This window comes from Pseudomassariella vexata (genome assembly GCF_002105095.1).
Source record: "Pseudomassariella vexata strain CBS 129021 chromosome Unknown BCR38scaffold_2, whole genome shotgun sequence".
Lineage (NCBI taxonomy): Eukaryota > Fungi > Ascomycota > Sordariomycetes > Amphisphaeriales > Pseudomassariaceae > Pseudomassariella > Pseudomassariella vexata.
The window spans coordinates 2,543,538-2,810,869 of NW_024467957.1; the positions used below are offsets into that span (position 1 = coordinate 2,543,538).

A 267,332-nucleotide genomic window follows, 5' to 3' on the forward strand; every position below is an offset into this window, starting at 1 on the left:
TTCTTTTGTTTGCACTAGTGCGTCAAGTTGGTTCTTGTAGTGCTCAATTCGTTCGTTCTGCTGCTGTTGAACGCGCTGGTTCTCTTCTTCCTTGGCAGCGTACGTTGATTTTATCTCTTTTAGCTCTGCCATCAGCTCAGCTATCGACGGATGCTGATTGGCAGATGCGCTGGCGCCAGTGGCGCCGTCAGCGCTGTCATGCGTACCTGCCTCAGCCGCAGCTTTGCTGCCCCGCGTCATCATGCGTGACGGCGCGGTTGCCATGTTGGTGGCTAAGGTGTAATAACGCGTGTTCTGTGTCGTTCACGTACGACGAGCTGATCTGACTTCAATAGGGCGTAATAATCGCTCCTTCTTCCTCTCACGTCAACAGATTTGACGGCGATTCAGCTAATCGCTGTAGGTGAGGATCCTTGGGATACGCGCGAGAATTGCCTTGCGATGAAGTCAGGGCTCACGATGATGATTATCTCGCAGAATGCGCGAGAGTAATCTCTGTGATGGTTGTCGACCTCCGAATTGGCGTAAAATAACGCATCCGTCTCTCTCCCCACGACGGCGATCCAGCAGCAGCTGTCTGATCGCACCGCAACGGCGGCAGGGAAGAGTCCTTGGGAGTAATCGCGATAAATGCCTTTTTATCGAAGTCTGCCGTTTAAGATGATCTTGCAGTAATGCGCTGCCTTGATCGTCTTCTGAGATGCTACCATGTGGGCAAATCGCAGCCCACCGTTCATTGTTGTTCTTATGACTATCGTTACTTGCCGTAAGCTCTGGCTAATCTACAGTGGCCACACTGGGTGGTCCGTGCGGGGCCGAACACTGCCATTTCTGCCCACACTATTGAGTGGCTACAAAAGATTTTTATTCCTTTGACTCAACCAGAGGACCCTGAAGAGACTAGGTTACTTATCCTAGATGGGCATAGTAGCCACGAAACGACAGAGTTTATGTACCTCTGCTTCATAAACAAGATACACCTGCTTTTCTTACCGCCACACACATCCCACGTTCTCCAGCCTCTCGATCAGTCAGTCTTTCGACCCCTCAAGGCAGCCTATAAGAAGGAGCTTGGTTACCTTGACCGATGGGATACTACTACTGTCGTAGGGAAGAGAAACTTTCTCCTCTGCTATAGAAAGGCACGTCTAGCAGCATTGACCGCTAAGAACATTATCAGTGGATGGAAATATACTGGTCTCTGGCCTTGGAGCATAGCTAGACCCCTTATGAGCCCCCTGCTCCTTGAGAATACGTCAGCACCAATCAGACAGCCTAGTCAGACTTGCGAAGGGTACTCTGATAGTAAGGGTAGTCAGGACTGGGCGTTAGAGACATCAGCAGTAGCCTGGTCAACGCCTAAGAGGAGAGATGAGCTCAAGATCAACTCAGCTTATTCAGCAAGCTTGATAGTGATCCAAATACCCAGCGGCTACTCTTTCGGGAAGTTCAAAAGGGCTTTGATGAGAAGGACTACCAGTTAGCTGTCGCACAGCGAAAGATTGAGGCAATAGAGGCAGAGCTTGAGGCTAGTAGGGCTAGGAAGCGGAGGAAGGTCAAGATGAGCCCAAATTCGAAGTTTACTAATATCAAGGCTATTCGGAAGGCTCAAATCGAGGCTGGTGAAATTGAGGATAGTACAGATGAGTCTAGCGAGTCTGAAAACCCTAGTGACGGTGAAAGCTGTATTGTAGTCGCATCAGAATAAGTGTAAAAAAAGGTTGAAGTCAATGGTTATAATATACAGCATCATTTTTAGGGCGTCCCACATGTGGGTGTGTCCCGGATGTGGGTGTGGGACGTTAAATGGATTTTCAGCGGATCCTAGCGTTTGATCGAATGCCCAAGAAACCTCGTAGTTAAACTTCTCCCTCATAATTCGAAAGACCTGATGAAACATAAAATGATACATCTTAACGTGATCCACAAGTCATTTTCGCACACAAGTCACTTTCGCACTTTTCTTGGCACCTTCAAGTAATTCAGTAATATCCTATGCATAACCCGCATTTTATCCTTTAAATTACTCAAAATCTTCTTCATTATCAGTTTCTACTTCTATTGAACAAGTCCTTGCATTATGTCCAGTCCCTCCGCAAATACCACAGCGCCTTATACCGGTCTGCCGGCGCTTTACAGGACGACTGCTTCCGCCTTCTTCCTCCTCCATAACCTTGATATCACCCCTCAAGGCCCGTAAAACTTGTGCATCACCTATACTAAGTGCTCCTCCATATTGGATTTGCTTATTTTTCGTCCTACGACGCTTACTTAGTATATGGTTCGTCTCACGAAGCTCTTCGTTCTCCCGACGTAATAATGCATTCTCATGCATCATTGCATGCGTAGCCTTCGTAGTCGAGTTAATTGAGTTCAAAATATGCGTCGGCGAGCTGTCTTGATGCCTCTGGACGCTACTTTTAATCAAAGTTGACTGCGATTCGGCTTCGAGGGTGTTGGTAGGCGTCTTAGAAACCCAGACGGAGGGAGGCAATTGGGGGTCGGGTGTCGGTGTTCGTACTACTTTTGCGATATCCAACGTAGATATGACCCTATCCGGGTTAAAAGGAACAAGTCCAGCTGCTTCGAATCCTGATCTGATGTTTTTTTCGTGAAAAGCACCAATGAAAGCTTCTAAAAACCCAGCTAAGAAATCCTGCTTCTCAATATGGGTTTGATGCCTTCGCATTAAACCCTCCACGAACGCACCATACAGCCGTTTCAACACACTAAAAGGTACCAAATCCAAAGACTGGAGCTTGTGGGATGAATGGGAAGGCATACACAATGTAATTACGCCGTGCGCCGCGAGGTAAGTCTCAAAATCCATCGAGTGGTGGCTCTCGTGACCATCCAATATTAAGAGACTTTTCGCACCCTTCCGACGGCTAATAATATGTTGAACAAAGTGTTTTGCCCATTCCACACCAATATTATTAGTAGTCCAACCGTCATGGGAAAGGTCGACCTTCCAGTTGGCCGGTAGGTCGTTACCGCGATACCACGAAGCAAGATGAACCTTGCCCGCGAAGATGATGTACGGCGGTACCGCCCAACCTTGCGAATTAATAGCCTGGATCACCGTAACCCATTCCCGACCTCCTTGTGTAGCCTGTCTAGGCCGTCCGTGTCTTTCTGCACTCGTTACAACCATACCGGTTGTGATTATGCCCATTAGGAAGTCCGTCTCGTCAAAGTTGTAGATATCCTCCGGTAGGATACCGTATTTAGCGATTGTGTCCCTAACAAGCTCAAACCACGCATAATACGCGATAGGATCTTCGCTAAATACCCTCTGGTAATCAATTCGACGGTTTAAACGCGTTCGGAGGTCTTGTCGGCGGTTAACGAAGTTCGTGGTCCAGTTCTTGCCGACGGGGAGCGCGTCGCGTACGCGTCGTAGGATATTCGCCATTTCTTCAACGTATCGAAGCCGAGGAGGAAATGCTCGCGCATCTAGCTCAATTATACGTCGGGCAATCGTATCCTCTTCGGTTTGAGTTAGATTTCGTTTTAACATATTAGCTTCGTGTCGCGTTTGGTCGCCGTCGAATCGATTCTTTAGTGTACGGTCGCAAACGTTGTAGATACGGCCAAGCTTACGCCATGAAATTTCAGGGTTGCGCTTTTTAGCTTGGATAGCTAGCTGAAGATCGGCTTCTTTAGATTTACGAGGCATGTTGTGGGAGGGAAGAAAAGTACAAGCTAAGTTAAAAGGTTGAAATATTTGAAAAAGTGCGAAAGTGACTTGTGTGCGAAAATGACTTGTGGATCACGTTAATCGAATCAGAGTTTGTTATAACTCGAACTAGAGCAACATCTAGATACTTGATTAGTACACGATTAGTACTCGAGTAAAAGTCGATTAACTTACTCTTACGGATTCCCTCATCATAGACAGCCCAAATAACCTCTCGATCTTGGCGGTCAATTAAATGCTTATAGTTCATATCTATAGTACAAGTTCGTAATGACTTGAATATATGAAACTGTTCGTTATTAAAACAAATAACCATAAAGTTAGTCGAGTTTTGAAACACCTCTTGGATGTACTGAGCTTAATTAGTAATCGACTCCAACTCGAAAGATACTGGAGTACTTACTTGGCCTGGTTTGCCATTTTCGCGTTCGAAGGCCCGTTGGACTGCCATTAAGCCCGAGCCTGCTGCAAAGTGAATCATCCTATGCTTTCGAATAATATAACCAATTAATTCCGAATTAATTAAAGCTGGATGAAGGTCTACAAGTGATGTAGCCCCTTTACTTCGAATCCAAGTTTGTACAATTGGGTTTTTGAGAAAGAGTGCTACTAGTGTTAGTAATCGACCGGTAATCGATTGGTACTCGACATACTATATCTTAGCCTTGGATCTGCTATTCTCTGAATTAAGTCCCAAATCTCTGTATAAAGCTTTGAGCCTAATTTTGATGGTGGAGGAATTGGATGTCGATGAGTTCCGTGGCAAACGCATAATACGTATGGATATAGATCTAAATCCAGAGGTATATAAAAGTCGTATTCGCATTGGCAAGATAAATCGATGATCTTCCCTTTTCCTTGCGGATGTACGATAGCTAGATGTACTCGATTAGTACTCAAGTATTAATCTATTGCTAATTACTTACGGCATAGTTTTGCAAGTTTTTTATTTTGAGCTATATGATAGCAAGGCCCCGGTTGAATTTGGTCGACTAGAGTGTTATTCAGAACTGCTTGGAATAATATAATTGCTGGATTATATTCTCGTGGAATCGGCTTCCAATGATGCCGCACATGCGAGGGCGTGAATGGATACAACGTAATGTATGGCGAGGAACCCCGGAAATAGTCTATCAAGTGTTAATCGATTAGTACTCGCTTAGAACTATGTACGTACCTTTCCATCCTGAATAATCTCAAGCTTGCCATCCTCAAAAAGCTTAATCTCGACATAAAGAAAGCTATTAATTAGGATTCAAGTACTAATCGAGTAGGAATCGATAAGGCTTACCAGAGCGCTTGATAATGGACTTGGTCGTTAATTGCCCGTTCAGCTTCTTGTTTAGCTGTTGCTACTAAATCCCATTCATTTTCCGAAACCTCTGTGTAAGACCGATTTCGCAAAGCTGGAGATAGGTATTCACATGCTTTTACTCCTGTACATTTATAAGTAACGCGGTTACAAATCGCATTATCTAAAAATGCACAGGTGGTTTGACGCCAAGAAGTCTTATGGCCATGGCAGAATTGGATCTATAATCGATTAGTGCTCGAGCAGTGTACGTAGTAGCAGAGCACCTAGATTAGATACCTCGTTGATATAGCTTCTCGCTTGTTCTTTCGTTTGCCCTCGAGCCGAAATAACGTAACAGACCCCAGTTTCGCTAGTCATAGGATATTCAGGCATTTGGGATACCCAAATAAAGGTTTCAGCAGTTAATAACGTCTCCTTATTGTTATTACGCTCCGATGAAATCAACGTTAATTGACTTATCTCCCCCTATGCAGCGGCTAGGTCGGATCCACTCTATGTATACTCGGTTAGCGATCGATTACCGATCAATTAGCAATCAAGTTAATACACACTTACAGGTACCTCGTCGCTTTCCAAGTCCTGCAAAGGTTCGAGAATGCTTTCAAAGACTGCTACAGCATCGTCGATAGTTGCCTGTTCGTGAGATCTTACGTCATACACATGGTGATCCCAGGGTTGGTCGGTGTTAGCAGCGACAGCACGTAGGGCAGTTGTTGAATGCATTGGTAATCGAGTAGCGATCGAATTACGATTGAGTAGTAGTGCAGGGATGTCTCTTTAGTCAATTGAAAAAAGTCGTTGAAGGAAAGAGAAAAGTTTTCGGACTTGCGTGGAAGCATTAGAATTACATGACCAGCGCTAGTATATTTAGTGCGACCCATCAGTGCTTGGCGGACCCACACCACCATCTCGATTTGGCTATATGGTCGGGTGATCAACCAGGGTGTAGGTCATGTTATGTAACAGCACCACCCCCCAGGCCACCCTATCAAGTGAGAGTTGCTGGCATGGTTCTCGACGGTAAAATCATATGACTTGGCCTGCTCCGACCAATGGGAAGTTTCCAGATAATTTTAGCAGGGTCAATGCAGGTTCAATCAACATATTATCAGACCGCCTCCAATCCCTCCCTACTGGGGGATAGATAATTAGTCTTTCGACCCGCACCGACACCTCCCCATCTACTTGTCACCAATGTTCCTCCTTCTCCGAAAATAAGCGACTCGCGGTAACACGACACTTTTCGGGCGACAATTAACGCGATTACGGCGACTAAGGCAATTATGGAGCCGCAGCCGAGCATGACGGGTACGATGGCTTCACAAAAGAAGTGGGCGAAGCCCGAGGATTGGGAAAGGCTTCGGAACACCATTTCGGCTCTCTGGATGTTGCATTCGTTGCCTGTGGTGATGCGGGTCATGCGTGAGGAACACGATTTCCATGCCACGTAGGCCAGCCGCATTTCATTAATTCTGTAATTTCAGAAAGACTTTGGTTGCTGATGTTTCGGTCTAGCCCAAAGATGTTCCAGGCCCAACTCTACCAGAAATGGGGCCTGCGAAAAAGCCGACCCGAAAGCAGAGCCAACAAGAAAAGACGCCGGAGTCTAGAAGAAGCTGAGAGTATTGCATCGTCTTCGTACCTCCCAGCCACTACGCAGGAGGGAGGCTCAACTGTCCTTAGCGAGGATTTGAGTTTCACCCCCCAAACAAACATCGTTCCTGAGCGAGCAGTGACTGGCTCCGATGCGGGCGGTCCAATTCCAATAATAGCGCCTCATGGCACTGGGATTCCATTACCGTCACTGCCTACCCACCTACGGCCGCCAAGCTACCAGGGTGGGCCAGATTATTCAATGGAACTCTCTGATGCATCGATGCTACCTTCGGCATGGAACGACTTCATTTTCAAGTCCCAATCGCCTCGCCTTCTATCCGGCCAGAGCCAAGGTGCAATCAGTTCTGCTATGGCAGAGTCGTTGCCAGACGAACAAGAAGACTCTTTTGATGGGAGCGCCAATCCTTCTGTCACCGGCTCTGGTGCCTGGATGTCAACTGTACTGATGGAGACACCGCCAAGTGTGGCAGCAACCTCGAACTCGAGGGGATCATCGTCAGGTAGATCCCGTATGTCACGTTCCTCTGGAGTTACTCGCAAATCAGGAGTGTCCTCGAGGTCTCGGACGTCGCACGCTTCTTCGTCTTGTGGAACGCTGCTGTCTTCCAGCTCACGTTCCTCTGCACTCTCTGCTAATCAATCTTTTGGTCTGTCACTGGCATCCCTCCGTCATCTAGAAGCACCCGAAGCATTGCTGCTCTCGGAAAAATCCTTGTTTTACGCGCGACATTACATATCCAGTACATTTTCAACGGGGTTGTGGACCCTGTCACAGACCGCTGACTCATCCCTGTTGAACACAGCGTGTATCAAGCTGGATCGATGGTACAATGATTTCAACCCCGGCATGGATCAGCTGGGTAAGAAAGAGGTCACGAAGGCTTTCAGCATATTCCAGCCTTGTTTTGCTGCGGCGGAGGGCATCATTGCAATGCAAGATCCACGCTTGGTCATCTACATCTGTCAACAAGCCATACGCTTTATGTTCTACGACCAACTAGGACGAAGCCTTTCACGAATACTCTTCAAATATACCGTCGGATGTTGCAAAAAGTTATTTGGGGTGCACCATCCCCTCTATATCCTTTTGGCCCAGCTGGCTCAAATGGACTACTTCGAGTTGGCACGGAACATTGGAACTTTAATGGAATGCTATTTTGAGCACCTCGAACCTTTCTTAGACCCAGAGAGCGAATCCTTGGGATTTCTCCTTGAGTTACGCGGCCTTACCGTCGGCCTCATGGAAGCTACTGGTATGATGGGGTTCTTCGAGGCCAAGCGAATTCTTGATCAACAGATTCAGAGATCCGATTCTCTTGGCTTCTCCAATTTACATATCAAGATTGAGGTTGCTGCTGCTTTACAGCGAAATCGCTACTTTGACGAAGCAAAAGCTAGTCTCTTGAAGCTCATACGCTCTGAAGAAGCTAAACAGCATCCGTATGAGTATGTATATGCGTGTTTTATACTCGTGATCACTTTGGAGAGGTCGAAAGATATTGACGGGGCCATTCGTGCGGCGTATGAGCTAGTCGACTTTTTGATGGAGTCCAGAAACAGGACTGAGAGTGCATTCAACGACGAGTTGTACAAATCGCAGGTGCACAGCAGCTTGGCCACGGCTTTCTCGAAGCTTGAGCATATGTTGCGTGGAGCTGGCCGCACTGATGAAGCGGACCAGATACACGCGCGTCTTGAAGCTTCTATTGATCGAGATTACGCTATCTCGGAGCCGACAGAAGAGTCAAAAGCAGCAGAGGATGTGTTGAACCTGGAGAATATGAAATAGGGGCTCATTCCCCACCTGCATCCATTCGCAGCTGGATTTCCTTTTCTTGTTTTCATTTTTCAATAATTCCAGCACTTTCCCTGGCATGCAACTTGACACAGAATGTGAACCAACCATCCGCACTGAGGGTTCCCCACCCCCCTGGGCATATATCCAAGTTCTTTGATCCGAATATCACAACCAATGAACCCAGCAGATTTAACGACTTGATCCTCGAGGGTGCTGAAGAACGATGTCGCGAGAAGTTCATACGATATAAGGAATAATCCCTTGAATGCCAAGTCTCTAAACTCCGTAAAGCACCACCTCTGTTGCCCCCCTAGAAGCAGCCCTCGGTACTTTCAAAGATAGTAGGGTATGGTTGGGCCATGAATATTTCAAAGTTAAGTGCGGTAATTGTTTGACTTTGTTAGGTACTGCATCTGCTGTACCTGATATCCTAACCTTATTTTAGCTGCTCTCGGGTCTGGAATGCTAGGGAAGCAAATTCATACCAACTTTCCTTATTCATAGGATAGAAATAGCTCCAACAGGACAATGTTCTCAAATGCACTATTCTGGCCATTAGAATCCCACACTAAGCTATCAAGAAAACGCGAGGATGCTCTCTAAATTTACTGCGTCGCCCTGAAGGTGTCACACAGTGCCGAGTCAAATCCATCAAATCATTCCGAAGATTTCTAATAATTCTGACGCCAAAGAACAAGTTTAATCGGGCGAAACTGGCATTCTTTCCACCGTGGCAAATTCGTACAACTCTAGCATCAGGACAGCATCATCATGAGACTGCGAGATACGTACACCAAAATACATGAAGAGAACGCCGAGGCCTGTCTCAAACTGGTAGAAACCAAGAAACCGACGAATATGTTCACCGAGGTACGACCAACTACATACAATCTCCTACTAGTCCCGCTCGTTCAGTCGTTCGATCAACCGCGGGAGATAGTACATCATGGACTTCGGTGACATTCCGCCCTGCCACAGGTTCACATCCGGAAGTGCGGATCGCTGGTGAAAAGCGGTGCGATCAAGTGTTGTTTTTCATACGCAAGAGAAATATAACCTGAAAAAGCCGTTAAGCTGAGATATATGCACAGAGATATTTACCAGGCCACCTTTGAAGTAGCTCTCAGGGTCTTGGTTCACACTTCTAACCCATGGACATGGGGATTAGAATAGATAGATATCCTGAGCAATTCATGAACCAGTCACTCAGTGGGGTTCAGGACGGCATCATGAAGAATAATGCGTTGTTCGCCAAGTGGGCACATAACATAGTATGTCAAAGTTATAAAACGGATTAAAAGTCAACGGATCTGCTATATTCTAGATACAATCTTTGGACAAATTTCTCTGTCGCCTCGATATTTGGCCCCCGCTTCACATAATAATCTTCAGACTTCAATAGGCCATACCTCAGCCAATTCACACAAATAATATAGGGACTGCGTGAGGAATGGATTTGATGAGCGCAGTGGCCCACTATAAGCTTGAGCCAGCTATAGTAGTGCCGAGTGTATCGGTACCGTCAGACTGCAAAGATCATTCTAAGGCTACACCCTCCGTGCGCTTACAAATAGGTAATGCTGGACGGAATCAGGACAATTGGTCCTTCCCCCTTTTAAGTAGTGTCCCAGTAGTCACAATACTACCAAGTCCACCTCGGCTACTTCCGTCTGATCCCCTCAATCACTGTTTTATCTACGTGATAGTATCTTATTCTCGTTAGGTATTGAAATAGTATTCACGATGCCTTTCAAAGCCGACCAAGAGATTATCAACCAGGACCGTCTGGAAGCCCTGGGAGGCCGCATGCAGATAATGCATGATAGCTCTTTCGAGTCGGATCCAAGCCAACTTGTTAAAGGCTTTGACATAGTAGATAAGGAACAGGAGAGCATCCTACTGGAGATTGGGGAAGCTAGTGTCCTCCGAGAAGCTGAAATCGAACTTGGAACAGAAGGATCGGAGTCAGCGAACATAAGAGTCGCCGGTACCCCAGCGGGCAAAGGTAACAGGCCTAGTGTTACAAGAGTTGTCGCAACCATCAGCGAGCAGCTGGATGCTGGAAGGTCCAGCGCAAAGGTGGCGATCAAGCCTGTGAGTGGCGAAGCAAGGACCTCCCCCAGCTCCAAGAGCAAGTCCACAAGGGACAGGCCTGAGTGGTCAGGAGACGAAAGCGGTCAGATCCTGATTCGTCAGACGACGTTTCGGCCAATTAACTCGTCAGGCTCTGATTCTGAGGATTCCGACCATGATACGTTGGATGGGTCCTCTAGCGAAGAAGAGGAGCCTAGAAATAAGAGGCTAGTCCAAGAAGAAGTTGGACTGGAAGTCCTTGAAGTTAGAGCTAGAGGGCAAGAACGTATTGTAAAATCCTTCCAACTGGTTCATCTACTAAGATAACTTAATAGGTACACTAAAAGGTATCATGTACACATCCAAGAAGCCTGAGTCCCTAACAAGAACGGATAAGATACGATTCGTTACAGTAATTAAGAAAGCCTGTGACCAGGTCCCGTAGGATATGATCGTAGGGATCTATAGAGGCACTAAGTGCCTACGCCTTTTCGACAAGATCTACGCCACTACAGGCTAATGCGAGAGGGCAGTGTGAGACAAACAGCTACGAAGGCTGGATTACGAATATAGGAAAGACCTAGTAGCTCATATAGCTAAATTCAGGCGAATTATCAGGGGATGAAGGCAGCTGGGCCAGTCTGTTAATAGAGAGCAGTTAGTAACGGATTATCTCCTAGAATAGTTAACGGTACTTCTTGTACCACATAGGGCAAGTGGGCTTGATAAGGTATAAGACCTTAAATCCGGACACGATGTTAGAAGAATTTATCATATCCCACCACGACTTCGTTGGGATGTAGAATTGCAATAAAACAGGCCATATCTCTAGGGATTATCCACAACTAAAGAGGTATTCTAGGGAGGGTACAGCACAGCCGAATACGCGAAAAATAGGCTTCAGCACGCCATGCAGAAGGGCCACCCTATAGCTCTAGATAAGATAGGCAGCCCAAGAAGGCCTTCGGCCAGCCAGATAGCTAGTTAACAAGCTTTCCCAATACAACAATTCACAACCCATATGCACTCGCATCATGGAGATACTCTTTAACAGACCGGATAGTATAATTATAGATGCCAAATATAATAATAATATTAAATACGCCGTAGGTGTTAACCCTCGGTACCTCTACAAGTACTCCCTTAAGGGGCTATAGATGATATAGCGGGCCCTTAAGCCGCGTCGGGCGGCTATACAGGTAAACTTGTAGCCAAACGACTACTAAACCTCCTGTCCCTCCCTAAGTCTGTGCTACAACCCCTGCCTGAACTACCGATAAGTGTGGTAATGTGGCACTTAAATTCGTCCTCAGGTGATACGTGACCCCATGGGGGTTGCCCTATAGCTAGAGATAAGATAGATAAGAGCTATAAAAGAGCTCTGCCAGGCCAGAATAGCTGACCTGGCCATCCTTTCCCAATACAACAATTCACACCCCATATGCACTCGCATCATCAGGGGTGGGATGCTGCTGATGTGCAGAAGATGCTCGACTATTTTTTGTCGCGACAAGTCGTAGTATCTGCTAATTGGGGTTCTCGTCGAGCGTATACATCTCAACCATACGCTCAAGTGGATAGACCGTAACGTGGTCTAGACGCTCGCAAGAATCGCGGCGAGAGGGGGTCCGATAAGGGGTCGGATTAACGATTCGAATTCTGGACCGGCTGTCGAGTTATATTCCGCCGACGTAGTGCTTGACGGTCGACTGGCTAGGATGCTCGTAATCCTAAACTGCACCAATCTCCCTATTATCGCTAGGTAGGCGAAGTCAACAAGGTGGGCAGCGCGCCGTAAGGGTTGACTAAACCCCCTTGTGTGTCAGCTGCGGGATTCGAACCCGCGACTCGTCACCGACCCAAGTGGGCGAGGCTCAAATCAGTAGTCTCTGTGTGCTACGGGAATTCTAATATATATAATAATGTTTACAGAGCTATAACAAGGAGATAGAGCGTTAGAAGTTAGGCTCAACTAGTATCCGACCAGATACTACGTCAGACGTAGCTGGTAAGTACGTATGTACCTGTCCAGTCAGAATCTGTTCAAAGAATTCCCGTAGCACACAGAGACTACTGCTACAGGACACTGAGGAGATATCCACACCTCCCCCGAAAAGGCAGACTTAGACGTAGGCATATCAGTCGATACTATAATATTTAGGGGCCCTTTGAAGAAAAGATAGGGGTACGCGGTATAGCAGCGCCCGCCATCCCTAAATACGAAGTTGCGATATTCCGCGATAAGGTAACATCGTGTAATTAGGCAGAGAAAGATGATAATATATGGGCCATGTTAACCCTAGAGCATAGACGGTTAGCACAAAAACTCAAAGCGAATACGCTGGACTATCTATTACACAGCTAGGATAGAGATCTCATTAACAGCAGTCGAGAAGCTTATATACCAGGCATAAAATTAAGCTGAAATAACCAAGATCGACTCAAAGTGCCACTAAGATCGAGTTGAATCTGTATATGGCGACGTTATGAGATTTACCCGTACCGCGCCGAATACGCCGCCTTCGGACTAAAGGTGTTAGGGAATTTGGCATATGCAAACTGGAAGATATTTACAAGTGTAAGAATATTGAGCTCACGATCTAGACGCTGGATAACTAGTATTAAAATAGCTGATGCGAGTGCATATGGGGTGTGAATTGTTGTATTGGGAAAGGATGGCCAGGTCAGCTATTCTGGCCTGGCAGAGCTCTTTTATAGCTCTTATCTATCTTATCTCTATGATACGAAAAGGTAGGGGGACCCACTGGTTAGGTGAATCCCATTCAATTAGATACTATAACGTTGCGCACTGCTGCATTATAGCATCCTTCCCCCTAGGTGCACGCATCACTCTAGCTATAGGCAACCCCCATGGGGTCACGTATCAATAGCGTTCCCGAGCGGGAGATTAAGTTATTAGAGGACCATACAATAGCAGTATAAATCTAGATGAAGCTACCGTATTGCTTATAAGACTTGGTCCTAGAGGGCCTATGACACACGCTAAATCAAATATATAGTTCGTAGTCAAGCAGAAAATCCCGTACGACACGTACTAGGACGGACTACGCCTAACACCGCCTGGCCTATCGAATAGACCTGAAGTAAGCTTCCTAGGGATTATAGGGAGCCTGTTTTCGTATTATTAACAAGAACCATCGTAAACGAGCAGAGAAGATAGAAGCCCGAGGGGTAAAGGCCCTCTGATTATTATGCAAGGGACGCCATATCTAGATAGTTTAGTTAATTGGCGGCGGTAAAGTCCTACGGACGACGCACTTAGTGCTCCTTTAAGGATGCCATACTGGCTTCGGTAGCCCCAGGAGAGGTCGGATCCAAGGGAGTCTTTTGGATGTATTAGTTAATTTGTAAGCCTTAAGGTTCATACTTGTCTGTTCCTCCCCTTACAGACAGTTCTCATCGTTACTAAGTTGATAGAGATTCGGAGGTTTTAAGGGCGTCGGCACTTCTATTAAATTCAGATGGGCAATGATATCAATAAGCCATAGTAACAGGTAGGGATCAATAAGTAAATAGGGTTATTGAGAGTAACGTAGTCCACGGTCCAATTGCACACTTCGGCAGATTTTCGTACGCTACCACTTTGACCTGCGGTTTTGCACCACATAACTATGGTTGGTTCTTGGAATGAAAGTGATATGATTCTAGCATTACATGTGCTTCAATCTGATCCAAAATTAAGTGTACGTCGCGCTGGTCAGATCTATAACGTACCTTTTAGAACCCTTGCGTATCGACGCGACGGTAAAACCGCTCGAGCGATTACGCGATCGCCAACGCAAAAGTTGACTCCTTCCGAAGAAGAGGAAATCGTACGACATATAACCGACCTAGATTCGCGAGCATTTCCTCCCCGATTGAGTGGTGTTGAAGATATGGCCAACCGATTACTTCGAAGTCGCGACGCGGGACGCGTCGGCGTCAACTGGGCCTCGAGCTTCGTAAGACGACAACCAGACCTCCGGACGCGTTTAAACCGAAGGATCGACTATCAGAGAGTCCTCTGCGAAGACCCCGACGCGTATCGCGCGTGGTTTGACCTGGTACGGAATACAATTGCGAAATACGCGATCCAGGAGGAGGATATCTACAACTTCGACGAGACCGGTTTTGTGATGGGCCAAATCTCGTCCGAAATGGTCATGACGACTTCTGATCGGCGCGGAAGGCCTAGAGCAGCCCAGCAAGGAAATCGGGAATGGGTTACAGTTATTTAAGGCGTTGGGTCGTCCGGTTATGCCCTCCCTCCGTACATCATTTTCGCCGGCAAAACCCACCTCTCGTCATGGTACGAAAACAGCCCATTACCGCCTGATTGGGTTATCGCAGTTACTAAAAATGGCTGGACTACGAACGAGAGAGGCGAAGATTGGATAAAACACTTCGATCATCACACCAAGTCTCGTACGAAAGGTACTCATCGCCTATTGATCCTCGACGGTCACGAAAGCCATCACTCGACCGATTTCGAGGTATATTGCAAAGCTAACAATATCGTCACGCTTTGTATGCCTCCTCATTCGTCGCATAAGCTCCAGCCTCTTGATGTTGGTTGTTTTCGCGGGTTAAAAAGAGCGCACGGAAAAGAAATCGAAGATCTCATGCGAGCACATATAAGTCATATCTCGAAAGAAGACTTTTTACCGGCGTTTTTAAACGCGTACAACGCAACTTTCACGGTTTCAAATATCCAAGGAGGTCTCCGAGGGGTAGTAATAGTTCCGTACGATGCAGATTATGTCATATCACAGCTCGATGTGAAATTACATACGCCAACACCTCCGGGTAGCTCGGCTGGTCTCCCCGTCCCTTGGGAATCAAAGACTCCGAACAACCCAACCGAAGCCCAATCACAAACCGATTATGTGAAAAATAGGATTGTACGACATCAAAATAGCTCACCAACGTCAATTTTTGCTGGAATAGATCAGATTGCGCGAGGTACAACGAAGGTTATGCATCGGCTTGCCCTTTTAGAAGGCGAGGTCGAATCACTTCGAAAGGCAAATGAGACCTTAAGTCGACGTCGCCGTGCGAAGAAAAAACAGCTACAGAGTGGATGGTCACTTCGTATACAAGCTGGACAGGACCTACAGTCTCAACAAGAGGTTGATGGGCAGTTACATGACGAATTTCGTCAAATTGGTGGTCGTACGAGGCGGCGAATTGCGCGTGTACGGCGCTGTAGAATCTGCGGCGAGCCCGGACATAATGCGCGCACTTGTGGAAATGATGTAGAGACTCTGAAGATAACGATTCTGAGTAGTTTCAATTGATGATAGGCGTTGTGGTTGAATTAACTTATACATTGTCGTATAAGGTCTGCCAAAGTGTGCAATTGGACCGTGGACTACGTTAATTACTTCATGATGCTAGAGTTCGATCGCGAGATTAAGAGTGCATACAAGGAATAGCTTTGACGCCGGAACATAAAGTAGACAATGAGCGGAAGCGAAGCGGAATAAGAAATATATGCAAATCCCTTAGAAACCCTGATTCTAGAGGTACATCATGTTTGATAATGAAGGAATGAAGAATTGCTTACTTCATGAATTCTCTGGAGTAAGGAGTGATGATTATATAGACTGCTCTAAAAACCCTTAAGAATTAATTACTATGTTATCGATCAGACGTGTCATGAATACATCAAGGATCGTTATGTCATTGCGCTGTTAATGCTGAGCTTGGCGCCAATGTCCCTCTCATTTTGAAACGAGTCCATCCCTTTGCCGCCATTTTCAACTTCCCGATTTGTAAACTGCCGCGACTATACAAGATGAAGGGAGTGCCGCTGGAACCAAAGGCCAGGTCTTGCGACTTATCAAACACTGGAGGACTTCCAAATTATGTGTTATCTGCAGGGAAAGATACTAACTGAATGAGTAACGTGTTGTTAGTCATGAGGCCATGAGCGTCGTTCCTAATTCGCCGCTGGCACTCAGACGGGGAGACCGTTGGCGCCAAAATCATCTCAGCACCAATGTTTGACCTGATAGAAGGACGGAGGTAGCAAGAGTCCACGGAACGAGTATGATGACCAAAAATCAGATAAGTGACAGATACGCAAGCATGATGTCAACGAGGTCTGACATATGCTTCTCTGTGGGAACGACCGCCCGTCGTACACCCCTGACCGACCTCCCTAAGTCTATGATCCTGGCATCTTATTCATCCGTCAGGACTGGAAACCTTCCTTTGCGGATCACTTCGTATGATACCGTGAGTAGCAACTCCGTGTATCGGATCACCACATCTTTTCACGTGAATCACCTTCTTCGATCACCTGACCACCAAGATGGCCAGTGAGAGTAACATCAAGGTCAGCATCAGCCAACAGGCTTTCAGCCTTATCCCTCCTGCATTAGTTGATATATCTTTTCGTTCAATATCGGGCGACATCTCAGACACACTTTTCACCGGACGGTCAGCTCAAACTTGAGGCGCGAACTTCGAGTCTCCGTCTTTTCTCTGTAACGAGAGACATCCGAAGTTCCAATTGGCATTCGCCCGAAGAGAAGGGACTTCTTGAAGGAACACCTACATCTACAACATGCACCTGCAACTTCGCCAAAAACCAGAGCTTAGGGCCATCACTCAGCTGCTCACGACACAGTCAATTAGCGGAATCCTCCTCTGCAATTGAACCTGCTTATATGTTCTCATCTGTCTTTTCATCACTCACCATGTTTTCCACATAGACACCCCCAGGGCCTTGATACCACTCAGCCAATTGACATGGTGGCCCACCAACGTGGACCCGAGAATATTGTTGAAGAAGTCGCGATTGTTAACATACGTAAGTGACAGCTATCACGATCTGGCTTGGGATATTGACATTGCTCTCGGTACGCAAAACCATCCAGGAGAGGCTGCGAAGCTGAGGCGTGCGTAGATAAGGTAGATATCTAGATTATAGATAGTAGTAAAGATCAGACATATTATTTGGTACCCTCTGTTTCTCCGTGTCAGGCAGGCTTTCCATGTCTAGCTGCCATGAGCTGCCCAGGTTTCTGCTGCAACGTGAAAGTCGTGTCATAGTTATGCCATGTGAGAAGCAAGGTAGGCTAGACAGATGCACCTGTCCACCGTATTAACTCAACATAAATCGTCGTCCCAGAAATCATCGCATACTCCACAAGTTACAGAAGCAGTTCCAGTGCTATTGACGAAATGGTTCTCGCAATTCATTATTGACACAGACATGTCTTGCTAGGCAGATGAATGTACGGAGTGCGCTGATGTTAATGACATCCATGCCATGCATGCTGCGTCATTCTCGTCACCAATTCCCGGTTTCATCTCCCCGTCATCTCTATCCGGGGTCCGGGTTCTGTCCATGTTTCTCCCCAATGGCCAAATCAGCCAATGATTCATCTACATAACAGGGAAAGTGGAAGTGGCAAGCCTGCTAAACACCTGGCCGCCCTTCAATAAGATGCATCCAGCGTTACAAGACATACCAATTATGTAAGTCAAGTGGTAGCGAAAGAAAAAAAAAACCTCGAGGCCAAACCACTTCTGAAGCCGAGCGCGTGTCCATCCTACAGCACCCTGATCCACAAGAGGTGGGTTGACGTATGTACGAGGACAAGGGCATGAATTAACTAGAAAGAATAAATAAGCATAATTGATCGACAATCATCGCTATGACCCAAACAGAAGAGCGCCGACAGCAAAATGCTTAGTCGTGACGGGGTATCAAGATTTGGACCAAGTTGCCGCGCAATCGAGTTCCCGAGATTAGGCCGTAAGCGTCGTTAAAAGATATTATGGAAGACGGTGGCATCACATCTTGTGACTCTGCTTTCATGAGAAGTCATCTGCGCCGCCAGACATGGCAATGCGGTCGATCTTCTGTACAAGCTCTTTAGTCTCCCGTGCCAACTCAAAGGCAATGGGTGGCAGCGTTTGCGTCCACATGCGCCATTCTCGATCGCCCGTGTCCAAGCCGCGGGAGGCCAGGTCTTGGCCATGTTCACCAGCCTCAAGCAGACGCTGACGGCAATCGGACAGGCGGTCCACTGCGTCGTCGCCATGACCACTTGCTTCGGTCTCGGACACCACCTTGCCCACTACGTCGGCAATGGAGTTGATTTCGTCGTTGATCTCAGCGATTGGCGCGTCACCACGGATAGATGCGACCAAGCCGTTGATCGCATCACGTAAGTAATCTGTCTGGCCTTCGAGGTAAATTTTGAGATCCTCGGCTCGATCATTGCGCATCCTGTAACCGTTGGAAGGATTGGGAGCTGAAGGCAAGTTCTTGTTGCTCATGAAATTCATCTCTCCCTGGCCGTTGTTGTATTGCTCCAGAGATTCACGCGGGGAATTAATGGGACTGTAGGCCGAAGATTGCCCACTGTTGCGATCACCACCTAGACCTTGGAATCGGGGAGGGGCCACAAGCGGTTGAGGCATAAGTGGTTGAGGCATGAGTGGCTGGGGGTTATCCTGCGCATAGTTTCTCGCGAACGACGATTCTTGTTGCGTTGATCGGTTGGAGAAGAACCCGGTGGATTCGACAGGTGTGACGGTGCCGTCATCGTCATCCTCCAGCTCTCCAGCAGGAGTGGCTCGAATCTTGACGGTGCGGAGGAACTCCACAAGCGCAGCCACAAGATGCGAGACCGCTGCGTCGAGAAGGGACACTGGCGAAATCCCCGCGGCAGATGCAAAGTTCTTGGCGGCCGTGATCATGTTGTTGGCGGTGGCTGATACGCGAGCCTTCAGCACCTTTCGTTGCTGGATAGTCTGGTCGTCGTTCGGGGCAGATTCGTCGATATCCTTAGTAATGCGCCTGATGCTCACGACAACGGCCTTCATAGAGTCGATAACCTTTTCTGGATCATCAGTTCGGGCCCTCTGTAGCAACTCGTCGATAGCGATCTGAAATTTGGTAACATGCACGTCTTTGACCAGACCGTTGCCCTCCATGAAACCCCTGTCCCGCACGTATTTGCCTGCATCCTGGTCGATTGTCAACCCCGTCGAAGAAGCTCGCATACTGCGCAATTGCGTCTTCGCGCGAGCATAACGATTGCGCCAGTCTCGGACTTCCTGCTCCAGCTGTTCAACCGTCTTCTCCAGCTCGGCCTGTTTGTCCCAGGATGGAGTATGTTGTTGAGAAAGCATCTTCATTTCCTGCAGGAACTGTTGTGCCTCACGACGAACTTCCTCCGTCACCTGCCGCTGTTCCTCGAGTGCCATTCGGAGTTCTTGGTTTTCTTGTTGCAGCTTGCTGTCCTCCCCAGCACCACTCATACTTCTGCTGTTTTGTTGATTGTTTTGCTGGGCCTCATCAATTTGTTCCCGGAGTCTCCTCGATTCCGCATCATGATCCTCACGCATGCGGTCGAGTTCGCTACGTAATGTATCGTTGAAGTTTCTCGCTTCGGCTAGTTGAGCTTCTAGGTCTGACTTCAAATCTGTCCATTGCTTCTTCTCCATGTTATCGGCCGAGGCACGGGATCGTTCGTCGTCTAGTACGTGGGTTAATTCGTCGTCCTTCCTCTTCAAAGCGTCTTCCAGGCTGTCCAATTTTGATTGTAAATCTCGCGCATGGGCCTGGGAATCCTCGAGAAGTCTCTTATCAGCCTGTAAAGGAGTTAGCCCAGCGTTTTTATTCGTTTTGATGGTCGTTTGACTACGAACTTCTGATGTGACAGTCCCTGCACTCCTCTTGCTTTCCCGGTCCGTGACACGTTCGAGGCCGAACGCATCGGTATCCTCGTCATTGTCTCCTACCACATCATCGTCCTCTTCAACCATGGTACTCTTGTTGGGCACGATGGTGTTGCTCTGCATCTGCTTCTGTTGAGGGCGGTCAAAGCCGCTGCTGGGCATTCTAGGCGACGACGGTGCTGGGTAATCGTTGTTCATTCTTGGTGCTCCCGAGCGTGTAGAGCTTGCATCAGACGGTCTTCGCATACGACTTGGCCCTCTAGGCGGCATTCCATTCATGCTATCAACCGGTGTACCGGTACGGCTCGGAGGGCCCCGTGAAGAAACGGCAGAGCTGCTCATGCGTGGAATCTCACCCAATGCAAACCCTGGGAAGCGCCTTTCCAGTTCGCAGAATACATCTGTGGCTAGGTCTCTGAACCTCGGAGGCCCAAGTGTTGACAGTTTTTGACGTGCCTGATTGCGCTTCGGATGGAAAGTGTCTTCGGGCTGGAGAAAGTCGGGAGGGGGCGGTCCCGCGCGTCTGTTCAAACTTTGGCGCCTGAGTAATTCGTCGTAAACATCTGTGGACAGCTCAAGAAATTGTACTGCAGAAAGGCGCAATAGCTTGTCGCGTGCTCGGTTTGGGGGTGGGTTGGCTCTTCCGTCTTTCGACGTTTGCTGCAAATATCTCTTGAGTGCGACATAGTGTATTCCAAGAACACCCTCGTTGGCCTCGTCCCGCATACTCCGACTGCTATCTCTTCTCGCATACATGCTCACACCGTTGGTGCCAGTGCTCGATCGAGCAACCGAGGGCGGCGGAGACGGCCCGCCGACGCTCCTAGGGCCGGCCGAAAAGCCGTTCATGTTGCCGTTGGGTCCTCCGGAATCGGGAGGCGATATGAGACCACGGTTGTTCTGATTGTAGGGATCGCCGTTGGCAGGGTTCTGGTATTTGGGGATGCTGGACCATTCGTTACCGCCTACGGAGACAGGTGACAGCGGCGCATTTCGAGTATTCATGATAATTAACAATGCGGTAGCTGATGTAGCTGTAAGGTTGTTCTGCTCAGACCAGCACAGGAGCGGGTGTCACGAGGGATGAGTGTCAAGTTAGCCGTGGGTTCAAGGGAATTGTCGAGGTGGTGGCACTTCAATGCAATCCAGCCCCGTCCACTTCGGCACAATCCAAACACTCGGCAAAAAAAAGCAAACGCATGCACCCTCGGCAAGGCCCGGTGTTAACTGCCACAGTCGGGTTGAAAAGAATTACTGTGACTTGGCGATCAATCGAGTTGTATATGGGTCGAGATAGACGTGGGTTGCCGTTGTGGTCAATGTCGTGTCATGCCGGAAAATAGAATGCCAGTCGGGTGCCTGCAGCGCGTGTTCTTCCACCTCCTTGGTGTTCCAGTTCGAGATCAGGTCGTAACAGTCTCCAAATGTCTGGGTCCTCCGCAATAGATGTTCCAGAAAGCGAGAGTATGGACAGCGTGCGGTGCTAGTGACCGTGGACTGGATTCGGATAGAAGGTATCTGGTGATGCACAAACGTAAAGATGTCAAAAACTGATCGCAAATGCTCAAGCTTCAGAATCCGCACGAGTGTGGGTGTGGAGGAGATTCTCGCTTGCGTGAGTGAGTTGCGAGACTATCGGAATGCATCAAAGGCTGGGAAGCATGAAACGGGAAGTCGGACGGCCGGGGTGGCAGGCTCGAGAGGGGGGCCGCAGCCAATTGGGAGGAGATTAGGGAAAGGGGGTGGGTCCCTGGTTCCTGAATCGACTTGGATGGAGCCTTCCTATTATTGCTGCAAGCGCGAAAGAGTGGCCGACAGTGTGACACCAAAATTGTCTAGAAACCCAGAACCGCGATTTTGAAGTCAGATGTCGTGTGTTAACTTTATCAACATTAAGGAACCCAAAGACCCCTCACAACAGGGTAAATTTGTGTACTATTCGTACACTAAAGTCCCTGCCATACTTCAATGAGGTGCCGCTAAAATGAGACGACTTAAAAGTAGTGCTCAACAGGGGATCGCCGGCTTACGGCTGCATGAAGCAGGTACACAACTATCTACATACCAACAACACAATCGAGATCAGAGCTGTCTTTCAATTTTCTGTCCATTGCGCAGAGAGAGCAGATTTCGTCGGTTGCTTCCTCGACTATGAGCTCAGCGAAATCTATTACTGTCGTCCAAGGGGCCCCCTTTCCAGTCACACTACATCCTGATCAAGCCCGAGGGCGTCTAGTCCCCTGAAAAGGCGTCACCGTTGGATTAGCTGGATTAATTGGCTTGCGGTGAACCTACGAGACACACTTTTGGGCTGAAGGCGGCTCCCTTTCGTCGCGCGTTACTGCATTTCGTGCGTGACAAGTCTGCACCAATTGCATCCACAGAAGTCCTAGCCTATCAACCAAAACAACATGACGGTCTCAATGAAAGCCTTGTGGACTTGGCACAATGACTTCTGACACCTAACAGTAACCAGACGGATAAATACCAAGAAAATCTATCGACTCAAGGGAAAAGCTCAGTGCACCCCTGTCAGATCCAACCCTCCTTGCATCCGTCCTATTCTGGGATTAGTTACTCTGGCCAATAAGATGCGTGTGACTGCATAAAGTCCAACTACACGTAATTATTCCATGTAACATTGGGCCCTGACGGTTGCATGTCCAAATTTTGCCGTCTTTATGCCAAGAAATATTGAGAGACCAGTGAGCTCTTGGCAGTCAAGTTCAAGGTTAGCAAAGAGAACAACTTCAAGTCTAATAAGCCCAAGGCAAAACTGGGCAAATGTTGAAGCCAAAGTCTGGAATGCAAATGCCAAGAGATGCAAAATTCTAGGCCCCGGATCCACAGCAACATGACCCGCAGATAATGGAGACCTGGGCATCAGGGCTCTTATCCACTTCAGCACTGGATGCAAGTCTACATTCATCTGCCGGATACCAAGGTTTGGCGTTCGGAGATGACTGGCATATTTGGTTTGCCTTGGTTGATATTGAAGACCTTCTAACTGATGGAAGTAAGCTTGTTTTATATTGTCTGGGTGTTGCCTGGGTTCATTAAGCAACCACTCGCGCAACACCAATCCAGTCTTTTCGTCCCCATCCTCTGTAGATCCCGAAGCTTGTGTTTCGAGTGTTTGACTCGAGCCTCACACATTTGGAAATCGCATGGCATACTGACTTCGTTTCTGGACAACGTCGGGCATATTCAGGACGTTCATACAGGGATCCAGAGTAATGATAGTCGCCAGTCTTATCATGCGGCTCAAATAGACTTTCTTGTGATGTTCCACGTATGTGTAGATAAATATGCATTATATTTACACCTCTATTTCGGTTGTATGCATAACGTCCCAAACAAAACAACTAAATTTCGCACGTCGCCTCTTGCCTCACCGCACAACCCTTGGTCATAGCTCATCTCATATCGCCTGCTGTTCATCTTACCATGTCCGGAACTCAGTTAGCATTCCGTGGCAGTGCGCTCCTTCTGGGAAATTAGTCTAACTGAGTCATTTTCTGGTAACCTAGGGAGGCAAATAGATCGTGGACAAGAAATATCTTCAATGTTACGCGCGTTCGAGGCAGGGGGACCAAATCCGATGGATGGCCCGCAGTGGGCAGTGTACGACTTCGGGAACCCACGCGGAAGGTCATGGCACAGGCCATTGATCACCACTTCGGAGCCGCGACATAGCTCCAGAGTGCAGGGTCCCTGACTCGGCTTGTCATGCGACCGAGCACTTCTAGTAGTGAAATTTTGTTGATGAACGTCTTGCTATCGCGAGGCAAATCGTCAAATCGGCCCAAGCCTGGATTGGATCTGAACGAGTATCTATGACTGGACTCTCGCAGCGTTTGCAACTCATTGATGTAGTTCTACCGTGACCAGAAGAGGTTTGCTATAGCTTCGACAGCTGAGCGCATGGCCACTCCACAATCGACTGAACCAATTGGTATCCCGTACCTACCAAGTATGGAAGCCCGAAGGAACCTGTTTTCTAATGATTAATGAACAATTGACCTTCAAAACAGTAACTCAACAAATACCACTCCTTTCATGAGCCGGATTCGTGGATACATCCTGGCCCCCTTCCCGACCTTCCAGCTCACGCTTCTCATCCCTAGTCTCCAGATACCACATTAGCAACGCGTTTAATACACAACCTAAAAACCCAAAGCAGCCATAAATCCTGGCCTAAGCCCAGGCGCCTCTGTCGTCCTCCAAAACGCATCCGGAAAACAGATCTGATTAACACAAGGAAAAATCTGAAAACGATCTCATGAAGCCGCGCATCTCGTGGTCATGCGGCATCAGGCTTGGGAACTACGAGTAGAAAACTCTCCGGCATACCAGCCAACATAGACGAGATATGAATTACTTGAGCCCGATGGGCACGTTCCAGATCGACAATTTAATGTAGCTGAGGATCGTTCCGCCCTGGATGACGGCGATAGCCTGCTACCGCTTCCCCTTGAGCAGCGGAGAGTCGGAAAGCATGCTGGCTAGAACATGGGTCACGACACCCACGAGACCGCGGGAAGATCCTGAGGATCGTGATGCAGTGGCAGTTGTGGGTTCTCTGCTTTGGATACTTCGTCCAGTCTAGAGTTTCCCGTCCCAACAGAACTTCTTCGCGCAGGACCTCGAAGCAGAGGGGCATACAATCTACCAGATCAACATGTGGCCCACAGGGCAGTCGGCCATGCCGAGGCGCTCAGACGCGTTTATACGTCGTTGGAGAGCCACTACTGGGCGAAAGCTACGTCTATTATGGTGAGATAGAAGACGCGCATGTTCCTAGGGAAGTCCGGGTTGAAGGAGTAGCCGATTACGCCGACGGGGAGGGAGGTAGGGAGATGACACCGCAGACGATAAAGAGCTATTGCCATACGGCATGGCCTAAGTTTCCGTCAAGACCGGAGTAGGCCCCGGCTTGGAGGTAGCCTGAGAACACGTGTGATAGGGTTGCTGTGGAATAGAAGAGTGTTATGGGTTTGGCTCGCTCGCTCCTGGTGTACCAACTACACCGATGAGACAGGTGATACAGAGGAAGAATGCGCCTTGCGAGGTGTTAGAAAAACGTAGCCATTTGTTCAGATGCTTAGGTCGAGTATCTTACTTCACATAGGTCAACCAGGAAGCGCATCGCATACAGTTACGGAACCGTCTTGACGGTAGCTGAAGTGAAGGTGGAAATGAACAACAGCACCTCAAGCATGGGTATCAGATAAATCGGCCGCAGCATGGAGACGAGTATAACATCCGACAATTGGCTGATGATATAGCCGGCCGTGAAGAAGTTTCCGCAATACGACAGCTCGTTGCCGTACATCCCCAACGACTCCTTCATAGCGGATATAGGCGTCGTTGATGTTGGCCGGATCCGGGTTCTTGCAGAAATAGGCCAGACATATGTAGGTCAACAAGAAGAAGTCGAGCTTCAGCAGGAACTTTTTCTCGCATTTGGGTTTGTCCGGATCCCAGATATATCGCTGCACCGTCCGCAAAAATGACTCCGGCCTGCCCATGATTCTGGGTGTCTCACCATCGTTCGATATTTCCTTTTCGCTTCTGTTTGAGCGAGGGCTGCGGATGCTGCTAGTTGAGGCCGTTTCGATCTTGGGTTCGGAGTGCTTTTTCTCGTCAGGGGTAACTGTGCCAGCTGCCGGCTGGGCCTCGGCTTCGATTTCAACTACCATTATAGACCCAAGAACACTTATCTTAGCCCGCTCCAAGGTCTCAACTCCTTTGCTTAAATATACATTTACTTGGCTTGACATGCCGAGGACGCCATAGAGGCTGCAGAAAGCGAAGCCACCAGCGGTGCGCAATACCAGACATGAACCACTGCAAGATCCACCACAGAATGGATCTTGAACAACACAACTCCGGGACCAACAATGGTGGTTGATCACTATACTCGAATCTGCCTATGGCCTCGCCGAGGCTTGCGTCGCATCACACTGGGGACCAAGGTTCTATGCCTGTAAAAAGCGCAGGTGACGGAACCAAATTGGTGTCATTGATCATTAAAGAAGGCCTTTCTGGTAACGCACAATTCGCTGTGAGCCCGTAACTCTAAGTTTTGAAGTTTTCTTTAGAGCTGCGTAGCCGGTAACCAAGCCTCCCTCCGAGTACGCCATGCCATATTGTGGGTATCAAATCCATTAACTTGTGGTACTGATGGCAGAAAAACGCCCGTTGAAAACATACCCGAGCAACTGCTCAAAACCAAGCCAGTGTCCAGGTCGCTGGCAAATTAGGCCATCGCTCCTGCCACTCGCCCACAATCTCGGGAACCCTCTCGTCAAAGGACGCTCGGCTCGTCGCACTGCCTATGTCGAACGCAGCAGAGCCCGCAGCCTCTCGCTCCTCTTTCGCGGCCTTGTTCAGGGAATCTGCGAGATCTAGAATGCCGCGACCACCAACCAATGCCTCTTCGTGGTTGTCCTTTATATCAACATTGATGACGTGTACTGGACGGTTCAGTGGAGCCCCTCTGTTGTGTAGATCATCAACGACAGCATCCCAGCATCGCTCTTCACAGGTAAAGACGACGTCGGCCACGCCACCTTCTGTACCATCATAACCACGGTCTGAAGTGTGCTCAAGTCGTGGGATACCCACTTGCCAGTCTTGCCATCGCTCAGGGCCCCACTTAACTCCACGATTTCGGTTAAGCATGTTGAGTAAGCCGTTCCGTGTATATAAGTCTTCGTCCTTCTCTCTCAACTCCTTAAACATGCTGTCATAGGATGTCTTGTTGAATTGGTATACGTTTGGTTGGGTGATGCTGGGTCCTGGGAGGCGGACAAGGGATCCAGTCCCGAAGGAGATGACGGGATAGTTGGCTTTGGATAGCTGGAGGTGGGCCTCCATAGACCTTACGTTGTTAGATTGTGTGCAGGAGCTTAAGGCAGTTATTGACGTACCGGTTCTGGTTACTGGCACATACTGTGCAGAACTTCAGCTTGTATCCCCCTGCCTCGTCTCGCTCTCCATTTTGTGCTGGCGGTGCAGCCGCTGCTACTGAAGCTCCGTTGGCCACATCCATTTCGACCACGGTCGTACGATGCGTTCACTGGGCCAGAGTGAATTCAGATGCAAGAGATATAGTCTCGCATAGTTGTTCTAGCTTGCGACAAGGTCCTGCAGTGCACTTCTTCAAGGATAGTCAGTTAAGGCCACCAAAATGGGTTGAAACAAAGAATTGAGTTGTTTTAGGGTCATTCAGAAAGTTTGCGTATGGTAATATTTTAGTGTCACCATGGAATTATCAGACAGCTCCAATAGTTTTCATCATTGTAGTAAGACGGTTTTGAAGATAGATAGCGCGCTGAATGCTTACCTTTCAACGGTGCGGCGAAGCTCTTCGTGCTGCTGGTTGACGAACAAAGAACTTGTCGCCAAGTTGATCAGATCAAGTACGGAGGTCGTGTCTCCAAATTCGGGGTGTTGGAATTGCCCAACGGTATCCCATTGCAGTTGAATGAGGAGCTTGTCGCACGAGAGCTGCTCATCAAGCTTGCCTAAAGATTGTGTTTGGGAGCAAATTGGCGTTTGCGATGAAGTTTTCATAGCAGTGTTTGTGGCATGGAGCCGACTTGCGCGACGCTCGGACTGCTGGCTGTCGCAAGCTCAACCTAATCGGCCAAAGGGACAACCTCGGGAAGTCTCATTCAACTCTTTGTCCTACACACTCAGTCAGATGAACGGCATTTCCCAGAGTTCATCGGCTTAATGATGCTTGTTTGTCCAATATTTATCTGGAAGCAAATCAGACGAAGCGACCATTCAAGGGGTACGAAAACAGCCATCAGAAAATCCCATTGCGGGGCCATGGTTCTTTGCAGCCTTTGCAGCCACCAAGTAGGTCCGGGGCACTGGGCTATGCTGCAGGCCACTCATGATATCTGGAGATCAGGCTGCCAGTACGGTATCAGTTGGGCAATGCTCCTCCTTCCCTCATCGCGATCTAAATTAGATAACTTTTTTTAATAGTGTGAAGTAAAAGTCATCTAGCTCGATATGTGGACTCTTATACCAAAGCAGATGACGGAATTTCCTTCATTGCTGAGCGGGTGCTGCTCAACATGCGAGCAAGCCGTACAGAGTATATACCATAGGCCCGGTATTAAGGCCTGCTATTATGCCGCATTTTCTCTACTTGACAATTCGGCGGCGAGGGGTTGCAAGATCTGTGTCATCCTTCGACAAGCTCTCATCCACACTGTAGCTTCTCTGATCAGTTTCAAGGACCAGTCGACCTCTTGCTTGATTTAGAACTTCATCGTCTCTCACTCGTATGTCTTGATGGATTGGAAGTACAGTTGTAGATATCTGAACCCGATGAACCATCCAGATCCCCTGGTTTGCCAAACTCCCTTGTGTGTTTGTCCCACCTGATGAAATCATGAACAACATCGAACGAATAGAAACATCGGCAGACATCAAACTGTGGTTCGATAAACCAGAACGTGGGTTAGGAGTTGCCATGCATGTCAGGCACAATGCAAGAGACATGGAGGCTACGAGTCCTACAATGTACCTCAAAAATAACCTAGCCGGGTCACTGATGTTGGACGCTGACGCCCTCCGTTCCGAGGTGAGTATGCTGCACCGAAGCTTTGCGATTTGGCAGGTGAATCTGGACTGTATCACATCCTCAGTTACTGTTATGGACGGGCCAATGTTGACGGAAGAACAATTTTGAGCAACCTGGATCAAATAAAAGTTAGGGATAAGCTATCTCTGGATAGATGCGCTATGTATCGTTCAACCCGAAGCACCTGGTGGCATCTCTGAAGACTGGACCCGAGAAGCGGAACGGGTTGGACCCTATTACCGGCATGCTTTCCTCACATTATCTGCAACGGGGGCATCGTTTGCAGTCAAGATTGCTTCTTCCCTGGGCCGACCCTAAGGTATCCAACCAAAGTATGCCGCCTCTCCTACCACGAAAAGTCGGGCGAGATGCGTCATATGTTGCTTTGAAGACCTCAGCCTCAGGTTCCAGGGCCTGCCGCAAAAAGCACGCTTCGTATTCGTGGGTGGACGAGGAGTTGGCGAGGGCCAGTTACTTGAAAACTTGTGGCTAATTAGATACCGAAGGGTACCTGTTTCTCAACTAAATATGTCAAAATAGAAGACCGACTGGTGTCGTGGCTGCCACTGGAGAATCCATGGCCAACCTCCTAAGTGGCCTTGTGGGACATCTGACTGATTGGGATAGAGTGGATAATTTTGGATAGATGCCTTTCATGGAGCAAGATCGTTCGCTACTCTTCCGACATGCCAGATTATGCACCAAGCGGGCACTCTACGAATAAAACTATGATATTCTCCAGTATTGGCAATGCTTGTCAAGAAAGGAGCCTATCGGGCCTCTCATACCAGGGGATCTGGGAGAAGCAGAATTATTGGCTCCGTTACGATGACAGCAACATTGATAACAACTCGCCCGCAAGCCATCAAAAGACACAGCCGCTAAGCCAACCGGCTGATAAGAGAATACTGACGACTGGAAAGAGGTAGGATAGGCAGGAGTGGACATCTACAGCTCTGACTTGAGGCGGAGTTGAAATTCTGCTTATGACGAACTGTGACCACCGACAAGCTTTTTCATAGGCCACCATGTCCGTAGTTGCGGCTTGCGGCTCTAAATATCGTTCTCACCAAATACGTACCTACTGGTTAAGTTGTTCAACGGGAGTGATTACACTTCCGTAAAGCCTGGATCGGCTACGTAACATCCTATGGTTAAGGGCACCGGGGGATTGGGTACGGAAAATGGAGTGTCTCAAATACGAGTGTCCGAAATGGGTATTGAAATTATCATTCATGCCGTTGCCTTCAGCCCACGCGCTTGTTCCCGTCGCCATTGAATGTAATGTTGCATTCCGTGCTACTGGTCAATCAGCGGGGCGCCTTCTGTCTTACAACATCTTGAAGACAACCTCAGCTCACTCTCAAGATATTGAAGATGTTGCTTTTCGGATTTTTCCTGTTAACCTTTGAAGTCAATGACAACGAGAAGCGCATCAAAAGCCTCTGGGTCTAGAATCACACAGCCTGCAGCCACAAATACGCCACCACACAACTTGCCGACGGTGGCTTTTGTGCGACGACTGCAACGCATAACTCGTAGCATTATCAGCCACAAATTTCAATACTTCAATTTTAATTGCCAAGTCTACTGTGTGGCTTTGGGTTCGACCTATGGGACATGCCTTTAAAATACAACAGCGGCCTCATGGCAGCCTATCAGTGAACGAGCTTTGCAGGGCAGATGCTTACTAACAGCTACCCAGCAGCAGCGGAACAAAGATGAGTACGTATGCTTCGGTGTCGGATGGTCTTCTCTTTCCACGGAGTAGGCTCCATTACGCCGCTGGAGTTTTACCAACTGTCGTCGAGCGCGGCGGCACTATTCCGCTATTGTCACAGTCAATGCTTCATCCCGACTTGTACGGTGCTACAGCTCCACTAATTTCTTTTCAGCTGTCAGGGAGTAAGCAACTTGTTTACCTATCACGAAACTCCAGCCGCATCCGATCATCTCCACACATGCTGTCGTCCAAGCCAATATCGACCAGGCCTTGCAGGCAGGTTCTCACCAGAAAAGGCCAATATATCCTCTTTCAGCTCACGACATCCAATATTATCTATGAGAGCCACACACCTTGGCGACAACCAGCTCGGCGCCTGATCCAGGTTGCAGATGAAGGTTTGGCAGCAATGCTGCTGCGTTGTAGCATTGATGATGGGAATGGGAGATTCAACAGCATGTGTAAAATCATGCCATTCTCTAGTATTCCCTGCGGAATAGCAGTGGGAGAAGCAGAAGTTCAAAGACAACCCTCTATGGTTATCGACCTCGTCGACCTCACTTCCGCACAACCAGGTCTCGCAACCAGGTCTCGTGATCAGGAATTAGCCATATTTTCTGGGAAGGTGTGAAGACCTAAGTGGATCCAGCCTGCGTCAATACTCGCTGAAAGCTGCTGGTGCAGCAACAGCACGAGCCGGCAAGGCAAACTCGGTATTCACAAATCGTGAGCAACAGGGGACCTAGCAAGCCCCTTCAGCCATTACTCCGGGCTTGCATTTTGACGCATGGTGAGTGGCCTTGGCAAGCTAGCGGCTGAGTCTCAGGGTACGTCTACCGGCAGTCTCTAGGAAGTCCTAGGGATGTCCCCAATATCAAAATCGCTTCCGCCGCTCTGTCCAAGTTTCAAAGTTTGTCTCTCTCGTCCCGAATTCCCACCAAGCACCTATCACAGCTACGTTCTTTTCAGATTCACTAGTTTCGTTCCGTTGGCCAACAACTCACACAGGCAGTGAGAGCTCAGTCCTCGATGAACATCCATACCGGCAATACCAGCAAGATGGAGAACCACTCGAAATATTCGACTCACCGACCTGCGGGTCGAGAACACTTCCCTCACTATCCCAAGGGCTTCATTGCAGTTCGAATCCTCCAGTTGATCATCACAGTTGTCTGTCTAGGCCTGTGTGGTTATGGCGTCACCTTCTTGGTATTCTCAGGGGATGCTCTGATGCTGTTCACTGTAAGTCAGGTCGGCCGCTGCCTCCGATGGGAATCCCTAATAATAGCCAGGCCGTAGCAACACTCATCAGTTGCATATATCACCTTGTTGCTGAGTTCGGCTCGCCAAACCTTTACAATTACTGGGCCGTCATGGCACTGGATATCTTTCTGCTCATTTTCTGGCTCATTTCCTTCGCGCTACTTGCTTCCCAAATTGCACCCGTATTCGACAGTTACACATCTTGCGATGCCTACGACTACTGCTATTCGTACAGCCTTACCGACGCTGAACTGATTTATGCTGCTTGTCTGGCTGGGGCTGCTGGCCTGGGAGGCCTCGAATTGTGAGTTCTATAGCCGCCACCCAATGCCTCTTTTGCATAAGTATGTTCTGATTGATATAGTGTTCTCTTCATTGTTTCCCTTGCTATCCATAGTGTTGGCGTCCACCGTCACCGTAAAGCTGGGCTTCACAACACGCCTGTGGCCTCGACCACGGCACATAAGGGCGCACCCGCTGCCACAGCTGCATCAGCCGGGGGCGAGAAGATTCAGATGCAACCACAGTCTCAGCCCTACTCCCAGCAGACGCCGGGCACTTCTCAAGCGCAAGGCTTTCCCCAACACTCGGCACAGTCTCCGTCGCCGTCTCAGCAAGTATACACAGCCCCTCAGCAGCAGTTTTACCCTCAACAGGTGCCAAGCCCGCTGTCGGCGCAACAAACGGGTAGCTCGTTCCAACAGATGCCCGTTCAGCACTACGAGTTGGCGCAGATGCATCCCTACACAGGTCCATATGAAGCTCATGGACAGTCTACACAACCTAAGCCGCAATGATTCGCGTGTGTGCCGAGCCAAACACGAATATGGTAGATACTAGAAAATTTCCGATGGCTTACACAGGATCAAAGGGTATCTTGAAACTGCTCATAATTTGAGTGTCGCCCCTTTTCGGGGGGCAAGTGGCAGTGTGTTTACATGATGGAGTGAAGTCAAATACGGAATGGCGTGTTTATACCCTGCACTTAATTGAAGCATTCAATTGCATGAAAATGTTTTCCTTCTTTCTGATTAGTTTGGCAGTTTCTCTTTGTTGTTTCACTCAAATGGGTGGTTTGCTGCCGCGTTCAAGTGGAATGTTGCGCAAAGGTGTCCAAGCACGATGGCCAAAACCATTCAGTCTTGACGGAAGCATCCAAAGACTTCTCGGAGATTTTTAATCAAATGTTTGAAATTTGACTGGCGGGTTCTTTGTGAGATTATCATGTCATCACCCTTATTCGGGACAGCTGCTGTCTTCCATCAAACTGACAGACAACTTTCTCATCGCCACTTTGCACCACCGTCAGTCAAAGCAAATTTTAGCCCGTTCACCAGTTGCCCCATTTTCAGTGCACCAGTTTAGCCTTGTACCCAAGAAACCAGCGTCATGTCGTTGCAATGGAAAGATCTAAAACAGGAGTACGTGGAGGAACATCAACAGCGGTCCAGGCATGGTGCCGAACAACCCGCCCTCTCCTTCCGCGACTGGATTCTCCAACGGCAGCGCAGCAGCGACGAGCAAGTCGACGCGCTCCTGCGCAAAAAAATGACCCAAGGCTGGACCAACCAAAAGTTCATCGAAAACGTCGAACAGATCCGCGAGATCAACACTAGTCACTACCTGGAACCCGAATGGACCACGCCGACGTACTGGCTGCAAATGAGTAACGTGCCTGCCGACATCGTCCCGCCCTGGGACAAGGTCCTCCGCAGCATCAACGAGAACGTGGCCAAATATGACCTGACGCAACAGGAGGACCTCCCGTCTCGCCAACTCGTGCCGGCACAGAAGTGCAGTGTCTGCCAGGAGATCAGCGTGGTTGATCATTGGGGCTGGGCGCTGCACGAATTTTCCGGCGAAGAGGAGTTTACGTACTGGTGTCCTACCCCGGGCTGTGCGTGCAAACTCGACACAAGGACTATTGAGGACGCGCAGGTGGAGTATAAGAAGAAAGCCGCGAGACGGAAGCCGTCCCTTATTAGCAAGGATCATGGCATGGTGGTCAAGACCGGGGTTGAGAATATTGTGTGTCCTGATTGTAGACATACGCTGTGCATTGCGTGCGGATTGATCAAACAGGGTTCGGCGAAGAAGAGCTGGCGGAAGCTTATTGATGGGTATGTTGATCCGATCTCGAAGTACCCCGGATCGGAGCCTTATAAGAGGGCTGCGAAACGGGGTGGGTATGTGGATAAGTCGATGAGGGAGCTGTATACTCCACATGACCCGAATTCGGTGGATGAGAATAAGCTAGTGCCGAAGATCAAGGATGACTTGGATGATGACTATATGAAGATCAAGATAAGAGAGGAGGGCATGGAGGGTTCGGACAACGAACCTATTGACCAACTTCTGAAAAACATCCCTGATCTCGACAAGGATGTGGTCGCCCTTCCGAAGGGCAAGATAGTCGGAAAGCAGCAGGTTTCGAAGGCCAGGGTTGTCGGGCCAAGGGTTGCTCGATTCGAATTTAACGGGCTCGCCACGACGGACCTGCCCGACGACTGGTTCAAGATCCGGAACCAGGAGCTCTATCACTTCGCCGTGTCTGTTGTGCAGAAGTGGTTCGGGGACATTGAATTCCCCAAGGACTATGACGGCCAGTCGGTTTGGCTGGAGGAGTTGGGGCCGCAGTTCATTCAGTACGCCAATGCGGTTGCACATGAAGACATCCTCCTCGGCGGATGGGAGGCCATCTTGAAGGATAAGGAGCAGCGCAAGTGGCTGGTGACGGGGATCATTGCCCAAATTATCGAGAGGAAGATCTACAATGACTTGATGTTTGGGGCTGAGCCCGAGCTGGCCAAGGAGCTGGAGATGCAGGATCTCGACTTTGCTGAGACGGAAGGTAAGTCTGCCGTTCATATCCATTTAATTTGACCCAAGAGCAAGACTGACAAGTTCCATGCCACCAGGATACTCCCGCACCAAATTCGGCACCCACACAATCAACATGTACTTACGCGGCCGCAAACTCCCGCGGGACTTCTGGCCCGCAGTCGATGACCTCGCCGCGCGCACGATGTTGATCCTGATTCCCCTCTGCAACCTCCTCAGCTACTTCAAATCGCCCGCCTACCGGTCCACCTCCTTCGCTCTCTTCGAAGACTTACACGGCCTCATCGCCCAAGCGGCGTTTTTCTCCGTCTGCATGCGCCGCTCCCCCAATATCTTCCACATCCTTTCCGCCACACCCGGGGCAAGAATGGATTATTCCATTGAAAGCCAGGCTGATTACGAGCCTTACCGCCGCTCCAAGGATTTGGCTGAACAACTTAATAAGGAATGGGAGGCGGCGCAGAAAGAGGAGATTGAGAAAGCGGCACCTAGTCGTCGCGCCGAGGTCGATAGGGAGTACAGGAGGCAGCAGTACCACCGCCTGCGCGGCGCGCGCGTCAAATTCGCTGTATGGCCCATGGTGAAGCGGTATAAGCCAATCAACGTTGGCTTGGGAACAAGAAGACGCAACCACCGACTGCGCGCCGGCATACCGGACGGAGATATTATGGAAACGGAGGAGGGCCAGAAGATCGTCGATATAGGCAAGTGCATCGTTGTGTATTACCAGGGCCTCATGTACCCGGATACGACTGCCAACCGTGGCCGGCCGTTCTACGAGAAGGTTGATGGGTTGAGGCTCATGACGTATGTTATGGTGCAAAAGGACATTCAGAAGAAGCTTGCGGGCCCGAAGAGAAGGATGATTTCTTTAGTGCTTGTGTTGGCAATTTATATTGTGGTGTGGTACTGGTGGCAAGAGGTTTGGCGCGAGGCCAGCAAGCTGAATTTGAGTCCCAGAGATGCGGTCGTGCATTTGGGGAAGAAGGCGCAGTGGGCGAAAGAGTACTGGATGCCAGTGCCGGCTTTGTTCTTTGATTCTTCGAGGCATGCTGTGGCTACGTTCGTTTTCTTCACTCTGCCTGCATTGCTGCTTACTTGGGGTTTCATCAAGTTTACGTGCTAGAATCTGGTGGTTTTCTTCTATAATTTCAATTGTTTTAGGTACTTTTGCTGTGATGGGCCGCATACGTCTGAGATTCCACGAGGTTAAGTAACGTGTTCGGGTGAATATAGACGAGGTGTTGGCTGGGCTATGGTGCTTGGTGTTTCTGGTCGGGGTATCTGGGTATATGGGTGAGAGAGAGGTGATATTTCAAACCAAATTTTCTCTAGATCGAGATTATATCCTTTTTTTATTTATTGTATGAGTCAATGCTTTACCCATTGAGATCAAAACCTGCCTTCGTATCCACGTCCCGCAGAGGACTTAATCCGATAATGTCGTTTATCATTAATCGAGACAATATGATCAATAAGAACGACCCGCACGAAATCAGGACTCCCTATAGGCTTGATAAAAAGTTACGCCATTCTAAGATGAATACTTCTCCGAAGTATAAGTAGTGACACGGTTCCAGCAGCTTCCTGTTCTACCCATCCAAAATCTGATTAAGGGGTTCAGAAAAGGCACCCGGAACAGGTCCAAATGAATAAATAGCACAATATTCTCCTAAAATACTGCCGGAACCTGATTATAGAAAAGTCGAGACCGAGCCCAACCACCCCCATGTAGTTTATTTGACCCTCCAGGACTATCAATCTGGCATGCTGAGCTCATGACAGGTCACTCGGCTACCATATATCCGCCAGCTGATTTCTCTGAGTTGAAAAAACTCAGCAACATGAGATTTTAAGCAGGGAAATGATGACCTCAATCCAATGCATTTGCAATCCCTCTGATAGTAGGCCCAGATAGGAGTTGGACGCTTTGATACATGCAAATAGATATATATTTATTTCTTAAACTTTCTAGCTACCATAATGACTTGTTTGCCTCGACCAAATCCTTATATTTTCGAGGCTCCTTCCCCGTGGTGGTCCACACAATATCGTTCATCCTATTCTCCGCACCATTCTTGATGGCATTATCCAGTATGAAGCACTACTAGTCCGGACCTGTGTGTTGCTATTGCTAGTAGTAGTGGCCATATGGTGCATGAAGCGGGCAAAGGCGGGAAGTTGCTGGATAATGAGGTGTTAATTGACCATTTTCAAGGGTGTCGAACAAGAGAAATGAAAAAGCTTCCTCAACATATAGGGACGATCCGAGTTTGAGTTAGTCCGACTTGACCTGAAAAAGAACGGAGAGAACCCTAACGAGTGAGCAACCTGATAAATATTGCGTCCTAGGCTGATGGCAAACCCTGCATGATAGAGGTGCCGAAGAGCACCGTATTGGGATGAACAATGAAGACGAAGACGAAATCAGACTGTGGAGACATCAAGAACTGGATATTTTGTCGATTAAGACGTGACTTCTCAAGAGAAAAACAGTACAGGTCGAACCCGAGAGAATCGAACCCGAACCCGAGGTCCTGCAGTAGTAACGCCAAAGTTATGCAGTAATAATACACCAAGCCCCCAAGCGTATATATGGGTATCGAGCATTTTTCTTGCGTACGCTGTCGCCCCCCATGCTCCCAGATGCTGTGTAATCAAATGCCAGTAAATGTTGTTTCAATGTATTCCGAGCCGCAGACCGCTTTCCTCTCCTGCTCACTTAGGCCGGCACTCCATAGTTGTAGTTCCTGCAACGTAGCATTGGAAATGGCACCTTGCAGCTTGGAGCGAAGGATTTCAGCAGCACTGACTTCGTCATTACGGTTGCCTTTGCCTTTCTCCTTGGTAAGGATACCGAAGCGGAGTGCAACCTCGGTGACCGTGACCAGAATACTGACGATGATGAGGATGATGATGATCCAGGTGATGGTGCTCATCTTGGCGTCAGCAACAGAGTCGGAAAGAATTTCGGCCAGATCTAGGAACACGCGACAACGTTCGTTGAGCACCTTGATGCGGGGATCGATCTCGAGATACTCCCGGATGGCGACATAGAGTGGATGCAGTGTGGGTTCGGAGTCCCAAAAGAAGTTTGGTACATCGAGGATGTTTGAAGCTGTCATCACGGTTAGTTGAGTTGATATCTTTTCATGATCGGACGTGCTGCAACTTACAGAGGTTGATATTGACGCGACTCTTGAACAGCTGTCCCAGAAGTTTCACAATTTGAGGCCGTTCCATATTCAACTCTCCAGTCAAGGCGAGCTGCTTCGGTACGTGCTCTGTACTCAACATGGTCTCCGACATCTGGCCCTCAAATTGACACAGCTTGGTACTTTGCGCAATGGCATGACTGATGGTGAGTTTCACCATGTGATCCGACCGCGGCAACAAGGTGATCATGTCGTTAAACACTCGGGGTCTCTTGATATCGGCGCTGTACTCGAAGTGGAATTCTTCCGTCTCAAAATCACTCTGGTCGAGTGGCCGGGTAACGAGCGAAACTCCAGTCTCGTTCTCCGCGAAGGCGAGATCGGCCAAGATATTCTTCTCCTGCTGCTCGGTGAAATTCCAAAAGACGACGACGCCGTAGGAAAACACAAACATCTCGGCAAACTGCTTAGCGTCGGGCGCTAGGCGATTGACAGGGTTCATCGAGTTACTTTCTTGCTGGAATCTATCCTTGTCTGCGTCGCCGGTTGGGTGGTTGCCGTTCTCGTTACTCGGGCTCTCGTCGTAGTAGCCCATATGTTCGTCCCTACGCTCGCTACGCTCGATTTCGAGGTCGAGTACCGTCTTGCCCGTCCCCGGAGTCTTCATGATAGGTCGGCTCCGAACTCGGTACCCCCCAACTCCGGACAGAAGCGGAATGTGGTAGACGGTATACAGACAATCATCATAAAGCTTCGTCTTGGCATCGTGTTGTTTCCTTAAGAACTCGGATGTTGCCTTCATCTTGTATGATTGCGCGGTGCAATACGCTGTCAGCCTCGAGAACTTCTCGGTTCTTTGGACTTTGGGTAATCGCTCGGCATAGCTCTTGCCTCGGAGTCCACCTCGTTTCTTCAGAACATCGAGCTCCTCGTCCTTCAACGGTCGGTTCTCCTCTTCGTCCTCCAACTCTTCGTCAGAGCCGTGTGCCTTCTCGTCCGTGACCGGTAGCAGAACTAGCTTCTCGCTGATGCGCGTTGTTCGTGACGGCATGTTCTGCTGGCCAGTTCGCGAAGCAAGCATGGGCAGTCCGCCACCGCTGACGCGCCGTCCAGCCATACCGGGTGGAACTCGTGGCTGACCTGACGGGATCTCCGAGGCATACTGGAGGACGTTGTCGACTGATATTAAGCGCATCGAGGGCATTCGAGCAGGACCTGCTGGTCTCTGGATCTGGGATCCTCCACGTGAAGGCGGTCTCTGTCGGGAATCGGTAACCTGTGGTTCGTATCGACGTCAGAAATGTTGCTTTAAAGTGGAGTGAATCAAGGTCATACCAGTACCGACGGCCCACGTTTTGCGGACGCCATTGTAGGGGCAACAAGCCGGGGCTTTCGGGGTTTGAACGTGCAAGATGAGGAAAATTGGAACTGTTTCACGATAGATTTCTCATGGTGAGATGTGTTGCAGTAATAATTCTACAATCTGAATTGTGTGAACTGAGGCATGAGGTGCTGCTTGAAAGCAAGCTCGAAGGTCGTCGCAACAAGCTCGTTTCCAATTGGATGGATCAAATGCTCTTGCAACGGATTCAAACCAAGAAGGCGCGCTACCGAAGTATAAGAGCACAGCCACACCTGTCATGACCTCAGCGCCAGCCACAACTGAAACTTCCAATGCAAAATATTTCAGGCACTGACTGCAATTGGTCAATCCTGGTAATTTTTAGACCTGAGATGGCATGCGGTGCCCCAGGAAATGGACCTTGTCATCCCCTCGAGCAGTTTTACGATGCGTAATGACCTGGAATTGTCTAGATCAACATTACTTAGGGTCCAATCTCCACAAGCTCCTTACTATGGTGAGGTCGAGAATGCGCTTCTGTGGCGCTCATCTTTTTCAATTGATTGGTCGTGATGCGAGGTAGGCTGTACTCGACGCCACGGGCGATTGAGCTTGTAGGACATTAGTCTGTTATTGCTTTCGTCCTCGGCATCTTCAACACTCTATGTTTGAGCCGCACGACTCCGGCAATGGTATTACATTGTTGCGACGGCGACACGCAAGGCATTGCCAGCTGAGCCTTTTCTTTTGTGTCTCTTCATCTGGGTAGGCATGATTACCGTCAGTCCATGTCGAGATCATCTGCCCTCCCCCCGCACGCTCTCCCTCCGTTTGGAAAGGCATGAGAGTGCTGACATAGAAAGTATGATGTTGTTTTGTTACTCAAAAGTCCAGACCGACACTCAAACACACAGCTCATCCCAGCCGCGTTGTATTCAAACATCGCAAGCTTGTCCAATCACACATCTGTCTGTCAGTATCGCTGGATTGTATCGACGATGCATCCCTCTATTAACTCCAATGCCGCCATGCATGCCCATGAAGCTCAGTACCGTTTCGTCCCTTGGGGATTGTGGTGCGAGTGGCTAGCATGTGAGATGGAGGTCGCGGTATCCTCTCGGTGGTAGTATAGCTGCCATTCTAGTTATTACTATTCCTTACTTGAGAGCCGTGATGGCCTTCGATACTCGTCGAAAGGACATGTTGATGGGACGAAAGAAAGGATGAGCAGAGGAAGAGATTAACTCTTCTATATCTTCTCCGGCTCAGGCTTTACGTGGCCCGATCGTGGCACCACTTTCGGTTCTCAAGTGCACAATCCGACATAGCACGACCTTACCCGCCTAAGATGGTCTACACGATGGAAAACTTCGACCCCGACAGAAGCGGGTGTATGTTTCAGCTTCTACGGCTATAGGGCTGGCACTGAATACCTTGACATACTGCCTCCGAGTTCTCGGGCGGTTGTACGTAGTAACACGTCTTCGGCCGGATGACCGGTTCGTGCTATCTGTTTTGTGCTGCAGCTATGGTAATGCAGCCATGAAGTCAGTCATTCGCTAACCTTCACATCAGAGCGTTTAGATCGTCCAGGTACCTTTTCTCCTCATGCAAGTGTCTCCAACCTAGAACCACTGACACCGCGGGAATCGACTTTATCTGCCAACGCACTTTTCTGTCAAGTCATCCATCATCCAATACTTCGCGAGTATATTCCTAATGAGGAGCTTCCAGCAGATAGCGTTCTGACTATGAATCTACACAGCCGTTTGGGCTCTACAGGCTCAATTGGCGTCACTTCGCAAATGCAAGCCGGTCTCATATTTCTGGGACAAACACTCACCGGGCGGCTCTTGTGTCCCGCATCCGCTGATAAATATCAAGTTATCGGAAAGCATCAGTGACTTGATGATTTGTATTATGCCTATGCCTACACTTATCGCGTTGAAGATCGAGCGTCGAAAGAACTATGGACTCATTGCCATGTTTGCTGTGGGGTTGCTATATGTATCTTGAAAGCCACATGCCAGGGATAACGACTGACTTATGTAGTGTCTTCATCACAGGTATCGTTCGGTGGGTTGCAATAATTGGCACAGCCGAGAATTTGGCATGTACTCCCATGTTATGATGGCCACGATTGGGGGATTCAATTTGGAAAAACCCAGACACTACATGGTCTCCAAACCCCCATCCTGCGGCAGTCCCCAGTGCAGGTCAAGCTCGTGATTATGAGATGGAGCTGAATGACTTATGCTCAAATCACATCAACTTCAATGGCGGTGGTACACGAACTACTAAGCCGTTCCACCAACAATGGCTGTAAGACCACCAAACAAGTCTGGAGAAGTTAGATATCTCACGCAAAGCATCAACAGAAGAGTCTCTTTGTGGCACACCGGAGCCGCATATGTCGGTCTGATGGCTGTCCAACTTCACTGATATGTCAGAGAGATGCAAAACTGGCTGGAAGTCGTTTGCCTGTAAGTTTCAATGTTTTAACATGCGATATATCACATATTTCTTGTTTCCTCTAAAATTCCCTAGGTTACATGATTGCGTTTACATTGGCGTAATAATCCACGCCAGTTTGCAAAGCCTGCCTGTATCAGCTCTTTGGCCATGGTATATTCTCCACGTAGTTCCTGGTCCCCACTTCAGAAGAGAGCAGAGCAAGCCACAAGGAAGGGGCGTGCAAGCCGCGGTAAAGTTGAAGTGCGCCAGCACTGACCTGTCCCCGGCGGCTTCTCTTTCCCACCCTTTACGGTATCCTCAAAACATCATCAACGTTGACCACTTGGCCAGTGGCAATGGACTTGTTGGCCGCAATGCCTGTCAAGATCGACAGTGCTCCATCTACATGGCTCGCCGCACGCATATACTCATCCGATACAGGCTCACCGAACAAGTCATTCAGCAGTACCGTGTCACCGCCGCCGTGAGCACCAACGCCCTCGGGAATCTCAATATCCTGCGGCTTCTGCAATAACGGCCTGAGAAGAAGCGTCGTCTTCTCAATCGACCCTTCCTTCGCCTGGTCGCCTCCAGAGTTCACATAGCTGTTCTCCACTACCTCAAGCTCCAGACGGCCACCTGTGCCGTTGAAACTCACCCGGAACCCTTCCCACGGGGCGTAGGCAGTGAGAGAATACGTCATGACGGCCCCGTTCCGGTATCTGACGAGCAAGTTCATGGTATCCTCGATACTGATGCCGTCCCCAAACACGCTCTGGTCACGATAATACGCATCCTCGTGCTCGGCGTCAAGATACATGGCCTTGAGCTGTTCATGATTCTCCATATGCAGCGCAAACGGGTCGTTCTTGGCGACCTCACTTCCCTGAGCGCGAGTGTAGAACCTCGTCTCGCCCCTTTTCTCCGCGTTCTCTCTGCCATAGAACTTAAGGTCGCCCTGGGCGTACACGGTCTGGGGCCGAGTCTGCAGCCAGAAATTGACGAGATCAAAGTGATGGGTGCTTTTATGGACAAGCAGCCCACCACTGTTCCGCTTGTCGCGGTGCCAGCGGCGGAAATAATCAGCGCCGTGGGACGTGTTGAGCATCCACTCGAAATGGACGGACGTCACGGTGCCGATGGCGCCCGATTTCAACAGCTCGAACACCTTGGTGTTGTGTGGCGCGTACCGGTAATTGAACGTGACCCTCACCTTCTTCCGCCTTCGCTCCACGGCGTCGAAGATATCTGTGCAACGCGGCGCGTCGATGGTCATGGGCTTCTCAGTGATGACGTTGCAGCCTAGCTCGAGCGCGCGCACGATGTACTTATTGTGCGTGCGGTCCATGGTTGTCACGATAACCTCGTCGGGCTTGGTGGACTGGATCATGGTGTCAAAGTCAGAGGCGAGGAAGGTGGGCACAGCGCCGTGGCCAAGCGACTCGAGCTTCGAGTTGGCGTAGTTGAGGCGCGTTTGGTTCGTGTCGCAGAAGCCTACGATCTCCGAGGTGGAGTAGTAGTCTTTGGCTATCGCCGTGTAGAAGAAGATGGAGCGACCTCCCGTACCTACAAGGGCGTACCGCTTTTTTTTTTGGAGGGTGGGGAGTTCGGCCATGGTGGCTGTGTTCTGTGTTGTTTCTCCTGAGGTGGAGGTTGATGAACACAATGGGATGGACGAGACGGAGTAAGACTGAACTCAACCGGCGCGAAAATACTCAGAAGAACATGAACAGTGACATTGAAAGTCCAGGTGTACACGATGCGAAATAGCTCTGGAATATCCAACGGCGCTATCTCATCCATGTTGAGCCCGCTATCGGGAGCTTTGGAGAAGTTGGGGCAACCCCGCATCGCCTATGACCCTGTTCATCACCATGCTGGATTTCGGGTTATCGCTGGGCCTCCGACCGACTGAGTATCTCATTGCCCCAGCCTCTTCAGACTCGGGATGCTGATGCTTGCCAAGTATCCGTTTTGGCCACTAGTGGTGCAACCGACAAGAGCCTTGATTTGCCGACTTGACTATGAGACTCGCTGCCATCCACTTACATCCAGGCTAGCCTTTGAAGTCGGGCTACCTATGTTCCATTTTTAAGATCCTCCCCAGCAGGGGTTCAGAATGAGAGGTCAGGAAAACAGCCGTTGGGGCTAAGGGATCCACTTATCCGAACCTGGGGATTGCCTCGGTTGAATATGAAAATCCTGGGCAAAACCCGGGGTGGCAGCTCAAGCTTGCGGGGTTGACGTTGTTGGATGTGTGGGGGATCTTGTCGATTGGCACTTGGCAGTCCTCGTTCAAGCAAATCACGACCCAAGTTCGAGCTTCAGCTATTCCGATTTCGACTTTGAATGAAGATGAGCAGTCGGCACATACCATAGTAACGCCACAATGAGCTTGTTGAGCCTTGCACCTGAAGTCTTGGGGTTAGGTTCACCGCTAACACCTCATGACAGACATGAAGTTCGTTGGGGTTGGGAACGTACGATATGACCATCTGGTACTTTACCGAGAGTGAGAGCATCAGGCTCCGCAGTTACTCGGGTTAGTCAAATCCCACGAATCAAGGCGTATCCATGGGTTCGGCACAGACTGTGCTTCCGGGAACTATTGTGAGGCATCTTGGTGCGTACGGTTGAAGACAGTATGTTGGCATGGGCTCAGAACAGCAGCCGAGGAGCTTGGAACACCCATACGAAGTAGTACCTATCTCAGGGAGCTTGTACGTAACATCCGAATCGCCGAGCAGGCGATGCCGAGTATAGGTAATGTTGGCCAAGTTGGCTGTGAGCACCGGATCAATACAAGCTCGGTAGCGAGTCAGTAAGATGTGGACAGGGTTCTCCTCAGCCAAAACCTGGATCTTGAAGAAGCACTCGGATTTTAAAGAAGACATTTCCACCTCCACGGGCCGCAACTTCGTCAGTTGTCCATCTTTTCACACGATCGGATACCTCCTCCTGCTTGCGTGGACGGTTTGGACAGTTACCCCTATCCTTCAGTTTCAGCGGAAAATCGGTTAACATGGCGGACAAGCAAATCCCCGCGGTCTCCAACACGGGCGATACCATCGAGCCAGCCAAAGAAAACACCGCCTCGATTCCAGCTACCGGCGAGCGGGGAGAGAAAGCAGCGCAATTCCTGGCCCAACATGGCCAAGTGACATTCGACTATGAGGAGGAGAAACATGTTCTTCAGCGCATCGACAGGCGTATCCTTCCCCTGATTCTTGGGGCATATTTCTTTCAGCAGCTAGACAAGAGCACGCTATCGTACACGAGTATATTCGGGCTCATTGAGGATGCCAACTTGAAGGGGACCGAGTACTCGTGGTTGGGGAGTATTCTGTACTTGGCTCAGTTGGTCATGCAGCCACTTGCGGCGTTTATTTTGGTTAAATTACCGTATGGGAAGGTTACTGGGATTGCTATTATTGGCTGGGTGAGTGATCCTGGATGTTCCTGGATGGATCCGCATCACGACCTCTTTGATGCGAGCCATGACTGATCCGAGTGTCGATAGGGATCATGCGCCGCCATCATGGCCTCGTGCACAAATTTCAAATCCCTCGCCGCTCTCCGCTTCCTGCTCGGAACCTTTGAGTCCATGATCGCCCCCTCTTGCGTCGCCGTGACGCAAATGTGGTGGCGGCGCTCCGAACAGACACTACGAAATTCGTACTGGAACGCCATGAACGGCGTGACCTTCATCGTGGGCAGTCTGATCACGTACGGTCTGGGTCATATAAAAAGCTCCAAGATCTACACTTACCAGGTCATTTTCGTATTTTGCGGCTGCCTTACTGTGCTTTTCGGTCTGACATTCATCTTGTTGATGCCCGACTCCCCCATGGAGGCCAAGTACCTCAACGAGAGGGAGAAGATCATTGCTATCGAGCGGTTAAGGGCCAACCAGATGGGTGTAGCTTCTCGCAAGTGGAGGTGGGATCACGTTCTTGAGACCTTTATGGACATCAAGACGTGGTTGTGGTTCATTCTCACCATCGCAATTTCGTAAGCAACTCTCTGTCTTCCACTGCTCCAAATCAGGCCATAGCATCTAATAACATGCGTTCCACAGAATCCCCAGCGGTGGCATCAGCTCCTTCGGCAACCTCATCATCAAATCGTTCGGCTTCAGCAGCTTCACCGCCATCCTCTTCAGTCTCCCCACGGGCTGCGTCCAAATCGTTTCCATCATCGGTTCCGCCTACCTCTCAACCCGCTTCGCCCGCAAAGGCCTCATCATCACCTGTCTGTCCTGTCTCCCCGCAACGGGGGCCATCATCATGCTCACTGTGCCCCGCGAGAACAAGGGCGTTTTGCTGTTCGGATATTACCTTGTCCAGTGCCTCGGCGCCATTACGCCCATGATATTTACTTGGTCCGCGCAGAACACTGGCGGTGATACCAAGAAGAAGACTAGCTCAGGCATGGTGTTTGTGGGTATGTGCACGGGCAATGTGATTGGCCCTCTGTTGTACTCGACCGAGCAGGCGCCCACGTATAGGCCCGGGTTGATTGCGAATTTGATTATGTTTGTTTTGGTTGGTGCTATGGGATTGTAAGCCACTTTTCCACTTTTCCATGCTTCCTCACTTGACTCTTTTACTTACAAGGTGACAGGCTCATCCCCCTATACCTAATGCTTTTGAACCGCCGCCATGCCCAGATGCGTGAGCAACTGGGAAAGTCGGCAGTTATTATTGACGAGTCCATGTTGAGGAAGAAGAACATGGGCAGCAGTAAGCAGGCCGAGCTGGAGCAAAACGAGCATGCCGAGACTCATAAACTTGAGGATGACAATGGGTTGCAAGACGTGTCGGATTTGAAGAACGAGGATTTCATCTATGTGTACTAGAAAGGCTGCCGTTTGAGGGATGTTCGGTGTTGAAGCCACATCCCAAGTCCGGGTGCTTACGGTGCTGGCTTGGCTGATAGACAACCTACGATAACTTCCTAATTGATACAACAACATTGGGCCGTTTTTGCCCACAACATCAATATCAGAGGAAATTATAGGGTGTAGTGACTCTTGATCCAGGTGATCTAAATTCATATTAAATACTAGCCAAGGCAATTCTAGGTACCAGTTACGCTATTTGTCACATGCCTGGGCCGAATACTGTGCCATTTCTGTCCATACTTGGGACTTGTTGGAAATTAATTGTCTCCGAAGCAAAAGGCACTCTCAATACAATGTAGATATGTACTTAAGTTGTGAGATTCTAGTTACCAGAATAGTGCATTTGAGAGGATTTTCATATTGAAGCTATTTATAATCCTATACAGAAGTAAATAAAGTTGGTAGGGAGTTTCTTCCCCGTGTATCAGGGCTGAGAGTAGCTGGGTCAGAATATCAGTAACAGCAAATGCAGTACCTAACAAACTCGAACGATTACTAAAAAAAATTGGCTGAAAAGCACGCCGTGAATCTCTGAACCACTATGGTCTTTTATTGACAGCCTTGCTTTTTATTCAATGCTTTCCTAAATCCCATCTGTGTACCCCGTTGGAATTGACCAATAGTGTTTTCATTTTGTGTCTCAATGCCAATGTAATGCACAGTTGAAGGCAGTATTGTCTTTTGAAGCAGGCTATTTTGGAGTAAAAGACCGGCAAAGTGCATTTCTATGTTTTTATTACCTGGAAACCATCATGCTTCTTTTAATCGTGGTCTATATGCATTTCAGATCGTAAGATGATTGGTCGTTCCAACACTTCATTTTTCTTCAACACATTCTCCAATATCGAGGTATCGACATTGCAATCTATATGATGAAGCAGAGATACATTCTTCCTGGGTTTTAATCGTCGAAACAGTTGTATACACTACGTGTCCCACATAGCCTTTTCGTATTCTGCAATAGGGGCGGAGCTACGCCAATATCATTTCCTATGTTAACATACTGCAAGATGTAAATTATAGGGTCATGAGGTATCCTGAAACTTCCATGTGATGCTTTGCGAAACTGTGATAAAAGTACCGATCTCTTTGTCCCTTCGCAAATAATCTCTCAACATGTAGCACCCATCCAGACCTGTCACAACACGGCAACGTCTCGCCACCCGCCTCCACTTTGCCCTCATGCGCTTCGCCAAAGTTTTCAAATGTCGTTGGCTCTCAACATCTGTTTGACGTGTCAAGAGTTCTGAGAATTATCATCCGAAAAGAGTTCATGGTAGGGTAATGTGACGATTGAAGACTTCCAAAGGTGATGACTATGTCTTCTGCCGTGGATCATGGATGGGATGACTAGCAGATCAGATATCGATTGGACGGCGATGGGAAGTGTCAGCCAGCACTACTGAATGTGAGCTTATACAACAGAATCAATTTATTTCCTGTAGGCGGTCACCTCATATCTCGAGCGCAGTTCCTTGGCCATGCTCTTGGTCATGTCAAAGACCGTCAGTATATTACCATTGCGTTACGTATTTGTCACGCCGCGTGGATCGCCATAATACTTTTCAGGCACCGGGTCTTGGAATACTTCACTAAAACTGCTGGATGTAAAGGGGCGTGACTAATGCGCCTATATCCGACGGATTGACCTTCAGAGGAGGTGATCCCGTTTGTTTGAATTATATGTGACTCGTGCTGTCCGTGACGGTTTGAGAGGAATCAACTTTTGTTGACCAATCTCTAACTGATTGCTGGATGCCGATTTATTGTGATATTTGTACGCCCCGGCTTATGTCGCATTGGAATATATCTAGATCATTCAGATACTCCGCTGTCCCCGACCTTCTGCCTCTCTCAGGCTCGTTGGGGAATCTTCAAATTTCAATTCAAACAAACTTGGAAGTGAGTATTTGGAAATAGTTGGTGTTTGCGAGATCGATTGCTTGAATATTGATTATCAGCGGAGTGGCAATGTTCAAAAATTCTCCCGTGAGTGGAACCTGGCCTGGGTGTGCCATATTGAACCCCACGTAACTCAAAATTTCGTTGAAATAAGTCTGGTTGATCATTGACAGGGTTTCCTTTTCGACGTCAGTGCAGTGGCTACACAGGTCAAGTGAAATACAAGACTCGTACGAGATAAATTACGAAGGACAGCTAATATAGCGGGTATCGTCTTCTTGTAAATTCCACAGAACACGGCTCGTCCCAACGCTGTATCCACGAAGGAGGCTACAAATTGATTGAGTATACGACCGCCGACATATGTTCAAAGGTCTAGGGCCAACTAACGTGCAGCATAACGAATGTTAGAGCTCGCGGAAGAAACCAAACATCTGGGCTTGTAATCCGTTTTCATTATCGTGGAGTGGGAACTTAGTGTATGAAAAAAGTATTTATTTGTGTTTGGTGACTCGAATCTGGAATAGGGGCATGCGCAAGGAAAGACTATTGCTTGGTCATGTGAGGATTCAAGAACATGGCTAAGTAGATGAGTGTGACCGTGGGTTTAACCCAAATTTGGACGAGGCGTGGTATTTCATTGGGTTTCATTTCAGGCAGTATCCTTGTTTAGTGGCTAGGTTGGGTTGGATCCAAGAGTGAAAGAAACCCTACAAATACGATGAACTGCAAATTTGAGCACGCCTCCGTATATGAAAACAAATTTCGCCTTGCATCAGCTCCTGAAGGACAGCCAATGGGGAGTAATGTAGCAGAAGTTTCGTCTTGCTTGGATAACTAATCTGCAGCTATTTAGCTGCGCAATCACTAAAATATTTCTCTAGTTACTTGCATGTCATTTCTGCAGTTTTCATTTACAGCTCAAAGTATGTCCATAAACAATGGCTTTTGTTGGAACACGGCAAAGATCCCAAATATAAAATAGAGTAGAGTATTGAGTTCTGCCTTTATACTCCTTCTAGTATTACACCAGAACTAAAAGTAACGCGGTAGACAGGACACAACACAGAAATGGTAAAATGTGATACTTGCGAAGTTCATATAAGGCTCTGATCATCAGCCTTACTTATTTTGTTCTGTATTGCTGCGAGATAGTACATGTGCCAATGGACGCCACTATTGACGGTCACGAAGAGGTTCCCATGAACCAGGACGGCGCCCGCACACCTGTCTGCAAACGTTGTGCCTCTGCCTGTGATGCACATCTGAAAAGGAAGTCAGCGTGTCACATCTCAACGCAGTGAAGTCTTTACTTCTAAGCTATCTTCTGCACGAGTGTTATGAACGTAGTAATTAATACGAAGAACTCATCAATTCGATAAGTGGTAGAACTTCTTCGTCTTCAACGTCGTCGGCAAAGTAACCCTCGCCCAAGCCTTTGGATTCCTCAAGTCCAGGACCGACATCCGCGGCGCTATCACCGCGACCCGCATCATGGCGATATATATCTGCGTCATTGGATATTATATCTGGTTCCATAACTGGATACTGGAGAATCATATCGGACTTGCATGCTATAACAAAACATAGAGTTGAATGTGTCTCTGATCTACTCAAGCCCAAAGGAATTAAAGTAGCCATAAGGGCCTCAAGTACAGAATAATGTGCCTCTCGGATGCACATAATGAGATAGTTGCTGATACACCAGATATTTTGTTCCTAAAGATCTAACAGTTGGCCGTTGCCAAGGGTTTGGTGCGCAGGTGAGGAACGAGCTGTCTGACGTTATCCCATGTGGAAACGCAGAATTTGCTGTTTCTCCAAACTTCTGTAAATTTATAACTTATTTTCCAAATAAGTTACCTTTCCCGTATATTTCATAACAATGAGTTCTCATACATCAAGAAAACATACCGCTTCCACTGGGCGAACGGTCTAGGCTTACCTAGGGTCGTACCCCCCTGCAGGAATCGCCATGGCCGGCCGCTTCTTCCAACCTGGTGTAAGTTAATCTACGGTTGCGATTATCTCACATCCATTTCATCAACATCGAAGCCCAAGGAAAAATTCTAACTGGACGTTCCAGATGATCCTACCCGTGAACCCCTGGGCCATCTAGCATAGCTGAGGGACGGAGAGCCATCGTTTTCATATTTTATCGAGACTCGTCATAAGCCCCAAACTCTTGAAAACTTAGAGGTACAGCCCGTGATTCCAATCAAAGAGAGAATCCAAACTTCAAAGCAGCAACTCAGAACACGCATCTCCAAGTACTCGTTCTAGCCAGCACCGAGCCGTGGGGACAAAAGCATCCCCGGAAGTCCTTGCCATCTTTTCCAAATTCCCTAAAAGTCCATCATATACGTACCTCACCATCTTCTGCCTCGTGAACCCCTAACCCTCACCCCCCGGCCTCCCTCGGCTTCACCCGCTCCATTTTCCTCCCCTGGCAAGGCCTGGCAAGCCCGAATTGCACCTCACAACCTTTCACAAACACAAGGGCCTCAAGGGCGGGGAGCTGAACCACAAAGTACAGGCCATCTACCACACGACCAAGACTCCCGCTCTGAGCAACGCGGCACAGGAGCTGCTGGAACACAGCCAGGGAAAGAGAGTCGAGGGGATGAAACAGGGTGGGGTGGATAGGATTCAGTGGTTTGCGGAGGAGAGGTTGATGGAATTATTGGCGTGAAGGGAAGTACATGAGGTAGAGGGTGTGTGGCTTATGATTGGGTTTTGAGGTGTTTTGTCGGTTTGCCTGAGAGGTTGGTGGGCATGTTGGCGCAGAATTCGGCGCAGAGGGTGAGTACGAAGAACCAGAGGGAACTTGTTTTGTGTTGAACTGGAAACTGCTGCTGTCACGAATAATGATTAAGAAGAAAAATAGGATATGTATATGAGCCCAAAAGTGCGTATATTGGGATAGTTTTGAGAATAGTAGTTATTTGATTTTGGTAGTCCCCATCTATTTACACCGCTTACTACGTCAACTTAGGCCCTTATTACACTAAGAGTGAAGTAGAATAAGGTATGATCCCAAACGTAATAAACTGATGTGACAAAGGTTACCAAGCGCTAAGACTTTCTGTTCCATGCGCTGAACATGACTATTGTTGTTGTTCCGATTGACCAATCACCAGTCGAGGTGGCATCGAAACGGAGTTAGTTAACCCCCTATCTCCCTGCAGGTTTAGTCTAATCAATCAGGTCACCCAGTGAAAACATCAGACGGAGTATCAAAAGACGAAATGCGAGCGCCGTGGCATCAAGACTTGGCACGGTTGTCGCGTTCCAGTATCGCCGAAAAGTTTATCGGACTCCATTGACTCGTCGAGGTCTGGGTCGTCTATGTTTACTACCGGCTTCTATGCCCAGGTTTCTGGTTCTATAAGGTCCACGGACTTAACGTGCATTGAATTCCTCTTTCACAAGGAGCTTCGTCTGCCATCTAGGTGTGGTAGATCACGGGTAAGAGTCAGGAACTCCAACCAACCCCCATCACCAAAATGCGGTTGCCTTTCTCCCACGCCGCCATTCTCCTCCAAGTCTTCAATAACACTGAACTCAATGGTCCGGGCAACGCCGCCCCCGAATCGCCGATTCCCTTTGTCTCACAACGCCAGACACCACCATCACCAGCTCCCGCAACATCAGGTGTCATCAACTTCACCCCGTGCCCCCCTTCCACGGGCCTAACCCCCAACATCGGCCTTGAATGTGCCAACTTCAGCGTCCCCGTCGATTGGTCTGACTCATCCAGCACACAAATCAAGCTAGGCATGGTCCGCCTGGCCGCCCAATCCCCCACCCAACGCATCGGCAACCTATTCTTCAACCCAGGCGGGCCGGGCATCTCCGCCGCGTCCATTGTAAACGCCATTGCAAACCGGCGGCAGAACTTCAGCGACGTAATCCGGCAACGCTTCGACGTTATTGGGCTGGATCCCCGAGGCGTGGGGTTAAGCGCACCGGTGAGGTGCGATTCGAATGTGTCGAATGCGATTCCGCCATTGTTGGATCCGAACGATGCGAACTCGTTACAAGCGCTGATCCAGATTAATAGCAGGATTGCTGCTAGTTGTCGGAATTTGACCGGGCCTGTGTTCGACAAGGTTGATACAATTAGTGCGGCCCGGGACATGGAAGCGGTGCGAGTCGGTGAGTCTGCTTAGTCCTAATAAGGGAGACGGATAAATCCTGCACAGCCAAAGGGGACGTCATGTACTGACACCACCCCGTCCCCAAAGCCTTAGGCAACGAACCTCTAAACTGGCTCGGCCAATCCTATGGCACTCAACTCGGTGCCCAGTACGCTTCCCTCTTCCCGGGCAACGTCCGCGCCATGGTCCTGGACGGCGTCCTGCAGCACTCGGGCTCTACCCCCTCACAGCTCCTCATAGAGCAAACAAGCGTAGAGTCCACCCTGAAGAAATTCTTCGCCGCCTCCTCTCACGACCCCCAAAGCCCCCTCGCAGGGCAAGACCCCGCCACCGTCTGGGCCAATGTGACCTCCGCCGCGGCAGCCGGGACTCTCAAAGCGCGGGGCTGCGACGGCACGCCCGCGACGGGCTGCTTGGCAAATGTCCCCGTGGAGAACGTCGTCGGCGGGGGGCGGAACATGTTGTTTTTCGAGTTTGCGTGGAATAAGCAATTGGGCAAGGCGTTGGCGCTCGCACATATGGGGGATGGGATTATGTTTGCGACGGGGCTTAGCACGGGGACGGCGACGGATAATGAGGGTTTTGCCTTTAATGCGATTGCGTGCCAGGATGGGATTGAGACGGGACAGCAGACGTTGGCTGAGGTGCAGAAACGGGCGTTGGTTAGTAGGACGTTTGCGACTGTGCCGGGCATGAATGAGTTTTGGCGGACGAAGACGCTGTGTGATGGGTGGACGCCTGCTGAAACGAATCCCAAGAAGCAATTGAATGTGGTTGGTTTGGCGAATCCGGTGCTGTTGGTGAATAGCATTAATGACCCGGCGACAAGTGTTGTGTGGGCTCAGGGGATGAACGACGAAATCTCCGGGAGTGTGTTGACTTTCCGGAATGGGAGTGGACATACCAGTTATTTCATTGGAAACGAGTCCAAGAAGGCCATGGATGATTACTTAGTTAGTCTGAAAGTTCCTGCTCCAGGGACTATTTTTCAATCGTAGACGTTAAACAAGCCGGTGCATACCAAGATGGGGATTACACCCAGGTCTGACGGATCCATATTTGGTGCAGCATTCAGATCCTAGACTCCCCCGGATGAAATCTAGTGACACCATCCAAGCTGCCCGTACCAAATTTGCACAATGCAAGAATTGGCATGGAAAGTGCTCAGATCCCCATTTGGTTAATCGGAACCGTAGCCACGGCATTCAAATTCTTGACCACGCCTACCTTTTCTTTGACTATGCGTTCCAAGGCTCGCATCTTTCTGGGCAGTATATCCGCAAACTTGTGGTTGAAGCCTAGGCCGTGTAAACCAATGCGAGGTATGTTCACCTCGAGTTTACGGCACAGTACAGCGCTTCTTCGTGTCGTCCCTATTTCTCAAGGCACTCGGTCAAATACAACACAGCCAAGACACGGCCTGGGTGCTCGTCATCTTGCGCGGCTGCTTTGGCGTATTTCGTTTCGTCCGTTGTCTTACGGAAGTACTCCCCGGCCATGTCTAGCTCACCAATTATCATGAGGACCTGCCCGTACCACACCTTGCTGGCGATGACAGCTAGGTGGTTACCGCCATGGTTCTTCGTTGCTGTCTCAAGTAACTTGCTTGTCAATTCGGTGTCGTCCCTGAGTCGGCCGGAAGCTGCAAGCAGCCGATCATAACTTACTTTTGCCCACAGTATCATTAGGCCTTCTTTCCCCAGTATCTGAGTACGCCGTTTGACGACTTTGTGCTGAAGTTGCTCCGCACTTCAATGCGTCTCCCTCCAAGGCAGATGAAAGACGCAGCTAAGTGTTTCTCAACAGACAGGACGTCCAGTTCGTCCGGGCCGTTGTCGACTTGCATACTTTCATTCCGTCCGGAGCTTGTGAATGGTATGCGACTGACTGTTCCCAATTGAAGTAGATGTAACAATACAGGAATCCAATATGATCCATACACTTGAGTGTATCTTTGTGATTGGGTCCATATGCTTTCAGAAGACTTTTGCGTGCAGCCCGATGGAGTGAGGGACTTGGTGAAAGACTAGAGAGAACAGCCGCCACCCACACCCATCCCCGAATTTCTTGGTTATGTCTACAGTCAATGGGTATTCAACGCCAAGGGTCTGTCTATCTTCAGGAGTCGTACACCTCATGAAGCAGCTCAGCTGCGTCGTTGGACCATGTCAGATACCACAGCGAACCAGCCCGGGCTTCTTTGAAGCAACGCGTATGTTGTGGCCGCGACCTAGGCGAGAAAACCACATGGTCCTGAACCTGCCGCAGCAACACCTCGGCATCTGAGAAAGCACCACATTTTGGGTACACCTTTCCGAAGCGTGCGCACTCCTGTGCCTGATCCGCCCCCAAACACTGCTCAATATTTGTTGCTAAGTAATAATGGCAATATTGATTCACTCTTCCTGCGGTTGTCGTAAAGCCTTCTTCGCCCAGTTAGAGCATGATCGCGCACATGGTTAACGTGTGGTTTCATATCTCGATGCATGGCCATTTCACCTTCCCCATCGTTACCCAACATGCTAATAGCCTGCCACAGTACTGCCATTGCAGTTTGGCATTCCAGAGCTTCTTCAACAACAGATAGCTGTGGTCGCTCACGTAACCATTTGTGGACGAGGGGCTGCATAATATATCGATCCGTTTGCGGGCGCTCAGCCGTACTGCCACGACCCTCACCGCGGCTGACCCAAGACCTCGATACCAGAATGTTCAATGCTTTTCATAGAGATATTGTCGCTTCTTGTAGCAAGTCCGAGGCGTGTAGCTCGTCAGGGTTCTTCAATAGATGATGCAAGACTGATGTAGTAAACAGTCTAGACACTAATGGCGAGATTTTGTGGCCATGCGATCCATGTTTGTCTCGGCGATATACGTAGGCGCCTCGGGGATTCCACTTCCTCTTTTTGCTATTCTGCTGTTGAGTCACTCTCAAGAAGGGGCATACGGTAACGTGAACGTATATCTAAGTGTATGTTCGGGAAATGAAAGTAGGAGAAGATGTAAGGTAGCTGCAGCGCGTCCATGAACGCCTCGTATTTCGCCGCGTTGCCTTCTAAGGACTCGTACAATATTTCATGGCTTCTGAATATCGGCATGCGCTCATCATCTTCTTTGAAACGCCGCTCTTCCCATGAAGAACTTCGATGACATCGGCGATCTTGGTCTAGAAGTATACGCCGGGCGTGACATTTGAGAGATCGATGTAGTCCATCAAGATGGTGAGCCTTTTTATGATTGTTCTTCCGGCGTCGAGTGCGATTGGAAGGTAATTTAGGTGCTTGCAAATAGACCCTGCCGATTAGGTTGGGCTGCCTGTCTATGGCTGGGGTTCGTCAGCCGCTTTGAGAAGCAGGTTCTTGGCTCCATCATCCCTCATGGCGCCAAGCTGAAGGTAGGCACTTCCCTTATTCCCATACGTTTGATGCTCAGGGTTCTGCATCGTTACCAGGACGCAGTCCTGCGAACCTGGCAGCAATAGCTCCAACAGTGGTAGCTCATTGTGTCAGCATTTTCGATTATCAGCAACCACGAGTATGGGACATGGGAAAGCCAGTGCTTGGTAGCTTGCTCCTTTGGTCGACCCTTGCAGCGGTGGACATCTACTTGTAAGACTCAATCGTATAGGTGCGACTACTAGAGTCGATCTAGACGATGCCCCAGTAGTACATGATATACTTACTCTTCTGCGTACGTGATCATCGCCAAATCTGATATTTCCGCCCGGGGTGGAAGGCCCCGGTCGGCAATGCTTCGCACCCATCCAGAATATCCTCCATGTCTTCAGTACCCTTCCACCAATTGTTAGTTCTTTTACCGGCCATCAGACTGAATTGATTCACACCTAGGTGGTTGCTTGAGCAGGACCTGGAGGTCCGTAGTCAAAGATGAAAGTGCTAATGCATAATTACGAGCAGTCGGTAACATGTCCTTAAGAGTTGAAATCACTCCTATAGCAGGCTAATGACCGTTTGCAGTACTCTCAATGTGTCGGTCTGGTATCTAAGCGCCTGGAAAGTCGAGTTGTACCAGTCTGAACCCGCCGAGGGCAACCTGATTCTGCCGTCATACTTTGATGGATCCCTTAGTCGGTCCCGCAACAGACCAATTTTATCGTTGCAGAATCTTTCGCCGACGATATCCATGCTTTCTCAGAGCTGGCGGGGCTGCAACTGATCAGCCTGCGATAATGTTGATCTCAGGCCGCGCCTTCAATTGGAGGCTTCTTCGTCCAGTCCATGACTGACTTCCTCGTCGTTCTTGACCTGTCCGTTCAAGTTGATGAGATTATCTCTCTTCGTGGACCGGTTGACTTTGTGGAACTCGAACAAAGATTTGAGCACTGTGGTGACAGCATGATATAAAGCCTCGATACCGAATGACGACGTCAACAACGTTTGTGACCCGAAAATATCTTCAGATATTAATATCGTCGAAGATTTTCGTGAGCCTGGCGCCATGATCTCCATGGCACAGGATCAAATGGCTTGTAGATTCCAAAATCAGGGTGCAGATGATTGAACCAAAGTTGATTGACGAGGACCGATATGCCCAATCAATCGATATTGGCATCCCGAGTTGAGCTGGTTTTTCTTCTACTGCACCTTCTGGGATTCACGGGATGGAATTAAATCACGTTCATGATGAAAAAATGCAGTCTAATTGACGAACAACGATTCAGTAATAGTTAAAGGGTGGAAGGCTCCCAGACAACGAGGGGCCTCGACGTGGGTGCGGGGTTGGTGAAATAGGGGCTGGCCAACCAACAAGCAACGATCAATGCAAGAGACTCGCGGAGAGATAGAGATGCCTGGAAGATTAGACCTCGACTGACGAAAAGGGCACGACAAACATGAGACCTGAAGAACGACCAGTAGAAAGGCCATGAAGTCCATGGAAGTGTTACTCGGTTGTTACCTAGTAATGACTCCCTAAAACTTCACCTTTTCCCCTGTTCGCCAGGCCTACGGAGGTTGTAATTCAAGACATGATTCCGATAGAACGCTCTGTATTGAGCTGGTCCTTTTGGGGTACTCTGGTATTTCCCTAAACTCCGTGTAAGCCGGCCGCTAGACTTTCCGCCAACGTGCCTCGCACAACATGAAAATCAAGATTCACGAGATATTTAGCAAACACTCTAATCAACAGATAGGGCACGCGACTCATCCAAGAATTTACAGCAGTGATACCATCTGAACATCACCCACCAATCAGCAGTCCCGTTCGGAATGCCCGGCAGCAGGTCGGCCAAGGCTGACCAAGCAGATACACCGACCTCGAACTTCTGACATCTTGCTTTGGGCCTAGCAGCGGCAGCGGCAGCGGCAGCAACGGCAACCCAAGCCTATGATTTTTTAGTTTATTTATTAAAAAAAAGTTGACATCTATGATATCCACAATACGTTCTCGAGTTCCACAGCGCAGTCACATGAGCTAGACTAGATGTAGTCAAGCATGTAGAACCGGCGGCTCTGAGTGGGCCATGCCGAGGACGATCTCAGATGGCGTAGAAACAAGCTACACATCAAACACAGCTTGGAGGCACGTCCCTGTGATTGGGTTTGCTTGTTGTACATTATATCACTTCGGGCGACGAAAGGCCTTGAATTGGTTAGACATCGCATGGGGCAGCTGATGCTGTAAGTGTGGTGACCCCATATTTCGTACGGTATTAATTCTGGATCATTCTACTGATGTATATGATTCATCAATTATTCGACGAAAATGTGGCCAGGTGTGACCAGTAAATGATGACACGGTGCTACTTATGAGTTGTCGTTGACCGGCGACATTCTTGAAAAGCAAGCTGGATTCTCAACTCGATAAAATGAAATCCATACCGATCGTGAGGCACGAAGTCCGAGCATGTCCGAATGAAAACAATGGAGGTCTCCAAAAAACGTGTAAGACTTGCGACAGCACGGCGCAGAGTCTTGACCCGAATCCGGCTGTATTTTCGCTTGTCGGTCAAGCGCCAGTCAGCCCTTGTCCTCATGCTAGTCGCAGCATACCTTGTCTTCGTACACCACGAGTATCGCGAGGCTCTGAGAGACAAATATCGCCCGACGGCGTTCAGTAGTGATGTTCTGCGAAATTCGACAGCGCAATGGAAATTTGCATCAAAAGATCATTCCCAAGACCCGGATCACCTCTGGGAGAATCGGGCCAAATGGAAACCACTGGGCTCCGGATACGAGGGAGAAACCTTCATCTATGACAACGCAGTCGTCAAGACCTTCACTATGCGGAGTCCGCTGCGCAACTGTGTGCCAGACACAAATCCAAGCTTGCGTTGGCCAACCGAGATACCTGCGTCGCTACTGCTCGGAAACGTGTCCATGGTAGCAGAAGATGAAAATGCCGATGCGTTGGGTTTCGTTTCGATCAAGGACTATTTCCTTGCTGGAGCCGGATCTTCTGCTCAGTGGCATCTTGTTACCCCGTTCTTCGAAGCCGGCAATCTGGAAAAATCAGCAGGCAGACTTCGCGCTGAAGGCGTCAACTACCGGGACCTCGATGCTCGGTTTCGTCCATCATTCAACCGACTTCTCACGGCCCTGGACAGGATGCACACGAGCCAGAACCTTTGCCACGATGACATTAAACCAGACAATATCTTCGTCAGCTTCTCCGACGAGTCATATGAGGCAGACACGCACTGGGTATTTGCGGATCTAGGGAATGCCCGACAGCCCTCACACCCGTACCACTCGTCTCGGTTATGGAGCACGGCCAATGGCCAACGTCCCGACTGCCGCGTGAACGACGTCGTGCGCCTCGCAAAATCGTACGTCCTCTTTTTACGGCAGGCTTCTGCGAGAATTTCTAAAGAAGAAATACCCGGACTCGCTCCATTCGATGAAGCCTTCTTCGCCGGTCAGGAGCCGTGGAGCCGGCTGTACTGGTCCATTATTGACGACCGGCTCCTCACTTCGACGGCTGCCGCTGCTAGTTTGAAGAAATCATCACGACATTCGCCGATGAACCCGGCAGACCAGAATTTGCATTCACAGGAGCCGCAAGGGATGACAGGGTCAAGATACCCAGCAGGCTTTGGTCTAGGACGTTCGGTTCTGATCTCTACGGGGGCAGCAGGCAGGGAATTGTCCAAAGGGATCAGCGGCAGTGAGAAATGGGCGAGGATATTCGGTGTGATAGGAGTCCCGACGAGTCCATGCTGACGTGGAAGACGACTGACTTCACGACGAACGTTTTAAGGCTGAACCGGGCTGTCTGGGCGACCGGGGCCAAGATGCGTGTGGATCAGCGACGTTACCCGCTAAGAAAGCTTGGCATGCATTCCCCAAATCGTCAAGATTAGCGATGACGCCCATGACTTTTCAATACTCACAGGAAATACCCCAAAGATATTCGATTATAGAGTCCACAACTCAATTGCAAGTCATGGTTGGGAGATGTGGAATCATCAATGAATACGGAAAACGTAGCACGTGGCACAGCAAACCGTCTCAAGTTCCTCAGCGTTCGAGTACTTCAACCTCCCGAGTCCCGGTGTTTCAGAATTCAGTTGACCTCAGTTGACCTGATCCCAAGCCCACTTGCACCTCTCACAACCCGATCTATTAGTTAACACAGTTGTGCGATAATTTTCCACGCAGCTGGCCAAGATGGCGAGCACCGTTCACGTCCTCGATGATTACTATCTCGCCATCACCCTTCTCATCACCGTCGCCTATCAGCTCATCTTCTTCGCCGTAGCATTTACCTTCAAATTCGACAAGTTAACAGGTGAGTCAGTTTCCTAACAAATAAAGGCCAACATCATCCAACATCCCTTCCAGACTTCGCCGGCGGCACCAACTTCGTCGTCCTAGCCATTATAACCCTCTCGTTCAGCGGCACTCCCGATGCGCGCCAAATAGTCGCCTCCCTCTTCATCATGGCCTGGGGCCTGCGCCTCTCGGGCTTCCTCCTCTTTCGCATCCTGAAAACAGGCAAAGACGATCGCTTCGACGACAAGCGCGATAAGTTCTTTCCCTTCCTGGGGTTCTGGATCTTCCAGATGATCTGGGTTTGGACCGTGTCGCTTCCCGTCACGATTCTGAACTCGCCCAATGTTCGGCAGTACCCGCAAGTGCCGTTTGGCACGGGGCGGGACGTTGCGGGCGTGGTTCTGTTCGCTATTGGCTTCGTCATGGAGAGCGTAAGCGACGTGCAAAAGTTTGTGTTTCGGCAGAGGAATGACAAAATGGCGATTTGTGATACGGGGTTCTTTTATTTTTCCAGACATCCGAATTATTTTGGGGAGATCATTATTCAGTTTTGTAAGTCGAAGAACCACTGGTTTTGATTATCGTGCGACACGTACTGATCAGCCACAGCAATTTACATGATCGCTGTCTCCGCCGCGGCAGATGGTTATGTCGGTGGGCAGGTATTCAAAGCACTATACGCCACCATTGTGGGGCCCTTCTTCCTCACCATATTGCTCATGTTCGTTTCGGGGCTCACTCTATCGGAGAGGCCCGGAGCGAAGAAGCGATATGAGAACGACCACAACTGGGAGGGCTACAAGCGTTACCTCAGCCGGACCAGCATCCTTATCCCATTCCCTCCAGAAATCTACGAATATCTACCTATAATTATCAAACGCACCATATTTCTCGAGTTACCAATTTACGTGTTTGACCCGGCCAAGCACTCTGACGCTGCGAAAGGACAAAGACAGAACTCGGCCGAGGAGGGCCAGGGTGGCAATCCGGGGAACCGGCAGAGTGGGGAAAGGCTGACGGAAAGTTATTGATAGGACGCATATGAATCAGACTTGGGTATTTTGTGACGACATATAGGATATACGACAGAACTACCTGGTTGGCAGCTAATGAATAGCTCCAAAGATAAATTTTCTACTGGCCCATCCCCATGCGACCTCGATCCTAGCCATGCGCTAAGCCCCGTTGCCTCTCATTGCACCGTCCAATTCAATATTGTAGTGTGCCAGCATCCGACTCCAGTAGCCAGTTCCTCGAAGGTTTCGCACGTGTAAGCTTCTGCAACTTCCTCAGTACAACTAGGATTCAGAATCGTGACATGTACCACTTCCAGTGAGCAACCCCGGATTGTCCGGTGGTTGATCCAGCATCTCTTGCGATCCCAAGTACTCGGACGACTCGGATGGCGTTGTTGAGTGCGACTCGCAGCCCTCCGGTATGGGAACCATGGCGGACTTGGTCCAGATGTGAATGGCTTGCTTCCAGTCGAGGCCTTCGATGCAGCCACCTTTGACGGAGACTACATTCTTGCCCTGGAAGAATATGAGCATGTTGTCATGTTGTCGTATTGGTTGGGGATAGATAGCATGGCATGGCACGACACGAAGGTTTACACCAGTGTGGAATCAAATGAGGAATCTTACAGGTGTAGTATGAATCAATCTCGTCCCACAATTCCGACAGAAATAGCTGCACATTACACGAATCAGTAAACCATCCTTCTCACAACTGAACAGTTCATCCCCCGGCGCGGAAAACGCACCAGTACAGAGTATGACCCGACGGAGTTGGTCGTCTGCTCGTTCAGTCTTCTAGTCAGTCTCCATACAGTACCGAGCCTCCAATCGATCCATCAATCCAGTTTGAACCGCTACGGCGCGGAGAGCACCTACGAATAACACGCCAAGCTCTCAAACTGCGGCAATTGAAACTTGGGAAAGATGGCCGACGTCCCGAACGCAGATGAGCTCTGGCGGCGGCATTCAGAGCAGTGGCAAATGTATAGCGCGAGGGGCTTCGCGAGCGGGGTCTTAAAGTCGATGTCCCCGCATTGGCAGCGACAATCCATGGCGCGGAGGGCAACTTTGAATTTCCAAAGTCGTCAAGTTGGCAGAAGTGTTTTTGAAAACCTGGGTGAGTTGTAGCGAATGGCTTTTTTGGTGAATTATGGCAGACACATGCCAGGTCGGTGATCATTAGTGGAAGCATTCTGCCCAAATGCAAGATATCAGCAGGACTAGAAAAGCTGAGTCACCGGCGGGAAGAAGGCGCGAGATCACATGGCCGGCTGTCGCTGACCTGCATGAAGATATGTGATGCGTACCAGGCATCGCGTCTCTCCAGAAGTGCGGTTGCAGACAGTAACTTTGACGAGTGCCCGTTGGCCAACGTCGGTTGGGCTCGCTTGCTTCGGTTTCGTTAGTCCGCACTATGTATTCGCTTGAATACTGCATCCCCCGCGATATATTTTCGTCTTGTAGTGTAATGCAATTGTGACATCCTCAGAGGGTATTGGCTCATTTCCGTATCCGCTGTAACCCTGCAGCCTCGACGAAAAGCCGAGGAAAACGCCAGACGGCTGTACGAAGAGATGAATGTAAATACACCCAACAGTGGACGCACTTCGGTACTCAGGGAAGCTCTCGTGTATCTATTCATGGGACCGCCAAGTTCGATCCAGATTTGGTAAGAACACGACGCTTCTAGGGTCACATGGTCCTTATTCAAGCAGGTCATGTCCAAGTCTTATCATGAGTGTATAAGATGGCTATGAATTGCTCCGTCACTTATGGGTAGATTGGGCCTCCTATAAGTCGGCTCGCTGTCTATTGATTAGCTGGCTGGCTCTTCATGGCTCGGCTGTGATTTTACGGGTTAGTTGGCTTTCTGTGAGTCAAACCAATGCGTGCATTTCGAGTGATGCCCCTGCATCTTTGTTGGTATCAATGGGGTGAGCCCCAGTTTGCCTGGGCATGTACATGCATCATGTACGTCCAACGCAGATTTTGTCACACTGCAGTCATCAGATACACATCAGCAACATTGAAGATACGCAGATTCTAGTGTCAAATTAACAGTAATATCGAAAAGCAGTTGACAGTAGCCAGTACACTATTAAGTTACTATTATCTACGATACGGGGGTCCTATAAGTACTGTACCTTATTATTCACTGCTTAGAGCTACCTTCACTGCATTAAACCAGTCAGCCGATTCCGCAAGTCTCTCCAGGCAAATAGTCCTCAAGGTAGGTACTTGCATGCGGCCTGAGGATTCGAGAACAACAGAAACATTCTCCTTTCTCAAGAAACAAATAAATTCGAACAACACGGGGATTCCAGCATTACAAAAGTCGCCCTGATAAAACTTCTTTCGTCTTGCCCTTCTGCATCTTCTTTGTTAGTCTGAGATTCGCCCCTGTTGGCTAAGATCGCTGCATCAACATGGTGGGACGTGTCCAACACCCAGAAGAGTTCCCCGAAGCGTCCATGTGACTTGCCAGGAGTTCATTGGGAAAGCGACGATACCAGCGAAGGTATCAGGCGATTGATAAGATAGAAACATCAAACAACTACAGATGCAGTAAATGCAATGGGTCAATGAGCTGTACGGTATTACCGCTAGTCAATTATAGCCGGGGATTTTCTGAGATTGCGTCTAGTAGGAATGGATTTTGATCAAGAGACCTTTGGGGAATGAGGATTGGATGGTTTGTTCTCGGCAAGCATGGGTCACATCGTGGAAAAAGGGGCACGTCTTTGCTAGCTGTCTACCTAACGCGATATATCTCATACATAGAATTTCAGTACTAGCACATATTCATAATAGCTTCCCATCATTGCTCATGTCTGCGTTCATGAGGCAATCTTGCGCCAAACGCCTTCAGGTTATGCCAATGAGCCTGAACTGACCCGTATAATGAAAGAATGCCTTATGGCCAGCTATACTCTAGTAAAAGCAAAAAGGAAAACGCCGAACCCCTCGTAACCCTTTAAAGAAACTTTCCCCCGTATATCCCTCCGATATGAAGAGTGGATGTAGTTGGCTCGTTGTCGATAATGGTGGGACATACTCTCCGAACACCTGCTAATTGCCTCGACCATTACCCATCCATTCCCCAACGCTGAACGAAAAGAACACACACAAATGAATTGGCGACCCATGAGCTTTTTTTTCTCTCTATATTTTTTCGGGGAAATGTGGGGAAACGTGGGAGGATTTCGTTGTTTAGCACTGAGCTTCAGACCCGACAAGCAAACTGAAGCTTCAGAGTTTCCCGACTGAACCTCGTGGTCATCCTACGGGTGGGACCCATTCATCATCAAGGCAACGGTTGAATTTGGTTGCTCTTGACAGCCGCATGGGAGGAAACCCTTACCGGCGCGGTTCTCGTCATATTGCCGATAAGACGTTGAAGTCGGTAGATATGAAGCGTCTACGTATCGATTAGTCCTCCTACAGATATGTGATAGAGAGCCTATCGAAATGCTGAACCATCTCGGCTCGCCTGATCCTGGGCCTTGGGCTGCATGCATAACTTCAAATGTCAGATTGACGTGTACCAAAGGAGATGCAGTATGGGTAGGTGGTCATCTAATGTCACCAATCTCCCCATGGATCAAATTAGGGGCCATCTTAAGGCGCACACCACTAGACTCCTCAAATTTAACATAAACATAACCCGAATATGTACCATGAATGAAAACACCTCACGCATTATTCCGCGTGTATCATTTTCACCTCGTCCTATCCCATTTCATATCACCACCTCATTTCAACCTCGACCCCCTAATTCCCGTGTCCCCCACCCAAACACATCTCCCTCAACCTCTCCACCTCCCCACTCTCCTCGCACATGCCCCTAAAAACGCCCCTCCCACCCTCGCATTCCCACAGCTCCCGCGGCGTCCCAAACTCCGCCACCTTCCCATCACTGAGCACCAAAATCCGATCAAAATCCGCAATGGTGCTCAGCCGATGCGCAATCACCATCAACGTGCTTCCCCCAAACTCCTCTCTGATGGACCGCTGAATCAGCCCGTCCGTGTGCATATCGACTGCGCTCGTGGCCTCGTCAAGGACCATGACTTTTGGCCTCGACACGATGGCGCGGGCTAGACAGAGAAGTTGGCGTTGGCCTTGGGAAAGGTTGAGGCCGCCTTCTGAGATGTTTGAACCCAGGTCGCGGAAGACGTTGATGTTTTTGTTATTGGCTCCTTCGTTTTCGCTGGGCGTGTCTTGTGTCTGCGCCGGAGTGCCGGGCGAGGTCTTGTCCTCAGTGACGAGGTGAACGCGGCGAAGCGAGTCGTAGAGCTCGGCGTCGGTGTGGTCATCGAAAGGATCCAGGTTCGACCGTACAGTACCCGAAAAAAGTACTGGGTCCTGTGGTATAATCGCTAAGCGGCTCCTCAGAGTGTGAAGCTTGATCTTGGAGATATCAAGACCGTCCACATGGATTGAGCCTGATCTTGCCTCCAAGAAGCGGAAGAGGGCCAGGGTCAGAGATGACTTGCCGGCGCCGGTACGTCCTACAACGCCGACCCTCTCGTTACGTTTCACGCTGAAGGTTAAGCCTTTGAGAACTGGGGGTAGGTCGGTAGCATAGCCGACAACGAGGTCGTTGACTTCGACGCTCCCCTCTGTAGGCCATGCGGCCGGCGGGTTCTCGCCTTCGAGACTTTCGGTCGGCAGCTCAGTGTATTCGACGACTAAACCAATATTAGCCACGAATCACTGTGGAATCATATCAAAGTCGGCGGCTTACCTCTTTCGGCGGCGTTCATTTCCAACTCGATATTGGCATAGTGCCGGATGGTCCACATGACAGCTCCTGAGAAGTCCAACGCAAAAGCAAGGGCGAACCCAGCCAGGGCCGAATGCATGTCCGGGGTCAGCAGGATGAGAATGGCGACGATGGAAGCGAAGAAAGATCCCACAACCGCCATTCTCCAGCCCATCCAGCGGTTAAATAACCAGAGATGCCATGTAGCCACCGACCAATCATCGAGTCTGCCAAACATGAGCTCGATATACGGCTGCGTCCTATCAAACGACCGGATGGTCGTCACACCGTTCAGGGCGGCGTTGAAAGTCTCGAACACGGGGCTCTTGGTGGTACTCTCCAGTCGTTTCACCGGCCTTGCGCCTCCCAGATATTGCAAGGCATACCAAAGACTGATAAGAAGGAGGAAGAAGGCCAAAAAGATGATGAAGGGGGACACAAAAATACCTGCGATAATTACACCGACTAGGTTGAGGAGACTGGAGAAACCAAAGGCCAGACTGTACGCCATATGCGAATCCACGGAGTTGAAATCGGCTGTGAAGCGATTCAATACTCGGCCCACTGGTACGGTGTCGAGCCAACGTAGTGGCGCCCGAAGTACAACGAAGTTGAGCCTCGCGAAAATTTTCCTGGAAGCCCGGATGGATCCGAGAAAGACGTAGTAGTACCGAACCGTGCCAAGGATAGCACTGACAAGAGCCAGCAGCACGTAAATGCCAAGATAGAAACCCAGGCTGTGATCAGAGGTACTAATCATGGGCTGCACGATCTTATCCATAGACATCTGCTGCAGGCTGAGTGAGTATGTGTACGCATGGCTTTGATCCTGCGCCGATATGCTCTCTTCTTGGTAGGTTCCGGTCCATATACGCAACCACCACGAGCGGCCGATGGTGAAGGCTTGGACGCATGCGAAAAAGATAATGATGAATAGCCAGAAGAACCAGCCACCGCTGTCTTGGAGATAAGTGGCGTAAACGTGCTTCTTGATGGCCCCTTGTTCTCTCGTCTCCTCCTCGACATACTTCCGCCCTTGTGCCTTTGAGGGAGCCTTGGTGAGGGGCTCTCCAATGAGTTCGCCATCGGTTTCAGACGTCTCTTCGGAGTTCACGGCGGTGACTTCTTCATAGGCTTGCATTTCCAGTTCTGTCTGCTCATGGCTCTTGATCTGTTGCAGGGTACCAGCTTCCGCGAGCTCAGACACGAGACCAGCGTTGAGCACGCCACCGTCGCCCAGTTCCACCAAATACTTCGTCTTGGGCTCGACAAGGGCAACATGGTGTGTCACCAGGATTCTTGTCCGTCCAACGCAAAGTTCTCCGTGCAGACATCTCTCAAAGATATGGCGGCCAACATGTGCATCAACAGCGCTGAAGATGTCATCAAGCACCAGTATCCCCGCCCTGGAATAGATGGCGCGAGCAAGCGTGATTCTCCACTTCTGCCCGCCTGAAAGGTTGATCCCGTTGGCCCCGATCTCAGTTTTCTCGCCTTCAGTGAACATATCGATGTCCTTCTTCAAGGCACAAACTTCGATCGTCTTAAGGTAACGATCCTCGTCGAACGGAAGACCGAACAATATGTTGTTCTTGATGGTCGCGTTCTCGATCCAAGGGATCTGCGCGACGAAGGCGACGGAGCTGGGCAATATCCAGTTGGCCTTATTGGCTTTGCTATCGTGTCGTTGTTTTATCGGCAGGGTTCGTGGAACGCTGATGGATCCAGACAAGATATCCACTTCGCCGAGGACAGCAGCCAACATCAGACTCTTCCCTGATCCAGTCTTGCCCGAAATGACTGACAGCTCACCCCGGGGGAACTTGACGTTCACATTCTGTAGGGTGAACTCGTTGGAACGCTCATCCTTGTCGTCTGATGGCCATGCTATCGTTGCGTTGTCGAAAGTTACCTCATCAGCATCTTTGGTGTTCTTCTCGATTTCTGCTCCCTGGAGGTAAGCATCAATCCGTTTCACCGACACCCAAGCATCCAGAAGATCCGTCGTAAGCTCCGGAATAGCCGATAGCGTGACTTCGAGCGAATGGAAGACGCCCAGGCTGACAAAAGCGACGGAAGGGGTGAGTTCGCCATGCACTGCTGCATATACCGACAGGGAAACCGCTGCCAACATGATGGGGCTCGTCATCCAGCACCCGATCAGCATGGCGTCGTTCATGAAGGCATTCCATATGCATCCAAGCTCCCTCTCTCGCACCTCGCCAATCTTTTTCTCCCACTGCGGCTCAAGTGCTGAGAACTTGATCTGCCGAATGCCCTGGAGGGCTTCCGACACAACTCCCATCTTCTCATCCCGGACCTTCATCAAGTTGTCCTGAGCTTTCGAGTAGCGCTTGCTAAAAAATATGTTGACCGGAATTAGGGCGGTCATAGTCGAGAACCCAGCCACCAAGGCCTTCCAGCCCAGAAGATCAAGCAGAAGGGCCAAGCTCACGATCAGCCTGAACACGCTCCCGGGGAAAAAGCAGTTGAACGAGGCAAAATCGGAGACACGCTTCGCGTCCACTCCAATTAGGTTGACCACGGCCTGCTTGCTTTTCTTGACCTTCTCCTCCTCGTTTTCTTCCGTCTCCTCCACTTGAGGACTGTCGGTAGCAATAACCCCTCCCGCTGGCCCAGAAACGGTAGGCTCGGTTGATTTAGCTACCGATGTCTCCTTTTTGCCAGCCTTTTTTACGTCTTTGCGTCGCATCGACTTCATGAAGATCAAGGACGATAGTTGCGCTCGGATCGGAATGGACAGCTCGCCCCAGGACACCCAGAACGTGTACGATTCCACCCAAGACTGAGCGAGAATGGTGAGGGTGATCCATACCACCCAAATCCAAGCACCGTATCCGAAAGCCTCACCTTTCGGTCGTTGTTCTATGATGCGGAGAAGCTGAAGGACACACCAGTAAGGACCGAAGGTTAGCACGGCTGCCATAAGCGTAGCAAACCATTGCATCGCAAAGCCGAGTTTGTGGGCGGAAATGATGGATAACCACAGTGGCCCCTTGGAGTCTCGGCTCAGCCAGTCTGCCGTAGTTTCCTCTGCTCGGGTGTAGTGATCGGGTCTTGGAAGGTCGACCAGGTCAAGGTCGTTCTTCCGCTTGCCTTCACGGAGAACGTTTGCAGGCCACGACCAGTTCAGTCGGGACCAAAGCGACCTGGTGTATGCACCGTCTACCAATTTTCCATCATGGAAGACATCAGGCCTTCGAGGAAGAGAAAAACTGGCGAACATCAGAGCGAGGATGGTTGAAGTCTCGACCACTCGGATCGCGAAGATACCTGCTTTATGTCTCAGGAGATCCACTGCGATCTGATTGTCCTGGGCCACAAGGACTGCTGCGAGGACAGCGCTGGACAGAGCTGAGAAGCCACCCAGCCTATAACCCGTTCGGCTGGACGCCATGACAATGGAGACCATTTGGCAGTTCAGGAGAACCTATACAACACATGTTTAGTAAATTCTTTCATAGGCTTTGTCGCGCGAGGCTCACCCAAGCTCCCACACCCAGCCAATTCTCAACGAATAAGCCATCCCCTTGGCTCAGCGTCGAGAGTACGGCAAGTGTAATTGACACGCATAATCCAATGATTGAGAAGAGAATTACAAAGGCCTTGGGAACTTTGGTACTGAAAGCCGCCACAGCCTCCGGCGTAGCTTTCCCATCATCATCCTCGTAAACTTCAGGTTTTGTATCTCGTCGTCGCAACTGACTTGTCAAGTGTTGTAGAGAAGGTAACGAGAAAAGCCCAATTGCCACTAGCGCAGTAACGGCAATTGCCAACATCGTCGTGTCCGACATGTTGAACTTGACAGTGTCGTCTAAGTCGCGCCAAATGGCTGTTTGTTTCTTGTTGGTTATTATCCGCGGCGGCGAGCTCGCCAAAACGGGCTGTTGCGATGGTCGATTGGACCGCTGGAATCCGCCTAGAGAACTTATTTTAGTTGGCAGGATAGTAAGCCCTTGCAGCTTGAGATTTTAGATAATAACCGCTGTTGGTTACCAGTGACTTTAAACCCACTGTTTGTGGATACAATTCTATTCCAATCTCAGGTGTTTTTCAAGTTTGACGCAAACGGTTATGACAAATCCGGGCAGTGTTGGATTAAATCAACCTGTCAGGTCGAAAGACAACGACGGAAATGGAACCAAATGCAGAGAAAGACTAGGAAATTACACTTGTAGGCAGGTAAGTCATAGACAACCACGCCGCTTGACTCATTTTGCGCCGCGCGCGAGGTCGGCACGATAATGACCATGAACGGCAAAAGATGCCTGGAAGAAGTTTCCGACGGTCCGATTGGTCAGCACTAACGAGATACCATGCTAATGAGAAATGTATCATCAACTGTGAGGCTTGCGAAAGAATCGGTGCGGTGTAGAGATACAGTGTAAAAAGGGCGCATGACCTGGAACGGATTCGGCCGAGGTGCCTTGATGGTGGTTGGGATGCATGGATGATATGCGACAGGCACGTCGAGGTCATTCCCGTTCATGATGGCATATGAAGCAAGCACAGTCATCCCCAGCGGAATTTCGCAGTGAGTCGCATGGGGTCCAAGACTTTGCATTAGCGGCCATCTAGGATTGGAAGGTGCACATGTATGGAGACATAAACGAACATCGCAGGAAGGATGATAGTGAGCCATGCGGGGGCAGTGGCGTCGGGTGAAAAGCGACGAGCCGTGCCTTGGGCGAACGACCTCCTCCTTATATGCAGTTGGACGTGATCTGGAGTTTGCCCATACCTGGAGCAAATACAGACCAAAGCGGTAGGTATCGTGAATGTTTCAGTTCATGTTACTGTGGTTACTGTGTTGCGAGTCATACAACTCAAGGTTGTGATCTTGAAAGACACTTCGTGCCAGGAATCCCCCAGGCCCTACTCCCCATCAATCGTTTGATCAAGTAGGACCAGCCAGGCAGGCGTTACATTGTGGTCAATTTTTGGGAACCGCCAGGCAAAACGTGCAAAACGTGGAGTCGAGGCCAATCAAGGTCGTCGCAGCAGATTGCACAACATAGTGTCTGATTCGTGTGAGCCAATGCTGAATATTGCGATACAATATAACATCTTGCCACACAAGATGGAGTTGTGTAGAGCTCGGGTGGGGCAACCGGGCATCCGGAAATAGTCCAATTAAGCTCCGAATGCACGCCAAGTTTCACATCATGTTGTCCGCTTCCCATCCTGTTGTGAGTGCAGTATCATGTTCAGTCGCAGGGGGTTATGGTATGAGCCGATGTTGGCTTGTTCGTAACTGTTCGCCATACTTACTTAAGGTACTGTACTAATTGGAATTACTAGTTCAAGGACAAGGTTTGAAGTACGAGGGGTGGCGGTCATTGTGGCTCAATTGCAAACAGCGAGCAGTTTTTCTTCCATTCGGATTGACCACCTATAGTGTGTCCATCTAGAATGTGGCAGTGCAACCGAGTTCGATGTAGTGGTTTATCCAGGAGGTCAATCCGAACTCAAGATCTGCGCCTGGTTGGCCCCTGTTCCGTTGATTGACCAATGGCATTGAATTCCATAGCGCAGGAGTTGATGTCTGCAACTGCAAGTTCGATACCGTTCAAGGCTCACCGTCTCGAAACTGAGGGCTGGCCTAATGGCATGGATAAGTCGCGCCATTTTCTGCAGGGCATCATATTCGAACGGACTAGCCGACGATGTCCTTCAGTAGATGAGGTTGTTTCCTACCGCTCCCCGGGCTGCTTCCTCCGAACATCAGCAAGTTCAGACATCTGGCTAGACGAAACTTTGGGGGTTGTTTGACCATGCCCCTGCCCATATGACCTGATAATAAGCAACTGGGTCGAGAAGGGCGAAAGGTCAGAGCCACGGCCTGGAACAAATATGATCTTCAGCGATATGTTGGTCATTGTTTGAAGATAAGCACAAGCCGTTCAATCGGAGGCTCCAAAATGCTTGAAGTGAAGTGATCATCCATGCCAATACCATCGGCCAAGCAAGGACTACAACAGATAAAATGAGGGTGACCAGGTGAGTAACGAGGCGTCGTACTCAGCTGCATCACATACCGAATCTTGAAACCCGAGAAAGGCTGTCGTCTGAGCAGACTATTGGCAATCCCGCTCGGCGTATCTCAAGTGAGGCTACCTACACGGTACCGCTTCAGAAACAATCAGACATGTTCACCGATATGTGCAGGTTGCTAATCTGTAGCATGGGGTTGCGGTGGCCGGATGCTGTCGCGATGAAGGACAAGCTGAATCTGTCATCATTGTAGTCAGATCGGGCAAGCAGGCCAGAGAGTAATCGGGGGACACTATCCGAGGGAAGCATGCAGATTACAAAATTGTTGAACCAAGGTTGACCAAAACGTCGATCAATCCATACTCATCCAAGGAGCGTAAAATTAACGGTAGAATGATCAAAGGGAACATGGTTAAGGTGATATATATGCTGAATTCATCCGGTCGCACAGCAAGATTCAATAGCCGCAAAAGAAGACGTGCACATTTTCGATGTTTGCAGCGTGTCAGCAACCGTGCAAACACACGCGACTCCTCACCTCACTCAGCTCGGAGTTAGTCTCTACAAATGGCATTTTAAGTGCCCGAAAATGCGTAGTAGTGGTGTAATGCACAGTGGATTCCCGTACTGGTAATGCCGCGAAGTCATTGGCCGGACACGTACTCCACACGTCGCGTTTGATCGAGAAAGCTGAGCGCCCCATCCCAGGTGCTTCGATAACAGATTGAAGCTGCAGTTCAAGATCAATACGATTTTCTGACGTTTCTTCTTCATCATTGCCAACTTGCCACCTGCATTAAACGTGGATGCAAACAGGCTTCATAACAACCATTGATCCCGCGGATACCAACATGCAGAAGTGAACCCGTGCCTCAGAAGCTCCCGCCCAACCAACTCTAAAGTCACCGAGAGAATTTAGGACAGCTCCCTCCGTTGTCCTGAAGCCGAGCTTCAGCGCTGCTCGAGCCATTCCCAAGTGCATGCTCAAGGAACAAAGCTTTCAGGCACCTTTGGCAACAGCACAGGCTTCGACATAAACTCTCGATTGTCCGATTTGGCCCTGGTCCACTGAAGCCTGAGTTTCACGCTTCAGCTGCGGTTATAACAAGGAGCTTCTGCAGCTATAGCGGGGGAGAGGGCACAACCTTATTACCACAACCAACTCTTCTTTGATCCCCATTGATTGAACCACCTCTCCAGATTCACTTCGACTGCTTTCCACCGGGCTGGAGACCTCTAACACGATTCATGCGACAGAATCTCGGTCTCTAATCATTCGACCCTGATCACCCTTGCGCGACATCCCCCTTCCTGATAAGCTCATGTCTCCCAAAACGCCAAGATGAAGAGCACTCCGTTGATCATCAATTGGCACGACCAAAACGCCCCCATCTACTCGGCACATTTCGAGTTACATGGAAAGGGTCGACTAGCTACGGGAGGAGGAGACAACAATGTTCGGGTATGGGCAACTCTCTGCCGAGATAGTCAGGACGCGAGGCTGACCCAAACAACCAGATATGGAAGGTAGAGGGAGAAGGTGAAGACCGCAAGGTTGACTACCTCTCAACCTTGTCCAAACACACGCAAGCTGTCAATGTCGTTCGATGGGCGCCCAAGGGTGAGTTCAGCTTGGACTTTCCCCTGTTTTTGCCAGAATGATGCTGATCTAAGATGATTCGCTATAGGGGAAATGCTAGCTTCAGCCGGTGACGATGGCAATGTCATCCTTTGGGTGCCATCAGACACGCACCACCCGACCTTTGGAAACGAAGGGCTGGAGGATAAGGAAACGTGGCGGACGAAGCACATGTGTCGATCGTCGGGTGCTGAAATATATGACCTGGCCTGGTCACCAGATGCCACCTACTTCATCATCGGCAGTATGGACAATGTCGCCCGTATATACAATGCTGGAACGGGCAATTTGGTGCGCCAGATTGCAGAACACAGCCACTACGTCCAAGGCGTTGCCTGGGACCCTCTGAACGAGTACATTGCCACACAGTCGTCGGATCGTTCTGTGCACATCTACTCGCTGAAGACCAAAGATGGCCAGTACACGTTGACCAGCCACGATGAGAAGACGACCAAAGTGGCCAGCCATGCCAAAATGGACCTTCCTCCGCGGCGTATCTCGTCAAGTAGCCCAGCCCCCATGGAGACGGGCCTCGGTGGATATCGAGCTCAGCTTGCAGCCGCTGCCGCCGACACACCCATCGCCTCCATTGGCTCGCCTGTGCCATCGGCACCTGGCACTCCTCTATCTGTGCCGCTGCCCATGAATCCGCCTAGCGCCGTCAGTCACAGCAGACGTTCGTCGTTCTCGTCACGCAGATCTGTCTCCCCTGCACCGTCATTGCCGTTACCCGCAGTAATGCCCATGGAGCCGTCGCCGAAGCCGAGCTACAGTCTGGGTTCAAAGAATGCCAGTCTGTATGCCAACGAGACTTTGACCTCCTTCTTCAGACGACTGACTTTCACGCCTGATGGTAGCCTGCTATTGACCCCTGCTGGACAATACCAAATGACGCATCCGGCCGATGGGCAGAAGTCTACATCTGAGGTCATCAACACTGTCTACATTTACACCCGCGGTGGTATCAACAGACCTCCCATGGCACATCTGCCGGGACACAAGAAGCCTTCGGTTGCCGTGAAGTGTTCCCCTGTTATCTATACGCTCAGGAGCAAGCCTCCTGTGACAAAGCACATCACTATAGACACGTCGTCTGACGAGGATCCCATTCCTGAACTTCCTGAGCCCATTTCCAAACCCTCGCCGCTTCCTTCAGTCATGGACCCACCACCGCCGCCAACCTCTGCCGCATCTGAGTCTGAAAAGGTTACCACCCCCTCCAAGGTTTCAGACGCGAACGTGGAAACGAATGCCAGTACCCCTGGGCCAAAACAAGCATTCGCACTGCCATATCGGGTGGTGTACGCGGTGGCCACGCAGGACTCGGTTCTTCTTTACGATACACAACAATGTACTCCCATCTGTGTTGTCAGTAATTTGCATCTGGCAACCTTCACTGATTTGGCTTGGTATGTACACGGTCTCGGTGATTGATCGATGGTACATGCGAACCGTGCTAACAATGCTTAGGTCAAGCGATGGTACGACCTTGTTAATATCATCTTCGGATGGGTTTTGCTCCACCCTATCCTTTACGCAAGGTGAACTAGGTCAAGTCTACACTGGCGAGCTGCTGCCGTCTAAGACGCCAGCATGGGCTGGCGCCGGAGTTTCCTCCAACCAGCTCACCCCGACCCCAACGCCGACGTCTGTTTTTGCGCCTCCATCCCCTTTTCACGGCCCGGTGCATCAACACAGAAACTCGGCAGGCTCCTTTGCGGCGCCATCGCCCCCTCCTACCGCCTCGTTTGTCAGTATGAGACCCTCATCACCGGCTCGGTCGAATAGTACTTCTTCGATAGCCACACAGGCCTCGACAGCGGCCATGACCAACCCGCCCTTGATTGGAGGCAGTATACCCAGTCTCGCAGCTGCCAACTCTGGTAAGGTGGTTGGTGTGCCCATTAGCACTCCTCCTGAAACCCCCAGAAGCGGCAACAACTACGTTTCTACGGCTGGCGTAAAGAGGGATGCTAGTGAAAGCGAGAAGGACGAGGGTGCAAGCAGTGCGCCATCAAAGAAGAGACGCATCGCGCCAACGCCGGTCACCGAAGCGCAGCCATAATGGGCCGGCCGCATTTGAGTTTGGTGCTGTAACAGATTCATGGAAGCGGAAGCCAACAAATGCGGGATAAATGTGCTGGGATGTTTCCAGAGGTAATGCATACGCAGGAGTTGAGGATTACCGGAAGAAGCTGGACCACATTGATATGGATGGCTCTTGGCCGTGCTGTGGATTTTGATTTTGTTCTTTTGGCCAGTAGGTTACTTTACTCGTTCTTGCCGGCTCGGCCACTTTAGTTTACTTATTTGGCTGTCTATGAATAGCAAGACGTCAAATCCTGATTGCTGCTTGTTCTGATATCTCGCACAGCGAGGAGAAGTGGATTCAGATCAATAAAATGGATGGATGGATGATGGTATGGGTCGGAAACGAAGGGCTTTGTTGCTTTGGGGCGTTGGCATACCAGATACATCTGTAGTTAATTGAGGTTCTTGTACTCTCAGGCATTTGATCATTTAGGTCTAGGAGATATGGGAGTCGCATATTTGATCCAGACATAACATATGATGCCGGGGGTAATCTCTTTCGTCCTCGTAGGATGCCCATCTCTGATGTCTTAAGTCGCGGGTCAATTGGTTCTTTGGTCTGGCTGTGTACAATGTATTGAATGGGTGATGGAGAGTTGGCGTCGCTTCAGTGCTGCGCCAGCTTGCTTCCTCTGACGCAATATGCATGCCAGGGTGCAATGGTCACACCCAGGCTTCTTCGTGTATCTCGGAGCTGCACGCCAAGAGATGTTATCATTGGACATATGGTTCTTCCAAGTGCTTCATCCGGTAAGATCGTTGGGCCCCGAGAGGGCCCAAAGGCTAGTATGAATAGGATCAGACACGTTGAACACCACTTATTCTCAATAGACATCCATTCATCTACCACCAATTTTGGGTGTTGTTTTTGTGCTTTTCTACATTTTTCAGAAACCAGAAATCATGACAAGTGTCAGTCCAAATGAGGCCTTCCCTAGCACATCAAAAGTGCGCAGACCAAATCCAGCATCCATCGCATTCTCCTGGAAAGACATCCAAGTTCTGGCAGACCAAAAGTCATGACCAAGTCCAGATTGTCAGTTTCAATGCAGGTCCCTTCATCCCAGTTCGCGTCCTTGCTTAGATATTAGCGAGACGTGGCGGTCCTCATCCCAGTTCGTTGCCAAGAGATCAGCGAGACGTGGTGTGATATCCGGTTCCAGTTTGCATGCTTGCCAAGAGGTTCTAGCGAGACATGATGATGTCCAGCTCCCTCAACAAGAAGTTCCATTGGTGTGTTACGAACATATCGAAACGCCAGCGAGATGTTGAACGGGGCTTTCCAAACACTGATCAGATCTCTCTAGGGTATGCAACCTTGCTGCGAGATTAGCGAGTTGAGATACTTGCCAGTTCCTCCACAAAGATCATTTTGCAGCCTCGTGAGAGGGTCTGCTAGACGGTGCTGCCTGTCTCGAATGTGCTTCTCTATATGCTTGCTTGATAAGTGGTGTCTTCGGTGAAATTGAACGACGACCAGCATCATCCTCCAGATGTGTCGTTGGCAAGTGACTGGAGAAATGAAAGTACCTAGCCTAGTGAAGAAGCTGCAAAGTCAACAACTGCTATCATCCTCCAGCTGTATTGCTTAGTGAGTAAGTAACCGGAGGAATGAAACTGTCAAGTGAAGGATCATTCTCCAAGTTTCTTCTCGAAGAACGACTGGAGGACTGGAACCATTTACTGGCGATGCCGGATCGAGAAGGGGATACTTAAGCTCAAGAGAATTGAATCTCGTTTTGATCAGTTGAAACTCGTAGCGGACGAATCAAGGAAACTCGATGGGGAGAGATTTGTTCCGGGGTCTTTTAGCATCTGCCGCACTGGTACAGATACTCATGGGAGTTTTTTCCGTGGGATATGGTTAATTCAGGGTCTGCCAAAGTTGGTTCAAAGAGCGTTGAAGAGTTTGCCTTTTGTTGCAGAAAACAGGGGTATCAAACAAGAAGAATGCCTGGACTCTTTCTCATGAGCTGCTCATTGAATGAAAAGAGATAGGTTGCATTGTAGTAGCCTTTCTTGAGGAGATGAGCACCTTCGAGGTGCAGGCTGCAATGTGAGTTGTGCGTTGACATGGTGGTTGTGACTATATTTTCAGTGGGAACAAAGGTAGAACGAGTGTGAGTTGTCGAAAGAACAGATCAGGATATGCTGAGGGGATAATACTTCCCAGGGTTTAGGTTTGGTGCTCAGAAGATGGAGCTGAGTCTTTAATATTTCCGGGACTGCACGAGTCGAAGTAGTTGTGCTGTCCGGCCAGAGTGTCCGACTCCGGTCTTTCACGGCTTACCAAAGTAAGTAGCGCATCCGGTCAGGGCCACAATGATGAGGACAATCTGAACAAGCCACATCCACTGGAGGAATTTCCTTTGGTCGGATGTCAGTCGGTTGACTTGGCCCTTCGTAAAATGGCGAAGTGTATTGTCAAATTTGCCCTTCAGGGCAAATGGCGGGATGAATGGAATGAGACACAACACCACGAGTCCGTAGAAAAAGATGGTATGTCGCTTGCTGGCCTTACGGACTCTGTTGGAAATGTACTCATCAGTTTCTCGGTATGCTCCACCTTGCCGGGCAATCATTTCCAGGCTGTTCTCGGCGTCATCTTGTTGTGCGCACTTGTCCCGTTGTAGTTTTGAGACTCTTGGATTGTTCTGAACAAACCATCCACGCTTAGCTGCTGGCGTGTCCTCACCGCCTCCATATCTAGCCAGTGCTGTTGCTGCCTGTGAAGCGCTGGGAGTAGCATGAAGAGATGGATCAGAGAGTGGTGAGATCTCCTCAACTGAAGGTTTATCTCATAGAGTTAGCTGGCATCCTCTAGAACGATATGGCTGTGACCTACCTGAATTGACCCAATGTGGGGGCGTGAATGTGGTTGACAAAAGAGATCCCCGTCGGACATTTGACCCTCTTCGAAAGCCTGACCCTCGTCGGAAATCTGATCCTCGTCGGACAGCTGACTTACCTTTGAGGTAAGCTGGAGATGGTGGTAATAGTGATATGGGAGTTATATTTGGCTGGCTTGATTGATCGCTGTAGACTCGCATCTTTCGCTTGGCAGCCGACTCAGTCTCATCAGTCTCTCCACTTTCACGTCTTTGTTTATGAAGCGACTGTGCATCACGAAGGGGCAACAGTGGGAAACTAAACTTTGACCCGATTGAAGTGATCCCAAAATTCTGGCTGTCTGGAGGGAAAGGTATGATTTTCCCGTCGGCCTCATACATCATCTGTTGTCGAGCTTCAAGTCTGGAGATGCTGCTTTCATCCGGTCTCGGAAAATCGAGTCCATTCCGGTGAGAATCCCCAAGAGTTTTCTGATTAACTTGGTTGTGCTTATCCACAGGGTATTGGTATGGGGCTCCGATGTGTTCACCACTGGGGTTCTCGTTCAGAACTTCTTCGGTATCAATGGAAGCCAAGGAAGTCGAGGGGATATCAGCGTAGGTATCGCCATTGACTTTTTTATCGTTCACAGATACAGTATACTCCGATGTCGAATCACGGAAATCATACTTTGAGGGTTTTGTGCGATCCGTCTTGTTGGTAAAGTAACTACTGCTGTCGGCACGTTGATAGGGCTTTCCTGGGAATGGCTTGGATTTCGATAGCTTTTGAAACATGCCTGGTGTTTCATACAGACCACTGAGCCTCCCCGCGTCCGGCTTGAAGCGCATTGAATTCTGCGCAAATCCGTTGACACGATTCACCTGGGTGCGAAGCAGCATGACCTGCTGCGGCATGCCTTTTACATTGTGAATGCGGTAGGTGGTAGACAAGGATTCGCCGGAAGGGTGATGTAGGATCTGCTCTGTGGAGCCCACGATGCCTTGTCGGATGGCTTCCTCATCGTTATCTGAGTAATCAGCAATGCTGCTCCCCGTTGGCTTAATATCATAGTTTAAGGGCTTCCCTGGTGCAGCTTGACGGTCATATCCGATATCACTGGTGGCCTCGGTCACCCAATCGCCATCGTTTGTGGCGTCTTTGGTCAATCTGGCGCTTGTCTGTTCGTTGCGCTCAATTGTGAGGCCAAAGTTGCTGTCTTCCTTCTTCTCGTGATTCTCTTTGCCCTTTCCTTTGTCTGGCTGCGGGTTGTGGTTGATGATCACTTTGACTTCACGAGATTTCCCCACCGTTGCCTGATCAGCAGGGAGTGTGTCTTGATCAAAGAAGCCACCTTCGGATTGATCAAGCCACTTTCTGGATCTCAGAGGAGGTGCAGATAAGTCTCGTGACTCACGAGCAGAGTTCTTCATTCCCTTTCTTGCACGCTCATTGGCATTGCTGTCCTTGAGTAAATGCTCGCCATATGTTCCGACCCCACTGACATGTCTCAGGGCTTGGCTCACATCTCTCTCCTTACCAGGCTTAAGGAATGCCCGGTACCTCGCGCTATCATATCTGAACGGGTCGTCATTGGACCCGGTTGATGGATCATATCCAATGGACGAGGAATCAGCATCACTGAACACGTCTTCCAGAGGTCGGGATTTCTGAAAGCTCGCCCGATCCTTTGACGGTATACGCAACGGCTGAGGAAAGAGATCATATACCGCCGGTGGGATCTCATTGCTATCTGGGTTTGCATTCAACAGTCCCTGTGCATCGGCGACATTCGTTGTTTGCATTAATGTTTCATCACCAGCCACGACTGATTGGCGGTGCGGCAGAGGAATTTGCGGCAGCTCAGATGAGGTATACTCGCTTTCATCGCACCACTTAAAAGGTCAGCTGCTGTGCCAAAAAGGCCAATGTGAAAAGTAACACATACCTGTGGCAGACCTCGCTCCAGGTCTCGGCTGAAGCGGTTCCGCTCTTCTTCATCATTGAACCCCAACCGAGTGGTTGCACCATCACGAGAGTAGGGGTCAAATTGCAGCGAGTTGCGCGGGCTGGAATAGCTGTATCCGTGGTACTCGGAGCTCCCTATGCTGAGTGATCGACCACGACTACCTCTTCCAACGGCATATTGGACCACAAATTTGTCCACAGTGCTGGGTTCTGTGCCCGGGTGACTGAATTCATTTGAATCATCAGGCAGAATATCTTCAGCGGATGCAGAACCAGCTACAGCAAAATTCTTGTTCTTGTCATCATGAGTGGACAATGGACCTTCGATCTTCACAGCTCGACGATCCGCCAATGATCTGTTGGGGTTCTGGGGAGAAGGAAGGGGCAGGACAATTTCTGTGGCATGTTGATGCAGACCATGGTTGGGTTTCATCATTGCAACTCCACTGTCGGGCGGCATGCTTATGGGAGTCGAAAGGTCTTGAGAGGGGATGTCCTGGGCCGACTGGCTCCCGCCCGAAGGCTTGCGATAAGGATTGTTAGAGGGAAGTCGTGAGGTGATCTTACGGTGCGCCTCATCGAGGTTGGTGAAGAGCGTCCCACGGGGGGTGATGCTACGGGAACCTTTGAAGCCGGGTCGCTCCTGCTCTTTGGGGGTATTAGGCGACTTCCCGGAGGAAGCCGCGAAAGGGAAGAAATCTCCTTCATCACGCGCCTGCTTGCTTTCCATGGTTGCAGATGGGTTGCTTCGCGAAGTCAGAAGAGCTTGTCTCAGGTTGAATGCCAATAGCATCATTGGAGAGGATGGAAGGCGTGGAAGGGAAGCCAAAGACGAACCTGAAGATGAATACTGATTAAATCAATCACTCAGAGATGAGTTCTCCGGTCAGAAGTATATGACCTGGTTGAAGAAGATGTTACGAGCCCAGAGATCAATTATCAAAAGTTTCTGCAGCAGTTGACATCCCTTCAAGTGTTGTTAGCAGACGAGACGATGGGAAAGAACGGGTCGGGTGACTGACCTCGAGGTTCGCTCCAGCGTACCAAGATTTCGCGGAGGGTGACCCACGAAAGCTCGGCCTGCGAGAGCGATGGATTCGCTCTTACAGGCTGCTGCCGGTGGCTTTATGGATGCAATCTTGATGATTAACTCTGGAGAGTTGAGACGTGGGTGGGAAAGTACGATGGAGGTGTTTGGGGATGAGACCGAAATGGCACTTGAAGAAAGCTTCAAATTGTCCCAAGCGAGAAAACAGTTTCACTCGACTTTGGAGCATTGAAAACTCGTGAAATTAACGGTTCAATTTCACTTGAACTCCTTGAGGAGTTGTGCGTTTGTATTGGGGCAGGGCTGGTGGGAGCTGGAGGTCTGGAAAAAGGGTTAAGCCGAGTACAGACGCGACAAGTTGCAAGATCATACGCGCGACCTTGACAAAGGTGAATTCAAGTCGTCTAACTTAACAATTGTCATTGGAGCCCTATAATCAAAAATGCCTTCCACTTGGTTGCCAACGAGTTGGTGGTAATACATGCCAGCGGATATACAAAACCACCCGATTTTACAATTCAGCTATGATCTTGGTCTGTTACAAGGATCAAGCTCGTCTACAATATCAAAGATGAGGGCTTAATACTCCTGAATGAAGACATCGGTGTCTGTAACTGTAGCCCCTGGCAAGTCCAATAGCAGCGGACGCAAGGAATTATTGGTACCAAGTATAGATTTCACACTGTTAAATCAAGGCCTGGATTTCCAATTTGATGTTTTAGTTAGATATAGTCCTTTTAAATGTCTATAGAACTAATTGAGTTTATAGAAGCTGGCTTCACGATGTTGCCGTCGAAGAGTTGACTAACGTACCTAATGACGACTTTGATTATTTCCCGATTTGTGCGTTCGGCTGCGGACTTTTTGGGATTGCCCTATAGCACATGAGTGAATAGAAACTAAGGGCTATAATGATGAGTTGTGCGGCAACTTCACGAGGACGCGACGTGTCCTTGACATCGCCGCCACGACGACCTCACGTTTGGCTGTAGCTGATATTTGAGAAACTCTACGCAATCCCCATCATTCAACAGTCTTCTCTTAGAACCTATGCAGAGTGAAAGTTACTTCAAAGCTGCCAGGCCCAGCTGGCTTCTGGATTTGAGGCCCTGTGAAGATTGGCGCAGAAAACAAATTTGGGTATTGACTCACTGGTCAACATCACCCTTATGTGCAGGCTAACAGTAGCTGGTTCCTTGTCGACATGGAGTTGTGAACTGCATTCGGATTCCTTACCTATGTTCAGAAATAACGTGGTTCCGTGCTGTTAAAGTATTATAGTGCGGTATATATGCCAATAACGATGAATGTGCTCTTCAGCCTCACACTGAACCCCCCAAACCCCCATTACCTCTACTGAGTATGTTTGGAAATGACTAGTATAGTATGTCTCGGTTTGGCTTCAAGTTTCAAGCTTAGACCTGGGCCTGGGGTAAAATAAAACAATCCATGGATGCCATGCAGTGTGTATCATGCTAGACTTCATTCCTATGTCAAAGCTGCCAATGGATCTTGAAATATAATAGCAGGCCCATCCGCACATCTACAAGACTGTAAATTTTGATCAGGACCAAGTCCATGAAAGTATCAAGTTGCGATTCTGAAAGGATTCAGTATTATTGACTAGTATCTAACAAATCTAAATGAGCTAAGCCTCGGGACAACATGAAGCTTTTCCGTTGTAGTTGCACACAGATGTTAGATCCACGAACTTGACCACCAGATTTTTCTTCCAAATCGGAAGAGGCCGGAATTTCCATATTGACACAAATGTTGCCACTTGAATTTCAAAAAAGGCGTAAATGGTGCCCATCCGAGTGTCATCTTTGTGCATAGTACAGAAGTTTAGACAACCAGTTGTTCCCGGGCACATATCTCCCCATTCAAAGCCGTAATCCCTTATAACAGCCCATACAGGTTGCATGGGGCCATCCCTGTCAAAGAGAGACTTCAAGCCTAATACCGCTAGGAAATTATCGTGAGAGAAGCTCTCCTATTCATCCTAGACCTAACATGGTGAAGATACACAAGGCGTAGGAGAGCAAAGGAGATGGAAGAATAGCCATAAATATGGTCTTTGACAAATCAATTCAACCGAAGGTCGGGATGCAAAGAATCAAAAGTTGAAAGATGATTCACGTCATGAATCCCTTAACCCAAACTTGGGTTCAGACCATGAATGTTTGCCGTAGCGTGAGCAACTCCCCGACAATCATCAACCTCGGAAGTCTAAGACTTGGAAGTTGACCGCTGCCCGCTCTTGGCTTGAATGGGTCCATAAATCTGAGTTCAGCACGGGCCAGTAGCCACCTTTGTGTGATGGATGATACCGATAAGCCTTGAATGCGGGGCAGGGGGTTGTGAACGTTCGAATGTCAGTTCGAGGCAGCGGTCGGACATCACGTCGGACATCAATCAACCAGCTTGGCCGTGTTGTTCTCCAATTCACGGGAATTTTTTCCAATTCTTCATATGATGGCATAGTCTAGAATACTCATCTCTATTCATCATTGCCTGTCTTTTGGATCCGTGGCTAAATTGTCTTTGGACTTGCGTTAGCTGGATCGGTGGAGACATGGGCCACTCATGCTATCTCGAAGCTCTCCCTGATGAGATACTGCTGGATATCATATCCTGTTGGTCGTTGATGATACCTTCGAAATTGTGGCTAAGCTAACAGGTCACTAGTCCTTGAGCCGAAGGATATCATTTCTCTCCAGTGTCAGTCGAGAAGACTCCTCAAAGTATGCAGAGATGACACGTTCTGGCGAACCCGGTGTTTGCTTGAGTCCTCTTTCCTCGACGGTATCAACGTCCGACGAGGCCTCCGCTTCACCAGTTTATCGAAAGGATCGTTTGGACAGCCTCTCGTGAGTGCGGCTTTGACTGCTCAGGAGAGGCAAGCTCCAGGAGCTAAGACGAGCCTGCCGGTTGACTTTCAGTGGAAGTCTCGCAAGGCATTGGAGAAGGAGCGAATCCGCATCGCTGCGAACTGGGACCCAACATTCGAAAATGAAAGGGTGTCTTGGTACGATGAGTACATCCAACGACATGGTCCTGTCTCCATAAGCTGGTTCGAGCAGCCGCAGTCGGCCAAAAACGGGAATGGGAAACATGCCATCGAAGTCAAGGGCACAGCAATCTACAGACCTTCTCAAGAAGGCGGTGCACTCTTCGCAGTCTCACCTCTTGAGGATGGCTCGGTCTGTCTGTGGGATATCAAGGGGACCCACAGTGGCAAAGGCTCCATCCTCTCCAAAAGCGCGCCGGGTCTCTTGTGTGTTGATGGGCCTGGATCCAACTTGTCAGGACGGTCAAAGATGGTCAGTAGTGGGATTACCGAATGTGTCAGCGTCGACAGCCAGAGAAAGAGGGCCTTTTTCGCCGTGCAGAGCCGTGAGTTTCTTGGTAGACAAGTTTGAGCACCCCCGCTGATGGTACCACAGATCTTTTGGAAGTCGACCTCGAAACTCTACAAATTGTTGGGAACCAGCCATACGAGTGGGCTATCACAACACTATCGGCAGCTCACCCAAGTGTACCACTCACCGTAGGGTCGTTTCACGGCCTCCACCTACATGATTCAAGACGTAGATCCGAAGTCCAGCGAGATCGGCAGGAGCGTATAGATAATTTGGTTCGCCACAATTCTCATATCCTTTCCAAAATATGGGAGACGGATCCTCTTCCACCTTACGCATCCTTGGCTCAGTCGGAACCACTGAGTATTCTACACCTCGAGCAGGCAGGAGGGAAGGATATGATATCGGACGATATCCTCGTCGCGGGCCGCTTCTCGAGTATTTTACACTACGACCGCCGCAAGTTTCCAGCTATCACGGGATCTATTCACTCAGGCGCGAGTTTGTGCAGCCTGGCCTCGCTACCCTACCCCTTTTCCAGCGTCGATAGTGGACTTCGCCGCCGGGGTGAGCTCACGAAGGAACAAGTCGACACGGCCAAGAGCACGCCGCTGGGCGGACGGACGCTGATCGCGTGCGGCGAATACCACACGAAAGGCTCTCTTGAGGTTTATGGTCTGTCGCCCCATGAAACTTCGGGGGTGACGTTGGACTCGACTATGAAAAACCGGCAGACCGCCTCCAAGTCGAAGCTACTGTCAGTCATCAACCATGGCACACGGATCTTGGTTTCTGATGGCCAGGGGTATCTGAAATGGGTCGAAAGAGATGGCTTCACCGAAGTTCGCAGCACCTTGATTGGACACCCCGAGAAGTGTCAACAACGGTCACTCTTCGCCTCGATGCCGGGTTCGGGCGAGATAGCACGCAAACTCTTAGCTACCCAGACAGGCAATGATGACGACATGGTTAAGGCCAATGATGATGATGTCCTCTTTTGGACGGGCGAGAGATTGGGGCTTGTCGGGTTCTCACCCAAGCCCGAATTCACGGCGGATGACTTTGAAGATCACACCAAGACACCCGAAGAGATTGCGGCCGAGAAGGAGGAACAGCAGTACAAGGAGATGATGAGGCTCGCTTTGGAGCGACAGGCCAACGACGTGCGGTTCGTAAGATATCTTGGGGCTAGCATCCGCAACGGTGTTTGAGCCGATGATTGATTGGGACGAGACGTATCCGTCGTGCCCAGGGCTCTGACGGCGATTGGTCGCGTCTGTATGAGGCAATGAGGCAGTTGTCTCCTCCAAGGGCTGGGCGGTTGCTCCGTAGATTGTAACGATTCGAAGCCGTGGGATCGACAGTTATGGGTTATGGTTTTGGGAGGAGGATAGCACGAGGCGGATTGCATGAATGATCACCATAAGTAGTTGTCAAGAAATAGATCACTGCCAGCGCGTTCCTCCACGTTATACGCTAGAATATGCAGCATGGGTGGCTCTCATCCCACTTTCGCATGAGGGGTATCGACCACACATATTGTCCGATACATATGGCAGGTCAGTAGACGACACATGCAGTGTTGCGTCGAAAGCGCGTCAATGCAGCAACAGAACTCGGATTATGTGGACTTGAGCCACGCGCACAGCTGCATCAAAGAGATGGATTGATGCGCGGGCCGTGCTATTGTTGGCAAGGCCCTGACCAGCAAGGTGAAAGACAAGGGATACTGAATTTCCCTCTATTTTGACAGCCTCGACCGAAAGTTGTGGTCCGCCTTGAACGAAGCAAAAAAGATGAGGCGGCCAATCGACAGGATCCCGAATTGTTGGACAGGGTCAGACAGAACTCGATCCACTATAGTCCCTTGGCAGTGACAAGGGTCCAAGGCCAGCTAAGAATCCAAAGAAAAAAATAGGAACGCGACAAACATTGGATTGATGAACACTTCATACCTGGGAACTTGCCGACATCATGACCAATCTCCCGGTCATTGCCGCATGCAATCTCCCTGTTAAGATCTGGCTGGATGTCCATTCAAGAGCTTATCGCTGCCGACGTCGTGTTGCCTTCCCACGTCTGGATTTGGTGGGATGCGACGAAGCTCGGCGAGTAAAAGAGATGTGCTGTCATACGTCGGAATAGCCTCTGCACTACTGCATCCAGACCAGGAGCGGGCCTGCATACGCGACGGCGGCGGCGAAAGAAGGGCAATCAATCAAACCAAATCAAATCAATCGATCCCTTACCCTTTCTGTCTGTAACCCCTCTCACACCGCTTTATTGTGTGCGTGCCGCAAAAGAGGTTGTTGTAACATATTCGTCTGGACTTTCTAGATCCTTTCAGCTCTTTCCTGCCGTTCTGATATGAGGATCGCTTGGGTCACCATCAGCCAGGTGTTAGATGTGTCTCAATATCCACTATGGATCACCTAGATTGTCTCCACCACTGGGCAGCAGCCGTGGACCCCAAATGGATTGCCCATTGCGAGCCAATGTCCCCAAGCAAAGGGACCCGCTGTGTCCGGCAGCGGTGCTACGCACAGTACCTCCTTCGTACCGCTCGAGAGACCTCGACGTTTCGTGGGCCATGGTTGATATGTGAGCGAGGGAGTCCATGCGTTAACGGCGATGTGGGCTCTTGTCAACTTGTCTTTGCCTCGCCGACTGGAATGGGCCCTCAACACATCCACATTTGAACAGGCCATCAGTAGCAGCGGCCAACAGAAACGTTTGACATGCCTTGTCATCCATATACTACCAGCTCCCGACACGAGGCTAATCTGATACGGTCGTAGTAAAGTCCCCGTATCATTTGTCAGTTGCAGTAGTAGTTGAGCAACTCAACTGGAACCACACACGGCGGCGGTAAATCTGTACTGTGCATCCAACCTTTTCCTCGCCTGTCGTCGTCGTCTTGTCTCCCACCATTCTTCTCTCGAGGACAACCCACCCCCTTACCCTCCTCGAACACCAAACATGACCAGGTGCCCAGAGACTACTGTTTGATCTCCCTCTTCGCGTTCACTTAATTAATTCACTTCCATTACGTACACTTCTTTTCGAACCAGTCCCCCTCCAACTTTCCACTGGCTCAACGTTTCGTCGAGCATGTTCGATGGCGTGTGGGTGGTATGTAGGAGGGACTTCTAGCTCGCGCTCTGCGAGCGCCTCTTCCTACCTCGATGGCCGAGGAGAGAATGCCTTCCGGACGTACGTCGAGGCCGGGAAACGACCCTTTGACCACGTCAGGGATCTCCACTGCTGGCACGATGAAGATGTCTTCCACAAGTCTAAGCGCCCTCGATATGTCCACCAGTTCTACGAGGAGGGTCCATCGGTGGAATATCGCCAGCCCGTCCCGCCGGCATTCTACATTATCAAGGAACGGGAAAGCAGTCCGGTACCCGTGCCGACGTCTGGTTATGAGCATGGCCAACAATTCACTCGGGAAAGCACCAAGACGCTCCCTGTCTGCTCCATCAACCACGAGAACCACCCGTCTCCCATCGAGAGCAACTTCCTCTTAGCCCCGAGCATGGAACGGACTTCAAGCGGCCTCTCCATCTCCTCTGACGACGGCACCTACCACGAGTCCGTCTCGGCCTCGGACCCACCACCAACGGGCATGAAGACCGACCTAGAAGCGGCCCTGGAAGCCGAGCGGCGCTTCCGCACCCGCTCGCGGGACTCCAAAGCGGAGCGCATTCTCAAGACGCTCATCTGTCCGCGCTCCCCGGGCGAGGAATTCGAGATCGACGACCCGGCCCTGCAGAACATATTCTTCGCGGCCAACGAGATGTTCTTCTGCGGGCGGTTGAAGGGACGTGTCCGCTGGGACTGGTCCGACGTGTCGAGTGCACAGTACCGCCACGGGATTCTGGGGACCACGGCACTTAGACGGAGGGCTAAGAACCGAGGATATGAGACGCTGATCGTGCTCTCGCAGCCGCTGTTGCGGAGTGAACGGTACAATCGAAGATTGCTGATTTCGACTTTCTTGCATGAGCTCATTCATAGCTATTTGTTCATTCGGTGTGGGCCCAAGGCACGGCTTCGGGGCGGGCATACGGAGGGATTTCATCTTATTGCTAATTTGATTGATCGGTGGGCGGGGCCGGATATACTCTTCTTGGGGAATATGGAGGCGGATTTGGGACAGTTTGAACGGACCTATACTGAGAAGGCCGCCGAGGACAGGGTGAACCACCAGTTTCATGCGAACAGCCACCACTGCTGCCATGTGCAGTATCCCAATGACCACACCATGTCTGGGGATGGCTGTAACATGCTGTACCTCAACGACAAATCTCTGCCGGGAGTGACTGCTACGTGCAGCAGTACTCTGACGACTTCATCATGTCCGGGACCAATGGCCACATGCCTCGGTATTCCGACGACTACAGTGACGTCCGGGATTCGACCGGCCATCCTTCAATGCCGGTTGCCTACCTTGCGGTAGCTGGAACCAGGAGCGCTGGACTTACGTTCCGATACGGGACCGACACGACCTACATGCCCTGCCGGGATCCCGATCCAAATCACTGAATTGCCTTCTCCATACTTCGAGGAGAAGTGCCCTGAACGTTACTTTTCCGATAATTTCCCGAAGAATCTTCTTGTTATGAACCTGGCATTGCGACGGCCTTCTTCTTTCTCATTTATCACCAAGAGCCTGGGCGAAGGATCTTCTACTTGGTTCCAAACCTACCTGGCATTGCGACGGCGTTTTGTCACTTTTCGTCTCTCTGTTGGAACTTGGATGGGATCGACGGATGGTTCGGGTTATTCAGAATTTGTACAACGTCATGGGGGGTTTCTAGATTTTGCATGGCGCGCAAAAGGGAACGAGTCAGACTGGATTTGCTTGTCTGGGGAGTTGGCGTGCTTTCTTGCAATGGTTCTTTCGTGGGTTACAGAGAGACAATGATGGCGTGCCTACTAGATGTGTCGGGTGGCTTTTTCCTGTGTGAAGATATCATTGTCCACGGTTGCGATGACTCTGCGCAGAGATATTCGCTTTGTTTGTGTTATTACTCGAGGTTTCCAGAGCAAGCGTTGCAGCTAGATGGGTCTTTGGGTTCTGTGTAGATCAGGCATACGGTCGTTACATAATGTATTTGGGAAATTATATAAGTACTAATTAACCTTGTTGCTCAACTCCTCGTATCCAAGTAAACTGGACTAACACCAGAACCAAGGTTCCCAACAACGTATTGCCAAAGTATTGCCCGAGCCTTCAGGATAGGAATAAGTATGGACATCATGGACGGGAGTGGCAGGGGTGATCGCGTTGTGGGAGCATCGTATGAAAAAAAGACGAGTTGAGGATGGGATGCGGAGCGGAGGTAGACGGGTTGATTTGCATCGACTAAAGATTAAAGTAGGTAAGCTTATAGAATTTGATGATCTTCCTGCCAAGCAGTACCGCTCCCTGACTCCTTGTGTGTCAAAGCTATTAACAGTAACCACTGAGTTGTCATCTACATGATCCTTTCCCGTTGTTGCTGTCGGATATAGGCATCCACGTATTCAGAAACTTGATGTGATTGGTGTGCTGCAGCTTACAAAGCCCTTTGTGCATCAACAACCGTCTGAATGTCATCTCGGGGGTAATGTGGAAAAGGCACACGAGTAAAATCTGTCTACTGGTTCCTTCCATTGCAGGACAACGCAGGAAAACTTGCACCGAGAGAAAAATAAACGATGCAAACGCTGAAGAGTAATGCCTACCTGAAGCTCAGATTTTACGTTCGCTAGCTTTAATAGACCACAACGCAATTATTTAGTAGTTTAAGGTTATAATACAACCGCGCAGTCTAGAAAACATTGCGCAACACAACTTGCTCCTCCTGCTGTCCATATATACAAAGCATCACCGAATCCATTCTGGCTCCAAGTACAACTCTAGTGTACACATTAATCTACGCCTTCCACATCAATCCCCAACCGCTCATGGAAGAAGTTTGAAATCGTAATCCGCGAAAGCAGGTAATCCATGAGAAAGAAAAAAGGGGCCAATCAGGTCTCGTATCATCATCACACCGTCGCCACCTTCTCAGCTTCAGCCTCTGGTCGATAAACCCCATCTTTGCAAAGCAGCGCCACGTTCTTGAAGAACCGCCTCCACTCCAAAGGATCCCCCTTAACCTTGACGAACCGGACCTCGAGCAGCTCCTGCAATTCGGGCAGGTAATACTTGTCGACCACAATATCGCCGTGCAAGCTCTGCCTTCGACTATCAGCCGTCTTCACCTTGAGTGTCGCTACGTGATCTCCCTGGCCTATGTACGGCGGTTGCGCCGGCAATGGCACGTTTAGGTTGTGCAAGGCGTCGCTGAGCATCTGCACCAGTAGCTGTGGTGGCATGTGTGAGAAGAAGCGCGAGAACGAGTGCGCGGGCATGATGTCCCGGAAGCGCTGCGCGCGTTGGGTCAGAGTCAGGGGTACGCCCGGGACTTGGGAAAATTGGGACATTGTGGGTTCCTCGGCGAGGGCTTGAAGGAAGGCCGCGGATTGGGTTGGGGGGTATATGCCGACGTCTGCGCGTGAGACGGGCTGGGTGGAGGAAATGGCGAGGGCCCCCAAGGAGCGGATGGCGGGGCGTTCCCAGTCGAAGAGGACATCGTTGATGGGGGTTTCAGGTTGTGTTGCTGAGATCATAGGGGTATCGATGTCCATAGGATCGGTCGAATGTTGTGATTGCCGTTGTGATGAGGTCGGCTGTTGGCTGAAGTCGATGTGGAGATTCTCGAGCATCTGAGTTGCAAGATTCAGGGGATCTGCTACTTGGCCGTCCTCCCGCAGGAATCGGTTCTTGCGCGTGTACCAAGGGTGCTGTCGGATCTGAGCAAATGAAAAACGCTTCTTGCTCTCGACGCTCATCATGCCTCGCAACAAGGATAACGCATCCGCTGGTATCCTCTGCCAGAGCTTGTCTGTGCTGCGACCATTCATTTTCACATACTCCTGAAATTCCCAGCTGCCTGCCGTTGGCTCATCCCAGGGCGTGTTTCCAACAAGCAAGACAAACAGGATAACACCGCAAGACCAGACGTCCACAAGATCTGCTGAGTATTTCCCCGCCTGAGGCGTCTTCGTCCCGGTCGCTCGGGCGCATGCCAAAACCTCGGGCGCGATATACGGCGGGCTCCCACACATAGTGGTGCTCAGCTTTCGCTGGCCCTTGTACTCAAACATAGTCGCCATCCCGAAGTCCGCGAGCTTGAGGTTTCCGCTCTCCGACATCAAGATGTTCTCGGGCTTGAGATCTCGATGCGCAACACCTTTGGAGTGCATGAAGCTCACGCCGCTTATCAGCTGCAAGAAGTAGAGATGCGCGATGTTCTCGGTCACTCCCACATCGGCCTCGATCTTGTCGAATAGGTCACCACCCTCTGCATATTCCATGGCGATCCATCTCCACACGTCATCCTCGCCTGTCGCAAACCATTCGATCACGTTGGGATGCTGTCCAATGTGCGAGTGCAACGAAACTTCCATTGCGATCTGCTTGGCGGATATTCGGCCATGTTTGGTTGCGTAGCCCTTGTGTATCAACTTGACCGCGAAAACCGGCGATGGTGCATCCAAAGGTATTGCCTTCTTAATTCTGAGGGAAGGCTTGTTAGTACACGAGTACAACCCTAGGTGTGGTCCCAAAACTCACGATGCATAGGCTCCTCTTCCGATAGTTTTTGATATTATCTTGAAGGGCAGATCGGCCGGCAGGGGGTCTAACTGAGACTGTTGCATTGTGTTGAGCGAGATGTCCTTTGAAGAACTCTCGTGAACAATGTTGACGACGAATGAAGGGACTCGAATGTGCACCACACGAGATGCTGTAAGATGAATGGTGGAAACCCGGATCTCCAAGAATTATGCGAGTCAAGCCTCGGGATGGACGCAAAGTTGCAAGTATTGATGTGTTCCCAGTATAGTATAGAGTCAAAAACACGAAATGCTCAACATCTCGACTCGTGAACGCGTTGTTCGCGAATATCAATTAAACTCGATGTTTTGTTTGATGTCGTCTCGCGCCAGACAGAGTCGATTGGCTGAGTGGAAAGGTACCCTTGCAGAGCGCGCTAGATGATGACCCCTCCAGCCCCTCCAGGCCACTATCCAACCCCTGCAAGTGCGACCCAGGAGATCTTATCGTGGTTGCCATAGGCTAGGTTTGTTGTTGACAGCCGCCCCGAATGGATTAGGAAACGAGCAACGACTAGCTGCCCCTGCAAAAGACCTCGAACCTGCAAGTTCGTTGTTTCCTAATTAACGGTTAATTTTCTTTTCTTCGTACACTTACGGCCCCTAAGAAAACAAGTAACATCACGAAAACATTGGACGCTCGGTACAAAGTACGAAGTACTCCTTCCTCACCAGGTTCGTGCTATCTTCCACGCTTGCCAAAGCATCCCTACTGCTGCATTCTCAACTGTCTGTGTCCTGCTTTGTGCATTTCCTTGCTACCTTCTCAAATTGCGTCTTGCCTTGCCTTGCCCCAATTGGCTCACTACGGACAGTCGAACTTCTTTCAAGCTAACAGGCCTTTCAGCATTCTCAACAGAAGCAATTCGCTTCTTTCTCTGCCGGCCCCAACTCCGATCCACGGAATCCCGCCTTTGTTTGAATAGCCTCGCTCGACCGTCTTTCCAGCACTAGGTTGAACTATCACCTCGAAACTTCTCGGACACATCTAGCGAAAGACTTCACAGCAGGCAAGATGGAATTTTCCAGCGAGAACAGCCAAAACTCGGCTCCCGGCAGCGTCCAAGCTGCTAAGCTCGGCGGATCACGCAAGGGACCCGATGCGCAGAGCGTGACGAAGAGGTTAGCTGGTTTTCTATTCTCTCCAGCACATGCGCATACTTTTACTCCCGCAGCAGGTACTGACTCAGCTACCACCCAAACAGACTGCAAACTGAGCTTATGCAGCTCATGACGTCTCCCGCGCCTGGCGTGTCCGCCTTCCCGTCGGCGGACGGCAACATGCTGTCGTGGACTGCCACCATTGAAGGCCCCGACGACACGCCCTACGCTGGACTCACGTTCAAGCTCTCATTCGCGTTCCCGTCAAACTACCCCTACGCGCCGCCGACGGTGCTCTTCAAGACGCCCATCTACCACCCCAATGTCGACTTCTCGGGTCGCATCTGCCTCGATATTCTGAAGGACAAGTGGACGGCCGCGTACAATATTCAGACAGTACTGCTGAGTCTGCAGAGTTTGCTGGGAGAGCCGAACAAGTAAGTTGCCATCGGACTGATTACCGAACGGGAAGGGCACCTTTGCTGACAAATGCTCCAGCGCCTCGCCTCTGAACGGAGAAGCCGCCGAGCTCTGGGACAAGGACTTCGAAGAGTTCAAGCGCAAGGTAACGGCCCGTCACCGAGATGTGGATGACGACTGAACGAGTCTCCTAAGACTTCATTGGGGGGTGGTGTTTATAGAACTTGACTTGGTGGTTCAGCATAACGGGTGATACCATCACGGCCAGCATTGGAGAACGGAGTCACACGTTTATGGTTAGCAAAGTCTGGGTTGGTAGATGATGTTCATCTCCCGGCCATGACTTACTGGATGGCATAGCATTCATACATGGGTTTTCTGATTGGGAGGGTTTTCCCATATTGGCAGTTGTGGGCAGTTGTGAATAAGACACCCTGACAATCTCTTGCATTTCGAATTTTGGCTTGCTCGTGAACAAACGTTTAGGCGGTTCATGGCGGTCCTCTATTCGGTGATGGATGATTTGTGGTGAAGGACGAACTTCTGGGAACCCTGAGGAAGTCAGACTGCTACAGACAAATGCAGGACGTATCGCGAGCGCAACGCGCCTAATTCACATGCAAACGCATATATGTCCATCGTGGCGATCGAATCCTGGACATTGAAGAACTTTCAACGGGGAGCCACAAGAATGCAGTTTTCATTTATCAAACCAGCTGAAGGACCTGTACTGGCCAGAGTCAAGGTATCACAGAAGAATACTGGGCCGCTAGAGCCCAAGCCCATAGAAAGAAGCATTCACATGTCTTGATTTATCCCATCGATGAGCAGTGAAGCTATATCTCACTTGTGCAGAAAGAAGCCACGACGAACTCCGAAACCATGCCCTTTCTTCTTGTCGAGTAGCAGGAGGTGTAATGCCATTCGAGTCCAGATTTCTGCTGAACCGACCGCGCGCACGCACACACACACACACATAAACGTTTGGCCCTCAGGAAGGAAGAAGAAACCCGTTTTTTGCTTTGCCCTTTAGATTGGTCGAGTGCCCTCTCGCTTTAATCCTCCACGACGACCGTCACCAGGCCCTTGGGGTTCTTCACATTTACGGCCTGGACGTAGCTGTAGAGCTTCTCCTTGGCGTCCTCGGCATCGTTACGTCTGCGGCTGATGCGGATGCGCATTCTGTACGGGACACCCTTAACTCCCTGCTCCCAGACCTTCTTGTTCAGTTGAGGGTCGATGCGGACGTCGGTGGTTTGCTGTGAAGTCTAGTTAGTGCCTGCTATTCTGTCCACGGGTTGTATCGTTCGGATAGTTGCAGGGGTCGCAATTGTTGATGGATTCGGGGGATCGTACCATGGCCTTGGTGGCGAAGTCCTTGAGCTCCTTGATGGCACGGGGAGCACGCTTCTTGAAGCTAACGCCGTGCATCTGTTCTTCTGTTAGCCGCCTCCAACCTGTCGGAACTTGGGCTCCAGCTCTTCTCAATGAAGACTCGATAGCCTTAATAGATTGACATACGCGCTTGTGCATGTGTACGGTATACTCTCTTGCCACCACTTGATCAATGGCACTCTTGCCAGCGGGCTGCTTTCCTTTGGACGACATCGTGACGGGTGGTGATGCTTCGGTGGTTGTCGTGAGATTTGGCTGGAGTTTTTCGAAGTCTGGTCACGATTTTGCAAATTGGAGATGAGAGCCCAAGATTTGGCAGTTGTGTGTCTGGCTCGCTTGTGGAGCCAGCCAATCAGAGGATAAGGATGGGGCACAATTTAAATGGTCAGTGCACCGCTCCAATTTGTGCTCGATTCAATACCCGTGCCACACCCCACTTATTTCGGATTCGCTTGAGCTCACCAACCTAAGTTGGTGCTCACCACCAACTTGGCCAGTTTTTCGACGGATTTCAACCTTCAATTAGAATCTACGTAATAACCGCCAACCAAGGCCTGTCTCGAATACATCTGTAGGCTGTGATTGGCCTGTCAATCGACGTCTTCTAGCTTCTTTTGCGGCATCAGAAAAGCTCTTTTTGGCTACTCTACGTAGTCCTTCATGATACTTGGCGAGAACTCTCTGTGCTTTAGCTAACGTAGTCCACGGTCCAATTGCACACTTTGGCAGACCTTATACGATAATGTATAAGTTAATTCAACCACAACGCCTATCATCAATTGAAACTACTCAGAATCGTTATATTCAGACGTCTCTACATCATTTCCACAAGTGCGCGCATTATGTCCGGGCTCGCCGCAGATTCTACAGCGCCGTACACGCGCAATTCGCCGCCTCGTACGGCCACCAATTTGACGAAATTCGTCATGTAACTGCCCATCAACCTCTCGTTGAGACTGTAGGTCCTGTCCAGCTTGTATACGAAGTGACCCTCCACTCTGTAGCTGTTTTTTCTTCGCACGGCGACGTCGACTTAAGGTCTCATTTGCCTTTCGAAGTGATTCGACCTCGCCTTCTAAAAGGGCAAGCCGATGCATAACCTTCGTTGTACCTCGCGCAATCTGATCTATTCCAGCAAAAATTGACGTTGGTGAGCTATTTTGATGTCGTACAATCCTATTTTTCACATAATCGCTTTGTGATTGGGCTTCGGTTGGGTTGCTCGGAGCCTTTGATTCCCAAGGGACGGGGAGACCAGCCGAGCTACCCGGAGGTGTTGGCGTATGTAATTTCACATCGAGCTGTGATATGACATAATCTGCATCGTACGGAACTATTCCTACCCCTCGGAGACCTCCTTGGATATTTGAAACCGTGAAAGTTGCGTTGTACGCGTTTAAAAACGCCGGTAAAAAGTCTTCTTTCGAGATATGACTTATATGTGCTCGCATGAGATCTTCGATTTCTTTTCCGTACGCTCTTTTTAACCCGCGAAAACAACCAACATCAAGAGGCTGGAGCTTATGCGACGAATGAGGAGGCATACAAAGCGTGACGATATTGTTAGCTTTGCAATATACCTCGAAATCGGTCGAGTGATGGCTTTCGTGACCGTCGAGGATCAATAGGCGATGAGTACCTTTCGTACGAGACTTGGTGTGATGATCGAAGTGTTTTATCCAATATTCGCCTCTCTCGTTCGTAGTCCAGCCATTTTTAGTAACTGCGATAACCCAATCAGGCGGTAATGGGCTGTTTTCGTACCATGACGAGAGGTGGGTTTTGCCGGCGAAAATGATGTACGGAGGGAGGGCATAACCGGACGGCCCAACGCCTTGAATAACTGTAACCCATTCCCGATTTCCTTGCTGGGCTGCTCTAGGCCTTCCGCGCCGATCAGAAGTCGTCACGACCATTTCGGACGAGATTTGGCCCATCACAAAACCGGTCTCGTCAAAGTTGTAGATATCCTCCTCCTGGATCGCGTATTTCGCAATTGTATTCCGTACCAGGTCAAACCACGCGCGATACGCGTCGGGGTCTTCGCAGAGGACTCTCTGATAGTCGATCCTTCGATTTAAACGCGTCCGGAGGTCTGGTTGTCGTCTTACGAAGCTCGAGGCCCAGTTGACGCCGACGCGTCCCGCGTCGCGACTTCGAAGTAATCGGTTGGCCATATCTTCAACACCACTCAATCGGGGAGGAAATGCTCGCGAATCTAGGTAGGTTATATGTCGTACGATTGCCTTTTCTTCGGAAGGAGTCAACTTTTGCGTTGGCAATCGCGTAATCGCTCGAGCGGTTTTACCGTCGCGTCGATACGCAAGGGTTCTAAAAGGTACGTTATAGATCTGACCAGCGCGACGTACACCTAATTTTGGATCAGATTGAAGCGCATGTAATGCTAGAATCATATCACTTTCATTCCAAGAACCAACCATAGTTATGTTGTGAAAAACCGCAGGTCAAAGTGGTAGCGTACGAAAATCTGCCGAAGTGTGCAATTGGACCGTGGACTACGTTACCTCATCTTCAACCTTCCTCTTCACCATCTCTCTACCTTCTGCAACGAATAAAACTCCACCAGATTGAAGATGACAGTTCTTCGTAGCGCGCCGTTGTTTTGATATACGTTCGGCGTACTTTGTACGGCTAAGATCGCGCTTAGTCTGTATAAGCTCGGTCGCATTAACGAGGGACCCTTTAACAAAGCGACTAAGTCGATAGGCTAGATCTGGACTAATACCAAGCTCTGGATCAGTAAGACAGTTCGTAATCTTGCTAGCTACTTTATTAATTTGTCGAAAAGTAGTAGGTGTGCCTTCATATGACGAAGATGAAGGGGCTGGTGGTGGTGATGGCGTCTTTGGTATACGTTCTTCAATCTCTTGTAGTATTGGATGAGGGTAAAATGGATATGTACCGGTTTTCTTGAAGGCTGACTGGATAGTACTCGCTTTGAAGGTCTTTTTGCGTACATCTTTGATAATTGAGAGGAACTCTAGCTTGGTTATATTGGTACATCCATCCCGTACTAGCTGATCGAGGGTGATGCGAGTGCATATGGGGTGTGAATTGTTGTATTGGGAAAGGATGGCCAGGTCAGCTATTCTGGCCTGGCAGAGCTCTTTTATAGCTCTTATCTGTCTTATCTCTAGCTATAGGGCAATCCCCCATGGGGTCACGTATCAGAGGGACTTCGCATGCCAGTGCTTATATGGCTGAAAAACAACCACATCTAGTGGCTGTAAGAGATGAGTAAGATGTGGGGGGGCAAGCCGAAGGGTATAATATCGTGGTCGTTGCAGTACTGGATAAACTGCTTCGTATGGTGGCTGCCGTGGCCGTCTAAGATCAATAGTCGCTTTCAACCTTTCTGCGTTTTCTTAGAGTGTTGTTCGAAGTGCATAAAGCCACTCGAGAGAGATCTCGTCATTCGAATAGCATGTATCGACCGGCCGTATCTTCGTATCTGGATGAAGGTCTTGCGCGTACCACTGAGCCGAGTGGATAGTCCCCGTGAGTATGAGGAAAGCTGGTATTACGTCGCCAGCAGCAGAGATAGCTTCAATAGCTGTCGCTGTCTCTCTATTTTTTGGTAGGCCGAAGTAATGGGCCCTCTTGCGCTTAGTGATGATAAGTTGATCCTTACCAACACCAATCCGGAAGCCAGTCTCGTCCATATTCCAGAGATCAGAGGGATCGATTCCTTCTTCCCGGAGGACTCTCTCAAGCCGTGTAAAATACTCTCGTATAGTGTCGAGGTTTTCAGAAGTCTGGCGGTTTGAATGAAGCTTCCGCTGGGAAGCGTGGAAGTAGCTATGGCGCTTGAGGAAACGTGTAGTCCAGTTTGATCCGACTGTTGGTGGTGGCTGATTTGGTAGAACCTTGACTCTCTCACGTAATATCGTATTTGCAGCGCCGGTAACGAATTCTACGCGAACCGCAAGATTTATCCTATCAAGGCGGTCGATGTAATTACAGAGGGCCTTTTCTTCGGCTTCAGATAGTAGTTTGTTGAGTCCTCCGTGGTTCTTAGTCTTCCCAGCTTGCTTGACGCGGTATCGGAGGGTCTCGCGTTTTACGCCGCTTTCTCGCGCAATCTTGGCAATTTTGGCTTGAGGATGCTCTTGCATGTAGAGGACGGCTTCCTGTAGCTGTGAGTCCATTGCGATTGGAAAAAGCTAATGAATTGACGAAGATAGGATAGGTTGAAGTTGAAAGTGTCGAAAAACTGGCCAAGTTGGTGGTGAGTACCAACTTAGGTTGGTGAGCTCAAGCGAATCTGAAATAAGTGGGGTGTGGCACGGGCACTGGCTTCAGAAGGTGTGAGTGATGGAATGTCACGAATTTTCAACTGCTTGTCAGTTCATGTTTGATTACCCTGGAATAAATTGACTATGAAATGTCTATTCCACAGGGAGTTTGATGGGATAAATTGAGGGAACTCATGACTACAACATTGCTCTGTATCCCAGTGCAATGCTACCTCTGATTATCTATCATTGAGGTAACTACGAACAACTGGGAATCAGAACGTAGGATACCAAAGAGGGTTGCAACAAAGTATTTGGAGATTCTGCAACAATTGAACAATGACAACTGCCATCTTGTCTTTGGGAGTATGCCACAACCCGAAGTACAGTTCCTTTGCCAACTGCCGAAGTGAAATCAAATTCAACCTGTGGCGGTGCTCATGTGGCTTTACAGCTCTAACCCGTTGCGCTAGCAAATTGTAAATTGCAAGCGGCTACCAGCCTCACGTTAATTTGCAACGGGCCTCTGTAACAGGGGTAATAGATCACAGACGTCGTCTTGTTGCAAACGCTAGGCCTGTTTATCGGCGCGGTGCCTTGTCAAGAAATGCACCAACTCTCTCGGCCTCAACGTCTAATCTCAACCTCACTATCAAATTCAGCGCCGTGCGCAATTCCACTCGTTCTAATTTGTCACCGTCTCATCTGTCATATTGACATCTATCTACTTAGTCTCCTGCTAGTCCTGCCCCAATTGAATCCAAAACCCTTGAGCGTCAAGACCTCCCTGCTGGGTCACGATCCCCGTACGCTGAGTCCCGCAGAGGGAGACTTCGCCGATACTTGCACCTGCACGAATCTTCACTCAAACCTTCTACCCTACGCGATCAAAGTCCTTGCGCTGCCCACGTTCCTTAACAATGGCGTACTCAGGACATAACCCCCCCGATACGTCGAGCACACCGTCGCCGACGCCAGAGATGATGACGAGGAATCGCCTGCCCACTCTGTTCGAGGTGTTGAGTCGTAGGACTCATCCTCCGGTGGATCTCTTCTCCTTCTACATCTACATGCGAGACCAGCAGCGATCCGTTGATTACCTGGACTTCTGGTACAGTACATATTTTTGTACTTATTCTATTCCATTTTTGCTAACAACACCCAGGCTCGATGTTGCCCAGCATATGTCCCTCTGTCGCCACTACGTGCGCGAACTCCGAAGATCAGTCTTGGTTGGGACGCCCGATTTGGAGAAGGATCAAGACAAGCGATCGTCAATGGCCCTCGAAGCATTGGGAGACTTCAACAGCTCTCCAGCTGGTCCATCACATTATGCGACAGAGAAGGAACGAGAACAGAATGCCCAGATGTCCGCCTACCTTCGCGAGCAGCAACCACATACGCCGGGAACCTACCATGATTCGCCTTCAAGCAGCCAGGAACACCGTACTCGGAGTAGTATGCAACTTGGCACGCCACATCAATTGACCTCGGACTCAACCTCACCTGCTCATGCAGTATCAAGAGAGGATATTCGCGCTAGTGCCGAGAAGATCCTGTACACTTTCCTACTGCCAGGTGCTGAGCGTGAGATCACCCTGCCGGGTTCCATCACTCAAGATATCACCATTGCCATTGAACAAGATGGCCGCGATGACCCAGAGGTTTTTGATGTCGCCAAGGATTATGTTTTCCAGGCCATGGAGCGTGATGCATTTCCAGGCTTTCTTCGAGCTCGTGCTCTGGGTAACTTGATCCCACCAACGATTATTGCGAGATTGATTATTGGTCTCGTCTCAATATTCGGTGGCTTCTGGACCTCATTCATTCTCATATTCCTTGATAGGTCAAGACTTGATCGCTGCTATGTATGTTCATTTCCGCTTTCTTTCATTTTATATTGCAGGCAAGACATGCTCACAATTGGAACTAGGTCATTCTCCCATTCACCATTGGTGTCTATTTGTTGGCCTCATATCAATACTCCCTGGACCCTCTCATGGCCCTTCTCGGCTTCACAGAATACACACCATTCAAGTTCTCACGCATCCGAGAGCCGTATGTCCGCAAACTCTTGGTCAAGCGCTCCATCATGGTACTCGCCGTCACCGTACTAGTTGATGCGGCACTCTGCGTGCTCTTCATCCTTGTGCCCGGAAAGAGATTGTAGCAGAAAGCGAGAACATGGATGTCTTTCTTCAGCTCTCTACCTCTGGTACTACGTCATTGGCAGTTTGAGCACATCCTTCCTCACGACATTACGACCACTTTGTGTTTCAAGCATTCTTGCGAATCAACATCTCATTCTGTATTCTGAATAAACAAATACAACCAAAGGATACCAAGTTGGCGATGGTTTTATTCATTTCACTGATCAATGGACTAATAATCCTGGATCACCGAGGCGTATGGCGTATCGCGAACGGATTTCACATGCATTTCTCCCGAAACTGGGCTGTGCTTTTCTTCGAGGTGGAAGTAATGTATTAAGTAATTTGCGCATGCGCTCGTTGCAGAGCGAGGACAGATGGGGGGATTGATCGCTTGCAGAAGTATAACCACCTTGCAGTTAGTTGTACAGTAGATAGTTGATCTGCCAAATAGTTGGTGGATTTGATGAATGGAGAGTGTTGTGCCCTCCAGTCTCCTACATGTGCCAGCTGCGTCGTGAGAGTTTATGGCTGTGTGACGATCGTCCAAAGCGGTAGCTAGTTGCAGCTGTGGGCTCATATGTCCATTTGATCTTGTTCTTAGAACTCCTTGGTGCCCAGACATTTTATGCCTCAATTCCATTGTATCTGGGTCTACTCGCTTGGGTGCGTCTTGTGATCTATTCCATATCTAGTTGTTTTCGCCTGCATTTTGACCCTGCCGCAGGCCTATTCATGAAGTTGCCCCAGTATCATCTGTCGCATGCAAGTCGTCATTCATCATGTCGTCTGATGCTTGCTCGATAGATGGTCAAAGCCGACCAGAGAAGAACAGCATAACCATTGTGATAAACTGCTAGCCGGCAGCAGCCTTCATCTCTGTTCCGTGTGTCATTGCCTGTGGCCATGAGATTGGAGAAGTGCATCCAAATATGCGTACAGCATGCCTCAGGAGACTCCACTGTATCAAAATGCTGAATGGCCCCGTAAGCCCGCCTAGGCCAAGGAGCACATATCTCACAGTTTCCGTCGACTCGTCTTCTTTCCCCCACTGGCCTCTGCCCCTTCATCCTGATAGTCCTCATCATCCAAATCCATCGCTTCATCATCAGCCTCCAGGGTCTGGCTTCCGCGCTTAGCATATCGCCCACTCCGCATGTTCGAAACTGCACGGTTGATCAAAGCCGACTGACCACGCCCATGCACACCCCCCGACTTCTCTCTCTCCTTCTCCTCCGAAATAAGCTTATCCTGCACCACGGTTCTTGCCTCCACCTCGCGGTGCCGTCTAGCGGCATCAGCCTTGATGCCCGCGATCTGCGCCTCGAGGTCCGACAGCGTCGATGTGCACCGATTGGACCAGGTCTGCAGGCTGGAAAGCATGTTGGGGATTGAGTTGGGCGCTAGGTCACGCAGGGGGGACACAGAACTAATGTGTACCGTCTGGTTGTAGGGGTCAAGTTGCGCCGTGATCAGATCCGCGTAGACGGCTGAGATGACAAGGTCTTCGAGGGCGCGCGTGTCCGGGAGGTCGAGGGACTTCTGGAGGGACGCGTAGCTGAGGTTGTTAGGGTCGCGCGCGAGGGTGAGGAGGGAGAGTTGGCGGAGCTTGATGGCTTGCTGGTCGTTTAGGGAGGGGAGGTTTGCGGTTGATTTGTAGGAGTCGTATGTGCCGTACGAGAAGATGTCCAGAAGGTTGAGGTATGGGGCATGCTCCGCGGATTGGGAAAGGGCCTGGACCTGGGGGGCTTCCCGGAGCTCGGCAAAGACATAGGTACCGGGTGCAGAGGTTGCGCGTGTGATAAGGTCGGCGGCGGCTCGGGGAGATGTCGCCGACTTGGTGAGGGCCAGAAAGGGCTGCTGGTGGTTAGCTTCACGTGTAGATTTGGGGGCTCAAGCAGATTATGTACCGCCAAAGCGTTCAGGGCCTTCATCTGCTCCATGATGAATATCATAACCTCTCAATGAGGCTGAAGATGACGATGGTAGCCTTGTGCTGTTGCAGTACAAACAAGCTTTGGATCGACAGCCTCGTTGCGCAAGGGACCCTAGTCGTGGACTAGCCAGCTGGATTATGATTGGTGATTCCTAGCCTCGTGTGTTGCCTAAGATTGCCACAAGTATGAAAGACGCGACGATCCAGGAGTGTTTGGTCTGAATTTCTGAAATGCTGCTTGTATCATGATTGTTTGAGCTGCGGCTTCGTGCACTTCACTCCACGTTACTGAGATGCGCTAGTTCTGAAAGAGACTAGAGCATGAAGGGAGCGGGAACAAAGCACGCATCATCACGCTAAGCCACCGGCCCTAGCAGGCGGGGCCTGGCTTTTGGCCAGTCAGTAACTCGGATGCGTCTACCGCTTAGAGGACACGGTATACATATAGATTCAATCTAGATGTTGAAGTTCGGTCCCCATCAGCAGTGAATTGTGCTGGTTATCGTCAATACTACACAGGATGATACGTACCCATACCATTATCCTTGGGAAATCCGGTTGCAAGCTATCTCTACTTCTATATTTGGCCCAATCCGATCGGTCAAAACACCTGGGGTTCATTTCGGAGCTGCGACCGACCTGCGGGAGACGGAGACAGTAGCAACAGCACAAAATGTTTGAAGAACCCAGCGATTTCCCTTCCCCGTTGCAGTCATTGAAACAGTCACGCTGGATAATATCAGAGGTAATCAGGCATTGAAACGATGCAGTAAGATGGATCAGATGCCCAATCTCTCTGGCACTTATCGTTTCGAAGGACCATGTGATATGCAAAAGAACCATTGATGATCGATTGTTCTTTCGCGAAACATGCAACAATCATGGGGATGAACACATCGAAGTAACCCAACCAATTCGCGATTCACCCGATAGCCACTGAAGTGCCCTACCACTTTTCGAAACCAATATATTGGACTTGCAAATCTCTGGGTACGGCAGTATGAAATGTGCATTGCAAGACTAAGTTCTATGCGATCTTTGTTCTCTTAGCAGCCGGATTATCATTCGCCGCCTAGCTTTGAAATACATCCCAGAAAGCCACTTTGTCTACGAGCCGTTGGAACTTTGCCCATGTGCTTTAGTCATCCTGACTAATTGTTGCAATAGTTGACTCGACTATGGTATTGAACCAGTCTCTTTGTATTGCGAAGTGACCGCTCTTTTCATGACTCGTCGTCATTGTACTGTTCATGTCTGCTGCAGCACAGGCTGAAGTGGTTATGGCTTTGGCTGCTGGCACTAACCATTGACACGATTCAAGATAGACAAGCATGATCCGAGACCCTTGTTAAGGAGCTCCGTGGTTACTGCACGGACCGCCGGAACACGCGCCACTACCACGAAGGAAGCCCCGAACGGCTCATAGAGTGTTTATGGGAACTGCATTGGAAGCTTATTATCCCGACTGCGCTGCTTTCTTCGCTCTTTGGCCACATTGTCATATTGTCTAGCCTCCATAAGCTTATATCAGCTCTCCCACCCAATATTGCCTAGACTTGCATTTGTGGCGGTCGACCTCGACGACTCCATTGTTCATTGATCACACCTCGCTGTTTCCCTTCTTTGCGACCTAACCCCAAAGGCAATGCGACGATAATAGTACGCATGGTTGGCATTGTGTAAAGGGAAGAGTCGACACTATCGCGTTTTTGGCACTTTCCTTTCGTAACTCCCGCCCTCGTGGTGACTCCCTCGTACACTAAAACGATGGCGCCCTCCAACATCAAAGTTCCTCCGCAGGGCCCGTTGAAGTCGTCTCTACAAACTCCGACAACAGCACAATGGGCCACGACAACTCTGCGAGTTGGAGGCATGACGTGGGTCCCTCGCTCTGCGTTCGCGATACGGATTGCATGCGCTCTTGACTAACGGGCGACAGGTGTGGTGCTTGCACATCAGCAGTTGAAGCAGGCTTTAGGGGCGTCGACGGTGTGGGCAATGTGTCAGTGAGCTTGGTCATGGAACGAGCGGTGGTAATGCACGATCCTCAAAGGATATCCGCGGAGCAGATTCAGGAGACCATCGAAGATTGTGGGTTCGAAGCCGACGTTCTAGCGACCGATATACCGTCCCCCCTGCTCCGGAGTAATGAGAGTCTCTTCGACGCCGACAACGACGAACCGACGACTACGGTTACGACCATTGCTATTGAAGGTATGACATGCGGCGCTTGCACGTCTGCGGTGGAGGACGGTTTCGCGAACGTTCCGGGACTCAAACATTTCAGTATTTCGCTACTGTCAGAAAGAGCTATAATTGAGCACGATGTGGAACTGTTGCCCGTCGACAAAATAATCGAAATAATCGAGGGCCGAGGCTTCGATGCCACACTGGTGGACAGCGAAGAGCAGAAGCCTACGAAGAAAATGGCATTAGCACCTGGATCAAGACCATCAGTTGCGACCACGACAGTTGCGATCGAGGGTATGACATGTGGTGCCTGCACCTCAGCAGTCGAAGGTGGCTTCAACGGGCTCGACGGTATTCTGCGCTTTAACATAAGTCTTCTGGCCGAAAGAGCCGTCATTACGCATGACCTGGCCAAAGTACCTGCCGACAAGATTGCCGAAATCATTGTAGACCGAGGATTTGACGCCAAGATCTTATCTACCACAGTTGACACCGCGGAACATGGTTCGACTGCAACTGTGGCCCAGTTCAAAGTTTACGGCTGCGCAGGTGCGGCAGCCGCTAAAACAGTCGAAGATGCGCTATTGGCTCTGTCGGGCGTGGAATCTGCGAGACTGAGCCTCAGTACTTCAAGGCTCACAGTCACACATCATCCAAATATCATCGGCTTGCGCGCTCTTGTCGATGCTGTTGAAGCCGCGGGCTACAATGCGCTGGTTGCCGACAACGATGACAATGATGCTCAGCTTGAATCCCTCGCAAAAACAAGAGAAATTCAAGAATGGCGCAGGGCCTTCAAAGTTTCTGTGACTTTTGCGATCCCAGTGTTTTTCATTGGCATGATCTTTCCTATGGTCATCCCTGTTTTAGACTTCGGCGGCTGGGAAATCTTCGATGGTCTCTTCCTCGGCGACATCATTTGTTTGGTTCTCACGATACCCATTCAATTTGGCATTGGCAAACGGTTCTATGTGTCAGCCTATAAGTCTGTCAAGCATGGCTCGCCCACCATGGATGTCTTGGTGGTACTTGGCACATCTGCTGCCTTCTTCTTCAGCATCGCAGCCATGGTTGTGTCCGTTTGCTTCCCTCCTCACACTCGACCTAGCACGATTTTCGACACAAGCACTATGCTCATCACCTTTATTACATTCGGTCGTTTCCTGGAGAACCGTGCGAAGGGACAAACTTCCAAGGCCCTATCCAGGCTCATGTCTCTCGCGCCGTCTATGGCAACAATTTACGTCGACCCCATCGCTGCTGAGAAATTAGCCGAAGGATGGGACGCTGTCGTCCAGTCAGAAGAACCGAAGACTCCAATCCGTGAAGGCAACGCGGCCGAGGAGAAAGTTATCCCCACCGAACTCATTCAAGTTGGCGACATTGTCGTTATGCGACCCGGCGACAAGATCCCTGCTGACGGCGTCATCGTCCGCGGTGAGACATATGTGGACGAAAGCATGGTGACAGGCGAGGCCATCCCCGTTCAAAAGAAAAAGGGCACCAATGTCATTGGTGGCACAGTCAACGGTCATGGGCGAATCGACTTCCGTGTGACGCGAGCCGGCCGCGACACGCAGCTCAGCCAGATTGTGAAGCTTGTCCAGGATGCACAAACCACCAGAGCCCCAATCCAGAGGCTGGCGGACAAACTGGCTGGTATGTTTGTACCTATGATTCTCTCTCTCGGCCTCCTGACCTTCGTCTTTTGGATGGTCCTCAGCCACGTCTTGACGAATCCCCCAAAGATCTTTTTGGAAGATGCGAGCGGTGGTAGGCTTTTTGTTTGCGTCAAGCTGTGCATTTCTGTCATAGTATTTGCATGCCCGTGTGCGCTGGGCTTAGCCACTCCTACGGCTGTCATGGTAGGTACCGGCGTGGGAGCGGAGAACGGAATCCTCGTCAAGGGGGGCGCTGCTCTGGAAACCACGACTAAGGTCACACAAGTAGTCTTAGACAAGACGGGAACCATCACTTACGGCAAGATGATAGTCGCAACTGCGAATATTACTCCTTCATGGCAAGACAGCGAATTGGCCCGACGACTTTGGTGGACCGTTGTTGGACTGGCTGAGATGGGCAGCGAGCACCCCGTGGGCAAAGCCGTTTTGAATGCTGCACGGGTGGAACTTAACGTAGACGAAGAAGGTGCCATTGATGGAAGCATCGGTGACTTCACTGCAGCCGTGGGCCGAGGTATCAGCGCAATCGTTGAGCCCCAGACCGGTACGTTGCGAACGCGCTATACCGTATTGGTTGGCAACGTCCGCTTCCTCCGCGAGAACGATGTCGATGTGCCTGCGGAAGCAATTGAGGCCTCGGAACAGATCAACTCGAAAGCGAACAAGTCCCAGTCCAAGTTGTCCTTTGCCGGTACTACCAACATCTTCATCGCCATCGACGGCACGTACGCTGGTCATCTTTGTCTTTCGGATACCATAAAGGAAGGAGCTGCACCAACGATTTCCGTGCTTCACCGGATGGGCATCAGGACTGCTATTGTGACGGGTGACCAACGCTCTACGGCTTTGGCTGTCGCGTCGCTGGTGGGTATTCCTGCCGAAGATGTATACGCTGGTGTCTCCCCAGACCAAAAACAAGCCATCATTCGGCAACTCCAGGACGAGGGCCAATGTGTCGCCATGGTGGGTGATGGTATCAACGACTCCCCCGCCCTGGCCACAGCCGACGTGGGCATCGCCATGTCGAGCGGCACAGACGTCGCCATGGAAGCCGCCGACGTGGTCCTAATGCGTCCCAACGACCTGATGGACATTCCCGCTGCCCTCCACCTCGCCCGCACCATTTTCATCCGTATCAAGCTCAACCTCGCATGGGCCTGTCTCTACAACATCGTCGGGCTCCCCTTCGCCATGGGCGTCTTCTTGCCATTCGGCTGGCATCTGCACCCCATGGCCGCGGGTGCCGCCATGGCATGCAGCAGTGTCAGTGTTGTGGTTAGCTCGCTTCTGCTTAAGTTCTGGACGCGACCCCAGTGGATGGACGAGGCGCTGTTGGCAAATCAGGGCGGACTTAAGAAGATGGGCCGTGGATGGGGTTTGGACGGTGTGGTTACGAAGATTCAGGACGCTGCTGCTGCGGTGTTGGGGCGGAAGGCTGGGAAGGATGAGGGGTATGTCCCGTTGGATAACTTGGAGAGGAGTGAGGTGTAACTTCACCTACCGCACTTGATAACAATGGCGGAAGTATTATGGGGGTGTTTTTTGGTTTTGCTTTTTTGCATATATCTCAGTGTATGGTGGCATTCCTTCTAGAGGCGAATGGGTGTTCGTGGAATCGGATCAGAGCAGGCGAGTGTACATGCGGAGATGGTCTGTTAGGGCTGGGAAGGGGTTTCTGTATATATTGGATGAAGATGGTCTATGAAACTACTAAAATATCGTTTCCCACGCTACCCACTTTTTCTGGATTGAATTATAGAGTGGAATCAACTGACTTGCAAGAACCAAGATCTGAGACCAGGCAATTGAACTAATTGATAGCATACTTTGCAAACGAGTAAATACCATGCATTGCTCAAGATGATCACTTCGACGAGGACTTGTAGGAACCAATACATGGAATACAAAGGATGGTGTGACGATGAAGTTGAAATCTGATATATTGTTGAGTCACACTCCAAGCCTCGTTGTAGCTGATACGAACTATGAAACTTAGCTGAAGGGATGAGGCAGGCTCACCTCTAGTCCTAAGGCCCGGTTAGCCGTATTCCTCGTTGGAATCTTACATCTTTCTCCCCATTGTCGTTGCCTTGATCCCCTATCGGACTTACGCCGAGTCACAGTTGCGATTGTCATATTTCAAAACAACCCGACGCTACTCAGTGAGGCTATTGACAAATCACGACGACCTAATACTGGGAAATACAGTACCAAACGTAACTATGCCATCCGCCTTCCTCCTCTGCCTGGACGGCATCCCCTGCCAGCTCAATAGTTGCATTAGCGTCTTTTGCCCTTGCAGCACATCCTATCTACCTCACTGGTCCCTCGCCGCACGAAGACAGCGCGGACGACTTTTAGTCCACCTGATCTTGTCACTTCCGCCTCTGCTTTACCATAATCCGAAGCAGAAGCAGCAGGAAACGAAGAAACAAAGAAATTGAAAGTAGATGATGACAATGACTCCATCATCCCATCCCATGTCCACACTGCCGTTGTATCTCAAATTGGTGACTTCACCATAGTCCGCGAACGCGTCTACTCTCTCCCCATCCCTGTCCCGGAGCTGAGGGTGAGCTCGTATCTTCCTCCTTCTCTGGCGGTGGCCCGAAACGGGAACTCGAACTTCTGCTAGAGAAGTACATCCAAAAGACTATGCAAGCTTTCTCCTAGTCACTGCAAGTGATGGTGATGAGGCGGATGATCAAAGATCCCAAGGCGAAAAGGACCTTAAAATGCGGTGTGTTTGGAACGGTGTCGGTTCGAGTTGGGGAGGGGGCTCGTGGGGTTTATGCTGTTATTTCGAGGTATGGAGACGAGAAAGGTGAAAGGAAGAAGGTAATGTCGAGTTTAAGGTTGGCATCGCCAGAAGGGTGGGACAGACCGGTTTTGTATAGGGGGTTGCGGGTTGGAGTAGAGAGGATTGAGGACGTTGATGGACTAGGAAAGAGGTAAGGGAGAGGGGAGATGATCAGGTTGGTGAATTAGATGGTTATGTGGAGATCCAAGAGGGAGAAGAGAACGTTATTGGAAGGATGGGTTGGGAGTGGGTGCATAGGGTTATGGTGAAGTGATTGATTGTTAGGGGGATGGGGGCTGTAGTGTTGGATGGAAAGGAGAAGGAGATAGTTGGACATACTCTCGGCTCTATATTCATCTTATCCCCTCATATCCTCCGTAGTAAGCTCGTATATATTGAAATATCGAGGAGAAGAAGCAAACATAGGCAACTTCCCATGGTATTAAGAATACACAGAAGACACGTGAATAAAAATAAAGTACTTGCTTGTTAACTGCTGCCAACTACGAAAGTAGCCTTCTTGGTGCCTGGAGCAGTCTGCTGGAAATATTCCCCCCCTTTTCCCCCTTTTCAATTTCTTTTCCCAAATGCTCTTTCCGTGTCTGCTTCACCTCATATTTTCCTACTAGTAACTTCCCAGGTAGTACAACTCTCATAGATAGAACATCACGATTCTTACCTACCTGTACCACCATACTTCACCAACAACCTACCTACTGGTGACAGCCTGAACGCATTCTCACTTGTCCCTAATCGGGTGTGGAGTCTTCTCTCTCACCAGTGGCAACTTCCTTTCCAAAGACCCCCATCTCTACTTCTGTTCTCGCTTTTCAGGCCTCCAGTAGCTTTAAACTGGTACTTCCCCGGAGCTTCTTCTCGAGGGGTTATTTTGCGCGCTCATCAATGATTAAAATATCTTGGCCAATATTCCTTTTGGCGAGTATTGACCCATATTCAGTCCATTACATTACTCATGGCCATCACGCTTTCTACCTTGACGCCAAAAACAGTATAGTTTAGTATTTCACAAATATCGACCGAAAGTTGGGCTCGTAACCGTTGGCAAATAATAATCCAGGAGGGGGTCCATTGCTTGACTCCCTTTGCCTTGTTGAATTCCAACTACAAGGTGTGGCTCTTATCTCTCTCCCAGATGGACGTGTATCAAAGAGACATGGAAGTACTCAATTGGGAAACTTACTTGAAGGAATTGAGTCTGTTGGTGAAGTGCGTCATGCTTAACACGGAACCCAGAAATGAGCTGTCAATTCTGATGGGCTTCTTCGTGGTGGGCCTGGTCCTGAAAAGTGCTGGATTCGGTTGAAAGACTGTTGGATAAATTACCGTAAGCTTGCTTTTGAGGTCTTTAGGCAAGCCAAGCGTCACATCTACTAGCTCTGCTCAGACCTGATTGGATGTGGCTACTGACGTGGCGACTAGGACAATTTGGAAGCAGTTAAGGAATCAATCCCAGCTCCGGTCGTAGCAGTAGAGCGTAAATCATTATGGAACCTTAATCCGTCCCCAGGATGCTTTCCCCAAACGCTTCCGAGAAATCCCACATCCCCCAAACATCGTGCCCCCCAAGTCATTGGTATTTCTTTCTCTCGTAATCATATTCGAAAGCACACCGCAACATCCCTTACGACTTCCTTTACCCATACCCCCCTATTTTCTCCATTACACGAAACCCAAACCCCCTATTCCCCATCTTCCTCTCTCCATAATCCTCTCACCTCCCCCTTGCTACCACCTAATCCCCTGCTCAACCTCCTCAAAGACCCACCTCCCCGTCCCACCCGAAATCCTCATTAATGCCCCCGTTGTCTCTAGCATCGCCGGCGCACTTGCCCTATGCCTCCAATTTCCCCGCGGCAGCTGTAACAAGTTCCAGGCCACCGACCCCGCCGCTTCAAGCCGCTCCGTTTGCAGCAGCACCACGGCAGCTATATCCAAGGACCCGACGTCTTTGGGCTCGGTGTTCAGGTCGGGGAATACCCTGTTAAAGTGAATCCTAGACAGTGATGAGTTGTCTGAGCAGCGCCTTGGCGTCCGACTAGCAGCTCTACCCGATGAGTGTTTTGGCGAGGAGATGGTGACGGTACTACGACACACTGGGTTTTGTGTCCAGAGATTTCGGTTCATCGCCGAAGGATTGCGCGGCGATGCGGGTTCGGAGGATGGATTCTAGCTGAGCGAACCTTTGCTGGCGGGCTAGATGGGGGTCGAGGAGAATGGCCTCTAGGGACTTTGCTAAATATGTCAAGAAACCCCTTGAGGCGCCTTGCAACCGGTTCGGTCCCAAAAGAGGGCCGGGAAGTTGGATTGTGCTCGGTTTGAGCTGTGGTAGATGTTTAGGATGACATTATGATGGATGTTGGCGTTGGGATGGTAGAATCAAATATGACCAATGCTATATCGTTGCAGGATGGCTATCTGTTGAAAATTGGATTCCGAGCAGAAGTGTTTGAGCATGGAAGTGTTCGTGGTCTCCCAAAAGGATTTGTGTTAAGCGTGTGTGGCTTCCACACGCCAATGGAATATTTGAGTCGGTCACACTTAACCATTTTCAATTAGCAAAGTAGTTGTGACGTTTGACTTCCAAGCTTGGAAGTCGTGTTTCTCAAATGATAGATAGCACATCAAAGGGCAAGCAAGCGCGCGTGCGGTTTTCAGTCCTTGACGGATGGCAGGAGCAGTTGCTGCTCTCCAATTACTTCCACAGCCTGCTCCTTACCCTGATACAGGTACCGCACATGGAGAGCCTTGGCGGAGGTAGGAACCGGATCCCAAAATCCCAACAGCTGGCTTTTGTCCACGCCTTCTGGAATAAGAAGCTCGCCATTATCGACAAGGGCCGCCACAGCAATTGTCACATCGGCGACTTCCTCGGCGCCCCACGCATTGCTCTCATCCGCCGCTTTAACACCATACTTGGCATTGAGGATGACGAGTCCACCCCTGGCAAGCTCAGACTTCTGCTGCTTTTCGACATTGGCCGCCAGGAGCATGTTCACCTCGTCTGCTTCAGCGCGTTTGCTTTTGAGGTCTTTCCGCCAGTCACGTCGCTTGGCGTTGTTTCGGCGCCGGCGATATCCAGCGTACTCCCAGGCTGCGAACCCAACGAAAGGGACCAAAGTGGTCCAGAAGAGAAGCTGGGCGTTGAGGGTAGCCCGCGAGCGCATCAAGAAAGGCAAGCTGATACGCTGCCCGAGTCGCGACCAGTAGACCGAGAGGTGCAGGCTGTTAGTGCTCAGTCCGACTTCAAAGCCAACCTTGGAGAAGCGCCCGATTCTTTTGAGACACCTCAATGCCATGAAAGTGGTCCAAAGGGAGTTCGAGGCCAGCTCGGCTTCAAGGCGAACCCCACGACCACTCGTACGATTTGCGCCTGGCGAAGCACATGTCGGGCCGTTTCCCACAAATTTGGATGATGGCACATTCACGTCAAGGCCGTACCTGATGGATGAACCGACATAACCAACTTCACCTGTTGTAGAAACTGTCCATGAGCCCCCGCCGTCGTGTTCCATGCCCCATTCTAGACTGCGAAGGCCACGTTCGGTAGCGCGATCCGAAATGCATGTGGCAGAGGGTTTAAACGAACCCCCCATCTTGTAAGCGACTTCTATTTTTGGAGCAATGCGCAGCGGGATGTCCAGGCTAAGGAATTGCTGTTTCATCCTAGTGAACTGGGTGAAGGCACTGCATGTCAAGTCCGCTTGCGACGTCCAATCCCCGCTGTCAAGATTGCACATGAGTAAGCCGCCTGCTGTTGGCCGCTGCAGGTTTGCGCCAATCCTTGGAAAGTGGTTGTTCCATGGTGCGGTTTTGGCGGCGATTTGTATGGAGCTTGGCGTGGTGTCGCACGGTATTAAGACTTGTGTAGACATGCGAGTAGCTAGAGCCGGACTTGGAATGATATCTGATTCCAGCTCGACGATAGCACCCCTTGACCCCCTTGACGACGTGTCCAAGCTTAGTTTGTTTCTGCTGCTCCCGTGTTTCATTTTCCCATGTTTGGTTGGGCCAGATGGGGGCAGCTGATGTTGGAACTTAACGCTAAGCAAAGGATGTATGCGGCCATCGAGAAGCTGTAAAACCCGGTCCCTAGGAATCTCCGTCGCCAGGGTTGGCTGATAAGGATCCGCCAAAACATCTACGGGTATCGACATGAGATCTTGTAGTAGCCCATATATGGAGGCTCTAATGGTCAGAAGCGGGCCATAATATGTTACTAAGGACGGTTTAATTTGCCCGTTTATGCAGTCTGGTTGATCTGGCGAGACAGACGGCGGATCCCTCGGGGTCGCCCGTGTCATCCAATTCCGAATTGTGTGGAACGCATGGTCCAAAGGCCCCCCCAAGATGGACAATGGTATCGAAAAGGACTGGCCCATGGCGAAGTCGACAGGCTCAAGTTGGTGTCGATGCCCTACATTGGGCAGACCGGACGGTCCCTCGCCGAACCTAACGCTGAGTTCTAACCCATCATGATCTTCTGCCGCGTTCGGATGCAGGAGATGATGCCTTAATAGTTCGGCATGCCAAAGGCGGTAGTCTTGATCCTGAGTCTCGAGGGATGATGATTGGTCTGCCCCATTGGCGCTGTCGAGGTCATACTGCAATCGTCTGCAGGGATCAATGAGCGTCTCAAAGGCAGTCTGGACGGTAGTAAAGTAGACATCGGCAGCAGCGCGGACTTTTCGCGGATGCGAGTCGGGATAGAGCAGGACGAAGAGACGGTGATAGGCGCGGCGTATGGAATGAGCCGACGAATTTCGGGGTAGGCACAAGAGTTCGTACAAATCCCGGCCCCGAGACGCCGCGTGCAGAGCTAACATGTCCTCGTCCTCGGCATCCTCGACGTCTTGGTCGCCCATGGCCTCAGAAGCGATAGTGGATCGACCGAGTGTGGACGATGTGTCGTCATAGTCGAATTCATACTCGCGACGCGTGGCAGCAAATTGTTCGTTGAGAGAGAATCGCGATGTCGATGATCGCAGTCCCGTGGAACCGTAGCCCGGCTGCAGGAAGTCATCGTTGTAGACGGTAGATGACCTGGCCGAAGAGTTCCTTGAACTCCCTCCTTCACGGAGCCGCCGAGTCCTGGTGCTACCATTCCTGATAGAATTCCCTGCCGAGGCGTCCGCCATAGCTTGTGGTGGGTTTAGCCCTATGCAAGCATTGGATGTCAGAACTGCCACTGAACGGTAGCTTTAGCCTCTCGGCTCGGCGTGTGCGACCTATCGATTTTTTTCAGGGTAGAGATCAACGAGATCAGCAAGATGCACAGATACAAATATGGCAATTTTTCCGCAAACGTCGAAACGATACCGATGCTTCCGTGACTGATGATGGTCAATGTGGTCAAACACAAGGGAGGCGCCGCGCCGCGTTCCCCTTTTTCATTGCCCCTCATCAACAGTCGCATGCGGCAACTGGGCCAAGTTGTGAATTAATGAGTACCTTGCTTGCCATATGAGTGGCAGGGATGGCGATTCCTCTCAACCAACCAGACCATCACGCGCACCCATTTTGACACGGTCATACGACAAGCGGGTATACTTTATCTTGAACTGTCGAGATGTTGCGCTGGCAGGTTCGTAAATTGGAGTGGTGATGCCCAAAGAACCCCGCCCTTGGCATAGCCATCGTTGCGGTCCAACTTGGTGGGGGGGAAAAGCGTGTGGATAGAAGTGACAGGACCAATGGTGCTGACGCCGAGGAATGCTTAACCTTGACAGCGAGGAGAAGACCCCACATAAAGGTAAGGGCTCAACCGTGACGCGGGGACGATGGTTGGATGGTACGCTGCCTCAAAGAGAATACCTGCAGGCGTCTAGGACTCTCCGATGAACATACCAAGATCGGATCCAGTTGCAGCTCGTGAATAATGAATTGGCGGTCGGCAAACCTGTGCCGATGTGATGCCATACTCCGTATTGGTAGGGCTGATGAATGGTATTGCATGATTGGTCTTTTCAAGATAACCGACGATCCGATCGGGGCGGCCGTATCGCCGTCCGGTTCCTCGCAAAAACCCACTGTGGGCATGGCAGTGAAGAAAATGACAGAGTCATATAACCCACTCACCTTGTCGTAGATAAAAATACACTGATCCTCGTGAGCTACGAGTGATTCCCGTCCAGGTTGATTCGTAGACGAAAGCTAGGTTGAAATTTGGGAAGGAAACCAACCGGACGGTTCTCGGGAATAATGCTCTCTAATAGGCGGGTCTAAGTCGGGTGGCTTGGTCGCTGCGAAACCGCCGCAGCGAAACCGCCGCAATGGCGGCACCTTCCTTGACTTTCTCAACACTAACGCTATAAGCTGCGCTCCAAGTCTCTGGCGCTCAACAAGCCTTCAAGCCGTGCGTCACAATGCCTCAATTTTCATCGTCTGCACACCTATTGGTCCACCAAGTCCTGCCGCATCTAGTGACCGATGCGGTCCAAGTAATGCAAGTGTAGTGTAGTACCCCATTACAAGGTCCATCGCAAAGCAGCCAGCGATGAAAAGCTTGGATCTCGGGAGAATGCATCAGAACTAGGTCTTGCATGGCTCGTTCAGGGATCCGGGAGCTGGGTGGTCCAAGTTTAGCAGCCTGCGCCCGCTACTTTCAGCCCTGAAGGATCAACATCACCATATCGAAACGATGTTATACCTAGGTAATGTTTCCCTCATCGATCAGAAACCCACATTCTCAACAGTCGGTATACGGTAAGTCAATCCATCTGCTTGCTTGTTGGTCTCGAAACGAGCAGACCGCCTCGAGTTCGATCGGCATCTCCAATCTTACACATGGTAACTCACTCCCCGATATCAGTTGATGACAGCTCACCCATATATCTCCGGTAGTTACACCTTGCCTCGCCACCACACGACTTATGTTCTCTGCCAGGAACGAATCATTTTTCTCAATTCGCCATTCCTATTTTTGATCGGGAGCAATTTTTGGCAGTGCTATACCCAGTGGAACGATAGCCATGCCAATCGTGACTTGTTCTCCTCAGAGTGCGGGCGCCGGCGAAGAGCCATCTGGCGCCCACGCGACAGAAAAGGCGCCTCAGGCATGTTACTCATGCAGAAAACAGGCATGTTCAGTCCTGTGTTTAGTTTCAGTTGCTATCCAAGGTTGCTTTAGTCAACACTGTTCTAATCCAGCCGTTTATACAACAGAAGCGCAAGTGCGATAAAGCCATCCCAGCCTGCAGTCTTTGCTCGCGAATGGCACGCCGTTGCGATTATTCGGAGACCCAGCCGCCCCCAACGGCCGAGGATATCATAGGGCTGCAGTTGAAGCTGGTTGAACTGGAGAACCGACTAGACTACACCGGTGCGGCGGCTGCCGCTGAGGCCACTCTGCCCGTGTCGCATACCCCACAGTTGCTATCGCGAGAATCGCTGTGGCAGAGCTGCCCGAGTACTTTCCCTTCCGCCTTCTTTCTCGACTCTCGTGTGTACCAATGGAGTGGCCTTATGTTACCCAAGCCTACGTCTGATATACCTCATGTAAGTCTCCGCTTCAGTCTCCTACCACATTCGCCCAACCCACGGAACTTGGCAGCCCCTATTTTGGGCGACGGGTCCACCCGTTCCACCACACACGCTGCTATGTAATGTGGCATTATAAAGCATCGCTACTGTACATAACGATGGAATCCTTCACGGTTCCCGATGGTAACATTGCCAGCCGCTGACATAGATGTCCTTGACAGGATGTGTTATCGTGTATTGGCAGCGCAGAGGAGATCGAGCAGACGGTATCAGACTACTTTGGCGACATCCATCCGTGGTTTCCCATGACGTCACGAAAGCTCGTGACAATAGTCTTTCCATCATGGGAGGCGGGCAGCGACGTGGCACTACTACTCTTGACCATGAAACTAATCACCTCGCAACCACAAGACGGCTTCACGGCCGCAGAAAATTTTCTTTACACAGCATCGAAAAGCTTCGCCGCCCTATTGGAGGCCACAGGGACTACTTCGCTGCATTACCTCCAGGGTTTGATACTTATAGCCTTATATGAGTATGGGCAGGGAATCTACCCACCCGCATGGATGACAGTCGGACAGTGTGTACGTTATGCCGAGTTTCTTGGACTGCCATCATATAAAGACACCAATGCCGCATTGGGACCATTTGTACGCAATCCTTCGATCACATCCCTATGAAAACTCACCAGTCAAGTTGACTCCTTTTCAGGCAACATGGGCCGAGTCCGAAGAACGCCGCCGAGTCTGGTGGGCTGTCTACATCCTCGACAAACTCGTCTCTCTGGGCTCCTGCAAACGCCCCATGTGTCCCGAACCTTTACCCACCGACCTAACCCCCACCGATGACAGGGTCTGGGACAGCGGTGAGCCGGCCGACTCCATGCAAACCACCGTAGCCTCCGCGGCTGTCAAACCTCAATCGCCCTTTGCACGCCTCTGTCAGTCGGCACTGCTCGTGTCTCGGGTACTGCATCATCACGCAGTAACAGAACGTCACAGACTCAGCGGCGAGCATGTCGACTACAACGAGTTCGCCACTCTAACCGATACAACCCAAAACCTGCACGAAACTCTCGAGGCGGACTTCAGGGCCTGTCCAGCGTCCTACTTCAGCCTGTTGCCCGCGCGCTGCGTCGCCTTCTCCGCCTCGCTCAACGTACATGCCAACTACGCCTATGGCGACTGGCTGAACTGCCAACTCACCACCACCGGTCCTTGGACCGACCAAGAGCTAACCGTCAAACTAACCGCCCAAAAAAACCTGCAGAAAATTGCCGCTCACGTGCGCGACTTCGCATCCAATCTCTTTGCCCTACTGGCGCAGGACGAAGACGTCGTCAAGACGCCGCCCATGGTGCTGGATGCCGTGTACGCGGCGGCGGTCACGTTTCTTGACATGTGGAAGGAGAGCGGGGGTGGGGACGTCGTGGCGGAGGGGAGTCTGGAGACGCTGAGGAAGTGCTTGATTAGGCTGAGTGGGCGGTGGAGGAGGGGAAGAGAGTTGCTGGGGATCTTGGAGACGAGGAAGATGGGGTATGGTTTGGGTGACTTAGGGGGAGTAGTTAGCGGGTGTGGGAGCGGCAGTGGGATTCCTTTGGCTATTCCGTCTATGGGGGTGTAAGGTATAATCTGGGTGACTTGTGGGGAGGTAGCGGGAGCGGGAGAGGAATCCCACCGGTCTTTTCGTCTACGCGAGGGTGAGGTGAACGAAGTTCTGGTGAATTTTAGGAATTGGAGTTTCGTGGTGTTGGAATCGAGAAATTTCGGGGTATACATCATCTTTTATCCTTCTGGGGCGAGGAAACAAGGGGGGCGGGGTTACATTGTATATTGTAATTCGGACCGGAATATTAAGGCCCGGTCACTAAAGACCTAGACGGTTACAATGTCTAAAGCACATCTTACATGGGCTGGAAATAGACCAATCAGCGGTCGTAGGTACGTGACACACCTGCAGTCCAATAAGGCGAGGGACACACGTCATTTAGGCAGCTTCGGGATTTTGCCAGCAGTTGGCCTTCTCTGTACTCAAACACTTCAGTCCTTCTTCGCCTTCTATCTTGAAGTCAACAGGATGGAGCCAATCACACTCATGACAACGGCGGGCATCGTGGCCAACATCATTATCGCGCTGAGTAATACTATCAATGTAGTGGCAGAAATGCGAAGCCAGTGGCAGGATGCCGATCTCATGGTCCTGGTCCTTGAGAGTCAGCTCGCGGCACTTAGGATGGCCTTGAGCAAAACCAAGGAATGGACCGAGTCGCATTTCGACGATCCGCACCATCAGCTAATCATGGATCTCGACCGCTGCATCGCTTGTTGTCGACTGCTAATTACCAAACTTGACGCCGACATATCGCAATTGAAAGTCCAGACGGTGGACACGCGGAGCAAATTTAAGCTACTGTTGAAGTCAAAGGATTTCAAGAACACGCAGCGTATGATTGATCAGCAGACGAACGCCCTGACGCTACTGCTCACGGCGTGTAATACGTACGCCTGTCACCTTGTTGCCTTGCCACATTGTTGTTCATTTTCGATGCGATGCTGACTGCAACTGCATTCAGAACCATGATCGCACAACAGAAGGGCCTGCTTGAGAAGCCGGAGACACGGCGCCTGCTCGACGCCATAGAGGACGACACTTCTTCATTATTCGTACACCGAGACGTGGAATCAATGCGCACCTTGTCCATCACACCATCTATCAGCTCATCGGTAAAATCTCTGAGATTCGGGTTTGACAAGCAACTCTTCATTTCCAAGATATACGAAAAATGGATCCGAGGGTCTATAAAGAAGAGCCTCCGGGAACAGCAGCCGCCGCGCGAGGACCTGTTTGTTGAACCGATGGATAAGTTCAAGGCCGATGACAGGGCATTAGTCGAAACCAGGGAAAAGTTCAAGGCCGATGATAGAGCCTTGTTCGAAACCAGGGAAAAGTTCAAGGCCGATGATAGAGCCTTGGTCGAAACCATGGAAAAGTTCAAAGTGGATGAGGTCGAAACCGTGGAAAAGTTCAAGGCCGATGACAGTGCGTTCGTTGAAACAAAAGAAAAATTTAAGGCCGACGACAGCGCATTTGCAGAAACACTGGAAAAGTTCAAGGCCGATCACGTCTGCGAGGACCCTTTTTCTATTATGGGTACAAGCAGCAGCACAGGCAGCCACACTCGGACTCGTACCGACTCCATGTCACCCAAGGAGAGATTGAAGCAACTGCGATTCATGGCGCCGACTAAGAAGAGCGACTCGCTGAACAAGAAATCTCTCTCCATCGATCGTTCCATACGAGATGAAGCCAAAAGGAAACCACGCGAGTTCCAGGCTCTGGTGCTTGGATCCGAATCCAGACTGGACATTCTGGCGGCCGCAAAACTCAAGGGCGGAAAGTCATACACGAGCGACGAGTTAAATAGCTACAAACGTCTGGTGATCAAGATTTTGACGGAATGCGCACGTGCTATTGTACAAGAAATCCGGCGCCTCAAGATCGATCCAGAGGCAAAGTACTTTTGGCGATACGTTGAGTTAATAGATGGCTACTGCAATGGTCTCGAGTTGTCCACGAAGACATACTGGGAACTGGATCCCGCGTTCGTCAACGCACTTGAGTCCATCCTACAAAATCCGCGTGTCTCGGGGCTATTGGAACCGTCTGGAGAGAGCGCTCTTCCCAGCTCAGCCGAATAGTTCGTTATTTTACCTTAAGCAACACAGCCGTCTAACAACCAACGACACCAACTAACCAAGCAATAGTTTCTTTGCCGAGATCTCAAGAATCTCATCATTCGATTACATGCCAACAGAGATGGACATTATTCAAGCGACGAGCTCATCCACGGGAATATACGATACCAGGCTCCGGGTAAACGATCTCAGCATCCATCTTTTCGACATTGGCGGCCTAAGCGGCAAGATAAAGAAGTGGATTCATCATTTTGACGCTGCCAAATTTATCATATTTGTCGTTGACCTGGACCAGTACAATCAGGGAAGCCGAATGGCGGAAAACATGCGGTTATTCGAGACCATGGTAAACTCCAAGTGGTTCATCAAGGGATCCATCATCCTGCTCCTGAACAAAACGGCCACCTGTAGGAATAAGCTACAGACGAGCCCTCTGGCCGACTATTTCCTGGACTATACTGGCGGCAGAGATATCCGCAAGGCCGCCGATTACATCCTAGGGCGGTTCTACAATCTCAACCGGGAAGGCGTGCCAGTTTATCCCTGCGTGGCGGAGAATAGCGACGTGTCGACGCTGGGGTGTGTCCTTGCGACTATGAAGGAAGCACTACTAAATGAATATCTGCGGGATACGACAAGGATATTTTAATGAGGATTTCAGGAAGCCTAAGGTGTTTGTTGTGCAATCAGTACAAACACAAACACATATATCCTTGCTCACGAGTGGTCGAGCTGGTTTATAGCAGGTGAGATTCGCGTTCCTGTCGGTACGAGCAGGTCTGGGCTGATACATGTATCCCAATAGTCTACGCACAGTGGTAGCTTTCGTGTTTGAAAAAACTCGCATGCCCGTTGGGTGTGCCCAAGTAGCGCACGAGCGCATGACCGTCTGCTTTTGGGCCTGTCTGTCCTGAGCTTGAGGTCAGAAATTAGACGCTATGGAAGCACCACAAGCCAGCTATTTATCTATTTGAGCGTGCTTAAACGAGGCCGATTAAAAAAAAAGGAACGGCAGTCAAGAACTGTTCCAACAGATTTGCCACAGTCCTTGAAAATTCTGCCTGCGATCTTGGGGATTGGTTGCCCGCAAAACCTTTTATCGAGCCTCGTGAGGAACAGAGGTTCTTACGGGAAAACATTGTTGGCGGCAACCAGGTCACTGTAGGTTGGGACGTTGGGACATGATATCCGATGACTACTTAAGTACGTAGGATGATGACTGCCGTTGCGGTTGGGGTCTAAGTACCTAGCGAAAGCATTTGCAAAAATTGACCATGAAAGCCGACACAGGAGAAGGACAACTCGGGTCTCGAGATTGATATGAGGACTACTATGGTGAGCTACCAGGTCAAGCTTGTCTTTTAAAGCCCCTGTGTTTGTCTTCGAGGTACAACGGTGCTGGGTTGAATTGCTGGGGCCAGTATCACGTCGAGTCGATTCTTCTAACCTACTCTATGTTGGACCTTCAACTGAGGCTGACCCCTGCTCTTTCCCGACACATTGTACTTTGGTCACATATTAGGGGTTGCCGTCAAAAGTCATTTACTCATATGTGGGCCATCTGAGTTCTCGGATACGGGACAGGTTATCATTAAACTACCTTCCTATTTCGACTACAATTTCAGCAAATAACTTCAACGAAGTAGGCCGGTTACATCCGCATCGGTCATATTTCCCGCGTCCAGCCGTTTCCCCTCATGCTAAACTGTCGCTATCCGGCGGCGCAGTATTGATTTTGGTTTGCGGTTAGTGCTCCTATAACTAAATAATTGTGGGCTGCAGCATGCATGGACCTACACATTCCAAGTATGGATGAACAGCTGGCCCCGTTAGCCGCCTTCTTATTAAGGTTGTATCTTTCGAGCCCAGGGGCAACGCTAAGGTATCACCGCCACTAAATCATGTGGGAATATATTGATTGATAGGACTTGTTACTGGCTAGCTAGCCGGCGGCAGGCAGTGTGACAATGATGGCGCCGCTGGATGCTCCAGCTTTAGGATAGCCAAGGTGTGCCAAGGGCACATTCTTCGTGGATATGCGTAGCATCCAATTAACTTCCATCAGGATTCAGGATGCTAACGGAGACAGCTTGCTCTTCGTATTTTGATTTGAGGATACGAGATATTCCCTTAAGGAGCCCCGGCTCGAGATATACTAGTCTAGTGGCAAAACTCGTTTAACCTGTAAACTACAAAATGGCTTCTTTGCTGAATTACTTGAATTCTATGCCCACCGTTCGTGTATATATGTCCCAGATAGATATCGGTGCCGATGCACGCATGCTGCTAACCATCGCCAGGCCCCTGGTGATTATATCTATTTTCTTTAGTCTCAGCAGTCGTTTCCTTCGTGGATGTAAATTATATTGAATATGTAGATAATTGTCGGTATATCCCACTTGTTCCATTGTAGACTAGACCCCGCTTTTTATCGCGTGCACGACAATACATAGACCATCTAACCAAATCTGTCTGATCAATATCCAGCCGTATTCGTTTTCTTCTTCGGTACCCTAACAAGCCAGTACAAGACAAAGGTAGCCGTAATATTGAAAGCCACATAGACAAACTGCAGTCCAAAATCACGCCAGCGGTCGTCGACATCAATACCCATAGTTGCAAGGAAAGCGTTCGTCTGCCGCAATGGACAATACAGACATTGTTCCGTGGCGTCCGGGTTGATCAGACTCCCCGAAACGCCCGGATAGCTCAAATACTGTGCCATGTACTGACCGCACGTCTGGCCCGGCGGCGCGTCAAAACGCAGCAATTCGTACGGTGAGCAGGTCATGACCGTGTTCCCGATGCTAGCTGAGGTCATGGCCCCGACGAGGTAGGTCAGCGGCGCCACGCGGTACATGAAGATCCAGAAGCCTGGGAGTTGTGAGGGCGGTACTAGAACACTGCAGCAGAGTTGAGTGGATTAGCTGGAATACGTTTTAGCTACCTTTGGGGGAAGGGTTTGGCACACGGGGGCAGGGCAAGCGATGAGATGAAAATGTAATACGGCGGTTAACACGTACCCGCAAAATATCAGCCACAGCGATGAGACAAGCTGCGCCATATTAACAGCCGTCTCAGCGTGTTCAATACCCGCCGCGATAGCTTGCGAGAGGGTAGACATAAAAAGGCAAAATATCCACAGCAGACCAAACATCAAACCTCCCCTTTCAGTGCGGGAGAACGATGGGTCTTCGTTCCTCCACAGTCCGGTGGGATAGTACCAAACGACAAACAACAAAACGGACGTAACGGTCTGCCAGAATAACTCCACCAGCACGTTGGAGGCTACGAAGGCGACCCACGAGTAAGTTTTCGAAGGCCGTTCTCGGGCCTCGAAGAGTTGCCGGCCGCGGATGAACCGCGGTATAATCTGCTGGTCGACATTGTTGAAGATAGAGGTGAGCAGGAAAATGGAAAACAGGATGTTGACGATGCCTTGAATGTCAAGTGGGGCCATGAAGAGCGAGAAGCCGTTGAAGAAGGCCTGGTCCGAAGTCAGTTAGCATTACTCCCCTGCCCTGGCCATGTTGATTGCTTCGAAACTTACCACGCCGGCAGATAGGGCTACTTTGGAGTACAGATAGACCGGATCGCGCCAGTACTCTTGGAATATCCGGTGGGTGACAAGAAGGAGTTGAGAGATCAATGATCCAGCATACTCATCATGCAGTCGAGCTGGTCGAGAGTCCGGCTTGGCTGAGAGCTCCTCCTTCATCTCGGCCAGCTGCCGCTTGAGCTCGCGTCTCCGGGGACCATTGCGCCATTTCACAGACCAGTCAATGTCTGGTTTCGACGTGCGATTAGCTCCCGTAACGTCCAGGATCCACTCTGCTGGATTTTCTCCCTCGCCACAGCTTCTTGCCCCGAGATCTTCAAAGTACTGGACCAGTCCCACAGCCTGACGGCCGATATCGCCAAAATAAAGGGTACGACCACCTCGCTCGAGGAGCAGCAGTTGGTCAAACATCTGAAAGAGCTGCGAAGAAGGCTGGTGGATTGTGCAGAGGATGGCCTGGCCATTGTCTGCCAGCCGACGAAGCAAGGTGCAGATGGACCATGCGGTTTGACTGTCTAGACCCGAGGTGGGTTCGTCTGTGCAGTCTGTCGTTAGTGACCAGCTCGGACAGCTGTGCAAAGAGAGGGGCAATACCAAGAAAGAGAAGGAGTTCTGGTTTCGCAGCCATCTCTATGGCAATGCTTAATCGTTTACGTTGCTCGACGTTCAGCCCTATGGGTCTGGTGTTAAGTACTAGACGCTATTTTCGAAGCAATGGAAGCAACAAAGATAAGAGCCAACCTTCTCCCGGGACTCCAACCACAGCATCTGCATATAGTTCCATGTCCAGGGCCCTAAGGACGTGCTCGACGTATTCCAACTTTTCTACTTTTGTGGCAGACCTTGGCTGTCGAAGCAAGGCACTGAACGCCAATGCCTCGCGCACAGTAGCAGTGGGCAGGTGAATATCGGATTGCTGGACATAGCCCGTCTTGCGCTGAAAACTGCTGTCTCGAGGTCTTCCGTCGATGTAAGCTGCCCCAGAAACAACACCAATGGATGTGCGGCAGGCTAGTACGTCCAAAAGGGTGGTTTTGCCAGCTCCGGTCGCTCCCTGAACAAGAACAATTAATTAGCAATTCCGATCCCGAACCAAGCAGGATGATGCCGTGTCTCATTTGCTAACCATTAGTGCAGTCAATGTTCCCGGTTTCACCCAGCCATCCACGTCGTCAAGGATTCGCTTTTTCCCATGTTTTACCTCGATGTCATAACTGATGTCATCCCAGTGGAAAACAGCAGTCTGCTTCTGCAAGTTGTCGAAGATACCAGACTTGTGACCCGCCACCAGCTCGGTCTCTTCTTTTACATCCGATCGTACTGGTACGTCGGGGGCTGCGCTTGCTTTTTCTTCGTCGCCAACAACAACCAGTCGATCTGAGGCGGTATGGCCACGGCGGAAGAGAAGGATCTCGCCCTTTGATCGCTGGGCAGGTATGAACTCGACGGCAAGAAGATGAATGAAGCAGAACACAATCATCATTGCCAGCAAGATACCAAAGTTTCTGAAACGAAATGCTATAAGTGGGAAACAGACTTATGAAGTTAGGGGTCTAGATCAACGTACCTCCAAAGATGAGACTGAACATAGCCATACTGAACTTCGAGGTATCTTTCGCCTCGCACATAGTCTTCGCCAGGTATGCTTCCCACGGCAGAGCACACGCGCTCCGTGGGAGACACCTGGGTGTACGCAGGACCTGAAGGCACCATAGTTGAGCAAGAGTACATTCGACCCCAGAACTGGACCACATTTTGTGAGCAAAAGTATCTTGGATTCTCCTTAAGCAGAAAGTCAGAAAGGGGGCTGGGTTAGCACGCACCTCATTGATCATCAGGCTCTCATACGCGTATCCAATCGGGTTAATCCACCTGATCCAGCCCAGCCAGGGGTGCATGTACTTGGCCGGAATGACGAAACCAGCGTAGATGATAAAAAGCAGCATCAAATTTGCGACGGGGGCCATGGACTGTTCTATGGTACGAGATAGGGAGCCCACCATACGGAAAAACATGGACATGGTGACCAGACAAGTAAAAGAGAAGAGATAAAAGGTGAAAAAGCCACCAGGTGTTCGCCGTAGATTAGTCATGAAGTAAATAGACAAATTGAATCCGATAGAGGTGAAGATTTTATTGGGGAGGTCACATATCATGGATGCGGTCGACTCGACGAAGGGGTGGTAGAACTTGTACTTGTGGTGCTTTTCGACGATAGGGCGAGCTGCCCACATGGTCAGGACCTGTTTTTATCGCGTCAACTACTTATACATGAGGCATAGATAGCCAAGAGACGTGATGATCATGAGAGGCACACGCAACTAACCTCAAATGCGCTAATGCCAGCATTGATGACGATGCTGTAGAAGATCAAAACAGCTCGCCTGTAAAAGCTGTCAGTTGTCTCGGATAGGCTGTAAAATACGCTAGAAATGATGATGGCAACGACGGTATTCCCAATTACACCCGATACCACGGGCACGTAGTTATTGCGAAGCCTATTGAAGCCTCGCCGGACGCAGACTGAAACTTGGCGCCAAGTGGAGATGCTATATGGCGAAGTTCTATACCTCAATAATGATTAGCTTTCCTAATAGAAAATGCCTGCATGAAACGGCACTCTCACCTATTGTATCCCAAAGCTGTGGCTTTAGAAGAATGATACCGCCTCACTGCCTCTTGCCCTAAGGGGTACTCAGCATTGTATGCAGCAATACTGTCTATGAGCCCCTGCCTCTCAGGGCTCTTGGTCCAGGCATCAGCAAACTCGGCAGCAGACCGCGGTACTCTGTCTTCAAACCCGTCCCTCACCACATGGACTCTCTCGGCGGGATTGGTAAGTGAAGTCAAGAAGTCAGCCGTCGTATGTCTTTCCGACTTGTCAAAGCCAAGCCGCTCGAAGAAGCGCACCGCTTGGTCAACCGGCCCAAAGTACACCTGCCGGCCTTCGTAGAGCAGTGTGACCTTGTCAAATTGGCTGTAGATGGCTTGGGAGGCCTGGTACACACTGACCATGACGGAAGCTCCGCGGACGGTGGCGGCGCGCTTAAGGGTGGTGATGACCTCGAGCGCCGTCAGACTGTCCAGGCCACGGGTGGTGTTGTCCCAAACTTGGATCGGAACCCCGGCCATGAAGGCCTCAGCGATGCTGGTGCGCTTCTTCTCGCCTCCTGACACGCCGCGCATCATTTCGTTGCCCATCATGGTTTGCATCGAACCTGCGAGGCCGAAAATAGATGCGGCGAGCTGGCTTGGCGGCAAGGACTCGAACTCGCTGCTGCTGCTGTCTTGACTGGAACCTTCATGCTTTCGGCCGGTTCGTGCAGCAGCAGCGAAGCCGAGAGTTTGACCCAACGTCAGTTCTGGAAAATGGACATCCAGCTCGGCCTGGTAGATGGCCGCACCCTCGCAGTCGTGATGCAGACTGTCGAAGGAGATACCTACAGAAATGGGGAGTGATAATCAATTCCATGTCCAATTCTACAGAAGTTCAGATGGAAATAAAACTGAAAATGTGAAAACATGAGCATGGGCTAACACTAGAGACACTCACCTTGATAATTGATATCTGACCCTGCACAAAGATGAAATCCATGCGTATCGCCAGCCAGTGCTTTCAACATGGTGGTACACCCACTTCCCGGCCTCCCCAAGACCAACAGCATCTCGCCACTGCGCACAAGACCATCGAACCCGTGTAGGATATCTACCTTACGCCGCCGTCGCCAGCCCAGCATCCTGCCCAGCACCGCGACAACTGCGAGTACATAGCTACCGACCGTGGCCTGGTAGTCAGTCGACGACGTGAAGCCATACGCGCAGAGGTTCCGAAAAGAAACGCCGAGGCGAGCATCGGGGTCCGCCTTCGATAGGGTGGCAAGCCAGCGTTCAAGCGCGTCTTTGGCGATAGCCTCCATCGACGACCCTTCGAGTTTAGGGGTCGCTGGCAGGTAAATTGGAGAAGGAATAAACTGGCGAGAAGAAAACGGAGAGATAGGAACAGAAGCAAACAGCGGACGCAGTGAACAGCTGTAATGAAAGGCACGGATTGCGCCGCAGGGTAGTATGACAGTGTCGATTTATAACCAGATCAGGCTAAACCACAAAGGTTCGACAGCGACAAGGGTATAACATTAGATACACCCAACAATAATTATACACCCTGTACGTACCCTTCGCCCTAAATCATTTGAAATAAGACTACCAACCTATTTATGAAGCTTTACTTACCAAGCTATAATCTCTAAACGTACTAAGAACAGACTATCTGCGTCCACCTCTAGCATTATAGTAGTTAGGGTATATCCTGAACACACTAGTATTCGATAGGATAATAAAGGCAAGGATTGAACGAGGATTTCAGTGCACCGAGGAGACTTTCAAGTATAAATTTCAGTGGAGATCCTTATTTGATTGTTTGAATCATTAAGCGTAAGAATATCTCTATGTAAAGAGCCTTAGGTACACGCATTGATGCCGCCAGCCCCCACCTGCCTCCCTGAACAGCTACGGATTTGTCTGGGTGAACGGGCACCTGAAATAAGGCCCTGTGCTGACCCGGTGGATCGGAAAATTAGTTGTTGGCTATCAAGTTCTAACAAGTCTCTAATCTGACACCCTGTCAAGAGCCAGATGGCCAGTCTGCGCCGTCACATCTAGTATACTTCCAATCTGCGTTTACCTCCGGAAAAGATCGAGAAAATATACTGCATAGTTACCACCCTTAATAGCAGTCCGGGCCGTGAAACAAAGGTATTATAATACCGAATCATGCCACTAACCCTTCCTTCCGCCGCCGGATACGAAAGCGGACCTGCTGCTTCGGCTTCTGCGTCCCCAGGCCGAAGCTGGAGTTATCCATGACCAGCCGCTCATTGAGTATCTGTATATCAAAGCAAGTCAACATAAGGGAAGTGGTGTAGAAAATAATGCGTTTGGCAAAATGTCTCCCAGGACAAGCCGCATACCCACCCCCATACGGGATCCAGGCTCCCTCAAGCCCCTGAACGGAAAAGAAAGGCTCGTCTTTGTCGTCAGGTGGAGCGGGCCTCTTATACACCGACATCGGCACATCCCCCTAACAGGGCCACTCCTCTCATCCTTAGGATCGATCAAAAACCGCTCTGCCCAAAATTCTTCAACAGGAAACTCCCCATCGCGCGTATTCCAGAAGCTGGCGTCCATATGCGAGGCATAGGTATTGACCATGCACACGCGATTCTTCGGTAACCACCAGGACCCAAGTCCAACGTCGCAGTGCGGCGAACACCGCGTGACGTAGGCCTGCAGGTGCAAACGCAGCGTCTCGGCATAGACGGACGAGAGGAGCGGCTTGCGGAGGACCTTGTCCATTTCAATGTGCCAGGTGGAGGTGTCGACAGCGTCGCTTAGACTGTCCCGGAGGCGGTCGCTTAGCGAGGGGGAGCGGAAGATGTGCAGAGCACACATCATGGAGGAGGGGACTACGTTGGTTACGGATCTGTGGTTCCGTTAGCATTGAGTCCCTGAGGTGCGGGAGTGATCGAGTGATAGAGCGATAGAGCGATAGAGAAAGACAGAGAGAGGGCACTTGGTGATGACTTACGCCCAGATGAGCCCGAGATCAGCAGCCGCAATAGTATCATCGTCTTGGCTATCTATCTCCAGCAAGACCTTCTGTCGAGACCGAACCAGTTGGGATCCCCAATACGGATCCGCGTCACCGTCAGGCCCAATGAGCGACTCATCAAAATGCTCCCTCGCATGTTTGTACCAGCGACGAATCGATTCCAGCAGTCTCTCGCGGGCCTGATAAGCCTCTGGAATGAGAAACCTCGGAATCAATTTCGCAAACTTAGGCGTAGCCCTATCGAATGTCCATAAATCTCGGAGGAAGCCCGGGCTGAGCACGGGCAAAGTCGGTCCGTACAGCCCCTCGAGCACGGCAGCGCCGAGCTGGTCCTGGAAAAACGCATAGAAGTCGGGCATCTCGACCCATTCGTCGGTCGAGATGGGCAAGGCAGCCAAATTGCGCCTCAGCAGGTCGGCACAGCGGATGAATAACGCTGTCAACCCCGACCCGCCAAACGCCTTGAATAGGTCTACGTGTGTGAGGAAGTCGACGCGGTTGTGCGGCGCCACGTCGCTGGAGGGATGTGGCTTGCGGTGGGATCCAGAACTGTCCGCTTCATACGGCGCTAAGGCGTGCTTGGGCATGCCGAAGACGTGCTTGAGCGCGAAGGTGTAGATGAAGATTGGACTGCCTAGCTGCGGCTGCTTCCAGACAGCTGCTACGGTCTCGGGGCCCTGGAATAGGAAGATCTCGCCCGAGAGGATAGAGAGCCTGACGGGGACCAGGGAACCGGCATATTGTCTATATAGCGTCAGTTTTTATCCAGGGGTTTTGTTACTGGATATATGTATGGCTTGAATGCCGGGTGACTTACGTTGCCTTCTTGATGAAACTCACACAATCAAATGCAAAGGGTAGAGCACTGCCCAGCAGTGGTAGGACGTTTGGGAACGTTGGTGGGACCTGTTTGCCTTTCCTGTGGAGATGGGCCCAGTGGTATACCAGCCAGACAAAGGTATAGCGGCCGAGAAGAAGGAGCGAGAGCAAAGAGCATAGGACGGCGAGTTCCATTGTGGAGCCTGTATGAAATGATATCGATGTCGGGTTGTGCACTAGAAGGTCTCGAAGTAGCATATGTCACGGCGTATAGCCCTGAATAATCTGGAAGCTGGCTGACTTCCGGATTGTGTATCCTTTTGAAGGCATGTCTGTCAGTCCGAGGGGTCTTAGATAAGCCGTGAAAGTATATTTCAACTTGTATGTTGCACAAGTTTTATACAGAAGAGAGAAATAGAGAGTTCGAATCAAGTATAATACCGCTGGAAAATAGTTGATTTATAATATAACTAATGAGCCTCATGTAGTTAGCAGTCTCTTTATACTAGAACTATATTACACGAAATATGTCACTTTAGATAGATATAATATAATTTTAATTTACTTCACTTCAATAAGGATAATAGTCTGAAACCTGAAGTAACCTTTCCTACTACTTAAGCCGAGACCTATAGTATACATACTATTAAGTAGCTTAGCCTATAGCATATATAGTGAAGTTCTAATATACTGATACGATGTACATTGTTAAATATATACCCTTAAATAAACTTTCTTGTACATATTTTTAATGTAAAGTCCTATGCTTAGGCGCCATGCTGTTAATCAAGCCAATGAAACGAAGTGATGCAATCCAAACGCAGGCAGCGTTGTATTGGTCTGACGTGCATTGCCAAGTTTCCTAGCGTTCCCTTGTCATCCAACATTATAATGGATCCGGCAGCGTGGACCGGTCCTTTCTCGGGCTGCTTCAACATAGGAATTAAGCTGTAAGAGAGCCAGAGGGTAAGGGCGGAGGGATGGGAGGCGGGAGGAGGGGCGTGGGAGGAAGGGGTGGTATCTCTGACGGACGTCGTGGCGGTGGAAGCAATGGGAGAGTGGGTCCATGATAAGTCTCGTTGAGGGCGATGTGACTGCACCGTGGTAACTATTCATCCGAGCACTACCCAACTGCAGCTGCTGTAAATCTGGACCTTGTTTCGTTGGAAGTGGTTACGGCTATCTCTCTATCTTGGGGGTCTGCTTGCAGTCTAGATGCTTACCCGCCGAGCGCCCAGGGGCAGTTGGTGTGTAAGCTGAGCCTCGTTTAATTGGGGTTGCAAGTTATTGTGACTCTCTCTTCCTTTGAGGTTTGGGCTGAAATGTAACTCTATACACGAAAAGCGCTCTTCGCCGTTGACCGGAGTTGTAATCATGCTTCTTCTTCCTACGGATACAATCCGCCAATGGCAATCTCACCTCATCCATAATAGAGGTTCCCGATCAAGGCGCCGGACCTTCCTGACCTGGATTGGCACAAAGAACAATCACTGTCATGTACCCGACTTCCTGCTGATCAACTTTGCGTATGAAGCCGATAAACCGAGTGCTCAAGGACCATAATGGACGAGTCTCACGATTCACTGGCGGCGGTGATTGAGGCATCGGCCACCATTAAGAAGCCGGCCTTCAAGGTATGTGCGTGTGGCCTTCCTTTTCAAAGCTTCCGTTTCAGTAGACAAGGCAAACTGATGCACGATACACATATAGATAACGGTAGGCGTCTGCTTCGGCCTTGCGCTACTCTCCGTTGTCGCTCGAGCCGTGATCCGGCTCAGAACCCGGCGCCAACTTTCGCTGGACGATTATCTCATTTTCCTAGCAGCTGCTTTCCTGTCCGCGGCCACGGGCTTGATGTATCACCTCTGCGACGAGTTCTACCTCTCTACAGCGATCCAGAAGGACATGTCGATTGTGTTCCGCCTCGACTTGCAACAGTTCAATGCTATTGTGATTAATGCCGTGCAGGAGAATGCTACGTTTCTCATCATTGCATGGACGACCACCTTCTTCGTCAAGTTCTCGTTCTTGGCCTTTTTCAAAGGCTTGATTCGGCTCGTGGACCGGATTAAGTATTACTACTGGACTGTGGTCGTCTTCACGGTCGTTTCGTGGATGTTTCTGGTTTCGGAGCCCTTCATCCTGTGCTCGGACTTTGGGTATGCTTCTTGTACGTTGAGGCACCTCACGTTTGCTGTTTGCATGTGTCTCAACTGAACTGTCAACAGTGTCTTGCTTCGATCACTCCAAGGATATTCTCTACATCTCCATGACTGGTTTGGTCACCGGGCTGGATGCACTCTCGGACATCTTGAGTACGTAGTAGCACAGCAAGTGAGCTTGAGGCGAGAATACTAACCGACTGGCCCCCTCGCCACTAGTTGCGACCATCCCCATCATTATCATCCACCGCGCTCGATTGCGGACGATGCAGAAGATTAGTCTTGGGATGTTCCTCTGCCTCAACCTCGTCATGGTCTGCCTCGCCATCACCCGTGTGAGCAAGATCCATGGAGCAGCAGGTGTGGACGTGCCGTGGGAGTTCTTCTGGCAGTATATCGAAGCCGCAGTGGCCGTCATGATGGGATCACTGACCGTCGTTCGGTCCCTCTTCGCTCTTCGCGACGAGCGCAATAGAGCCAGAGTAGCCGTAGCGAGGCCCCGGCCACTTGCACAGTCATTTTTTAACCGCGTGCGCCTCCTGCACAACAACAAGGAGCACGTCGGTCTCGAGTCGCACGATAATGATGCCCTGCCCGAGGTCCCCAGTGCTACCATGATGGGCTTACGTACCTTCATCCGCCGCAACAACCGTGATTCCGGCTCGCAGATGACGCAGGTGCCGTTAGAGGGAATATCACAGCAAGACACGGTGGTCGAGCTTGATAACTATAACTCGCGGCAGGATGCTGTAGCTGAGCTTGACAACCCGCAGGGCTACCCAGTGGCCGAGCTTGACAGCGCCCGTCCGACGGTCATGTATGAGCAGCCCAGATTTGATAGTAACCGACGTGTCCACGAGTAATCGGGGTTGGCCGTCCTGCACTGTGACCTGGACACCTAGGCAGCCATAGAAAATGATGAGACAATTTCTAGCGATTCTAGGAGTACTTGTCCCGCAGTAGCCGCTTCGCAGCATTGAATCAAGATCGGTTCAGAGGAACTGATCCCAGGACCCTATAGTTGTGTAGCTATTTTGGTGGACGCAGCCATAGGAGCACCCCTCTGTAAGAGCAGGGTGTGATTGGCAGCTGGTGTTGTCAGACTCTCGTAATCCTAATAAGACCACATTCTGCTGAATGAGAGTGGGGTCCGCTCACCTGGAGCCTGGAGAATCAGCTCCTGGGTTGGGTGCTGGATCTACCAGATGGGGAATCGGAATGACGGACGGGATTGGAGAGCTAGGATTGGGGGGGGGGGGGGGTTGGGGCGGCTGGGGGCGACGGGCAATGGGTATAAGGTAGTACAGAATCCCAACCACACCACGGCATACATAAGGTAGGGTAGTAGTCGGGAACCAACCCGTCCTGATAACAGAACACATTCAATTTTGACCGAGACCTCAGCTGAAATGAACCGAGTTTACCATACACCGAGTTTGCACCCCGAGTGGTTTAAAAGCGATAATGCAACTGTAACCCAACATGGCCCCCCTTACCTGCAATATAGAGGCTGAATGTTGATTGGCTATAATCCGTACGAGTTGCCGATTGAATGCACCGATAGGTCGTCTCTTGGTCGTGGGCTGCAGCCTGTTTGCTTGTTGATATTAGACGAACTAAACTACTGCGCTGTCAGGTTCTTGTACAACGGCGGCGTTGTGGCATGGAAATGGACATGCAACGATGAGGCCAATATGGCCAATATGGCCTATTTTGTTGCGAGCCAGGCTGTGAGGCCCTAGGGTTCACAAGGGTGATAAGTATCCCCATCAGACGTGGGTAAAGTAATAATCATCATGGGGCGCTGTTTCTTTCAAGTTTCCCAGTATTAGCAACCTTGTCATGATCGCTGTCGGTTTTATCAGAAGCGCTCTCCATCTTGCGATAGCCTTTCACTTTGTTGTTCGGCTCACTTTGCTGGCCTGGGTGTACTGGCCCGGGAATAGCCTGAGTAAAGCGGCTTTCAGCACGTTGGTTGCATGCGGCGCTTTCGTGCTACTTTGGTTGGCTCGTCTCGCTATGCTTAACCAACCGACAGGGTCGTAGGGTTTACTGTTGGTCAATCCATGCTTTACAGCGCCGCAGCTTGACTTCTTAATCTCGAGTAGTACGAGTCTCTTGACTGACCAAGACCAACAACGGCCGCGGCCAGTGCGGCCAGGGAGCTCTTTGACAGCCTTCATGGGGTATCTGGCTCTATACTTCAGCAACCACAACTAGGAGTTCTGTCACTCTTTCCATTTACCTGCAACTTCAGCCCCGGTCCCACCATGATCAGCCCCGGGCCGCTCTCTTTTGAGCGTGCCATCTCGGCCGGGCTCATCGCCTGCGCCAGCGCAATCGTATACCTGGTGGTGAAGGGCTACCGAGCCCGGCTTGTCTTCCATCGCCTCCGCCAGCAAGGAATGGTATGACTCCAATCTTCCAATCATTAACCATCTATTTAAAAAACTGACCTTGCTAATATGGTTTGCACTACATAGCCCATGCCGCCATGGAACCCGATCCTCGGACACCTCCTGGCCGTGCCCCCAGTCATGAAAGTGCTGCCCGAAGACGCGCAACAGCCGGACGCGTTCGAGGCTTTGTGCAAGGCTCACGAGAAGAAGGACGCCGACTCCATTATCTATCTCGATATGTGGCCCTTTGCCGACCCCATGATGGTCATCTGCTCGCCTGTGCTCGCCGTTCAGGCCTGCCAGGAATACGACTTACCCAAGCCGCCCATTCTGCACGCCTTCTTTAACCCTCTGGCCGGCGGCGACAACCTCTTCACCATGAACGGACCCGAATGGAAGCGTTCGCGCGCACTCTTCAACTCGGGCTTCAGTGCGGGCTACGTTTTGCAGCAGACGTCTCATATTGTAGATGAGGCCGAAGTTTATGTCGAGACCCTGCGCGAGTACGCCCGAAAGAAGGAGATGTTCTCTTTGGATGATGTGACTTGCTGGTATCTGATGGACGTCATCGGCACCGTGACCCTCGACTCGCGACTTCATTCCCAGCGCCAGTTCAACCCTCTCGCATCGGCATTGCGCCGCCAGATTCGCTGGCATGTCCTCGACAACGAGTGGAACCTCCTGATCCGGTGGAACCCGGTCCGACCGTTCGTGCAATGGTACAACAATTACCAAATGAATAGCTACATCGCCGCGGAGCTCGACAAACGCTACGCAGAATGGACCTCGGACGAGACGGCGGCTTCCTCGCGCTCCATCATCCACCTCGCCCTAGCCGGCTACATGGCCCAGCAAGCCCAGCAAAAAGACCAGCCGCGGCCCAAGCAACTTGACCGTGCCTTCCGGGACTGGGCCACGGTGCAAATCCGGCTCTTCATCTTCGCTGGCCACGACTCCACCTCGTCGACCATCTGCTACTGCTTCTACCTCCTCCAATCGCACCCCGAAGCCCTAGCCAAGCTCCGCGCCGAACACGACGCCGTCTTCGGGCTCGACATCGCCCAGACGGCGTCCAAGATGCGCTCCCAGCCCCATTTGCTCAACAACCTGCCATACACAACTGCCGTCATCAAGGAATCCCTGCGTCTCTTCCCTCCCGCGTCCGCTATGCGCGGCGGGTTGCCGGGCGTCTACCTTCAGGACGACAAGGGAAACCGATATCCGACCGAGGGCACCAACATGTGGATCCTGCACTCGGCCGTACAGCGCAACCCGCATTACTGGCCCGACGAGCTGGCCTTCCGGCCCGAGCGATGGCTCGTCAAGGATACCCAGGATCCGCTATATCCCATCAAGGGCGGGTGGCGGCCCTTTGAGCACGGCCCTCGCAATTGTCTGGGCCAGACGCTAGCTATGCTCGATGTCAAAATCACGCTGGCACTGACGGTGCGCGAGTTCGATGTGAGACATGCTTTCGAGGAGTGGGATCGGTTGCATCCGACTTCCAAGGTGAAGCATGTCAATGGAGACCGTGCCTACCAGACGCAGTCGGGAGGGGCGCATCCTGCGGATGGGTATCCGTGTCGGGTCAGCTTAAGACACTAATACTCTATGTATATATATGGTTGTTCTTAGCGCGCCCCCCTGGTTTGGGCATGGCTTTTAGCGTTCGCTTGCGCTTTACCGTTGAAACCCTTGTACTATAGCACTGGCAAAAAGAGTCGCACATCAACCTAGTTTAGATATATCGTGTAAATCGAGTAGGTTTGCTATACGCTTCTGTACGCCTATATTTACCACTAATCGGGAGCCTTGGCGGTAAAAATGGAGAGTTTCACGTCGATCAAACCGAGGAAATGAGCCAATTCAAGACTTCTACATGTAGATCCCCGGCGTTCTCTATGGACGGACGTACAGAAGCGAATGGCGAATCTACGGGATTTATGCGGTAGTATAAGAGAGTGAGTATATAATATCGCTTACAGCCAGATGACTAAACATGTTGACTTTGCATCCAGCCGTGTACACTCACATGTGACTGCCAAAGTCTGATTTGATGAGAAGAGTTCTTTCGTCTTGGTCTATACAGGCACGAATCTACGTAATGTGCAATGGTCCCGTTCCGCCCCTTTTCATATGTACATATCCCAAGTAACGCTGCCAAGATATGCAGTCCAGTCTAGTCTACCGGATGGATCTATCTTATAGCAGCAGCAGCAAAGGCACATCAGAATCATGTTGTACAGCATATATAACATCATTAACACCATCATCAAGTACAGCACGACACGGCAGTGATACTTGTTGCGGTCGTGTCCATTCCTCGATTCTTGGCGTGTAGGTTGTGGTCATTCGATAGTCATCGTTCATTCGTCGAGAACCCAATTCGACAGAGGGAATTTATTTTGACCTTTTGGCTTCCAACTCCTTCTGGTACTTGGCGACAAGTTCCTTTCTGGAGTATTGTTAGCGCCTTCACTCCTCGCATCTAAACCATGGTTCCACTTACTGCAAATGTGGCGGCGCCGCGGCGTAATGACTAAATTCCATGCTGAACTCGCCCTTGCCTTGGGTGGCAGCCCTCAACTGACTCGAAAAGCCAAACATCGAGTTCAAGCTCACGTCGGCAATTAGCGTGAATTCTTCAGTACCAATCTCGGTATCGATGATAGTCGCGCTGCGCTTGTTCATCAACATGATAATGTTACCCTGAAACTCGTTGGGCGCCATGATGGTCGTCTTCATGAGCGGCTCGAGAACGGCGCCACCGGCCTCGTCGAAGACCTTGCGGAAGGCCATCTGGGCAGCCAAGCTGAAAGCGTAATCGGAAGAGTCAGTAACGTGAGTCGCACCGTCGTTAACCACCATCTTGGCACCGATGACCTTGTGTCCTAGCAGCGGGCCCTTCTCGCAGGCAATCTCGAAACCTTTACCACAGGCTGAGATGAACTTGTCGGGAATCAAACCACCCACAACAGCGTTAACGAACGAGTTGCTTTCAGGATCTTCGTTTGGCTCGATCCAGCCGCCGACCTTCGCGAAATCACCCGGACCACCAGTTTGTCTGCGCAGAAGGTAGTCAAAGTCGGCACGCCGAGCGATGGTTTCACGGTAGGCGACACGCGGTTGGCCTGTGATGCATTCCACCTTATATTCACGGCGTAGACGCTCGACGTAAATTTCGAGATGCAGTTCACCCATGCCCGAAATGATGGTCTCTTCGCTTTCCTCATCGACGAACAGCCGGAATGTCGGATCTTCGCGCTGAAAACGGTTCATGGCTTTTGAGAAGTTGTCGGCGTCTTGACTCCTCTTCGGCTTGATGGAAAGCGACATGACGGCGTCCGGAACGAACATGGAAGTCATGGTGTATGGCAGGTTTCCATCTGTGAAGGTATCACCAGACGCGCACTCAACCCCGAACACGGCGCAAATCTCACCAGCACCGACCTCAGACACATCCTCCATTTCATTGGAGTGCATCCGTACGATTCTCGGAATTCGCACTTTCTTGTCGGTTCGCGAGTTGAAGAGATAGGTCCCCTTCCTCAACGTTCCTTGGTAGACTCGGATGTATGTAAGTTGACCATAGTTGTTCTCTTCCAGCTTGAAAGCCAAGCCAACGAACGGTAAAGAATTGTATGGCACCAATTTCGTCTGCGCTTCACCCTTGGATCGATCCAAGGCCAAGTTTTCGACATCGGCGGGTTGTGGGAGGTAGTCGCACACTGCGTCAAGCATGGGTTGGATAGACTTGTCGGCCAAGGCAGATCCCATCATCACGGGTGTGAACTTGAGAGCAACGGTGGCTCGTCGGATCGCGTTCTTGATTTGTAAAGGCGTGGGCGTTCGCTCATCCAAGAAGATCTCGGCAATCTCATCGTCAACATCGGCCAACTTCTCAATCAGTTCCTGACGCTTTTCCTCGGCGAAATCTTTCAGGTCCTCAGGAATCTTGTCGGTAACTCTGACGATCGTTCCCTTGGGTCCTTCGCTGTAGATTGCCTTCATGTTAATCAGATCAACAACACCTTTGAACTGGTCTTCGACACCGATCGGGACCTGGATAGCGGCTGCTGGGAACTTCAATTTGGAGTTGATTTGCTCAACCGCCTTCCAAGGGTTGGCTCCCATTCGATCCATCTTGTTGACGAAGCTGATTCGGGGAATGTTGTATCGCTTCATTTGTCGGTCCACGGTAATGGTCTGAGACTGGACACCACTGACGGCACAAAGAATCATGACAGCACCATCCAAAACTCGCAGAGCACGCTCAACTTCGATCGTGAAATCAATGTGTCCCGGCGTGTCGATTAAGTTGACGTGATACGTCTCCTCCTTGTCATTCTCCACCTTTTTCCAGTCGCAGAAGGTGGCAGCAGACTGAATAGTGATTCCCTTTTCTCGTTCGAGCTCCATGGAGTCCATCTTTGCGCCGGCACCATCTCTTCCTCGCACCTCGTGGATTGCCTTGATTCGGCCTGTGTAGAACAGAACTCGTTCGGTTACCGTCGTTTTTCCGCTATCAATGTGGGCAGCGATTCCGATATTTCGCACTCTTGAGAGTCGATGTTTCTCTTCTGGGTCCATGTTCGCAAAGACAGTTTCGGGTGTCATGTTGGCAGCGTCCTCGGCAGCTTTCCTCAAGCTGTTGCCATGTTGTAAGCGATTTGTCACAGTGATTGATTGCTGGAGCTGCATGAAACTTACGCAGCGCTCGCAGCCGCAGCAGCATTTACTGGCGCTGCCCTCCTTGGCCGCGAGACATTGAAATATCTGCGGCCCTCTATCTGCAGAGGCGCCTGTCTCCATTGTGTCGTTGGGGGCCCTGAAGCTTTTTGGGACACGATGCCCATGAAGCGCCCACTGCACTTGGAGGACAGAATCCGGCCGTTATTGAGGGCAGCCACAGCCCGTTGAACTCTCATCTTGCAAAGAACACTGCGAAATAAGAAACCGAGTCAAAAAAGAGTGGATTGGTCGCCGCTGTCTTTCCTCTCAATGCGCTCACGGCTTTCGAGAATTTTTTGAAGATTACCTTTATTTGACAGCTCCTTCGGCAAATCAATGGCCCGCGATTATCAAGACACGCTACAGGGTAGCTGTCCCCCAGACCAACCTCAGCATCCACACCACAGGCAATTGGCTTAATTTGGTTCTTTTTGTGAACACGTCCACTCACAATCACGATAGTGAGCTTCGACCTCGAATAACATGGCTCGCATCAGTGACTATGACTCGCATCGAGAAGGAAGTCGCACTCCAACTTCAGAAAACTCACATCCACATGTGTCCGCCGTTTGACTCAGGAACAAAGTCCATGATATATCCATCGTCATTTCGGTAGAGGATTACACACACCGTCTTGCGAAGTGCAAAGTCGAGTTACCGAAAATGCAACGAATTTACGCCAAACGAGTCTATCGATGTGTGCATGTGTCTTTATACAAGGCAAGCTAACTAATCTACCAGCCTGTCTCTTTGCCTCGTGCTCTTATTTCCACAAATTCTCAATTTATAACCCTTTTCGATCACATCGCAAACGAGGCCTCAAATTGAGACGCGTGCCATGAAGGTTACGGTTCCAATTTGGACGCATGTACTACCGCCATACGCACAACTTTCAAACTCAGGCCCGAGACTTACAGAAGGAAGAATCCGCTGCCAACGAGCGTGAATACCACAGTAGCGCCGATGACACCGACTTGTGCCCAGTCAAACGCCGGCACCGTGACCGCCGCACTTGTAGACCCGTCACTACCAGAGTCGGTGAAGCCAGCGCTCGCACCATAGGTCGGTGTCGTCAGACTGCCCGTAGCAGCGGACGCGGTAACCTGGTTCGCCACCACGGTTGCACTCGGGATCTGGGCACCCTTGCTGGGAAATTGAACAATGTTGCTGGTTGTTGCGTTGAAATCGGTCTTCGCAAGCGCGACCTGATTGTTCACCAAGTCGTAGACGACGTAAGCAGATCGGAGGAAAGTGTCGCCGAGCAAGAAGGGGTCGCTGCTGAAGTTCTGTATGCCGAACTGGCACGCGTCCTGACCCTTGTACGCGCCAGTCTGGAACTTGGGAGCGTCCCCGGTAGTCAGGGACAAGACAAGCTCGTCCATACCGACGCTGATTTTGGGACCGTTATCACCGGCGAAGCCGAACTCGAACGTGCCCTTGCTGGTCTCCATAGAACACGGGATGACGGCCACATCCACATCGGAGGAATAGACGGCGCCGGCTTCGTTCCAAATCTGCGTGGCGAGATCTGTTGGCAGGTAACTTAGGGTTGTGCCCGAGTCCAAGACCACGGGAATAGGGAACTGGCGCGAGGACAACGCGTCTGTACCGGACGAAGAGCTGGCCGACATGGATGTCATGTACACGATGAAGGAAGTGAAAGCTTCTGTTTGAGGGTCTTTGATGATGTCCATACGGCTCAAGTCGCCTTCATACTTGTCGGTGTCAATGCCGCCAAACAGGATGCTGCCTGTGCCGGCGTCGAGGTCGTTGAGCCACAAGCTGTAAGCGTTGGTGGCAATCAATCCCTCCTTCTGCATCTGTACAGGAAGATTGTCGTACACCTCAGACAGTCCTCCAGCGACGGCTGCCTCATTCAGGGCGTAGCCAACACCTACAAGGCCATAGGGAATGTCCGTGTCCAGGCCCAGGCCCATCGTCACATTTGTCAGGGTCGCTCCACCGATCTCGAAGTTGTCTGTGAAGTAATCGCCTTTCGAATGGCTACCATCCACGTAGCTGATACTGAACTCGCCGGGGCCGACATCATCGAAACTTGTGGAGGCTTCGTAATCGACTTAACACATGTACAGTTAGCAAGAGCGCATCGTTTTAAGTCAAAGACTCCATTCACTCACAAGAACCAAAATCGCAGCCTTGGTTGACGCTCGAACTGCTGGAGGTTTCTGTACAGACGGATGCAGAACTCGCGGGAACCCAGATGTCACTACTTCCTGTATCCAACTGGAGAGTCAGGTCCTGACCCGGTGTGCCAACCTTTGTTGTCGCGAAGTAACCGCCTCGGTTCTTCTCGTTGTTGACAATCTCCTCGTATGTTGAAGCCTCGCGCTTACGCAATCCATTTACCGCCGCCTTTGTTTCGCGCTTCGCAATGTCCCATTGCACGACCTGGGCATGTGCGACGGAGGCTATCAGCGAGCCAGTCGCAAGAGTTGCGACGGATCTCATGATGATGGTTTTGGGATTGACGATCGTTCTATGTGGGTTTTGACGGACAATTAAGGTTGTGGAGCCACGCCGAGAGAATGGGCAATGGGGACGGGCCGCGAAATGAGGGTATCGTCGATGTAATATGCAAATGAGGAAAGGTCGTCGGATGCGAGGATTAACTATACACAGTGCAAGTGACAGAACTCAGAACCGTCTAGCGAGTACCGTGAGAACCGTGAGAACCATGTGTAAAGAAAGACAATAAACAACAAAGAGGTAGCAAGCAGAATCAGGAGTCACAGAAATAGTAGGAAACAAAGTGGGAGAAATGAAAGAAGGAAGACAGCCCAGCTGAACGTATCGCCAAGAGATTTAGGGAGTACTAATTGTTCCAAGGCAGCAGGACGGTTGGATGTTGGCAATGGAGCCTCTCTGTGAAAGTGTGGCGCAGACCAACGGTGGCACGGCGGCAATGGGAACACCCGACGATAAAGTGGTAATTCCAACCGTCGGACAAACCAAGACTCAGACAGTGCTAGATCAGGTCCTGCTAGCTGTGGCAATGCCACGAAGGAGCGCTAATACTGACCTTGTCCTTGCGGACAAAAATAAATTCGCTGGAGGATTCATCACCTGCCAGACTTTCTTTTGGGTGATAACCTTGGGCGTTGGTCACCTTATGATTGGTCCTGCAGTACTGTCAGCTTACTCCTTCGAGTATTCGAAATGCGCTGAAGAGATGGTAGAAGCCGACGATATCAAACAATGAACGTAGATTCTATACGGGGTGAAAATAGCATGCTTAAGCTGCAGCATCCGAAGTAGATTCTACGCAGTTTTGCGGCAGCAATAAGGTGATGGAAAACTGCAATCCTCGGCCCACGGTCCGACCATCTGTAGGTAGGCACGATTTGTGGTACGAAGTACAAAGGCTCTGGCCAAAAGTAAGTGGACTTGCAGGGGCCCCTGCCACTTGTCCGAGCAGACAGTGTTATCGCAGGGTGGAAGTCGTACCCTGGATACTTCAGCTCGCTAACCTAACTAGAACAATCCCCTAGTCCAGCTTAGAGGATAAAACAAGGCCTGAAGGACGAGATAATATTAAGTATAAAGTACCCCACAAGCAAATTGGCCACACAAGCAAGTTGGCCACTTTTTCTTGGCACCGTACGAACAACCTTTTAATTAACATCTTTACACATACCAAGATGGGATCGAATTGGAAAGAAAGCGACATGATTCTAGCGTGTCAGGCGCTTCAATCGAAACCCGAATTAAGCATCCGAGGCCCTGCCCAACTCTACAATGTCCCTCGTACAACTCTAGCTAACCGAAAACGCGGACTACTATCTCGACGCGATACTCGACAATCTAGTCAAGAAATTGAAGACCTAATACGGGCGCATATAACCCATATCTCGAAGGAGGATTTCTTTTCGGCATTCTATAGGGCGTATCGTACGACTATAACTAAGTCGAATATCCAGGCAGGTTTCAGGGGGACAGGACTTATTCCGTACGACCCGGAATATGTGATTTCACAGCTGGATATTAAGCTACATACGCCTACACCTCCTGGGAGCTCGTCTGGCGCCCCCTTAATCTGGGAATCAAAGACTCCAAATAACCCAACCGAGGCGCAATCCCAGTCTGAATACGTTAAAAACAGAATCGTACAGCATCAGAATAGCTCCCCGACGACAATACTTACGGCTATTGACCAATTTTCACGTGGTGCGACGGCTGTTATGCATCGGTTAGTTTTACTTGAGGATGAGGTTACTACACTTCGGAAGGCCAATCAAGAGCTAAGCCGTCATCGAAGGACTAAAAATCGACAGCTACAAGATGGAGGATCTCTTAGTTTACGAGACGCTCAGGACTTACAGTCTCAACGGGATATGGAACAGCAGCTACAGGATGATATACGTGTAAGTCGTCGTCGTACGAGACCAGCCGAACCACGCCGACGGCGCTGTAGGATCTGCGCAGAGCCCGGGCATAATGCTCGTACTTGTGAGAATGATAAAGATACGTACGAGGAAGAGGATTCCGATTAGTTTGAATTATTATTTTTTAGTTTAGTTAAGTTATTGAAGTTATTCATACGGTGCCAAGAAAAAGTGGCCAACTTGCTTGTGGGGTACGTTATATAGTACGATAGCACTGTCTATCCGCACATTGTCAGCGGCACCTGCAAGTTCACTTACCTTTGCCAGAGGCTTCGTATACAAAGGCAGCACACTTGCGGCCCAAAATCCAAAATGCCAAGAGACTAGAGGAATCGACCCAGCTGCCGAGAATGGATGCAGCAAGCCTCTCGTCATATAATACGAATTCTAGAGCTAATCAATGTCTTAGATATGAAATCTATTGTGTAAGAAAAATCGTCTTTAGGATTCTCTCGTGGCCATGTCTACTTGCTAGCGGCAGCGTTGTCAAAGCTTCTTGAAATACAGATGCAATAGTCAACATTGCCCCACCTTATGAAGATCCATTCTGGGATCAAGCTTTAACAGTGCCGTAAACTTTCGTCTACTAGGAGAGCATCGTGCAGTCATTGCGGGCTTGGCACAGTCGTCATCCAGTTTCTTAGACTCGGGATCACTTTTGAGATGAACACTTCGACTGCTCTGATCTTCAGACCAGGTCTCAATATCCAATGATACATAAATGGTGACGCACTAGAGGTAGCCCCAAACCCGACAGTGAAACGGCGTATCGTTTGGTCGCGTTTCAAGGTGCGCGCGCCTATGACAGGCTTTGTTCCACGTCGCTACCTTACACTTCTCGACAGCGAATGAATCCTGCCCGCCTTTGCGAGGGTTCGACTTGCCGACAACGCGAGTTTGTCTGGGATGGAAGATGCATTGTGATTTTACGAGTTTTTCATCATGCGAGTTTTTCATCTGTTGTTGTTGGGTGTGAAAGCCCTTCAGCCGCACCTGTCTTGGCAGCTCTTGGTTTATGTCTTTGCGCTATCATTTGTCTGCTGCGGCGGAAGGCTTGCTGGTACTTCCCAATTGTAATATACAGATTGATCTGGACCTGGCTATAGGCGTTGAGGCTGCGAAAATTGATTCAGAGTCGTCACCGAAGAGCTTTTTGGTCCATCCGTTTTGCCTAGGTAGCTATGTGCAGCTCGATGCAGCGACCCTACAAGCGGGAGCATTCCGGAGCGGCAATACTACCGCCTCGACCGAGATCTCGACCTCATCGTCGGAATTTATAAAGAACAGAAAGCCCTCAAGATGCGATTATTCCAAGATTGTGACAGAAGAATAGTTGTTTGGTTCTGCGAGGCTTGGGGTCTGGATGCTATAGTGTCAATAATGCCTAGGAAGGCTTGACGCCCCGGAGCTACCCCTCGGTCCATTGCACATTATCCATCGTTGCGCAATGAGAAGAGGCCGGGAGGCGAACTTTTTCCCCGCGGACAAGTGATCGTGATGTGCCACTGTAGGATCTGACTCCGCCTGTGGGGGCGTTTCTGGGCATTTACCTGGGGATTTGTCAAAGCTGTATGGGTCTGGGGTTTTGGCGATCAATTCATTCGCTTGCGATCGTGACGTCGATATGTAAGTGAGTGTCTTGTGCATTTTAAACTCCCGTGAGACACATCAAGTTTACCTGCACACTTATGGACTACTTACTTATCTGCGCTCTCTCTTATTCGAGTTATGTCGATATTTGCTCAGCGAAACAGATGTCACAACCTTCGCCAGATCGCACTACGGCAAATTGAGACGTCATTCGACCTCAAACCCACCACGGCTACAACGCTGGTTATAGAACGCAAGTGCGCAACACAATCTACCGAGTCCATCCCTGCCGAACCCATTCATCCCTATTGAGATACGACCATGTGTTTATCCGGCACTGTAAAGCACATCTGCCGGGACTGTAAGACGGTCATCCGGCAGGACCACGCCCAAGTTATCTGCCCGGTCGCCAGGGAACGAGGACTCGCAACGAAGGATTGCCCGGACTACCGCCACGAAAACGACGGATTCAGCAACATTGTCTGCAAAGACTGCTTGGCTGGAAGGGGCTGGGCTCCGGACGAGTTGACGAGCTGACGAGCTAAGGTGATGATATTGAGCACGCAGAAATGGAGGTGGAGACGCAGCAATGATGGAGATATTGGCGTCTCGGGGACATATTGTCCACAGCGTGAAGACCTGGTGCACATCTATGCCGAGTAAAGAACAGTTTGCGGATGAGCAGAAAAAAAGGTTGACAGTGGTAGTCATATCGATCTCTCATTGGACGGCCTATGGCTGTTTGGAGCACATAAGTGCGAAGAAATGGGAAGCTTCCGCCGATTCTATCACAGTTCGCCCTCTTTGGCCTCTTCATATGAGAATACTTCTGCGGTTAACCAGCTAGTGTTAGTGACAACGACATTCATTTAGCAAGACGTTGAAGTCAATAGCTTGGCTTGCGAGTTGGATAATCGCACATCGTGAACATGTTTGAAGACAAAGATATTGGACTCAGCTGTGTGGGCGACCATTCTGCAGTATCGCCGGGTTATTGGTATTGTCGCCAGGCAACAAGAGCTCTGTCTGTTGGTGCGGTTTGCGTTGAAAGATCTTGAGGCAAAGTTAGGTCAAAATTTACCAACCATCGTAGTCAGCTGGGAGATCTGGTTGTCTGCAACCCCTCTGTCTCTTGTAAATCTCTCCGTGATGAGCCTGATGTGCGAAACATATTCTGGCCAAGTCTTGATCCGGAGGTGGTCTCAGATTCAAAATCAGCGATTGACTCGGCAAAAATCTTGTTGGCCCTTTTCTGTCCTTCTGTATGTGCCGGCAACCCCTAATTTCTCTTTATTTGAGAAGTATCACTACCTTGCCCTCGTAGTGGAATTTCGATCGCCAGTCCTACTTGCCAAGTGTTGCCAAATCTCGCTACCAGGTAAGTTGAATTGACTGGATTCATTTGTACCGTACGAGAAGCAAAAAATCTTCTTCCACTAATACTCTAGGCAAGTCAACCCAGCTGCTGGAGATGCCTTGCTTTGATTGATATGACGCCATGATGTGAGGCGACCAACATTCATCTAACCAACGCTCTAACCGTGAACCATTCAGATCTGGTACCCCATTCCAACCTTCCACCAAGTCCCCAACCCCCTCTTATCCATCATGTCCCCAAACCCCGCTACCGACTCAATCTCATTAAACCGTGCAGCAGCCACCGTCGTTTTAGGCAACGTAACCTCCCTCATCGCAGGCTTTTGCACGCACTGAAAATCCTTGTACCGCAAGTCGTGCACAATGCCCACCCAGTTGCTCAAAGATGTCTCATCATGGCTCTCAGCATACATGATGCCTGGCGACCCACCACTGCGGACCAGTACGAAGGGGACTACGCATTGGGCTGCGGCTTTCTTGACCCGGTGCAGCTTCTTCCTGCTCTTGATGTGGTGCGTGCGGATTAAGGTGGTGAAGAGACCTGTTGTGCGGCTCATCTTGGAAGGGTCATCCTGGGGATGCTTATGTACGTTAATGAAGTTTTAGTTAAGGGTCGTCATTTTGCAGGTTTCTTTGGCTCCCTTCATTCGACAGTGTTGATGGAATAGAACGTGGTCTGAATTCAATTGGGGTTGGCGGAGATTGCTATGAGCTGGCTAATCTTCGGTGATTCAATCCCCGGTCTCTTGCCCGATCTCTTGACAACGTCCTGGCTATCACCTCCTTTCGGCACTTCATCATCTAGATCTGTGAGTTGACGAACGACAAATTCGCATGAGCATTTCTTGGAATGTAAGGTAATGTTTACCACTACAAAATGCTCCATTCTGATTGCCATCATGGCAGTCACTTTCCGACGGTCACCCGGTCGGGCCAACGCGCACTTATCGTGCCTGACCAGTGGCAGCCCTCGCAGCCTGTGGTAGGGCTTGTCAATTTCACCACTTTTCTCGACTAAAGAAGACGTCCAACGAGATGCTTTGAATGGAAGTTAGCCCTCTATTCCCTCGTATCTCATACTGGCGTTGAATGAAGCCGCTCCTGTTTTCAGGGCATCAGGTAAGTCGTTGCAAAAATTGAAAAATAGCGGTCAAGCATGGGTATTCTGGGACGCCGCCTCGCTCAAAATTCTACGGAGTACGCGGAGACCAGGCGTGCCGTTTTGGGATAGATTGGACGAGATAGGAAGAGGCCCACAGCAACTCGACCCGGAGACCTTCAGATCCCTAGAAGGTGAGATAATGTAAAAGGAGAAATGGGCCAGCATTCTGCGGCGGTTTCTAAACCCTCACCATGAACCAGAAACTTAGCTGCTGCTGGGAGCGAGCAAATTTAGGTCAACATGGAAGTTGACATTATGGTTGGTTCTGGCCATGGCCGCATTTTGAGGTTTCGAGACAGCGACAGCCTGCAGAGATGGTTATAGGGAGTTGTCATAAGTGACTTCTACTTGAGTGCCTTGTTCATATGAAGCAATTCAACAGCAACATGCGGTAAATAAGAAGAAAAATATTCACTCAATCCTCAAGCGATGAAAAGTCTTACTGTAAGTGGTAGTAGGTAGAATTATGTTTTGAGCTTCTACCTCTGCTCGACTTAATTTTCTTGCCGATATTCACGGTCGCGTACATCTTCGAAACTGTTGATATAAGTCAGACTATTAGAAGTTTCGAAATGAATGCGCTCTAGACCTTATAGTCCATGCGGCTAGCGATAGTAGGCCAAAATAAACTTTCACGGATGCCTTGGTAGCCTAGTGGATACATCACAGCAAAACAGTTTCCCACATCAGAACCGGGCCGCCGTGAAGGTAGCAGATCTCGGGATTTAATCATAACCGTGGACTGCTCAGGCTGGAGACGTACTTAATATGCCGACCGGTGACACCGCATGAGTGATGCCAATCATGTAAGTGTCCGCATATTTCATCCGGAAGTTTCGGACCCGAGTTGCTCGATATGGGCGGTGATGCAATATCAATGATGTAATCTACGGCCCACGGATGAATTGCAGCCCACCTCGGATACTGCTTATTAAGCATTATGATCGACCGGGAATGCCACCCACGGATCGGAAATTTATGGTGATATATTTATTCCGACTGTCATTACTGCTGCTCCGATATTTAAAGACCCATCTCTTCACGGTTTCGTTTCAGAATGCGGCACCTCATTATCCAGAACTGTTTAATATTAAGAATAGCTCATAACGAAATATCATCATGAAGGAAGCCATCGTCGCAAATGGCAAGTATCATCGAAAATAATTGCATGTGCCAAATTTTGACTCCTTACAGGCCCGAAGGTCACAATCCAGGACTCGCCTATCCCGGAGCCGAAGCCAGATGAAGTTGTCATCAAGGTCGTAGTCAGTGGATCGAACCCGAAGGATTGGAAGGTGTCGAACTGGTGGCCCGACAAGGTGCTGAACCAGGGAGATGACATTGCAGGCATCGTTCACAAGGTTGGCGATGCTGTCTATGAGTTTAAGCCTGGTGAGTGGATTCGACGCCAATTGGTAACAGGTTGGGAGCTTTCAGGGGAAGGGGAAAGCATGGGTAGCTATGCATATCCGCGTGTGCGACTCGCTAGTTCCACTTCCCTTATTTTAGTTTCTTGGTCCTCGCTTCCTATGAAACCACGAATTAATTACTGATGGGTATCTGATATAGGAGACCGAGTGGCAGCATTCCACGAAATGATGACCCCAGGCGGATCATACGCCGAGTACGCCGTGGCTCCTGCGCATACCACCTTCCACATCCCGAAGGAAACGAGCTTTGAAGGTAACTATATCTCACAACGAACAAGCTCGCCCTGTCCCCTCTCCCCGCAGGTCTAGTATCCAGACTTAGAACAAAGAGATTAACTCCATCGTCAGCCGCCGCCGCCATCCCCCTCGCCTACATGACCGCCGCCCTAGGTCTCTTTATCCAGCTCGGCCTCCCAGAGCCCTGGCGCCCCGCCACCTCACCTACTCCCTTGGTAGTCTATGGCGCCGCCTCAGCAGTGGGCTCTTACGCCATTCAGCTCGCCATCCAAGCTAACATCCACCCGCTCATCTGCGTAGCGGGAAAGTCGACGGCACACGTGGAATCCCTCATCGACCGTTCCAAGGGCGATACCATCGTGGACTATCGCGAAGGCGCCGAAGCGCTCGTTGAGGGCATCAAGAAAGCAGTACCTACCGGCATTCAGCTCCTGTATGCCTATGACGCCGTTTCTGAAAAGGGAAGTTATGTTACCCTGGGCAAAGTTCTCGACAAAGGGGGCAAGCTTACACTTGTGCTGCCGGCCCAGGATTCGGCGGGTATTGCCGAGCATGTCGAGATTTCAAATACGAAGGTAAGCTCGGTGCATGCCGAGGATAAGGACTTTGGACATGTGTATTTCCGTTATGTGGCGAGGGGCCTGCAGGAGGGTTGGTTTAAGCCGCAGCCGCAGGAGGTGATTCCGGGAGGACTCGAGGGGATTCAGAAGGCGTTGGAGAATCTTAAGGAGGGAAGGGCGAATGCAGTTAAGTACGTGTTTAGGATTGGGGAGACGCCTGGGTTGAGTGGTTAAGGGTGATTAGAAATGCGGTCGTTATATGTAAGAGTCACTCACTCGGTCTGATATTAAGGTGTTGAGATGACTTTAGTGTCCATGAATCGTCGAAACTCTTGATATTCACCCTCGACTCTTCCTAGACATGATACGAAGTGCTCTGTCAAGCCTTGCACCATCACAGATCGGTCGTTGAACATGCGACAACATGCAAATATTGTACTGTACTAGGTATTGACCATAATTCTTATACAGGATATACTTTGTATATTGTTTCTACTGTCCCTAAGCAGGCGAGAACTAGTTGTCTAAATCAAGGTATAACGTAGTCCACGGTCCAATTGCACACTTTGGCAGACCTTATACGACAATGTATAAGTTAATTCAACCACAACGCCTATCATCAATTGAAACTACTCAGAATCGTTATCTTCAGAGGTCTCTACATCATTTCCACAAGTGCGCGCATTATGTCCGGGCTCGCCGCAGATTCTACAGCGCCGTACACGCGCAATTCGCCGTCTCGTACGACCACCAATTTGACGAAATTCGTCATGTAACTGCCCATCAACCTCTCGTTGAGACTGTATGTCCTGTCCAGCTTGTATACGAAGTGACCCTCCACTCTGTAGCTGTTTTTCTTCGCACGGCGACGTCGACTTAAGGTCTCATTTGCCTTTCGAAGTGATTCGACCTCGCCTTCTAAAAGGGCAAGCCGATGCATAACCTTCGTTGTACCTCGCGCAATCTGATCTATTCCAGCAAAAATTGACGTTGGTGAGCTATTTTGATGTCGTACAATCCTATTTTTCACATAATCGGTTTGTGATTGGGCTTCGGTTGGGTTGTTCGGAGTCTTTGATTCCCAAGGGACGGGGAGACCAGCCGAGCTACCCGGAGGTGTTGGCGTATGTAATTGCACATCGAGCTGTGATATGACATAATCTGCATCGTACGGAACTATTCCTACCCCTCGGAGACCTCCTTGGATATTTGAAACCGTGAAAGTTGCGTTGTACGCGTTTAAAAACGCCGGTAAAAAGTCTTCTTTCGAGATATGACTTATATGTGCTCGCATGAGATCTTCGATTTCTTTTCCGTACGCTCTTTTTCACCCGCGAAAACAACCAACATCAAGAGGCCGGAGCTTATGCGACGAATGAGGAGGCATACAAAGCGTGACGATATTGTTAGCTTTGCAATATACCTCGAAATCGGTCGAGTGATGGCTTTCGTGACCGTCGAGGATCAATAGGCGATGAGTACCTTTCGTACGAGACTTGGTGTGATGATCGAAGTGTTTTATCCAATATTCGCCTCTCTCGTTCGTATTCCAGCCATTTTTAGTAACTGCGATAACCCAATCAGGCGGTAATGGGCTGTTTTCGTACCATGACGAGAGGTGGGTTTTGCCGGCGAAAATGATGTACGGAGGGAGGGCATAACCGGACGGCCCAACGCCTTGAATAACTGTAACCCATTCCCGATTTCCTTGCTGGGCTGCTCTAGGCCTTCCGCGCCGATCAGAAGTCGTCACGACCATTTCGGACGAGATTTGGCCCATCACAAAACCGGTCTCGTCGAAGTTGTAGATATCCTCCTCCTGGATCGCGTATTTCGCAATTGTATTCCGTACCAGGTCAAACCACGCGCGATACGCGTCGGGGTCTTCGCAGAGGACTCTCTGATAGTCTATCCTTCGATTTAAACACGTCCGGAGGTCTGGTTGTCGTCTTACGAAGCTCGAGGCCCAGTTGATGCCGACGCGTCCCGCGTCGCGACTTCGAAGTAATCGGTTGGCCATATCTTCAACACCACTCAATCGGGGAGGAAATGCTCGCGAATATAGGTCGGTTATATGTCGTACGATTGCCTCTTCTTCGGAAGGAGTCAACTTTTGCGTTGGCGATCGCGTAATCGTTCGAGCAGTTTTACCGTCGCGTCGATACGCAAGGGTTCTAAAAGGTACGTTATAGATCTGACCAGCGCCACGTACACTTAATTTTGGATCAGATTGAAGCGCATGTAATGCTAGAATCATATCACTTTCATTCCAAGAACCAACCATAGTTATGTGGTGAAAAACCGCAGGTCAAAGTGGTAGCGTACGAAAATCTGCCGAAGTGTGCAATTGGACCGTGGACTACGTTAGTAAAGTATGCAAAGTATATATTCCAGTATAGCAAGTATTATATCCCGGACCTCCAGTTTAGTATGGTCTACCGAAGTGAAATGCGCATAAGGTTATAGTGGTAGTTCATATGCGGTGGACTTGAATAGTCACTGTCAATGCCACGTTAGCTTCGGTAGTTGCAGGTATCCACATCGGCAATTGTCTTGGCTGGCAGTTGTGGACTATCACATTTGGAAAGTTACACCTAGGATCATCGCAACAATTGATCCTGCAGGACTTTGCTGGTCGGGGAGAAATACAATAATAACCGTGCAATGAGTATTTGAAAATGTATATCTTAGTCCGTAATTGTGGAGAGTGCGGAACTGGGGTTCTTCCATCTTCATGTGTAATAGAGCCAATTTATAAGTAACGATTTCCATGCCGATATATCGTTTTTACGAATAGAACACGGTATTTGCTCGAATGCCACATACCTTGTACAAAACGACCTGGACATGGCGTTTCACACTATCTTCGCGCTGACTTGGACTTGATTATCATCTTACCCTGCTAGTGATCCTGCAAAGCTGCATGGTTTTACCTACAATCATGTTCCAAAAGTCTGGGGACCGCCTTGTCTAGATTCTGCTTGAATGATTACCTATACTATTACTTGTATATTTACTTTAATATAGCTATGATGTTATGTTGATAAATTCCTAATTGGACTTCTCGCTGTGTCGCAGCTCACGTGGCTAACCGACAATGGCCTTAACAGTTGAGTAGCACCGGGTTACAAGCATTGAAGTGAAGGACTTGGACATCAATCGCTTTTGGAATTACATATAGCGTGATAGCGCAGTGATTAAGTATACAAACTCTAGCGCGGTGTTGCAGTGAACAGGACCACCGTCTGGAGGCACAAGCCAGAGGATACGAGCCGACGGAGCATACGTGAAGACGATGGTTCGGTGCCTTTTCCTTTTTGAAGCTCTTCCATCTTTGCGGTTGCCTTCTAGGGCACTCAGGGACCAAATGGGCTCAACTGCCACAACAAAAGCAGTTAAAAACCTTGCCATCTTGACCACGGAGTTTCCCATCCACTCCTCATCTTCTTGTCTGGTCTGCATTATGATCAATTATTCCAGCTGCGTACTGTAACTAACCACGATGCGCCGGAATTCCGCCGCCTCTTTCCCTCCGGGCTCCTCCACGGTTTCTCCCACGGTTTCTCCCACGGTTTCTTCCACGAAATCCTCCACGACCGCGTCGAATTTGGGAATCATCTTTCCTCGAATTCTTACTTGAGCTATCCTCAACAGTCGCTTCGTCGTGTCTCCGCTTGCAAGATTGTAGCTGGTCCCAAAAATGGCCGCTTGGTGCACTATTTCTTGACGGTTCCTCGGTAGCATCTCACGGAAAACCGTCTTAAGCTTGCATTGAAGGTCCTCTTGTAATTTTCCATAGAAGTAGAGAGCACTTCCAGCCTCGTCTTGTGCAGGTCTTTTACTCTCCAAGGAGGCGAGGTCGATACTGAAATCTTCGGGATCTTGGTCCTTGCGTTGTCTAGCATTCTCCAGCATCTCTGCAATACGAGCCTCAATGTCACCGGTGAAGCCTAGCAATTGCATAGTCCATTGTTAGAATCGATTCCAATCCGACAACTTAGCGTTAAGCATTGGTTCCCCTTGAAGCGCTACTACTTCACATTCCAACTCCCAGTTGTTCTGACACACCGTCTCCATCTTCGATACGGCTGTACGAATCTTCTGTGCTGGATTGTTGTCATATTTTTGAGGGCGGATAAAAACACTGCGTGAGCATGAAAAGCCAGGCGTCCCGCTGGCGAAGCGAAAACGTCTGCTTGAAGATCGGTATATCGTCAAAAAGATCCACGTCCTTGTGAGAGCTAGATTCCGATGAGCGGCGGCATCGCCCAGGCCGTTTGGCACCAATCAGCTTTGCCTTCAGCCTTTCTTCCGTAGCCTTTAATTCCTTTAATTCCTCGTATAATTGGATTCGTGCGCGTATCGCCGTTAGATCGGCATCAGTAATTTCGAGGGTCGCAGAGCTGTCTCGAGATGGGGTAATATGCCCGGAGGATGGCATTCCAACTTTCTCTTTGATATATATCTCACCGACCCCAGGATTGGACATGGTTGTGAGTAGTCTACGAAGGAGTTTCCTAATTGTAAAAACAGATCAAAGACAGCAGTGGAGGCCAGGCACAATCATCAATTCTTAATGCCAGCAGTAGGAGTGTGCAGAGGAGCAACACGACTCATACTCCCCTTCGTCCTCCGGATTCTATGAACTCGCCTTTGAGGAGTCTAAGGTTTGGCTGAAACAGCACCGAGCTATCGCCTTCACGCAGGTCGCGTTGGCTCGTGTCAGATACAATGAGTCACGTGATTGACCAGTAGTGTCCGGCTAAGATTACCAGCCACTTGGGGTCAGCCTAAGAGCCTGCCGAAGAGCCTTCCGAAGGGCCTTCCAGACGGACACACACAACAATAACGATTAATTGGACTGGCTACCTCAGGGTCACACTGCAAGATACGTGAATATATGACATCTTGGCTAGCTAGCTAACCTTGCTTTCTCAGTACACACATTTTACCCCCTATATGCACTCGCATCAATAAAATCGTCATCGTAAAGGGTTACGCGAATTTTCTTGTCGTTATAAAGTGGTTCCCCCACTAATAGAGCCTAATTATAGGTGCTGTTTTGCTAAGCGCTGCCGTGGTGCTTTGTGGATATCTTCGGCATAGATGCCCCCAAATTATAGTCCCCGGTGTGTCGCCGAACCACTTGTATTTGCGGGATTGAGCGCCACTGTTATGCTCTAGGATGAAAGCGGTACAATTACCAGTGTGTATAGTGGGTCAGATCCTACCTTCCTTCCCTCCTCCCTTCTAGATGAGAGCACTACACAACGCCAACCTACGTAGCACATCGCATAGAGCAGACATGGCGACCAATATGAAAGCCATCAGAGTCATCAATGGAGGGGTGATCTCCTCAGCATTCAAAAAAAGAAAAAAAAGCGACTCGACTACCTTGACATGGTTACGCCAATCGACGGAATGCATTTTGAAAGCATGTTGAGCGCTTGCCTCGTCCACTAGAGGAGAGGAGGTCAGGATACTTGTCGGATTAAGCTTGGCACCGGCATGCCGGGCCAACGGCAAACTTGCAAATCCTACAATCAGCGGTTTAAGTAGGATTCTAGAGCCACTTTTACATGGAGTGTGAACCTGACAACTTTCACAAATTGAACCGGCCAAAAGTCCAATGCAGCAACGTGCGGCTAAAAGTGGGAATCAGTGGTGCATGGCAGCATTTGGACGACGACTGAGCTTATTGTCAAGGGAGGACCATGTCTATGGTGGCTGTGTCTGGAGATGTCAGCGCCGGAGATGCTGCCGCGTCCTCGACGAAGAAGCCGCCGCCGCTGCCGCCGTCCAATCTCGGTGGAAACAAGGCCAACGGCGATGCTAGCGGCACAGCAGGAGTGACAACCGGCCAGCGTCGTGTTCGCTGGGCTACCACCGAGGATTGGGACAGTTATCGTGCACTCATCACAAGGCTGTATATGGATGAGAAGAAACCGCTGAGGGAGCTGCTAGGTATAATGGAGCACAAGCACAATTTCCATGCAACGTAAGTCAGTTGCATTCAATATGATTACAAAATAGCTAACGGCACGTGGTAGTTTGAAAATGTACAAGTACCGTGTCGCCAAATGGGGATTAACCAAGTACGTGAAAACGGCTCAGGTCGACGAAGCCTTGCGTCAAGAGGACCAGAGCATCCAATCTGGTCACAGTGCATCCCGGGCCGAACTCCCCAAGCCGCGATTGGCAGCTCGTAAAGACCGTAATATTGTTCTCATAGACACAGGCTCATCATCTGTAAGTCCATTTCCATTAGCCGACAGAGTTCATTAGGGATATCAAGCCAATCACCCACGCAGCTCGCGTCTCACCACCCTACACCTCGACGTATCGAGTCCCCTGACTCCATCAAGATGGCCGAAGAAATGGTGCAGATCTCACGCCAACTGGTATGCGGCTGCCTCGACAGCGGCAATTGGACCTTCGACACGACCAAGACGACCATGCGCTCCAACTTGGAACAAAAGTGGTTGTACGGAATGCGATCTGCGCGGATGCTGTTCCATCTCGGCAGCTTCACCCCGGCCTTCTACCTCTACGATGCCTGTTTCGACCAATACCCGCGTCTTATGACATCGCCCAATCCAGGTCTCTTCATTTACGCCTACGCAGCCACCCTCTGGTTGCCCCCGGTCGTGGCTCAGCGCTTCCTCGAATACGCAGCTGAGATGGCCGCTATCCGACTTCCCGCGAACCATCCATTTAACCTCGCCTGGTCAAGACTGAAGCGTGCGGGGTTGCAGCAGATAAAGGCTCATGCATTGCACGTATTGCAATCGTACTGGAAAGCCATCGAAGACCAACTCGGAACGCAGAACCTAGGTCTGCTCAGACTAGCCGTCGAGCTATCGGACGAACTCACCTTCCTAGGCCTTATGGACGTGGAAAAACCCAAGAAAACCCTCCGAAGCATCGCCTTCCAGCAGGAACTCGTCAATGATGGCAACGCGGCGCAGTGGACCAAGCTCTCCCTCGCGCACACACTCCGGCATAACGGACGACTTGATGAAGCCGAGGCGGTGCGCCATGAAGTGGGCGAGCAATGGATGAATAGTCCTCCGGAAGATAGGTGCATATACGTCATGCGTGAGTACTACAAGCTTGGGTTTCAGATCCAGGAGCAGAACCGGGATACTCAGCGGTGCGTTGCTGCGGGGGAGGAGTATATTGGGTTCAGTAGAGAGAATTTTGGCCCCAAACACGCTAAGACTTTCGAAGCGATGACTAGGGTGCAGCAGACTATGTACAGGATGCAAGGGGTTGCGTCACCGGCTTCTGCGGTGAATAATGCCAAGCCGATGGCTGCAACGGCGGGGAAGATGGATTGGAGCGTGTTGCTGAAAGGGGATCCTAGTGATATGCCGTATATATGGATGACCTAGTCTTGTATATATAGTAAATCATTCATACCCCACCGAAGTTGGATAAATATATATGTCATGTACCATCACGCCCGCCGTTATGTATCATCTGGAATACAACACCAAATTCTAGAGATAATACGCATACTAGAAGAATTCAGGGATTAGAGATGCCGAATTTTATCCCTGCTCCTGGACGAGTAATATGAAATTTCGCTATGGTATAAAACTGACTGTTGCATTCCTAGCCCACGAGATAGAAATTCGCGGAGCGGTTTACACTTATGTGTAGCTAGGTAGACGATTTCCATACCTACACGACGAGGCGATAGACGGTGAGTATAGCTGTAAAATAGAAATGGGCTGCAGACGATAAGAATGAAGTCGAGGTAAGAACCAAAAGACCCGAGGCACTCTTATTGTAATATGGAAGATTTTATTAATTGGAACTGGCTCTGGTAAATAAATATTGTGTATTTTTGTGTCTCTTTGCTTCCACGGCCTTGGTGCTACGTAAGTCTTTTCGCATGACAATGATGATTCGGATACACAGCGTAGTGTATTAGAAGCAACCAGATATGCCCCCACAGCCGTTGCTATGAAAGTATGATATATTTCGTTGTAGAATTCATTTGGAGACATTACATTCAAGTAAACATGAAAAATCATATATTTGTACAGCTTTCAGAGCCTCCCCAAAATTCCCCTCCCTCGTGTACTAAACTGTATACGTGAGTCCAAGACACTTTGCCTTTCACCAAACCCGAAGATAACTCAAATTGTGCCACCCCAGTTTCTCAGGTCATTACAGGGCCGATAAGCTGATCAGTCTGAACAAGGGGAAACTCGCCGCTGCTGACGATAGCTCAATAATATGATCAAAACACCCTTGATGGCCTTTGCCATTCGCAAGGCTTATCGCGCTGCTAATCTGCTCGGACGTGAATCCCACCCCACATGAAGCATTCCACCGCACCCCAATCATTTCCAAGTAACTATTTTCTGTAGCTCACTCAAGGGCCGTCCTTCGTTCATTATGGACGGCGATTCTTGCACCAAAGCCCCATGATCTAGACCAGCTTGGCATTATTAACGCTCCCGGTGATGGTAGCAAGTTGCAGTGCAGTAGCTCTACCCCTATCCGGGGGCGATCCGTTGACGTATATCCCTTTATCAAGGAGGAGCCTGACCACCTTGAAGCTGCCAATCTCATAGGTTTCCTGCAGCGGTGTACCTGTCGTGCTGGTCGGTGTATATCTGCGCCGTTTTTCAATAGAAGCTCCACATTTGCTTGTTCCTTGTCCTGATGGCGACCATAAGTGGTGACTATAGGTCTGACCTTGCGTACATGAATCGGTGAGGGTCTGCAAATGATACAGTTAATTTCACCGCCAGCTGCAATTAGCTTCTGGACTAGCCGTTGTTTGAAGTATTCTTCATATTGAGCAACGCTGTGTTGGATCCTATGAAGGGTGGGCGGGGTAGGTGGCCAAGTATCATGTAACTGGCGCTACCAGGGGCGACCAAATATGCTAGCCTGTCATCCGGCCGAGTCCCAATCAAGATCAAGCCGCAGATTGCCAAAACTATTAATTGCGACTCGGACGTTGGTTACAGGTGCTCGTTCTTCTGTTATAAGGGGAACGGGTGATTCGGGTCTACAACAGCTTATACCGGTGTCTCCTTGCCTATTGTCCATGTACTTGTGATAGAAATCACACTAGCTATATGACAGTAACTACGGATCTAGGTGATACGTGAAACCAAGGAGGATTAACCTGTAGCTATAGATGAATAAGATAGGACTGCATGGGTACCAGCCAGTAGCTAGCCACCGAAGCTTCCCCAATATACACACTCACTCTCCATGTGCACTCGCATCATTAGGATACTGAAACGAGCCATGTATCTACATAAAAATAGACGTACTATATCAAAAATATTTCTTTACACGAAGAATATCTATTTTAGTAGTGAAAGTCTAAATTAGTCTAAATGGCTTTTCTGTCGAACTGTCCAGATACTTAAATGTCTTGTTTGGAATAGCCGTGTTAATAATCCAAAACACTATAGCTGGATCAAAGTTTGATTAATATAGTGAAATCGATAATCTAGAATGCGTTTAGTATTCAAATTATGCACACAAGACTTTGTGATTCAGAGTGTACTTGTGTATCTCCTTCAATGTCGAATTAAGGCTAACATGTATATATAGTGAGATCTGATACACCTGACAAAAGCTAAGGCAGAGGAGGTAATCAAGGGCGTATCAAGGGCTAGTCTAATTTTGGAGGGAGCAGTAATCTATCTCATAGCAATCTATTATACTATAACGTGATCCACAAGTCATTTTCGCACACAAGTCACTTTCGCACTTTTTCAAATATTTCAACCTTTTAACTTAGCTTGTACTTTTCTTCCCTCCCACAATATGCCTCGTAAATCTAAAGAAGCCGATCTTCAGCTAGCTATCCAAGCTAAAAAGCGCAACCCTGAAATTTCATGGCGTAAGCTTGGCCGTATCTACAACGTTTGCGACCGTACACTAAAGAATCGATTCGACGGCGACCAAACGCGACACGAAGCTAATATGTTAAAACGAAATCTAACTCAAACCGAAGAGGATACGATTGCCCGACGTATAATTGAGCTAGATGCGCGAGCATTTCCTCCTCGGCTTCGATACGTTGAAGAAATGGCGAATATCCTACGACGCGTACGCGACGCGCTCCCCGTCGGCAAGAACTGGACCACGAACTTCGTTAACCGCCGACAAGACCTCCGAACGCGTTTAAACCGTCGAATTGATTACCAGAGGGTATTTAGCGAAGATCCTATCGCGTATTACGCGTGGTTTGAGCTTGTTAGGGACACAATCGCTAAATACGGTATCCTACCGGAGGATATCTACAACTTTGACGAGACGGGCTTCCTAATGGGCATAATCACAACCGGTATGGTTGTAACGAGTGCAGAGAGACACGGACGGCCTAGACAGGCTACACAAGGAGGTCGGGAATGGGTTACGGTGATCCAGGCTATTAATTCGCAAGGTTGTGCGGTACCGCCGTACATCTTCGCGAGCAAGGTTCATCTTGCTTCGTGGTATCGCGGTAACGACCTACCGGCCAACTGGAAGGTCGACCTTTCCCATGACGGTTGGACTACTAATAATATTGGTGTGGAATGGGCAAAACACTTTGTTCAACATATTATTAGCCGTCGGAAGGGTGCGAAAAGTCTCTTAATATTGGATGGTCACGAGAGCCACCACTCGATGGATTTTGAGACTTACCTCGCGGCGCACGGCGTAATTACATTGTGTATGCCTTCCCATTCATCCCACAAGCTCCAGCCTTTGGATTTGGTACCTTTTAGTGTGTTGAAACGGCTGTATGGTGCGTTCGTGGAGGGTTTAATGCGAAGGCATCAAACCCATATTGAGAAGCAGGATTTCTTAGCTGGGTTTTTAGAAGCTTTCATTGGTGCTTTTCACGAAAAAAACATCAGATCAGGATTCGAAGCAGCTGGACTTGTTCCTTTTAACCCGGATAGGGTCATATCTACGTTGGATATCGCAAAAGTAGTACGAACACCGACACCCGACCCCCAATTGCCTCCCTCCGTCTGGGTTTCTAAGACGCCTACCAACACCCTCGAAGCCGAATCGCAGTCAACTTTGATTAAAAGTAGCGTCCAGAGGCATCAAGACAGCTCGCCGACGCATATTTTGAACTCAATTAACTCGACTACGAAGGCTACGCATGCAATGATGCATGAGAATGCATTATTACGTCGGGAGAACGAAGAGCTTCGTGAGACGAACCATATACTAAGTAAGTGTCGTAGGACGAAAAATAAGCAAATCCAATATCGAGGAGCACTTAGTATAGGTGATGCACAAGTTTTACGGGCCTTGAGGGGTGATATCAAGGTTATGGAGGAGGAAGAAGGCGGAAGCAGTCGTCCTGTAAAGCGCCGGCAGACCGGTATAAGGCGCTGTGGTATTTGCGGAGGGACTGGACATAATGCAAGGACTTGTTCAATAGAAGTAGAAACTGATAATGAAGAAGATTTTGAGTAATTTAAAGGATAAAATGCGGGTTATGCATAGGATATTACTGAATTACTTGAAGGTGCCAAGAAAAGTGCGAAAGTGACTTGTGTGCGAAAATGACTTGTGGATCACGTTACTCTTATAGCCAAATAACTTCAAGATAGGCGCACTCGCATGAGAATTGCAAATTGAAACTCTCAATTGTGAAACAAATCACACTGTAAGTTAGTATCTAAGTGATGCAAACAAGGTTAACCAAGCACAAATTCCAGAGTTTAAATCTCGCTATGGGCTCGTATTTAAGACTATGAACCCCGATATCTATAACATTTCCCCTGCTAAATTCAGAGACCAAATCTTATAAACTACTATTATTGTCTTATGACATTATGTCTAGAAGGTCATCTAATCTCATCTCTTATCCCTCATGCAAAACCCCTTACTTAAGAAGAAAAGTGCGGTGCATTGAGGAACAAGCCCATCAACACCCCACCCAACGTACCCGCGATGGGAATAGTCGCAATCCACGAAAGCAACAACAGACCGACACGCTGGAAGTTGACAGCCTTGAAGGTGCCGTTGCAGAGACCGACGCCAACAGTGGCGCCGGTGATGCACATGGATGTGGATACGGGAAGGGAGAACTGGGAGAAGACGAGGACGGTGATGGCCGCGCCCATTTCCATGGAGCAACCTGCAAAGAGAGGAAAGAGTCAGCATAATACATCTTTGTTTGGGATGATAGAGGAAAACGGTGGGGGGGAGAGGTGAAGACAAACCTCGACTAGGCGAGTGATACGTAATCTTGTTGCCCATAACCTTCATGATGTTGTAGCCATAGGTGATGAGGCCCAGCGATATAACCGCCGAAAGAACCGCCAACTGCCAAACCGGCACAGAGGCCTTGGACGCCGCGGCATTGCCAGTGGACCAAGCCGAGTAAATGACAGCCCAGGGACCAACCGAGTTCCCGATATCGTTCGCGCCGTGTGCAAAAGAAGCCGTGCATGCAGTCAAGACCTGCACAAACGAATACGTATGCTCAACCTCATTAGGGTACTTGTCAGCATGGGCATACACCCTTGCCATACGGGCACCCTCGGGCGTCCCCTCGGTTCCCGTCTGCGCGGCATGGATATCGTAGTGCAGACCGTAAAGGGCACCGCAGACAAGCATGGCGGGGATCCGCTTCGCGAGAATCTTCATGTTGTGGAGCTCGTAGATCTGGCCGGGGCCCATGGGGTTCTCGTGGAGGGTGCGCATAGCCCAGCCAATGGGGCCCTTCTTCTTGCGGAGGGCGGCGTGGAGACGCTCCTCGCCTGCAGCCTCGAGTTCCTTGTAGCTGCGCTGCGAGGCCTCGGTATTGACGAGACGCTTTTCGTTTTCCCTCGTGTCTTGAGTGGACGTGGAGATGGGCAACACGTCGTCGGGTTTGGGGTCGGTGTGGCTGCGGATTGATTCGACGGAGGAGTGTTCGTCATCTTGGACGACGGCGTAGTTGGGCACGGCGGCGCGGTCGGCGTGATCGGGGGCCGGGCGCTTAAAGAGGAGGGGACCCAGCACGAACATGTACCACTTGACGGTGTGATCACGCTTGACGATGCGGGAGTGCACAAAAGGGACGAAGAAGATGGCGGACAAGAGGGCGACACCAGCACCGGTGCCCATGGTGACGCTGGCAACGTACCAGTCGGGCTTCTTGTTCAGACCGAGGTTGGGGGAACCCTTGTAGACGATGGACAGAGTGCAGATGGTGCCGGCAATAAGGAACCAGAAGGGCGAGCTGTAGACGGCCCAGGGGACGGGGTTCTTACGCATGTGCACCATGAACTTGATCAACATAAAGATGGTGGCGGCAAACCCGGCCGAGATGACGGGTGCCATGCCCAGACCGGCAAAGATGGCTCCGAGGCCTTTGCCGTCGTTCCATCCCCATTGCACTTGAGAAGCGCCGACGGTAGCGACACCAACACCGGCCACGGCCGAGATAAGCGAATACGTCGACGACACATGGGCTGAGTGCTTGGTGCACCACATGACCCATGATGAGGCAGCAGCGAGTGCGCATGTGAAGGCGAGCATCTGCACGCCGGCGTCGCCCCGGAAGGCGGAGTTGGGGATAATGCCGTTCTTAATGGTGTCGGCCGTTCGTGCACCCACCGTGATGGCCCCCAGCATCTCAAACACGGTGCCGAAGACCATGGCCTGTCGGTATGAAATGGACCGAGACGAGACACTAGTTGCCCACGCATTAGCTACATCGTCTGTTGAGTCGATTAGTTTCCGTCACATCTCGAAGATAAACCAATAGTAGACGACAGATGGGGATGGCTGTTTTGCCTGACTACTCACTTGCGCCGTTGTTGTAGGCATCGAGCATGGCAAACATGGTACCGATGACAAAAACGTAGGTATATTCTTCGAGCGCCATCTTGATCGAGGGGCCCCAGGCAGTCAGTTCTCAGCGAAAGATGGGATGACTCGATCGGATGCTGAACAACGAGAACATTCGTCCGAAATCCGACAAAAACCAGAGCGCGAGACAGCTGCTTTTGTGTACTGTCTGTAACTTCCTCTAATGCAACCCCCGTCTGTTCCCTTAGGACGCCGAGGCCAGGGAAGCCGTTGACAAACTGTGGCAACTACAGTTTCCGCCCTTTTTAGATAGATTTGGCGTCCACGTTCCCGCATCGCTTAGTATGATTCGCAAGTGACGGCCAGGCAAGCACCCCCGGCAAAGCAAGCCCCCCCAGCAAGCGCAGCCAACTGACCGGCCTTATCCGCTGCATCGGACCTCGATCAGTCGTCGCCTCGGTGGCCATCCAGGACGACAAGAGGATTTGGCCATCTTGGCGAAACCTTGGCGGCACTGAAGAGGCTTTAAACCCGCGGTGTCAGCTCCAGACTGGACTATCGTTCGTCCATGAGGCTCTTGGCGGGGGATGGTTACACGCTAGGCATTCTCCTATCAGAGTTGGAGAATTCTCCACGTGGGTGCCGAATGTGGTCTTTGTGGTCGATCTCTCGCCAAGCCTCGAGGAGGAGACAGTCCCCGCATGCCCACTCAATCCGTTATCGACAAGGGATGCTTACGCTGGATGAGCGAAGAACACAGCCGTGGGCTTGTCCCCGTGGGTTCTTGTTGTTTCGACCAAACTGCGAACGAACCAGAACGAAATCTTCTCACACGAGCACGTTGCGAGTGGAAGAGTCTGGCCTGCATCAAGAAGAAACGGCTGCCATATGTTGCATCCGTAATAGTCTAGAAGGATGCATCAAGGCTTCAGCTGCGGGTTGAAGTCCGCTCTGCATGAGCTGAGCGCATCCAGACTTTGCAGTACATACTATGTGTCGAAACGACCAATAGAACTCCAGGAGCAGCGTGGCCCAAATTTTGAAGATTTTTCAGAGGCCGCGGGGGTGATTCACTTCTTGGAAATTATCGGACATTGAAATTGCAATACCTAGTCCTGTATTACAAATGGCTTGAAGATGATTTCTCCCCCAGATCCAAAGGCCTGAAGCATAGTAACGGCCACAGGGGTCCTAAATACACAGTGATATGCGGTTTGGCTGCCCATTTGCCTGGGCATGTCAAGGGGCGGATACATCGGAGGCTTTCGTACCTGAAGATCCAACGCCAATCATGCTTTACTATATCAGGAGGTGCGTCAGCTTCAAAGATTTGCAGAGCCAACGGTCCGACGGAAGTACGACTACAGTCGATATCTCTTTGCTAGAGGGAAAGGCTTGACTCGTACGTCTGCCCACCTATCTTAAATGATCAAATGAGGACTTTCGATCGCGTAGTAGTACGCGTTCAAAACTCTATCTGCAGCTCGGCAACTCTATTTCAGGGACATACCACAAAAAGCTTGGTTTAACAATTTCTCTATGGGCACCAACTTTGCCCACAATTCAACAGATAAGAAAGCGCAACACATGTTTTTCTGCGGCTGTCACCCAAACCAGGCTCCGAAGCCAGAAGCGATAGCTCTCGGCAGTCTCATGATGCAAGTGCCCGCGAACATGTCAAAACACTGTCCACTATTGAAGCCTATAATTAGGGAGTGTAGCGTTGTCTGCAACCTGGATATCGATGTTATAGTACTCACCTCTGCCGAGACCATCCAAGCCTCAACATGTCGTGCATTCGTTCGATCTTGGCTGCCCAGGCTCAACGACCCGACCGCGAAGCTTCCGGCACGAGGGGCCGAGACGGATGAATACATATTGGCGTAAAGCTTAGCGTGGGAGAAGACATATAAGGCCACAGCCTGTTTCGTCATAATACAAGCAATATCCAACTCGTGACCTCCTGATCTCGGATCCACCACACACCTTTTGGTTGTTAGAAGCATTCAAGCTTTGCCATGGCTAGCAGAAAGACGAAAATAGAAGGCTAAGGTGTCAGTTCGTCTGATACATGCATCGGGACTAGCAAACGTTATCATTGTTCGGCCTTGGTCTGCGGGGCGCTGCGTAGAACGACAACGTGACGTGAAAGGCGACGTTGTGGACCTCTCCGTTGAACTGCTGGTCTGGGTGGTGCACACTATCTATACGAGCCGATTTGGCTAGATAGAGTAAATGCCACGCACGAGAAGTACGGAGTCCTGGGTCTAAGATAAGACGAGATGGTGGGATTCTCTTGACTTTGTGAGATTCGTGGCCGGAAGTCAGCAACTTCTTAATCATGATTGGTGACATTTGTGATGCGAAAATCTTAGGATGTTTCTGATACTGGCTTGGAAACGTGCCGCGGTCTCAGCAGTTCCGTGCAGTTCCCGTAGCTATGTTTTGTATCATGGAGGATGGAAACAAAAAGGCGGGACTCAGCTGTGAAGGTTAACTGGGGCCCAGAATCCCTGAAGCTACCCCAGAATCATGTGACTGGGTCGAAATGCATCAGGGACAAGAGCGATACACCAATCATAGCATGCGGTGACAGTGGGATGGAAGGTGGGACGAAAGGGAAACGAAACTCACTAAGCGAAGTTTGAATGTTTCCGGGAATTTCTCTATATCCTACCACCGTCTACTAATTAAGCTATGTAATTATTCTATGTTGCCTAAGACTGTAGAGTGCCTGCTAGTGCTACTATGGATAGCTGTAGAGACTACTAAGACTGTATGCGTCTGTTTGCTTTCAATGAGGCTACGTAACAACTCCAGGCTGGCCAAGTCGTAAAGAAACATAATGTCCAACGACATATATTTCGATCCTTTTCAGGATCATTACTAATGAAGCACATGTTACACACAAAGGTGGTCAAAGATTTGTGAGGTTGTAAAAGCATGACATTCTATCTAGTCTTATGGAGCACGAAGGTTGGACTTAGTCCCGAAGGGCTAAGTCACGTGGTAACCTTGGTGGTCTTGGCAAAGCCCACCAAGGTTGCCTAACAGCACAGTTTCGAGTACTATATAGACAACTAATCATCATCAGTAATCATGTAGTTTACCTCCTTACAATACCTCAAGTATGTACATATTATATTCGGCAGTGCTGAAAGTATGCGTTCCTATTGCAGATTTTATCTTCTAGTTGGAGCAAGGCGCCTGTGTCAGTCTTGTATAACGAGATTCTCAGTCTAGCTATATAGCTCAATAATTCAAATTGCCTAAACTGGATTCTTGCTTTCTAGTTAGTAAAGACCAACCTCAAAACCCAGGGTTACATCGCATCTGACAGTCTATCCCACATGTTATTCGCAAAAGTACATGTCCGGTTCAGCGGCTTAGTCCTGAGTAGCATTACATTGCAAGGCTTCTTTATACCTTTTGTAGCGCAGGATTATAACTTCAATCAGTAAAGTTACGCCACTAGCCACGCCACAGAGTTGCATGGCGGTTGTAGGTGTAGCCAATCTTGCCAGAGCTAAGCCTTCGCACCGGATCTGACAACTCAGCAGCATTATTTTTCAGTCAGTGGTGTGATTGGTGATATCTGGCCGGCACAATGTACTACGCAGGGTCATATATCAGCTTCCCCGCACTTATACGCCGCTTGTATTTGAACCGGCCGGCATCGTCCACAGGCTTTATCCAAATCCCTTCCTACTTAAGTACGCGAGCTTGAAATACTTGTTTCATGTAATTCAAACCATTATTTGACGATCTCCAGTCCCACCATGGCGGCCGATGGCATCACCAACAGAACAACATCCCTCTGCTTCACCAAGTTTCAAAATGTCATTGATGGGAAGCTAGTCGGCACTGAGAAGACGCGATGCAGCGTCAACCCTTCAACCCTCAAAGATCTTCCTCCAGTGCCTGTCAGTACACCCGCCGATGTAGACAGAGCTGTTGAGGTAGCCAAGAAAGCGCAGGAATCATGGGCCGAAGTGCCATGGACAGAGCGTCGGAAGGCCATCCATGCCTTTGCAGCTGCTTTGGAATCTCAAATAGACGACTTCAGCCAGATGCTCACCAAAGAGCAAGGCAAGCCGGTAAGTGACATCAGAAGACAGCATCATCTTGAGCTAAGTGCTATGTGGACTGACTGAACAATCGCTAGCTCGGATTTGCCAATTTCGAAATGCAAATAACTCTCAACTGCCTTCGCGAATTAGCAAATTTTCCAGAGACTGAGGAGACCATCGAGGAAACCGATGACAAAAAGGTCATCGCCCGGTACATCCCACTGGGCGTCGTAGTCGGTACGCCAGCCTGTTCAAATCCTCCCTTTTCATTTTCTACCCATGTTTCAATATACTTACCCAAAACCAACAAAAGGCATAGTCCCCTGGAACTTTCCCATCCAATTAGCTAGCGTCAAGCTCGCCTCCGCCCTCATCACGGGCAATACCTTCATCCTCAAATCCTCTCCCTTCACTCCCTACTGCAGCCTCAAAATGGCCGAACTAGCCATACCCTTCTTTCCTCCGGGAGTCTTCCAGTGTCTAAGCGGCGATGATGACCTCGGGCCCTGGCTTACCGCTCACCCTGGGGTGAACAAGGTCACGTTCACCGGCTCTATCGCGACGGGGAAGCGCGTGATGGAGAGCTGCAGCAAGACACTGAAAAGAGTAACTCTCGAGCTGGGCGGGAACGACCCGGCGATCGTGTGCTCCGATGTCGATGTAGTCGAGGTAGCGCCTGAGATCGCGGGTTTGGCACTGATAAATAGTGGACAGGTGTGTTGCGCGATCAAGCGGGTGTTTGTGCACGAGTCGATTTACGAGGCATTGCTGAAGGCTATGGTGGAGTATGCTAAGGGGTTGAATGTCGGGGATGGGTTTCAGGAGGGGGTTTGGCTTGGTCCGGTCAATAATAGGCTGCAGTATGACAGAGTGAAGAATCTGCTGGAGGATATTGAGAGGACGAGGCTTACGGTTGCGCTCGGAAGCACCAAGGTATCAACTATGGGGAATGGATACTTTATCACGCCTACCATCATCGACAATCCGCCAGATAACTCAAGGATTGTGGTAGAGGAGCCTTTCGGTTAGTACTCGATCTCACCTCGCAACTTGATATAAGCGGAATTCTCACTCCTCACAGGCCCCGTCTTCCCAGTTCTCAAGTGGTCAGATGAAGCCGAAGTCATCAAGCGGGCAAATGACTCAGATATGGGACTGGGTGCCTCTGTATGGACTAAAGACCTGGTTCAAGCTGAGCGTATCGCTAGGAAGCTTCAAGTGGGAAGTGTTTGGATGCGAGTTCCCCCTTTCTCGAGACTCTACGATTTCAAATGCCCAATTCTCTTGCCACTAGTAACTGTATAGCTAACTTTTGGCCTACAGAAATAATCATATGGCTGGTCAAGCAAACGCGCCCTTCGGAGGTCACAAGCAGAGTGGCGTCGGGGTCGAGTACGGCGAGGCTGGATTGAAGGGGTATTGTGACGTGCAGACATTGTTCCTGAAGAAGTAGGTTCAAATAGAGCATGAGACTAACTTGGAATAGAGTTAACTATAAATATTGTATATATTTATTTCTTATCCTATCTTTTATTTAATCTAACAGAGGCATTGTTTATTGCTACTGTGTGCAAGCTTCTCCTATTCTTGTACTTCATAAGTAAAGTTTGACTGACTCTTGATTTGGGGAGTAGTTAGACTGCGAGCCGCGATTAAAGCAGCCCGTTCACATAATTGCTGGCCGGACTGGCAGTACTGAAGATATCTGTGTAGTCAGATTGGAAGGTGTGCATATATTTGTACTCCTCCTAAGCCATATGCACATTTAAGTACGACACAACTACTTACAGCGAACGACACCGAACCTGAAAACTAACAGGAAAACAGCTAATGGTACGAACAGTCAAGCGGTCAAGCAATGAATATATTCACCTCACTGTGCTGTTCGTACAAGTTCGTCCCATCTCCTAATCCACGTTGCTTCTATTGGCCGACGTACTAGCCCGAATCAGTTATTGGTGGATATTTCCCTGAAGATATCAAGCCAAATCCTGTACTAGGAATATTTTAAATGCCGTTGTTTCAAAAACAGCAAAATTCTGACCACGGCACGCGGCTAGACACTCTTAACTATGGTTCTTCGTAGCCAAGCGTGGAGCCATAATTGCCACTTTGGTCTTCGAGGCCCCTTCAGAAATAAAGCCGACAGGTTACTTCTACAATCAGGAACTACATGGCAGCTCGTTCATTGGAATCAGCGTAAGAATCATACATAACGAGCTGAGTCTATATACATATGAGTTGAACGAACATGGGGACGAAGGGGTGGTAAGTTATGGGTTGATGGACAGCCATAGATACATGTCTTGGCCTCCATTAGCAACGATATCTCAATCCCTATGATTTTCACTTGACAGTCACTCCAGACCGACAATAACCAGTCCGCCTTCAGTGTCATCACCAAGCAAAACACCCAAGGTCCACGTCTGCTTACCAGAATGCACTCCTACTGCCTCTTCTTGGCCCTGCCAGCCCTCGACACAGCCTTCAACCTCTTCCGCATACCCTCATTATCATGCTCCGGACCCAGTACCACGACCCTGCACCAAAAACGCGAAGACTTGTGGGCGGCGCCGTCTCCCTCGGCCATTCCAAATTTAACAATACCAACGCTGTCACAGAACTGACCCCGGGATTTCGATACGAGGAGAGATGAAAGGAAGATCCCGATAGGAAGAAAACAAACCGAAGGTACCCTCAGGGCGAGGCAGCACCATAATGTGCTGATGCGGCCGACGATATGCCCAAGTGCTTGTCATGAAGCAGGCTTACGAGTGAAATTGGTCATCTTACCAACTTCTGGCCTCAGTTTTGAAGCCAGGGCCCAGGACGGAATCCAGGCTGTGACAGGTGGGCTGCTGATTCCTGATGTCATCGATACAGAATCCATGTTCATCGCTCAGGAGACGTCACGTCAAGATCGATAAATCGTCCCTACCTTCAGGGGCAAAGGTCGTAGGTCTGTTCTGGAACGCGATGCTTTGAGGCCCTCCACCCGTCTTCTCCTTTGCCTTGCTAAATCGCTGCCGAACCTACTCTATCGTCAAACCCTGGCGACTTGGATGGCCAAACTGCTCAATGGGTAGGGTCCCAAAAATGGAAATAATGTCGAATAGCAGACGACGTCACAGGATCGGGGGAATCATGAAGGCATTAGCAGTTTGTATCCATAAGCGGTGTGTTGTTCCCTTGGTTGCGCCGGCTCCACGATCCCATGACCGGAACCAATGGAGCTGATACCCGGGACACAAACATAAAAGCCGGTCGACATGCTAGGTAGCTTATGATTTGGTTGGTGTGATGCAGTTCTGCCACGGAGAACACCGAATTTCCGCCTCCATCCGCTCTATTCAGTGGCGCTGGTATCCGAAAATAATAGGTATGCTCCTCGAAGGAAACTCGGCATGGTTTCTATTGGTTAGAGATGCGGACTAGCCCGAGCTCGCCTGAGATCTCCAACAGCGCGAAGATAAGAACACCCGCGCTGTGTATGTAATGCGAAAGCTTAAGCAGACACTGGTGATCAGGTTCAAGTAGAGAAAGATGAAGCGGCCCGAGGATCAGCACATGAGGGGAACCGACTGTGGTTGCTGAGCGAATTATGAAGCCAACACAGTAACTCAATCACAATTCCCATTCTCCTCTTTCTATGAGGCTTGGCTCCGGGTAAATCTGAGGTCTCATACCTGTTCGCCTAGTAATCTTGTGCATTCCAATCCCAACAATCACTATCGCCGCCAAGATGGTCGAAGTCAAAGAAATTACCATAGCCCAAGCACAAGATGGTTTCAGACGCGGCGACTTCACCGCCAAGGATCTGGCCACTACGTTCCTTGAACGCATCGAGAAGCTCGATAAAGCCGGCCCGCGCGTCAACGCAACATTGGCCATGTCGACCACAGCACTTGACGACGCCGCAGCCCTGGATGAATACTTCCGGAACACCAAAAAGTTCAAGGGCAGACTCCACGGCATCCCTGTATTGGTGAAGGATCAAGTGCGGTAAAAATGCAACTTTCTTTTGCCTCTCAGTTGATCTGATCTATATTCTAGGCCGATACCAAGGGGATGGTGACAACCTACGGCTCAGACGTAACTCGAAACAATATCCCTGACGAGGATGCCACCGTCGTCACCAAGTTGAAGGAAGCTGGTGCCGTCATTCTAGGGAAGACCACAATGGCGGAGTGGGCAGCAGTCTGGTACTCTGGGAACGCCGCGACTAATTATGAGTACACCAAAAACCCATACAATCTGAACCACGACGTGAGTGGTTCGTCAGGAGGTTCGGCCGCTGCAGTTGCTGCCAATTTCACCGTCCTCGCTGTGGCAGAGGACACGGGAGGTTCGATCCGGGTGCCCAGCTCATTCTGCAATTTGGTGGGCATCCGCGTCACCCCAGGTCTCATATCGCGCCATGGCTTCTGCCCGCTGATCAAGAACCACGATACACCAGGACCAATGGCAAGAACTGTTACCGATTGTGCCCTGATGCTCGACTGCATGGTAGGGTTTGATCCGAAAGACGACTTCACGGGCTTCGCAGCAACAGCAGCAGCCCTTGGCCTGCCGAGCAACGGAAGCTACGCCGCAAATCTCGACCAAGGGCCCTCGAGGTTGAAGAAAGCGAAAATCGGCGTCGTAAGACAGCGCTTCGGGCCCGTTTGCGATCCGTACTGCAAAGCCGTCAACACGGTCATATCGGCGGCGATGGACATGCTATCCAGTGCCGGCACGACATTTATCGATGTGCACATCGATAATCTCGACCATTACCTGGATTACACGCAGACATATACGATTCGCTCTCGCAGTGATATCAACGAGTTCCTGGCGGCGAAGCCCCATCTCCCGCAGGACATCGCCGACATCTTGCCAAAAGAACCGCCAAAGCATTTCATGGATTTTTTGTGTGCCGTGGCGCATGGACCGAAAGACCCCCAGGACGACCCGACTTATCTAGACAGGATACTGCAGCGGGATGAGTTGAAGCGCAAGTTGGATTGCCTCATTGCATCGCTCGGCCTGGACGCTCTCACGCTGCCCGATGTTCAAGTCCCGCCGCCACATTTCGAGGACTGGACCAAGAACGGTCGTTTTGAGGGGAAGGAGTTCCCGACGAACACGTTTTTGGCATCAATGACCCGACTACCGGCTGTGACTGTATCGGTTGGCTTCACGGAGAACGGGTTGCCTGTGGGTATTGAGTTCATTGGTTTGGAACATCAAGAACAACACTTGCTCGAGTTGGCGAGAGGGGTAGAGGTGATTGTTGCGGCAAGGAGGGCGCCGCCAGGGCCATTGTAGGACGTATCAAGGGGCAAAGACGAACAGGGGGGGCCGTGCGAAGTACTTGTAGGCATTCAACATGAGCAAAGGAACTATGTGACATGAAAATATTTAATATTGCTCAAGTATTCAGCTCTACTGCGTACCATGTAGAATTTACACTAATTGAGAGTGGAGTAGCATCACCAAGCCAGCTTCCCTGCAGGAACTACAAAAGCGCACGTCCAACCCTGCCGAATGCCGAAATTGGCTTGCGGGGGTTCTCAGGGGGTTTATATTGGAGACGGGGCGCCAATTTGAAAGCTCCAGTGAGCTCCAGCAATCGTAGGCTTATCATAGACTTTATTGACTTTAAGCTTCCGTCAAGGTTCAGTCCAGGGAGCATCCTCGCTCGTTCTGTTGATCAGTTGGGTTGGTAGGCCCTCCACGCTCTTTTTAATTTTATTTCTTTGGCCGTATCCATCCCTCTTGGATATCGATACACTCATTTCAACTAGTAGATCGCAACAAGTTTCTTGTTGCAGTTGTGCTGCGCTGCTAGGTGTATCCCGAGGCGCGTCCAAGTCTTGGGATACGACTGCTCATACTCACCATGTTCACAACCATTCTGGCCGCGGTGGCCTTGCTAGCCACCACTATCACAGCTATTCCTAATCCCGTCCAACCTGAAGACGTGCCAACCACAACGCCATCTGCAACAGCAACAACAATAAACACCGACAGCGACGCTCTCTGGGTCACAGTCGACTCCGACGGCAAACCCAGCACCGTCACCCCCATCCGCACAACCATCTCAGGCACTCCCACCCTTCTCTCGGGCGCGCCCAACAAACTGACCGCCACGGTACAAACACACACCATCCACGGACAAGTAACAACAAGCACGGGCGCCGCGCCCCTTGCAACGGCCACCGCCGCCGGCGGCGCAGGCTCCTTCGAAATCTGCACCAACGAATCCGGTCCTCTAGCGCCGTGGTGTATCCCCACCGATGGCATGCCTCTCTATCCCGGCTCGACGTACTACTTCACCTGGGATGCCAGCTACTTCAGCTCCAGCAACACGACGCTCCGCGTCCAGGGGAACTACTTCAATTCCAGCACGGGCCTAACCACCACGCAAGCCTTCCAAAGCGACAACATTCTCGTTTCATGGGGGTTCTGGACTTACACCATCGACAAGTCCCTCATGCAGCAGACTTCAGGGGTGAACATCTCGCTGCAGCTCGCTGCTCTCCGCATTGGGGGCCAAAAAGCAGAGATACTTAAGGGCCCCACTGTCTTGGTGACCAACCCGCCTGTTTACCAACAGGCCCCTGCAAACGCCCCCGTCGGATTGGCGCTCTACATCGGTCTCCCCGCCGTCCTAGTCTTCGTGGTGGTCTGTATCGTGGGTACCTTCCTCTGGAACCGCCAGCAGCGGCGCATTGGGCTGGGCAACATCATGTCGCGCAGTCGACACGGGTATAGCGTGGGCCGGAGCGCACGATCCCGAATGCGACTTGGAAAGGACCGTAAAAAGAACGGCAGCGACAGGAAAGCGGCGGAGGAGCGTATCCAGCTCATGGAGCAGGAGGTCGCGGCTGAGAGGGGAGGGGTGTATCGTGACATACCAGAGTCTGAGTATGAGCCCGAAGGGGGTAGGCCGAGAAGGGACAGCGATGCGTTGGGGAGCTTGGCGGGGACGCCGACGGAGGATCGGAGGATGGAATTCCAACGGCCGGGGGGGAGGGATGATGGGAGGAATTTATTTAGGGACGAGATGAAGAGGCAGGATGGGGAGAGGTTGTAGCGGATCTCCCGCTTGGGCCTGTTCATGTCGTCTCGAATCGAGAGGGATATGAGAAGGTTGAGCAGCTGCGTAAGTATGGGCCCAGCTTAGATGGAGAAGAGGCGACTCTGATGGGAGGTTGAGGTTTAGGTAATGATAATTCGATAGGCCTTGGAAGGGGTCTATGATGCAGCCTGTTTGGGAAGTCGCAATATCTCAACTGGCAAGCATAGTTTTTCAATGTAATTCGAACCACAACGTGGTCTCAGTTGCTCTAGCTTGTAGCACCGAGTTTCATGGACTAATTTACAATATTAATGTCTTATTTCTTATCCAGCAGGACATTCGAGGCAGACTAACAGAGTAAGGTGATTACAGTGAAATTCATCCCATGAAAATGTCCTGTCATGCCCCGTGTTCCTGTGGGTTTAACTTATGCATTACTAGGTCTATTAACCACACGTCTTGAGGAACGTACTTAACCCGCCCAATCCGTTGCCGTACTGCCTCAGCCCGTTCCCAATGATCCCCCCACCTTACTCAAATCTCCAACTCAGGTTCCGCTCCTTGTTCCACGCACCATCAACCGTATACGCCGCTAATCCGGTAATCGTCAAAACCTTGGAGTCCCCATCCATAGTCCAGCCCGACTTGACCTCAACACCGTCAAATTGGACGCCATGCACTCGCTCGGGAAGGCCTATGATGGTCACATTCGCCAGCATATTCATATCTGTAAAATTACCCGACGGCACGGCCTTGAGACTAGTCTCGGTGGCAGAAAAGTCCACCCAAGTCGTCGCATTCGGAACCAGACTCTCCCCATCATCGAGGTATAAGCCCCCACCCGCCTTGCCCTTTCCATCGAGGGCGGCCAGCAGGCTCCAGGAGCTTTTCCTCGTGTCTGCAATTGTCATTCTGGGCTGTTGTAGAGGCACCACGTTTCCGCCTTTGACAAAAACTGGGATATGGCCCAGCGGCGCGTCAATAGTGACGTTCTGTCCTGCCGTTACGCCCGTGATGGCGCTTAGGTTGTACCAGTCGTACCACACCGTTCCGGAGCCCACGCCGGGGAATAGCCCCTTGACCGTAGTTGCGCCCTGCTCGAGACAAGGCGTGACCAGGACGGCATCTCCGAGTAGGAATTGACGGTCTGCGTTGGCTAACCATGGCTCATCTGGAAAGTCCCACGCCAGAGCTCGCATCGTGGTTGACCCCGTAGAGTGGCTGAGGTAGAAGGTGGTGTACATGTAGGGAAGCAAAGCATAGCGGATCTTCATTGCGATTTTGCTAGCCTTGATGACTTCGGACCAAACGTAAGGTTCTTGGCTGATGCCTCCGGCCGCGTTGTGGTTGCGGTAGAAGGGAAAGAAGGCCGACAATTGCATCCATCTGGAGCAGAGTTCCATATCGGCATTGCCAGCGAAGCCGCATGTGTCGACCCCGAACATGGGAAATCCGAAAAGAGAATAGGATAGCGCCTGAGGGATCGAAAAGAACATATAACTCCAGAGGGAATAATTGTCTCCTCCCCAATGACCAGCCCACTTTGAGCTCCCGAACAGCTGCGATCGCCCAATAATAAAGGGGCGCTTCGTTGGGAACAAGTCCAGCAGTGCGTGGTACGTCGCATTCAAGATCTGATGTCCAAAAACGTTGTGGAAATCGTATTCTTGGGTGCCTCCATGATGCGTTGCGTTGGGGCTTACTGCGTGAACACCCAAATCACCTGCGAAGTTATTGATCGTATATGGTGGCCAGTTGATGTTGCGTGCTCCCGGAGTTGGTGTAGTACGATGATATAAAGCCGATATGGAGGAAGTTGCTGCTGGTGATGCCGCTGCTGACTGTGAGGATGCGGCAGCCGACGCGGATGCCGCTTCCGTGGCATTTGTAATATTGAAGCCTTCAGGATAATCGAAAATTTTATTTCCTGGCTCGCCTGGCAGTTTGAACGACGGGTGAACAGGGTTGAGAATCGTATTCTTACTGCCGCAGCTACCCACGCAGAAACTGCTGACCTCGGACATGTCGATCCAGATACCATCAAACTTGATCTTCTCATGGTATGTTGAGATTTCAGAACTCCACCATTTATTGGTACCTGTGCTGTTGAACAAGGCACCAAGCCAGTCTGGGTAGACCGTGTAACCAGGCCAAACCGCCCCTATGTATGTGGACCCTGGAGTGCATTAGGCGGCACGAATGGGAGGGTGTGAAGATTACTTACCGTCAGGATTCAGCATGAAGGAATTCTCTTTGGCCCCTCTGTCATATGTCGGATAACCATCGCTAGCGTTATCAGGGTTGGGTATGTAAATGGCCGAGTCGACAATTGGTATATAATGCTGATTGTTGTCATGAATTTTGGAGATGAACCTGGCTCCTTCGCCGTAGGGAAATTGTACATGATCATTCTCAAAGTTTCGGTATTGGTTCATGTAGTCGATATCAGCTGTATTGTATCAGTTTCCTGTGACACGACGGCACGTGAAGATTATTACTCACTCCATATTGTCTCGAGGGGAATCTCAAACTTCTTGAAACTGTCTACCACGCTCTGAAGCTCTTTCCAATTCTTGTATCCCCAGCGACACTGATGGAACCCAAAGGTCCAGAGCTGTTGCATGGGAGGAAGACCAATTGCACTCCTCTGGTAAGATTTGGTAACTTTGTCTTGGGTCGGTCCTTCGTAGAAATAGAGATCTGGTTCCTTCGAGTCAGAGGAGAAAGTAGCAAAACAAGGCGTGAGGAAACGAACCGATGGTCCCACCCAGTGCTCTCCAGGTAATGTTTGACTCTTTCAGGAGAACCTCTTGGTTATGAACGTTCCGATTGAAGACCCCGTGCGTGTAGGACTTGTATTTGGCCGACTTATCCGTGGCCTTTGGGGCATAAGTGAGTTTCTCTGACTTTCCACCTACTTTGAAATAGCGAGTGTCATAGTAAATGGGATGATGACCATAGATGTTGGCATCGATGATGTCCCCCACATCAGCATTGAACAAGGTCCCTGCATCATGTCAGAAACACATTGCACTGTGTCCACTGGTATGCCTACTCGTCAAATTGTTTCCCAGTCTCAGGCCATGGATGACCTCTCCTAGTCCATACAGGTTGTAATTCTCCGGTAGTGAAGACCCGAATTCGATGAACTGGTCCTCGTAAACCAAATGGGCTCCCATGGTAGTGAACAGAACATCCCCAGTGCTCTTTCTCGTCACATTGAATGAGAAGCTCGGACGATTGCTCCAAGAGAATGCCAAATCGCTCTTGGAGGTACAATCCTTGTCGTCCACACCGGGTTTGGGGATCAACTCTCCTGGGAGAATGAACCAGGATGAGTTCTCTTTGCCGATGTACTTGGGCATGATCTCCACATGCAAGCGATCGGCAGCTTGATACTCCACAACCAGAGTGAGGTCCTTGACATCGTTGCCATAGAGATTGCAACCTTCCCCGATCAAAGAAAGGTCAGCAGTGATGCCGTTGGAGACGTTCCGGACTTTTGATGCCTTGTAGCCGGTGCACACAGACTGTGGATCGATCGCAAGCGGGTCCTGTATGTTGGGGATGACGGGTAGTCCCACATCTGCGTTGGGCGGCAAGGTGAAGACAGTGTCGGCTCTGGTGTCAGTGGTCGTGGTTGGTGATTGGGATAGGACGCCAGCAAACCACCCCAGAAGGGCAGCGAGGAATACAATAGAGACTCGACGGGCCATGTTGTCTCTCTTGAGATAACCAAAATAGCAATACTCGACAACGATAAGGAGTGAGCAGATAATGCTCAGGATGAAGATGAGCGATGAGACGGTGCCCAGCCGTTCAACGAAGGCCGTGAAACGATCAAGGAACAGGTCGAGGTCTAACGAGAGGCCAGAGGAAGGTGCGAGATTGTCGTAGCTTCCAATCCATCCACCGGGTTGGAAGGCCCGACTCATATAAGTAAGCGACTCCATCTTCCCCACGGTTTTTTATAGATCCAATGACAGCCTCTAGCATCAAATGCAACCCCGACTACCAATGACGAAAAACACTGCTATATGGCCACAAACATAACAGGAATTGATCGCAGAAATTCTCGGCCGGGTGTTCTCATAGGCAAATGAAAAGGACTAGGGAAGCTGCCCGCATGCAGAATCGGAGTAGCAGTGCAGGAAAGCTAGGGAGGTTGGGAGCCTCTTGGAGGGTCCTACGAAAACGCGGGGCAATAGTGACGTGTAGATGCAGGAATAAGCATATCATTTGTCCCACATTGTACATCTATCCGAAAACAAATGGCACTTACAAGTCCAACCGTCATGAAACCAGTGGCATTCTAGCTACGAGAAACTCGTACAACCACTCAGTACCTTCTTACATGTGTGATTGGAGCGGAGTTGAAGTGTGGATGCCGGTATGGGCAAGCTTGACGAGGGCAGGGATCTCGCAGCTGTCGCACAAACTGCGGGGAAGATCTGCATGGGTAGATCGTGGAACCGCACTAGAACACCTCTGCACATGCACCTTTCCGACTCTGTGAAAAGCATCGTGACATTACATGCGAGATGTAATAGCAAGCTTGGATGCCATCTCACTTCTTCCACGATGACAACGTTGGGTTGCACCGAGCATGTACCGAATATTTCTCCATACTAGTGGCAGGTAACATGAGTGTGGTGCAATTGTGGGCATTTTGAAATTGTCTCACGCTGCTTTGTTGAGAATTATAAGGCATCCACAATTTCGGATAACCCAAACGGAAGTGCTTTCATGAGCTGAGCAGATGCATGAATGTATACGGGACGGTCTGATCAGCTCTTTGACGGTTCAGGCTGACATTGCAGCTTCCAAAGGTAGTGATCTCAGGCACAAGCAGAATGACCCCGTCAAGACCTCTTTGATTATAGATGGCCATGAGTAAGTATTTGAGTAGCTGTTTTTCATGTCGCCATCATCAGCCCCAGGAACTTCAAGGAACTTCAAGTCTAAGAAAATTGAAAGTGCTCTAACCTAGGGGGATTCAAGTTTGCAATTTGGTAATATATCGTATAATTGCATATTGCAGCAACTTATACGATAAATCAGCTTCTTGAAACTTTATTTATTAATCCAATCCAGGCTTGAGCTTAATCTACGGCAGGACCCCTGGAGCTTCATTTGAGCTCCGAAATCTACCACTACATTACAACAGCAATAAACCACATTCGCGCAATCACTTTACTACTGCCTGCCTCCCGTATTATCTATCTGCGAACATCACCTTCTCAATTGGAAGCAACCATATACCCACCGCCACCATGGCAGCAATAGCGCCATCCTCGGCGCCCTCCGCGCTCGCGCAGCAAATTCTCGACCACCGCGCCCCGACCTACACCTTCACATTCACGCCCTTCCTACGCAAAACCCACGGCCACGGCCTGGCCCCAAACCGGCCCATTTGCAAGTCCTTCCTCGCCGGCCACTGCCCCCTGGGCACCTCCTGTCCCGACCGCCACTCCTCGCCGTCCTCGTCCTCAAACCAAAACGCCAGCTATAACAGCCTCGTCTGCAAGCACTGGCTGCGCGCGCTGTGCAAAAAAGGCGAGAGCTGCGAGTACCTGCACGAATACAACCTGCGCAAGATGCCGGAGTGCAATTTCTTTGTGAGAAATGGGTACTGCAGTAACGGGGATGAGTGTCTGTACCTGCACATCGACCCGCAGAGCAAGCTGCCGCCGTGCCCGCACTACGAGAGGGGGTTCTGCCCGTTGGGGCCGAATTGCAGTAAGAAACACGCGAGGAGGAAGCTGTGTGCGTACTACTTGGCGGGGTTCTGTCCAGACGGGAAGGGGTGCAAGGAAGGTGCGCATCCGCGGTGGGAGAAGAATCTGGATCGGCCTGTGCCGAAGAGTGAGAAGGCTGAGGAGGATGCTGTGAGGAGGGAGCAGATGGAGATGATGGAGGAGGACAGGGAGATGAAGATGGAGAGAGAGGGGGGTGCAGGGGGGCGGGATCGGTTTGGGGGAGGTAGAGGCGGGAGAGGAGGGAGGGGTGGATGGCGGGGCAGAGGAGAGAAGCGCTTTGGAAGGGGTAGGGGCCACTACTAAAGCATGAGATTCCCCTGTGTTTACTTTCGCGGTCCTGGTTTTGGTCCCCAGGGTCGTCGTTGGGACAATCTAGGACGCGCAAGGCCATGGAGGCTTTTCGCCGTGAATATATCATGCAGAGCATCCAACGGAGCCCGGATGAGGACTGGCTGCTATGATACTGTAAGGAGTATGATGCGGGACTGAGAGATATACAGCCCGCACGCAATGGTATTGATGAAAAGCAGCGTATGCAGATCTCCACCTGGTAGATGACCGCTCACCAATGAAGGAAAAATACCCATCACTGATATGCACTCATTATACGTTTGTATTCATGCCAGAGTCGTCATCTCCCCTGCCACTGTGAGAGGAGGGTCATGTCATCATCATCATATATACACCCCAACACACGGCTCTGCACACCGATCCAATGCGGTCTTCGTCGCAGTCTTCAGCATGTTGGAAGATCGTTTAATCTTTCCAAACGTTAGCCCCAACGTCTTCCTCCTTCCCAACGGCAATAAATTCGCTAGCCTCGCCAGCATCCCCATTCTCACTAAAACTCTTCTCGCTCCCGCTCTCCTGGTACGAGCCTTCCCGAGACCAAACACTGAGCTCGTCCACTTTCCGGATGCCCATCATCCAGGATACAAGTCCTTTCGGGAAATAACGCCCCACGAAGCCGTACAGGCCCGCCCCGAGCCCAACTCGGATCACGCTGTTCTGCTCCGAACCGTCAATGACGTCGAACACGGCATTGTGCAGATGCCGCAATGACGAACCCCGCAGCCCGCGGATGCGGCCGGCGGAAATGGCGGACGAGGATTGGACCATGTAGTTCCTTCCATACGTATGCCGTGCCGCGTCAGGCCAACCGAGCGTTTCAGCCGGGAGTGACGCGGGTTGATGCTGATGAGGCCCCGTGCGCGCGGGCATAAAGCCAGCGAAGTCGAAACTCCCCAGTTGAATATGGGTAACGGGGATGGCCAACGGCCGCAGCTCGGCGGCCAGCACGTCGGTGAACGCCGAGAGGGCGGAGCAGACGGTCGCTTCGGGGGCGTGGAAGGGCGGGTTGATGGAGGAGATTATCGAGGGCGTGAAGACAATGACCTTGGGCGTGGTGCTCGTTTCGCCGTAGGGGGTGAGCTTTGAGGTGAGCAGGGGCAGAAAGGCCTGGATGGTGAGGATGGGGTGCAGCAGGTGCGTGTTGAAGAGGTCCACGAAGGAGGAGGGTGGGATGGTGGCTATGGGCGAGGTTTGGTAGTTGAGCGAGGGGATCAGTATCACCGACGTCAATGTCAAATAGCTTGGTTTTGAGCGGGGCACGGCGGCATGTTGGGCTTGTAGGTACGCGGCGAATCGCTCAATGGAGGTCCCGGCGCTGGGAGGGTCGGTGATATCCAGGGCGAGCGGCTTAATGTCGGGTCGGGACAGGTTCTGTACCAACAACTCTTCGTCGATCGAGCTGCATACGATGTAGACGATGAAGCCCCTCCGCTCCATATCCAGTGACAGGGATTTGGTCAGCGGTAGTGTCGGTGAGCCGGCAATGACCACCACCTCGAGCCTCCCGCCGTTCCTCGCCCGCTTCGCCCGTCGAGTTTTGCGCGAAAGCTTCCTTGTCTGGACTGTTTTGTACGTGACATATCCCACCGCTACCACCATGACGCCCGTCAAAATCTTATGCCTCTGGACAAAATCTTGAACTCGCTCGCAAGTCGTCATAGGCACGATTGTAACGGGCGGGGGCCGTGATGGCGCCTTGGGCTTGATGTACTCCGGCATCCAATCCGGCAGCCATGGCGCAGATGCAAGCGAGTCCCTCAAGGTGTCTGCAACTTTATCGACAGACTGGTCGACATAATCGGCAACTTCGGTCGAGTACCGTCGGATCTGGTTGGGCAGGGAAGAGAGCTGTGGTTTGTGTTAGCAAAGTGCTCAGTAGTCTAAGCTACTAGAATGCTGCTGGCGCTTCGTACCAAGTCGAGAAATTGTTGATCGTCGGCCGACATGGTGAATACTGCTTCAATCTGCCGCTTTCGGGTGGGATACGATCAGAAGCGAAAGAAACTGCGGGCTCTGGTATCACTGTTGACCGATACCCAAGCTTTCGATAATAAAGTCTCCACACGCCCCGCGTGTCGAATCACAAGTAGTGCTGTGCCACCAACTCCAAAAAACACGCCCGGCTTCCTCCGCAGAAAAAAAAACAGCCCTCGAATAGCGTGGCAGCTGCACCAATTCCTTTCCGAATGCCGGAAGTCACAGGCTGGGCGAATCTCAAGCCCGATCGTTAGTGCCGATGAGTTGTTGATGGTTCGGTGTTCTCATTAGAAGTACAGCATCAATTCGAAGCGCCGACCAGGTATCTATAGTTCATAGGTACACCCTGACTATTCCAGCTTTCTGCAGAACGTACAAACACCTGAACAAGATTGAACCCTGCTCGGGGATTTCGTGGCTGCTATCCACAATATCAAAGGCAGCCCTATCAAATAGGCCCCATGTCTCTTACGTATTACGAAGTGAAGATGACGGTATATGGACTGGCTGCTTCTCCCCGCCTTCAAACCACGACTCTGGTGTGACGTGTCAGCCATTGCGTTGTGCTCCTGCTGGCACTGCGTCCCAAGACTGCCCTGTGGGGTTGTTGGGCAAAACCTCTCAGTTTCATCCAAGTGGGTTACGAACTTGCCAGGAAACCTACCTTACTTGGTGAGGCATGTGGATTGATGAGACAACATTCCGACAAGAAATACATTACGAATGGGTTTCCACCTTACCTGACTTCAGAAATGGCGTCTAACTGCTTCCAATTACCGATGGCACCACGCTCAGGGTGATCCTCATGTACGAGAACATGTTGCCTTAAGTGGTGGGCTGCCTGGCGAGTTTACACCTGCCACCCTGAATCCCGGTTGAAGTGGTCATGTTGGCAGTCAAGGGTTTCCCAACTTGGTCCTGGCTGGTCATGAGCTCAAGTGCTCTACGACAAGTAACTTCGTGACAGATAGGCATCGCCGTCGATCCGGTAGTCATAATCTATTCGTGATGACGGTTCACAGGAAGACCAGGCAATAGCGAGTCGATTGTAGCTCGCTGTCTACCTTTAGCCCGAACTTCATAGCCAACCCGCAACCTTTGGAGTCGATCCCACCGTGACACCCTTCTTCCTCTCCCCCAAACAAGTGTCAATGTCCAAAATAGCCAAACATATGTTTAAGCATTACCTAAAGCAATGTCTAAGGCTTATTCCATATTGCATGGCAAAGGGGCCTTCCATGACGATATTGAATTCAAGTGGGTCACAGGGTAACATCAGCATTGAGCTGATGGATAATTCCCCAGGGATCTGGTCCCACTAACCGTGATGGCTGCTCCGTTGACGCAGCCTATGTCCATGGTGATCGATGCGCACGATGAGTGCGATGACCCTGAAACCGTGGAGTATTGCCTTCTCGGAATTGTTTCGAATTTACCCACTCTTCGCCCCACATCTGTATATATATTCGAGCAGCGAACCCCTAATTCGTGGTATAGACAAGATCCAACTGGATGAAGACAAGAGAAACTGGAATCTAGGCGTATGCCCTAGATCAGCTTGATATTCTTAGTAACTATGTAAATCAATATTCTCTCGTCAAGGAGATTTCTAGTACGTCTGCAGGAGTGCTTTGGTGGGTCAAACTCGTGGTATATCAGATCGTTCATAGCTTCCAGATTATCTCACGGAAGCATACAATCTCTATCCGATGAGACTCGACTCGATGTTATTTGTATCTAAGCAGGATTACATTAGGACATAACTATACAAAAGGGGGCAGGATGGCTCTGTTAAGTATAGATTAATGCGTAAGACTAAGACGAAAGAACCCTTCTTCTCACAGCTGGGGATCAGCTTCGTCCAATTGTGTAGTGACCACTAGTTATATTGTGTCTGATCAATAGTCTATTGCTGTTGTCCTACCAGATCAGCTTATTTATCGGTATCTGTAATATGTCAATATAATACACATAACTCTCACCCATCTGGATCTTTTCCTTGCTTGCGAGTATCTTAGAGCTGCTAGCATTTCGTCAAGCAGAAGCTGTAGAGCCAATCTGAGCACAAGTCGAAATTTAGCCTGGGTCCAAAACTGGCATTCTTTAGACCGTCTGAGAAAGGGAGTTGGAATAGCCACTAGCGACAAGGGTTTTCAGTCATGTTTCATTTCTCCAGGCCCAGCCTCCTTGGGGTTTCTTTTCCTTCTTCTTTTCTTTTCTTCTTGACATGGCTGCGTGGGACATTTAAATCTCAAGCCCTCGCCCAACGGTCTATCTTTGCTGGAATTAATCTTCACTGCAAAGTTAACCCCCATGCATGAAGAGTAGCCTGAGGAACTTACATCCTCATCTCATCGGCCGTAGTGTGTTATTCCCCTGCAGGTGCACAGCACTACCAGAGTTGAGGTGAGGTGGTGTACCAAGAATTCTTTGGATTCAGGTGCATGTATTATGCAAGTCTACCCTCGCCTAAAAGTCCGCATGGGCTATCGACTTTCATTGCAAAACCAACGCACATGGGGAGGTTAGCAAGGCTGTACACCACAAGTACGATTCGTTTGGGTATGATCTATACTCCAAGACCAAGCTTGACCTTCTCCGGTGGCCGGTTGCTTGTATTGCGCAGCCGGCATCGTACGAATTGTTTCTATTTGTTGAACCAACTCCGTCGTCCACGGAGACATTAACCGTAAGTGTTGGATTCGGATTCAGGACAGAAATATAATAAGTTCAAATCGCCAACGCTAGATGGAATTAAAATAATATACATGAAGGATATTGTACAGATAAGAAGATATAAAATGGCCTAGGGGTAAGTGTGCCCCCTTTAGCTCACGGAATCAGCCAATCTACCATAAACGCCCAGATTTTAGCCCAGCGTCGAGACAATACTTATCAAGTGTCTACAGCCTATCACGTAGGCATCTCATAAATAGCGGATAGCCTCGCCACCGAGTCCAACTCCCGCGCCGCCACCGCCAACCCCTTCCCCAGATTCGGAGGCCCCAGCTCGGCGGCAGGTACATTCGCCAGAACCTCTCCACCGGCCAACTCGCTCGCACTGGGCCGTATAGCATCCGCCTTGGCCCTCCTCGTCTCGGGCGGCGTCTCATGCCAAATCCGCATTATTTCCGCCAGCTTATTATAATCCATCAAGCTGTTCGTCACGGGCCGTGTCTTGTAGTCTGACTTCTGCGTCTCGGCGAACGGGCTGACCCCGTTGCCATCGGGGATGTCCATGTTGGCCCAGGCCTGACACAGAAGGTTCGCAATGTCAAACCTGCCCCATAGCGCCGCCAAGTGCAGCGGCGTCTGACCGAGCTTGTTCCGCACATTTAGATTGGCTCTCCTATCGACGAGGAATGTGGCGATGGTGATTGATTGGGCGAAACCACCCTTGTGCAGGGCGAGGTGGAGAGGGGTGTTGCCGGACTCGTCGCTGGGGCTGGGGTTCCCGCCTAATGACAGGAGGAACTCCACCATGGATACATCACCCAAAAGCGAGTACTTATGCAGCAGTGTACGCTGCTCGTTGTCGCAGGCGTCAATATCCGCACCTGCATTGCGGAGACAGTTCAGTACGTCTTTCGACGTTGTGGCCGCAACCGAAAGGAGGTCGAAACTCTCGTTAGGGTTGGCGCCCGCGTCCAGAATGGCCTGGCACGTCTTAACACTGCCGCTCTTAGCGGCGGCGTAGAGTATTGTGTCGCAAGGGTTTGGGGCTTGGGTGTAAATGTGTGCGCCAAGATTCAGCAAGGCATCGACGGCCTCGGGGTTGCCCCTGTCGGCGGCATACCAGAGCGGTGTCTTGATCTTGGCCTTCAAGTTCGACTTGTTGACTTTGGCACCGGCCGAAACCAGGATATGAACGCAACTTGCGCAGCCAAGGTCAGCAGCGTAATGGAGGGGCGTCGCACCGAAGCGGTCCTCGCAATTCGGATTGGCGCCCAAGGAAACGATGATCTGCACAATGCTGTACAGCCCGAGCGAGGCAGCGACATGCAGTGCGGTGGAGCGATCATGTCTCTCCACTACGGGGTTGTTGCTCCACCTGTGGTCCATGACTTGGTGCACCTTCTCGACCTGCTTGTGGATGATGGCCTCAAAAACATGCTTGTCCTCGACCTTGAAGTGAGACTGCAGCTTCGAGGGTGCCACGTCATCTGCGGGGCTCCTCGTGAAGCGGTTGCGGTAAACCTGCTTGGTTTTCTTTTTGTACGGGACACTAATGAGTTCCCAGCTGGGGGTAATGCCAGTGGTGTACCCTGTCACTCGAGTTTTGAACTCGGCGGGGCACACTTCGTCACCTTGGATAGCCAGATCATGTGTTTGGATTGGCGATATTGACTTCTGTAGCAGCATCAAGGATTTGACTTTCCGTGCCGAAGGTATGCCGAACATGGACTGTCGCTTAGACTTGTCTATGAACTGCGCAATGTTGAGGCGGCTTACCGAGTTGCTCAAGGCGACTGATGGATGGGATGAGTCGGTCGGGGGGCCACTTTGCAGGCTTGGAACCATCTGGGGCGGGGGCGTAGTTTCTGGAGTGTCTGCGCCGGTGGCCGAGGTCGCTGGCGTGTTCGCGGCAGTTGAGGCAACATGCCGGGCAACCTCAAGACAGGCCCTGTCATCCTCGCGAGTGATCTGCGCTGGCTCTTGCGTCGCCGTCTGGTGCTTTGCAGCCCTCAGATAAACCTCCAAGGCGTCCACCTGCTTGCCCAGCCGACCTCCTGTCTCGGCTATCTCTTGCTGCATCCATATATGTTGCACGCCATCCCATGCTCCAGACTGGCCGTCGAAGCTAGACACGTGCTCTTGGATGTCCCTAACGACGACTGAAATCGAACTGAAGAAAGCACCCAGAGCTTCAATATCAGCCTGATGTTGGAAGACAGGAGTGTCGCGATCCAGCAGTGAAAGAAGGCGATCTAGCGTGGATCTGCCTGATGCTAAATGGGCTTGTAATTGTTTCAACTCCGAGGGTGCATCCGGGTATGTGCGTACAAGTCGGTTGATGGTGATTGCCGACGCTCCCGTAGAGCCGACCAGTTCCGCGCACGCCGCAGCCAAATCTATGACTGTGGCAGCCTCCATGTTGTCCGATGTTGCAGGCTAGCGGGTTGGACCCCAGAATCGCAAAGACACTAAGTCAAGGATGAATTGCCTGGCGCTTCAGGAAACAGTCGTCGGCTTTGCGCAGAGGATTAGATGGAAGTTGAAGGAGACAGTTGAAGTTAGAAGGCGTTGGACGTGGTGCCGCCGTCTCGCGTAAAGAGAAATTAAGCGACCGTGACCGTCAAGCTGGGACCATGCTACGTCCAATGGAGCCTAGAAGGACTCCCATAAGTTTGGAACAGGATCTGCCAAGCCCGCCTTCTTCGCCTGACAGGGCCCTGGAAGGATCCTTGGAGTTCCAATTTGATACCTTGCTAGCTGCCTGTATCGTTCGTCAATCCTGCAGCTGCGCAGCACCATGCCGATTCGGGACATTGTCGGCAAATGCCTTGAATTCCGGCAATTACAACGAGACTTTGGGGGCTGTGGAATCTGTCAAGGCCGTGCGTTGTAATTGCCTGCAATGTAGTGGGTATTTTCAATCAGCGAAGCAGGCACAAACCTGGCAGCAGACCACCCCTGAGGTACCGCGCCGTAGGGCTGCATCTGGGCTGCGTCGACAAAATAGGATTAGAACAACACAATGATTGGTCGGGGGATCTGCCGGGGCTAAGATACGAGCGAAAATGCCTCCCCGTTTTATAAGGACATCTTCACTGTATTTGTGTAACGGTGTGGGCACTTTGCTTCGTTGTCATGAGACGCAATTTCTCCGAGCTGAAAGCTGAAAAGATGGGGTTTTTCCATGACAACATCAATTGAGCGGCATGCAAGTTTTCGTGCTGTCTCCCTAGTTTCGCACCATCATGCCCAGCCAGGCAAGTAGCATTTACGCTACCTGCATATCGGAGGCTTGATGATCTCACGTCTATGAATATCTCGAAACGAGGAATGTTGAATGCATCGCCCCTTTTGCACATCCTTTCAACCCCTTCCGGTCAGCAGGTCGTTAAAATATCGCCTTTTTTGAAGCATCCCGACGAGACCACCGTCTTTAGCATACTAAAAAGTAAGTAATAGCCACCGTTGTCGATGACCGTTTTACTCATTCCAAACTCATGGAAGATGATGGACCGAGATTGGGACACCTAAATACATCTGGATGCAGTTGAGGTACAGATAGTCTTACCACAATCACAGAAAATGAGATGTTTCTATCAATTACTGAAGTATTCACAATTATCAATTTGTAGAGGCTCCAAGAGAACCCCTCCTCAGAGCAATTTAGGCCGGTGTTAATAGAAAAACAATACGAAAATCATCAATCGACATATGGTCTCGATGTCACGCCGTTAGATGTCCCAGCCCTCACCACCAGCTTCTGGCTGCCGCTATTCCCTCACCTCCGACTCCAACAAAGCAACCCGTGGCCGATACATCTCTGCCACCAAACCATACATTAGCACCCTCCCCCACTCGTCCCACAAAACGTTGCCATCGTAGCTCATGCTGATCGATCTTGACATCGTCCTTCCCACTCTCGCCATACATCTCATTTCCGTCACCAACTCCCTCAACATCAAGCGGAATCGACGAAATCCACAAACCACACGCGTCAAACGGTCTAGGCTCACATAGACTTTCGCCTTGACACCACCTTTGTCATCGGCGAACACCGTTTTCGAGGGGCGCTGCTCGTCGCGTCTCACGGTTCGCAGGCGCCATGACAAGCGATCAGCCGCGCAGGCACGCTATACCCCGTCACATTGTACAGGCTTGTCAAATCGAAGTTGAAAGTGTGGACGCTTCCTGTTCCCGGAAGTAATGCGGCTTCAAAGATCATCCGTTGGAAGCTTGTGGTGAGATTTACAGCCTCAATGCTGTCGATAGAGGTACTCAGTTTTCTGGCCACATTCGTCATCCGCTCGCTGCTAGCTTCACTGGCGTCATACTCGCCATCAATTAATGCAGTAGCAATGATTGAGTATGTCATCGAGTCATCTTGGCATTGCTGTGGTTGTATTTATAGTTGTTCGTTACTAGCGTCGTAAAAAGTCTCGCCCTGCTCACTTAAGCCGGTTGACCGTAGAATGCCTTGCACATTCAGATGACCCAGCCCTTGGTTCCTAGCCGAAGTGACCAGACGCAAGACTACGATTGAATTACCACCGACGCTAACAAAGCTGTCGCTTGCATGGACCCTTTGCTGATCCGGAACCCAAACCACAGCCCACAGCTACTGTAGCAGAAACTTGTCTTTGGTGGTCGGGAGTCGGGAGATGGCTTATTCGCCCTTAAGGGCGAATAATTGCAGTTTGTATTGCGCCAAATTCATCAACTAGTTGCTTCAATGCTCTGCGATCTGTCTTGTTCGCAATCGATCGTGGCATGCTACGCAATGGTATGAATGCAACAAGCTCCATGTGCGCAGGCACCACAGCCCGCGTTTTCTCAACACGGGTCAGTAAAGCCGTCGTTAGCGCGGCTCGTCGTATGGGACACCTGTCGGAAATCTATCGTGCTCTCCCACTTGAAAACCACAAGCCTAGGCTGGCGCAGTGATGAAGGCTTCGTCTGTCTCATCAAATTGCTGCACGTACTCGCGAGCGATCTAGGGCCGTGGTAGCCGGGATCGATAGGCAACCGAAACAATCAAACATCCTCCGTGAGCAAGGGTCAGAATTATATCCTAGGCAAATATGTCAAAGGCAAATATGTCAAAGGCAAATGAAGCGGCGACAGCAGGGTCCCCTGGTTGAACTAGCTGAGGTTGGTGGTACTGCATAGCCATGGAAGAGATGTGATCCATGAATGTCACCAGGGATGTCGGTGTTGTTGAATCTCTGCACCTGTGGTTTTACTTCGGCCTAATACCGTACTATAGATAGCTGCATGAACGCAGAGACCTAGCGCGTTTCTATCCAAGGAAGCGAGGATTCGCGCTTTGGATAGACACCTCTCGTGAGAATTAATTCTGAAGGGAACATGTCCATCGAGCGGGGAAGACGCAATACAGGCCAGTAGTTGGATGATATAAGCCCTGAGTATTCTGCTCGTGAAAGACGCAGGACCACTGTCTACTTAGGCAGTTGTCGACGTACATAAGCATCTAGTATATTTACCTCCGAATCAATCAAGCACATAAGCCCTTAATACTTTCTTCATGGGCGTTCTATTTCCTCTGCATTTGAAACTGCTTAGGAGGTAACAACCTGTATAGGCATCTGCATGTGTGTACGCTTATGCGGCACATTTGCTGACTAAGACGTAAGCCTTCGGTATCCTCCTCGTGGGTGTTAAATTTGCAGTGAAAAAAAAAAGGTTTCTACGCCCGCGCTAGGGGCTGCAATCCTAGGTATTGTGCCACCATACTAACTTAGGTTAGATGTCTTCACTAAATATCAACCTGTTTGAATCACGTGACAATCGTCACATGGGACATTTATGAGAACGTACAAAGGTGCTCAGGATGCTGTATTTGATCGCACCGGAATCATGATATTGGACTCTATATACGGCGTTGAAGATAGGAGATCCCTCTTCTCATTATCAATACTCATATTAGAGAACAGCCCCAGGAAACTGGAGATTATAAACAGAGTTCGGCTTCAAAATATGGATAATAACGTTCATAGTAACACGGCGGTTTGTATTCAGATGATCCTTCACTCTTCCGGATCAAAACACAATGCATGCTAATTAATATACGGATTAGAGCAACCATTTTTCTTTAATAATAATGTATTTTAAAATTTTGCATACAGTGGGCGAAGTGAAGTAGTCGCACCAATCACCCATCCCAATTACTGGGTGATATGTGCCGCCTCATGTCTCCTTGCACGGCCATTCCGTGTACCCTCACATGGAATATCGCTTGGACTAATTAGTTCAAAGGCAGCACCGTAATCTGTGGTGTCTCCCAAATATCCCAGTCCTCAGCGACTTTAGGTTCCCCAAACGGCTTCAGCGCAGCAATGCGAAAACTATTGTGATTTCCAAAGTCAGCAAAAACGACTTCCATGGAAGCCATGGAAGAGAGGGAAGCAGGTTAATACTCACTTATATACCCCCGGCACGATATCTGACCCATCTGCAAACCTACCAAGCCAGTAGTATCTATCCATCCTACGACGGGGACGGGCATACAGGGGGAACGAAAAGATATCGTCCTCGCTGGCGATGCTGGGATCGAACCAATTGGTTGTTGCAGTGCCGTTCCAGCTCGTGGCGGAGCCGACGAAGCCATTTTGACCGGGGACCGGGGGGTAGGTCCAAGCTGACTCGGTGTAGTTTGCATCGAAAATCTAGCGTTTTGCGGTCAGTTTAGGATATATTGGGGGGTGGGAATCGTGACGATGCATCAAGGTGTGAGAAATGAAGTGGAAAGTGGCTCGACTTACATCCCATCGGAGCTCCTCTGTTCCCCAAGCAAACTGTGCGCTAAGCTTGGGGAAGTCCTGCGCGTCTCTGGAGAGATTGAACGTGAAACTGTTTTTTTTTTCGTGTAAGCTATTCCCGTCGTTGAAATCAGAGCGAGCAAGTTTGACTTACTTTGCTTTGTTCTCCAGCTTGACACTGAAGAGACCTGAGGTTATGTAGGGGAAGTTACTCCCATAGTCCCAGTTGTTCTCAATTGTTTCTTTGAGATCACACGCGACGCCTATATAGTTAGTTCGCGTAATAATAGTGTTTACCAACTCGAAAGGGGTGAAGTAAATTAAGGACAGTTTGCTTACCAAAATAAGGGATACTTAGCTCCTCGCCGTTGCTGCCACTGGCGAGTATTTTTCCGCTATATACAGGGAGATTGGAAGCGTTGAGCCCAGCTGGGACTGTGAACGTAAATCTGCGGAAGGGATCAGTCGTCAATCTGTCTGGGGGACGATGCGAACGCAGAACCTACTCTGCCGTTTTAGTCTCCCCAGCTCCAACCACAAACTCTCCTTGCGGCATAACAACCCCAGGCGCCATCTTGACGGGACTCAACTCAACATAAAGATTTATGCTAGGAATAAACGACTGCTGCTTCCCGGGCACAGACGGGGTATACGCATCGTAGCCAGCCGCATCCTGCAGCGCAAACTCATACGTAACAGCCTCAGTGCCCATGTTGGTGATTTCGACAGAATGAGTCCCGACAAAATTCGCCGTATCATTAAGCTCGAACTTCCGCCCATCAAAACTCAACTGGGTAGTATATCCCAATACCCTCTCAGCATCTACCAGCCCCGCTCCAACCTGCGTAGTCGGCGCCCAAAACCCGTAATCCGTTGGGCTAGTCGCCCAGTCGGCCCACGGAACTGTCTTCGCTGTGGACATGATGCGTGCGGTGAGCCGCTTCGCCCATGCAGGGTCGTCCTTATGCGCAGCGCGGCCGCCGAATTTCCCAACCCATAGCGCGGCGACGCCGGCAATGTAAGGGGTTGCCATGCTGGTTCCGCTAAGGACTTGGTAAGCATCTGTTGGGTACGTGCTGAGGATCTTGGTTCCGGGGGCGGCGACATCGGGCTTCAGAGCAAGGTCATAGGTGCCGCCCCATGAGGTATACAGGGCGGGACGGCCACCGCCGGCGTTGTGCAGCCCGACGTAATGGGCTGTGTCGACGTCGAAGGAGGCGGTTACGTTGCCGCCTGCCAGGATGGTGGAAATGATGGCTTCGCCGGCATTGGATTCGATGGCGCCGGTGAGGCCTGATCCTGTTGCTGTATTGCCTGTGATGGGGCTAACAAATGGTCCGTCGTCGTTGTAGAAGAGGATGTAAGAGGCGCCGAAGGGGGCCAGATTATTCTGTTTGACGGTGACGGTGCACCCGCCGACCCTGACGAGGACAATGGTACCATTGAAGCTCGGTGTTTCATCCGGCAGCGCAGTACATGCATCGTTCTCCACAGAAGAGTTGAGAGTCACTGGCACGATGGGCCAGTCGGCGATGGTGCTGGGAAAGTAGCCAGACGCGGGGATGTAGGCAACTTCAGTCTTGTTGGACGAGCCGTCCAGGATGAAATCGGTTGTGAATGCCTGGGCGGGAAATACACCCGGCTCAGCGGAGGCAATGGTCAAGACACTCTGGCCTGATGCGCCGTTGCTGGCGTCGAAAGGACCATGTTGGCCGTCGTTGCCTGCCGCAATAGTGACGACCACACCTTGCTCCACCATTCGCGAGGCCACCACAGCCCAAGCATTACTTGTGAACCCGCTGGTCTCTCCTAAACTGGCGGTGATAATATCGGCCTGAGCAGTCAACCAGTGCTCGAGCATAGAAAAACGAAAAGGGTGACGTGGACAGAACAAAGTGGGAGACTTACCCCTGAATCAAAAGCCTTGAGGAACCCCTCGATGACAATCTCCTCGTCCGAGTAGCCGTCGGTGCTGAACACCTTGAAAGAAAGTAGTTTGGCGCTGGGCGCGACACCGACGAATCTAGCGAGATTAACAGGTGATATCAAACAAGAACAGACTGCGCTCACTGATCACTCTTGCCAGCGATGATTCCTGCGACGTGGGTTCCGTGGCCATAGTGATCCATCGGATCATCATCTGGCTTGGGTGGCGTATCGGGCCAGTCTGAAGACATGACCCCAATCAGTATCTCTATAAGCCATGCAAGACTCAAATTTAAACGATGAGTGAGGGTTGATACATACCACCGTCACCCACGAGATCATAGCCTCCGATGACCGTATAGCCTGGTCCAATACCCCCACCGAGCTGTGAACCATCGTTGTCAGTCCATACTCATAATAATTCATCCTCAACGATCAACGATCAACTCCAACAACAAGTATTGCTCAACTCACCGCAGGATGTGTATACTGCACCCCACTATCCACAATCGCCACCGTCGCCCCCTCCCCAAACACCCCATCCTCGTGCAACTGAGCCACCCCCGTAAGCCCATGCACCGAGTAATTCGCCGCTGCCGCATCGTCGCTGAAACTCTCGCCCTCCTCGGCCACAGGCAGAATCCGCACGGGCGCAGACTTGTACACCTTCACCGTCCCCTCTTCGCCGAAGCTGCTGATGAGCGACTCGGCATCGCACCCCTGATGCTGCTGCGCGCATTCGACGCTGACAGCTGGGAAGAGATCGGAGTCGAAATGTTTCACAACACGCAGGCTGGGAACGCCAGCTGTGATCTTGTTCGCGAGGCGAGTAGATTGCAGCCGCGATGACAACTCGACGATGTAGCGATTTGGTGTCGCGTCGCTGGGCTGCTGCTGGTCCGTCTCGTTGAGAGCGCGACGCCAACGTGGGTATCGAACTGAATCCGCCAAGCCCAGGCTCGAGTAGCCGAGGACCAGGAGCGGAAGGGCGTTGCTGATGAACCGCATTTTGCTCGCCACGTCCTTGAGTGAAGAAGAGCTGGGCGTGGTGGTTCACAATCCCAGATCCAGTGCAGTGCCATCGTCTATTATTATGTATGTGATCCTTGTTGACAACCTCGTGTTCTGTGCCAAGAATCCAGGTACGGACAAAGTCTTATTCGACTCGTCTCGTATTGAAATAAATGTGCCTAGCTCAAACGAGCAGGTGAGTCGGCAGCGATTCCGCATGGGAGGACGGGGCAAGCGACGTTTTGGGCATACGCCGATGCCGGCAATCTAATCGACATCGTATATGCCGGGGTTGCTGCATTTATGGGGTCAAAATTCGGGTCGTTCGCCCAAGAAGATTATACATGTCTAATTGATTTGCCAGAATCCATTTCCGGACTAGGGCCTGAGAAACCTGTCACTTTAGCTTGCGTCTAGTTTTCTACCCGCTTCAAACTCCCTGCAGCTGAATCTGACTATGCAAGGAAAATAGCATCCCTTCAGTGGCAATATAAGCCCCAGCTCACTTTGTTCAGTCTACATGAGAAGCTAATACCGTATGATCCCACCCTTTCGCTCAGGTAAAATCTTGCAAACTTCACACCTATCGGTTCACTTCGCTGTAAGTTATCTAAGTAACATAAAAGCTATCTGATGCGTGCGCATATGGGAAATAAAGTGTACGTATTGATGAAGCTCTGTTAGCTAGCTAGCTGGCACCCCTACAGCCCTATCTTATCGTATCTTATCTATCCTACAGGGTAGCGTGACCCCCTACGGGCTCACTTATCAAAAGAATATGGTTGATGATAGCGATAGTACTAATCCCCATAACGCATTAGACGGTATTTAATAGAGTTTCAGCTGAATTTCGCGCCGTGGTCATACCAAAAAAAGGAGGCCAGAAGACGTGTTAGGCAACCTTGGTGGGCTTTGCCAAGTCCACAAAGGTCACCACGTGACTTAGCCCTTTGGGCTCAAGTCCGATCTTCTAGCTCAATGATCTTAGCTAGAATAGTATGCTTTTACAACTTCACAAATATTCGACCACCATTGCGTGTAACAAGACGCACCAACCCTAGCGTCATCATGCCCATCGCTTCGCCGTAAGGAGGACATTTAAACGAAGATGGCCAACAAGCGGACGTAAAGTTGCATATCGTAGGAAATTTGGCTACGGACAACTCGCACCAAGAACCTCTGCCTGCTGATATGAACCTGAACCTCCTTGTCAGTACTATGATTCAATGGGGCTATACAGCACGGCACCACCGCTATTAGATATTGAATCTAAGTCTATCTCCAATGGAAGGGGCGCACGAACGTAATTTCAAGGTGTATTTGCAAAGAAAGACTTAAGCGTACTGGGATTTAGATAAACTTACGGATTATGAATATGAGATTCTTCAAATCTAATATCCGCCTATAATCTTAAATGTGTGGCAAGAGATCTATAACTTTAATAAGTAGCTTCCCAATACCTGAAACAGATGCCGGTATATTGCTGTCCCCCCATGAACAGTTTATGGCAATCTATAGCTGGACATAGCTCGGAATATATGAACGGACTTACCCAATCTAGAAATGATAGTATATATTATTCAGAATAGGGTAATAAGTCTTCTAATCTCGAGTCTTGGATAACCCAATCCTTAAAAACCGTAGAGACTATTGGCATACGTAACATGACAGGGCGGATCTCACTGGACCAACAAATTGACTTACTTTAAATCCTAAACCTACGTGAACTTGTACAAATCTGAATTGCGAACTGGTTTTCAGTTATACCTACGAGGCTTAAATCATAGCTAGTTATCGTAATTTGTAGGTTTTCAAGGCGGAGAGGGAGAAGAGAGAGGCGTGGGCATTAATTTCGAATGGACTACAGAGAGAGAAGCCAAATAGGTGTGGTGTAACACAAAAGAACGGTATGGTTGTCAGAGAACAGAATGCCATAGGCACCAGTGGGTGTCAGGACACTGAACGCAAGACACCGGTGGGGCGCCGGAGGGGTGTTTCGGACAAAAGACTCCCGAGTCATGATTACAATCTATGTGAAGCTTTGGGATGACGAGAGTCAAGATCCTTGGCATCGCCGACCCTGCTGTTATGCCGGGTCCAAGCGGCGGCCTAGCTATCTATATAAGGACCATCTCGAAGTAGGATAGGGAAGGAGCAGAGATCAATGCATCACCGTGGGCACCCCTACCTGAGACCGCCAGTGACCACCCGGTGCTACGTAGGAGGGACGCCCGTTACTCCCCATCACTCTGTACTATTGCCTTCGGCCTAGCCGTACCCTGACAATGGTTCAAGTCGCTGAACTGGCAAACAGTCCCCCAGGTGCCGTCAAAGCCGTCTCAGCCTCAAAGAACAGAACATGTAATCCATTTTTCAAAGCAGATTCTACAAGACACCGAAATAACTACTACAAAAATTATGTTTAGACTCACACGCACATTAATTTCTACGTAGTCCTCAGCCCTGAAAGCGCCCAAATCGCTCATCTCCAGATTGTCACAGGAGCCGGGTTTGGAGCCTATAGACTTGGCGGTCATCCACGGGGATTCTGTCGAGTGAGATGTTAGCAGCCTCCAAACTTGGGTTGCCCCCCCTCAAACTAGCTCCTACTATGGTAAGAAATGCTTAGTGAGACCGAAGCTACCCGGAAGAGCCCACTTCTGGGACCACAGCTCACAAGATTATACAGCTTTACACTTATGGCCATGTTGCTGACACAAGCTGGCAAGCGGAATTTGACTTCACTAAACCTCTTTGGTTTTCTGCTTACCCCTTCACTTTACTAACACAACCAATCGCATGGATATACTCTACCATGGTGGACTCCAGAGGGCACGCGGCCAAGCTATTGGTATGTCTCGAGACGTCCCAGTTTTACCTTGTTGAGTGGGAGATCAATCTGCTGATACGGCAGTGCCATCCCATCATGTCAGACGGAGTAAGTCACCGAGAATCACCCATTTGGTTCTGATATACCTCATGGTCGTTAGCACCTAAGATGACCAGCTGTAGACAGCCTGTGACCTTGCTACCAATTTAGCGCTATACCCGGCGGGTGATCATAACAATTAATGTCCGACATGTATGTCCGAGTCCTTTGGCCTGTGGCTTCGTTATACTGTTGATGATTCTGCCAGCAATTCTCATAAAAACAGCCTTTTGCAACGTAGCCTAGTTAGACTGCCTTTGTCCTGGACTGTAATTACCCGTAATGAGCTCGTACCTATTTCGGTTTCCGACAGCTCTCAACCCGCACTTCCTTGCAACATCTGGACGGTACACTTTCCCAAGGGTCGGGCTAACCTCACCATCGTTGGTGATCAAATTAGTAAGTAAAACGCTGGTGATGTTGACCGACTAGAGATCCTGGTGAGTTTAGTTGAGGTTGGTGACTTTTTGGTTAGATTTACTGCTAAGAGACGAAGCCATCGCTACTAGAGTCGGCGTTATAGGGGAAATGAAACACTATATGGTGTAAGGGTAGCGGCTTAAGCGTAAAAGGAATACTAAGATGACAGCTAAGTCTCAAAGTACCGGATATTTTGTAGAGTGTAAGCTAACGAGTCCTACAGGGGTCCTATAGGGCTAGCAAGGATCTCCAATACCTTCAAATTACCTAAAAACACGGTGGTTAGGGACTTTAAGCACGGTCAAAATAGCCATTGAAGCCTTAGCAACTATAAGCTAACCAGGTTACCTAACCAGGGTCTCCGGTGAGGTTAGCATGAGCAACTAAAGTCCGGAGAATGGTGAGGGCCCTAGTGAAAATCCACGCTAATCCTGGCTCACCAGGTTGGCATGGTGAGGTTGTTCCGACCACGGCACCTTCCGGCAATTTGCGCTGCTTTTGTGCGCATGGCGGCGAGAGCCGCGGACGTTTCATCCTTATGCGCCTCAGTGGAACCCTTTGCAGCATGTGTGGGTACAGCCTTTTCGACGTGTGTTACGAAGTGAACTACGTGGATTTTCTGTCGGACGCGCAGCCACTCTCAGCTAAGAATCTGTTATGAATCGCAAACGCTATGGGGAAACCTAACTGCTGGACTTTTGGGAAAGACGAGGAATGAATTAGGGAATTGCTAGCCGAAATCTTTATGGGAAAGGCAGTTATCACGATCTGTTTCGTTAAAGGACGTAGAAACATAATAGTGGTAGGCTTGAGTGACTACTGCATATACCGTGGACGGCGAACCTTTCGGAAGGGTGAAGCAAAACCATTACCCATGGGAGAGAAGGAATAGAATGGAAAAGCTGCAATGTTGTGTATGAGTTCGTCGGGGCAAATGGGGCATTCCCTCGAAGAATAGGCGAGATTCGATGACGTTGATGGTAGGAGATAGGTGCTCCTTAATTTGTGATAACCAGAGGCCCGGCACAGCTCAACCTCACCTGCACCTGACGTAAGTTTCTTCTTCCTGCAACATAATTCCACACTACCAAGCGTGGCTTCCCTAAGCAGAATATGGCCATTTTGTCCGCGGACCCGGCTGGATTCTCTTAAGTGGCCAGAATCGCCTGAGATTCCAACATTCCACTTCCAAAACCTAAAGTTCGGATCGCTCCGCTGTGTCTGTAGGAGGCTCGGAGATCGGCTGCAGGGATCCTCTCCGATCATGATGTTGCCCATGCGTGCATCGGCAGCTTTGACGTCACAGTCCTGGGTCATTACATAGTAAGCAAAAATGGTGAGTGGTCATGTGATCCAAAGTGTCAAGATTGACATTGACAACACGGGGAAGTTGATATTCGCACCTAGAGGTAATTAGCAAGGCATCACCAGTAACGCGAAAGAACTGCGAATCAGACGGACAAGTTTGGTGTCTGTGTTATGATCTATACCGATAAATCAGCCTTTGGCTTCCTTCCCATAGCCTTACGTAAACTCTATGCGAATTTTCAAGGTGCGTTCTTGAAGTTCACAATCAGCACCCATGGAAGGAAACATGATTAGTGTTAAATGCACCAGCGAACTTCAATTGTAGGTGCAACCAGAGCAGTCTATGTGCAGTGCTTAGTACCAGACCCTTTGCCCATCTCGTGGTTTCATTTATCTAAGCTTTCCTCGTAGTGCCGTAGTCCTCTGGTTTCCGGATCTGCTATGTCCGGTTTATAGGCAATACCCCGTCAGCCTCACGCATCAAATGAAGGTTATCTTCGCGCCAACACAATCTGAGTTCACATTTATTTATAATGGGAATGTGAAATCCTGCTAAGTTGTTGATTAGACTGCAATGTGATTTTGATTTGTTTTAATCTTCCTCTTTTGCTTTCATCACCTTGTAGCCTAGGAAATCATGAAAGTCTCCTGTTCCCGACTACCCCTATACTAGCAGTCTTCACCGCATTACACCAAACCCAGCTCAGAGATTGTAAGTACGCTTCCCCCTCATTCAGACTGGCGGGTAGTATGCCGCCATCGGAATCTCAACCTCGCGACCCAAAATAGGAATATCATAAATTTCAATATGCCGCTTCGTGAAAACCCGCTTCTGCGGGACATGCCTTTGGCCATCCAGGGCATCAACCTGGCTCCTCACATCAGAAAGACGGGCCCGCCACTTGTCCGAAAGCTCACGCTCCGCAAACACAGTAACAAGCTGGAACCATTCCCACCCCAGCGTCAGCGGCGCGTTGCGCCACAACTCCTGTTTCCAGTCCTCTTCAAACGCTGGACCGATATGTTCCAATACGTGGTCCCACAACCTCGTCCACCGGCTACAGCTGAGGATGTGACTCAAGGCGACCTGATCCGCGGGTGGCCAAAAGCCTTTCCCCATGGCTTGGAACGAGGGATCGTAGGGCCCAGTGGCAAAAGAACGCATGCCTTCATATCCCCTTGCACAATTCCAATCGGGGACACAGTACTTGATATACTCGAACCGGGTGTCGAGGTCAAATTTGGGAAGCTGCTTCTCGGGTTCCAAAACGGCCTTCATGAATCCCGAGAATAGCTCTGAATAAATCAGGATTTGGAACACGGCACGGTCGACGTCCGTGTCGACCGTGTTGGGCTCGCTCACGCCGCCTTCCCAGAAATTGGGCGTCGCGTACCACTGCCGCCCAGCCATCTTGTCAATCTTGTCGCCGAGCGGGTTGAAGATGGTGAAGCGGGATAGGTGGAGGCGGCTGATTTCGGGCAGCGTTAGGCCTGCTTTGGCGATGCACAGGTCGTACAACCCATCAATACCGCCTTGGAAGGCCTCGTTCAGCTGTGCTGTCTTTTCAGTGTCTCCCACTGCCCAGTCGGCGACCTGGCGGCAGGTGGCCGCGACGAGGAAGTAGGGGTGCGGGGAGAAGAAGGTTGGGGCGGAAGATGCTGCTAGGCGCAGGATGGTGTTTGGGTGTGCTGCATGGCAGACGTCGCGGAGCTTGCGACATGTGGAGGCTGCGTTCACGAAGTCCTCGATGTCGCGCATGTAGTTCGGTAATGAGCACAAGAGCTCGTTTGGGAGGTCGAGTAGATTCATGATGGCTGACTTGATGAAGTTAGGATGTTCGAGTATTGGTATATAAGATACAATTTATTTGAGACGTGGGAAGGTGCATTTGCAAACTTAAGTAAGAAGTCATAGGAAGAACCGCAGCAGCTGCTGATAAGGTTTGACGCAATTGCGCAACATTGCAGATCAACAGGGATCCTGCTCCTGCACGGCGAGTGACACATCGGGCAACATACAATACTCCACCCAGTCTGCTCCAGTAAAGGATTCACATTGCGTCGCTGCCTGGCCTTTATTCTTCGTGAAAGTCGTGTTTCTCTCCCACATTGATACTCAGATCTACGTGGATTTACATAGTAATGCTTCATTCAGCATGATGCAGCGGGGCTGGGGGGCTCATCCACCCAACCGCAACCGCAAAGACGACACCGGAAGCATGGGGCCCAGTGACTCACTACATCCATGATTGCCGCTCAGTCATGCACCGCGGTTGATACGTAGGAGGGCGAACACCGGCGGGCATCGAATTCGCTGTGATGATGAACTACACCATATTTTCGGTACCCCCCGCCGTTTTATCTGCCTTATTTTACTCCATCGTCAATAATTAGTTTCGATGGATCCATATCGAAGAGGATTGCGCGTCCTTGAGCTGGTTTGTAAGCCTGACCCCGGAAAAGGGGTTGTTCTGATATTCGACTACCGGGTGCAGTGGCTAGCTGGCCCGACTCTGGTTGCATTCGATGGACGACTCTTGGTAGTTGACCTAAAGAGGGGAAGATATTGGAATTTCGCAAGCATAACGAAGCATTGAATTGAATGTGTCTCTGTCTACCTCTCGTCAAAAGAGTGAAGGTGTCCATCCATAAGGGCCTTAAGTACAGCAAAATGGGCTTCTTGGCTACACATTTGGAGACTGATGATGTCGTCTGAGCATAACAGCTGCTGGCACTGGCTGCTACCCTAGAGTATTTCGTGTGTAGGGAACACTTATTCGACCAATAGAGACTTCTCGGTGAGTATTGTACAATAGCGCAGAGGAGCGGCTTCTCGAAACCGGGAACTGCGTTTTCTGACAAAGATTAGGTGAATAGGCTTCTTAATTTGCTTGGTCACGTCTTGGATGCTTTTAACTCTCTAGAAAGGTGCAGTCAATGTGGTCCGAGAACTACTTGAAATCACATAAACTCCCTGGAATATGGATTCAAGTAGCTTGGTTATGATTATGTATTATGATCAATATTATATATTGTGAAGGGGCGGAAGGCTTCGTTATAGATGTATTTAGTCGTGTCCGGGTCCCAGAACTCGATGGCCGATCTCAGTTAAGGCGCCCGTTGCGTAAGACACTGATATGGATAGGCCCAATTGGTATGGGACCAAGATCCATCAGGCTGACATTGATATACACTGCCTTGATACATATACGAGAAGAAAGAAATTGTATTTAGGGATCATTTTCGATTGGAGGAGAAACTACCTATTTAGTCGATGGTTAATTAGGAAGAAGAGAGACTAAACCGCATGCCGCCAAATCCTCCTACTCTGTCGTACTGTCCAAGGTATTGTGATCTTCCAAGGTGCCCTGTCCGCTGGTAATCCCTTGGCTCAGATCCGTATTGACAACAACATCTTCCTTGCCACGCACATGCATCACGATCGTCAACCCCTGCACTTGCGGAAGCCCAACTTCCATCCCCCGATCCTCCTCGTCGTCTTTTCCTTGTTGTTGGTGTTGGTGGGTTGATGCCCTCCCGCTCACGAATGAGTCCGTTTCCACCTGCTGCTGCTGCTGCTGAGACTGAGATAACGAAGCCGTATCCGGGACCCAGAGTCCGGTCGTTTGGAGGGCAGTTCCAGCTGCATTTGCGTCTACTCGGTGGGGGGAGTCCATGTGAGGATACGGGTACGGTATGCCATGTCGCGGTACCAGCATTGCGCCATCGAGTACTTCGTGACCCGCGCAATAGTGCTGCTGCTGATGGATCCAAGAATCGGGCGTCTGCTGCAGTCCAGGACCAGGAGCGCCAACCAAGATCTGCGGCAGGCCGGTGGTGACGGGAGCAAGATTTGCAGCAGCATATCGCGAGTCCAAAGCATATGACGGGTCTACGAGTGCAGGCGTATGGCCGTATTGGACATAATTGTGTGACATGCGGCGGCCATGACCGTACAGTGGGTAAGCACCACCACCGCTCGGCTGTTGATGTTGTTGCAGATTCCATAGCTCCGAGGCGTATTGATCTCGCCAGGGACATTGGTGATCAGCGGGTGCTTCGCGACTGGTGCCGATGTAGCCCACCGAAGGAATGGCGCGGATAGGGCGTGGGTGCTGCTGTTTGGAGTTGGGATTGGCGGGAGGCGTCATGATGCCCACGGGTAGCATTCTATGGACCTTTGGTTGTTTGCGACCTGTAGCCCGACCGATACTATGGTTGTCATTATCGTGCGGCATGTTCCCGCCTCGAGAAGCTTGAGTGGACTCGGATGGGCGTCTTGACATGGAAACGGCCGTGGGGACTCTGATCTGCTCGTGATGGGCTTGTCGAGTCGGAACTATCGTTTCTTCCCCCCTGGTGCCCTTTGCACGATGGTGAGGGCGGAGAGAGGCGGCTCCTTCTGGCGCCGAGACGGCATTGTGTATGTCGAAAGAACCACCATGCGAGGCTCGGCCGTCGCGGCTCGGCCGTGGGAGTAGAAGGTAAGAACCGACACCGTCGGTGTCACTTGATTCAGAACCAGGCCGACTACGTTGGTAGAAGGCCTTCAGGAGATCTGCGAAGTCGTCGCCTAGTTGCGTAGGCGTGAGCCATTCGTCTTGATCGGGCTCCAGGCCTTGGTACGAGACGAGGTACTTGATGGCTGTCGCGCCAGCTTTCGTTTTGGTCCTGATCACATCGACAATGTGCTTACCGTACTTTCGGTCAAGAGAAGCCGTTGACTTTAGAGACTGTCCTGAAAGTTTAGAAGCACGAGCATTCTTCTGTATCTGCGAGGAAGTCTTGTCATCCAGGCTGATAGGCCCGTGATCACGAGAGCTTGTTCTCGTCCCCTGGGAACCCGTATTCAAGGGCTCAGGCACTAGCCCAAGATCTAGACCTTGGCCTCGGGCATTGTGACGGACACCATAAGAACGAGGCGTATCAGGTCGTGTTTGGGAAGGAGAGGAAGCAGGTAAAGGAGACGGTGCCGAGTCATCCGTTGGGTTTCCTATGGGCGATGACTCACTCAACTCTGCTAAAGATGATCCTCCCTCAGCCCCGGTTTCTGAGTCGAGACCCCGTTCTGACTCGGTGTTTGGGAGACTTCCCAGTGTGGTGCCAGCATCTAGGGATCCCCTCTCATAACGCCCATCCTGGCCAAGGCGTCGACTTTCTTTCCGCCCTAACTTTCCAGGGTTGAGATCATCTCCAAGACGGCCAGTTGGGACGCGCGAACCTGGCTGTCTGTATTGCGAAGGATCTTGGTCGTGTTCAACAGTATCGGTGCTATTTGCAGCGTCGCGAGATCGGCCAGCATCCGAAGAATGGGCATCTGACTGTTCCATTGGCCTACTTTGGGATATAGTGCTGGCATTCGTGCCGGTACGAAGAGGCTTGTTTCCTGCTTCACGAGTGCTTCCGTTATTCTGTAGTGACTCTCTGTCGTCTCGTCGTCGACTTTCTTTCCGCCCCACCTTTCCAGGATTGAAACCATCTCCAAGGCGGCCAGTTGGGACGCGCGAACTTGACTGCATGTACTGTAAAGGATCCTGGCTGTGGTCAACAGTATCGGTGCTATTTGCAGTGTCGCGAGGTCGACCGGCATCAGGCTGTTCCACTGGCCTACTTTGGGATATAGTGCTGGCATTCGTGCCGGTACGAAGAGGCTTGGTTCCTGCTTCACGAGTGCTTCCGTTATTCTGCAGTGACTCTCTGTCATCTCGTCGTCGACTTTCTTGCCGCCCCACCTTTCCAGGATTGAGACCATCTTCAAGACGGCCAGTTGGGACGCGCGAGCCTGACTGTCTGTATTGCGAAGGATCCTGGCCGTGTTCAACAGTATCGGTGCTATTTGCAGCGTCGCGAGGTCGACCAGCATCCGAAAAAGGGGCATCCGACTGTTCCACCGGCCTACTTTGGGATATGGTGCTGGCATTCGTGCCGGTACGAAGAGGCTTGGTTCCTGCTTCACGTGTGTGTACGTTGTTCTGCAGTGACTCTCTGTCGTCTCTTTTTCGACTGGGTTTCGTTTCAGGGTTCGGCGATGAGGCACTGCCCCTGTCCAACGGTCCGATTGATGCTGGAAGTTCTTTGCCGTTAGTTTCGGTTCGCAGATCGTGGGTACCTGCTCTAGAAACAGAAGTGGCTAGCTGCGACTGTCGACCTGTCGGGCCCGAACCTGAGCCTAAGCCTGGCAAACTTTGGATAGTATCGTGGGTTGAAAGTGCAAGTATGCCGGAGTCTTCAAGTGGGTCCAGACCAGTGTCTTTATGAAAAAACGTTGAGTCAATCTTGCTGGTCCGCGTTGGCTTCTGGGGAAGTCGCTGGCTTGAAATATCATCAGCAGAGTCTTTAAGAGTATCCTTGTCGTTGCTAGCACGGTACTTGTCTCCGACTGACGTTCTGAGACTCTTGGAACTTTTCTGGCTCTGGCTCAATTGGCGCACTGGGTCAGCCGGGATGTCTTCAGCGGGAGTACCACGTCCAAATCGGACGAGGTCTGCTTGATCTGATCCTTGGTCTCCAGGGGCAAGCCCATTTTGCAATCGGCGTGCTTGATCGGAGTCTGGTGCCACGGCATCATGCAGATGCTGCAAAATGTGACGGGCCGCCACGCCAAAGGATCCGGCTGGCAGAGAGTCATGGTCATTCCCCATGGTGCGGCAGGAGTTGCGTGCTCCCTGCGCACCTTCTTTGACGCCATAGCCCGACTCATCAAGCTGGTCCATTGCCTCAGAACTAACGACGTCGAGTTCCGGCCTGTCTTTTGGCTGGCCTCCACGAGTATCTACCCAGTCTGTAACGTCACTCCCATGGGAACGCGGGTACTCGGGACCGTTGCTTGCAAACACATTGGAGTTAGTAGTGCGGGTCGTGGCCGCCTTGGATTTGCGGTCGGCGAGCAGGAATGGGTTGTTCCGAAGCGTTGAGACACGGGTAAGGCTGGCCACACCGGGAAACACTGTGGGTATCTCATTATTTGTGTCCGGGCCCTCTAAGTCGGCTTTGACAGTCGGAAGATCTGGACTGGGTGCGGCAGGTCTCCCAGAGTTCTGCAGAGGACGAGGTTTGCCACTTGCAGGCACTGGAGTAGTGATACGACTGATGTTGCGGCTTAAAGGCGCCGGTGAGTCTCGAGGGGCCCGCGGTGGCGGACTCTGCAGACGTTGCTGGGCATCATTCGAGTCGACAGGTTGACCTTGAGATGGTGCTGTTAAAGACTTTTGGAGCCTTGACCTGTCGGCTAGATGATCTCGTAGCTGTTGATAGCTATTAGAGTCCACTGTTAAAGCTCGGAATGGAGCTTCTGACGGTTGCTGGTACTTGGAACTATCAGCTGGATGACCTTGTGGCTGATGGGTATTGTTCGAATCCACAGGGAGAGCTCTAAATACTTGTTCTTCTGATGGCTGCTGGGCGTCGTTCGAATCCACCGGCAGAGCTCTGAATACTGGTTCTTCTGATGGCTGCCGGGCATCGTTCGAACCCACCGATAGAGCTCTGAATACTGGTTCTTCTGATGGCTGCTGAGCATCGTTCGAACCCACCGGTAGAGCTCTGAATACTGGTTCTTCTGATGGCTGCTGGGCATCGTTCGAACCCACCGGTAGAGCTCTAAATACTGGTTCTTCTGATGGCTGCTGGGCATCGTTCGAATCTACCGGTAGAGCTCTCAATAATGGTTCATCTGATGGCTGTTGGTACGTCGAACCTTCAGTTGGACGACCTTGTGGCTGCTGGTAACCATTCGAGTCCACCGGCAGAGCTCGAAATCCTTGCTCTGATGGCTGTTGTTTGCCCAAATCATCAACTACTGGACCCTGTGGCTGCTCATTTCCAGTCGGGTGCACTACCCCAGGTTGAGATGGGGTTGCTGTTGGTGGCTGTTGGTATCTCGAGTCATCAAGCCCTGGCAAACGTGATGTAGAAGACGGCTGCCGGTATCTTGAGTCCAGTGGTTCAGATTGAGAAGGTCCGGTTGGTGGCTGTGGGTATATCAAGTCCAGTGGACCAGATTGAGCAGGTCCTGTTGGCGGCTGCTGGTATCTCGAGTCTAGTGGTCCAGATTGAGAAGGTCCTGTTAGTGGCTGCTGGTATCTCGAGCCAAGTGGACCAGATTGAGAAGGTCCTGTTGGCGGCTGCTGATATCTCGAGTCCAGCGGTACAGATTGAGCAGGTCCTGTTGGTGGTTGCTGGTATCTCGAGTCAAGTGGTTCGAATTGAGAATATGCTGTTGGTGGTTGTTGGTACCTCGAGGTATCAAGGTCTGACATACATGACGCAGAAGACAGTTGCTCGTTCAATCTGTCAGATTCCGATGAAAAAGGCGCACCAGAGCCCATTGGTCCTTGGGGGTGGCGCAGCTGTTGGAGCAATGACTGAACAAACGCCGCGTCAGTTCCAGAACCAGAACCATGCCCACTGAGATACGGATCACCGTATTTGATTGAATCCTGGTTGGGCCAATCCGCCGTGCGCATGCCACTCTGCGGAGGCGGCGTATAGCGACTGAATGCTGTCATTGCTGTGTTTTTGGGACCGTTGGGGCCCAGAACACCGTTGCGAAGAGCATCAGACAAGGCTGAAAGGACGTCTTGTTGATTGGCAGGACCGAGCATGGTGCGTCCCAGCGCCAGGGTCTGCTGCGTGTCGGTAAGGCAGACGGTGCAGATGCCGTGGCCACAAGTGCTGCACGACTTTTGGGATGTCACGGGTGACAGACACTTGTGGCACACACCTGTGAAAGCGTACGGGTCTGTATTCGGTCCAGAGCCTTGTTGAGGGTATGGTTGTATCGAGGCAGGGTGAGGGGGGGCATTGTGTTCTGTGCTTGGTTGAGGATGTCGATGAACCTGTCGGGCATTCCATATCCCTGGGCTTGCGCTTGCCCTTGGCCCTGGCCTTGCCCTTGGACCTGGCCTTGCCCTTGGCCCTGGCCTTGACCTTGGACCTGGCCTTGCCCTTGGCCCTGGCTTTGTCCTTGGATCTGTCCTTGTCCTTGGCCTTGACCTAACCACCCGTTTGTCTGTGGTGCGGGTGATTGTACAGACAAAGGTGCATATGATCATGCAGGCAATGAATATACGGCAGCATCATTGGCTTGGCTCACGTTGGAACCTCGGGCCTTTTCGCCGCTCTCTCTTCGGCCGGTCTGCTGGTCTAAGTCTGGCAGCGGCGATGAGAAGGACTGCTTGGTTGGCTCAGGGCCATAGGGACCGCCCTCGTCTGAAATTCGCCGTAACTCGTTCCTGGGCCGGGACTTGCGGAGCTGTCTGATGCGGCTCGTTTTCGACGCGGCCGTGTCCGAACCGGTATTAACCTTCGGCTCTGCGTACCGCGTCGTATTCGACATGGTGCAGACGAGCTTTTTCGAGGTTGTGAGCAGTTCGATTGAGCAGTTCAATGGCTGTACGTGAAAAGTAATTGACCAGTGGTCCCAAGAAAAAGATGCGAAAAGCAACGAACGGGTCGGTGGTCCCTAGTTGTGCAGTTTTGCACAGGTACTAGGAGAGGTTAGAGGATGATAAGATATACTCAAGGCCAAATAGAACCGAGATGAGATGGTTGAGGAGTGTAAGTTGGAGCAAATGTTGAAATGGAAGACAATTTATAAGATTTGGCAAAGCTTCAACCATTGTCAATACCGCAACTGCTTATTTTAAAAGTGCATTGGTACCTATTGTTTTACTTGAAATGACTTCCCGATCTCCAGACCTCAAGTCCGGAGATCGAAGCTAAAATTCGATACTCAGTTGATGTCAAAAGAAGCAGGCACCAAATCGAGACCCACAGCCTAGATGTACCTTCCGTCAAGAACGCTAGCGATATTCACAGTCGACAGGCAGGAAGGCAAGTTCCTGAGATTTTCAACCCTGCATTTTTCTGTGTTCAAATGGTGAAGAGACCTGACAGTCAAGGTTGGATGTCATCACGCCCGAGGAAGCGGCTCTCTTTGGCATGGCTATAGAAAGTTGAGACGACAGACATACCCCGTCACACACACATGGGACAATGGTGATGAGTTTCTTGTACCACTTGTGTGAGAGAGGCAGGATTTACTCCGAGGACACATCATGGCAGAAGGGCTGGAAATCGATTGAACCTATGGGATTTTAGAGTCATCCGACTCGCGCCGAGCAGCTTTAAGTGACGCCGCTCGGCGCGAGCGTCGTTGTTTCGTTGTGAATCAAGTTATTATGCTATATATTCTGGTAATAGAGCCCAGTAAAGTCGGTATTTTTAAGCCACTTGCTCCCAATCCTGGCCATCAAGTAGACGCAGTGGTACATTCGGCCCATAGACGCCTTCTCTGCTCCAAGATCTCATCGACTGGGGCGTCGCCATGATAACCCTGGGCGTGGTTAACCTCAATCGAGTAACCATGTGGCTAGTACTACTGCAACCTTTCTCGGTTTCACACGTGGGAGAAGGGATCATGAGGATGTCAGTGGCGAAGTAGGATGACCGAACCTCACCACCCCTATATTAGAGGATCTTGCTGGTAGACCTCGATGTCATATAGAGGGTCAATTAACTAGAGCTCCAGCTCGTGCCTCCTTCTGGATTGTACAACTACTGTGATCGTTATTACCTCCTTTTGTCCGTTGGGGTCCCTGCTTCTGGGAGAGGTTGTTTGGATTGGCCATGTTGGATTCGAGCTGTTTGAAGGCTGCACGACTGTGAACGAAGCTCAGGTTGGAACTAACTGCGGGGATAGTTCAAATCTCATATGCACATAATTACCTGGCAATAGCATGATCAACTGGTAAGTAGCATATGACTGGATAGGTCCACATACATTTTCTTGTACTTTTTCTGCCGGACAAGGCTCACATTCAAGCAGCAGATCTTTACGCTGAGACTCATCCTGTGACGTATTATCTATAGTTGTGAAGTTCATACATCATAAGGAGGCTGATCGCAAGTTGATATAACGTCCCACACCTACATCCGGGACACCCCCACATGTGGGACGCCCTAAAAATGACACTGTATTATAACCATTAACTTCAACCTTTTTTTACACTTATTCTAATGCGACTACAATACAGCTTTCACCGTCACTAGGGTTTTCAGACTCGCTAGACTCATCTGTACTATCCTCAATTTCACCAGCCTCGATTTGAGCCTTCCGAATAGCCTTGATATTAGTAAACTTCGAATTTGGGCTCATCTTGACCTTCCTCCGCTTCCTAGCCCTACTAGCCTCAAGCTCTGCCTCTATTGCCTCAATCTTTCGCTGTGCGACAGCTAATTGGTAGTCCTTCTCATCAAAGCCCTTTTGAACTTTCCGAAAGAGTAGCCGCTGGGTATTTGGATCACTATCAAGCTTGCTGAATAAGCTGAGTTGATCTTGGAGCTCATCTCTCCTCTTAGGCGTTGACCAGGCTACTGCTGATGTCTCTAACGCCCAGTCCTGACTACCCTTACTATCAGAGTACCCTCTGCAAGTCTGACTAGGCTGTCTGATTGGTGCTGACGTATTCTCAAGGAGCAGGGGGCTCATAAGGGGTCTAGCTATGCTCGAAGGCCAGAGACCAGTATATTTCCATCCACTGGTAATGTTCTTAGCGGTCAATGCTGCTAGAAGTGCCTTTCTATAGCAGAGGAGAAAGTTTCTCTTCCCTACGACAGTAGTAGTATCCCATCGGTCAAGGTAACCAAGCTCCTTCTTATAGGCTGCCTTGAGGGGTCCAAAGACTGACTGATCGAGAGGCTGGAGAACGTGGGATGTGTGTGGCGGCAAGAGAAGCAAGTGTATCTTGTTTATGAAGCAGAGGTACATAAACTCTGTCGTTTTGTGGCTACTATGCCCATCTAGGATAAGTAACCTAGTCTCTTCAGGGTCCTCTAGTTGAGTCAAAGGAATAAAGATCTTTTGTAGCCACTCAATAGCCGTAGAGTCTGACGTCCACCCATTCTATGTTGCTGTAAACCTCCAGGCTTCGTATGGAGTCAATTCCAGAGGAAACCACTGCTGCTGGACAGACTTCCCCTTGTATATCACAAGTGGGGGTAGTGCAGTACCAGTCGCAGAGATACACTCTATAAGAGATGTTCAAGCTCGAGATCCAGGCTGTTTCTTCCGTATAGAACGAGTCTCAGATGATCCTAGAACAAGACCATTTGATCCTCTACCTTCTAGAATACCTGTCTCATCCATATTGTATCGATTCGAGGCCTTAATAGCTTTGATCTCAGGGATAGCGAGGTATTTGAACCATTGCCTGATCACATTAGCTGAGGCTCCATTAATACGCTGGGAATCGATAGCTCTGCTTCTCTGGACCTTGACTGAAGGGTTACTCTTGATAAAGCCTGGACCCAGTTCTTTCCAAGTGGTTCGGTGTCTCCGTGGATCTGTAGGATACGCTCGGCGAAGTCTTTGAGCTGTTGATGGGTTGGTGGGAGGCCTAGGGCAGCCTGGATTCGAACCCATTCAGCCAGATGAGATTCCTGGGCTGGAGAGAGCCTCTGGTAGTCAGCGAAGACTATATCTCTTGACTGGGCTCCCTGAATCCGTCGTGAAAGAGTAGACCTTGGGACACCATGCTCATATGCTGCTTTTCGGAGGCTTTGACCGGTAGCTATTGCTTGAAGAGCTCGATAAATATCATCTTCGGTATATTGACTTACATTAGTGTAAAGAAGACGTACGTAAAATTTCGTAACGATTGAATCCATATTGGTAAAGAAAAAAGAGGTTGAAGTTAGAGGCTAGCGGTGTTGAGGCATTTTTGGGTGTTCCACATGTGGGGGTGTCCCGGATGTGGGTGTGGGACGTTAAATCTTTATGCATGCTAGACATCTATCCATATTCTAACTCAGTAATTACGACAATCTTTCATTTCTCGATAACTCGGAAGCTAATCTTCAACTAGATTCTCGTAATTATCAGTTTATCGCGGAAATACAGGGCGTTTAATGCTCTGAGTCTGACAACCGCCGCGCGGATCTTGCAGATCAAGCACTGGGAATGGTTAGGTGCAAAACCCTACAATAGAGGCAGGAGTAGCTGAAGCGGCCTATCTTTCGAAAGTTCGAAGGATCCTAGGTTTCGGAGGGCGATACAGCCGTATTAGAAGCTTCGCGATGGTGTAAGCCGGCAAAGTCTCGATATAAGCTGCGAAAGCCCATCCAACCAAGAGCATTTCGTAGAGGAACTGCAAAATCCATCAACGGTAAGCCTCTCCACGGTCGTTCCACGGTCGTTCACATACCAGTTATACTTGTAATATGCAGGTAACGCCCCTAATACTATCAGTAATTATTTAATACGTTAAACTCCAAATAGGCAATGTTTAATAGGGCGTACATTAATAAGTACATCAAGTCCCAACGTCGAAAATGCATATTTGGACGAGCTAAGTAAAATTAGCTTGTCTAGGATTTTCACTCATATTAGTCTGACGCGCGATCCATATGCTCGATGAGACATAATTCCCAACGAAGTATAGGAGGACATGTCAAGGTCCCGAAACAGCAACGGGAAGACCTAAACAACGGCTAGAGTCGATACAAAGGCCATAAAAATGAAAATGATATTCGCGGTCGGACTAGGCAGATTCAGGCGAAGCAAACGCAACGTAGGAAGATAGTCTAACAATAGTAACGCAACTTCTACTTCTATAATTCAGACATGCGCCTCGTAGATGCCGAATCGCGGAGAGCTTCATTGGTTAAGCACCTCAACCACCGTGAATGGAAACCCGGGCCGTGTATTTCATTCACTACCTCCTCGGCCGCAGTCGACTCTCTGCTGCACATGAGAGCCGCCAAATAACAATGCGCCCAAAACTCACCGTTATCGACTCTAATAGTGGACTAGAGACTGGTTTGCCCATTCTTGACATTCCAGATAAGATGGGCTATTACGACATTACGGATTCCTCCAGGAGATCCAAAGAATACTATATTGACCATTAGGTTTGCCTATGGTAAGTCATAGAGGATGGAATTATTGGTCAGTTGGACTGAACCAACCCTGTGAGCATTGAAAATTGGTAATAGGAAATCTCTAAACCCACTTTCGAGCAGTTCACCGTGACTTCTTCGACAACAGATGACGCAGGCACATTGGTAACGGAATCCGGGGTGGAAAAATCTATGAAATATGCCTTGAATGGATTGCAGAGCGCTCTTGATAACCTATCCAATAGGTCCTACACAGTCTACCCTTGCAAATGCCAATTAATTATTTAAGCCTGATCAGTATACAGAATGAGTGCCCCCGGGTAGTCTGTGACGCCCACAAGGCGACACCGGTTCGCCACCTAGAAGTAGAAGCAGCAGTCCCGCCACTAGACCTCTATCTTAGTGCCCGGGCGGCTAGGTTTGAAGAACGGTTACGGAGTAGCGGGAAGAGGAATCTGCTTCGCAGCGCGAGCGTCAAAGCGTCATATATACTCCGGCAGTATGGGCCGTGGAGGAGGAAACGGGCGTCGCAGTTACTCCGACCGGCGGGTACATTATAGAGAAGGAGGCCCGGGGCTCAGAGTGGATAGACGGGGAGAAGGAGGTCCCGGCTGCCCTACTAGAGAGAAAGGTAGCTCTCTGGAGCAACGCAGTCGCTGATAAGGCATATCAAACAAGCAGCCTTTATATTTAGTGTGGCCATTAGGGCACGGTTTGACATACGGGAGTACTTGTAGAGGTGCCGGGAGCTTTGAGCCTACGGCGTATCTAATAATAGTAATAATATTTAAGATGCAAACTGTCCTCCCAATACTCAAACTTCCAACATTTTCTAGATGATGGGCAGGTCTCAGATACGGATGATGGAATACATAAGACTAATAAGGCAGATGACATAATCAAGATGGCTGAGGGGACTGACACCAACATCTGTCATAATCTGGACGAACCTGGGAAAGGCATTCATTACCACAAATCTAGCCCGTGTTTGCAAGGGTCTTAGAATTTGTCAATTTCGTAACAGCCACAACTGCTAGAATGAGGGGTTGGTCTGCGGACTACTGTGGTTTCTTCTTTGAAACCTTCCTCCAACCTGTACCCCTGCATCCTGGAAGACTCATCCGTAACACCCGGCAGATGTATCCAGCAATCCCTGAAGATCCAAAACCCTAGTCAACAAAATTGCTAGACATCGCCCAATATCACCAAAGTTGTTGTAGCGCAAGAAGTAACGGCCTCGTTACTTCTATGTTATTCCTAGGAGATTCTGAACTGAGCTGCACTAACTGCTAAGGTTTGGGCAAGTTATTGTATCCGAGACTATGAAATTTGCAGACTTGTAGAATAAGTTTTTTCAGCTTTTGTTTAATACTGTCTCATGCAAGTCTACGGCTTATGAATACAGTAGACCCTAGCGGGTACGTACTCAGTCCTACATACAAGACCTGAGCCTGTACTGCAAATCTTTATCCCTCATAATGATCACTTTTCCCTGACACTTTGATAGTGGAAGCTCACTAGTGGGCTGTGGACCTAGGAACGTGCCCAAATTCTCCTAAATGAGAAAGATCTATAGTTACAGCCCCAAAACAATGTTGAAAGATAATCTGAGTACACCTTCATCCTTTGCCAATCTTCGAACAGCACTGTTTCACTAATTGGCCTTCTTTACCAACTCGAAGGCAAAAGCAACCAGGCTAAGCCACCAAAGCGTGTAGAATAGCCTCATGGGAAAGGATAGTGGTGCCATCTCCAGACCCAGCTTGGAATTCACCAATCCTAGTGATCGCATCCGTTCTGTCTTTCAATACCTTCGACAGGGAATTTCGGATGCTGGTACCAAAGATGGCGATGATCCAGCAATGCAACCCCAGTGCCTGGCTTTCCGCCTCTGAAGCCGTACATATTCGTCGTCTGTCAAGATCGGATTTGCAGAGTGAACTCCACTCCTGCTGTTGGACGAGCACTGTCGCTGGTTTGGAGATCCAGCGCTGGAACCCAGAGTGAGTTTGAGTGGGCTGCTGGCAGCTATATGTGCCAGGGCACCTTTTGCGTTGGTGATGTGGTGAATCGATTGTCTCAGGGAGTTGCCGTGCGGCGACGTGCAGTTCCAAGATGGAATCCAGGAATCCTCTGAAAGGGAGACGAGAGAGGAATGAATGCTCAGAGGCTTTTTTCCCCCGCAAAACTAAGCATGGCAAAGGCTGCCGTGATTGAAACCTAGAAACAACGATGGTAGGGACAAATAGTTTCGTAAAGATGATGTTGTTGGATTTTACCTTGCATGTTTCGAGGCTGCCAATTTTGTATAAAGACGCAGCAATAAGGAACCTGTATAGAGAGGATGTTTAAACTTGAACTATGACTTAGTAGCGTCTCGACCTGCCGTTACCTCGCGCGTTCGATTATGCTCATGGTAGCGAAGCTAAGCCTGAAAGAAAGCCGTCGGCAAGGCAGATCCAGCACATAATAGTAACTTCGTGATATAGAGCCAGCCAGTTCTCTCGGCCCCTGTCAGCCGAGTATGCAGCGCAGCAGCCTACAAGGTCTCTACTTAGAACCGCAATATCCAAAATCGTCCTTCTTCCTTGAGAGTTCCATGCCTCAGCTTTACAACGTCTACGGGTCTGCACCATTCAACTACCATAAATAGGCGCTAGCAAATATAACACGAACGCCCAATAACTACCTACGTAGCCGGCGGCCAGGGGTACTAAACGAGTCCTGCAAGCTCGACGCAACGAGGACGCTTCGGCGGCCGCAGCGCTAATGTAGCGCCGAACACAGCCGCCAACGACTATTAGTGAACGATTAGATGATATAGAAGCGGAACGTCCATCATCCGACGCAACAAATCCACTTAGGCGGTTGCGGTGCTGACGTAGCGCTGAAGCAGGTGCAGCTAGCCCGGCTAATACTGCTCAGTCCGCAAGAGGTTCTCTGTGGAGAAGTGTATGGCGACAATTATGCGAGGACGAATTTTATGTCGGTTGTAACTACACACTATGAGCGGAGAGTTTCACCATAAGAAATATGAAGCTCAAAGAAACAACTATGCCTCGGAAACATATAGATCATACGGCTGAATTCTCCTTAGGCAGTTGCTGCACTCTACACGGGGTTCAGATTACCAGACGGATTTCCAAAAACCATCAATAGGTTTTATTACAATGAATAACAAGAATTTTTTTTCAACACCAACATACTGGGGATCTGCTTGAGCTAATTCCGTGCAACAATGGAGACTATAGGAGTTGTGGTTATTGTCGTACTAAACCTTGGTGCAAGACTGAGTAGAAACATGGTATAGGCAACAAGTCTGTAATAAAGATATTGACCGGAAAGACCCAGCCCGTGGGAAAGTCTTGGACAACCCCTTTAACCTTTCATACCGAATTTCAACCACGATGTTGACCCTTTGACCAGCTTTGGAAGACTGAGACATGTGGTCAGCTAGTGATGATGCCACAATCCCTGGATGGATCTCTCCGTTCATCCCATCACTAAACTTACCACATTCCACGCATCCATGCCGCCGCCCCCCGTTACTATTCATCTAAAAAAACACTTTCAAAACATATATAAGTCCATTCGCTCTTTTATTATCACTTGACTATAACAAATGGTATAATATACGATGGGAGAAAATCAACCCCTTATATGCTCCGGTCAAATGCCAACACGTCGAAAATCATTTCATCTGTGGCTCGCTCATCCCATCCAATCCAGACGCCTTGCATGATGCATATACATACAGCCATTGTCGTCTCATTTCATGGCGGCAGTCTCGATGTTTGCGGACCATTTTATGCATTGGGACACTAGCAATCGATGCGGCATGGTCCCGTCGAGTGCTCTGTTTGGTAAGGTAGGTTAGGTAGGTTCGGTTGAGTTCGGCCGACTTCGTGTTTCTTTCTCTTCGTGCCGTTATTCGTTTGGTATTGCGTCTTGGGGGTTGGTATTCTGTATGCCATTGGTTTCAGCCCCGGCTTGAAAATGTCGGTGCTGGTCATTCTCTCGCGACCCAAATTCATTTTAGTGTTGTCCGCATCGCATGGGAGGTCACCGCTGTTCGCTCCCGCTTCTAGACCTCGGATGCGCACTCGACGGCTCGACAATTATCTGGGGTAGTCCCGTGGTGAGCCTCAAACTAGGAAGTTGAGGAGCCCCACCAACACCCCTAGATGAACGTGCCGATGGGCCCGCCGAGGTGTGACTCGACCTCCTTGACAGATCTCCATCATCCAGATCGGGGCTGTGCATCATACTTGGCGCATGAGCGCTGAGCCTGCGATCCCGCATCGTCGGGCCTGAGTACTCGGGTGGTGGCTCGTTAAATAGTGGCGTAGTGGCACCTGACCGAGGAGTATCATCCAAGCTCACATCATCGTAGCCCGGCGGGCTGTGCGGCGGCATGCCCTCATCGCCTAAGTCCGCCTCGATCATCTCGGGGCTGGATCCGGCACGGCCCGAGCGCTGCGAGCCACCCGTGTGCTGGGCTTGCAACTGCGGCGTCGTTGCGCTGCATCGCGGTAGGCCGGGCGAAGGGAATTCCTGGTTGCTGTCGAAGCTCAGCACAGAGCTGGCACTTCGTTCGCGGCGATGTGTCGATAATGTAATGCTAGCTGCATCCGACAACAATCCGACCCTTTCGCTCTCTGCGCTGTTGGCACGAAGCCTCGTGCCGTCAAGCCTGGCAACACCGAGATCAGCGTAGCTCACACTTGACACGGCCTGCTGGCGTTGGATTCGTATCCGCTCTTGCTCCTCGCGCAACTCTTCGACGGTACTGGAATGACTGGCAGCACTTTGGCGCTGGCTGAGTTCGGCGAGAGCCACCATATCGCCACGATCCCTTGCCTCTCTCCGTAACCGCCTCCGCTCTTCTCTCTCTTCAATTGCCTGTCGTCTGGCCAGGCGAATCCGATACATCGTCTCCATTTCGTTCTCGCGCAGAGCCTCCTCTTCCTCGGCATTAGGCAATTCCACCACCACGTCCACGCCATCTCGCTCACCCTCACGACCTAGCACCCGTTCGTTTTCATTGGCTTTTGTTCGATAGGCAGGTAACGTCATTATCGACCGGATTGACGTATTCCTGTCTACGGTCGCTTGCCTTTCCCTCGCCCTATTTGCTTCTGAGATCGCCGTATCGAAATTGGGGGGTGGCTGGAGAGCACGAGCTAGAGCTGCGGAATATCTCGATGATACACGTTCATTGCCATCGGTTTGCTGGTAGCCGCCTCGCTTCTTCCCGTTGTTCGCCCTGTTCTTTCTCCTCGCACAGATGAAAATTCCAGCAATCGCTACGATAGCGACTACGACTATGCCAATGATCTGCGACAGGGCAGAGCTCATGTTAGCTGGACTACGAATGAAGCTAAGCAACAGCTATGCTACGGAGAAAACATACTATGAGGTAACCTTGTGTCGGCCCTTTGTCATTACTTCTGCGAAAAACCCTCCTTAAACTGAGGTCATTGTCGATTGACCGGAGAACCAGTGGTGATCGGTGTGGGAGGATCATCGTGAACGAGTGACGGCGGTTGATGGCGAGCCCGCCAAGAAGAGAGCAGACCGACAGATGCAAGGCAAACGGCGAAGACCCAGGACGAGCGCTGTTGGCATAAACGTAAGAACGACAACAACACTAGTATTAGGGTGGTGTAAACACAAGAAATTCAGAAGATTGGAGGTTTCCAGAATGAAAAGGCGGCGAATCTTGAGTTGAAGATGACAGAGGAAGAGGCTGGAGTAGCGAGCGGCGATGCCGTACTGCGGGTAGGCGATGTGGGATATCGCTTTCGTAATACTTAGTCGAAGCAATTTCTTGGCTGCTAAGATGTCTGGACTTGGGTGGGTGCTAGTACACTGCATACGAGATCGGCGAATGCACGGCTGAGGTACCCGCGCCGAGGGTTCGATGCTACCTTGGATGCAGGGATTGATTTAGTGCACAAGCTGGGCGGGAAACGTTCTCTGACTCGTGTTGCGTCTGCTAATGAGTCTCGTCAAACGGAGTAAATGTGAAGATATCTCGAATAAATTGACGAGCAGCGGAAAAGGCTTGGGGAAGAGTCGAGTTGAGACCAGATTGTGGCAGAAATTGTATTGCGGTTAAGTGGGACTCGTCCCTGGGCCGACATGAAATCATCAAGATCGACGTTTGACAGCCACAGGCAGTCCACAGTCCATACAAGACAACGGTACAAAAGATGCTTGCGCGTGTCGCGAGCCGGGATCTTGTTCTTTCAAACAGCTTTTCACTATGGGGAAAGAGACTCCAGGCCTGACTCTAGAACGGTCGTAGAGTTGTGATGCGTTTGCCCAAAACTCTGCGACGCTACCGGGAGGTTCCGAGCCGTCCTGACTTGGCCTGGCAAGGTGTTCGTGTGCAGGAAAACAAGTTGCTTAACGTCTGCCTGATGGTGTGGCGAAAGTCAGTTGATGGTATATTAGGGTCGACAGTGATGTAGATATGTCGGGTTGGATCCTTCGATTCTGCACCTCGTCTATCTAGCCCATCACCTGTTCCTCATGCGACCGAGAAGCGCCAGACGGTGAAGGCCAGGCTGTGTGGCAGAGTCTTAGATGATGCGAAACGCAAAGGCCCAAAAGTCCCGGGGTTATATCTGCCTTGCGCCAACCCGCAGTTTGCGTTTGCAGGGCAACTGCAAATTTCGGAAGCCATTGTTATGACTATTTACAGAAACGTGCCCCGCCCGTTTCGGCCTACGAACACTCCATTAAGCCCGGTCCCGCAGAGACCCTGCAACTGTGCCCTTTCCTTTTCTGCCAGCGATTTCGCCAGCATGCTGCAACACTCATTTTTGGGGGGTGAATGCGTGCAGTGTGTCGTAGCAACTACTACGGTATTCTCCCGGCGCTTAACACTGCTAGAGTGTTACACAAACACGCCTTAACGATAAGATGCTGTGTGAGCAGTGAAAGACTTGGTCCTGTGGCTGGGTCAAGAATCGTCAACCACCGCCTCCCTGAGAGTTAATATAAATTTAACAAACCATATTTGATCTCACCGCGTGGTTCTTTTTTGTCTTTTTTGGTTTTTCATGTTGCATGACAGATATCGAAACACCTTAGCACCTGCTGACCTTGCGTCCGGTTCTCTTTTGCAATTGATGTCTCTGATTACATTGGTTGCTGCAAGGTACGAACTTCCCTCATCTACGGCGCAGTTACGAGCAACAGGAGGAATCCCACTACACTGAGACACTTGACTTAGATCTGACCACTCATCATCGCCTCCACAAACAACACAGCTTTTCTGCAGCACGGAGTCTGACCAAATCTTTTAGCCTTGAATTTTGGGCACATGGAAACATGAATCACGAGTCAGCAAAAACCACGTCTTCTGCAAGTTTGACGAAGAATTGCGAACCTTGCGCCTGTCTGGGAATGGCGATAGGGCTGATGATGTGATGTTAACTAGCCCATCCCCTCTATAGTGATCCAACCCGACAGACGGACAGTATTTGCTATCCCCTAGACTGAACACTTGCGCCTTCCATCATTGAGCTCCCGTCTCACTCTCCAGAGGTCGACATTGCATTCGTCGTGGTACACGGAAGCAAAACGCGAGAACTCATTGGGTGCCCCCATTGGTCGACTGGACGGCCACCTCACTGCCGTGTCCCGTAACACGACACACCCGAAGGAACGAAGGAAAAAAAGCTAGATGGATGGGCTGTGCCACACGTCGCCAACGCCAACCTGACTCGCGTGTGGCGCAATTTTGCCTCGCCTCTGTTTGCTGCGAGGATGGCTTTAGTCACAGCAGTCCCGAAGCACAGTTCCAATACTTTCGGGCTCCGACTTGAAGCCTACATGAATTATATCGTCACACAAGTTGGCTATGCTGTCGTGTTCCCAATTTTCGGCGCTGGGATGCAATAAACATGTTGCGAAACATGCCATTTGGAATGTAAGTCGGGTTATGCGGTGCCAATCGTCTCTCCGTCGTCATTGCAAGTTGCGTCAGAAGCGTGGAGTGAAAAGTTGAAGCCGGGAGCCGCTACGAAACCTGAGAAGTACGCGGTGAAAGCTCGAGGGAAATAAAACGACATGTATTGTGCTTATCAATATAAGAGACTGTACATCTAAGCGACGGCACGAAGTTATATAGCCACGGCATTTTATAGAGATCTTACGACCACGATCTAAGAGTACTGATGGAATTGCACGTGTTCAATAAACTCCTGAACTCATCACGTCATTCTAACTACGATCCCCAGATATCACTACAGACCAGTTTAGCCAAACACCTAACCCACCACGCCCCATCCCATCTGCCCCCTTATCCAAACTTTTTCTCAAACTTCTTCAACATCCCCGTAACCCCCCTCTCAAGCCTATCCGCATTATCCCCCAACTTACTCCTCCCCTCCTGCTTGGGCTTATATTGCACAGCCTGCGCCGCTTGCTTCCCCTGCGTCTGAAGATACACCTGCTGATGTATTCCATATTGACTTCCCCCTTGCGGCGTCGCGCCCGGGTTCCCGTAATTATACTGCGAATAACCCCCCGGAGGCGGCAACCCGGGACTAGCCAGTCCCTGACTCCCCGGCGGGGGGGTTGGCTGGTGGGGCGCAAAGCCCGGCGAGACCGGGAAGTTCGACCCATAAGGAGATGCAAGCCCGGGGGAGCCGAGAGCCGCTGTCCCCGGCATGGTGGCCGAGCGCTGGAGGTTGCCGAACTGGGAAGGTGGGAAGCCGGGGCTCGCTATGGAGGGGTGTTGAGCAAAGGGGAAACCCGGGCTGGCAAGGGCAGTGTGTTGGGAGGGTGGGAAGCCCGGACTGGTTACGGAAGGGTGAGCCCCCGTGGGAGGGCCGGGAGGACCGGGGAAGCCAGGGCTCAAGGGGCCGTTGGGGCCGAAGCCCGAGGCGTAGGCCGGTGCGTGGTCCCGAGCTACGGCTGCTTGGAGGGGGTCAAGGCCGTCGTCTTCGGGCGGTGGAGGGGTCTTCTCTCGGTGGCGGATCTGCTCTGGGGCCGCGGGTGCGGCGGGATTGTACGCCATGGGGGCGAAGCTTTGTGGTGAATCAGAGGCCCCGTGTACAGCGGAGATAGGGGGGGGGTCGAACGAGGGTACGCCGCTTTGTGATGACGGCTTGGGCGTGCTGTAAGGCGGGTCGGATATAGCAGCGTTTTCGAGCTTCTGAACCAGAGGATTCAGCTCCTGGTGGTGATAGCTGCCAGCGTGGTGCGGCGAATGTGCTGGTGGGCCGGGCTCGTCTAGGACTTCAACTTGAGCTTGAGGTAAGACGCGGCGGATGCCGTTGACGAACTGCAAGGCGTCGGTTTGAGTCCAGAAGTAGATGTCAAGCGAGTGAAGCTTGTAGTGGTATTTATTTTCATTTCGAGGGTCGTATGTCGGTAAGTGCCACTGACTTGGGTCTACCGGCGCACCGGGGATACCGTCCACGGTAATGGTAACGAGGCATTGTTGGTTGTACGAGTATCTCACTCGAGTGTTGTCAAGAACTGCGTTTATATCGAGTCAGACTTGAATTTCATCTCAGTGAGGAAAAACATAATTGTCGTGCGCTCTTACATCCATCGAATGCATCTTGGTCCTCGGTGCCGGGCTGGTTCGCAACCTCGATACGCGCCCTCCGATCATTCGCGTTTTCGAACAGATAAATGTAAGATCCCTTATCGAACCGATGATGCGGTGGGTTGGCAGTCGGCGGGCCATAGAAATAGTGAATGTCCCCAAAGCTACTCGGTGGCCGATCGTATCAGTCATCGCTAGGCTCCCATTGCTTGAAATTGGAGCCTGCTTGTACTTACAGGGTCGCAACGTTCTCCTCTCCCGGCCGAACTGCCATCTTGACTTGTCGCAACCGCGATGAGGGGTTCCCAAGTGTACCGCCTTTAGAACAAGAACACCGAGAATCAAGGGAAAGAAGAAAAACCCAATAGCCTGGAATAAGACACCAGATTTTTGCTTGCGGCGATCGTTGCGACCTGGCGCAACTCGAGCTTGACAATAGAAATAACGGAAGAAAGAGAAGATCTGACCTACAGCTCCAAAACGTCACAGAAACAGCCCAACCACTTGGTGACGATCATTCCGGTCCACGGCGTCTAAACAACAATTAACTTACCATCCCCTGTACTGGGCTGCATTGCTTTCGATTCCTGTCTCGGTGTCAGCGCTTACTGCTGTACCTTCAGAGGACTACCACTGATGATGGTGGGGTTGCCCCATGCCGAGAAACGTAGTGGGAGCTGGCCAATTGTCGCACAGAATTGATTGCCAGCCCAACTTGCCGCAGGGATCATAGCCCGAACGTAACCACCCCCCTAGCCCACTCGGGCCTTTCCTTTTCCGCAAAATCTCGACTTGGTGATAGCTTCAGAGGAATTTCGCTATTCAGAAGCCGCTACCGCCAATTCGCGATCTTCCGACGGCAGCATTGAGCCAGGCGTGGCTGGTTTCTGTTCCACAGTCGTCAGTCCATACGAACCCCAAATTGGCCATCTTCCAATCTAATACTAACACCCTCAGCTCCCCGGCACAACAAACCAACCTCGATTGCGAACACCTTCCTCCACGTCAATCCGCCCGCCAGGGCAACACCCACCGCCAAAATGCCACACCAAAGCATAGCCCACATCTGCTCACACATGCAAAACGCCTCGCGCGCACGCCTAGCCCTAACCTCTACCCCCCACTCGAAATTCCACCTCAACCTGCTGCTCTCCATGCAGCGAACAGGCTTCCTCAGCTTCGTGACGCGCGGCGGCCTCCACCCGCCCGATCCGGCCACTCTGAGCACCTACGTCCCTCCTCCGCTGACCTCGGCCAACGTCGCAAAGCAACGACTGTGGGTCGGGCTGAAGTACAGCAACAACGAGCCCGTGCTGAAGCATATGAAAGTCATTTCGAAGCCGACACGGCCCGTGACGCTCAAGTTGGAGGATTTGGAGAGGATTGCTAGAGGGTGGGATGCGGGTGGCAGGATGATGCAACGGGGACTGAATTTGGGCGAATGTATGTTCGTCAGTACGCCGAAGGGGGTTATGGAGATTCGGGAGGCCGTGGAGAGGAAGATGGGTGGGCTGCTGTTGTGCCGTGTTTCCCCATGATCGAGGCAATGGATGTAGGTGATGTCGGCCATGGACTGCATTTTTTATCCCTATGGAGGAGCACATAGGGAGAGGGATGCTGGAACTGTACGATACTGGAGCAGGCAGGGTCAACGCAAGCTATCCTTGGATCACCCCAAAGTAACTAACATGGCATCGAGAAGTAGGGTATGGAAATGTATCAAAAATATACGACGACATTGACTCTGTATCATACCACCACAATGCAAATGCAACAACTACTCTTACTCTGCGACGCCTGGGAAGCAAGTTACGATGTTCATGCCCGTGCGGCGGCACCATCGAATAGAACGGTGGCTTGATGAAGCCATGTTTCCTGTTCAGTCTCGCAATGAAGTTATTTCATCTTCATTCTGAAAACCCCGTTTTCATTGCCCGCTGCGCGCTTCGCGCTTCGCGGCTATCAAATTTATGGGGGCAGAATCAAAGTTAACACTAAGGACTTCGACTCTTCAACGTGATATTGTAACTGATTCTAGGAAATTGAAGTCTCCAGTTGCCCACCACCACGCGTTCGAACATGATAGAAAGAGCGACATGTGTCCAGAAAGGAGTCAACCCGACTCCTGTTGTTTACGAACCAGGCTACCGGAATCCATTGACATGAGCCAGTTCTCACAGGAATCACTACGCAGACTGCTCGATAGAGCGTGAGCATGAAGATCAAATTCAGATACAATAAATGTGAGAAGAGGTATCCATTCAAACTAATGCTACTCCCCTCTCTTGGACAACCCTACTTGAGTACTTCAATGACCGCCTTCTAACTAACTAAACCCTCATTGTTACACCGACACCATTTGCTATGCTCCAAACACCCCGTTTGCTCCAAAAGGTATCATCAGCGCCGAACGAAACAATTAACAAACTTGACAGTATTGAATTTTTTTGTGCCACCCTCATTGTTCGTCATCATCGTGGGTGAAAAATATGGATACAGTCGACTCCGGCATTTTCCTTCTGTTTTTACCGATGCAGCGACATTGATCTCCCCATGAAACCAGTCAAACCCCCGATCCCTACCTAAGCAGTCTCGGTCATTCCCTCCTCGGTCTTCTCGGCTATAGCGGGAATCTCGGCAGGCGCCGGAGTTACAGGCTCATCCTTCGGTGTAACTGTTCCATCCAGGGTTATAATGTCTCCGTTGATCGTTTTGATCTCCTCGTCGGGTACGGAGTCCTTCTCGGCGGCTGATTCGGAAGGCGTCTCGGAGGTCTTCTCAACTACCTCGGCGACCTCTGCAACCGCCTCCGGTGCTGGCTGCTTGCCAGCATCTGTCTCTGCCTCCGCCTCCGCCCCCGCCTGTGACTTCTCCACAGCAACTGTGGTATCAGTCTCCTTTGAGGTCGCGGCCACCTGAATAATGTCCTCAGCGCTCTCCGCCTGAGCAACCACCGGAGCAAGCTCTCTTGCTGTCGGCTGAGTAGGCGTCTTTGGCGTCTTTGGTGCTGCCTTGGTCGAGTCTGTCTTTTTGACGATCGTGGGACTGGTGTCCTTGTCCTTTATGAAGACGTCGCCGTCCTTGCCCTTCGAACTGCAGCTGCTGGCCTTACTCGATATGGCAGTCTTAGCCGCCGCCTTTTTAACACCTGCCTCAGTATCACTCTTGCCATTAGATCGCTTGGCGGAAGTAGCTGGGGTGCTACCCTTTCTCGGGGGCGTAATGGGAGCCTTGTCAGCCGTCTTGCTAGAACTGGCCTGCGTAGGACGCATCATGCGGGCGAGAAAACTCTCGTCAACATGTGGCTCCTTCTTCACCACTGGATGGTCTCTAGCTGTGGGTTTCGGCGGCGGTCCAAAGCTGGGGCGAGGGCGATTGATGGTGGAGTTCTGGCGCTTCAGGCCCTTAGCGGTGTTCGTAGCTGCGACGCTGACTCGGCTGGCGGGTCTGGCAGCCACGTTGCCCGAGGCACGCGAGAGAGTTTGTCGGGGAGGAGGGTTGACGGCACCCGTCTTGTGAGCTGAGGCAGCCGTATGCGTGGTGAGACTAGGAGGAAGCTTGATTGGACGCGTAGGAGACTTGGGCTTGGGCTTGACGAAACCGGCGCTGGTTGGGGACAACTCCAGTGCTTGGGGCTTCTTGCCTGACATTGATGCCGATTTGGGGACTGCCGCCTTCTTATGAGTATCGTCCTTGGTTGTTGCTGTCGGGGCTTTCTGGGCTGGAGCATAGCTCGGAACTTTCTTCTCTGGAGCATGACTCAAGGCCTTGGAAGTCTCCTTTGTCGGGCTTTTGGGTACCCTGACTACTGCTGGAGACTTCAAAGGTTTCGATGCCGTCTTGGCCGATGTGGTGATAGGACCAGTTCTCGGAGGCTTGCTAGCGGGTGCGGGAGTAGGAACAGGGGCAGTTGTTGTGGTCTTTGCCTTGTCTCTCATACTTGCACTAGCACTTGGAGCGCCATTGGTGCCGTTCAAAACTACCTTGATGGTGGGATCAGCAGGAGTCAGCTTCGTCTTGGTCTCCTCCTCGTCTGTGATCTTGTCTGGGTTCGGGTTGGGTGTGATTTCAGCCGTTTCGACTCCCTTCTTCGGAGAGAACTTGGCTGGTGCATCCTGCTTGGGCGACTCCGGTATAGGCTCCTTGGCCAAGTTGGTCTTAAATGCTGACACGTTCTTGGCCATGTTTTCTACCAACGCGTCTTGCTTCTCGGGCAACGCTGCTGGTGTAGTGCTTTCTGTTTCGTCGCTAAACCTCCGAGTACTGGAAACGGACACGGAATCACCACTGGTGTTTCTCTTCAGTCCTATCCGGCCGTCTTTCTCGACGGCTACGAACGCTGTGCGGACCTTCGAAAGGGGTCGTGGGGACTGTGAAGGAGTAGGGGTTCCTGGATTGAGAACGCGTGTTAGCTATATAAAGGCCCAATACAAGAAACTGGTGCTGGAAGAAGCGAGAAGATGCTGTTGACTGCTGGCCAAATGGGATGCGAATGGTCGATATCGGCATTCCAGTGAAGGAAGAGATAGACGTAGGTTTTGATTTCGATTTGAAGTGTCAAATAAAGGAGAAGGTGCTTGCCATACCACGAAGCGACAGGTTAGACGACAGGTTGGACGGAGCTGGAGACCTCCCGCGGTCTTCAGGAGCATTGTCGCTGCCCCTTTGCTCGAACATCGCCCGCAGATTCTTTACGCCTCCAGACATCATGAAAAGCTCCTTCTCCAAACGGGGGATCGGGGTCGTTGTGGCAGAGGATTCAGGAAGTTGCGGTCGGTGTTGTTTGGATCAGAAAATGTCACCGGGGGAAGGGGCACTTCGCGTTTGTTGGCAAGTACATTCCCCGAGTTCCGTTGGTGCCAATTTGGAAAGTTTCACGAAAGGTCCAGTTTTGGGCGTTGGAGATCGAATGATCCTCGAGAAGCTGTGCGAGTGCGACAGGAAACTGTATATGATCGGAGGGTCGCGAAGTAAACAATGGAAGTTGGGAATATGCGAAAGTTGTTCAGATTGATGCCTGGTCGACCGGTCCGTGGTGGGATGTCGCGCGGTTTGGCCCTTAATTTGGGGAGATATGGGGTGGAGTTCAGGGGCACGGCAAGAAAGAGCTTAGCTCGTCTGAGAGTTTGAAACATTCAGTTATATATCACAGCTGCTGAAAGTAAAAAGCGATTCGGTGGCAATGTTTGATTTGAGCTCGAGGACACATGAGAACTATATTTTCCAAGGCATTTCACAAGCCAAGTGGTGGACGAATCCGTGAGTACCTTAGCTTAAGTGGCATAAAAGATGTCAGCACAGCATAGTACAGCCCGTGGTCTAAAAATAAACGACCCAATAATCCTTCATGCAATGGGCTATTAAAGGTAGAAAACGCACAATTACAGCTATTTCCAATGATATCCTACTACTACTGTATCGCATTGGTTTCCGCTCAGCTACAAGTTTAGGTTAGGAGAGCTGCTCTGAGCGGTGGCCGAGCAGCGAGCGGATATTCTACGAAGCAAGGGGAATATGCCAATTTGTTCGGAAGCGTCTTTGAGGCTATTAGGTTCATTGGGTCAGAAGTCTCTTTCATCAGGTCTTTGTGTGTTTGGTTAGGAAGTAGCTCGCATCAACACGTGTTTCAAGTCATTAAGTTTTCTTCTGCAGAACGCGCTTTACGCGTCTGATGCCAACGGTCAGACGAGAATGCTGCAATCAAGCTGGATTTCTCCCCAGTTCTAGAACCAAAACAAAGAACTCTTCTCCTCCTCTGTGACCAATCAGGCTGCAAGTAGTCTTCAGGACAGTGAAATTTGATTTCATCAAGCCGATATGGGCTCTCGAACTTCGCATGGGACAGCCTCCATTTATCTACGGCATCGGACCGTGCTCCCCTGAATCATACGAATCTCTCGGGTCAGTTCTGTGGAGTCGTGGGATAACGTACAACCCCACCTTTCCGACCACCCACCTTTCTAGCCACATATTGCAATCCAATTGAAGGTATTCCAAACAGTGTATTCAACATACTATTATAGCTATTCAGGTACAACCAGCTCTAATAGAAAGCTGTGCTCTAGGGCTTCCTGAGGTATAGATCTGATAGATTCTGACGCCTTAGCTGGGTCCAGTATTACCTGATTCCGACGTTGTACCGCTTTAATGGAGCAAATACGGCGACGTCGAGAGGTTGGAGCCCGTGAGAACAGTGTGCTGGCAAAAATAGTAACGAGATCTTGTTACAATAGGCTAACCACATAAACTCGACGTTGTCGTGAGCGATATGACCATCTAATATCAAGAGCCGCTGCTCGTCGGGATCAACTGGTTGTGTACGAGGTATAAAGATATCACGAAGCCATCGAACGGCGATATCTGTACTGATCCAACCGTTACACGAATAAGTATATTGCCAATCAGGTATATCGTCGCAATCGTTAAACCATTTCCCTAGATAGCTTCATCGACGCGATTGACGCGTCAGAATGGCTGAGGCCATCGCCGAGTCGTAATTGGAGGGTAGAGCGTGGAACGCCCTATCGGAGGGAAGCCTGGCGCTGGGATATCCCTTGATTGATATCGTTGAGAGCGCCTTGAATCGAATTTTCTGAATATCGAGGCATTGTATAATAATAGCCAATACCGACGATAATCTGTTGTGCCGAAGGTTGTTGTAGTTGGCAGATTAGGTGGCCGGAAAGGTGGGATTGTACATTATCCATGCGAACAAGATGCCACCACCTGCATCCCCACAGGCTAGCTCCCTGTGGCTGCCGAGACCGGGGAAAGTTGTCAATTGACGCAAAGCTTGGATTCAGGAAATTTTCGTCTCTTGAGAGCTTCATTGTGCCTACCCAAGCACATATCAAGGTGTGATCAATTGACTCTTCAAAATGGCTTCTTCTCGCCTGTTAAAAATTGGTCTTATTCCTGGTGACGGCATTGGCAGAGGTCAGTCTTTGGAGGTCATTTAATTCCTTTTTATGGCCGGCTTGAAAGGGTCCGATTTACTCCCGACACCATGAACATCTGGAGTGAACACTTGAGCAATGGCTGATTCCAATGATAAACAGAGGTCATTCCAGCAGGTCGCCGCATCCTAGAGGCGCTCCCATCCTCGCTAGGCCTCAAATTCGAATTCGTCGACCTGCACGCTGGCTTTCAGACCTTTGAGAAGACTGGTGCCGCCTTGCCGGACAAGACGGTCGACGTCCTCAAGTCCGACTGCCATGGAGCTCTCTTCGGTGCCGTCTCCTCGCCCTCAACCGCCGTCAAGGGCTACAGCTCGCCCATCGTTGCCCTGCGCAAGAAGCTTGACCTATATGCCAATGTGCGCCCCGTCAAGACCGTCATGAACGCCGCTAAGCCTATCGACATGGTCATCGTGCGCGAAAACACCGAGGACTTGTATGTCAAGGAGGAAAAGACCTACGACGCGACTGATGGATCCGGCAAGGTGGCTGAGGCCATCAAGCGCATCTCCCAGAAGGCAAGCTACCGTATTGCGGCTATGGCGGGCGAGATTGCTTTGAGACGCCAGAAGATCAGACAGGCGGGCGTGCCGAGCATACACAAGGGACCCCTTGTCACCATCACACACAAGAGCAACGTACTCTCACAAACAGATGGATTGTTCCGCTCTACGGCCCGTGAGGCACTGGCTCTCGCCAAGTTCAACAGCGTCGAGGTGGAGGAGCAGATCGTGGACAGTATGGTGTACAAGCTGTTCCGCCAACCCGAAGCATACGATGTCATTGTCGCCCCCAACCTGTACGGTGACATCCTGTCTGACGGTGCTGCCGCCTTGGTCGGTTCCCTGGGACTGGTTCCCAGCGCCAACGTTGGTGAGGGGTTCGCCATTGGTGAGCCGTGCCACGGCAGTGCGCCCGACATCATGGGACAGGGCATTGCCAATCCTATTGCGACTCTCCGCAGCACGGCGCTAATGCTCGAGTTCTTGAACGAAGAGGAGGCTGCTGCCAAGATCTACGCTGCGGTGGATGCCAACCTTTCGGAGGGCAAGCTGTTGAGTCCCGACCTCGGGGGTACCGCCAAGACGGAAGACGTCGTCCAAGACATCCTGAGGAGATTGTAAAATGGCACTGATGAGAGCAAGATAAAAATTGGAGTGTGACGCCCTCGGTGGCGAGGGATACTGTAGTGTACATCAAAAATATCATGATTCTACGCCGCCAGCAGTTCCCTTTTAGCATTGGACGCAATCAGGACAATCCGTTAGTCGTATACGCTTCAAAGCTATTTGAGGTATAATCGGCTAGCGAGGTACTAAGGAGCATACCGTAATATCCTCTATAATAGAGATAGAGTTATTAGTCCTAGTATAGGCAGCTGAGAGGTGAATATCTATCCCTCGGCTCGTTATAGAGCTTAGAGTCAACGTTAACGATAAATCAAAATAAATCTGATTTAATAATATATGAGGGATTCAATCCTCTATTGATGACTCTGCGTAGATCCTCTGTTGATTGGTCTATCTATCTGCTCTGTTGTGTCTTCCGTGTAGCTATTTTATCTATGAGGAAGGGTTTTGACCCCACTAGTGCAATTGCCGCTACACCGCCTTCGGCCTAGGGCATAACCGTGGCGCTCAATCCCACAATATATAGATAATGAGGCTCGTTAAGCCTAAAATACCTTAACTAAATACTTGATTACGCTTAGGTTCTATCTGTTCGAAGCACTTCGTCTGTTGGTAACTAAACTCTCTACTAGATGTTACGAATCTACGATTCTAACCAACGCAACAGGCCCGATGGCAGGCCCAGTGGATACAGGACAAAGAAGGAGGGGAAAGTCACACAGGAGTGGCTAGCTGCAGGAGGAGCCAGCTAGTGCAAGGATCACAAGTCACGTGAATTACAAGGGTGGATCATTTGGATATGAAATGATCCAACATATCCAGTTAGGACCAATAGTATCCATGAAGGATCTAATGGCCCCAGTTATCAGTGAAGGAGGGAATGGATATATAAGGGACAGGACTCCCAGGCATTTCATAGATAGACAGTCTCTACTTCAGTGATCAATCTAAGCATCAATCTAACCTGTCACGACCTGGGTTGCATCGCATTGGTATAGACCTCGATTAGGTGCTATCGACGAAGATTCTACTCTAAGGAGCGAAGGAAAGAAGATGACAACTTAGGTTTGAGGGAGCGCGACTAAGTCATCCACGCTTGGCGGGGCTCCTACAAGGGTTATGATTGGCTTCCCATCTGACACTGCCACGGCAGGTGTTCCAGCTGTAAGTCACCTGGTTGTAGTGAGTCTGCGAGGGTTGACCTTCACATAACCCATTGGTGAGGCAAACTGCCTTGACGACTCTATTCCCAGTTACCCTACTTGAATACTTCAGTTACCCAGAGCCCTATACTCCATACGTCAGACCCCGATATTATTGCTAAAGGACTCCGCAGCAGGACTTACTTACTAGCACAAACCCTTACAGACTCTTTAGTGGTTTACGCAGCTAGACTATTAGAGGTTTCGTTACACTAGATATGCGGAGATAGCGAAGACACGGACTGTGCTTCTAAATAGCTTCTGAAAACGACGTACGGTGACTATTGTAACGAAACCTCTAACAGTCTAGCTGCGTAAACCACTAAAGAGCCTGTAAGGGTTTGTGCTAGTAAGTAAGTCCTGCTGCGGAGTCCTCAAGCAATAATATCGGGGTTTGACGTATGGAGTAGAGTGCTTTGGGTAACTGAAGTATTCAAGTAGGGTAATCGGGAATAGAGTCGTTAAGGCAGTTTGCCTCACCAATGGGTTAGATTGATGCTTAGATTGATCACTGAAGTAGAGACTGTCTATCTATGAAATGCCTGGGAGTCCTGTCCCTTATATATCCATCTCTCCTTCACTGATCTCGTTGGATCACTTGGATCACGTCGCTCCTGGTGATCCCAAGTGGGGGATCACTCTGCCAAGCGTGATCCCTATCACGTGACCTTTTCCTTTAGTCGGGGGCCTAGTTGTTCCTTTCTGTCCTTATGGGGCTTTGTTCCTGCGGGGTTCTGTCATGGCCTATTGTAGGGCCTGTCGGGTTGGTTTTGGCCAGGTTAGAACCAACGGTTCGTAACAACTATTTCATACCTAGCTGCCATAACTCTGAACTACTACCGATTTAGTTCCGGATCGAGCACGATATAGAGCTTTTAGAGGGTCGTTATCTCTAGCAACATCTGTTGACGATGGGCAGTAAATGCACGCAGGTTCGAGGTGTGATGATGATGGCAACGGATAACAAGATCATCAACAAGACCTTACTATCCGGGAGGTGGAAAGAATAACAAAATCGAGAGCTTTCTTGCTCCGATCCGAATAACAAGAGTACCTCAGCAGGTACTAACAATCGACTGTGGCTCAACAGGCTAGAACAGATCGACTTGAACAATAAAAGTACCTCAACAGGCACGAAGAACAGAAAAAGATCTCAACAGGTCATCAGAACAACTGGTGCCTCAACAGGCGAAGGGAATGGAATCAAATTGCTATTTGCTTGGATACTTTCTTCTTCAAGAGAGAGTGACTATCACCCTCATTAGTTAAATGCATGTGGAATATAACAGATAGCCCATTCCGCAGCTATATGTAAGGAAGAGCCGTCAAGGCGGGCCGGTCTCAGCTGACAAACCGAGTCGGGAGGGTTTCGTCTCTGGTCCGGTAGAACTCCGCAACCGCCCCAGCCAAAGAGGAGATCTCGAGGCGCTCCCACGTAGGTTAGATTCCTCAAGAATCAGTCTTGCAATATACGCACCCATACCATTGGCGCACCATAGCCGCTCTTTGCACTACCTGACTATAATCGTGAGACGTGTGGTATCCCCGTTACACTATAGCCGTGGGGATTTAGTTTTACCGCTTGACGTGATGTGTAATAGTTGTCAGATACAAGGGGTCACGTGACTGACCAAGATCACGTAACTTCACGTAACTACCAGCCACTGGGACTTTGCCAGAAATCCTTCTGCAGAGCAGGTCACAGATAACAATAATGAATCCATCACACAGAACAGTCAGATTACCGTCGCAGCAAGGTCACAATAAGGTCACATGGCAAGAATCGTGAATATCTAACAATAGACTACAGTATTGCGTGTCATGCGTAACAGGCTGCTACAGTACTGCGCGTACTTTTCGTGAACAATTTTGATCACGTCCTGGCCACTACGTCTGAACTTCTCCGGGTTTCTTTAGGAAGCCACCTGCCGCGTACTTGGGGTTGGGGTTCGTATAAGTAGATGTATGGGTAAGGAGACAAACATGTTTCTTTTCCACTGTCCTTATATCCAAGTTCTCTCTTCCCAATCATCAGTCTTTGCCAGTCGTCTTTCATACCACTTGCTTGCGTCTCGACTACACTCTAGGTTGTCATATCCCGCAATTATCATCCTATCAACCACCTTTCCCCTTGATATCAAATAATCAAAAATCACTATGTCCTCCCTCAAGAAACTCAGAATCCTAATAACAGGCTGCTCCCCGGGCGGAATGGGCGCAACCCTGGCCATCGCCTTCCACAGTGCGGGACACCACGTCTATGCGACGGCGCGGAACCCATCCAAGCTGTTGCCGCTCGCCGCACAGGGAATCGAGACGCTGACCCTAGATGTGACGTCAGCATCTTCCATCGCATCCGCTGTCTCTTCCATCTCCTCCTCTCTACCAGACAACCAAGGTCTGGACATGCTCATCAACAACGCGGCGAGCACCTACACGATGCCCATGATAGACGTATCGCTGGACGCGGCGAGGGAGCTGTTCGACTTAAACGTCTGGTCGCAGCTCGCCGTCACGCAGGCTTTCTTGCCTTTGCTGCTTAGGTCCTCCACCACCACCGCTTCTGGAGGCGGCCACCCGACCCAGGCCATGATAGTAAACCATACCTCCGTCGGGTCTGTGTTTGCGCTCCCGTTCCAAGGTATCTACAACGCGTCCAAGGCGGCGCTCGCCATGCTTTCCGAGACGATGCGTCTCGAGCTGTCCCCTTTTGGGATCCGCGTCATCGATCTTAAGACGGCGGGGGTGCGGACAAACTTGATTTCCAACAACAACGTCAACTCCAAGGCCGAGGTGCTGCCGGAGGCGTCAATATACGGACCAGCCCGCGAGGTCGTCGAGAGTGCCATGAGTCAGAGAAATCTAGGCGAGATAGGCATCACAGCGGAGCAGTGGGCCGCCGAGGTGGCGGCGCTGCTGTTAGGGAAAAGCCCACCGGCCGTTATCTGGAGGGGCGAGAGCGCGCTGATGGGCCGGGTAGCGAGTTTGCTGCCGTCTGGCATGTTTGAGGGGAGGCTGAAGAGGCTAAGCAAATTGGATATAGTGGAGGAAATTATCAAAGAGCATAGGAAGTGATTTGGGGCGGGCAAACGAGCAAGCGTGACAGGATAAGTGTTGGTAATTAGCGATAAATAGCAGGAATGGCCTACTTTGTATTAGTTTCAGATTTGTGAACGAGGTATACTAGCAGAAATCAGCTTTATTGATGATAATTATGTGGTATATGCGAATAAAGAAACGAGCCGGGCTGCAAAATTCCAAACATGTCACCTCCTCGCGGTACAGCCTAGAAACATTTCTATAGCTAAGAGCAGGTCACCGGCGAGCACTGCCTTCCTCTCTGTAGGGCGAGAGACGCCAGAAGTAACAATTCCGGCGATATAATTAAGGAGGATTAACTCGTCGCCGTCGCTAGGGAACTACTATTATTAGCAAGTGAGACGTCCTGCACCGAACGGCCTTTAGCTAACTGCCAATTTGTTATCGACTTCATCGACATCGCCGTTGCTTCAACTACCTAGCGGTTCTCGCCCGACTTCCGTCCTATCAAGGAGGTTACGTATCCTTAACCTAATAACGTCAGACCCTGCCTGCCAACTTTCACTATTATTTTCCTAAAGTTTCCGGACTCTTCGGCCCCGCTGGGGTTCCACCATATTTTTCCATAGGCTTTCGGGTGAGTCATGCACTTTTCAGTATACGATATTTTTAAAGTCTAATTATGCAACTATTACTTCCTAAATTGATTTGAATTAATCGCTCTTTAATTAATTAATCATTCTATATCTTTATTACAGGTTCGCGTATTATAACCGATATTTCCATAGTTAGTATAGCGACATCCACGCGATCCGGTCCTCTTTACGTGATTACCCTGAAACTACGTTTCTTCACGTTCGACCTAACTGCTGATTTTGTGCGTTACTTCCCTGATAACAGATTTGAAAATACCAACGGCATATTTGATCTCGGATAGGACAGTTCTACTTTGTATTCTCAAGGGGCGCACCTTTCGTGAAGCAGACTTATCATGTCAAGGACGGGTTCTATCGTCCTGTAATCATCTACTTAGCTTCTCAATAGTAGACACCCTCAACATATCCACGAGCATGACCGTACGTCTTTCTATTTTTAAGGCCTTATGGCCACTTTCACGCTTTTTACTTTGAAAAGTCAGAGACAACTTCAATTCAATCTTTGTTGTAGCTTGCAATAAGCCCGATACAAAAAAGCATGAAGCGGCTAGCCCTTACACAAGTCCCCTCTCCGCCAATTCCTTTGCCAGAGACATTGTTGTCACAAAGTCGCCTAGAAGAAGAACTTTTCGCCCAACCTCAGCTGGACCCTCGTATTCTGTGCCTATTTCAGTTGCCGACCCTGCACTTGTATCCCTAGCCCTCCTAGTCCTGGACCAAATGGCATTCCACAATTTCAAGTTATTTTCACATGTAACCGGGGGCTGCGGGCTGTCAGGGTACGGCTAGGCCGAAGGCAATAGTACAGAGTGATGGGGAGTAACGGGCGTCCCTTCTACGTAATGCCGGGTGGTCACTGGCGGTCTCAGGTAGGGGTGCCCACGGTGATGCATTGATCTCTGCCCTCTCTATCTTCCTCCGTCTCGACTCCTTACTTATAGCCAGCCGAGGTTCTCTCTTGGATTCTGGATGTTTGCTTCCGTATGTCTGTGTTCCTCCGACTTCGGCCAATATCTTGGACAGCGGCTCCTTATCTGCAACCAAGCGATTCCCTATCCGCTGCAAACGGCTTCAACGGCTCTCATTCGCCACAAGCGGCTCTCTAGCCGCCACAAACGGCTTCCTACCTGGTGGAAGCCGGCCCGCCTCGGATGACACTTGTGGCTCTGACAACTCCTTCCCTATCCTACTTCGAGATGGTCCTTATATAGATAGCTAGGCCGCCGCTTGGACCCGGCATAACAGCAGGGTCGGCGATGCCAAGGATCTTGACTCTCGTCATCCCAAAGCTTCACATAGATTGTAATCATGATTCGGGAGTCTTTTGTCCGAAACACCCCTCCGGCGGCCCGCCGGTGTCCTGCGTTCAGTGTCCTGACACCCACTGGTGCCTATGGCATTCTGTTCTCTGACACGGGCTCTGTGGCAAGAAGTTCAGGCAACAATGTTTGCATCTTACACTGCACTTACGTTATAGCAACTCTCGGAGGCATATTGGTCACTCCTGCTGACCAGAGCCACCTCGTGGGATGCTCGATATCCGAGCATTGACGTTTGGACAATTGACATGGCGTCTCTTCTTTACTTGTAGAAAAGACATTTGCATATATGAGCCTCCTCTCCATATCACCCAGAACCATTTACGATGGAAGATTCGAACTTGCTCAGATCCACCGCCTACCACATGCCACTCACACCCTGGGGTCTCGAAACTCGGGTTGAATCTCTCAACAACATCTGTATGGTCAGTGGACTCACTTGAAAGCCTTTCCGTTATATGGAAACCTGCTCCTTATGCATAAAGGCACGTATATCTCCAGCTCATCTAAGAGCTTGCAAACTGCTGGACGTCGTCTCCCCCAATCATTTAGAACTAGCCAGTCTAGGAGGACCTGCCGGCTCAATGAGCACGAATTACCGCCGCCAAGCTTCGGAGACCTTCGTCTACCAATTTCTTGACACTGGTATGGGACCAAACGGTGAAGGCACCATCGTTGTACGTTGCGGTGAACATGGATGTTTCATTATTAGTCGAACATACGCAGCCAGATGGTTCCCTGCGTTTCACGCCTATTCCCCTGATCGAGCGGTGGATGTCATCGGGACTGATCGATGAGGATTGTCCGAACCTGGCTTGCCAGGCGTTTGGTGGCGGAGGCTTGACTGACTGTGAAATCGAAGCCTACCACTTTGTAAGCTCCAGAAGTATGCTTGAGAATGAGATTTTGGACTACTGGGAGCTACATTGCTACCACGTTCTCTTCCTTCTGGAAATCGATTGAGTCGTTGATCCCCGCGTGATCCCCGCGGGATACACGTTTTGGGAGGAGAGGGGGGGGGGTTGCAAATGAATGTGTGTCCATGGAAAACTCGTCATTCCGGCCGCCAATGTCTCTTATGTAAATCGGCGCTGGGTTACCATCGTGATTTCTTCGACTCGGATGAGATGATGTCTCCACTGTGTTCTCCGTCTTTTCGCTGTCGGGAGGGCCGCTATTGAAGCAAAGGGTGCGCTGGAGGCATCGTTCTCGAAGGATATATACGATTGGACTTGGATAAAAACGAGAGCGTTGATATAGTGGTTTCTTGTAAGCCGCAGGAGGAAACATGGCCAGGTCCAAGGTCCCGCAGTGAGTAAGTCTCTTACGTGATCATCAATAGTGTTTTCATTTATCAAAGGACAACGCACTTGGAAGGCAGCCCGCAAGGCCCCTCGCTCTTCCTTTTCTCTTTTCCCTTTGCTTTCACCTCAGGTGCATTGGCTGCCGTGGCCCCATTCCCATTCTCTGTCTCCTGTGCTTGAGGCTCAGTCGACGCAGTAGCCACACCTCTATCTTTCTCTGTTTCATTTCCCTGACTACCATGTAGTCAACCAGAGAACTTAGCGACCGTTTTGTAGAACTGCTCTCCCTGAATTTCAGCAATCTCCAGCTCCTTCGCGGACGGCAGCCTCGACCCATCACCCGCTGTGAAAGAACCCGCACCCCAGGCGCTTCCACCCCTCACCTCCGAAACATCCGACAGCTGCGCAAAAGCGTGCTTGTACCCAGACGGCACGAATATAATCCCATGGTGCGCAAGCGTCGACATAGCAGCCAACGCCGTCGACTCCTGTCCACCGCCCTGGGTGGCGTTCGTGATGAACAATCCCGCCATTTTGCCATGGTAGCTGCCCTTGGCCCACTGGGCGCCCGTCTTGTCCCAGAAGGTGCGCCACTGGGCGGGGAAGTTGCCGTAGCGCGTCGGGATGCCCATCAAGATGCCGTCGTAGGGCTCGAGGGTGGCCGGGTCTTCAAGTAGCGGGATGTCGGTCGGTTGGCCCGGCGCGTACATCTGGGTGAGGACTTCTTGCGAGAGCGTCTCGGGGATTTGGTATAGGTCGACGGTGCCGCCGGCCTTTTCGATGCCCCTCTTTTCGGCTTCTGCCAGGGTGCGGATGTGGCCGTACATGGAATACTATGCGAGCATTATTGTTAGTTCTCCATTTTTCATTCAGCAACTTGTTGATGTCATTGTATCGTCGAATTTCCAGGAGCTTCGAGAGGCATGTCAATTGCATGGCCGCTGCGATCTGTAGCGTTGCGATTCACACTCGTGGTTTTACACGTTGAAGTCTGGTGGGGTAAATCTTGACAACAGTCTGTCACCAGGAGCTTGGGGCAAAGCTTCCGCACGTAAGAAATTAGTTACTGACAAAGACAATTGCGATTTTGGGCGCCATCCTGAACTATCTGCTTGAGTCTGACTGGGTATGGGTATCAAGTGGAGAAATGTGCTGAAAACGGGTGGTTGTTGTGTATTGAAGTATGATAGGAGATGTGACACACATTGGGAAGTGACGAGGTGCTAGTTAATATACCATCAATGTCCCCACAGCAACAATGGACCTCCAATGCCAATACGAACCGGTACGGTGCCGCCTGTCATGGGTTGACATCGTTACTACTCGCTCGATAATCAATTTACGCAGCTTAGATGTTGATGATATCAGCAACTAGTCTAACGCAACTGCATACGCGGGGTCGTTTAACCGCGGGGTTTCGGAGTCCCTACAGGGGCGTCCCGGTAACCCACCTCCAACCATGTTTTGCATGCAACTGCCACTCGCGGCCCAAACCAACCTCAGGCAATTCGACCCTGACTACAATGAATCTAGGATATGTTGGAACGGATATCAAATTACGCGCGGTGGTAATGCTAGGTGTTAGTTGATTGCTTAGATACATACATGCACATGTAAGCCTCTCGATTCTACTCTCGATGCTGGCTCAGGATCACCTTGAGATTTCCAAAGATACAGCGCCGGAAACTCGTACACCGTTCATCATCTGTATGCATATTAGGCTGCATACATGCCATGAATAGGCGCTACCCAGAGCTATCAATGTAACCAGCCGGCTGCTGAATAATATATTATTGAGCTTCGCAGTCGCAAGCCAGCTAGCGCTGACGGAATGGTACTCAATTAGGTTATGGAGCTTGCTTCGTTGATGCTGTGGGCCCGTTAGATGGGCGTTATGGTGCAGTCGTGGCAAATTGCAAGGAATTAGTCGTCGTTGACAAATGCTTGTTAAGCTGCTCCAATGTTGCCGCTTGGCGACCTGAAGATGTAAAGAGGTCCACGGTTGCCACTAAGATATGACTAAGATAACGGAAGCAGCCAGGGCTCTGTGGTCAAAATCCATTTGGGCTATACTGGCTGGAAAATCCCCGTCGCGTACCTGCGTATTGGCTCACGAGCGCTTCAATACCTGATCTCTTGTCGTCATCGTCGCGGCTCGGGCAAGTATATAGCCAACAATGGCAGCATGTGCACCTTGCTAATATCATGAACCACAGGTCCAGCTTCCAGGCCCGCGTCTGGAGTTGAGATGATGGCATCTTGACGTCGGCTTGAGCAGTTCACCGGCCGGCTTTTGCAAGTGCACTCCACATCACGTACGGAAACCCTCTGTTCTGGACTCGCAACAGGCCCGCCGGAACCGTGGAGCTGTTTCCACTAGCGATGCAGGTCCTGCAGTTCTGGGTCCTCAAAGGTTGAAATAAGGTTCGCTGTGATAAATCTTGACGTTGGCGCGGTGGGGTACCGCTGGCTGAACATTCAAGATACGAAGCCGTCTTCGCTCCAAGTAGATGTTCAAACAATTGATCTTCTCGCGCATGCATGCCTTAGCCAGGCAGTGATCTTTCGCCAGGCTATGAGGAGTTCCGGACAATCAGGCGCCTAGCTGAATGTCACCTGCCGCCATTGGCACTCGCAACGTCCCTGCGAAGTTTCACTTATTAAAGAACCCTATCGACATGTGCCGTTTACCCGCAACCAAAGTGATGATCCTAAAGCTATCACCCAAGCTTATAGCATATGATTGACCAAGCAGCAGGTGGCTTCACCAGCGCTTCCGGTGTGCTTCCCATGTATGACGGTTGGATGTATGTGTTGAGTCTAACCCGTATTTCCACCATTATTGCCATCCCTCAACTCACGTTTTCCTCGCTCTCAACTGTCTGCGGCGGTGCAAGAAAAGTGACAACGTCCATGTCAGCCCGCCCGCCAACAACATAGCGCCCGAGTATGCAATGATGCGCTTCCACGCCGCCTCTCCACCTTGGCCAAGGATCGCACCTCCGATTGGAGTTCCCACCAATACAGACAAGCCCGACGCGAAGAAACACATGCCCATCCAGGTTCCAAATCTGCTGAGATCCGGGATCAGTGGCACGAGTGCACTGGGTAGGACACCGACAACCCCGCCTGAAAAGGCGCCGTATAATATCGCAAAACTGACAGCCCCTGGAAAGTTAGTAATTCCTAGCCAAGCAAAGTCAAGCGTGGCCGCCAGAAATGTGATGATAATCAGGACGTTGACGGATCCAGCGTAATCGGCAATATAGTTTGGTATCAGTCTCCCAAAAATACTCCCGGCGTTGAGCAGCGTGACGAAGTACGGCGAGAACTCGAGGGACGATATTTCGTGGTCGATACTCCAAAGCTGCAAATAAAAGAAGGGCACATATAGCCCGACAAAGGCCAGAAACCCGCCGAAGCTGAAGATGAGAAACGGCCAGTCGTAGAGAGCGCTCTTATCGAAGGCCCTTGTGTGCGCCCGCGGCGGCACCCGCGTCTTCATGAAAACCACGGGAATGGCGGCGAGCGCCGTAAGAATAAAGCCGATCACGCGCGTAGTCCAGGCGAATCCGATCTGCGGCTGCAGTCGGCCAAAGATGATAGGCAGGACGATGCCCGCAATGGGCGAGCCAACCGACTGCACACCAAAGGCGAAGGCGCGCTTCTTAACGAAGTAATGGCCGAGAATGGCCGCCGACGGGAGGAACATGAGAGCGCAGCCCAGACCAACGCAGATGCCCTGCGCCAGGACGATCTGCCAGTACGACGTGCAAAGGGAAGTCATGAAGGTGCCGAACTCGACGAAGAAGAGACCGCTCAGGAGCAGTGCGCGGAAGTAGCCTGCGTCAAAGAGAGGTCCTGACACGACACCGCCCATCATGAGCAGGGCTGCTTGGAGACTGCCGATCCAGGAGATGTCCGAGGAGGAGCTGGTGGGGAGGAGCTCGGTTTCGTAGTAGGTTTGGAAGACGCCGAAGCTGTTGACGAGGCCCCAGGTGTGGATTAGGACGATCATGGAACCGAAGACTACGAGCCAGGCTTCCCAACCGCCGTCTGGGGGTTCTGAATTTGGTGCGGTGGTCGGTTGCTGTTGGGATTCCGGTTGGGTGACATTCTCATCTTGAAATGATACCGCTGCATCGGCATCGAGGGTGCCACCCTTTGCAGCTGTTTCGTCTTTTTCTCCCATTGTTCCTGAATCTGATGAACTGAACGGATGCAATGAAACCCTGGTGGTTTTGTTGGTGATTTTCTGGGTTTTGTGATATCTTGCCAGGAAGAGGAGTTTGCCTGTTCGGCAACCCAGAGCCCCTCGGACACAATCCCCCGAGAGCGAGTTGATCTACGGCCGGACCGGTTTTAGGTGAATTGATAGAAATAGAGCCCGATTCCGAATCACGCCGTCATCCCTCAAAGACAATGAATATAATCTTTTATATTCACCTAACTGCAAACGAACCCAATATGTGTACGGCACTGCTTCTTCAAACCTCCAGTTGACTAAGACTAATTCTGAGCTCGTCATTTTCCGGTTTGTAATCAAGTGATGATAAGGCTGGAATGGTCATTTTGGTGGTATGCTTGATGACTAGGAGGGTGGCTTTGGAAACAACGCACTTCTTGCTGCGGCTGACTTCGGAACCAACCAACCGTTCGGCAGTCAGTTCGACGGCTAATGCGGATGTCAGATATTAGTCTCAATCTGATGCCTTCAGACTCGAGAGATCGGTGGCTCTGTACGGTTTGTGACCCAAGCGTCATAGGTCTAACAGATGCGCAGCTCCATGAACCTTTAGGTAGCCCCAGACCTAAACTACATTACCTCGGTGTCATATGAACATTCTTTTTCTCAGTCTCCCAATGTCTTCTCTGGGACATGAATAATACTGACCGAACTACGACTGATATGTGACGGGCCAGAACGAATAATGTATAAGCAGACCCCTTGCAAGTTTTCGGCACCTGTCAGGCGGGGTTGAAGTTAGGTAATCAGGGCCTCCTACTTGGATGTTCAGTGATCTGGTTAAGTCGCCAATCAAGTCAATCGGACCAAGAACTAACCGCATTGACCACCTTTTTGCATGCACCCCCATTTTGCAGGGTCTAATTGAATCAACCTAAATACTTCGTCCATATTATTTATATACAGAACATACTTAATTTAAGTGTCCGAAGACTTAGATATATATTATTTCGAGTCCTCTTTTTAGGAGCGACCCTTCCTTCGAGAAAAGTATCAATTTCTAACTGCTTATCTGGTAAAATAGGCCGTATTCGCTTATTTCGCTTGTCCTGGGCTGTTCGGATCGCTGATAAGTTAACGAATACTTTATTCGGGTCTGGCTCGACGGGCTGGCGTATATCTGGAGCGTATTTATCGAGTTCTTTATATAGTTGCTCGTTTTCGATACGTAATTTGGCATTCTCGGCGGTCTGGAGTGTAAGGGCCTTGCCCGCCTTGCCTACTAGGGTACGAATCTTACGAGATACCCCGCCCTCGGCTTTCTGTCAGAGCCACAAGTGTCATCCGAGGCGGGCCGGCTTCCACCAGGTAGGAAGCCGTTTGTGGCGGCTAGAGAGCCGCTTGTGGCGAATGAGAGCCGTTGAAGCCGTTTGCAGCGGATAGGGAATCGCTTGGTTGCAGATAAGGAGCCGCTGTCCAAGATATTGGCCGAAGTCGGAGGAACACAGACATACGGAAGCAAACATCCAGAATCCAAGAGAGAACCTCGGCTGGCTATAAGTAAGGAGTCGAGACGGAGGAAGATAGAGAGGGCAGAGATCAATGAACTACTGTGGACACCCCTACCTGCCATCACCAAGTGACCACCAGGGGGACACGCCTATTTCTCCCCTTCACTCTGTACTATCGCCTTCGGTCCAGGCCGTAACCTGACACTTTCTCTATCGACTGTAGTTGGCTAGATAGTTGCTGCGCTTTCTGAGGAGTAAAAGCAACTAAAGGTGGTGATATATGAGGCGGAGGATCTGGTGTATGAGGCTCCGGAGGATCACAAGATACGTCGACTAGTCCTTCGGAGCCTAGGGGCCATATACCAGTCTTCCGCCAGCCAGATTTAATATTTCCCGTAGTAAAGGCTCTCTCCGAGGCACGTAGATATGCTTCTAGCATACGTTGCTTGTAAATTAGGGCTGTAGCCTTGTAGGAAGCGTAAGCCCTGAGCTCTTGGCGGTAGTAGGTCTTCAAAGGTGAGAACGGCCCGACATGGCACGGCTGGAGATCGTCACTGCAGTGTGAGGGTAAATACAGCACGGCGACTCTATTCGAGTAGGCTTTCCACATAAATTCGGCATGAATATGTGTCTGGTGGCCGTCGAGGATAAGGAGTCGCCATTCGGTACCCCTAGGCTTCGTCTTGGGGAGAAAAACCTGATCTAACCACCTATTTGCGATAACTTTATTACTCCAGCCCTTACTCGTCGCGGTGTATTCCCACTGAAACGGGGTCAGGCGGTCAGTAGGATATACCTACCACCTAACACACTGAACAGACGGCTCCAGTACCAACAGATCCCATCTATTGGTCTTATCAGACGAAGATCGTGGTACTGGTTATAACAGCGAAGCTCTTACACGTCTGGTGCGTGAGTTAGTCGGATATGCCTCTGTGTAAGGAAAGAGCCGTTGTGGCGGGCCGGTCTCAGCTGACAAGCTGAGTCGGGAGGGATTCGCCCCCGATCCGGTAGAACCCCGGTACCGCCCAGCTTAAGAGGAGAACTCGAGACGCTCGCACCTAGTTTAGATTCTTCAAGAATCAGTCTTGCAATATACGCACCCATACACTGGCCTACTTCTAGCTACCCTTTGCACTACCTGACTATTATATTGTGAGACGTGTGGTATCCTCGTTACACTCTGATACTCGTATCGTAATAGTAGGATCTCGAACGTAAAGATAAGCTAAATAACTAGATAACTAAATAACTGACTGAAAAGCGAAGGTGAAGATATAGATAAGAAGGAGATGATGATATGAAGATGAGGATGATGATGCGTGAAGATGGAGGACTCGTGTCCTACTCTGCCTCTGTGCTTCTTAAAGAAGAGAAAATAAACTTTCTCCTAGCCCCGTAACCTATTTCCCTGATGTCCGGCCTTACCCCGTTACACCACTCAGGGATATTTTGGTCTGGGAACCACTCTGCGTGGACTCTCTTGCCGGAAAATACGCAGACAGGTGTACCCCGTTGGGTATGCGAAATGTACTCTAACCAGGAGCACCACGACGAAGCGTCCGACTTTGATACGCGTACCCGGCGTGAATTAGACGTCCCAATAACCGTACCATGCCCAAATTCCCCCTCTTGGACACCTGTCTCATCCATATTATACTCGTTGTCGGGTTTGATACGATACTTCGTACGTAAGCGTTCGAGGAGGGTGTAGAAGTCTCGGATCTTGTTCGAATCGGACGCTCTAACTCGGCTAGCATCTACGACGCGCCCAATTTTGGTACGTATCTGTGGATGGCGGCTAACGAAGTGATCCACCCAGTGTTGGCCGAGTGTATTGTTATCCCCTTGAGCAAGGAGGATTTCGGCAGCGAAGTCGGCCACATAACGCTTGCTAGGAGCCCGTCCACACACTTCTTCGTGTAGGATCCAGTTCACGATAACCTCCTCTTGCTCTGGAGTCAACTTTTGTTGCCTGGAGGCCGCGTCGCGATGCGAATTACTGTGACGAATACGCTAGGACAGTGTAGTCCCCTTGATACCGTACCGATGAGCTGCTACGGCCTGGGAAGAGCCCTGACGGACAAGCTCTTTAGCGCGTTCGATTCGCTGCTCAAAATTTTCCAGACTATTCTCCACTGGATTAGCCATTTTGTACGTAGATAGGGAGCAATTGCGAGGTAAATTGAGAGACGTCGTGTTGTTGAGGCGTAGAAATTCCCTGCAAAATGGGGGTGCATGCAAAAAGGTGGTCGGTCAATGCGGTTAAGTCTCGGCTAATCCGCGATCTTGTGAGCTGCTTAGTAAATATAAGTCGCCCAAAAGCGAGCTTGGATCATCTGATGTCCTGAACATTATTCAATCAAGTGGTGAGATGGCCGAGTTGGTTATGGCGCCAGGTTAAGGTTTCAATCTTAGCAACATATCCTGGTGGGGCAACCCTCGTGGGTTCGAATCCCACTCTCATCAATACTTTTACCATTTTGGTGAGGTTGTTTAGTTTTACAGTATCCGGAATTTATTTTTGGAGAATACGGGCGAGACTACTGTACACGTCGGTTATTCGCAGCGCGATCGCCTTCGGGGCGGCTGCGTGGCACACTATAAGCGAGGAACCAGCGGGACCAGCTAAGAGCCTAGTCGGGATACAGAATGAGTGCCTCCGAATAGTCTGTGGCGCCTACAAAGCGACACCGGTCCGACACCTAGAAATAGAGGCAGCTATCCCGCCACTAGACCTATATCTCAGTGCCCGGGCGGCGAAATTTGAAGAACGGCTACGGAATAACGGCAAAAGGAGCCTGCTTCGGAGCGCGAGCGTGAGAGCGTCACACATACTCCGACAGGATACGCCGGCGAGACGGAAGCGGACGTCACAATCGCTCAGACCAGCGGGGTACACGATATAGAAGGAGGCTAGGGGCTCCGAGTGGATAGGCAAGGCGAAGGAAGTCCCGGCCGCCCTCCTAGACCACTGGGAGAAGAGATGGCTCTCCGGGGCAGCACAACACGACCGCCAGCGACGCGCTATCGCCGAGGAGCCGGAGGGCCCCTCGATGCGAATGCCGAAACAGGGCAAGTACTCAGACCTAAACCGACCGGAGGCGTCTACCCTATGCCAGATCAGGACCGGAAAAATAGGACTATCAGCTTTCTTATTTAAGATAGGAGCCTTCGGTGTGTCTTCGCCGCTATGCCGTTGTGGAGAGGCCCCCGAGACGGCAGAGCATGTAATCCTCTTTTGCGGCCTGTGGAAGAATCGAGAGAGCGCCTGCGGGCCACTATCGCACCATGGCCGCTGCATACACGTAGAGACCTGGCAACGGCGACGGGGAAACCAGTAGTCAGCGGGACTATCACAAGGTAGCTACTCAGGACTGGCCGGATAGCGCTTAGGCCCGGATAATATCGATCTTCTCAGGGGGACTTTGTTAGTAGGGTGAGAACTAACATAGTATTGTGGTGGACGTAACGCAGTCGCTAATAGAGCGAACCTACGTAGCAGCGTATGTATTTAGTCCAGCCATTAGGGCACGGTTTGACATACGGGAGCACTTGTAGAGGTACCGGGGGCTTCGAGCCTACGGCGTATTTAATAATAATAATAATATTTTTGGAGTTTTCTTTTCTTCCGCAGCGCGGGCTTTCTTGAATATATGTAATTGCAACAACCTGCCCTCTCTCCATTCAAGCAGGTACTGTTCTAAATGACATAATGAACAGCCCGATGGAATAATTACGTTAATACCTGGTTACGGAGGGAACCATTCCTCTGTTGATGCTTCTGGGTATAATGTAGTCCATAAGCGAACAGGTCACCCAACCGAACGGGTCACGCCAACTAGCAAAACATGGAATTCAACACGATTTCGCAACCACAACGCCGTAAATCAATTAAAACTACTCAGAATACTCTTGCCCAGATGATTCTATCTCTACCTGACAGGTTCGCGCATTATGCCCGGTCTTCCCGCATACGCCACAGCGCCGTTGCCGTGGCTGGCCACGATTTGATCCAGCGCTATTTCCACGCATTTCCTGCTGTACTTGCTGCGCAACGTCCTTTTGATCTTGAAGATCTTGTACGTCTTGTGAATTAAGTGATCCTCCAAGCCGTACTCGTATTTTTTGGCCCTGCGCCGCTTGCTAATTAGAGCATTTGCCTCTCGAAGTTCGGCGACCTCAGCTTGGAGTAAAGCCATCTTATGCATAATTCTCCGCGCTCCTTTCGAAAACTGATCGATAGCATCGTAAATTGACGTCGGGGAGCTATTTTGATGCCTGGAAATTCGAGATTTAATAAATTCGGATTGCGAAGTAGCCTCGGTTGGGTTGTTTGGCGTCCGAGAAGCCCAAGGAAGGGTTTCCCGCGTAGGGGGCCGGGAGGACGTTGGAGTCTGTAATTTCACATCCAGCTTCTCAATAACAATATCTGAGCTTAAAGGCAAAAGTCCAACCCCTTGAAAGCCTGCACGAATATTTCTTTCGGTCAGGCTCTTCTTGAATGCGTCGCAAAATGCCGGAAGAAAGTCCTCCTTTGTGATATGCGCGTCGCGTAGCAGTCGGTTTGCCATATCTTCAACAGCACTTAGCCGGGGAGGAAATGCTTGCGAATCTAGCTCAATTATCCTTTGAATAATCGTATTTTCTTCTAGTTTTGTTAAATTCCGACCGTTGGCTTCGATATTGCGACGTGATTGACGTTTTTGAAGACGCGCCTGGAGAGTAGTATTCGAGACTTTGTAGATTGTTGCAGCACGTCGGATACTAAGTGTTGAGTCATTTCTGATAGCCTGAGCTGCAAGGAGTAATTGAGATTCTTTTTGAGCAGAATCTATCGAGAATTAGTTGCGTGGTAAAGTTAGGAAGTTTAGTTCTATTTTTTGCTATGGGCGTGACCCGTTCGGTTGGGTGACCCGTTCGCTTGTGGACTACGTTATGTCATAGTGACCGCTATATTTGATGTACGCGTTGCATCACGGTAGGTTGGTGTTCGGGAGGCTCTGTAAGGGTGCTTTGAGTAGAAGGAATGAAGGAAGGGTTTGACACACTAGCTACACTAGCAAAAACACTGCTTTCTCGGCCTAGGTGAACTGTGGTGCTCATATTATACTTCAATTTTTTTATCACTCTGTTGTGCTGTTGACTTTATCACCTAATTACGATTTGGTTTTCTAAGTGCGTGGCTTGTGTGGTGAATAGTTGCAATGTAAAGCGACAAATGATATCTATGGCGGTCATAGCATTGGACTTTCTACGTGAAACACTTTGCCTATGCTCTCTACAGAAGCACATTAGACTTGTCTAGTAAATCTCGCCTCCTTACCTGACAGCCTCAAACCCACCGCCATGCCACTTTCGTCAACTTCGAATATGAATCTTTCCACCGCACCAGCCCCTACCGATCCAGTGTCCATCCATGTGATACAGGTCGGAGTGCCCATATCCGCCGGCGCACTTCTATCCTGAAAGACACTCATGAACTGCTGTAAGTTGTCCTTCGCCACGTTACTCGGATAAAGCCTGAAGTCCAAGTCTTCCAAGTCAATCCCAGCGGCATCCGCAGCCTCAGCCCTGAGATCAATCCCATTTACCTCCAAGCCAGTAACCACAAGTCCTGGCCCCTCGTCCGTGACATTCAGCACCACGAGACTCCCCTCATCATCCCCCACGAAAGTCCCCGCATACCGTGCTGCCATCTCCTTAGCAGCCAACTCCTCCAATTGCAGCAAAGCCAGTGACACTAAATCTGCGTACACATTCAAATCGACGATCCCGTCCGTATCATGCGCCAGAATAGCAAACCCAGCATTAAAGTCCGGGACGAGACCGAAATAGCTGCTGTATTGCCCGATAGCGCCGGTCTTGGTGTACACATCCAGAATCGATGAATTTGCATACTGCCCCGCGTGGTAGACTTCCCAGGGTCGACCCACGCCGTTGCGTAGATTGGAGGTATCGGCGATAGGCTGCAGCCAACGGCGGGTTTGGGAAGCGGAAAGCAGCTTTGATGAGAGGATGGAGTGGCCGAAGCGGGCGAGGTCGTTGGAGGTGGTGTAGAGAGAGAGAGAGGGTTGTTCACCGGACATCGAGGAATCGATGTAGTTACCGAAAATTTTGGGGTTGGTGGTGGTGGTGGTGATGTTTTTGTTGTTATTGCTCAGAAGGCCTGTTTGGCTCATGTTTAGCGGGTTGAGGATGGAGCTTGATAGGGTATTGCAGAAGGAAGTGGAGGTTTGGGATTCGAGGGCGAAGGCGAGGAGTTGGAATGCTGCGTTCGAAATCATGGGCGTGGTGTCTGGGAGGAAGACAGCTGGTTTTGAGGCAAATGCATCGAGGAATTTCTGCTTGTCGCAGGAGGTTCCGATAGTGCACGCATGAGCTAATTCTTGTTAGCAACCATGGCTTTACTTGAAGCTTTCTGAACTGACAGTCTCGCGCAATCCCAGAGATATGACCAGCCAAACTACCGACAGTGACCTTATCCCAGTTGACGCTGAAGTCGGAAGATATACTGGCTGCTGCAGTGATTTCTGGTAGGAATTGCGTAATGGGCGCATCCCAGGACTCGTCTCCGATCTCAGCCAGCCAAGTGTACACGGTGAAGAGCTGCGTCAAAGTCCCAACGGGGAACACCGTATTATTGGTAACATTCTCAGCTTCCTGCGACTCGATGGCCGTATGCTGGTATTCGAAGAACACAGGGTCTTCTTCAGCATTCTCTGCTCCCGAGAACAAAATCACGGAGAAGGAGGTGGTGTTGGGTGTAATGGGGCCGAAATCCTCGCTTCCTCCAACTGCTATGAGCTGATCGAAGAGATCTGTAAAGTCTTGTGTAAATGATTGGATTGTTTTCGAGTTCTTGTCTATAGTCGGCGCTGGGTAGTATGCTCGAAGGATAGGGCAGGGCTGGTAGACTGCTTGGCCATTGGCCGCTGCAATGAGCGTAATGACCGAAAGGATAGTGAATAGTGCATGCATAACGAACGACTAGCTGGTGACACTATTCTTCAGAAGTGATGCACATGATGATTCGCAAAACTATCCTATCCAAAAACGAGCGCGTGGCCGACTTATATGCGACCGCATAGCATTGCGGAGGCTAGGATTGTGACGCTCACTGATCAATATTGTTTAGGAATGCTATGATGCGGCATAGTTACAAATCTCCGTTTCAAACTCCGGTCTCCGATTCGTATTGAGGTCGGGACCCCAAACTAGCTATGACACTGCCACGACTAGTGCTAGGAGGATCGCTACCAAGCACCACGAGCCTCAGTAGAATGTGGCACAGCATAATCGAAGTAAGGAGTATTAATAAGAAGATTTCCTGTCGGTGGTTGTGGTTAATAAATATGTTCGTCTGAGTTTGAAGAACATTCGTGCCCGGAATGCTAGCTTCGAAAAACAAAACCACGATCATCTGCAGTGTTGCTGCTATGTGACCACCAATTGTGACTACCTTTACCCAGATCAGGACTGCGGCACATTGAACCGTGTATAATAAAAGCAAAACCCCTCTATGATGCCATATCATAACTTACTCAACTATGTCCAGAGGTGTCGAAGATTTGACAAACTCGGTAGAGTTCAGTTTGGTAGCTGTTGCAAACAGTTTTGTGTCAACCGGAAACACTACAAAGTTAGTTTGTGATGCACAATCCACCAGATGAAAATATTGCACATCTAAAAATTCATGTCTTGATGCTCTTGAACTTCAATGTGACTCCCCTGATCAAACATCGCAGATTTAAGAAGTCATCATGACTTACCCGTTATGCCTCACATACGGCCAGCGCGCCGCGCAGCACCCTAATCCTGTGGCCAGGCGACTCTTCGAGATTGCTAAGGCCAAGCAGTCGAATCTCGTGGTATCAGCAGACCTGACTGGCACGGAGAGTCTTTTGAAATGTGCTGACTGTGAGTCCCAACCATCTGCATCCCGCGATGCAGCAACTCGTACTGGACCCACCCACTAACACGAAATCCAGCTCTTGGCCCATATATCGCCGTTTTCAAAACTCATATCGAAATCGTCAAAGACTTCTCTAACAAGACGGTCCAAGGGCTCAAATTGCTGGCTCAAAAGCACAATTTTCTCATCTTCGAGGACCGCAAGCTCATCGACATCGGCAACACGGTTCAGAAGCAGTATCACGGGGGCGCGCTCCAAATCTCCGAATGGGCTGATGTTGTGAGCCTGAGCGTCCTCGGCGGGGATGGCATAGTTGACGCCCTGGTCCAGACCATCACGACAGCCTCCTTCCCACATCGCGGCCAACGCGCTCTCCTGATTCTGGCCGAGATGACCTCAGAAGGAAGCCTGGCAACGCGTCATTATACCGAAGAGTGCGTCGAAGTGGCGCTGTCGCAAAATCCCGAGGTTGTTTTGGGATTTGTTGCGACGAAGGCATTGCACACGTCTGATGTTGCGAGTGGACGGGATTTTGTTACTTTCACGACTGGTATCAGCCTGTCCGAGTCGGGGGACGAGCTGGGGCAGCACTGTCAGACACCTGCTTCTGCTATTAGCCGTGGTTCGGACTTTATTATCGCTGATCGGGGCATATATGCCGCTGAGGTCCCCGTAGATGCTGCGAGACGGTACCAGGAGGCGGGGTGGAAGGCGTATTTGCAGCGTACTCACCACGATGCGTAGATGCCAAATTGAGACTGGAATGGTGAGGTAGTACCAAAAAATCTGGTATGACTACTACAGCGGGCTTGACACCAATAAGGATATTGCAGACACCAGGTTAAACTTAGCACTAGTTGTGGTTACTGAAAGATTATGTAGCGTAACCCACAGAGCATGAGCTGATTCAGTACCTTGATTTGAATTCAGGGGAGCAGTCAAGGATATAACAACTTCAAAGCACATTAATGTCTCTTGCCACCTTGATGTATCTTTTTAGTTACGCTCCATCACCTAGCGTCAGCATTATCTCTACAGGAGGAGTATATTACCTTCTATAAACTTGTAGAAAACAGTAAGACTCCAACCCCTTGGTGTTGTAAACAGATATCATATTACTCGCAGACCCATGTCAGCGACATATTACAATAGATATACCTAATATGTGAGTAACAATACAGTCATTTCTAATATAGCATTTCAAACGAGTTACCGGGATATTTAAAGTTCATCAAGCAGAGGATCCCAAGCCTCGCGAGTATGAAATCTGTCAGCCTGGCAGCAGAAATGACATTCAAGCTGATCACTGCTTGTCCCATATATTGACTTCCTAAAGTATAATCATCACATCTTTAATATTTCCACGTCTACATAGACCACTATTGACTAAAACATTTGGACCAATGGATCATTACGATATCAATCCATGGGCGTGGTCGATACTTCTAATATAGTCTTCAAGTACGACCAACTAAGATTAGCATACTGAGACAACGCCTTTCACTCCTGTTGGTGGCATATAACCGACTACTTATGTAGATTTCATAGATAAATGCTTCCTCAGACTGAGTAGAGTCCGCAGAGCGAATGGAGCTAAATGAAGCAGGGAGTAACGCTATAGTCCCTGGCGGTGTGAGACGACTAATCTAAATTTAGTTAGTTCTTCGACCTTCCATATTCAACCACCGATTCCTGGGCCACACCATCCACATAGAATGCTCACTTGCATGTGCACCGACCCGTAATTCTATGCAAGAAAACTTGGCTCGACCTTACTACCAGCCCGACAACGTCACAGCCACTTTTGCGACTGTCTAGCAAGATTACGGATGAGATCTCATTCACTGTCCCGAAAGCTCACGCACGCTGAAAGGATGCCGTATGTGGAAAATTCGAGCAGGTTATCATTTACCCTAGACTATGAACAACAATTGAAGAGTTCTTGGTCTCGGACATCATCCATCACCATAAATCTGGTTAGTTGCCAAATTTCAGCCTGAATGAAATCATTGGAATGGTCGTCAATAACGCCACCACGGACACCGAATACTGTGAGGGATCAATGGGCATACGCAAGTAAGTCAATAGACCCCATGGCATTTGGCTGCATACTGAAACCAGTTCGAAGGGCTCAAAATTTTGTGGACAGGTTTATACAGAAGTTTTAATTGTCTTAGTAGATAAACTGAGAAAGTCGAACAGACTAGTGGCTAAAGACTTCGAACTAAACCTAACAAGTTTGAGCTGATTACAGTTCTGACGAGAATTAGAACGTTGGAGCGGCTTAGGATGATCCCGAAACCGACAACTATATGAGACCCCTTGGGGAGAAAGTGGACGAAGAGATTGCTACCGACCAGACTGACCCAAGCCAGAGATATTAAGCCAATTCCCATCTCGCAGCAGTCAATGCCTCTAACCTCTCTAGCTCCTTTATCCTGTAGGCTGCTGGAGCTGGAGTGACTGCCACAGGTTCGCATCCGTCAACGGCGAGCAAAATATAATGCCAGCAACCACAACAGTCCCCGGGAATTATGTCCCAGATCAGAAGTAAGCATATATCATTAACAAATTCAGAATAAAACCAAGTATGTAACTAATGTGTCTTTTTCGATATAAAAGAAGAAGAATTTTCAGCGACATGTTGATTCAAAGCATAACAGTGGCCGTTATTACCACTTTGCCGTAGGTGGGTGTCCCTGGCAAATTCCGGCACACCATTATAATGCACTAACGGACCACTTCGGAAGATCGCACTCCATATATGGGCTAGAAAACCTTAGGTGAAAACACATAGAAAGGCCCATCTCCTCAGAAAAACCAAGGATGTTTTAATTGAAGATTTGAAACGGAAAGCTGCAGAAGAGAAGATTACAAAAGCCATATTCACCCCAAGATGGGATATTGGAGAACACGCCACCATTTACAGCAGCTTCGCAAGGCCGACCTCATGAATAAACTTACCAAAAACTGGATCAATGGTCAATCCCCCCATGTCAAATGGCAACCGGGCGACCCCAAGGCTGAAATAAGGTGTCAACTATCTCGCCAGGAAGTCCGACCTGGCATTAATCACAGATCTTACCACGGCCCGGCGAAAGAGTCAGAAGCGCAAGGCTGAAGTCCACTGCCTCGAGGAATGCCTCCCACGTATTGAAGATGAATAAGTCCTATCGAATGGTCTAATAACTACTGCTGTCGGTGTCACTATGGATCCCACGTTGATGAAGAAAGCTATGCTGTTGGTACTGTAGTTGATACTTTAAGCCCGAGCGCGATACCCAGCCCACCTCCAGTGTGTTTGGAGCACGCAACAAATTCTTTTATAGTCCTAATATTAGTACGTAGTGTATCATTATTTTTAAAAACGAGCCATGTGAAACGTAATATTGAGGATGTAAGTAGGTCTTAAAGACTTGGTAGTGTCAGCTGTTCTTTACCCAAAACTCTCAAACTAAATACTCCGCCACATACCCCCTCAACCTCCCCAACGCCTCCCTAACCACCTCCGTCTCATTCACATACCCAATCCTCACAAACCCCTCAAACCCCTTCCCGTGGCCAAAGCACTTCGAGCCCGGCAAGAACATAACCTTAGTCCTCTCCAACACATCCATACAAAACGCCACATCATCCACCGGACTCCCACGCTTCCCGAGAAACCGCACAAAAGCCGTCGTCCCCGCCGTCGGCTTGACCCACTCCACCGTGCCCGGATGCTCCCTCACAAATTCTTCCAACAAAGCCAAGTTCGTCCTCGCGAGCGCCAGGTTCCGCGCTATAAGCTGTGGTCGCACGTCCGCGCTGAGCGCGTAACGGGAGACTTGGTCGTCGAGCTGCGAGACGCTGATCGTGGTGTAATCCCGCGCCACAGCGACTTGCTCGATGATGGAAGGGTCGCGGGACGCGATCCAGCCTAGGCGGACGCCGGCTAGGGCCCAGGCCTTAGACATGGAGGAAGTTACGATGCTTTTGTCGTATCCCAGGGAGAGGATGGATGGGGGGACTTGAGCAGGTGGGAGGTTGTGGAATAGGGGTCTATAGACTTCGTCGGAGAAGAGGATGATGTTATGCTTTCGGGCAATGTCCACGGTTTTGGTGAGGATGTCTTTGTGGATGGTGGCACCTGTTGGATTGTTGGGGTTGTTGATAACGATCATCTGTGCGTGGGTCAGCTTCGATATTGGATATGTTGAATAGTGTTCTGTGAGCTCTGACAGTTGAATAACTGACTGACCTTCGTATTACTCTTTATCATTCCCTCGAGTGCGTTCACATCAGGCGCGTATCCATTATCTGCCTGGAGTTTCCATAACGAAATTTCCGCACCCAAACTCCCAGGCACAGCATACAGCTGCTGATAAGTAGGAAACACGCATATGACGTGATCGCCCGGTCCAACCAGACTGTAGAACACCAAGTAGTTTGCCGAGATAGCACCTGGAGTCACAATGACGGACTCCACGTCCAGTGAAGTTGAACCCCCATCGCCTTCATACAGGCTGGCTATGTTTTGGCGCAACTTATCTGATCCTCTAATGGCACCGTAGCCAAGCCTTGTAGACAGGTCCAGGGGTGGAGGTGCATCCGTGTGCCTGTTAAACTGCACGAGTTGGTCGATGGAGATGGACGAGCAGCACGTCTCGGCTACGTTGAGAACACCCGGGGTGGTCTCGTATTTGTCCATCCATTGCTCGACATCGAAGGGCGGTATTTTGACCATTTTGACCGAATCATGCAAGCGGGGTTTCGCTGCGTAATTTCGTCGAAGAAATCGGGTTCTAGGAAGAAGATCGTAAGTTCTTATATACAATTATTACCGCTGCTTTCAAGCAGTTCAGTAGACGGCGAGGTCGTTTGTTATTACCCACTTCTTCAGGGAATCTGTGCAGAAATAAGTATAGCTTGGCTGTTCTATCTACGTCTAGTTCTTGACATGAATTGTCGCCAAACGGCGCGCATGAGATCTTTTAGTGTCTGCGATTCCGGAACGCGGCTGTCGCCGGCAAAGCAAAAAATAATTCTCCACTTGGCACTAGCTGGAGTATAAAAACCGATGAGTTGTCAAGCTGCAAACTGCCGGCACCTCCACGGACTCCTGAATTCTGCTTATGTTCGTCAGTAATCCTCCGAGAGGCCCATGTAGATTCGATATATGGTGTTTCTTTTGCTTTTATTCCCATTACTCCCGCTCGTGAACGCACTACTGCCCCTGCCTCGATCGATGCCTTCGACTGGATGATTGTGTAGGACTACACGACCGCTCCTGCACCCACTGTTACGTAGGGTTAAACTCTTTCTCCTGATTTTATGATTGCACCAAACCCAATGCTTGCCTAGTCTCGATCTTTGCTGTCGATGATACCTCTGCACTAGGACTCATCTCTCGTGGTGCATTTATCCGCTGTATGTTGATCGATGACGTCGATTCGGACATTGAGCCGAGTGAGTTGGAAACCGACCCAGACGATCCAAAAACTCACTCCAACGAGTCAAGGTTGAGTCAAATATCGATTGCGACTAGATAACGACCCCTGGCATCGAGTAGTGTATCACGCGCCGATAATTTTTGAATAGATCGCACACGTTCGATTCGGTTGATATGAAGAACCCAGAGACGGACATAGCCAAGTTTTAAAACGTGAAGTAGCCCAAATTCCACACAGCACAGTAAACCAATTGATCCAGTATCCGATCCAGAACAACGCAGCAGGTAGTAAGATAATCGGTATACACTCAAATCTCGTAGATCGAACCCTTTGAACAGGTAGTTCTTTCGGAATGTCTCGCACAGATTGAGGAGGGAGACTGAGAAGCAGAGTGACATTGCTAGTAAGACATAAAAGGTTGTCGACCGATTGGCGGCATAGCCCTTGAGAGACCAGAGAGAGGCGGAGATATAGATGTAGTGGACTAACAGGACATTAAGAAAGTTTACTGTCTAGTACACGCCGGGGAAACGGCCAGCCATGATGGGCCGGATGTCGTCGAGTGGGGCACTTAGAAGTCTGCGTGCTTATAGGACAGTTATGCTCCAGAATTGACCGGCTTTCAGTGTTTTTGCTTTGCCAGCTTTCGTGAATGAAGATACGTTGCAGAAATGAGATATGGGCTAGATATGCTAAGGAATGGAATTACGCCCCCGCGCAAGAGAAAATATGATTTGATCCAAGAAGCTCTAATCAAGTCTCCACATAGGGAAATCTCAGGAACCAGGAAGATACACCTCGATAAGGTGGTATGTGTCGGGTTCCAAGTATTGGGGCTGTATTGGTATTATGAAGGTGCATGGGGGCCCGTAATTTCTACAATCCTAGCCTGCCTGCCTCGTAGCCTTCCATAACTGAGGCCACAGCTTCCCATAGTATGTGTGCCAATATATAATTGGTCTGGAAGACGCAGGCAGACGCGGAGTTACTCTATTTGGTCAACCAAGCACAGCTCGAGACGGACGTCAAAAAACACATATCCCTCTCAATGCCAAGGACTCTTCACACACTGTTGTCTGACATTGAAATTAATTGTCGCCTCTATGGCAATAAACTCATGCCGCCGGGTTGACAGAAGTTGCCATTTCTCTTCTTTTTGTGTCGCTTATTGTTCGTGCTATCATGTCATAAAATCTTTTGCTTGCACGTTTTTAATGTGACTCGTCCCACCAGTAGCCATGGCCAGGCTCTTGAGCCTCTTAGAACCCAACCGACTTGGAAAGGGGGGGAAGTGGTCGGGAAGCGATTGGGAAGTGATCGGCGAGCTGAGTCTCGGAAACGGGCATAGTCTAGCATCACTTCTGCAAGTCCAACGCCATGTCCTGTCACGTAAGGTAACCTTTTGGACAATCCCCAAACGGCTTTCGGCTTATAATGGTTACATTCTAACTTAGCACATGCGTACGGAGCCAGCCGTTGCCTCACTCCATATTGGTACCACCAGAGCCAAATCAAGAATGGCATACTATTCATCGATGGAGGAATTACCACCTATGCTGATCGAACGTATGCCAATGTAACAACCTGCTGGATGTAAACTGCAGTATTTACATGTACCTCGTCACCGATGTTACTACTTCGAAGCCCGCAAACCATGACAATATCAACCAAACGGGTCCATTCATCACAGGTCCCAGTAAGTGTTAGATGACGAAGTACTTAATGGATCTGCCTCAGGCTTCTACTGACTTCTCAAGACAACTACGTCATCACAGTTGATATGAGAACTTCGTGGGATTGGAAAACCAACATCAGTGAAGTGGCCTTGAACAAATCGCTCGCCTTGAAAACGGCAAACTACGTCCCAGATGTTCAAATGGGCGCTCTTTTCCACGGCCCAGCAGACGACACTCAAGTCTACCTTGACGGGGGTGTGACACCGGACATAAACACCTCTTTTACAGGCTGGCAGTCTCCCACTGCCAAGCAGTACAATCTGTATGATTATCTTTCGTGGGGCTTCAAATCGGTTTACTAATGGTTTTATCCGCTCCCAGATGGGGCTTCGATACCGAGAGCCACGGTTGGACACAGTACGATGTCGTTCTGGATGCGCCGGAGAGGTCAAGTTGGGGTGCTTCTGCCGAAGCACCGGAACTTGGTCTTGCTTTTTACTTAAACGGCATGGTCACCAACATGTCTTCTGATACAGATAAAGGTGACAATACTCCACCTACTAATCTCGAAGGCATGATTGTTCTCGACCTCCAGAATCATACGGTACTGTTCACCGAGCCACCAAGGACTGGATAATGACGCTAAATCTTTGACATACAGGCTAAGAATACATCTACCGACATCATTACTGAAGATGGCGGCCCGCGAATCGGAGGGAGTATGGTCTATATACCTCGCATTGGCGACATGGGAGTCTTGATTTCGTTTGGTGGAGCGACAGGAACAAAAGACTCTCTACAGACAGGTTTCTTGAAAAAACACTTAAAAATACGCAGGAGATTATCCGTGGGCTGATTGGGTTTATATGGTACCCCCTACGCTGGCTTATTGGGCTGTGCAGACGGGGGATGAGGAGTTGACGAGCACGGCGGTTGAGCAGTGTGGTTTATATCGTGATGTCCTTGCTGTGCCTGACGGGGAGGAGAGCGGGGGGTTGTGGCATCATATCATTGGGCCCGAGACGGAGGATTTAGGGATTTGAAGTACGGGGAATGCGTGGGCTGCGGCGGGGATGAGTCGGGTTTTGGCTACGGCTGAGAAGTTCAAGTCGGAAACCGGATCAGGGGTGTTGGATGAATCCAAGTCTTTTGGGCTCAAGCAGCTGAAGGAAACTATCCGCGCTATCCTCGACGGCGCCATTGCCCTTGACGAGGCCGAGCCCGATGAGTCGCTCTTGAGGAACTATCTGAATGACACGACGTGGTCCGGTGAACTATCCGGTACGACGCTGCTGACGGCCACGGCGTACCGCATGGCGCAGCTCGAACCGCATGAGTTTGGATCTCGGTACGTGGACTGGGCAGATGAGAAGAGGGATGCTATTCTTGAGAGGATAGACGAGGATGGTTTGTTGTCTCCGGTTATCAATCCGTTGAACTGGGGAGATAGGACGCCAGGGACGGAGTCGCCTGAGGCGCAGAGTTTTGCCATTTTGATGTTTGCTGCGTATCAGGACTACAACGAGGGGTGGTGAGGTGAAGACATAGATGCTTAAGGGTAGATGTATGCTTGATAGAAATTTTCAACTTGCGAAGTTTGCTTTAATAAGGCTAGAGCAAATACCTCGTATTTCCCTGCAGAACCTTGTAACGACTTTGAAGAAATTTACAGATATGTAATACGTATGGATCATGAGATCTCTTTTCGGGACATTTGATGCGGGTTAGGAGGATCCGCTATTTTCATCAAGGCCTACCTCAACCATGCTGTCTATACGACATGTCACGTATCTTCTCAGTGTAATCGAACTTTTCTCAGTCACAAGTAATATTGGATTATATAGCAAATCAGTACGAAATTTCTCTATGTCAATAATCTATCCCATACTTGGACTACTCTTCCCTTTATTTACTCGCGCCCTCCTCAGCAATCTTCCTCGCATTCCCCTCCAGCCCCGCCAGCAACCTCGTCGAACCACCTGGAATCACCATCTCAAACGTCTCCCTGATAACCGCATACTCATAATACCCACACCTAGCAATCGGCATCGTCTTCCCAATATCCAGACGTCCCTCCGTCAACACCTCATCCGCTATATGCACCGCCTCCACCCTCCCAATCACCACATCGACCGTCCCCATAGGCGAATCCCCCGGCAATCTAATCGTACTATGGTACTTACACTCGAACTTGACCGGACTCCTCTTCACCATCGGCACATCCGACAACCTGCCCTTTTCCTTCTCCAACCCAGCCTGCTTGAACTCATCGATCCCATGCGGGAATTGCTCGGCGGTGGTGTTGACTTCGTTCCGTAAATCCCACGTGGCCAGGTTCCAGACAAAGCGGCCGGTGGATTCGGCGTTGATAACGGTGTCTTTGCGCGTTCCGTCCTCGGTCTGGTTCGAGGAGAACATGACGTACGGCGGGTCGAAGGTTAGATTGTTGAATTGGCTGTAAGGGGCTAGGTTGGCATGGCCATCCTTGGTGAGAGTGGAAATCCAGCCGATGGGACGGGGAACAACGCATGCCTGCTTGGCGGGTTAGTGAGTTTGGGATGATGAAGTAGAAGTTGTGTTACGGGCCTTAAATGGATCACGGGACAGGCCGTGGTCGTCTATGCCGGGTCTGTAGTACATAATGGGGGTGCGACTCTGTTTGGTATACTGTGGACCGTATTACAAGATCTGCTTACTTTCAAAGTTATGTCTCCAGCCGAGAGAAAGTATTACAATATCTGCTTACTTTCAAAGTTGTGTCTCCAGTAAGAAGTGTGTACGTAACCATTGGTGACGCTTACTTCCCCGCACTGTCTAGGGACGGACGCTATCAAACCCCCACTTAGTGAAATACCTTCAGTTAAGAATAAACCTTTTTTCACGTCGTTATAAGCTAGCAATGCATTAGCCTTTAATGATTTGGTGTATGGTGTATGTTCATAGATTTATATAAAGGCCAAAAAAAGATGTTTTTTTTCTTCTTCTATGATGGTTACTTCTGGTTTGAGGCGGGGTTTTGTAGCCCTACACTTGGCCGTACCTTCCCATCTCTCATATAAATTATATCATCGTTTATACTATACGCTATAAGAGCCACTTGCCCTGAATGTAATGGGCACCTCCAGGGTGTTTTTAATTTATATGACCAGCCGGCATAGCCTATATGTTGATTACTTAGCATGTCAATAAGGCGGCGCTAAATAGTCTCAGGAGGTGCATTCAAACCCAGGCTCTACGCCCAATTATACATACTCTTCTCAAAGCTTATAGTCTTGTGAGACTACAGTTTTGAAAGTGGCAGTCCTTGAGAATTTTCATCGTAACCCGAATCTGCGAGTCTTCCTGATAAAATACTTCAAGAAGTTTGTTGCGATTCTTTTCGAGTTGGAAAGACTGTCGGTGCCTCGTGAAGACATTGCCAGAATCACTGGCCACAGACCTGAAACCGGCGTTATGTAGAGAGCCGTCATCTTCCTGCTGCCTAAGTAGTCAATGACTTCTCAAGAGTTGCCTATGAAAGACAAGTGTGCACCGAGATCAACGGATCACTCTTTTCTTCCATGAATTCCCCCCGTCGGCCAGGTTGGTTTATTGGGTTCTGTTATTGTCCCTCCACGGAACATCCAAGATCCACCCACCAAACTGCGGGTTACGTAACGGACATATCTTGGACAGAGTCGCAAACCCATTCGTATGCTGTTTTTATTAAGGCCCAGGCACTGCACCGATGACCAGACGATTGGAAGGCCTCTAGAATGACTCTGCCTTTGTTCTAGAGCGGAGGGCTCGGCAGTATCCTTCAGTAACTTATCAGATGAGTTTCTTATTCGCTAGCAATGTCTGCGTAGAGACTTAGCTGATATCTAAAATTATCTCAATCTTTATCGTCGTATGGAAGGCCCGGTAGTAATTGAGTTTATGAATAGCCCAAGCTAGATGGCATTATCGGGAGGTTGTTCGAAGATCGGACGGTTGAGTTTTAGTTTCCGACAACCAAAGTACTGTTTGCTAGATCCTGTCATTGGTTAGGAGTCGCCCGTTATGAGAAATCTCAGTTGTTGTAGTCCAAGCCTTTCCCAACTGTGAACTGTTACTACATGAAACCAACGCTTTTTCCGGCGGCATATGAAAGCGTCAATATATGCCATTTCTGTACGATGAACATGACGCATGTGAAATCCATCATATGCTATGTTCCAGGCCCTGGCCTTTTCGTCCAGTCTCAAAATTTATCAACTGGTCTTGGTAATTCGCTCTTGAGATCTCCCCGATTGGTGACAAAGCAGGCCTTGATGCCCCTCTGGACCATCAGCTGAATTTTTGAGCACAGCCTAGACTTCGGTCGATTGAGGGTTATCCCTTGATGGCAACCGGGGTCACCAACACTCATACAATTCAACCGAAGTAAGAACGGCTTTCTACGTTCTTTCGTCAGATCGCTTCATCACACCACATTGGTTGGCCAGGCCTCATTGTCTGCCCATCACAGCATGGTCATCTTTTAGCGACCATGGCTCCCGAGTCTCGCCCAACCGTAGGCTCAGCCTTCCATGACTGCTCGCGAATAGAGTTCCATATACTACTCTCTCTCGAGTGTGCAAATGATTGACTCGAGTCGTCGTCTTTACATCTTTTCTTGTGCGTCTCCACTCAGATATTAACTGCCGTGATCTACGACAATCTGGTGCGAACCTTCTTCGCCCCCGTCGAAATCTCGATGGACTGGGGGCATCTCGACGTCTTGGGTGAATCTGTCCACATATCACATATGCTGTGATCCAGCACTGACGAAAGCTCTAGACCTTTCGTGTTGCTCCGGCCATCCGGGAATCCATCTCCAGTTTTGACGCTTCTAACAATAGTTCTCAAAAGAAATGCGCGCGAGATAGATCTCGATTGCGTTTATTGGTCTAAACCTTCCCTATAATCCCGCTCTTCGGTATTTGCACTGAGTATGCTTTAGGCTTCCCAATAGGTCGTTATGATTGAATAGCAACTCGAATCGGTCTATTATCGCGAGGAAGGTCATAATCACGAGTCATCGAGATACCTTTCGCGATCCGAAGTCTCAACAGGTGGGTGTATATAATCCTCGTTTTGTCCCCTTTCGAGCCTTACAAATCTGCACCTTGGAACTTCAGATCGACCAGGTATTCCAGATACGGAACAAATTCAAGCTTTAAATTTTCACTTCACAATGTTGAACAAATTCTTCCTCGCCGCCCTTCTCTTGGGCCAAACTATGCTGGCCATCCCTCTCCCAGACACTGATCTGGCTAAATCACACGAGGCTAGTGTTCCTGATGTAGGTCGTCGCCTCCACGCTTTCCAAGTGCCAATCTAACCATTGAGAGACCGAGGTGAATGGCAACCTCATTGCGCGTGCCCCTCCGGACGACGCTATGTATGCTCATCCGGATGACGCGGATTATCATCCGAAGGTGGACAAGCGAGACGAGATTGAACACAAACACACCAACGCGCTGGAACAGAGGAACGCCCCTGAGATCAACATCGACGACCTCCCAGAAAATTTGGCGCAGAGAGACATCGAGATGAACCAAGCGGAAAACCAACCCGGCGAATTGAGCGAA

General features: G+C 50.2%; 78 protein-coding genes and 1 non-coding gene across 79 annotated transcripts in view; 38 read left to right on the forward strand and 41 right to left on the reverse strand.

Annotated features, from left to right (window-relative positions):
- Positions 1-4,440: 4,440 nt before the first annotated feature.
- On the reverse strand, positions 4,441-5,493 carry BCR38DRAFT_101989 (uncharacterized protein). The gene is made up of 5 exons (XM_040853302.1): positions 5,292-5,493; positions 4,992-5,233; positions 4,878-4,941; positions 4,627-4,830; positions 4,441-4,575 (listed from the first exon to the last, which is right to left on the reverse strand). Exons 1-4 carry the CDS (start codon positions 5,385-5,387, stop codon positions 4,705-4,707), a joined length of 528 nt encoding a protein of 175 aa, XP_040720147.1. The 5' UTR covers positions 5,388-5,493; the 3' UTR covers positions 4,441-4,575; positions 4,627-4,704.
- An 805-nt stretch (positions 5,494-6,298) lies between these two features.
- BCR38DRAFT_405828 (uncharacterized protein) lies at positions 6,299-8,421 on the forward strand (the record flags this gene model as incomplete). Its single annotated transcript, XM_040857986.1, has 2 exons — positions 6,299-6,462; positions 6,531-8,421. 2 exons carry the CDS (start codon positions 6,299-6,301, stop codon positions 8,419-8,421), a joined length of 2,055 nt encoding a protein of 684 aa, XP_040720148.1.
- A 1,752-nt stretch (positions 8,422-10,173) lies between these two features.
- BCR38DRAFT_405829 (uncharacterized protein) lies at positions 10,174-10,948 on the forward strand (the record flags this gene model as incomplete). The annotated part of the gene is made up of 2 exons (XM_040857987.1): positions 10,174-10,789; positions 10,839-10,948. 2 exons carry the CDS (start codon positions 10,174-10,176, stop codon positions 10,946-10,948), a joined length of 726 nt encoding a protein of 241 aa, XP_040720149.1.
- A 7,382-nt stretch (positions 10,949-18,330) lies between these two features.
- On the reverse strand, positions 18,331-21,210 carry BCR38DRAFT_481346 (uncharacterized protein; the record flags this gene model as incomplete). Its single annotated transcript, XM_040863366.1, has 2 exons — positions 18,331-20,118; positions 20,176-21,210. 2 exons carry the CDS (start codon positions 21,208-21,210, stop codon positions 18,331-18,333), a joined length of 2,823 nt encoding a protein of 940 aa, XP_040720150.1.
- A 4,036-nt stretch (positions 21,211-25,246) lies between these two features.
- On the reverse strand, positions 25,247-26,210 carry BCR38DRAFT_102082 (uncharacterized protein). Its single transcript, XM_040853303.1, has 2 exons — positions 25,328-26,210; positions 25,247-25,268 (listed from the first exon to the last, which is right to left on the reverse strand). The coding sequence occupies exon 1, from the start codon at positions 25,986-25,988 to the stop codon at positions 25,419-25,421; it is 570 nt and encodes a 189-aa protein (XP_040720151.1). The 5' UTR covers positions 25,989-26,210; the 3' UTR covers positions 25,247-25,268; positions 25,328-25,418.
- Positions 26,211-26,433: 223 nt separating this feature from the next.
- BCR38DRAFT_481348 (protein SSU72) lies at positions 26,434-27,262 on the reverse strand (the record flags this gene model as incomplete). The annotated part of the gene is made up of 2 exons (XM_040863367.1): positions 26,434-27,091; positions 27,141-27,262. The coding sequence occupies 2 exons, from the start codon at positions 27,260-27,262 to the stop codon at positions 26,434-26,436; spliced, it is 780 nt and encodes a 259-aa protein (XP_040720152.1).
- Positions 27,263-28,621: 1,359 nt separating this feature from the next.
- BCR38DRAFT_503464 (uncharacterized protein) lies at positions 28,622-29,409 on the forward strand (the record flags this gene model as incomplete). Its single annotated transcript, XM_040864877.1, has 2 exons — positions 28,622-28,813; positions 28,968-29,409. 2 exons carry the CDS (start codon positions 28,622-28,624, stop codon positions 29,304-29,306), a joined length of 531 nt encoding a protein of 176 aa, XP_040720153.1. The 3' UTR covers positions 29,307-29,409.
- Positions 29,410-30,401: 992 nt separating this feature from the next.
- BCR38DRAFT_102128 (uncharacterized protein) lies at positions 30,402-31,486 on the forward strand. The gene has a single exon (XM_040853304.1). The coding sequence runs from the start codon at positions 30,535-30,537 to the stop codon at positions 31,165-31,167; it is 633 nt and encodes a 210-aa protein (XP_040720154.1). The 5' UTR covers positions 30,402-30,534; the 3' UTR covers positions 31,168-31,486.
- A 109-nt stretch (positions 31,487-31,595) lies between these two features.
- Positions 31,596-32,503, forward strand: BCR38DRAFT_319823 (uncharacterized protein; the record flags this gene model as incomplete). Its single annotated transcript, XM_040854756.1, has 3 exons — positions 31,596-31,778; positions 31,829-32,103; positions 32,164-32,503. Coding segments are annotated over 3 exons (798 nt in total), but the record flags the coding sequence as incomplete, so codon positions are not given.
- A 685-nt stretch (positions 32,504-33,188) lies between these two features.
- Positions 33,189-35,766, forward strand: BCR38DRAFT_481350 (uncharacterized protein; the record flags this gene model as incomplete). Its single annotated transcript, XM_040863368.1, has 2 exons — positions 33,189-34,650; positions 34,718-35,766. The coding sequence occupies 2 exons, from the start codon at positions 33,189-33,191 to the stop codon at positions 35,764-35,766; spliced, it is 2,511 nt and encodes an 836-aa protein (XP_040720156.1).
- Positions 35,767-37,297: 1,531 nt separating this feature from the next.
- BCR38DRAFT_334297 (Sad1-interacting factor 3) lies at positions 37,298-39,163 on the reverse strand (the record flags this gene model as incomplete). The annotated part of the gene is made up of 3 exons (XM_040855301.1): positions 37,298-37,758; positions 37,817-39,071; positions 39,131-39,163. The coding sequence occupies 3 exons, from the start codon at positions 39,161-39,163 to the stop codon at positions 37,298-37,300; spliced, it is 1,749 nt and encodes a 582-aa protein (XP_040720157.1).
- A 2,735-nt stretch (positions 39,164-41,898) lies between these two features.
- Positions 41,899-43,206, reverse strand: BCR38DRAFT_455045 (uncharacterized protein; the record flags this gene model as incomplete). Its single annotated transcript, XM_040861756.1, has 1 exon — positions 41,899-43,206. One exon carries the CDS (start codon positions 43,204-43,206, stop codon positions 41,899-41,901), a length of 1,308 nt encoding a protein of 435 aa, XP_040720158.1.
- Positions 43,207-44,613: 1,407 nt separating this feature from the next.
- BCR38DRAFT_334333 (major facilitator superfamily domain-containing protein) lies at positions 44,614-46,449 on the forward strand (the record flags this gene model as incomplete). Its single annotated transcript, XM_040855304.1, has 4 exons — positions 44,614-45,030; positions 45,112-45,602; positions 45,679-46,152; positions 46,215-46,449. The coding sequence occupies 4 exons, from the start codon at positions 44,614-44,616 to the stop codon at positions 46,447-46,449; spliced, it is 1,617 nt and encodes a 538-aa protein (XP_040720159.1).
- Positions 46,450-51,622: 5,173 nt separating this feature from the next.
- On the forward strand, positions 51,623-54,027 carry BCR38DRAFT_521038 (uncharacterized protein). The gene is made up of 2 exons (XM_040865177.1): positions 51,623-52,554; positions 52,650-54,027. Exons 1-2 carry the CDS (start codon positions 51,903-51,905, stop codon positions 53,552-53,554), a joined length of 1,557 nt encoding a protein of 518 aa, XP_040720160.1. The 5' UTR covers positions 51,623-51,902; the 3' UTR covers positions 53,555-54,027.
- Positions 54,028-54,674: 647 nt separating this feature from the next.
- BCR38DRAFT_471557 (uncharacterized protein) lies at positions 54,675-55,288 on the reverse strand (the record flags this gene model as incomplete). The annotated part of the gene is made up of 2 exons (XM_040862866.1): positions 55,012-55,288; positions 54,675-54,911 (listed from the first exon to the last, which is right to left on the reverse strand). Exons 1-2 carry the CDS (start codon positions 55,183-55,185, stop codon positions 54,675-54,677), a joined length of 411 nt encoding a protein of 136 aa, XP_040720161.1. The 5' UTR covers positions 55,186-55,288.
- Positions 55,289-55,330: 42 nt separating this feature from the next.
- BCR38DRAFT_421431 (uncharacterized protein) lies at positions 55,331-56,012 on the reverse strand (the record flags this gene model as incomplete). The annotated part of the gene is made up of 1 exon (XM_040859438.1): positions 55,331-56,012. A coding segment is annotated over exon 1 (167 nt), but the record flags the coding sequence as incomplete, so codon positions are not given.
- BCR38DRAFT_405841 (uncharacterized protein) lies at positions 55,876-57,016 on the reverse strand (the record flags this gene model as incomplete). Its single annotated transcript, XM_040857988.1, has 4 exons — positions 55,876-56,016; positions 56,239-56,347; positions 56,401-56,423; positions 56,804-57,016. The coding sequence occupies 4 exons, from the start codon at positions 57,014-57,016 to the stop codon at positions 55,876-55,878; spliced, it is 486 nt and encodes a 161-aa protein (XP_040720163.1).
- A 1,422-nt stretch (positions 57,017-58,438) lies between these two features.
- Positions 58,439-59,685, forward strand: BCR38DRAFT_455048 (uncharacterized protein; the record flags this gene model as incomplete). Its single annotated transcript, XM_040861757.1, has 2 exons — positions 58,439-59,507; positions 59,555-59,685. 2 exons carry the CDS (start codon positions 58,439-58,441, stop codon positions 59,683-59,685), a joined length of 1,200 nt encoding a protein of 399 aa, XP_040720164.1.
- Positions 59,686-60,184: 499 nt separating this feature from the next.
- On the forward strand, positions 60,185-61,320 carry BCR38DRAFT_332087 (uncharacterized protein; the record flags this gene model as incomplete). The annotated part of the gene is made up of 3 exons (XM_040855116.1): positions 60,185-60,305; positions 60,359-60,841; positions 60,899-61,320. 3 exons carry the CDS (start codon positions 60,185-60,187, stop codon positions 61,318-61,320), a joined length of 1,026 nt encoding a protein of 341 aa, XP_040720165.1.
- Positions 61,321-61,398: 78 nt separating this feature from the next.
- Positions 61,399-62,519, reverse strand: BCR38DRAFT_421437 (glutathione-dependent formaldehyde-activating). The gene is made up of 4 exons (XM_040859439.1): positions 62,182-62,519; positions 62,052-62,084; positions 61,933-61,978; positions 61,399-61,821 (listed from the first exon to the last, which is right to left on the reverse strand). Exons 1-4 carry the CDS (start codon positions 62,355-62,357, stop codon positions 61,588-61,590), a joined length of 489 nt encoding a protein of 162 aa, XP_040720166.1. The 5' UTR covers positions 62,358-62,519; the 3' UTR covers positions 61,399-61,587.
- A 2,557-nt stretch (positions 62,520-65,076) lies between these two features.
- BCR38DRAFT_332528 (P-loop containing nucleoside triphosphate hydrolase protein) lies at positions 65,077-69,885 on the reverse strand (the record flags this gene model as incomplete). Its single annotated transcript, XM_040855157.1, has 3 exons — positions 65,077-65,996; positions 66,053-69,521; positions 69,577-69,885. 3 exons carry the CDS (start codon positions 69,883-69,885, stop codon positions 65,077-65,079), a joined length of 4,698 nt encoding a protein of 1,565 aa, XP_040720167.1.
- A 3,542-nt stretch (positions 69,886-73,427) lies between these two features.
- BCR38DRAFT_481359 (WD40-repeat-containing domain protein) lies at positions 73,428-75,789 on the forward strand (the record flags this gene model as incomplete). The annotated part of the gene is made up of 4 exons (XM_040863369.1): positions 73,428-73,547; positions 73,604-73,706; positions 73,774-75,133; positions 75,195-75,789. 4 exons carry the CDS (start codon positions 73,428-73,430, stop codon positions 75,787-75,789), a joined length of 2,178 nt encoding a protein of 725 aa, XP_040720168.1.
- A 2,305-nt stretch (positions 75,790-78,094) lies between these two features.
- Positions 78,095-81,342, reverse strand: BCR38DRAFT_405846 (uncharacterized protein; the record flags this gene model as incomplete). Its single annotated transcript, XM_040857989.1, has 3 exons — positions 78,095-78,600; positions 78,661-80,539; positions 80,593-81,342. The coding sequence occupies 3 exons, from the start codon at positions 81,340-81,342 to the stop codon at positions 78,095-78,097; spliced, it is 3,135 nt and encodes a 1,044-aa protein (XP_040720169.1).
- Positions 81,343-84,033: 2,691 nt separating this feature from the next.
- On the forward strand, positions 84,034-86,502 carry BCR38DRAFT_385024 (F-box domain-containing protein). The gene is made up of 3 exons (XM_040857464.1): positions 84,034-84,296; positions 84,349-85,056; positions 85,107-86,502. Exons 1-3 carry the CDS (start codon positions 84,236-84,238, stop codon positions 86,231-86,233), a joined length of 1,896 nt encoding a protein of 631 aa, XP_040720170.1. The 5' UTR covers positions 84,034-84,235; the 3' UTR covers positions 86,234-86,502.
- An 868-nt stretch (positions 86,503-87,370) lies between these two features.
- Positions 87,371-87,956, reverse strand: BCR38DRAFT_102404 (uncharacterized protein). Its single transcript, XM_040853305.1, has one exon. The coding sequence runs from the start codon at positions 87,770-87,772 to the stop codon at positions 87,455-87,457; it is 318 nt and encodes a 105-aa protein (XP_040720171.1). The 5' UTR covers positions 87,773-87,956; the 3' UTR covers positions 87,371-87,454.
- A 129-nt stretch (positions 87,957-88,085) lies between these two features.
- BCR38DRAFT_317673 (uncharacterized protein) lies at positions 88,086-89,187 on the forward strand (the record flags this gene model as incomplete). The annotated part of the gene is made up of 2 exons (XM_040854731.1): positions 88,086-88,135; positions 88,560-89,187. Coding segments are annotated over 2 exons (678 nt in total), but the record flags the coding sequence as incomplete, so codon positions are not given.
- A 1,574-nt stretch (positions 89,188-90,761) lies between these two features.
- Positions 90,762-93,056, reverse strand: BCR38DRAFT_463586 (kinase-like domain-containing protein). The gene is made up of 2 exons (XM_040862642.1): positions 92,692-93,056; positions 90,762-92,634 (listed from the first exon to the last, which is right to left on the reverse strand). Exons 1-2 carry the CDS (start codon positions 92,775-92,777, stop codon positions 91,062-91,064), a joined length of 1,659 nt encoding a protein of 552 aa, XP_040720173.1. The 5' UTR covers positions 92,778-93,056; the 3' UTR covers positions 90,762-91,061.
- Positions 93,057-93,747: 691 nt separating this feature from the next.
- BCR38DRAFT_405850 (ubiquitin-conjugating enzyme) lies at positions 93,748-94,434 on the forward strand (the record flags this gene model as incomplete). The annotated part of the gene is made up of 3 exons (XM_040857990.1): positions 93,748-93,854; positions 93,938-94,270; positions 94,332-94,434. The coding sequence occupies 3 exons, from the start codon at positions 93,748-93,750 to the stop codon at positions 94,432-94,434; spliced, it is 543 nt and encodes a 180-aa protein (XP_040720174.1).
- Positions 94,435-95,308: 874 nt separating this feature from the next.
- BCR38DRAFT_333450 (50S ribosomal protein L31e) lies at positions 95,309-95,861 on the reverse strand (the record flags this gene model as incomplete). The annotated part of the gene is made up of 3 exons (XM_040855228.1): positions 95,309-95,512; positions 95,610-95,684; positions 95,775-95,861. The coding sequence occupies 3 exons, from the start codon at positions 95,859-95,861 to the stop codon at positions 95,309-95,311; spliced, it is 366 nt and encodes a 121-aa protein (XP_040720175.1).
- Positions 95,862-100,887: 5,026 nt separating this feature from the next.
- Positions 100,888-102,074, forward strand: BCR38DRAFT_332761 (regulator of G-protein signaling domain-containing protein; the record flags this gene model as incomplete). Its single annotated transcript, XM_040855182.1, has 3 exons — positions 100,888-101,015; positions 101,070-101,772; positions 101,838-102,074. 3 exons carry the CDS (start codon positions 100,888-100,890, stop codon positions 102,072-102,074), a joined length of 1,068 nt encoding a protein of 355 aa, XP_040720176.1.
- Positions 102,075-102,929: 855 nt separating this feature from the next.
- BCR38DRAFT_102541 (uncharacterized protein) lies at positions 102,930-104,377 on the reverse strand. Its single transcript, XM_040853306.1, has 3 exons — positions 103,965-104,377; positions 103,248-103,911; positions 102,930-103,176 (listed from the first exon to the last, which is right to left on the reverse strand). The coding sequence occupies exons 1-3, from the start codon at positions 104,007-104,009 to the stop codon at positions 103,163-103,165; spliced, it is 723 nt and encodes a 240-aa protein (XP_040720177.1). The 5' UTR covers positions 104,010-104,377; the 3' UTR covers positions 102,930-103,162.
- Positions 104,378-105,757: 1,380 nt separating this feature from the next.
- Positions 105,758-109,353, forward strand: BCR38DRAFT_332687 (E1-E2 ATPase-domain-containing protein; the record flags this gene model as incomplete). The annotated part of the gene is made up of 2 exons (XM_040855173.1): positions 105,758-105,867; positions 105,930-109,353. The coding sequence occupies 2 exons, from the start codon at positions 105,758-105,760 to the stop codon at positions 109,351-109,353; spliced, it is 3,534 nt and encodes a 1,177-aa protein (XP_040720178.1).
- A 3,981-nt stretch (positions 109,354-113,334) lies between these two features.
- BCR38DRAFT_332747 (uncharacterized protein) lies at positions 113,335-115,818 on the reverse strand (the record flags this gene model as incomplete). The annotated part of the gene is made up of 1 exon (XM_040855180.1): positions 113,335-115,818. One exon carries the CDS (start codon positions 115,816-115,818, stop codon positions 113,335-113,337), a length of 2,484 nt encoding a protein of 827 aa, XP_040720179.1.
- Positions 115,819-117,438: 1,620 nt separating this feature from the next.
- Positions 117,439-120,089, forward strand: BCR38DRAFT_102607 (fungal-specific transcription factor domain-containing protein). The gene is made up of 4 exons (XM_040853307.1): positions 117,439-117,759; positions 117,845-118,177; positions 118,384-118,812; positions 118,859-120,089. Exons 1-4 carry the CDS (start codon positions 117,652-117,654, stop codon positions 119,783-119,785), a joined length of 1,797 nt encoding a protein of 598 aa, XP_040720180.1. The 5' UTR covers positions 117,439-117,651; the 3' UTR covers positions 119,786-120,089.
- Positions 120,090-121,395: 1,306 nt separating this feature from the next.
- Positions 121,396-122,506, forward strand: BCR38DRAFT_332496 (guanine nucleotide-binding protein alpha-3 subunit; the record flags this gene model as incomplete). The annotated part of the gene is made up of 2 exons (XM_040855153.1): positions 121,396-121,859; positions 121,927-122,506. The coding sequence occupies 2 exons, from the start codon at positions 121,396-121,398 to the stop codon at positions 122,504-122,506; spliced, it is 1,044 nt and encodes a 347-aa protein (XP_040720181.1).
- A 1,591-nt stretch (positions 122,507-124,097) lies between these two features.
- BCR38DRAFT_385050 (AtrD, ABC-transporter) lies at positions 124,098-129,448 on the reverse strand. The gene is made up of 11 exons (XM_040857465.1): positions 128,970-129,448; positions 128,043-128,856; positions 127,743-127,980; positions 127,240-127,659; positions 126,984-127,159; positions 126,543-126,921; positions 126,158-126,470; positions 126,011-126,088; positions 125,408-125,952; positions 124,881-125,344; positions 124,098-124,760 (listed from the first exon to the last, which is right to left on the reverse strand). Exons 1-11 carry the CDS (start codon positions 129,331-129,333, stop codon positions 124,334-124,336), a joined length of 4,218 nt encoding a protein of 1,405 aa, XP_040720182.1. The 5' UTR covers positions 129,334-129,448; the 3' UTR covers positions 124,098-124,333.
- A 409-nt stretch (positions 129,449-129,857) lies between these two features.
- Positions 129,858-132,327, reverse strand: BCR38DRAFT_421478 (cytochrome P450; the record flags this gene model as incomplete). The annotated part of the gene is made up of 5 exons (XM_040859440.1): positions 129,858-130,441; positions 130,480-130,895; positions 131,001-131,768; positions 131,842-132,088; positions 132,315-132,327. 5 exons carry the CDS (start codon positions 132,325-132,327, stop codon positions 130,185-130,187), a joined length of 1,701 nt encoding a protein of 566 aa, XP_040720183.1. The 3' UTR covers positions 129,858-130,184.
- Positions 132,328-133,021: 694 nt separating this feature from the next.
- On the forward strand, positions 133,022-134,060 carry BCR38DRAFT_503520 (uncharacterized protein; the record flags this gene model as incomplete). The annotated part of the gene is made up of 2 exons (XM_040864878.1): positions 133,022-133,477; positions 133,554-134,060. The coding sequence occupies exons 1-2, from the start codon at positions 133,406-133,408 to the stop codon at positions 134,058-134,060; spliced, it is 579 nt and encodes a 192-aa protein (XP_040720184.1). The 5' UTR covers positions 133,022-133,405.
- On the forward strand, positions 133,764-135,005 carry BCR38DRAFT_102793 (uncharacterized protein). The gene is made up of 3 exons (XM_040853308.1): positions 133,764-134,002; positions 134,072-134,158; positions 134,225-135,005. The coding sequence occupies exons 2-3, from the start codon at positions 134,113-134,115 to the stop codon at positions 134,866-134,868; spliced, it is 690 nt and encodes a 229-aa protein (XP_040720185.1). The 5' UTR covers positions 133,764-134,002; positions 134,072-134,112; the 3' UTR covers positions 134,869-135,005.
- A 1,270-nt stretch (positions 135,006-136,275) lies between these two features.
- BCR38DRAFT_455064 (cytochrome protein) lies at positions 136,276-138,009 on the forward strand (the record flags this gene model as incomplete). The annotated part of the gene is made up of 2 exons (XM_040861758.1): positions 136,276-136,413; positions 136,489-138,009. The coding sequence occupies 2 exons, from the start codon at positions 136,276-136,278 to the stop codon at positions 138,007-138,009; spliced, it is 1,659 nt and encodes a 552-aa protein (XP_040720186.1).
- A 795-nt stretch (positions 138,010-138,804) lies between these two features.
- On the reverse strand, positions 138,805-141,332 carry BCR38DRAFT_481377 (elongation factor G 1 precursor; the record flags this gene model as incomplete). The annotated part of the gene is made up of 3 exons (XM_040863370.1): positions 138,805-138,859; positions 138,914-141,052; positions 141,115-141,332. The coding sequence occupies 3 exons, from the start codon at positions 141,330-141,332 to the stop codon at positions 138,805-138,807; spliced, it is 2,412 nt and encodes an 803-aa protein (XP_040720187.1).
- A 714-nt stretch (positions 141,333-142,046) lies between these two features.
- On the reverse strand, positions 142,047-143,604 carry BCR38DRAFT_334090 (aspartic peptidase domain-containing protein; the record flags this gene model as incomplete). Its single annotated transcript, XM_040855282.1, has 2 exons — positions 142,047-143,212; positions 143,274-143,604. The coding sequence occupies 2 exons, from the start codon at positions 143,602-143,604 to the stop codon at positions 142,047-142,049; spliced, it is 1,497 nt and encodes a 498-aa protein (XP_040720188.1).
- Positions 143,605-144,007: 403 nt separating this feature from the next.
- On the forward strand, positions 144,008-144,428 carry BCR38DRAFT_471576 (uncharacterized protein; the record flags this gene model as incomplete). Its single annotated transcript, XM_040862867.1, has 1 exon — positions 144,008-144,428. The coding sequence occupies one exon, from the start codon at positions 144,008-144,010 to the stop codon at positions 144,353-144,355; it is 348 nt and encodes a 115-aa protein (XP_040720189.1). The 3' UTR covers positions 144,356-144,428.
- A 4,250-nt stretch (positions 144,429-148,678) lies between these two features.
- Positions 148,679-149,062, reverse strand: BCR38DRAFT_332159 (uncharacterized protein; the record flags this gene model as incomplete). The annotated part of the gene is made up of 1 exon (XM_040855122.1): positions 148,679-149,062. One exon carries the CDS (start codon positions 149,060-149,062, stop codon positions 148,679-148,681), a length of 384 nt encoding a protein of 127 aa, XP_040720190.1.
- A 1,621-nt stretch (positions 149,063-150,683) lies between these two features.
- Positions 150,684-152,435, forward strand: BCR38DRAFT_421496 (chaperonin 10-like protein). The gene is made up of 4 exons (XM_040859441.1): positions 150,684-150,811; positions 150,862-151,059; positions 151,237-151,350; positions 151,446-152,435. Exons 1-4 carry the CDS (start codon positions 150,787-150,789, stop codon positions 152,126-152,128), a joined length of 1,020 nt encoding a protein of 339 aa, XP_040720191.1. The 5' UTR covers positions 150,684-150,786; the 3' UTR covers positions 152,129-152,435.
- Positions 152,436-155,065: 2,630 nt separating this feature from the next.
- On the reverse strand, positions 155,066-156,383 carry BCR38DRAFT_503528 (uncharacterized protein; the record flags this gene model as incomplete). Its single annotated transcript, XM_040864879.1, has 4 exons — positions 155,066-155,350; positions 155,393-155,844; positions 155,963-156,000; positions 156,040-156,383. The coding sequence occupies 4 exons, from the start codon at positions 156,381-156,383 to the stop codon at positions 155,066-155,068; spliced, it is 1,119 nt and encodes a 372-aa protein (XP_040720192.1).
- A 1,225-nt stretch (positions 156,384-157,608) lies between these two features.
- On the forward strand, positions 157,609-159,288 carry BCR38DRAFT_405866 (Clr5 domain-containing protein; the record flags this gene model as incomplete). The annotated part of the gene is made up of 3 exons (XM_040857991.1): positions 157,609-157,892; positions 157,945-158,143; positions 158,206-159,288. The coding sequence occupies 3 exons, from the start codon at positions 157,609-157,611 to the stop codon at positions 159,286-159,288; spliced, it is 1,566 nt and encodes a 521-aa protein (XP_040720193.1).
- A 4,439-nt stretch (positions 159,289-163,727) lies between these two features.
- On the reverse strand, positions 163,728-165,652 carry BCR38DRAFT_102933 (phosphate transporter). Its single transcript, XM_040853309.1, has 2 exons — positions 164,104-165,652; positions 163,728-164,018 (listed from the first exon to the last, which is right to left on the reverse strand). Exons 1-2 carry the CDS (start codon positions 165,524-165,526, stop codon positions 163,768-163,770), a joined length of 1,674 nt encoding a protein of 557 aa, XP_040720194.1. The 5' UTR covers positions 165,527-165,652; the 3' UTR covers positions 163,728-163,767.
- Positions 165,653-169,345: 3,693 nt separating this feature from the next.
- On the forward strand, positions 169,346-171,271 carry BCR38DRAFT_421511 (aldehyde dehydrogenase). The gene is made up of 5 exons (XM_040859442.1): positions 169,346-169,776; positions 169,845-169,986; positions 170,063-170,773; positions 170,831-170,984; positions 171,073-171,271. The coding sequence occupies exons 1-5, from the start codon at positions 169,459-169,461 to the stop codon at positions 171,200-171,202; spliced, it is 1,455 nt and encodes a 484-aa protein (XP_040720195.1). The 5' UTR covers positions 169,346-169,458; the 3' UTR covers positions 171,203-171,271.
- A 2,220-nt stretch (positions 171,272-173,491) lies between these two features.
- On the forward strand, positions 173,492-175,056 carry BCR38DRAFT_481385 (amidase signature domain-containing protein; the record flags this gene model as incomplete). Its single annotated transcript, XM_040863371.1, has 2 exons — positions 173,492-173,746; positions 173,803-175,056. 2 exons carry the CDS (start codon positions 173,492-173,494, stop codon positions 175,054-175,056), a joined length of 1,509 nt encoding a protein of 502 aa, XP_040720196.1.
- Positions 175,057-175,314: 258 nt separating this feature from the next.
- On the forward strand, positions 175,315-177,131 carry BCR38DRAFT_421515 (uncharacterized protein). The gene is made up of 2 exons (XM_040859443.1): positions 175,315-176,896; positions 176,957-177,131. The coding sequence occupies exon 1, from the start codon at positions 175,631-175,633 to the stop codon at positions 176,825-176,827; it is 1,197 nt and encodes a 398-aa protein (XP_040720197.1). The 5' UTR covers positions 175,315-175,630; the 3' UTR covers positions 176,828-176,896; positions 176,957-177,131.
- A 211-nt stretch (positions 177,132-177,342) lies between these two features.
- BCR38DRAFT_333650 (glycosyl hydrolases family 31-domain-containing protein) lies at positions 177,343-180,528 on the reverse strand (the record flags this gene model as incomplete). Its single annotated transcript, XM_040855246.1, has 5 exons — positions 177,343-178,988; positions 179,037-179,261; positions 179,315-179,512; positions 179,568-179,819; positions 179,868-180,528. The coding sequence occupies 5 exons, from the start codon at positions 180,526-180,528 to the stop codon at positions 177,343-177,345; spliced, it is 2,982 nt and encodes a 993-aa protein (XP_040720198.1).
- A 1,572-nt stretch (positions 180,529-182,100) lies between these two features.
- On the forward strand, positions 182,101-182,868 carry BCR38DRAFT_324851 (uncharacterized protein; the record flags this gene model as incomplete). Its single annotated transcript, XM_040854807.1, has 1 exon — positions 182,101-182,868. A coding segment is annotated over one exon (768 nt), but the record flags the coding sequence as incomplete, so codon positions are not given.
- A 459-nt stretch (positions 182,869-183,327) lies between these two features.
- BCR38DRAFT_455075 (uncharacterized protein) lies at positions 183,328-184,868 on the reverse strand (the record flags this gene model as incomplete). The annotated part of the gene is made up of 2 exons (XM_040861759.1): positions 183,328-184,770; positions 184,836-184,868. The coding sequence occupies 2 exons, from the start codon at positions 184,866-184,868 to the stop codon at positions 183,328-183,330; spliced, it is 1,476 nt and encodes a 491-aa protein (XP_040720200.1).
- Positions 184,869-187,611: 2,743 nt separating this feature from the next.
- BCR38DRAFT_421521 (ankyrin repeat-containing domain protein) lies at positions 187,612-190,282 on the reverse strand. The gene has a single exon (XM_040859444.1). It carries the CDS (start codon positions 189,991-189,993, stop codon positions 187,813-187,815), a length of 2,181 nt encoding a protein of 726 aa, XP_040720201.1. The 5' UTR covers positions 189,994-190,282; the 3' UTR covers positions 187,612-187,812.
- A 3,385-nt stretch (positions 190,283-193,667) lies between these two features.
- On the reverse strand, positions 193,668-197,447 carry BCR38DRAFT_471587 (peptidase S8/S53 domain-containing protein). The gene is made up of 10 exons (XM_040862868.1): positions 196,752-197,447; positions 196,599-196,662; positions 196,422-196,545; positions 196,260-196,374; positions 194,858-196,185; positions 194,691-194,800; positions 194,506-194,614; positions 194,355-194,442; positions 194,014-194,258; positions 193,668-193,937 (listed from the first exon to the last, which is right to left on the reverse strand). Exons 1-10 carry the CDS (start codon positions 197,283-197,285, stop codon positions 193,838-193,840), a joined length of 2,817 nt encoding a protein of 938 aa, XP_040720202.1. The 5' UTR covers positions 197,286-197,447; the 3' UTR covers positions 193,668-193,837.
- A 2,925-nt stretch (positions 197,448-200,372) lies between these two features.
- On the forward strand, positions 200,373-201,689 carry BCR38DRAFT_385092 (uncharacterized protein; the record flags this gene model as incomplete). The annotated part of the gene is made up of 2 exons (XM_040857466.1): positions 200,373-200,564; positions 201,095-201,689. The coding sequence occupies 2 exons, from the start codon at positions 200,373-200,375 to the stop codon at positions 201,296-201,298; spliced, it is 396 nt and encodes a 131-aa protein (XP_040720203.1). The 3' UTR covers positions 201,299-201,689.
- On the reverse strand, positions 201,376-202,259 carry BCR38DRAFT_103076 (uncharacterized protein). Its single transcript, XM_040853310.1, has one exon. It carries the CDS (start codon positions 201,952-201,954, stop codon positions 201,454-201,456), a length of 501 nt encoding a protein of 166 aa, XP_040720204.1. The 5' UTR covers positions 201,955-202,259; the 3' UTR covers positions 201,376-201,453.
- Positions 202,260-202,497: 238 nt separating this feature from the next.
- Positions 202,498-203,842, reverse strand: BCR38DRAFT_421544 (uncharacterized protein). The gene has a single exon (XM_040859445.1). It carries the CDS (start codon positions 203,753-203,755, stop codon positions 202,679-202,681), a length of 1,077 nt encoding a protein of 358 aa, XP_040720205.1. The 5' UTR covers positions 203,756-203,842; the 3' UTR covers positions 202,498-202,678.
- A 1,175-nt stretch (positions 203,843-205,017) lies between these two features.
- BCR38DRAFT_421545 (uncharacterized protein) lies at positions 205,018-207,512 on the reverse strand. The gene has a single exon (XM_040859446.1). It carries the CDS (start codon positions 207,462-207,464, stop codon positions 205,269-205,271), a length of 2,196 nt encoding a protein of 731 aa, XP_040720206.1. The 5' UTR covers positions 207,465-207,512; the 3' UTR covers positions 205,018-205,268.
- Positions 207,513-219,640: 12,128 nt separating this feature from the next.
- Positions 219,641-221,679, reverse strand: BCR38DRAFT_103170 (uncharacterized protein). The gene is made up of 2 exons (XM_040853311.1): positions 221,258-221,679; positions 219,641-221,181 (listed from the first exon to the last, which is right to left on the reverse strand). Exons 1-2 carry the CDS (start codon positions 221,369-221,371, stop codon positions 219,907-219,909), a joined length of 1,389 nt encoding a protein of 462 aa, XP_040720207.1. The 5' UTR covers positions 221,372-221,679; the 3' UTR covers positions 219,641-219,906.
- Positions 221,680-224,158: 2,479 nt separating this feature from the next.
- On the reverse strand, positions 224,159-225,689 carry BCR38DRAFT_333141 (uncharacterized protein; the record flags this gene model as incomplete). The annotated part of the gene is made up of 3 exons (XM_040855198.1): positions 224,159-225,342; positions 225,413-225,579; positions 225,652-225,689. 3 exons carry the CDS (start codon positions 225,687-225,689, stop codon positions 224,159-224,161), a joined length of 1,389 nt encoding a protein of 462 aa, XP_040720208.1.
- Positions 225,690-226,023: 334 nt separating this feature from the next.
- BCR38DRAFT_421564 (ribosomal protein S8) lies at positions 226,024-227,352 on the forward strand. The gene has a single exon (XM_040859447.1). It carries the CDS (start codon positions 226,456-226,458, stop codon positions 226,951-226,953), a length of 498 nt encoding a protein of 165 aa, XP_040720209.1. The 5' UTR covers positions 226,024-226,455; the 3' UTR covers positions 226,954-227,352.
- Positions 227,353-228,615: 1,263 nt separating this feature from the next.
- Positions 228,616-229,065, reverse strand: BCR38DRAFT_332486 (uncharacterized protein; the record flags this gene model as incomplete). Its single annotated transcript, XM_040855152.1, has 1 exon — positions 228,616-229,065. A coding segment is annotated over one exon (450 nt), but the record flags the coding sequence as incomplete, so codon positions are not given.
- An 85-nt stretch (positions 229,066-229,150) lies between these two features.
- Positions 229,151-230,207, reverse strand: BCR38DRAFT_103206 (uncharacterized protein). The gene is made up of 3 exons (XM_040853312.1): positions 230,002-230,207; positions 229,722-229,805; positions 229,151-229,282 (listed from the first exon to the last, which is right to left on the reverse strand). The coding sequence occupies exons 1-3, from the start codon at positions 230,123-230,125 to the stop codon at positions 229,236-229,238; spliced, it is 255 nt and encodes an 84-aa protein (XP_040720211.1). The 5' UTR covers positions 230,126-230,207; the 3' UTR covers positions 229,151-229,235.
- A 1,808-nt stretch (positions 230,208-232,015) lies between these two features.
- BCR38DRAFT_421570 (uncharacterized protein) lies at positions 232,016-233,907 on the forward strand. Its single transcript, XM_040859448.1, has 2 exons — positions 232,016-232,351; positions 232,474-233,907. The coding sequence occupies exons 1-2, from the start codon at positions 232,294-232,296 to the stop codon at positions 233,493-233,495; spliced, it is 1,080 nt and encodes a 359-aa protein (XP_040720212.1). The 5' UTR covers positions 232,016-232,293; the 3' UTR covers positions 233,496-233,907.
- A 2,490-nt stretch (positions 233,908-236,397) lies between these two features.
- Positions 236,398-237,901, forward strand: BCR38DRAFT_421571 (short-chain dehydrogenase). The gene has a single exon (XM_040859449.1). It carries the CDS (start codon positions 236,861-236,863, stop codon positions 237,776-237,778), a length of 918 nt encoding a protein of 305 aa, XP_040720213.1. The 5' UTR covers positions 236,398-236,860; the 3' UTR covers positions 237,779-237,901.
- Positions 237,902-240,062: 2,161 nt separating this feature from the next.
- BCR38DRAFT_103305 (uncharacterized protein) lies at positions 240,063-240,690 on the forward strand. The gene has a single exon (XM_040853314.1). It carries the CDS (start codon positions 240,176-240,178, stop codon positions 240,512-240,514), a length of 339 nt encoding a protein of 112 aa, XP_040720214.1. The 5' UTR covers positions 240,063-240,175; the 3' UTR covers positions 240,515-240,690.
- Positions 240,551-241,136, reverse strand: BCR38DRAFT_103295 (uncharacterized protein). Its single transcript, XM_040853313.1, has 2 exons — positions 240,633-241,136; positions 240,551-240,580 (listed from the first exon to the last, which is right to left on the reverse strand). The coding sequence occupies exon 1, from the start codon at positions 241,005-241,007 to the stop codon at positions 240,639-240,641; it is 369 nt and encodes a 122-aa protein (XP_040720215.1). The 5' UTR covers positions 241,008-241,136; the 3' UTR covers positions 240,551-240,580; positions 240,633-240,638.
- A 130-nt stretch (positions 241,137-241,266) lies between these two features.
- On the reverse strand, positions 241,267-242,119 carry BCR38DRAFT_333785 (flavo protein-like protein; the record flags this gene model as incomplete). Its single annotated transcript, XM_040855259.1, has 2 exons — positions 241,267-241,854; positions 242,093-242,119. 2 exons carry the CDS (start codon positions 242,117-242,119, stop codon positions 241,267-241,269), a joined length of 615 nt encoding a protein of 204 aa, XP_040720216.1.
- A 1,495-nt stretch (positions 242,120-243,614) lies between these two features.
- Positions 243,615-245,213, reverse strand: BCR38DRAFT_463616 (major facilitator superfamily domain-containing protein; the record flags this gene model as incomplete). Its single annotated transcript, XM_040862643.1, has 2 exons — positions 243,615-245,111; positions 245,157-245,213. The coding sequence occupies 2 exons, from the start codon at positions 245,211-245,213 to the stop codon at positions 243,879-243,881; spliced, it is 1,290 nt and encodes a 429-aa protein (XP_040720217.1). The 3' UTR covers positions 243,615-243,878.
- A 3,873-nt stretch (positions 245,214-249,086) lies between these two features.
- On the forward strand, positions 249,087-249,187 carry BCR38DRAFT_t52. The gene has a single exon. It is a non-coding gene; the product is annotated as a tRNA-Leu (tRNA).
- Positions 249,188-251,843: 2,656 nt separating this feature from the next.
- Positions 251,844-253,865, reverse strand: BCR38DRAFT_521081 (beta-lactamase/transpeptidase-like protein). Its single transcript, XM_040865178.1, has 2 exons — positions 253,150-253,865; positions 251,844-253,100 (listed from the first exon to the last, which is right to left on the reverse strand). Exons 1-2 carry the CDS (start codon positions 253,697-253,699, stop codon positions 252,013-252,015), a joined length of 1,638 nt encoding a protein of 545 aa, XP_040720218.1. The 5' UTR covers positions 253,700-253,865; the 3' UTR covers positions 251,844-252,012.
- Positions 253,866-254,481: 616 nt separating this feature from the next.
- Positions 254,482-255,495, forward strand: BCR38DRAFT_385120 (Orotidine 5'-phosphate decarboxylase; the record flags this gene model as incomplete). The annotated part of the gene is made up of 2 exons (XM_040857467.1): positions 254,482-254,638; positions 254,710-255,495. The coding sequence occupies 2 exons, from the start codon at positions 254,482-254,484 to the stop codon at positions 255,375-255,377; spliced, it is 825 nt and encodes a 274-aa protein (XP_040720219.1). The 3' UTR covers positions 255,378-255,495.
- Positions 255,496-258,082: 2,587 nt separating this feature from the next.
- Positions 258,083-259,356, reverse strand: BCR38DRAFT_455094 (pyridoxal phosphate-dependent transferase; the record flags this gene model as incomplete). The annotated part of the gene is made up of 2 exons (XM_040861760.1): positions 258,083-258,793; positions 258,871-259,356. The coding sequence occupies 2 exons, from the start codon at positions 259,354-259,356 to the stop codon at positions 258,083-258,085; spliced, it is 1,197 nt and encodes a 398-aa protein (XP_040720220.1).
- Positions 259,357-261,528: 2,172 nt separating this feature from the next.
- BCR38DRAFT_421626 (uncharacterized protein) lies at positions 261,529-262,798 on the forward strand. Its single transcript, XM_040859450.1, has 4 exons — positions 261,529-261,758; positions 261,820-262,060; positions 262,120-262,342; positions 262,400-262,798. Exons 1-4 carry the CDS (start codon positions 261,674-261,676, stop codon positions 262,592-262,594), a joined length of 744 nt encoding a protein of 247 aa, XP_040720221.1. The 5' UTR covers positions 261,529-261,673; the 3' UTR covers positions 262,595-262,798.
- Positions 262,799-262,811: 13 nt separating this feature from the next.
- BCR38DRAFT_471603 (uncharacterized protein) lies at positions 262,812-263,273 on the forward strand (the record flags this gene model as incomplete). The annotated part of the gene is made up of 1 exon (XM_040862869.1): positions 262,812-263,273. The coding sequence occupies one exon, from the start codon at positions 262,812-262,814 to the stop codon at positions 263,271-263,273; it is 462 nt and encodes a 153-aa protein (XP_040720222.1).
- A 370-nt stretch (positions 263,274-263,643) lies between these two features.
- Positions 263,644-264,378, reverse strand: BCR38DRAFT_455095 (uncharacterized protein; the record flags this gene model as incomplete). The annotated part of the gene is made up of 2 exons (XM_040861761.1): positions 263,644-264,270; positions 264,325-264,378. 2 exons carry the CDS (start codon positions 264,376-264,378, stop codon positions 263,644-263,646), a joined length of 681 nt encoding a protein of 226 aa, XP_040720223.1.
- Positions 264,379-266,935: 2,557 nt separating this feature from the next.
- The window catches only part of BCR38DRAFT_405894 (uncharacterized protein), a gene marked incomplete at both ends in the record, with an annotated part of 1,889 nt that continues 1,492 nt past the window's right edge, over positions 266,936-267,332 (forward strand). The window contains 2 exons of the mRNA XM_040857992.1: positions 266,936-267,043; positions 267,093-267,332. The exon at positions 267,093-267,332 is cut by the window's right edge and continues 691 nt beyond it. Coding sequence (XP_040720224.1) covers positions 266,936-267,043; positions 267,093-267,332 — 348 coding nt within the window. The remainder of the gene's footprint in view (positions 267,044-267,092) is intronic.

Excerpts from the sequence above, each read along its gene's own strand:
- BCR38DRAFT_101989 (XM_040853302.1), bottom strand. The coding sequence starts at position 5,387 with ATGCCTGAATATCCTATGACTAGCGAAACTGGGGTCTGTTACGTTATT. Across the intron at positions 5,234-5,291 it reads CGAGAAGCTATATCAACGAG|ATCCAATTCTGCCATGGCCA; the intron begins GTATCTAATCTA and ends AATCGATTATAG. Across the intron at positions 4,831-4,877 it reads AGATTATTCAGGATGGAAAG|ACTATTTCCGGGGTTCCTCG; the intron begins GTACGTACATAG and ends AACACTTGATAG.
- BCR38DRAFT_102082 (XM_040853303.1), bottom strand. The coding sequence starts at position 25,988 with ATGTCAAGCCAAGTAAATGTATATTTAAGCAAAGGAGTTGAGACCTTG.
- BCR38DRAFT_102128 (XM_040853304.1), top strand. The coding sequence starts at position 30,535 with ATGAGTACGTATGCTTCGGTGTCGGATGGTCTTCTCTTTCCACGGAGT.
- BCR38DRAFT_521038 (XM_040865177.1), top strand. The coding sequence starts at position 51,903 with ATGCGGTTGCCTTTCTCCCACGCCGCCATTCTCCTCCAAGTCTTCAAT. Across the intron at positions 52,555-52,649 it reads CATGGAAGCGGTGCGAGTCG|GCAACGAACCTCTAAACTGG; the intron begins GTGAGTCTGCTT and ends CCAAAGCCTTAG.
- BCR38DRAFT_421437 (XM_040859439.1), bottom strand. The coding sequence starts at position 62,357 with ATGGATTGTCGCTGCCAATGCGGGGACATCGACTTTAAGACCCCGCTC. Across the intron at positions 62,085-62,181 it reads GAGAGCTTGGCGTGTTATTC|ACGACCAACTCCGTCGGGTC; the intron begins GTAGGTGCTCTC and ends CTGAACGAGCAG. Across the intron at positions 61,979-62,051 it reads TCGGGTCATACTCTGTACTG|CTATTTCTGTCGGAATTGTG; the intron begins GTGCGTTTTCCG and ends TGTAATGTGCAG.
- BCR38DRAFT_385024 (XM_040857464.1), top strand. The coding sequence starts at position 84,236 with ATGGGCCACTCATGCTATCTCGAAGCTCTCCCTGATGAGATACTGCTG. Across the intron at positions 84,297-84,348 it reads ACTGCTGGATATCATATCCT|TCCTTGAGCCGAAGGATATC; the intron begins GTTGGTCGTTGA and ends ACAGGTCACTAG. Across the intron at positions 85,057-85,106 it reads CTTTTTCGCCGTGCAGAGCC|ATCTTTTGGAAGTCGACCTC; the intron begins GTGAGTTTCTTG and ends ATGGTACCACAG.
- BCR38DRAFT_102404 (XM_040853305.1), bottom strand. The coding sequence starts at position 87,772 with ATGACAAGGCATGTCAAACGTTTCTGTTGGCCGCTGCTACTGATGGCC.
- BCR38DRAFT_463586 (XM_040862642.1), bottom strand. The coding sequence starts at position 92,777 with ATGCAACAGTCTCAGTTAGACCCCCTGCCGGCCGATCTGCCCTTCAAG. Across the intron at positions 92,635-92,691 it reads GGAAGAGGAGCCTATGCATC|AATTAAGAAGGCAATACCTT; the intron begins GTGAGTTTTGGG and ends GCCTTCCCTCAG.
- BCR38DRAFT_102541 (XM_040853306.1), bottom strand. The coding sequence starts at position 104,009 with ATGATATTCATCATGGAGCAGATGAAGGCCCTGAACGCTTTGGCG. Across the intron at positions 103,912-103,964 it reads AGGCCCTGAACGCTTTGGCG|CCCTTTCTGGCCCTCACCAA; the intron begins GTACATAATCTG and ends AACCACCAGCAG.
- BCR38DRAFT_102607 (XM_040853307.1), top strand. The coding sequence starts at position 117,652 with ATGCCAATCGTGACTTGTTCTCCTCAGAGTGCGGGCGCCGGCGAAGAG. Across the intron at positions 117,760-117,844 it reads GTTACTCATGCAGAAAACAG|AAGCGCAAGTGCGATAAAGC; the intron begins GCATGTTCAGTC and ends TTTATACAACAG. Across the intron at positions 118,813-118,858 it reads ATGCCGCATTGGGACCATTT|TTGACTCCTTTTCAGGCAAC; the intron begins GTACGCAATCCT and ends TCACCAGTCAAG.
- BCR38DRAFT_385050 (XM_040857465.1), bottom strand. The coding sequence starts at position 129,333 with ATGGAGGCTATCGCCAAAGACGCGCTTGAACGCTGGCTTGCCACCCTA. Across the intron at positions 125,953-126,010 it reads AGAACTCCTTCTCTTTCTTG|ACGAACCCACCTCGGGTCTA; the intron begins GTATTGCCCCTC and ends CAGACTGCACAG. Across the intron at positions 124,761-124,880 it reads CTGTGGCTGATATTTTGCGG|TGTTCTAGTACCGCCCTCAC; the intron begins GTACGTGTTAAC and ends ACTCTGCTGCAG.
- BCR38DRAFT_102793 (XM_040853308.1), top strand. The coding sequence starts at position 134,113 with ATGACTGGTTTGGTCACCGGGCTGGATGCACTCTCGGACATCTTGA. Across the intron at positions 134,159-134,224 it reads TGCACTCTCGGACATCTTGA|TTGCGACCATCCCCATCATT; the intron begins GTACGTAGTAGC and ends CCTCGCCACTAG.
- BCR38DRAFT_421496 (XM_040859441.1), top strand. The coding sequence starts at position 150,787 with ATGAAGGAAGCCATCGTCGCAAATG. Across the intron at positions 151,060-151,236 it reads TGTCTATGAGTTTAAGCCTG|GAGACCGAGTGGCAGCATTC; the intron begins GTGAGTGGATTC and ends TATCTGATATAG. Across the intron at positions 151,351-151,445 it reads GAAGGAAACGAGCTTTGAAG|CCGCCGCCGCCATCCCCCTC; the intron begins GTAACTATATCT and ends CTCCATCGTCAG.
- BCR38DRAFT_102933 (XM_040853309.1), bottom strand. The coding sequence starts at position 165,526 with ATGGTCTTCGGCACCGTGTTTGAGATGCTGGGGGCCATCACGGTGGGT. Across the intron at positions 164,019-164,103 it reads GTATCACTCGCCTAGTCGAG|GTTGCTCCATGGAAATGGGC; the intron begins GTTTGTCTTCAC and ends CTCTCTTTGCAG.
- BCR38DRAFT_421511 (XM_040859442.1), top strand. The coding sequence starts at position 169,459 with ATGGCGGCCGATGGCATCACCAACAGAACAACATCCCTCTGCTTCACC. Across the intron at positions 169,987-170,062 it reads CCCACTGGGCGTCGTAGTCG|GCATAGTCCCCTGGAACTTT; the intron begins GTACGCCAGCCT and ends AACCAACAAAAG. Across the intron at positions 170,985-171,072 it reads CAAGTGGGAAGTGTTTGGAT|AAATAATCATATGGCTGGTC; the intron begins GCGAGTTCCCCC and ends TTTGGCCTACAG.
- BCR38DRAFT_421515 (XM_040859443.1), top strand. The coding sequence starts at position 175,631 with ATGTTCACAACCATTCTGGCCGCGGTGGCCTTGCTAGCCACCACTATC.
- BCR38DRAFT_421521 (XM_040859444.1), bottom strand. The coding sequence starts at position 189,993 with ATGGAGGCTGCCACAGTCATAGATTTGGCTGCGGCGTGCGCGGAACTG.
- BCR38DRAFT_471587 (XM_040862868.1), bottom strand. The coding sequence starts at position 197,285 with ATGCGGTTCATCAGCAACGCCCTTCCGCTCCTGGTCCTCGGCTACTCG. Across the intron at positions 194,801-194,857 it reads GGGGAGACTAAAACGGCAGA|ATTTACGTTCACAGTCCCAG; the intron begins GTAGGTTCTGCG and ends TCCCTTCCGCAG. Across the intron at positions 194,443-194,505 it reads AAGCTGGAGAACAAAGCAAA|TTTCACGTTCAATCTCTCCA; the intron begins GTAAGTCAAACT and ends AAAAAAAAACAG.
- BCR38DRAFT_103076 (XM_040853310.1), bottom strand. The coding sequence starts at position 201,954 with ATGACCCAGGACTGTGACGTCAAAGCTGCCGATGCACGCATGGGCAAC.
- BCR38DRAFT_421544 (XM_040859445.1), bottom strand. The coding sequence starts at position 203,755 with ATGAATCTACTCGACCTCCCAAACGAGCTCTTGTGCTCATTACCGAAC.
- BCR38DRAFT_421545 (XM_040859446.1), bottom strand. The coding sequence starts at position 207,464 with ATGCAGTCAAGTTCGCGCGTCCCAACTGGCCGCCTTGGAGATGGTTTC.
- BCR38DRAFT_103170 (XM_040853311.1), bottom strand. The coding sequence starts at position 221,371 with ATGATCCTCCCACACCGATCACCACTGGTTCTCCGGTCAATCGACAAT. Across the intron at positions 221,182-221,257 it reads CGACACAAGGTTACCTCATA|ATCATTGGCATAGTCGTAGT; the intron begins GTATGTTTTCTC and ends GCCCTGTCGCAG.
- BCR38DRAFT_421564 (XM_040859447.1), top strand. The coding sequence starts at position 226,456 with ATGCCACACCAAAGCATAGCCCACATCTGCTCACACATGCAAAACGCC.
- BCR38DRAFT_103206 (XM_040853312.1), bottom strand. The coding sequence starts at position 230,125 with ATGATGTCTGGAGGCGTAAAGAATCTGCGGGCGATGTTCGAGCAAAGG. Across the intron at positions 229,806-230,001 it reads GTCTAACCTGTCGCTTCGTG|GAACCCCTACTCCTTCACAG; the intron begins GTATGGCAAGCA and ends TTCTCAATCCAG. Across the intron at positions 229,283-229,721 it reads CGAGAAAGACGGCCGGATAG|AACTGGTCCTATCACCACAT; the intron begins GACTGAAGAGAA and ends CAAGCCTCCGAG.
- BCR38DRAFT_421570 (XM_040859448.1), top strand. The coding sequence starts at position 232,294 with ATGGCTTCTTCTCGCCTGTTAAAAATTGGTCTTATTCCTGGTGACGGC. Across the intron at positions 232,352-232,473 it reads TGGTGACGGCATTGGCAGAG|AGGTCATTCCAGCAGGTCGC; the intron begins GTCAGTCTTTGG and ends AATGATAAACAG.
- BCR38DRAFT_421571 (XM_040859449.1), top strand. The coding sequence starts at position 236,861 with ATGTCCTCCCTCAAGAAACTCAGAATCCTAATAACAGGCTGCTCCCCG.
- BCR38DRAFT_103305 (XM_040853314.1), top strand. The coding sequence starts at position 240,176 with ATGGAAACCTGCTCCTTATGCATAAAGGCACGTATATCTCCAGCTCAT.
- BCR38DRAFT_103295 (XM_040853313.1), bottom strand. The coding sequence starts at position 241,007 with ATGTTTCCTCCTGCGGCTTACAAGAAACCACTATATCAACGCTCTCGT.
- BCR38DRAFT_521081 (XM_040865178.1), bottom strand. The coding sequence starts at position 253,699 with ATGCATGCACTATTCACTATCCTTTCGGTCATTACGCTCATTGCAGCG. Across the intron at positions 253,101-253,149 it reads CTCTGGGATTGCGCGAGACT|CTCATGCGTGCACTATCGGA; the intron begins GTCAGTTCAGAA and ends AACAAGAATTAG.
- BCR38DRAFT_421626 (XM_040859450.1), top strand. The coding sequence starts at position 261,674 with ATGTACCTCGTCACCGATGTTACTACTTCGAAGCCCGCAAACCATGAC. Across the intron at positions 261,759-261,819 it reads TCCATTCATCACAGGTCCCA|ACAACTACGTCATCACAGTT; the intron begins GTAAGTGTTAGA and ends TGACTTCTCAAG. Across the intron at positions 262,343-262,399 it reads TCGACCTCCAGAATCATACG|GCTAAGAATACATCTACCGA; the intron begins GTACTGTTCACC and ends TTTGACATACAG.